Source organism: Pithys albifrons, chromosome 23, assembly GCF_047495875.1.
Source record: "Pithys albifrons albifrons isolate INPA30051 chromosome 23, PitAlb_v1, whole genome shotgun sequence".
NCBI classification, from domain to species: Eukaryota; Metazoa; Chordata; class Aves; order Passeriformes; family Thamnophilidae; genus Pithys; species Pithys albifrons.
Window position 1 is genome coordinate 5,409,019 of NC_092480.1, and position 282,757 is coordinate 5,691,775.

General features: G+C 51.0%; 6 protein-coding genes across 19 annotated transcripts; 1 reads left to right on the forward strand and 5 right to left on the reverse strand.

The window, feature by feature from the left end:
* Positions 1 to 3,149: 3,149 nt before the first annotated feature.
* On the reverse strand, positions 3,150 to 33,905 carry ST14 (ST14 transmembrane serine protease matriptase). Of its 5 annotated transcripts, XM_071576362.1 has the most exons (20): positions 33,762 to 33,905; positions 33,376 to 33,527; positions 19,041 to 19,200; positions 17,693 to 17,820; positions 17,159 to 17,229; positions 15,785 to 15,945; positions 14,871 to 14,906; positions 14,267 to 14,504; positions 14,019 to 14,158; positions 13,519 to 13,616; positions 12,759 to 12,868; positions 11,837 to 11,967; positions 10,902 to 11,006; positions 9,818 to 9,925; positions 9,355 to 9,468; positions 9,126 to 9,254; positions 7,679 to 7,865; positions 6,703 to 6,977; positions 5,435 to 5,571; positions 3,150 to 4,283 (listed from the first exon to the last, which is right to left on the reverse strand). In XM_071576362.1, exons 2-20 carry the CDS (start codon positions 33,379 to 33,381, stop codon positions 4,122 to 4,124), a joined length of 2,496 nt encoding a protein of 831 aa, XP_071432463.1. In that variant the 5' UTR covers positions 33,382 to 33,527; positions 33,762 to 33,905; the 3' UTR covers positions 3,150 to 4,121. The 5 variants fall into 5 exon arrangements, with proteins under 5 accessions (XP_071432463.1, XP_071432464.1, XP_071432462.1 ...); XM_071576363.1 differs by lacking the exons at positions 33,376 to 33,527; positions 33,762 to 33,905 and adding an exon at positions 32,297 to 32,459; XM_071576361.1 differs by lacking the exons at positions 33,376 to 33,527; positions 33,762 to 33,905 and adding an exon at positions 31,226 to 31,453 and having other exon boundaries at positions 9,126 to 9,251.
* A 5,774-nt stretch (positions 33,906 to 39,679) lies between these two features.
* On the reverse strand, positions 39,680 to 64,701 carry NFRKB (nuclear factor related to kappaB binding protein). Of its 4 annotated transcripts, none has more exons than XM_071576222.1 (26): positions 64,611 to 64,701; positions 61,705 to 61,844; positions 60,326 to 60,527; positions 58,986 to 59,113; positions 56,412 to 56,586; positions 56,135 to 56,236; positions 55,560 to 55,633; positions 55,088 to 55,172; positions 54,682 to 54,862; positions 54,374 to 54,482; positions 53,837 to 53,963; positions 52,924 to 52,974; positions 51,921 to 52,000; positions 51,796 to 51,836; positions 51,329 to 51,386; positions 50,399 to 50,573; positions 49,564 to 49,670; positions 49,003 to 49,126; positions 48,656 to 48,732; positions 47,837 to 48,057; positions 46,912 to 47,200; positions 46,076 to 46,294; positions 44,228 to 45,004; positions 43,072 to 43,178; positions 42,211 to 42,346; positions 39,680 to 41,503 (listed from the first exon to the last, which is right to left on the reverse strand). In XM_071576222.1, exons 2-26 carry the CDS (start codon positions 61,825 to 61,827, stop codon positions 41,378 to 41,380), a joined length of 3,894 nt encoding a protein of 1,297 aa, XP_071432323.1. In that variant the 5' UTR covers positions 61,828 to 61,844; positions 64,611 to 64,701; the 3' UTR covers positions 39,680 to 41,377. The 4 variants fall into 4 exon arrangements, with proteins under 4 accessions (XP_071432323.1, XP_071432322.1, XP_071432321.1 ...); XM_071576221.1 differs by having other exon boundaries at positions 51,329 to 51,389; XM_071576220.1 differs by having other exon boundaries at positions 51,796 to 51,839.
* A 1,942-nt stretch (positions 64,702 to 66,643) lies between these two features.
* PRDM10 (PR/SET domain 10) lies at positions 66,644 to 125,971 on the reverse strand. Of its 3 annotated transcripts, XM_071576171.1 has the most exons (23): positions 125,790 to 125,971; positions 112,875 to 113,064; positions 109,200 to 109,367; positions 107,048 to 107,107; positions 104,102 to 104,221; positions 102,067 to 102,274; positions 100,172 to 100,413; positions 98,138 to 98,341; positions 96,251 to 96,323; positions 95,571 to 95,688; positions 94,380 to 94,509; positions 91,599 to 91,823; positions 84,289 to 84,636; positions 82,403 to 82,558; positions 80,212 to 80,391; positions 79,234 to 79,344; positions 77,470 to 77,670; positions 76,639 to 76,782; positions 75,397 to 75,567; positions 74,030 to 74,170; positions 72,674 to 72,842; positions 72,037 to 72,149; positions 66,644 to 69,829 (listed from the first exon to the last, which is right to left on the reverse strand). In XM_071576171.1, exons 2-23 carry the CDS (start codon positions 112,965 to 112,967, stop codon positions 69,596 to 69,598), a joined length of 3,609 nt encoding a protein of 1,202 aa, XP_071432272.1. In that variant the 5' UTR covers positions 112,968 to 113,064; positions 125,790 to 125,971; the 3' UTR covers positions 66,644 to 69,595. The 3 variants fall into 3 exon arrangements, with proteins under 3 accessions (XP_071432272.1, XP_071432270.1, XP_071432271.1); XM_071576169.1 differs by lacking the exons at positions 112,875 to 113,064; positions 125,790 to 125,971 and having other exon boundaries at positions 109,129 to 109,372; XM_071576170.1 differs by lacking the exons at positions 104,102 to 104,221; positions 112,875 to 113,064; positions 125,790 to 125,971 and having other exon boundaries at positions 109,129 to 109,372.
* A 20,077-nt stretch (positions 125,972 to 146,048) lies between these two features.
* APLP2 (amyloid beta precursor like protein 2) lies at positions 146,049 to 208,355 on the forward strand. 3 transcript variants are annotated; one of them, XM_071576111.1, is made up of 18 exons: positions 146,049 to 146,230; positions 178,817 to 178,990; positions 181,153 to 181,282; positions 184,761 to 184,873; positions 186,360 to 186,535; positions 187,308 to 187,531; positions 189,599 to 189,766; positions 191,702 to 191,817; positions 192,317 to 192,391; positions 193,775 to 193,933; positions 195,399 to 195,527; positions 198,017 to 198,116; positions 198,648 to 198,818; positions 199,892 to 199,927; positions 203,598 to 203,680; positions 204,491 to 204,565; positions 206,006 to 206,161; positions 206,813 to 208,355. In XM_071576111.1, exons 1-18 carry the CDS (start codon positions 146,108 to 146,110, stop codon positions 206,912 to 206,914), a joined length of 2,310 nt encoding a protein of 769 aa, XP_071432212.1. In that variant the 5' UTR covers positions 146,049 to 146,107; the 3' UTR covers positions 206,915 to 208,355. The 3 variants fall into 3 exon arrangements, with proteins under 3 accessions (XP_071432212.1, XP_071432215.1, XP_071432213.1); XM_071576114.1 differs by lacking the exon at positions 189,599 to 189,766; XM_071576112.1 differs by lacking the exon at positions 199,892 to 199,927 and having other exon boundaries at positions 146,050 to 146,230.
* A 5,185-nt stretch (positions 208,356 to 213,540) lies between these two features.
* On the reverse strand, positions 213,541 to 223,366 carry LOC139682109 (transmembrane protein 45B-like). 3 transcript variants are annotated; one of them, XM_071576115.1, is made up of 6 exons: positions 223,168 to 223,361; positions 219,264 to 219,468; positions 218,596 to 218,808; positions 217,460 to 217,644; positions 216,033 to 216,178; positions 213,541 to 214,093 (listed from the first exon to the last, which is right to left on the reverse strand). In XM_071576115.1, exons 1-6 carry the CDS (start codon positions 223,255 to 223,257, stop codon positions 213,964 to 213,966), a joined length of 969 nt encoding a protein of 322 aa, XP_071432216.1. In that variant the 5' UTR covers positions 223,258 to 223,361; the 3' UTR covers positions 213,541 to 213,963. The 3 variants fall into 3 exon arrangements, with proteins under 3 accessions (XP_071432216.1, XP_071432218.1, XP_071432217.1); XM_071576117.1 differs by lacking the exon at positions 223,168 to 223,361 and adding an exon at positions 220,505 to 220,671; XM_071576116.1 differs by lacking the exon at positions 216,033 to 216,178 and having other exon boundaries at positions 223,168 to 223,366.
* Positions 223,367 to 229,367: 6,001 nt separating this feature from the next.
* Positions 229,368 to 248,850, reverse strand: LOC139682246 (transmembrane protein 45B-like). Its single transcript, XM_071576396.1, has 6 exons — positions 248,817 to 248,850; positions 237,912 to 238,113; positions 236,175 to 236,387; positions 233,283 to 233,467; positions 232,256 to 232,401; positions 229,368 to 230,642 (listed from the first exon to the last, which is right to left on the reverse strand). The coding sequence occupies exons 2-6, from the start codon at positions 238,093 to 238,095 to the stop codon at positions 230,525 to 230,527; spliced, it is 846 nt and encodes a 281-aa protein (XP_071432497.1). The 5' UTR covers positions 238,096 to 238,113; positions 248,817 to 248,850; the 3' UTR covers positions 229,368 to 230,524.
* Positions 248,851 to 282,757: the final 33,907 nt, after the last annotated feature.

The following is a 282,757-nucleotide window of genomic DNA, read 5'->3' on the forward strand; positions in this document are numbered from 1 at the left end:
TGCCTCCCTGTCCCAGCGTGTCCCCCCAGACCCCACCAGCACCCTCAGCCCCCACTGCTCTCTCAGCCCTGGGTTTCTCCTGAGGTGTCTCCACTGCACCAGCTGGATCAGGCACTTTCCAGGAACTCTGGCAGCTGCCACGTCTGCAAACAGTGTCACTTGATGTCCCCTGAGGGCTGGAGGGGACAGTGTGTCCCTCTGGAGGGCAGAGTGTGTCCCTCCCTGCAGCTCTCAGGAGGTGGGGCTGGTTCTCCCAGTGAGGCTCAGGGTGTGGGGCAGGGGGCACCTGCCCTGGCAGGCTGGGCAGCCCCAGTTTGGCAGCACTGGAGTCACTGGGCAGACAAACCAAGCAGAGGTACTGAGCATTTTGTGAGCCCTCAGCCCTGATAGGATAAAGGGCTGGAGGAACTGAGGGGCACAGTCTGTCTGGTGGATTGGCATCACCTCTGCTGAAGGATGTGATGGAGACAACCCACTCACAGCCCTGGCTGCTCTGCTGGCTTTGTCTTGTCCTTTTTTCCTGCTGATCTCCCCCTCAGCAAGCTGGGAGGAGCTGAACTCTTGTCAAGCTGGGAATACGTGTGGGAGACACATTGGCACAGCCAGTGAGTGGCATGTGAAGTGACTGTCCCTGCTGGCACAGCTGGGGCTGGAGGGCACAAACACCCCTGGGGATCCAAAGGGCAATGATAACTTGCTGCTTTCTCACTTGCAGGTCCGAAAATGGTTTGGAGGAAGGAGGAGAGAACCTGCTGGTTTGGGAGGGGTGTTGGACACTGCACAGACAGGGGTTTATGTCCTCGAGTTCTTCAGAGCTCATAAGGAGTGGGGGACAGGCTGTTACTGCTGGGAACTGGTGCTGAACTGGTGAGTGGCATGGAAAGCTCTTGTCTCCAGATAAGACAAGTCCCAAAATGTCTGTGGGGGTTTTAATCCCCTCTTTAACATTTCCCAGACAACATTTAGGCTCTCCAGCCCCACTGGGCTCATTGGGCACCTGCTGGGTGGGGAGGTGAGGGCTAAGCCTTGCCATGCTCAGAGCAGGAGTGAGAGGAAGGAGGGCAGGGGGAGAGGAGTGGGGACTGGCCAAGCAGGAGGAGAGACATCCTCTCTGATGCCAGGAGGAATTTTTAAACACCCAGCACTGCTGTGGGTGTGAAGGTGCCTGGAGCAGCCTTTCCAAAAGAGAAGGATGTGGAGCAGGATGGCCTGTGGGGCTCAGGGAGCAGAGACAGAGCCCCAGCCTGGTCCTTCTGCTGCCCATCCCATGGGAGCAGCCAGGGAGTGTGAGAGGCTTTCCAGACAACCCTGTGGGATGTCTTCCTGTGATTCCTCAGCTGTAATTCCTCCTGGAGACCTGGCATGGCTTCCTGGTGGCTACACAACCCCCTGGCATTGCCACCACTGGATGTGACTCTCGAGTTTCCCATCCCCAGCTCAGGGCTGTTTATGGGCTCTGAGCACAGGCTGGGGCTGGGTTTGTGTTGCCAAAACCCTGTGGTGCCAGAAATGTGCTGCACAACATGAAATGCAGCTTTTGGGGTCTGACAAGAGGGTTCTTTTATCATGAAACAAGTCAAGGAGTTTTCTCTGAGGCCTTTAAGTGGGGAAGGGCCTGACAGACTGATGGGAAACTCAAGTGGGCTGGTGGCTCTCAGTGAACTCTTGGACCTTTAACTGAGGGCTGGGACTTTCCAGGCTGATTCAGAGCTGATTCCCCCCAAGCTCCTCACTTGGGCACTTTGCAGGCAGGGCCAGCTGTCCTGAGCTGCCTGGCCCAGTTCTCCATCCTGCCTACACTTGTTTCCCTTCCCTGCCCACTCATTCTTTCTCCTCCTGGCTCCCTCCCCTCTGGACCTCGGCAGAGGGATCTGGGACTTGCAGCCTGTCCCTTCCCTCTTCCCCTGCCCCTCTCCTGGTGATGCTGCTGCAGGAGCCCTTCCCTTGGCCAAGAGGGACACCTAGTGGGCTTGGAGCTCAGGGACCTGGATTTTTAATTTATCCCTTGCATTATTAATTTATTTGTCATCCTTGTGAAGGTTTGCTTCTTGCAGGAGCAGGAACTGAGGTTTCACACAGCCCTGCTGTGCTGACGGCCTGGGGACAAAGGTGGGGCTTTGGTGGCCAGTTGGTGGGATGTTTCTCTGTCCTGGGATGTTTCTCTGTCCTGGGATGTTTCTCTGTCCTGGGATGTTTCTCACTGTCCTGGGATGTTTCTCACTGTCCTGGGATGTTTCTCTGTCCTGGGATGTTTCTCCTTTTGCACGGTTATCCCAGGCCCCTTCTGGGGGATCCTCATCCTCAAATTTAGGGATGTTTTTTGTGGAGCTACTGCAAACTGGGACACTGGAATGAAACCATTAAGTGCTTCATGTGCTGGGACAGCTCAGTGCTGCCAACTGCTGCTCCCTGGGCAAGAGTGAGCACAGGAAATGCTTCTGTTGTGTTGCTGCAGCATCGTGTGAACAGGTTTAAACTGTTCCTTGTTTCTCTGCAGAGAGGGCTGGGGCACAGAACACCCCCTGCAAGCCCTTAGGGCTGGTTTTGGTGAGGATTTCTCCCAGAACTCAGAGACCATCCCCTGAAGCCCTTGGAGATGGTTTTGATGAAGATTTCTCCCTGAACTCTGTTTCTCCACCACAGTGGACAGGGGACATGAATATTCAAGTGTTTTACTTGGAGCAGCTCCACTCCCCCACTGGGAGTCTGTGCTCCAGGTTTCTGACCCAGGAGCTCCAGGTTTCTGACCCAGGAGCTCCAGGTTTCTGACCCAGGAGCCCCAGGTTTCAGGAGCCCCAGGTTTCAGGAGCCCCAGGTTTCAGGAGCCCCAGGTTTCAGGAGCCCCAGGTTTCAGGAGCTCCAGGTTTCAGGAGCTCCAGGTTTCAGGAGCTCCAGGTTTCAGGAGCTCCAGGTTTCTGACCCAGGAGCTCCAGGTTTCAGACCCAGGAGCTCCAGGTTTCAGGAGCTCCAGGTTTCAGGAGCTCCAGGTTTCAGCAGCTCCAGGTTTCAGACCCAGGAGCTCCAGGTTTCAGGAGCTCCAGGTTTCTGACCCAGGAGCTCCAGGTTTCTGACCCAGGAGCTCCAGGTTTCTGACCCAGGAGCATTTGCACAGAAGCTCAGGAAGAACCACAGAGGCAGAGCATTAGAAAACATCTCAGTTTATTGGTGCATCTCACTTCATAGAGTTTTACAAAACAAAGTATTTACAGGTGAGAGAGGGACTAACTCAGCTGGAGTGTGCTCTGCTGAGGCAGGGAACAGGCTACACAGGAGACAGGAGGGAAATCAGCACATCCACAAGTCACATTCTTCTTTACAGCACTCAGCTGGGTGCCAGGCTGTGTGGGCACAGCTGCCCCGTGCTGCCCTTGCAGGGAGCACTCCAGGAAGGATTCAGTGCAGCCCTGGTGCTCCTCACCCTCAGGCCCCTGGGGCTCAGCAGGAGCTGCACCAGCTCAGCCCAGCACGGAGTAAAGGCACAGTGTGGGAATGCCAATGGCCCTGGGGCTCCAGCTGTGCCAGCAGCTCTTGCCTTGGCTCCCCTCGGGGTCAGGGACGCTGTTGGACCCCAATTCCTCCCTTTCAGGCCACTGGACCTGGACTGCCCAGGCCAGAGGCTGAGTTGGACAGAGGAAGAGATCAGAGGAGGAGATCACAGTGTGGAACAACAAGGGGATGCCTCCCAGACATGGTGAGACCTCCCTTTGTCCCCCTGCATGACTGAGCACCAGAGTCTGGATGATGGCCAGGACTCAGAATACATTCTGAAGGCATGTTGGTTTTGCACCTGTCCAATAAAGTTTGCCTCTAACCACAAAGTGTTTGTCTTTTCTTTTCATTTTCAATTCCTTAAGTTTATTATTCTATATAATCTTGAATGATGGCCCATTAAAGTCGTTCACAGGAGCTGCACTATCTTACCCACCAAGGGAAGAACTTCTCCAAATGTGGATTTCTAAGTTGGGAAGACCAAGGACTGACCCAAACCATCAGCTCTGGCTGCACAGGCAGTGCCAGGCACTGGCAGCGAGGTAGAGGGAGGGTTGAAGTTCACAGTAGAGGCTGTGCATGGCTGGCACTGCCAAGTGTCCAAGAGGTGTCCAGGCAGGAATCCACCCGCCCTAGAGGCCTGTGTGCTGCTGGATCCAGTGTCTGAGGCTGGTGAGGCGGCTGTACACGCCAGGCTTGTTCCTCTGGGCACAGCCATCGCCCCAGCTCACCACCCCGGCCAGGAACATGCGGCTCGAGGGCTCCACGCTGACCAGGGGCCCCCCAGAGTCCCCCTGCACACAAACACACACACACAGCATGAGCAGGCACAGTGCTGAGGGCAAAAGAACCCAGCAGAAACTGCACAGTTTCTAAGCCAGCACAGTTTTTTGGGTATTCTCTGTGACAAATATTTCAGTGTGGCAATAAGGGTTACAGGGGCAGAACAAAGGGCAGAACAAAGAACAAATCAAGCAGCCTGTCTTGCTAACTAAGAACAGCAAGAAGCTGGGGTGGGGTTGTACCTCCTACCTGATGGGATGGTTTTGAGTTAAGTCTTGCAGTCTTTGAGACTTTCTGAGACTAACTCACAGAATCATTGAATCAACCAGGCTGGAAGAGACCTCTGAGATCATCAAGTCTGACCCTTGATCCAGCCCCACTGTACCTCCTACCTGATGGGATGGTTTTAAGTCCTGCAGTCTTTGAGACTTTCTGAGACTAACTCATAGAATCAGCTGGGTTAGAAGAGACCTCTGAGATCATTCAGTCTAATTCCAACCCCTGATCTAACCCCACAGTACCTCCCACTTGGTGGGATGGTTTTGAGTTAAGTCTTGCAGTCTTTGAGACTTTCTGAGACTAACTCACAGAATCATTGAATCAACCAGGCTGGAAGAGACCCCTGAGATCATCAAGTTTGACCCTTGATCCAGCCCCACTGTACCTCCTACCTGATGGGATGGTTTTAAGTCCTGTAGTCTTTGAGACTTTTTGAGACTATCTCACAAAATCATTGAATCAACCAAGTTGGAAGAGACCTCTGAGATCATCAAGTCCAACCCTTGATCCAGCCCCACTGTACCTCCTACCTGATGGGATGGTTTTAAGTTCTGCAGTCTTTGAGACTTTCTGAGGCTAACTCATAGAATCAGCTGGGTTGGAAGAGCCCTCCGAGATCATCAAGTCCAACCCTTGATCCAACCCCACTGTGATCACCAGATCATGGCACTCACTGCCACATCCAGTCTCATCTTAAAAACCTCCAGGGATGGGGAATCCACCCCCTCTCTGGGCAGGCCATGTCAACCCAACTTGCTGCTGGTGCCCCTTCCAAGCCAGGAGGATTCACACAGATTTGTTGTAGGTTCAAAGTGTGAGTGCCAATGGGTTGTGTCCCTGCCCCAGGAGCACCACAGAGCCCCAAGCCCAGGTGCTGCCCTACCTGGCAGGCGTCCACGCCCCCGGTGAGGATCCCCACACACATCATGCGTGGTGTCAGCTGGTCTGTCAGCAGCTGGTTACACACAGTCTGGTTGATGAGCCTGATCTCTGCCTTCTGCAGGATGGAGGCTCCAGTGCCTGGAGGGGAAGGAAAAACACAGGGGTTTGAAGCAGCTCCCACTCCAGAAACACAAAAATCATGTTAAAGGTTCAGACAAAGGGAGGTGCTGGTGGGAGACCTTCAGGGAATTTTTCTCACCCTACCAACACAAAGGTTTGGGGCACTGAAGTGCCAAGGACTGAGAACAAAGGAGTGGTTAACGACTCCAGATTCCAACTTAATGGGGGGACAGACCCCCAGCCCCTGGGAGGGGGAGAAGCTTTCCCTGGGTGCTGCTTCACTTTGTTTTGGGCAGCTGCTGGGACAGAGCCACTGTTTGCTGAGCTGGTGAGAGCTCCTTCTGGCTCTGCTCTTCTCCTTCCCCCTCCATCTCTGGGCACCCTGAGCTCCAGACAGAGAGAGAGGAGAGAGGGGTCACAGCTGCTTTGGGAAACACTGCAGACCTTTCTCCTGGGGACTGACTACAAGGAGATTTCTGGGAATTCCCACCACTCCTCAACTCCCAGCGTTTCCTTCTTTTGAACAAAGGATAGACAGGGAGAGTCTGCTTTTCCCCCATGGGAAAGGCTCCCTCCTGCCCCATGTCACAGTCCCCTGGGCTCTGCCTCACTGGGAACAGAGAATTCACCTCGTGACTGAGGTGTGACTCTGCCACTGTCCATAAATACAACTGCACCAGAAGGAACCCACAGTTTGGGGGATTAGGGTTTTTTGTGGGGTTTCTTTTTGGGTTTTTTGGTTTTTTTTTGGTGCTGGGGGAGTAGTTTGCTCTGGTCTGTTTATAGTTATATCTATATATATAGTAGTTAAGAACAGTTATCCTTCTATATACATTTTCTAATTAAAAGAGTTTTTTAAATTTAATAAGGGGTGACGTGTTTTTTGAGAAGGAATCTTCTCCTCTGGTTTGGGTAAACATTTTGGTTTCCCTCAAAGTAAGACATCATAGAACCACTGAATGGTTTGGATGAGATGTTAAAGCTCATCTCGTTCCACCTCCTGCCATGGTCACCTTCCACCAGAACAGGTTGCTCCAAGTCCTGTCCAACATGGCCTTGGACACTTCCAGTGATGGGACAGCCACAGTTTCTTTGGGAAAACTACATGAAATGCAACAATTCACCCCCAGATCCCAGTCCAGCACTCACCCCCTTCGGCGGTCGCCCCCCAGCCGGTCACCCACAGGTCCTTGCCCACGGGGAAGTTGTGGGTGGCATCGGGCAGGCAGATGGGCTGCACCACAGCTGAGAAGGTGACAGGGCTCTGCAGCTCCAGCACAGCGATGTCGTAGTCGTAGGTGAAGTCGTTGAAGGAGGGGTGGGAGATGATGCGTTTCACCTGCCGGCTCTGCACGTTGGGGCTGCTGCGGTCACCCTGGTCGGTGAGGCCCAGGTAGGCTGTCCACAGGCTGGGGTCTGAGTACCTGCAGGGACACAGGGCACAGGGTGAGGGTCTGTGCCACTGCCTGGGAGAGTTTCCTTGAAAACCCCTCCCCTGTGGCAGAGAACATGCACTATCAAAGATGGAAAAAATCTTGTAAGAAATGGGCTTGTGCAGATGGTAAAGAGGGAAGTCCAAATGCCCTTAAAACAAGGTTTTATGGTTGTATAAATATATGTTACAAGATGGATTCTTTGTTCTTTTTTTCCTGGGTCACTGTCTCCTTCCCAAAATCCCCTTAGAGACCTTTCCTCACCAACCAGGACAGCCTGAGCTGACCTTGGAAAGTTTGTAGAGTTTTCCTTATTTGTTCCTGTTTCACCCTGTCCCACTGGTTGTAAAAGTTTGAAAAGTTTGTATAAGTTTTCCTTGTTGGTCCCTGCTTGACCCTCTCCCATTGGTTGGAATCCCTTGTTCCTTATTGGTTTATAAAAGTTGTAACTTGAATCCCACCAAAACCTTTAAATATCCCTACCCATGGCAATAAAGCTCTCTCTGGTTCCTCCCTGGTGGTCTCTGTGTGTCTCTCCTGAGGCATCTTGGGGGCCACGTGGTGGGGAACAAAGAGGGGGCACATCCCCTCCAGGGGGCACATCCCCTCCAGGTAACAGGTTCATTCCCTGCATCTGCTGCCCTCAACCATCGCATTTCCTGCCTGCTCTGAGGGGCTCTGGATCCCAGTACCTGATGCCCTGCAGGGGCAGGAAGCAGTGGGCAGCTGACACCAGCCACCTGTCCGACACCAGCGAGGCGCCGCAGATGTGGCCCTGGCCCCGGACGTGCAGGCTGACCTGCCACGGCCACTCGCCCACGTCCGAGTTCTGCCCGCCCACGATGCGCGACTTCCGCACGTAGGAGCGTGACCCGCAGTCTGAGGGGAAGGAGAGGGGCTGGGTTAGTGCTGTGCTCATCCCACACCTCCCCCCTGCCCCCTGGGGGCACTGGACACCAAAATCATACAATCATTGAATCAGCTGGGTTGGAAGAGACCTCTGAGATCATCAAGTCCAACCCTTGGTCCAAGTCCAGTCCCTTTACCAGATCATGGCACTCAGAGCCACGGCCAAGCTCAGCTGAAAAACCTCCAGGAATGGGGAATCCACCCCCTCTCTGGGCAGCCCATTCCAATCCCTGAGCACTCTCTCTGCAAAGAATTTCTTTCTGCTCTCCAACTTCAATTTCCCCTGGCAGAGCTTGAGCCCATCGTGCCCCCTTGTCCTATTGCTGAGTGTCTGGGAGAAGAGACCAACCCCCAGCTGGCCACAACTTCCCTTCAGGCAGTTCCAGACAGTGCTGAGGTCACCTCTGAGCCTCCTCTTCTCCAGGCTGAACACCCCCAGCTCCCTCAGCCTCTCCCCACAGCACTTGTGCTCCAGTCCCTTCTCCAGCCTCGTTGCTCTTCTCTGGCCCCGCTCCAGCCCCTCAATCTCTTTCCTCAACTGAGGGGCCCAGAACTGAACACAACACTCAAGGTGTGGCCTCCCCAGTGCTGAGTCCAGGGGAAGGGTCACTGCCCTGGGCCTGCTGGCCACGCTGGTTTGGATCCAGGCCAGGATCCCATTGGCCTTCTTGGCCACCTGAGCACACTGTTGGCTCATGTTGAGCTTCCTGTCAATCCAACCCCCAGGTCCCTTTCCCCCTGGCTGCTCTCCAACCATTCTGTGCCCACCCTGAGCTACTGCAGGGGGTTGTTTTGGCCAAAGGGCAGGACCTGCACTTGGCCTTGTTGAGCTTCACCCCACTGGAATCAGCCCATCTCTCAAGTCTATCCAGCTCCCTCTGCAGAGTCCTCCTGCCCTCCAGCCCGTCCATGCCCCTCCTGCCCTCCAGCAGGTCAACACTCTCTCCCATCTTGGTGTCATCTGCAAACTTGCTAATGATGAACTCATTAAGTGCCCTGTTACCCATGTCAGGGAGGGCTGATGCCAAATTAGCTGCCATTTTACTTCCAAGTCCATCAATACACAGATAAACCCCTGCATTCCCCATCCTGAACAACACACACTCCCCAAGCTGCTGAACCTCTTCCAGGTCAAGCCACCACACACTGACACCCAGGGGCTCTCTCTGCGTGGGTGGGGTGCCCCCCTCAGAGGCCCTGCCCTGCTGTGCCCCCTCCCCAGGCACTCACTGCAGTTGTCCTCGTCGGAGCTGTCCTCGCAGTCGCTCTCCCCGTCGCACTCGGGGTTCTGTTTGCTGATGCAGCGCCCGCTGCGGCACTTGTAGGTGTGCTCCCTGCAGGGCACTGCTGTCTGACCTGCTGAGCAGCACAGACACAGGCTCAGCCCACTCCTGGCAGCTCCTGCCACCCCCTGCCCCCTTCCCCAGCACCTCTCAAGAGCACACAGAGCACCCCTCACCTGTGGCACAGCTGCCCTCGTCGCTGCCGTCCCCACAGTCGTCCTTCCCGTCACACTTGTGCGTGCTGGGGACACACTTCCCGTTGTCACACTTGAAGCTGTCGGCTGCACAGCCTGGGGACACAGGGCAGGGCAGGGCAGGGGTGCTGCAGCACCTCAGCACAGGGCTGTGCCCATCTGCCCTCCCCAGGCACAGCACCTCCAGCTCCAGCATCCTGTCTCCAGGCTCTTCTCCAAACTGCACATCACCTCTCAGTTACTCAGCCCTTTCTTTCCCCAAAACCCACTTTTCCCACACCTCTGCTCATCCTTCTTCCCTCTGGGCTCTCTCGGGGCCCCTGGAGGCTGAACCTGTGCTAGGCTGTTATTCTGGGGGGGTTGCCCACTCATTTCCAGCACAGCACTTGCCTCCCTCCACCCCACGAGCCTCCTCAGCCCTGTCAGCCCACGGGGAGTCACTCACTGCACTGCAGCTCGTCACTGTTGTCACCACAGTCGTTCACGTTGTCACAGACCCAGAACTTGGGCTTGCACCAGCCATTCTGGCACCTGAACTGCTGCTCAGTACAGTCTGGAAAAGGGGAGGGAGAATCCCAGGGTCATTAAGGCTGGAAAGGCCCTCCCAGCCCATGGAGCCCACCCTGTACCCGATGCCCACCTTGTCCCCCAGCCCAGAGCACTGAGTGCTATGGCCAGTCCTTCCTTGGACACTTCCAGGGCTGGGGACTCCAAACCTCCCTGGGCATCCCCTTCCAGTGCTAGAAATCAGGGGAGAGACCTGCAAAGCCACCTGTGGAGTCCCCAGGGACCCTGACACTGTGGCAGCTCTCCCAGTGGGTGTGCAAACAGTTGGGAACCCAGAAAAAAACTCAGGACCATGCCCATGTAGGCATATACCAATATATGTGCCACACTCGGGACACAGCACAGCATTTCCATCCTTCACCTGGAGCTGTGCTGCTTCAGGCAGCAGAGGCTGAAGGTGCAGGACACCACTGCAGGACAGCCCCAGGCAACAACTGCAGCAAAGCAATTGCTACAAGCAGTGGGAAAGCACCTGAGAAACCAGGACCACTCACAAGGAGGAATCCCCCAAACCAGGCGATTCCCATCCTCTCTAATGAACTGCAGACCCTGGAGAGTAACATTAACTACAGGACAGCCCTGCTAATCCAGGAGGAAAACCTGCTGCACAAAGAAACAACTTCCAGCTATCCCCCAGGTTTTCCAGATGTGCTCTGCAAAGTCTGCCTGGTTGGGTAAGGAAATGTGTCCCTTCACACCACCAGCTCAGCCAAACCCACAGTCAGGAGGATTACACAGGAAAACATATTCCCAACTGGGAGGGACTGGAAAGGGAGAGAGATGCCACTGGGAGAGAGCTGGATTAGCTCCTGTGATGGGAAAGGATCCCACATGGATCTCACTGCAGGAAGGCAGTGCTGAGGCACATTGCCCACACCAAACACCCTCAGAACAGCCCCCATGGGGCGTCACAACCCTTCCCATGCCATGTCATGCCAAAGGGGAACCCAGGAGGGACTTACTGCAGGCCCTCTCGTCGCTGCCATCCACACAGTCCAGCCACCCATCGCAGCGCATGCTCCGGTCGATGCAGCGCCCAGTGTTGCAGGTGAACTTACCAGGGCAGGCTGGGAGGGGGCAAAGGGGAAAAAAACACCTGTGAGCCCTTCAGGTGTCCCCTCTACATCCCTTTCCCAAAGCACACAGTGCTCCCCGTGCCTGCTCCCAGCAGGACACAGCAGGGAAACCAGGGGGCTCCCAGGGGAATGAGCCACGCTGTCATCCTGCTGGGAAAGGGCAGTTTACAGGGAAGCAAGGAGGAAGGGAAACAGCTGTGGGTCTCAGGGAAGCAGCTGTGGATCTCAGGGATACAGCTGTGATCTCAGGGATACAGCTGTGGGTCTCAGGGATACAGCTGTGATCTCAGGGATACAGCTGTGGGTCTCAGGGATACAGCTGTGATCTCAGGGATACAGCTGTGGGTCTCAGGGATACAGCTGTGGGTCTCAGGGATACAGCTGTGGGTCTCAGGGAAAGCAGCTGTGGGTCTCAGGGATACAGCTGTGATCTCAGGGAAAGTAGCTGTGGGTCTCAGGGATACAGCTGTGGGTCTCAGGGAAGCAGCTGTGGATCTCAGGGATACAGATGTGGGTCTCAGGGATACAGCTGTGGACTCAGGGATACAGATGTGGGTCTCAGGGAAACAGATGTGGGTCTCAGGGATACAGATGTGGGTCTCAGGGATGCAGCTGTGGGTCTCAGGGATGCAGCTGTGGGTCTCAGGGGAAGTAGATCTCAGGGATACAGCTGTGGATCTCAGGGAAGCAGCTGTGGGTCTCAGGGAAGCAGCTGTGGGTCTCAAGGAAAGCAGCTGTGGGTCTCAGGGAAGCAGCTGTGGGTCTCAGGGGAAGTGGATCTCAGGGAAGCAGCTCCCCCCCAGCCCTGGGATGCCACTCACGGTCACTGGAGTCGTAGGACAGGAACTCCGCGGAGAACCCCGTGTCCGTGTAGGACTGGTCCGAGTGGAAGCGCACCTGGATCCTGTTGGTGTTGCTGGCCACCACAAACTGGGAGCGCTCCCCACAGTACCTGCAGGGACAGGGCAGGGGACACTCCAGGGCTGAACAAACTCCCCTCCATCCCTGACCTCCCACGGGCACGGGGGTCACTCCCCATCTCAGAGCAGAAGGGGCAAGAGGGCAGGGAGCAGGTCTGGTCCCAGCTGGGTCCAGATTCTACTGCCACTCATAGGTTTGGGCAAACATCAAATTGAGACCTTAGGAATGACTGTGGACAAGTTCTCCCACCCCCTGCCTGTCCCAGTGATGTGTCTGAGCTTGCACATGCTGGATTTGTGCAGGATCCCATCCCACCAGGGGCAGGTGGGATCGTTTACAAACTACTGCAGGAACTCAGGGCTGCAGAGGCAGGTGTTGACTTTGAAACCCTCTCCCCAAAGCAGAGTCAGCTCCTTCACCAAAACACTGTGAAATTAAACTGATCACATCCCTGGGAGGTACCAACTTGTCTGGCCAAGTTGTATCAGGCTGTGTAACAGCACACAGCTAATGCAGCAGGAAATGCATCACAGAACACAAGAGAAACACCTCAAGAACGGAGGTTTGCTCATCCAAACAAACCCACCCTGGATGGTTCTGCCTTCCCTCACACCAGCCATGTGCCATGACAGAATCTGGGGGGATTCAGCTGCACACAACACACCCAGGGTCTCCTCCCCGAGCCTGGGGCTCTCCTCTCACCACAGGCAGATCCCCACCCCAAGGAGCACCAGCACACTATTCCCACAGCAGGGCTGAGGAAAGCAAGTTCTGTGCTCCCCAACAAAGCCTCAGTGGGGTCAGACAGCCCCCAGCACCCACCTCGTGCTGTTGACCTGCACATAGTCCTTGGGGCAGGAGCTGATGGGTGTCCCTGGCTCCAGCACGAAGAACATGTTGAAACGCACCTTGACGTTCCTCACAGAGGGCACCTGCACAAGGGGCACAGTGGGGGGGGGTGGAGCAAGGAAAAGGGAATAAGCTTCATGGGAACAGGATAAAAGATAACTGAAAATAGGAAGAAAGTCAGTTTTCCAGCAGGAAAAGAAACACCTTCATAGTATGAGCCACCCCAGTGCCAGGATGTCTGATGGGACAGGCACACAGAGGGGTGGCAGCCACACCTCTGGTCAGAAGCCAGTGACTGGCCTGCCCCAAAGCCCACACCCTCATGTCTTTTCATAGAATCATGGAGTGGATTGGGTTGGAAAAGATCTCCAAGATCATCAAGTCCAACCCTTGGTCCAACTCCAGTCCCTTTACCAGATCATGGCACTCAGTGCCACGGCCAAGCTCAGCTGAAAAACCTCCAGGGATGGGGAATCCACCCCCTCTCTGGGCAGCTCATTCCAATCCCTGAGCACTCTCTCTGAGTGAAGCTACAGGGTTTTTTGGGGCTACATTAACTGTGGGGTTCAGGCCTCTCTCTCACAGCCTCCCTGCCTTTGCCCCCAGCTCCCAACCCTCCCTCAACCAGCTCAGCTCAGAGGTCTGGGCAGCAGCTCTGGGAGCTCCCTGGACTGTGTCCTGCCTGGCCAGGGACATGGGACAGCCTGACTGGGGCAGGGAGGGCCCATCTCACCTCGATGTCCCACACACAGTCCGTGTCTGGGGGGTAGTGTGCTGGGTAATAGGGGGTGGTGAAGGTGCCACTCTCTCCCCTCAGGGTGCCACCACAGGCTGCAGACAAACAGAAGATGGAAAGAGGTCAGAGACTCAGCCATGTGGTTTTCCCAAGCCTCAGCTGCTGTCACCCGAGGCAGGAGGGGTGGCAGAGACAACAGTCACTCTCTGGAGGGACCAGCTCTGCTCCAAGGCTTGGGAGAACCCAGGAGATCAATTAGCTGCTTCCTGCATACACCAATCTGCATGTCTAACCCAACATAATTCTTATTTTGGCCTCCTCAGGGGACATCATTAAAGCAGCCAAGAGCACAGTGGGCAAGGCCAAGATGTGACCCATTTCCAGGTGCTCCAGCCCTGGAAACATCCCTGACAAACCAACCACAGCCACAGCCACCTCCCAGTTCAGCTGCCCACGGCAGGGAGGGGTGGGGGAAAGAGGCCAAGGGCTCTGCTCACCTTTCATCTTGGGCAGCTGGAAGAACTCAGCCTTAAAGCCAGGGAATCGCCCCTCCTTGTTGGTGACCAGAGTGACCAGCAGGACGTTCTGGGAGGACAGGAAGGTCAGGTTGTAGGATGGGGCGTAGTTCCCACAAAGCCTAGGAGGCAAAGCACAGAATCCATGAGGCACAGCTGGGCTGGGAGGCTGGAGCAGCACAGGGGAGCTCTGAGCAGGGACAGGAGCTCAGATCCCAGGGAACACTGACCTGACCAAAGCGTGGGGCTCCGCAGGGCTCAGCGAGTCGTAGACCTTGATGTAGTCACTGTCATCTCTGCAGGGCTCCAGCTCCAGGGTCTTGAAGGTGAGGCTGATCCTGGAGCTGGCATCTGCCCTCAGTGCCCAGTAGCAGAGGGCGTTGTTGGGGTAGGGGCTGTTGGGGAAGCCCGGCGTGGTGAAACTGGTGACCTGCCCTTCCTTGGCATGCAGGGAGAACATGCAGCTGTCTGCCCAGAGAGCAGCAACAGTTAGCAGGGTGCCCTCCTGGTGCCAGCCAGGGCAGAGCTCATTTCTCCTCAGCAGCTGGCACAGAGCTGTGGTTTGGATCTGGAGCGACAATGGTGGCTCCAGCTGGGCTTCAAACCACAACGCCAGGACACCTGGTGGTCCTGCCCTGCCCTGCCTCTCCCAGGGATGTGGAGAGCAATTCCAGATGCCTCTGGCAGGGCACACTCTTGCTGGGTAACAGTTGTGCCAGTCTTTCCAACCCCAAACCAGCCTCAAGGAGCACCCCAGGGTCAGACCACCCCTCCCACCCTGCAACGGCAACCACCACCCCAAAGAGGCCACTGAGGTTGAAGAACTCTACTTACTGTCCCGGGAGGAGTGAGCTAGGCTGGGGTCCACAGCTGCAGGAGAAAACAGAGCTGGTGTCACCCTTTGGGCTATGGCAAATCCCTGGGCACAGAGCTGAGGTCAGCCCTGGGACCTGCTCTGGGCAGGGCTGGCTTGTGGGATCTCTCCTGGCAGGCTGGGCAGGGCAGGTTGCTCCTGTCTGGGCTCTGGGCAGCTGAGGGACCAAGCTCCTCCTCAGCAGAGGGAGGATTCATCCTGTCCCCCTGCACTGGGCTCAGAGGGGCACACAGAGCACTTGGATTCATCCCTGTGCCCCTGCACTGGCCTCAGAGTGGCTCAGAGGGGCACACAGGGCACTTGGATTCATCCCTGTGCCCCTGCACTGGGCTCAGAGGGGCACACGAGGCACTTGGATCCAGCCTGTCCCCCTGCACTGGGCTCAGAGGGGCTCAGAGGGGCACACAGGGCACTTGGATTCATCCCTGTGCCCCTGCACTGGGCTCAGAGGGGCACACAAGGCACTTGGATCCAGCCTGTCCCCCTGCACTGGGCTCAGAGGGGCACACAGAGCACTTGGATTCATCCCTGTCCCCCTGCACTGGGCTCAGAGGGGCTCAGAGGGGCACACAGGGCACTTGGATTCAGCCTGTGCCCCTGCACTGGGCTCAGAGGGGCACACAGGGCACTTGGATTCAGCCTGTGCCCCTGCACTGGGCTCAGAGGGGCTCAGAGGGGCACACAGGGCACTCGGGAAGGGCAGCAGGTCCATGCAGCCTCCAGTCTATCCATCCCACTAAGCCATGCCACAAACCCCAGGTCCTCACACCCACCCTGAGGGCTGCCTGACGTCCCCCAGGGCAGGGCTGTGCCCAACCCCCTCCCCCTGCAGTGCCACCCCCCCAGTGCCAGCAGAGGATCACCCAACACTCACGGAAGGCGATGACCGACTCCACCTTCAGCAGGGGGTTCCTCAGGCGTGGGTTCCACCTCTGCACCAGGCTCTGCTTGTCAGCCATGGCCCTGTCCAGGCTCTGCTCCCGGTACTTGGGCACCAGGAACTCCGACCAGTAGTAGGCAATGACACTGCCCTCGCTGCGGGAAGGGTACGGGGGGCATGAGGGCAAGGACAGGCACAGGGGGGCAGGACACTTGATGGAGGACACATTTCTGGAGCCACCCATGGGGGAGGGAGAGTGTGAAGGTCCAGCCAAGGCCCTGCCAGCCCAGGGAGTCCCTGTCAAAGCTGCCAGGCACCCCCATGGCAGCTCAGTGCATGATTTGCCCAGGATGATTGGCAGAGAACAACACACATTTTCAGGTGGCTCTTCAGTACCCATCCTGTCCTCACCCCAGGTGACTCCTGGGGTACCCCAGGGTGATCCCCAGAGTGCCCCCAATCCCAGGGTGACTCCTGGAGTGCCCCCAACCTCAGGGTGACTTCCAGAGTGTCCCCAAGCCCAGGGTGACTCCTGGAGTGCCCCCAACCCGAGGGTGATTCCTGGGGTACCCCAGAGTGACTCCTGGGGTGCCCCCAACCCTAGGGTGACTCCTGGACTGTCCCCAACCCCCAGGGTGACTCCCGGGGTGCCCCCAATCCCAGGGTGACTCTTGGGGTGCCCCCAACCCCAGGGTGTCTCTTGGAGTGCCCCCAAACTCAGGGTGACTCCTGGGGTGACCCCAATCCTCAGCGCGACTCTTGGGGTGCCCCCAACCCCAGCGTGACTCCCAGGGTGCCCCCAAGCCCAGGGTGTCTCTTAGGGTGCCCCCAACCCCAGGGTGACTCCTGGAGTGCCCCCAATCCCAGGGTGACTCTTGGGGTGCCCCCAACCCCAGGGTGTCTCTTGGGGTGCCCCCAACCCCAGGGTGTCTCTTGGAGTGCCCTCAACCCTCAGGGTGACTCCTGGAGTGCCCCCAACCCCAGGGTGACTCCTGGAGTGCCCCCAACCCCAGGGTGACTCCTGGAGTGCCCCCAACCCCCAGGGTGACTCCTGGGGTGCCCCCAACCCCAGGGTGTCTCTTGGGGTGCCCCCAACCCCCAGGGTGACTCCTGGGGTGCCCCCAACCCCAGGGTGTCTCTTGGGGTGCCCCCAACCCCAGGGTGTCTCTTAGAGTGCCCTCAACCCTCAGGGTGACTCCTGGAGTGCCGCCAACCCCAGGGTGATTCCTGGGGTACCCCAGGGTGACTTCTGGGGTGCCCCCAACCCCAGGGTGACTCCTGGAGTGCCCCCAACCCCCAGGGATGAGGGTCAATGGCTGTGTGGCACCCCAGCAGTGCCCTCCCTCACCCTCAGCACCCACCACCCACCTGAAGGCAGTGATCACTGTGTCTTTGTGGTAAGGGCCAATATCTGCATGGTTCCTGTAGATCTCCTCCACCTGAAAGGGTTAAAGAGGTGAGTTCAGCACGTCTGGAAGTGAGGAGAGAGGAAAGGCTAAAGACAGACCAAGCTTGGAGGCCACCCTAGAAAATGAGGGCACATACCCAGCACCCCTGGCTGCAGGAACCTGAGGAGCCAAAGAGAGCAAGAAGGAGAGTTGAGAGTCCCAGCAGAGCCCAGCCCTGCCCAGCACTGCCTGCTCTGGCTCAGCCCTCCCTGCTCTGTCCAGGGGGAGCACAAACCCTGAGTCTGACCCCCTCCAGCCTCATCCACCCCCCTGGCATGTGCCCTGTGGCACCAGGATGCAGTTGGGATGCCAGTGCAGGTCCCTGCTGCCAGCCAGCATGTCCTGGTGGGCAGGGAGAGCTGAGAGCAGCCAGGAAGCTCCAAGGAATCTCACATGGAATATCCCTGTGGGCACAGGGTGAGAGGAAAATTCCTGCTTACAAGGACCCTCTTACCGTGCTCTTCACCTTCTGGGCCAACATGGTGAACTCTGGAGAGCTGGAATTCTCGTAGGCATCCAGGAATTCCCAGTTCAGCACCCGCAGGTGCCCATTGAAAACCTTCCGGACAGGGGCATTCCTGTCTGCAGGGGCAGAGCTTGGGGTCAGCAGGGGCAGAGTTTGGGGTCACAGGGTCAGAGTTTGGGGTCACAGGGCAGAGTTTGGGGTCAGAGTTTGGGGTCACAGGGCAGAGCTCGGGGTCACAGGTCAGAGTTTGGGGTCACAAGGGCAGAGTTTGGGGTCACAGGGCAGAGTTTGGGGTCAGAGTTTGGGGTCACAGGGCAGAGTTTGGGGTCACAAGGGCAGAGTTTGGGGTCACAGGGCAGAGTTTGGGGTCAGAGTTTGGGGTCACAGGGCAGAGTTTGGGGTCACAGGGCAGAGTTTGGGGTCAGAGTTTGGGGTCACAGGGGCAGAGTTTGGGGTCAGCAGGGGCAGAGTTTGGGGTCACAGGGCAGAGTTTGGGGGCAAAGTTCAGGGTCAGGAGGGGCAGGGTTTGGGGTCACAGGGCAGAGTTTGGGGTCAGAGTTTGGGGTCACAGGGCAGAGTTTGGGATCAGAGTTTGGGGTCACAGGGCAGAGTTTGGGGTCACAGGGGCAGAGTTTGGGGTCACAGGGGCAGAGTTTGGGGTCACAGGGCAGGGTTTGGGGTCACAAGGGCAGAGTTTAGGGTCACAGGGAGAGAGTTCAGGGTCAGGAGGGGCAGAGTTTGGGGTCACAGGGCAGAGTTTGGGGGCAGAGTTCAGGGTCCCAGGGCAGAGTTCAGGGTCCCAGGGCAGAGTCTGGGGTCAGAGTTTGGGGTCACAGGGAGAGAGTTCAGGGTCCCAGGGCAGAGTTCAGGGTCAGAGTTCAGTGTCCCAGGGCAGAGTTCAGGGTTCCAGGGCAGAGTTTGGGGTCACAAGGGCAGAGTTTGGGATCACAGGGCAGTTTGGGGTCACAGAGCAGGGTTTGGGGTCACAAGGGCAGAGTTTAGGGTCACAGGGAGAGAGTTCAGGGTCAGGAGGGGCAGAGTTTGGGGTCAGAGTTCAGGGTCTCAGGGCAGAGTTTGGGGTCCCAGGGCAGAGTTCGGGGTCCCAGGGCAGAGTTCGGGGTCCCAGGGGCAGTGAGGGCTGGCACAGTGGCACAGCAGGTCCCCAAGCACAGCAATGGGACAGGGGGTCCCAAAGTTGTCCCCCCACTTCCCGGAGCCTCCCCAGAGCAAGGAGGGCACCTGTGAGCAGCACCAGGTAATAAAGCTTTTCCACATGGATGGGCACATTCCCAGGGTATCCCCCTCCATGCCACCACCCTCCAGATGCCACACTCACATTTGAAGTGCCAGATCAGGAGGCCAGTGGTGAGGGAGACGAGCAGGAACACCACGAGCAGCACCGCGACCACCACGCGCCGCTTCGGGCCGCGCTTCTCCACCTTCCTGGAGTTCATGGCAGGCAGGAACTCCACCCCTTCATCCAGGTGGTTCATGTCCTGGCAGAGCAGAAGGCAGGGCAGTGGGAAGGCTGTTCCCAGAGCCTGGTCTGGGGAGGTGCAGCCACAGAGCAGGTTTGTGGGCACAGATGGCACAGCTCCCAGTACACCTCAGTGTCGCTGCCCCATGGGCACCCCACGGCACCCTGGAGGCTTCTCCTGGCTCTGCTCACACTCCTAACTCCAGCTGGAGCCTAACACGTGGTCACGAGCTCAGGTGACCTCAGGGGCACATCCCCCATGGTCCTGTGACTGTGGTGGGTCAGAACCCAAAGCCCCCAAGCTGTGCCCACCAGAACGTGAAGCTGGAGAGAAAAATCCACCCCTGTGTGTGGCAGGTGTGTCACTGCAGCCCCTGGGGCACTGCAGGCTATAAATAGCATTTCTCTAAAAGAAGAAATCCAACCACTTCCTCTTCCCTTTGCATCTTCACATGCCCTGTGACGTCTCCTGGGCCTTCCTGTGTCAGTGTTGGGACCTCCCAGCCAGCAGGAACACCCATGGAATGAGAGAAAGGAGGAAAGCCCAAGGGTGGGCACAGAGGAGCCCCAGGGCCAGGCTCTCAGGGCAAGATGGGCAAGGGCAGAACCCAAAGGAAGGAGGAGTGGCAGCCAAAAAGAAGGAGGATTGGCAGCCCAAAGGAAGGAGGAGTGGCAGCCACACCACACAGCTCTTGTTGCCACCCACCGGTCCTGGGTGAGGAAGAGGAAGGTCTGTCTGTGTGGCACCAGCTGTGACACCCTCTCTGCCCTGAGGTTCCACCTCCTCCCACCTCTGGTTCCCTCCCTGCCCTGCTCATGTACCTGCCCCTCCAGCCTGGGGGCAGCCAGGACAGCTGCAGGGCCAGATGTTTGCAGGGGATGCCATGCAGCATCCTGGGCACAGCTGGTGGCAGGGCCTGAATCCACATCCCCTGTGGCACCTCCTGCCCACCCACGTGGGCACATGGACCACACCTGCTTTCACTCAGGCAGGAGGGCTCTGTGCCCCAAGCCATGGGGAGCCCTCCCCTTTCTGCTGCCCATTCCCCCTTGCCAGGCACCCCGCAGCCCCCTGGGCTCTGGTGCCAGCAGGGACACCCAGTGCCAACCTGCACAAACCCCTTTGCCCCGGGAGAGGCAACACTGTCCCCACAGACACTCCCCTGGGTCGGGCACTGCCTGTCCCCTCCCAGCCCAGGGCTGGCACAAACCTGCCCAAACAGCTTGGGTGGGTTTGGTGCAAATCTCACAAGGAGGGGAAAGAGGGACAAGGGGGAATGGCTCAATAGGACAATGGGAATGGCTCGATAGGACAATGGGAATGGCCTTAAACTGCCAAGGGCAGGATTAGATGGGATGGATGTTGGGCAGGAATCCCTCCCTGGGAGGGTGGGCAGGCCCTGGCACAGAGTGCCCAGAGGAACTGTGGCTGCCCCATCCTTGGGAGTGCCCAAGGCCAGGTTGGGGCAACCTGGGATGTTGGGAAGGTGTCCCTGGTGGAACAAGGTGAGATTTAAGGTCCCTTCCAACACAAACCAGTCTGTGTCTGTCTGAAAATTCCCAGCAAAGGGAATCCTGTTGGCAAAGCAAACCCAACGACCTCCCTGCACCTCCCTCAGGTGCTTCCCCACCTTCTCCTTGCCAACCCCACCAGCAGGACAGCCCAGCTCCCACTGCCCCATTGCCCCCTCCCTCTGCCCTGCCCTCCCTGCCAGCCTCCCCACCCAGCACAGCCCCTCCTCCTGTGGCACTGCCAGGGGCCCTTCACAGCAGAAAGGGAAGTCACAGACACCTCACCATGACTTTTTGTCCAGGACTGAAAGTCTGAACCTCTGCAAACACCACAAGGCCACCACAACCAGAGCAACTACCAGTTCTCACAGCACCTGCTCCCAAATTCCTCTGAGTTTTTGGCAGCAAAGGGAAGGAACCTGAATTCATTTGTGGGATGTACAGCCCAAGACTGGGCACAAAGAACTGTCCTCACCCCCAACATCCACCAAATAAACAATGTCACCCAAACAACCAGTCCTAGCAGGGCCACAGAGCACAATCCCACTGGGAATGCCCTGAATCCTGTTTGGCCTCTGTGATCGTAGAGGAGAAGCTTGAAAACATAACCCAAGGAAACTTTAAAGCAGACAACACACAAACCAAATTTGGCTTAAATACAAGACAGAGATCCTAAATCAAGAAACTCTTCTGTCAAAGTCAACATCACCTGGAGTTTGACACAGCCTTCCAAACAGCTCCCAGAAGGCTTCCAATCATGCAATAAACCCCCCAGACCAGGTGAGGAGATGAAACTGAACCCAAATCTTGCAGCCATCTCTCCTCTCCCACCACCTCCCCTCTCCCACCACCTCCCCTCTCCCACCACCTCCCCTGTCTCACCCTCTCCCCTCTCCCACCACGGGGCTACTCCCACCACCTCCCCTCTCTCACCCCCTCCCCTCTCCCACCCCCTCCCCTCTCTCACCCTCTCCCCTCTCCCACCACGGGGCTACTCCCACCACCTCCCCTCTCTCACCACCTCCCCTCTCCCACCCCCTCCCCTCTCTCACCCTCTCCCCTCTCTCACCCTCTCCCCTCTCTCACCACCTCCCCTCTCCCACCACCTCCCCTGTCTCACCCATTCCCCTCTCCCACCACCTCCCCTTGTCTCACCACCTCCTTGTCTCACCACCTCCCTGTCTCACCCCCTCCCCTCTCTCACCCCCTCCCCTCTCTCACCACCTCCCCTCTCCCACCCCCTCCCCTGTCTCACCCTCTCCCCTCTCCCACCCTCTCCCCTCTCCCACTCCCTCCCCTCTCCCACCACGGGGCTTCTCCCAAGAGCCCTCCCAGGACTTCCAAGATGTTGCTGCTGGTGGCAGAAAGCAAAGTATTTATTTCTCTATTAACATCTGCAAGAGCCTGTGGCAAGAAAACAACCTCAGGGGTTTCAATGATGCCAACAGCAGCTTCCCCAGAGTTCCTGGGGCCAGGGAGGAAGAACCACAAAGAAAATTCTACTTTCCCCTAGAAAACCCTTTGGCTGAGGGGACCCTTTGCAGAATTCCCAAAAACTTGGGAGTTTCACCCAGCTGCCAGAAAAAAACAGGGCTCAGAAAGAACCAGGCCAGGCTGCACCACAGTGGCTGAGCTTCTTTGAGCTAAGGCTGTGCCTTTGCAGGGAGAAAACTCTTCAAGGCAGAAACTCTTCAAGGCAGAAACTCTTCAAGGCAGAAAGTCATTGATGGGATTAAAGCAGAAGGCAAAGAGAGGTCCCCTCTACCTCTGCACACACAAAACTCAGGCACTGCTCCTGGGGCTGAGGTGTGACCAAGGAACCAGGCAGCAAAACTCACCATCTGACCTCTCTTTAGACAATTCCTCAGCTTTTCTTGGGGAAAAAAACCCAGGATGAAGGATGTTAAACCTGTGAGTTTCCAGCATCCCTCTGTGAGTCTGCTCTGCCCCAGAGCTGAGCCAGCAGCAACACCCACAGCACAAGGGAAAGCACAGCAGTGTGGGATCCTGGGGAGGTTATTTCTGTTTCTGCTCCTGGTCAAGGTGCTCTGTCACTGCCACCTGCCAGAAATCACCCAGGCACTGGAGGCAGAGACAGGATCCAAAGAGGTTTCCCTCCCTCTCTGCCCTGTTTTCCACTCCCCCTCTGGTCCCATCCCATACCTTTGGAGGTCATCACCTTCCCCAGCACTGCCACTTGGGAGAAGCTGCTTCCAGGAGCTCTCACCCCCAACCAGAGCCATTCCTGCCAACTCTCTCCCAGCACCCAGAGGATCTGAAGCATCCCCCAAGCACTCCTGGAATGCTCAGCCAGGCCCTGTGGGAAGCTCTGGGAACAGGTCTCGTGTCCAGAGCTCTGAGTAAGAGGCTGAGTCCTCCCTGCTCACACTCAGCACAGAAACACCCACCTGACCTTAGGACCAGACTTTTCTGAGCCCAAAGAGAGCAGCTCAGCTCAGCCCCCTGTGCTCCACACCCCCCTCACCACCAGGGGAAAAATCCCTGGGCACCACCCTCTGAGCTGGGCAGAGCCCAGGTGGGATCCCAGGCAAGGCAGGCTCAAAGATCACAGTCAAACCAAGAAAACAAGGACCACAACGTTAATCTCCTTTGGTTACTGTCTCTGCACCTTTCCCTGGTGGGTTCTGAGCAGCAGCTCCAGCCCAGAGAGGAGCTCAGCACGTCCTGCTCTCACCTTGTCCGTGGCTCCTGCAGAAATCATCTCTAGCCCCAAGTGACTCAAGGTCTGACTCTCTCGCCCTGCCGAGGAAACTGCTCCAATAAACATTATTAACAGAAAACCTCCCTTGATATTCTCTCTGCCTTAGTCACTGGAGCAGTTACTTCCTCCTGCTCCTCCTCGCTCAGCCCTCGCCGGCGCTGCCACAGCAGGGCTGGAGGGCACAGTGGCACGAAAGCCACGTGCCAGCCCAGTGAAAGGCTCAGGCAGACACTGCCCTGCCCAGTCCTTCCACACCCCTGGAGTGCCCACTCCATGAGGAAAGCTGGAAAAGGGGCACACAGTGGGATTTCTACAGCCCTTGGAGGCTCCTGCAGCAGCTTCTCCGTGCTCAGCGCTGGGAAACACAGACCTCCCACTCCTCCCTGAGCCACACGAGGTATTTTTAACTGGGCTCTGCCAGACTGGACAAACCAGATGCAGAAGTGACTAATTCTGCCAGCAGGAAATCCAGCAGGCACATGGGCATGGTGGGAACTGCCACACCATCAGCTCTGGGCTGGAGATCTTCCCAGAGAGCAGAGAGATCCTCCTGTCAGGGGGATCACACCAAGCAGATCCTTCTCCTGCCAGGGAGGGATCACACAAAGATCCTCCTGCCAGGGGGGATCACACAAAGGAGAACCTTCTCCTGTCAGGGGGATCACACAAATGAGATCCTTCTCCTGCCAGGGGGATCACACCAAGAAGATCCTTCTCCTGCCAGGGGGATCACACAGAGGAGATCCTTCTCCTGCCAGGGGGATCACACAAATGAGATCCTTCTCCTGCCAGGGGGATCACACAAATGAGATCCTTCTCCTGCCAGGGGGATCACACAAATGAGATCCTTCTCCTGCCAGGGGGATCACACCAAGAAGATCCTTCTCCTGCCAGGGGGATCACACAGAGGAGATCCTTCTCCTGCCAGGGGGATCACACAAAGGAGAACCTTCTCCTGTCAGGGGGATCACACAAAGAACATCCTTCTCCTGCCAGGGGGGATCACACAAAGGAGATCCTTCTCCTGCCAGGGGGGATCACACAAAGATCCTCCTGCCAGGGGGGATCACACAAAGGTGGGATGTGCCATGGAGTAGGAAGATGCCTGGGATGTGCCATCTGGGATGAGCATCCCCACAGAGACTGGTTTGTGGCTTGTTTGGCAGTTCCAGCTCCAAAAGCTGCTCCTCCTCTCCCTCAGTGTCTGCACCTGCTCACAACACCCTGACCCACACAGGGACTGGGCTCCTGGCCACTCATTTCAGCTGTTCCTTCTCCCCACCAGATTTGTTTGCCCAGAACCAGACTGGGAGATTCAGCTTCTTCCACGACCTTTCCCAGCTCCAGACTCAGCTGCTCTGCCACAGGACTGCCCATGGCCAGAGCTGCCCAGACCACAGAAGGAGGAGCAGGTGTGCAACCAAAGCAGGTCTCACAGCAACAACCCACTGCCTGGCACCAAGGGAAGAAACCCATAAAATGCCAGGCTGGAGGTGGCCTGGAAGGCTGAGCTGAAGGACTCTGTCAGGCTCCTGAGGGTATTACAACCTGCAGATTCCAGCCAGTGTATCCAAGAGGCAATTCCCACCTCCCCCTTTCCAGCCACACTTGCCTCAGGTGGTGCTCAATAAAAAATAAAACACCTCATGAGAAACAAGAGGAATCAAAGCTGTGGACTCTTCAAGCAGCTCAGACACACTTGGGACACCCCAGCTCTGAGATCAACAGGGTGGGCTTGTGTGGCAAACAGAGCCAAGAAAGTTGGATTTCCAAAACTTGAGGGTTCCTGGGTCACACTGAAAGCCAAAGCCTGAGGGGAAACAGCCTGTTGGCCACAAGAAAGAGTGAAACAAATCTCAAAGCTGCTGACACACGACATGCACAGCAGCAACTTGCAGCTTCCAGGGGCTCAGGTACAGCCACACCACTCCTGAATCCACCCCTGAATCCACTCCTGAATCCACCCCTGAATCCACTCCTGAATCCACCCCTGAATCCACCCCTGAATCCACCCCTGAATCCATTCCTGAATCCACTCCTGAATCCACCCCTGAATCCACTCCTGAATCCACCCCTGAATCCACCCCTGAATCCACTCCTGAATCCACCCCTGAATCCACCCCTGAATCCACCCCTGAATCCATTCCTGAATCCACTCCTGAATCCACTCCTGAATCCACTCCTGAATCCACCCCTGAATTCACTCCTGAATCCACCCCTGAATTCACTCCTGAATCCACCCCTGAATCCACCCCTGAATCCACTCCTGAATCCACCCCTGAATCCACCCCTGAATCCACCCCTGAATCCATTCCTGAATCCACTCCTGAATCCACCCCTGAATCCACTCCTGAATCCACCCCTGAATCCACCCCTGAATCCACTCCTGAATCCACCCCTGAATCCACCCCTGAATCCACCCCTGAATCCATTCCTGAATCCACTCCTGAATCCACCCCTGAATCCACTCCTGAATCCACTCCTGAATCCACCCCTGAATCCACTCCTGAATCCACTCCTGAATCCACCCCTGAACCCACCCTTGAATTCACTCCTGAATCCACTCCTGAATCCACCCCTGAACCCACCCTTGAATTCACTCCTGAATCCACTCCTGAATCCACCCCTGAATCCACTCCTGAATCCACCCCTGAATCCACCCCTGAATCCACTCCTGAATCCACCCCTGAATCCACCCCTGAATCCACCCCTGAATCCACTCCTGAATCCACCCCTGAATCCACCCCTGAATCCACCCCTGAATCCACTCCTGAATCCACCCCTGAATCCACCCCTGAATCCACTCCTGAATCCACCCCTGAATTCACTCCTGAATCCACTCCTGAATCCACCCCTGAATCCACCCCTGAATCCACTCCTGAATTCACTCCTGAATCCACTCCTGAATCCACCCCTGAATCCACCCCTGAATTCACTCCTGAATCCACCCCTGAATCCACTCCTGAATCCACCCCTGAATCCACCCCTGAATCCACCCCTGAATTCACTCCTGAATTCACTCCTGAATCCACCTCTGAATCCACTCCTGAATCCACTCCTGAATCCACCCCTGAATCCACCCCTGAATCCACTCCTGAATCCACCCCTGAATCCACTCCTGAATCCACTCCTGAATCCACTCCTGAATCCACCCCTGAATCCACTCCTGAATCCACTCCTGAATCCACCCCTGAATCCACCCCTGAATCCACTCCTGAATCCACCCCTGAATCCACTCCTGAATCCACTCCTGAATCCACCCCTGAATCCACTCCTGAATCCACTTCTGAATCCACCCCTGAATCCACCCCTGAATCCACCCCTGAATTCACTCCTGAATCCACCCCTGAATCCACTCCTGAATCCACTCCTGAATCCACCCCTGAATCCACTCCTGAATCCACTCCTGAATCCACCCCTGAACCCACCCTTGAATTCACTCCTGAATCCACTCCTGAATCCACCCCTGAACCCACCCTTGAATTCACTCCTGAATCCACTCCTGAATCCACCCCTGAATCCACTCCTGAATCCACCCCTGAATCCACCCCTGAATCCACTCCTGAATCCACCCCTGAATCCACCCCTGAATCCACCCCTGAATCCACTCCTGAATCCACCCCTGAATTCACTCCTGAATCCACTCCTGAATCCACCCCTGAATCCACCCCTGAATCCACTCCTGAATTCACTCCTGAATCCACTCCTGAATCCACCCCTGAATCCACCCCTGAATTCACTCCTGAATCCACCCCTGAATCCACTCCTGAATCCACCCCTGAATCCACCCCTGAATCCACCCCTGAATCCACCCCTGAATCCACCCCTGAATCCACCCCTGAATCCACTCCTGAATCCACCCCTGAATCCACTCCTGAATCCACTCCTGAATCCACCCCTGAATCCACTCCTGAATCCACTCCTGAATCCACCCCTGAATCCACCCCTGAATCCACTCCTGAATCCACCCCTGAATCCACTCCTGAATCCACTCCTGAATCCACCCCTGAATCCACTCCTGAATCCACTTCTGAATCCACCCCTGAATCCACCCCTGAATCCACCCCTGAATTCACTCCTGAATCCACCCCTGAATCCACCCCTGAATCCACTCCTGAATCCACCCCTGAATCCACTCCTGAATCCACTTCTGAATCCACCCCTGAATCCACCCCTGAATCCACTCCTGAATCCACCCCTGAATCCACTCCTGAATCCACCCCTGAATCCACTCCTGAAGCGACTCCTGCTGCCAAAACCATCTGGGAAGAGTCACCTCCTTGCTTCTCCTCTTACTGTTGATAAGATCCCTGGAAGCAGCAGAGGAGGTGCATTCGTGCCGTGCTGCCCCACCACGGGCAGCAAAGCCTGAAGAAACTTTGTCAGGGTGTTATTTTTGGTCTCCAGTGCTGTATTCAGGGCAATAGAGCTATAAAATGATGACATCAGAACTAAAGAGGGAATATGGGGCAAGGACTCAAGGCCAGAGTCCTCCAGACTGTGTATCTTCCCAGCAGAGAGGGCACAGTGAGAGATGAAGTCACACACACCTTCACACACCAAACTGAGCTCAGCCCTCTCCAGCGTTCGATTGTCTTGTGACCACTCTGAGTCATGCAAGAAACCAAATTCCTCCGGGTTTGTTACAGAAGAAACTCAGGTTAATGTTTGGAGAGACAGCACAGGCTTGGCTTGAGCCCAGGCTTATCAGAGCAGCTGAGTCTTGCCTGGCAGCAGCTCAGACAGAGAGAGCCACCACACTCAGTGTGTCTGTGGTGGCAGAGGATGTCACACTTCGGTCTCAGCAGCTCCCGGGGAGTGAAGCCACCACACAGCCTGATCTGTGTAGCTATGAGCCATGAAATTCCTCCTTACAACACACTGATGTCCCAAGAGCAGAAAGAAACATGCCACAGATGCAAACAGCTTATTTAAATCACTCCTCTGTGTCTTTCCTGGTACAGACAGCACTGTCTGGAAAATAAAATTGCCTCCAGCAGCTGAGCCCAAGCAGCTGTGCCCCAGACCCGGGTCAAACACTCTGATGGTTCACTCATGTCCTTCAGCAGCTCCCACAGCCCTGGGGTAGGTCTGGTCTGACACTGTTGGGAGCCACCAGCCCCTCTGAGAGGGCAAAGCCCCTGCCTGGCAAAGCCATCCCTGCTCCCTCCCTGCCCCAGCCCATGGCCCACATATCACAGGGTGTTCCCTGCCTGTCTGCTCTGATGGCCTCTGGATGGAAAAGGACCATTCTACCCCCACCTTTACTCCAACTCCTTTCAGCAGCCAGGCCCTCAACAGGCTCCTGCTGCTCCCTCAAGGGTTTCCCAGAGTGATCTTTTGTTTGCTGAGCAAAGGTCTGCTGAGCTCTCAATGGGCCTCAGCCCTTTTCTCATCGTGTCTTCCTGATCCCTGTCTGCCTTTGGCACCAACAGCAGCCAAACTGGCCCGAGCAGCAGCTCCCCCCCCCAGCCACTGCCCCACAGGGACAGTCTGCACCTTCCCAAGGAGTGAGAGCAGCTTCTCCTCAGCCCCAGAACTGTCCCAGCTCCTCCCCGATGCAGGAGGACACAGAGACATGGCAAGAGCATTCACATTTCCTCCACTGTCATGTTTACAGGGGGCCAAGTCCAGCAACAGTCAGCTCAGGAGGGGCAAATTCCTCCTACCAGGAGGGCAAGTACCATCTCCAGGGAAGTGCTCCTGGATTAGCCCAGCCCCTCTTGGACTGATGCAGGGGGAAATCTGACCCAGAGCCAGGGCAGGGACCTGCCCGAGCCCTCAGCCCTGCACAGGGACACACCAGAGCACCAACCTCTGCTCTGCCAGCAGGGCAGGGACAATCACAGCACACAGCAGTGTCACCCCAACCCAGCTGGGCACAAGGAGCTCCAGCTGAACCATATCAGCCACCCCTGGCAGTGCCCACGGCCCTGGCACACAGGGCTGGAGGCAAAGGGAAACTTTTCTTGCTGTGGGCCAGTGTTAGAACTGGCAGCCCTTTTGCTGCTGCCAGGTAACAACCACTAACCCCACCACTAACCCAACCACTAACTCAGCCACTAAACCAACCAGTAACCCCACCACTAACCCAGCCACTAACCCAGCCACTAAACCAGCCACTAAACCAACCAGTAACCCCACCACTAACCCAACCACTAAACCAGCCACTAACCCCGGCCCTGCAGACAGACACCCACCACCTGCAGGGGGACTGGGAAGTTCTGCTGTCCTGCTTTAACCCAAACCCAGGTCTGGACCAGCTCAGTGGCACAAACAGCACCTGGAGGTGCCCCCCAAACCCACCAGCCCCTGCCCAGCCTTCAGCCAGGAAGACCCATATAAAAAAGGCAGGGCTGTGGTTGGAGCTTGCCCAGTCCCCAAGCACTTTGGTTAATTAAGGCAGCCCCACAGTGCTCAGTTGCCATCAGCCCTTCCTGTGCCTGAACAGGTTCAGTCGGCTCTGTTGCTCCACAACCCGGACCCAGCGCTCTGCAAACAGCTCCCTGTGCTGAGTTCACCTCCAGCCACAGAATCAGAATGGATTGGGTTGGAAAAGCCCTCAGAGATCATCAAGTCCAATCCTTGATCCAACCCCACTGTGATCACCAGCCCAGGGCACAGAGTGGGGTTGGATCAAGACGTGGTGGATTCTCACTCAGTGCCACATCCATAGAATGGATTGGGTTGGAAAAGCCCTCTGAGATGATCAAGTCCAACCCTTGGTCCAACTCCAGTCCCTTTACCAGATCATGGCACTCAGTGCCACGGCCAAGCTCAGCTTAAAAACCTCCAGGGATGGAGAATCCACCCCCTCTCTGGGCAGCCCATTCCAATCCCTGAGCACTCTCTCTGCAAAGAATTTCTTTCTGCTCTCCAACTTCAATTTCCCCTGGCAGAGCTTGAGCCCATCGTGCCCCCTTGTCCTATTGCTGAGTGCCTGGGAGAAGAGACCAACCCCCACCTGGCCACAACTTCCCTTCAGGCAGTTCCAGACAGTGCTGAGGTCACCTCTGAGCCTCCTCTTCCAAACCAACCCCAGAGCCCGATTTAGGGTGAAACCAAACCCTGTGAGCGCCGGGAGTGCCGGCACCGAGACCCAGCTCAGCACAGACGGGCAGGATTTCCACTCTCCCACAGCTGGTTGGCCTTGCCCTGCTCCGCTGGGCTTGGCACTGAACCCCAGGCGGGTCCTCCTGGAGAAGGAATCGCCCCTTCCCGAGGGATCTGTCGGGTCACGCTCAAATCAAGCACAGCTACGAGGGAGCTCGGGGAAACCTTTTGGGAGCCCCCCGGCCCCAGATGTGTCTCTCCTGACTCCAGGTGTGCCCCCTGGCCCCAGCTGTGCCCCATCCCAGCCTCAGGTGTGCCCCCCCCAGGCCCCAGGTGTGTGTGTCCCCTGACCTCAGGTGTGTCACACCACGTGTGCCCCCCGGCCCCAAGTGTGCCCCAAGGTGTGCCCCCCAGCCCCAGGTGTGTCCCCTGGCCCCAGGTATGCCCTTCCTGACTCCAGGTGTGGCCCCAGTTGTGTTTCCCTCAGCCCAAGGTGTGACCCCCTCCGGCCCCAGGTGTGCCCCCAGTTGTGCCCTCCCCCAGCCCCAGGTGTGTGTGTCCCCTGGCCCCAGGTGTGCCCTCCCTGACTCCAGGTGTGGCCCCAGTTGTGCTTCTCTCAGCCCAAGGTGTGACCCTCCCCCCCCCCCGGTCCCAGGTGTGCCCCCAGATGTGCCCCCTGGCCAGAGGTGCCCCCTCCCCAGCCCCAGGTGCCCTCCCAGCCCCAGCTGTGCCCCCCCGGCCCCAGCTGTGCCCTCACCTGCAGCTGGGTGCTGTACCTCATGCTGGCCCTGCTGTCGCGCTCCATGCCCACGGCGGCTCCGAGCGGCTCAGGCCGCCATGGAGCGCTGGGTGCCGCCCGGGCACCGTGCCCAGCTCCTCCCTCCCTGCTCCTGCCAGGTGTGGGACGCTGGGAACACCCCGTGGCTCCTGCGGGGCTCCCGTGCCCAGCTGCGGCTCCCGCTGCTCCCACTGCCCAGGTCCGAGTGTCCAGAGGTGCCCCCAAAACTGTGCCCAAAGTGCCATGTGAGCGCCGCGTCATCCCAGAGGCTCTTCGGCACTTGGGAAGTGAAACCAAAGCAACCTCTCACAGCCAGGGGCGGGAGGGCTGTCTGGCTCTCCGGGAATTCAGCTCCTTGGGAATTCAGCTCCTTTGCATACCCGCGATCTCACCCCTCCTCAGGTGAAAACACTGAAGTGCCACCGCGAGGGCACAGCAGGCACGGGGAGTTTACCCCCTTGTTCCCAAAATCATTGGCACGCTCAGAGCCTGCCGAAGCAAAATATTCCCTTTATTCCATCCTGAAACCTGCCTCCTCTTGGAAGAGACGGAGCAGATGATGCCAAAATTCTCCAGCTCCTCAAGCTGGAGTTGGACCAAGGGTTGGACTTGATGATCTCGGAGGTCTTTTCCAACCCAATCCATTCTATGAGTCTGTGATTCTGGGTAAATCCTATTTCTTATCACAGACGCCAAGGGAACACAGAGCAGCGCTGCAGGAACGGCAGCTGTGCCCAGAGGTGGCACCCAGGGGTGCTCACACCCCACCAGCAGCCCCCGGGACTGTGTGGTTTGTGTTAAACACAGAGGGGCAAGGAGGGACCAGCAGCACAGCCCCAGGTTCTGGGAATGCTCTGGTTTGAGTTTGGAACACTGAAACCTGCAGTCAGTCTTAGCCCTTCCTGCATTTCCAGACACCCCCTCCAATATCTGAGCTTCTCACACTGATTAAATATCTGCATCAAACTGTCATGGGAAAGTTCTTCCCTTCTCCATCTTACATGTGACAGTCCAAACCAACCTGTGATGCCCGTCCAGGATTAAACTCACCGTCCCACTCTTGCTCCAAACCTCTTCACACCAACCGCATCCAGCCCTCAAACTGATTTTTTTCCCACATTTGAACAGTTAAACTTCCCAGAATTCCGGTTCTGGTGTAACAGGAGCTGCCCATCGATCACACCCCGAGGGGATTCGCTCCCTTGCAGGGTCACCTTTGTACTAAAATGCCTCCTGCAGAGCGCAACTTTTGCAGCCCTTTTGCAGGTGTTTTTTGGGGAATAAAAAAGAGACGCTGTGAGGTCTGTGCTCCTGCTGCTGTGAAAAACACGGCGGAACTTCTGGGCTCTGGCAGAAATACATCCTGCCCCCTCGGCAGCTGCCAGAATCCCACCCAGGGCACAGCAGGAAATACCCCTGGATTTGAGGCATTCCCCTTCCAAAAGGTGCTGGGTTAGTCAGCCCGGTGATGTCAGGAGCGCTCAGCCCGCCCGCTGGTGCCCAGCCCTGCCCAGCGCTGTTTTTACAGCCACTCCCTGCCTGCCTCACTTAATACCCCCGTGAAACAGCATATTTTGGGCACAAACCAGCTGGTCCCTGCTGAACCACTGCCCTCAGATCTAGGGAGCGAATTGCTCCACCCCTGCTCCACGATGTGGAGGGCAAGAGGCAGATTCGCTCCGGTGCCTCCTGCGAAGATCCACAACTCCTGCTGGGAACCCTCAGTGTTTCCTGCCATTCAAATTCAAATTACAAACCAATTCCGGAGCTCAAGTGGCTCTTTGAACAAGGGGACGGAACCGCCGTGGGGAAAGACGGCAAACAAACACGTGTTAAATAGAAATATTAAGTAGCTGGAAGGCTGCTGGTTTGGAGCCCGAAATGCCAGGATTTCTGTCGCTCTGCTGCTGGAGGGATTCCCTGGCTGATTTCCAGGGATTTTCATCGGGCTAAGCTGCAGCAATTTCAGATCCACCGAGGTACAGCAGGTCCCCTCCTGGGAACTGCCCAGCCCTAAAGCACCGAACAGCAATTCCCAGCCCCTCTGGCACGTGGGGAGAACCTTCCCTGTGTCCCTCCAGGATGTTGAGGCACTTGGAAAACCCACCAAAGACGTTCCAGCCACTCACCCACATGCGATGGCAGAGCGGCCAGCGACAAAGCCTCTCCTTCTTCCTTCCCACCGGGACCAGCTTAGCCAAGAAAAGCTGTCGCCTCCTCCTCGCGTTGTCTCAGTGCGGCCACAGCAGCATCCCGAGAGCAGAGCTGGGCTCTGACACGCCTTGGGGAGAGGAAGGAGAGCCCTGAAATCTGAGCCCCAAGCGCGGCTCGGGCAGAACCGCGAGTTGCGAGAGTTAAAGAGCCCTGAGCTGGACTCCCGGGAGCATCCCAGGGGACACCGGGAGCATCCCAGGGGACAGCAGGAGCAGCAGACACCGGCTGGACACGCAGGATCGTCCCGCAGCAGCGCCCAGCCCCGGGAATGCCATCCAGGTGGAGGAAGGGCAGAGCTTACACAAGGAATGACGGCCGGCTGCCCGCGGGGAAAAGGCTCCTGGTGGAGGCAATTCCCAGGAATTCTAGCAAAGGAGCCCCATCCATCCACGGCGGGCGCAGGCAGCGCCAGAGGCTTTGCCTGCTCTCACTGTGCCTCCCCAAGTCAAATTTCACTGGCAGTGCCCTCCCACCCAGATTCCTGCCAGACAACCCCGAAACCAACCCCGTCTCGAACGCTCCAGCCGGTCCGGCAACTTCCACGGCATTGCAAAAGATTGGGAGCGAGATAAAGCTCCCAGGGTGTCCTGTTACTTGGCATTCCAAAGAGCAGATGAAAGGCTGATTCAGTGGGAGGAGAGGAGAACGTCAGCCCGGTTCCAGCTGAACTGGCAGCCCCCGAGAGCACAGGGGCGCTGGGGATGGGCACAGGGGATGGGCACGGGGCAGCAATTCCAGCTCCGCGGCCCCAGCCCGGTCACCCCGCGCTGATTCAGCCTCTGTTCCTGCACTGCGAGGGGAATCAGCGCTGCCTGTGGGAAATGGAGCTGGAAAAGTGCGATGAGTTGCTCTCAATTGGCCACGCGCTGCTCTGGGGCACAGCAGGGGTGGTGCTGCCCTTCCGAAAGCTGTTCCCGGATCACTTGGCATTTGGATGGGAACGTCTCCTTGGATCCCGAGTGATTCTCCAGAGCTCAGGAGTGAGTCCTGCCCGCAGAACGTGACTCTGGCAGGGCTCGGCAGCAGCTTTGCCCTCCTGAGGTCAGGAAAGCCGAGGGCAGACACGACCCGCTCCATTCCGGGCATGGCACGGGCGTGAGAGCCGCGAGGGATGTGAGTGTGTCACAAACAGTGGCCAAGATACTGAGGGGCTGGAGCGGGGCCAGGGAAGAGCAACGAGGCTGGAGAAGGGACTGGAGCACAAGTGCTGTGGGGAGAGGCTGAGGGAGCTGGGGGTGTTCAGCCTGGAGAAGAGGAGGCTCAGAGGTGACCTCAGCACTGTCTGGAACTGCCTGAAGGGAAGTTGTGGCCAGGTGGGGGTTGGTCTCTTCTCCCAGGCACTCAGCAATAGGACAAGGGGGCACGATGGGCTCAAGCTCTGCCAGGGGAAATTGAAGGTGGAGAGCAGAAAGAAATTCTTTGCAGAGAGAGTGCTCAGGGATTGGAATGGGCTGCCCAGAGAGGGGGTGGATTCCCCATCCCTGGAGGTTTTTAACCTGAGATTGGTTGTGGCACTGAGTGAGAATCCACCACGTCTTGATCCAACCACGTCTTGATCCAACCCCACTGTGATCACTGTGATCACTCCATGCTCTGGGCTGGTGATCACAGTGGGGATGGATCAAGGGTTGGATTGATGATCTCAGAGGTCTCTTCCAACCCAACTGAGTCTGTGATCTGTGATCCCTTCAGCACAGCTTTCTGTCCTGTTTTCCCTGGCTGTTGGACACACAGGCCACTGAAGCACCTTCAGAGGGCACTACCTGGGCTCCTCTGCAGTGCTGAGGTGCAAATGAGGGTGTGGATGTCTCCAGAACTCTGCATGTGACAGGCCTTGCTTGGCCACCCCCTGAGTGAAGGGAAGTTGTGGCCAGGTGGGGGTTGGTCTCTTCTCCCAGGCACTCAGCAATAGGACAAGGGGGCACGATGGGCTCAAGCTCGGCCAGGGGAAACTGGAGAGGAGAAAGAAATTCTTTGCAGAGAGAGTGCTCAGGGATTGGAATGGGCTGCCCAGAGAGGGGGTGGATTTCCCATCCCTGGAGGTTTTTCAGCTGAGCTTGGCCGTGGCACTGAGTGCCATGATCTGGTAAAGGGACTGGAGTTGGACCAAGGGTTGGACCTGATGATCTCAGAGGTCCCCACCTTGCATCACATCCCAACTCCTGAGAGAGAGCATTTCCCTGGAAGAATCAAGGAGGTGACAACACTGTCCCCAACCATCAGTTGTTGCTCTCTATGATGTTTGACTTAAGGCATAAAAAAGCAGGAAAACCAAGCAGGGATTAAATCCAGCCCTAATGCAAAGTCTGTAATTCTTGGCAAAACTGTTAAAATCCAGGTGGGTGGACACAGTCAGTGAAAACTTTATTCCCACTGGCAGGTGAGTTATTTTGCTCCGGGTGTTGCAAACTGGAGGACAGCGAGGAAAAAAATCACATTAAAAGATATGGGTGGAAATGAAAATCTCCAGACAGAGAGAAACAAATTGGTTCTTACAATATTTCCTTGGGAATTCAGCAGTTTCCAGGCCTCAGGATGCCATGGACAATATGAATCCCAAGTGAACTAATCCACATGGAAGGGATCACTTGACAGAAGTTGTGTCATCCCTAAATAAACCCATTAATGACCAAATTTGAACCACTCATGCAGAATTCATTCTGTAGCCCACAAGCCAGAAGGGTGGTACCCAGAGGGTGATTCACCTGCAGGGACAGGAGGGAGAATTGCCCTCTGGAGGGATCTGTAGGGTGAGAAATTCAGATTTATCTCTTGAGAAGTTCAAAGCATCACTTAAGAAAGGTGATTCCATCCTCTCACCTCTGGATCTACACACTCCTGAGCAGGTCTCAAGTGAACCTCAGACTGAGGCCAGTCTAAAACAAATAAGGTTTTGTGTTTACTGTTTTATTTGGGAAACAAAAATCACCTCTTAAAACATGCCAGGTTGATGTCCAATTAACATTAATTTGAAAGAACACTTGAGGCAACCTCCTCTGAGTGAGTTCTTTGGGTTAGGAGGGTGTCCTGCTGAGGTACATAAATACAGATTTCCCTCCTGGTTTCAATGGAATGGAGCAGTTGTTCAAATAAAGGTTAGAATAAAGGCTCAAATAAAGGTTCAAATAAAGGTTAAAATAAAGGTTCAAATAAAGGTTAAATATTCAAATAAAGGCTCAAATAAAGGTTAGAATAAAGATTCGAATAAAGATTCAAATAAAGGTTAGAATAAAGGTTCAAATAAAGGTTAAAATAAAGGCTCAAATAAAGGTTAAAGGTTCAAATAAAGGTTCAAATAAGGGTTCAAATAAAGGTTCAAATAAGGGTTCAAATAAAGGTTAAAATAAAGGTTCAAATAAAGGTTAGAGGCCTGTGGCTGTTGTGTGGTCTCTCAGTCGTTATGAGCAGAGCTCACACAACATTCTCTTGGTGGAAATAAACACCTAAGCCACAGTTTGCAGGACATGGACAAGGCTCCTGGAGCCCCTCACTGTGGCCAAACCAGCCTGCACTTCCTTTCTGAGCTCAACAAGGCAATGGCAAAGGTGCATGAGGCTGAACAGCCCGTTGGTTTCAGGCAGGACAGATGGAAATGGCAGAGGAATATTTTCTCCAGGCCCTCCTGGCCTTCCTGCTGCCCCTGCAGGAATCACCCAAAGGACAGAGGACAAACACCACCTAAACAGAGTCCAGCTTAAATATCCCCTCACCCAGTCCCAGCCCAAAATCTGGATTCCCTCTCTGCCCTTCCTGTGTAGAAGTTACAAGTTACTTATTACCAACAGGGCTCCTGACTGGTAGTGGTTGAAGGGTTTAAGTGGAGCAGCTCGACCATGACAGGCTGTACTTTGCTCTGGAGAGCTGGGAGTGAACACAGCCCACCTGACCCAGCGTGGCCACTCAAACCAGCACAGCCCACCTGACCCAGCACGTGGCCACTCAAACCAGCACAGCCCACCTGACCCAGCACGTGGCCACTCAAACCAGCACAGCCCACCTGACCCAGCATGGCCACTCAAACCAGCACAGCCCACCCAACCCGGCATGTGGCCACTCAAACCAGCACAGCCCACCCGACCCAGCACGTGGCCACTCAAACCAGCGCAGCCCATCTGACCCAGCATGTGGCCACTCAAACCAGCCCACCTGAGCCAGCATGTGGCCACTCAAACCAGCCCACCCGACCCAGCATGTGGCCACTCAAACCAGCCCACCTGACCCAGCACGTGGCCACTCAAACCAGCCCACCCGACCCAGCACGTGGCCACTCAAACCAGCCCACCCGACCCAGCACGTGGCCACTCAAACCAGCACAGCCCACCTGACCCAGCATGGCCACTCAAACCAGCACAGCCCACCTGACCCAGCACGTGGCCACTCAAACCAGCACAGCCCACCCGACCCAGCATGTGGCCACTCAAACCAGCACAGCCCACCCGACCCAGCATGTGGCCACTCAAACCAGCACAGCCCACCTGACCCAGCACGTGGCCACTCAAACCAGCACAGCCCACCCGACCCAGCACGTGGCCACTCAAACCAGCCCACCTGACCCAGCACGTGGCCACTCAAACCAGCACAGCCCACCTGACCCAGCACGTGGCCACTCAAACCAGCACGGCCCACCCGACCCAGCACGTGGCCACTCAAACCAGCACAGCCCACCTGACCCAGCACGTGGCCACTCAAACCAACACGGCCCACCCGACCCAGCATGGCCACTCAAACCAGCACGGCCCACCTGACCCAGCATGGCCACTCAAACCAACACGGCCCACCTGACCCAGCACGTGGCCACTCAAACCAGCACAGCCCACCTGACCCAGCACGTGGCCACTCAAACCAGCACAGCCCACCTGACCCAGCACGTGGCCACTCAAACCAACACGGCCCACCCGACCCAGCACGTGGCCACTCAAACCAACACGGCCCACCTGACCCAGCACGTGGCCACTCAAACCAGCCCACCTGACCCAGCACGTGGCCACTCAAACCAGCCCACCTGACCCAGCACGTGGCCACTCAAACCAGCACAGCCCACCTGACCCAGCACGTGGCCACTCAAACCAGCACAGCCCACCCGACCCAGCACGTGGCCACTCAAACCAGCACAGCCCACCTGACCCAGTGTGGCCACTCAAACCAGCACAGCCCACCTGACCCAGCACGTGGCCACTCAAACCAGCACAGCCCACCTGACCCAGCATGTGGCCACTCAAACCAGCCCACCTGACCCAGCACGTGGCCACTCAAACCAGCACAGCCCACCTGACCCAGCATGGCCACTCAAACCAACACAGCCCACCCGACCCAGCATGTGGCCACTCAAACCAGCACAGCCCACCCAACCCAGCACGTGGCCACTCAAACCAGCACAGCCCACCCGCCCCGGCATGTGGCCACTCAAACCAGCACAGCCCACCCAACCCAGCACGGCCACTCAAACCAGCACAGGCCGGTGCTCCTTCCCCCAAAATCAGACTTCAAAAGCAAAAAGGGGCCTAAGAGAAGCAGCAATCAAAGCTCAGGTTGGTAATCAGTGCAGCAAAGGCAGGATGGTCAAAAAAAAGCAGCAACACTGAGACACTGAACTCCTGGGATTAGATACAGGTTCCTTGTTTTGTTGGACTTAATTCTGCCAAAGCCTCCTGTGTCCAGGGGAAAATTCAGGATCGACAGGAATTCAAGGGGCTTCACTCTCCAACCAGTTTTCAGCACTTGATTGTAGGTTAATTATTAATTTATTCATTATGAGCAGAACACAGGGGGATTATCTTGATTGTGGTTTGAATTTTTAGAGGCTTTTTCACATCAGCAATACCAGGAAGTTGCTTGTTGTGTTTTTAATTTGTTTATGTGACTGGAAAGACTTCAGAATATCCTCACCTCCCTCCCAAGCCACTTTTGGGTGGCTCCTTAAATGCACAAACCCTGACAAAGCAGGACAGGAGCTCAAAACCCTTTCTCTCTCCAGATTCTGTTCCTGAAGAATATTGACTATAATTGCAATGTTTGCTTTCACATGTGTCCTGCTTACCCAGTATTTACACCAGCCACTTCCTGTGGAGCAAACCACATCTTTTAAAAGAAAACTACCAGAGAAATCAGGTTATAAAGAACCATCTTACCAAGAAGATGGACAATCTTTCAGCCCCTGGCAGGCTGGACAATGATTGTACACAAAACATGCTGCACAGAACTGAAAGGAGATGGCAGAGATCTGTAAGGCTTTTTCTACACTTTTATTCTTCTCCTGGTCCAACATATCCTCAAGGTCAGAACAGTCACAAATCCATCTCTGGTATGTGCAAAATTGAAACAAATTTACATAGATAAAATTGCAAAGGTAAAAACAAAACTAAAGGGTTAAATTATTTCTTCAGAATCCAAGAGACAACAGTTTGAGTGTGTTTGAAAACATACTCCCAACTTTTAAAACAAGCTGCAGTTTGTTTCCACTGGGTTTATTTGTTGAGGCAAACTAAAAGAGGATCTTTCTGGTTGAACAACTTTATTCCTTTCTGCACCATTCCCACTTTTTGCTGGCAGGTTTGTTCACACCAGTCTCCTCCTCCTGTCCCTCTGCCCCCTGTGGCGTCTCACGTTGGTACAGCAAAAACCATCCTGACTCTCATCCTGCCTTGGACAGATCCTGATGTGGATGTGGGATCTGTTCAGGGGTCTGAGCTCAGACAGAGGGGAGAGGGATGTAAAAGTCTATAAATAGTGCACTGAACATGCCAGGGATTTGCTTCCAGGCTCTGTTACAAACTCAGGTGTCCAACACCATAAGTCACTTGGCAACAGCAGTGACAGCAGACTCCAGAAAGGAAGAATCTCCTCCAAGGCCTGGAAAAACCCCTGAGTTGCCCCTCCCAAGGGAGCTTCCCTGCTTGAGGAAAACCCAAGGCACCTGCTTTGTCTGCATCCCAAAATGCACAGAAATGGTACTGGCCAAAAGCCCTTTGGGTGGGAAGAGAACACAGATCAGGGGAGACAGTTCTTAACACCACAGACCCCGGCATCACACACCTGGCCTGAGCTGCAGGTACAGCAGCTCCTTCTGGGGAACTTCTGCCCAGTCCATCCCACTGCTGAGCCCAGTCCACCCCAGTGCTGTGCCCAGGTAAGCACAGGACAGAGCCCAGTCCATCCCACTGCTGAGCCCAGGTAAGCACCGGACAGAGCCCAGTCCATGCCAGTGCTGAGCCCAGTCCATGCCACTGCTGAGCCCAGGTAAGCACAGGAGAGAGCCCAGTCCATGCCACTGCTGAGCCCAGGTAAGCACAGGAGAGAGCCCAGTCCATGCCACTGCTGAGCCCAGGTAAGCACAGGAGAGAGCCCAGTCCATGCCACTGCTGAGCCCAGGCAAGCACAGGACAGAGCCCAGTCCATCCCAGTGCTGAGCCCAATCCACCCCAGTGCTGTGCCCAGGTAAGCACGGGACAGAGCCCAATCCACCCCAGTGCTGTGCCCAGGTAAGCACGGGACAGAGCCCAGTCCACCCCAGTGCTGTGCCCAGGTAAGCACGGGACAGAGCCCAGTCCACCCCAGTGCTGTGCCCAGGTAAGCACGGGACAGAGCCCAGTCCACCCCAGTGCTGTGCCCAGGTAAGCACGGGACAGAGCCCAGTCCACCCCAGTGCTGTGCCCAGGTAAGCACGGGACAGAGTCCAGTCCATGCCACTGCTGAGCCCAGTCCAGCTCAGGACAGAGCCCAGTCCAGCTCAGGACAGAGCCCAGTCCATCCCAGTGCTGAGCCCAGTCCATCCCAGTGCTGAGCCCAGTCCATCCCAGTGCTGAGCCCAGTCCATCCCAGTGCTGAGCCCAGGCAGGCACAGGCCAGAGCCCAGTCCAGCCCTGTCCATGGCTGTGGTTGTGTCTGGGCTGGTTGGGTGGATGCAGGAGTACAGTGTATTCACAGCTGATCCTGGGTCTGCTTTGGGGATGGAGCTGTTGTCACCACCACAGTGGAAACTGCTTTAGTGGAGCCAGACACTGTTCCCTGCTGCAGGTGGGAGGCTGGAACTGTTTGAATTCGCACCTGTTTGAAACAGAAAGGAACTCAGTTCATGTGAGGAACAACGTGGTGACACAATGACTGCACTTGCTCTGGTAAATAATCTGCCTCTGCTGCCAACAAACTCAGTCACATCAACATCACCAAGCACCAAAACACCTCAGGGACAGAATCTGTCCCAAGATCACTCCATTCACTGCCCACAAGGGATGGTGGCAAGAGATTTCTGCATTAGAGAGGAAGACTTGAAAACTAGTTGGAATAAAAATCTACATGTCAACTGTTTTTCCAAGTTCTCAGAAGGACTTGGATCCATTGGATACCTCAGCTCCACATTCTTAGAGCAGCTCTCAATGCAGATTCCTCCTTTGGAATTACTGACTACCCAGTTTCCAGACAGAAGGATGGGTTTGCAAAGCAATGATGTGTTTTCTTCAGGAAACAGGGACACACAGAAGCCAAGTACAAAGCACTACAGAAAGTGTGTTGAGTGTACAGAAAAATCCTGACAGGAGTTTTGCTTTATAACACACTATATCAATGCTTCAAAAACATTTAAAGCTTTTATTTGGATGGAGGGAAGGTAAAGTGGTGATGGACTTCATGTGCTTAAAGCAGACACTACAGCCAAGCTGTGTGCCTGTTCTTTGCCTGGAACCCCATGCATGGAGTGTAAAGCCTCAAGGAGATAAGTCATAACCAAATAAAATCCTGGTTCTAGGTGCCCTTACCTGCGTGGCCTGGCCTTGCTGCTGCAGCTGCTGCAGTTGCTGTGCAGTCAGAAAACTCACGGGCTTGTTCCCAGCGATCAGTTTAGTCCCTGCTGGCATTGTAGTCAGGATGATATTCCTACCCAACCCACTGATGCTAAGGAAAAACAAGTGTTGGAAGGTTAGTGAACAGCACAGCAGGCTCTCAAGATGTTCCTCAGTTGCTACATTACAGTTCTTACTTCATTTACTAATGACTTTAAGCAGTGGGGTTTTTCCCCCCCTACAAAACTGGTGAATACACAAGTAGCAAATTCCTGCCAATATTTATCATTGATAGAGCAGTAATTTATCACACAAATCACACCCTTTAACTCTGGCCTGTGCACATCACTGGGTTAGACTGATCAGACCTGAACCCCTCTCAGTGCAGGAAACAGCTGAGCACTCAGTATTCTGCCCTGAAATATTAACCAAGGGAGACTCTATCAGAATTCATGGAAGAGTAAACAAGAAGACTTGGACATCTGAATGCCAGAGGAATTTCCACTGAGGCAGTTAACACTTCCATGGCCTCTTGAATGGGGAAGTGGGTTCAGATTGGATTGATTTTCCAGTGTGTTCCTGGGTTAATTCCTGCTCAAACACACAGGACTAGTCTAACAGCTGCTTCAAGGCAATGAATGGTGTATTTGCTGCATCTCAGGGCACCTAAATAAAGGCAATAATCTCATTGCAGACACCACATTCATTCAGTTCCTCGCAGCTAATGCACCTGTTGACAGCAATCCTATCCCACCCCCTGCTTGCTACAGAACCTACAGAACACAGACCTTTCCCAGCCTGACTGTGGAGCAGAACTGAGGGATGCAAAGCACTCACTTGGCCCCGAGGTTGCCCTTGATGATGGGGGCAGCCACCACGCTCTTGCCCTTCACTGGCTGGCTGATCACCGACAGAGGCACCGTGATCCGCGCCGGGAGCTTCCCCTGGGGACACACAGGAGGAGCCAGAGAGTTCAGTTCAGCAGAGACACTGCCTGACAACACACAGTCCCCACTCAGCTGCGCTGGGGGAGCCCTGGGAGCACAGGCCAACAGCAGCTTTGCTGATGAAATCTGTGCTCCATTTCAGGCTCGTTAAAATTCACCTCCATCTCCTTCACTTCGCAGCTGCCCAGCCCTAAACACCCACATCATCTTTGCAGCTCAGCATCCATGATTTTTATCCTTAGTGGTGTCAATTAACTTAGGCAAGTAACTACCACAGTAGTTTATGGTGCCTTCAGCTCTGGGCATTAATAGGGGAAATCAGTAAGAAAGTCAATAAAAGTAAGAAGCACTTCTAGTTCTGAGTGTTTTATGACACCATTCCAAGGGAAATTATTCCCCAGGTGTGAGGCAAGACACTGAGCTGCATGAGGCAGACACAAAGTTTATTTCATTTGCTTGCAAGGGGGGATAAGAGAAGCTCTATCTGACTTTTTTGGGGCATTGAGCAACAATTCCAACACCAGGAAATGAGTTGCAGACCCACATCCAGAACACAAGCTGTGGCTGTCCCATCCCTGGAAGTGTTCCAGGCCAGGTTGGATGGGGCTTGGAGCAACCTGGGCTAGTGGAAGGTGTCCCTGCCCATGGCAGGAATGAGATGATTTTAAGTTCCCTTCCAACCCAAACCATTCTATGATTCTACCATACTTAAGTTAATAGAATCACAGAATCAGCTGGATTGGGAGAGACCTCTGAGATCATCAAGTCCAACCCTTGATCCAACCCCACTGTGATCACTGCCACATCCAGCCTCATCTTAAAAACCTCCAGGGATGGTGAATCCACCCCCTCTCTGGGCAGCCATTCCAATGTCTGATTACTCTCTCTGGAAAGAATTTCTTCCTGATATCCAACCCTCCCCTGGCAGAGCTTAAGCTGTGCCTTGAGCCTTTGTGGATGTAAAGAGGCGTTTCTGGCCACAAAGCAGCAGTACATGTTGGTGCTCCCTCTGCCTCCCACCCCCATGGAAGCCCAGCACTACTCACTGCCTGGGACGTGGACACCACGGTGGTGCTGACGGGGACCTGCCGCACGGCCGTGGCTGCCGTGCCGAGGGTGATGGGGGTCCCTGCAGCCCCCGAGGCCACGGCCACCGCTTTGGACACCGTGGCACTGACGGTGGGCAAGGACACGGCTGCGGTGTGGGCTGTGCCAGCCACGCTCACCGCCGAGGACGAGGGCTTGGCGTGAGTCGCTACGGTGATGGTCTGCCCAGCTTTGGGGGGCATCACGCCCAGCCCCTGCACGATCCGTATGGTGGCAGCCGGCTTGGCTTCCGTGGATGCCACCGTGGTTATGGCTTTGCCCTTCTGCTCTGCCACAGCCATGCCCAGGGCTGGCATCAGGCGGAAGGCAGGGCTGGCTGACTCTGCAGCCTTGAGGTCAGGAGTCACTTTGACCACCGTGCTCCCGGCTGGGCTGGAGGCAGCCGTGGCCGTGCTGGTCTTGGCTGGAGACTCGGCACTCTGGACAGGGTTGGACGTCACGTGCAAAGTGGCAGAGATGCCCTTCCCAGCAGCACTGCTCCCTGCAGCTGCTGTGAAGAGGTCCTGGGTCAGTTTGACAGTGGTGACCTGGGACTTGGCCAGGGTGGCCATCATGTCCGGGGTGATGCGCAGCACCGTCTGCCCCTTGGCGTCCGTGGTGATGGAGGACGGCGGCAGGCGCAGCACGTCCTTCCCGTGGATACGGAAGTTGGCTGCTGTCAGCGGGATGCCACTGCCAGCCTGGGCCTTCACACCAAGCTGTCCTGTGATAGCCACCTGGGGAGATCAGAGAATGGCTCTGTCACACCAGGGCACACTCAAAGCACAGCTTCCCAATGGGATGGGGCTTGCTCCCATCACTGGCACTCAGCACACTACTGGAAACAGTTCAGTTGTGCATCAGGTGGCATTCCCAAACCCATATGAAATAGGAAAGGCTGTGGTGCTGCTTTCATATCATATGGCATCCCCAAACCCACATAAACCAGGAAAGGCTGTGGTGCTGGTTTCGTATCACATGGCATTCCCAAACCCACATAAACCAGGAAAGGCTGTGGTGCTGCTTTCATATCACATGGCATTCCCAAACACACATAAAATATGAAAGGCTGTGGTGCTGCTTTCATATCACATGGCATTCCCAAACACACATAAACCAGGAAAGGCTGTGATGCTGGTTTCATATCATATGGCATTCCCAAACCCACATAAACCAGAAAAGGCTGTGGTGCTGGTTTCATATCATATGGCATTCCCAAACACACATAAACCAGGAAAGGCTGTGATGCTGGTTTCATATCATATGGCATTCCCAAACACACATAAACCAGGAAAGGCTGTGATGCTGGTTTCATATCATATGGCATCCCCAAACCCACATAAACCAGGAAAGGCTGTGGTGCTGGTTTTGTATCACATGGCATTCCCAAACCCACATAAACCAGGAAAGGCTGTGGTGCTGGTTTTGTATCATATGGCATTCCCAAACCCACATAAACCAGGAAAGGCTGTGGTGCTGGTTTTGTATCATATGGCATTCCCAAACCCACATAAACCAGGAAAGGCTGTGGTGCTGGTTTTGTATCACATGGCATTCCCAAACCCACATAAACCAGGAAAGGCTGTGGTGCTGGTTTCTTTTCCAAACAAGACAAATGAGAGATCAAAGAATCTCCACGAACACATCTTTCCTCTGCACATGAAAACAGGGCTCTAACACACCAAACCAGCAATGCCTAAATCTGCACAGCTCACAATAACTCACACAGCATCCCACATCTGCACAACACATCTGTCCCAGCAAACAGGAAGCAACAGGACTGCAGAGTCCAATTCCTTGTCTCTCACCTGCTTGATGATGTTCTGGCCAGCCACGTTCTGGATGACAGTGGTGGAGGAGGTGCTGGCAGCAGAGCTGCCTGGGGAGCTGGTCACTGGCTTTGCAGCAGGACTGGATGCTGCAGACAGCCCTGCCACAGTGAGACCTGCCTGCCCTGCCACGGAGCCTCCTGCTCTCTGCACCTGCACAGGGCTGCTCTGAGCCTTCACTGGCAGAGTCATCACAGCCTACAGAAGACAGGGAGGAAGCCTGTGAGCAGAGCACACTATGAACAGCCTAATAATTCCTCTTTGTATTGTGCCTCAGCTGGCAAGTTCAGGGAGACCTTACTGCTCTCTACAACCACCCAAGACCGGGTGGCTGTGAGGTGGGGGTTGTGCTTTTCTCTCAAGTAACAAGTGACAGGACAAGAGGAATTGCCCTCAAGTTGTGCTGGGAAGGTTTAGGTTGGATATTGGGAAACACTTTTTCACAGAAGGGGTTGTAAAGCATTGGGAATGGACTGCCCAGGGCAGTGGTGGAGTCACCATCCCTGGAAGGGTGGATGTGACACTTGAGGACATCGTTTAGTGGTGAACATGGTGGTGGTGGTGGCTGGACTTGGTGAATTTGGAAGTCTTTTCCAATCTTAACAATTCTGTGCTTCCAAGTTCTGTGGACATTTATGTAATGCACAATGTAATGAACAGGCAGTGGGGTGGAACAGGAACAGGCAGTGGGGTTTCTGTGCTGTAGCAGTGCAGTTGCTGCGTGCTCCAGGTGGGCACAGAACCCCTGTGCACCACACCAACACCATGAGCACTCAGTTTAGATCTCAGAGCCCCCTGCAGGCGGCCCAACTCACCTGAGGGAGCACTTTGGATTGCGTGGCTGTAGCTGGGATGCGGATTTGAGGCACTGACGTGGGCTGTGGCTGCTGCTGCTGCTGCTGGGCCACCACTGGGGCCTGCTGGGGCACTGCTGGCAGGCTGGGCTGGGCAGTGACCACCCGCACCTGTGGCAGCCCCGAGGAGCCACCGTGCCCGGCCACACGTGGGGCGGGCGCCGCTGATCCGGGCTGTGCCTGAGAGCTCTGGGCTGTGGAGAGCAGTGTGCCCAGCTGGGGCATGGTGGGGGATGATACCAGCAGGACACTGCAGGAAAGACAGAGCCAGGAGCTCAGCAAAATGCAGGAAGTTCACAGGATCACTGAGGCTGGGAAAGACCTCTGAGATAACTGAGCCCACCCTGTGCCCGATGCCCACCTGGTCCCCCAGCCCAGAGCACTGAATGTCACGGCCAGTCCTGCCTTGGGCACCTCCAGGGCTGGGCACTACAAATCTTCTTGGACAGCCCCTTCCAATGCCTGACCACCCTTCTATGAAGAAGTTCCTCCTGATGCCCAACCTAAACCCTGCCCTGGCCCAGCCTGAGGCCATGCCCTCTCCTCCTGTCACAGAATCCCAGACTATTCTGAGCCGGAAGGGACCCACAAGGACCATCGAGTTCAGCTCTTAAGTCAATGGCCCACACAGGGGATTGAACCCATGACCTTGGTGTTATTACAACCAAGTTGTAACCAACTGAGCTAATCTCTGTCCCTGTTCCCTGGAGCAGAGCCCGACCCCCCTGGTTCCCCTCTCCTGGCAGGGATTGCAGAGCCAGAAGGTGCCCCCTGAGCCTCCTTTTCTCCAGGTTGAGCCCCCTCAGCTCCCTCACTACTGAATTACACAGATTACTGAAAAACAATTGCCAACACTCCCAAGTGCTGTAGGAGACAGCAGCAGTACCTCTGGCTGGGTTTGGCCGGCTCTGACCCCACACTGGACACACTCTTGCTGACTGCAGGCACTGGAGGGGGTGAAATGGGTGTTGGTGGCAGTGCTGGTGCCGTTGGTGTCACAGGGGTCACAGGAGTTGGTGGCATGCTGGAGTCACTGAGGCTCAGCTGGCTGGGCTCTGCTGTGCTGCTGGGCAGGGCTTTCACTGCACCCTCCTTGCTGCTCGACTTCTGCAAAGAAACCACAAGCAGCACCTCAAAAACTGGCACTGCTGCACCCTGGAGTGGGCAGAGCACCTTAGCACGAGTTCTGCAGGGTTGTGAGTGGTGAAATCAAACAGGGCTAACTGCCTGCCTGTCCCAGCTGCAGCCAGGGATGAGCTGGGGTGTTTGGCTGCTCCTGTTCTCAGGGAAAAGTGCAGGTTTCCACCTTGGTTCATGTGCCAGCAGGAAGTACTTTAGAGGTATTTGGTATCACTAACAACAGAAAGATATCCAAACCCTGACAGCTCCAGCACAGCAAGGGAGAGTGTGTTCCACACTCTGCTACAGATTAACCTCAAAACTAGATCTGAAAGACTATCCCTATAATAGGGAGCAAAATGAATTCCACTGCCCCTTCTGCTGAGGTAACAGTGGAAGGTGGGTGGAGGAAAAGCTCCCTCTTTATTTTGTGCACTGATGCCAGACCAACACTGACATTCATATACCTCATGAATTGCTAACTCAAACATGTGGGAATTTTCATCACCCACTATGGGATGCAGAATTTATGGATCTCCTTCCCAATCCCAAAAGCAACTCTGCAAACCTGAGCAAAGAAATCTACCATTTTAGCTGGAGGTTTTGGCTTCTGAAGAGCTTTCTTGGCCTTTGCTGCAGCAGCTTGAGCGTGATGGATCCGTTCTGCAAGGACAAATTCATGGTTAGACCTCCTGAGCACAAGCAAAATGATTTAAGGAGGAAGCCAATTTAGATAAGGAATTAAACACACACAGTCATGTAATAATGTAAAGAAAACACCAAAATTAGCCAAAAAGGCTAAAACTAAGACACATACACCTGCAGTTCTTGTACATGGGATACTATTTTTCAGACAGACACTTCAAAGTGACACACTGCAGTGCAAGAGTGGTTACAAACACTGTCAATTCTCAGGGTATCCCCAGGGCTTACCAAACTCCTCCTCGCTCCTGTCCCTGTGCAGGTAAATCCACAGCTTGCGCCCAATGTCATATTTGACACAGGGATCCTTCTCATAGTGCAGTCGATCCAAAGCACCACTGACAACAGTGTTCACCTGCAAGGTCAGAAGTCACACCTGACAACATGGCCCTGGCCAAAATTCATGAATAAACAAGTAATCTCAGTTGGTATAAAAGCTGAGTAAGCTGTGAGCAATTTCCAGCTGAGTAGGAACCAAGTGAGAGCAGATGTTGCAGCACAGGATGCTGTTTGTCACCTTGGATTAAATGGAGCTTCCACCAAAGCTGAAATCTTGGAAAATGGGCTGTTTCTGAACCTAAAATGTGAGCACCTCTATGACAGTGTTTAATCTGTGGCTTCTCCAGCTGTTGTTTCATCATCCACAGTTTGGTGCAGATTTGCAGCAGCTCAGAGCAACACACAGTTCCCTTTTGCTAATCAGAGTAGCATCAAAATTACTGGGCTTTAGCCACTGGGTCTTTGCAGTGTATTTTTAGGAGAATCTGAGGCCAGACATGACACCCAACCCACCTGAGCACTGGTGACATCTGGAGCCAGGAACTGGGAGTCTTTGAGCAGCTCACAGATCTCAGCACGAGTTCCTTCTCCATTTGGAAGGCGAGCAGCAGCATCACGGACTGGAACACAAACCAGAGCTCAAACCTCCAGCTCCAGGTAGGGAGCTGTGCTGGGTCACTCCAGCAGATGCATCTGGGGATTGCTCTATGACCCCTGCTCACTAAAATCTAGCCCTTAAAATCCCTCAGAAAAATGAGGAGAGATTATAAAGGACCATTTAAAAATACATCAACAGCTTTGTGCTAGGAGTGCTAATTGGAGGAGCAGCACTCAACCCCAATTGGCCCAGAGAAGAGCAACGAGGCTGGAGAAGGGACTGGAGCACAAGTGCTGTGGGGAGAGGCTGAGGGAGCTGGGGGTGTTCAGCCTGGAGAAGAGGAGGCTCAGAGGTGACCTCAGCACTGTCTGGAACTGCCTGAAGGGAAGTTCTGGCCAGCTGGGGGTTGGTCTCTTCTCCCAGGCACTCAGCAATAGGACAAGGGGGCACGATGGGCTCAAGCTCTGCCAGGGGAAATTGAAGCTGAAGAGCAGAAAGAAATTCTTTGCAGAGAGAGTGCTCAGGGATTGGAATGGGCTGCCCAGAGAGGGGGTGGATTCCCCATCCCTGGAGGTTTTTCAGCTGAGCTTGGCCGTGGCACTGAGTGCCATGATCTGGTAAAGGGACTGGAGTTGGCCCAAGGGTTGGACTTGATGATCTGGGAGGTCTTTTCCAACCCAATCCATTCTATGATTCTATGAATTCACCCTCCTCAAGTCACTGTTTGGATTTCTTTGGCCATCCCCTTACCAAGGGACAGGATGGTGACATAAGCTGGTCTGTCTGAGCGCAGCAGGGAATGCTCCCGGGCTTTGTTGAGGGAGGTTTCCTTGTCAAACACGCCCTTGACGGGCCCAACCACCGACTCGAAGCCGTGCATGCGGAAGGTGAAGGCTTTGTGGGGCTGGCTGTAGCGGTACCGCTCCTGCAGGGGGCACAGGTCAGCAGGAAACAAGCAGGGAAACATTGTATTGTATCATATTACAGCATTCTAAGTTGTTACTGTTATCTAGAGAAAGCTTTTTAAAATAAAGGCTCAAACGCTGCTGTGTAAACTTGGTTTGGATCAAGAGAAGCACAAAATACTCAGCAGCCCCTGACCAAGGTGTGCAGGTCAGTACAGCAGGTTCATTGTCAAGCAGCTGCACAGACTGGAGGTGCCAGGTAAGAGACACACCTGCCCAGCAAACATCCCTTCCCCTTCCTCCTCTAATCCATCAGAATTTCACCTGGATATTCCACCCCACACACAGCACATGTATCCAAGGAAAAGAACCCCACCATGTGTTTATCCTGTAATTCCCACTTGAATCTACTACAGACAAGATAACCCAGTGCATGGGTGCACTTATTTTCTGCTTGCACTCATATATGCCCAAAAAATTAGAGACAAATCATCCTCCTATGCTGGGGGATGGAAAAAAGACACAGACATGTTGGCACTACCAGTGACACACCAATTTCAAACAGTTTTGCCCAATACTGGTGTTGAAGCAGCTACGTTGTCAGCAAATTTTATGTAAGGCCAAGATACTGACTTCAAAGTGGAAGAAAAATACTAATTCTTCACATTAACAAAGTGAGTGTAGAGTCTAAAACTGCCATCCCACACAAATTCTTCTGTCTTAGTGGCCAACTGTTTAACAAGTGCCTTTAAAATTCAGAGGATTCCCTTCTCACCTGCTCCTGGAACACCCGTTTCTCCTCTCCAGTGCTGGGCCGGACTACATAGTCAGTCCTTCTGAAACAAAGGGCACCATCAGCTCTGAGCACAGCAAGCCCAAAGACATCCCAAAGGATTATCACCTTCAGCAAATTCCTCTGAACAAATTCTGGAAGCATTTATGGTAACGTAAGTAAGTCCTGCAGAGAGCTTAAAATATGCACCTGAAGGCAGGCAAGGACTAAATAATCTCATTTTCAGGACCTAAATTAGATTACAGCTTTGCTCTGATAATCTGTGCAAACCTGGGAGAAAATCAGTTGACTTTATCAAGTCCAGTTACTGCAATTATAAAAGCAGACTATCAAGCTTCCTCTTGCCCCATGATGTAAAATTGTTTTATTTTAAGGTCCAGAGGTCCCAGGACCAAACCTCCCAGCTACAGCAGCACTGCAAAAGCTTCCAAGGAGTGTTACACACTTACACTCTGGGTAGTGGCATGGCATCAGAGCTGTCTTCATTCTCCTGCTGAGAAAGAGAGAAATGTCAGTGTTGGAGAGAACTCAGCTGGGTTTTGTGCTGCTACAAGGTGAGTTTTGTCTGACTCACTTTGAAGAAAGTCTGGTCTTTGGTCTCCAACCAGAGATGAAACAGTGCTGCCAATTCCTTCTCATGCTCTTGGTATGTACCTAGTGAGAAATCAGGAAAAATTAGGAAGAGGAGTCTCAATTGTTACCAAGCCACCTGCTTGTACCTTGTACCAATGCATTCCCAGTCACAAAGCACCTTCCCATTGCTCCCATTGCAACTCCTGAACATATCCAGGCTCAGGAAAGGACTAAACCAGAGTGATTCTCCTGTGCTGGTACAAGGGATGGAGCTTCAACCTCTGGCACAGCAGGCAAGATGCTGTTTGAGACACAGACACCTGAGTCCCACTCCCCAAAGCAATCCCAGTCACCAAGTGTGTGAGCAGGAACAGGTGCCTACAAAATCTCCACCTAAATCAGGAGGGGAACCAGGGGAATACACTCCTGACTCCAAACCTCTGCCAGTTTAAGCCTGAAAATGTGATCACCAGAATCACTAGAGCTAAGAATGAAAAATTCTGCCAAGGAGCTAAAGGAATGAACAGAAACATCTGCAATTCAGTCAGTACAAACCTGGGCACCTTGATCATCAATTTGCTCTTTGGTTCCCACTTTTAAGAACTGGAATAGCATCAGTTTGCTCCACAGAGAAGCTCAGTTCATTTGTAACTGTAATAATCAATAATTACTCTGAATAATCAGAAGGGACACTTCACCAGGGAAAATATGAAGGTGTTCAGACAGATTTGAGGGTGACAAACATGTTTGAGTCAGCAACATGAAGAAATACAGCCCAGTGCCTTTGCCCTTTTATGATTTGTCTGCTGCTGATACTGATGTCTTGTGGAAACCTCAAACCCCAAACATATTTTAGCTCAGCCAAAAGAAAAGAAAAGGCCTAACCATGGAATTTACAGCTCTGCTTGTGCTTCTCTGCAGGCTGCAGCACGCTGAGAAGTGAAGTCCTGGAGAAAACAACAACCCTTTACTACAGCAAGAACCAGAGAGCACAAGGTACTCACCAAGCAGTTTCCACTGCTGAGTTTTTTCCTTGAATTCAACAAAAGGAGCATCTGCAATGGAAAATGTGCATGTCAGAGACACTGTACAGTGCCCAAGCCCCAAATCCTGCTGTGCCAGTGCAAGGTGTTGAGCTGGGCTGGCAGTGACAGAGCACTTGAAGTGATTATATAAGTGCATCTCTAAATTTATCCCTGCCCAAAGGGAAGGTGAGCATTTCAGAGTGTGAGGGCAAGCACAAGGAAAGAACAGAACAGGATAATGAGCCTGTTCATGCTGTGAGGCACCAGGGACTGTTACTGTGCAGTGACTGTTCCTGGCTGCTGGAATTCCGTCTCCCTGGTTGCTCAGGGGAAGCAAACTTGGGATTTGCAGCATTCACCAGCATTATGGAGCATGTGCTGCAAGGCCACTGCAAACTACTCTGCCTCTGCCTTTAAAACTTCCCACTAAGCAAATCAGAACCACAGAGTAATTCAGTTTGAAAGGAAGGCCTGAAACTCAGCTGGTCCAAGCTCCAGGCCCAAGCTGGGCCAACTCCACGTTCCAGTGGATTGCTCAGGGCATTATCTACTTTATTTTTTATTTATTTTTTATTTTCTCCAAAGATAACCACAGTGACTTCACTAATCCCTTCCAACCTCCTGCCTGAAGCCACGATCTGAGCAGCAGAAATTCTGTCCTCAGGGAATTTCACACACTTGGGAATCAACCTGGGGCTTATCTACTCTCCACATGCAAAATAAGCCAACCACAATCAGGAGAGGTAAAGTATAAAGCTTATCACAGAAACTGTCAGCACTACAATGATTTACTGTGCTGATGAATTAGAAGCTTATTTGAGCTATAATATAAACCAGCACAGTTTAGAACAGAGGAGCAAACATAATTAGTATTTTTAACAGCTATTCTTACCTCTGCTGTCACCTGCCAAGTACTGCAAGGCAGGTAAAACCAGTTCAGACCAGTTAGGGGCAAAGGAGAACCAGCTGTTTAGTGCACTGGCATGAGAGGATTGCCAATCCAGAACTTTATCTTCAAGCTGAAGGGGAAAAGGAAATATTTTATTAATGACTATTTCCACAGAAAACAAATGAGCTAAACATATCCAGGAAAGATTTTTATGTATGTAAAAACCCCCCTGACTTTTTCAAGTAACTGTAGCATGGTATTTTAAACAAACACTTCCCCATTTCTGCCCTGAATATACAGAATGTATCTGATCATGATCTACAGAATGGGTATGGAATGACTTACAGATTCTACTTACCAAGCTCATGAAACACATGAAAAACAGAACTCCCACAGTGTTTAATTGCTTTAATATGTAATCTACATCTTGATGTAATTTACAGCAAGACAACTCTGGAGAAGAATCACTATTATATAAACCCCTCTACCCCTCAGTGTTCCTCCCTGCAAAGATCCCCAGATTAGTGGGTGGTTCCTTACCACTGAGAGAGTAGCAGGTCCTTCCAGAAACAGGAGCTCCAAAAGAAGGAAAAAGAAGCTGGATGATATTTCATTTATTTCAAGGCATGGCTTAATGTCCTCAAGAGGTCTTCAAATGAAAGAGAAGACAAGCAGAGTAAGTTCTCTGAGTACACATTCACCTTCCTACACAAAGATGGACACCCCCTGTGTCACACATCCCAAAGTGCACAGACACACAGCCTGCAACAGGCCCCAAAGGTCTGAGCTGGACCATCTGCTGCTCCCTCCATCCCTGCAAGGTGCTCAGGGCCCTCTGAAGCACTTACTCCTCTTTGACAGCTGCCAGAGGGAGGGGGGAAAGATCCTGAGCCACTGGTGGGATTCCCCCTGCGCTGCCGAGATAGTCAGCCAAATCATCCACCTCAGATTTAATAACCTTCAGCTTCTTTTTCTTCTTATCCTCCTTTTCCTTCACCTTTTTCTTGAGAGTTGCAAGGTTGTATAAGGCTTTACATATGAGAAAAGGTAAAAAGAGTAATTAGAAAGCTTCTTATATTTCAATGAAAGTCATTAACTAGCGATTTAAACATGTATCCAGAAATGTGTGTTGTGTGCACTCACTCACACATCATTCATTCCACCTTCCCAGGAATCTTTATTCTTCTCCTCAAGAGAAAACCTCTGGGTTTTAACCAGTGCATATGAAATGAAAAAGGCAGAGGATGCACTGACCTGCCAGGGAGCCTTTCCTGCCAGCATTCACTCGAGTCATGATGTCCTCCAGAGTCAGGTCTGTCGTGACCAGATCAGGGTGATCCTGCACAGGACAGGGGCACAAATCAAGCTGGGAAAGGACACACTGTTAAGGCTGTAATAAGAGTGCAGAAGTACCTAAGCATGGAAACACCCTAAACTTATCCAGGATCAGCTTATAAACTGCAATAAAAGTCTGGAAGTCTTCTAACCCTGAAATCCAAAATATTTTCTCTCCAAAACATGTAATTAAAATTACAAAATCCTTCTGAACAGATAAGCACAAGCAGGAGCTCTGCATCTGTGCACTGACAGTTAAACTCAGGTTATGATGAAGGGCTCAAGGGTGGCTGCACACAAAGAACAGCAATCCCACTGAACTTTGTTTTCAACAGATAAAAGACTACCAGGTAAAATGCAGTCCCACTCCCCAGAGTTTCTGACATCTTACAGGCTGACGTTTCCGTTTCTCGTGGTGCTTCTTCAACATCATCTTCAAATCACTTTCCCCAAGTTCTATCTTGTCTGCAATGAAACAATTTCAGGTATTATTTGCACAGCACTCCTCTGTTGTTACTTTCCAGACTTCTTAGAGTGACATTTTCTATCCATTCTCACTGCCAGCAATCTCCACATTTCAATAACTAAATCCTCCTTATTTGAATTTTATTCATTTGTACTTCCTTGGGTCATCAGATTTCATGGCTAATACAAGCAAAAAGAAGCCAGAACCAGCTTGAAGGGTTTGCAGACTTTATTACAGTCACTTTCAGAGGGATTCCTAAATGTCTTGGACTATCCTAATGCTTCAACCATTAAAGGCAAAACACAACAGAGAAATTATTACACAAACTGTGACCCTTGTGTTAAAATATGACTGCTATAAAACTGGGAGAAGAAACAACTGTTGTGGAGACTGCAAAAATGAAGCATTTTAATTTTTCCCACCAAACAATACATTTTCAAGCAGGGTCTCAGAGTGATCCTCCCCTCTAAATCTGCACTGACCCCTGGCTTGGTTCTCACCTGCTGTTTTCATGTCCAAGGTTGACAAGGTGGGGATCACTCTCAGGGGGACTGGAGGACTTGAACAACGTGATGGAGAACTTGGAGGCCAAGAGACGAGTTCTAAAACAGAGAAATAAATTTCCTTCTGCAAGACCTACCACCAGTCTCTGTAGTTCTGTTACCTCACTTTCATTAGATCACACCCAGTAAACCTGAGCCCAGATTTCACACTTTCATCAGAAGTGTGTCTTTCTGCCTTCACACCTCGAGTCCTTAGTTCAGCCCAGGGCATTACCTTCCTCATCAGAAGACAAGGCAGTGTCTCCACACTCCTCCTTCACCTCCCTCAGGATTTTCAGGTAGCGCCGATGTGTCCGTCTGTCCCGTTCTTCCGAGTCAGACGTTGGTGGGAAGTGCCTTCTCCTCAGGGTCATGTCAGGGCCCCCTTTCCTGGCTAATTCCAGCAAGTGCTGAAGAAGAGATTCATGTGCCATTAAGCTGTGACAGCTACAGTGCTGTAAGCCAAGACAGGCAAGCTCAGCTCAGGTATTGCCAGCAAGGTTCCCATGCCGAGCTGGTGCCTGGATAAGGGAACCCTGAGGGAGGATCAGGATCTGCCACAAACAGGGGTTTAAAACCAGCATTTTAGACCATCAGAAAAGCAAGGCAAAGTTTCTGCACCTTCATCTGCACACACAGCAGTATCTGTCATTTGGTAAGAATTTAACCACTGCTGTGAGATGTAGTTTCTGTGCCAAGTATGTAACATGACATGGAATATTGTCTCATATGAAGAAAACATTGTACCCCTTATGGCTACACAGGAAAATAACTTCCTGTGTATTCTGTACTGTTGCCCAGAGAAGCTGTGGCTGCTCTACCCCTGAAGGGTTCAAGGCCAGGAGCAACCTGGGATGGTGGGAGGTGTCCCTGCCCATGGCAAGGGGTGGAAGTAGAGGAGCTTTAAGGTCCCTTCCAGTCCAAACCATCCTGGGATTCTGGGACTTTATTTCCCATAACACTAAAGGACATTTTGCATAAACAGACTTTCACCTTCATCCATACATCCCATAAGCCTCAATGTCTAAATGCAATAAAAATTGAGTATTTACAACAAACTGGTTTCAGTTGGCAGCAATCAGCTCACAGAAGTATCCACAGAGGAAGACTTCCTCAGGTGTTTACAGGCATTAGAATTAAGAGTTTTGTATCTAACTATGCATTCAGCAACTGTACTTCTTTCAGAGTGACAGAAATGGTAGAGAACAAAGGCAGAGTGACTTGTTAACTAGTGACAAAGGGGCAAATGCAGGAAAAAAACCACTACACACAAGCAAGACCTGTAAGAGTCACAAAATCTGGAATCTGCAAACATAATATAACAACAGGTATTTTATCAAGCCTTTATGTTCAGCAGCTCCTGAGTGAGTGGAATTGGAGAGGGCTGGTGGAGGGAGCCAAAAAGATCTCTGTGCTGTCTGTGTTTCTGTGCAGTAGCCAAAATCCTGTGGAAGTGATTTTTTAGGGAATGTGGCAGTGTTTCTGACAGGGTTTCATTCCAAAGCAGCAGGAAAGAGCCCCAGTTTATCATCTCCTGTATTATTGATGGGATTACACCAAGGAATTGTGTTCCAGTGCAGAGGGAACTGGAGAATGGAAATGGGGAAGGGCAGAGGGTGCAGAAGGGAGGGATCAGGGTGTCAGCCCTGCCACAGCTCAGGCCTGGCATGGGACATGTGGGAAAACCCTGGAAAAACAGGGGAAGACAAATTACTGTGGGAGGGGAAGTGTGGGCCAGAGGAACAGGGTCTGGGTGGGCTGTGGAGAAGGGGTTGGAGCAGCAGGAGGGGCTGAGGGAGCTGGGAAGGGGCTGGAGCAGCAGGAGGGGCTGAGGGAGCTGGGAAGGGGCTGGAGCAGCAGGAGGGGCTGAGGGAGCTGGGAAGGGGCTGGAGCAGCAGGAGGGGCTGAGGGGACTGTGGGGGCTCAGCTGGAGAAAAGGAGGCTCAGGGGGGACCTGAGTGTTGTTAACATAAGAGTCTGGTGTTCTCTCTGGGCCGCTGGAAAACCAGGAACACCACTCACTAAATTCCTTCCAGGAAAGGCCTGAGAGAGCTGTGAAGACCCCAAGGCCCCTCAGTTGAGGAAAGAGATTGAGGTGCTGGAGCGGGGCCAGAGAAGAGCAACGAGGCTGGAGAAGGGACTGGATGTGGCACTGAGTGTCCTCTGAAACACCTCCAGGGATGGAGAATCCACCATGTCTTGATCCAACCCTACTGCGATTACCAGCCCAGGGCACTGAGTGCTCTGGGCTGGTAATCACAGTGGGGTTGGATCAAGGGTTGGGTTTGATAATCTGAGGTCTCTTCCAACCCAAGTGAGAAGAGCAACGAGGCTGGAGAAGGGTCTGGAGCACAAGTGCTGTGGGGAGAGGCTGAGGGAGCTGGGGGTGTTCAGCCTGGAGAAGAGGAGGCTCAGAGGTGACCTCAGCACTGTCTGGAACTGCCTGAAGGGAAGTTCTGGCCAGCTGGGGGTTGGTCTCTTCTCCCAGGCACTCAGCAATAGGACAAGGGGGCACGATGGGCTCAAGCTCTGCCAGGGGAAATTGAAGTTGGAGAGCAGAAAGAAATTCTTTGCAGAGAGAGTGCTCAGGGATTGGAATGGGCTGCCCAGAGAGGGGGTGGATTCCCCATCCCTGCAGGTTTTTCAGCTGAGCTTGGCCGTGGCACTGAGTGCCATGATCTGGTAAAGGGACTGGAGTTGGCCCAAGGGTTGGACTTGATGATCTGGGAGGTCTTTTCCAACCCAACCCATTCCATGGTTCTAAGGCAAGCTTTAGAGAGGCCAGGAGCCCGTGGCAGGGCAGACTCACGTTGCGGGAGGCGAGGATCTGCTTGAGCAGCCTGTAGAAGTACTGCTGCTGTGCCCGCAGGTACCGCTTGTACTGAGACTTGCAGCACAGCTGCCGGTACTTCACCACCTCGGGGTTGAAGTGCCCATCTGTGACAGGGACAACACACATGTTATGGGTTTAGCCAGGTAGGCCTAAATTTAGGATTTACATCTCAGACTAGGTCTGAGACTGTTGGCTGACTTGAGCTGGGCTGGGCTGACAGCTGACTTCTTCTAGCCAATAGTAATCCATATTATATTTCAACATCATCTCAAAGGAGTAAGAGCCAGTGTGGGAGTGGCTTAGTCAATTCCTTCACAACTGTTGTCCCAGCAGGACACACTGTGCCATCCCAGGAGGGATGGGAAGGCCTAGGCCCAGAGCACTGGCTTACTACCATGTTATCTTAGGGCAGTAAAACATTTATTCTTAGTTTTTCTTACTACCATGTTATCTTAGGGCAGTAAAACATTTATTCTTAGTTTTTCTTACTACCATGTTATCTTAGGGCAGTAAAACATTTATTCTTAGTTTTTCTTACTACCATGTTAACTTAGGGAAGTAAAACATTTATTCTTAGTTTTTCTTACTACCATGTTATCTTAGGGCAGTAAAACATTTATTCTTAGTTTTTCTTACTACCATGTTAACTTAGGGCAGTAAAACATTTATTCTTAGTTTTTCTTACTACCATGTTAACTTAGGGAAGTAAAACATTTATTCTTAGTTTTTCTCTCTGCTTAAGTCTGTCTTTGGGGAATTGACTTCTCTAGAGTGATTTGTAGTTAGAATGGTGGGATTTGTGTTCACTGGGGAGTGGGAAGTTATTTCTTGTTATTTCTAACTTATGTGTTATATTGTAGTTTCTCTTAACTTTCTCTTTTCTGTATAAATATATATAGTTAGTCTAAGTTTAAATGAGTTTCCAGGTTTTTTTCCTTCTCCCTTTCCTTCCCTCTCCCTTTCCTTCCCTCTCCCTCTCCTCCCTTCTCCCTCTCCTTCCCTCTCCCTCTCCTCCCTTCTCCCTCTCCTTCCCTCTCCCTCTCCTCCCTTCTCCCTCTCCTCCCTTCTCCCTCTCCTCCCTTCTCCCTCTCCTCCCTTCTCCCTCTCCTCCCTTCTCCCTCTCCTCCCTTCTCCCTCTCCTCCCTTCTCCCTCTCCTCCCTTCTCCCTCTCCTCCCTTCTCCCTCTCCTCAGCTGGAGGGAGGGAAGCTGACTCTGTATTGGGCAGTTGGCATTTTGTCAGCTCAACCCAGGACAACCCACAGGGAGTGTCACTGCTGGTGGGAGTGTCCCCCAGAGCCCCGCCGAGCTCACTGACCCCGGAAGAGTCTCTGGGCGATGTGCAGAGGGTTCCCAAAGCGGAAGTTCTCCCCACCAAAGAGCGCCGCGATGAGCTTGTTCTGGTGCTCCCGGTTGTTCTCGGGGAAGTGGGGCAGGAATTTCTTCAGGTGCTCCTGCTGGGCATCTGTCAGCACCTCCTGCCACGTGGACAGGCTGACAACCTCGAAGAAGATCTCAGGCTGAGGGAAACAAGAAGAGGTTGAGTTTAGTTCAGTTGGTTAAAACTTGGCTGTAACAATGCCAAGGTCATGGGTCCAATCCCCTGTGTGGGGCATGACTGAAGAGTTGGACTTGATGGTCCTTGTGGGTCCCTTCAAGATAAGAATAGTCTGAGATTCTGTGACAGTTTGTGAAGAAAGAACAGCAAAGAAAATGCATCTGGGTCCTTGGCAAGGCTTTCTGGATTAAGGAACACCAGTCACCACACAGGGTCTCACCAAAGGCAGAAAGCAACACAGCATGAAGGGGAAAGGGGAGGAAAGTGATACTATTAACAAGAAAATGAACTAAGAGTTTGTAAAAGTTTTCTTTAAGGCAATTTTAAAATAAGAATATAAGAGAATAATGGATATCAGAAAAAAAAATCTTTGCAGAGAGAGTGCTCAGGGATTGGAATGGGCTGCCCAGAGAGGGGGTGGATTCCCCATCCCTGGAGGTTTTTCAGCTGAGCTTGGCCGTGGCACTGAGTGCCATGATCTGGTAAAGGGACTGGAGTTGGACCAAGGGTTGGACTTGATGATCTTGGAGGGCTTTTCCAACCCAACTGATTCTGTGATTCTAAGAATTGATTCACAGAATCATAGAATTGATTCGGTTGGAAAAGACCTTCAAGATGATCAAGTCCAACCCTTACCTTAATCCTACCCCACTTTGATTACCAGATCATGGCACTCAGTGCCACGGCCAAGCTCAGCTGAAAAACCTCCAGGGATGGGGAATCCACCCCCTCTCTGGGCAGCCCATTCCAATCCCTGAGCACTCTCTCTGCAAAGAATTTCTTTCTGCTCTCCAACTTCAATTTCCCCTGGCAGAGCTTGAGCCCATCGTGCCCCCTTGTCCTATTGCTGAGTGCCTGGGAGAAGAGACCAACCCCCAGCTGGCCACAACTTCCCTTCAGGCAGTTTCAGACAGTGCTGAGGTCACCTCTGAGCCTCCTCTTCTCCAGGCTGAACACCCCCAGCTCCCTCAGCCTCTCCCCACAGCACTTGTGCTCCAGTCCTTTGTCCAGAGAAGAGCAACGAGGCTGGAGAAGACATTTCCCTGAGGCTGACCTTTGGCAGGGCAGTCAGAACCACCTCCCCTCTCCCCAGTTCTCCCTGCCAGCCCCCCAGAGGAGTCTGTGCCCAGCACACTCACGTCCTCCAGCAGGTCCTCGGGCAGGCTGACCCTGGTGCTGCCCAGCATACAGTCCTCCAGGATTCGGGGGGCACTGCCCTCCAGCTCCAGCGGCTCCGTCAGCATCTGCTCCAGCGAGTCCATCCCGCCCCGGCGCGGCCCTGCAGGGACAGAGCAGGGATGGAGGGCACAGCACCCCCTGCCGGGCAGGGCTGGCACTGCGGGCAGGGGTGTACCATGTCCCAGATGTACAGTGGGACAGTCCGTGTGCATGGACCTGTGCACGGCGTCATCTGCAACTGCGGCACGGACAGCGTTATACTGACACATGTATTTTATATTAGACATATTTCATATATAGGTGTAATACAACGTTATATAGACATATGTATTTTTATATTATACATATTTCACATATATGGATATACATTATTGTATAAAAATGTCATCCTCAATCATAGCACATATATTATATATTTTTATATTATTCCATATATATTATTGTATAAAAATGTCATCCTCAATTATAGCACATATATTATATATTTTTGTATTATACATATATAAAAATATATTCTATATATATTATTGTATAAAAATGTCATCCTCAATCATAGCACATATATTATATATTTTTGTATTATACATATATAAAAATATATTCTATATATATTATTGTATAAAAATGTCATCCTCAATTATAGCACATATATTATATATTTTTATATTATACATATATAAAAATGTACTCCATATATATATTGTTGTATAAAAATGTCATCCTCAATTATAACACATAAAAATATATTCCATATATATATTGTTGTATAAAAATGTCATCCTCAATTGCAACACACAAAATATTGTATATTCATATTTTAATTATATATATAATATTTTAATATATATAATATTTCATATATATCTATATATATTATTGTATAAAAATGTCATCCTCAATTATAGCACATATATTATCTATTTTTATATTATACATATATAAAAATATATTCCATATATATATTGTTGTATAAATATGTCATCTTCAATTGCAACACACAATATTGTATATTCATATTTTAATTATATATATATATTTTATATATGTATATATACTTGTATAAAAATGTCATCTTGAATTGCAACACATATAGTATTATACATACATATTTTTATATAATATATATTTGAATAAAAATGCCATCTTCAATTACAGCCCATACAATATTATATATACACATATATTTTTATATTATACATATTTCATATATATGTATATACATTATTGTATAAAAATGTCATCCTCAATTATAACACATATATTATCTATTTTTATATTATACATATATAAAAATATATTCCAGATATATATTATTGTATAAAAATGTCATCCTCAATTATAGCACATATATTATATATTTTTATATTATACATATATAAAAATATATTCCAGATATATATTGTTGTATAAAAATGTCATTCTCAATTATAACACATACAATACTATATATTTATATTTTAATAATATATATAATATTTTATATATGTATATATACTTGTATAAAAATGTCATCTTCAATTGCAACACATATAGTATTATACATACATATTTTATATAATATATAATATATATTTGAATAAAAATGCCATCTTCAATTACAGCCCATACAATATTATATATACATATATATTTTTATATTATACATATTTCATCTATATGTATATACATTATTGTATAAAAATGTCATCTTCAATTATAACACATATATTATCTATTTTTATATCATACATATATAAAAATATATTCCATATATATATTGTTGTATAAAAATGTCATCTTCAATTATAACACATACAGTATTATATACACATTTATATATTTGTAATATACATATTTAATATATATATGTATATAAACTTATCTAAAAGTGTACTCTTCAATTACAGCTCATGCAATATTATACATACACATTTTATATCATATATAATATATATTTCTAGAAAAATGTAATCTTCAATTACAACCCATACAATACTATATATTTTTTATGTTATATATATTTCATATATATATGTAGAAATACTTGTATAAAATGTCCATTTCAACTGCAACACATAATTATATATATACTTTTATGTTGTATATATAACATAATATATATTATATATATATTTCATCTATGTATATGTATATATATTTGTATAAAAACGCCATCTTCAATTGCAGCATATACAGTATCCATATATATTTATATTATACACATGTAATATTCAATATAATATATATATTTATATTACACATATATAATATTTAATATATATACTTATATAAATATATATTTATATTATACATATGTAATATTCAATATAATATATGTATTTATATTACACATACATAATATTTAAAATATATACTTATATAAACGCCATCTTCAATTGCAGCACATATAATATCCATATATATTTATATTATACATATGTAACATTCAATATATATATTTATATTACACATATATAATATTTAATATATATGTACATATACTTATATAAAAACGCCATCTTCAATTGCAGCAGATACAATATTATATATACATTTATACCTTGTATATTACACATATACAAGATATTTCATATATATGTCTATAAACACAGTATTATAACCCCGCCACTTGCAATTACAGCACACACACCACTATACGCACACACACATACATATAAATATATAAATATATATAAAAATATATATATATTTACACAGCCATTCCCTGCAGTCCCACAGGCCATGCCCGACCCTCTCAGCGCTCTGTGTGTGCCCGGCCCGGCCCGGCCCAGCCCAGCAGGGCCGCTCTCTGCACCCAAACCCCGCCTGCAGCGCGTTTATCCCGCCGAGAGGGTTTATCCCGCCCCCGAGCAAGTTTATCCCGTACCCGAGCGGGTTTATCCCGTGCCCGAGCGCGTTTATTCCACACCCGAGAGTGTTTCTCCCGTTCCCAGACAGGATCATCTCATCCCCTCCCGGCCCGGCCCGGCGGAAGGCGCCACTGCGCCTGCGCACACCGAGCCCCGCCCCGCCCCCGAACACGCCCCGCCCCTGCGCTGGGCCGGCCCCCCCCCCCGGCCGCCATGACACCCATGTCGCGACACAGCCCGTCGCGACATGCCGCGCACCCGTGGCTGGAATCCGCAGTGCCCCCAGAGCCTTTATGACTAATTACTTAGCGCCGTGCCCGCTGTCCCGGCCCCTCATGGGACGCCCTGCCGAGTTCAGAGCGGAGGGTCATTAATCCCTCCAATGGTGATTCTTGGCCTTCGAATTGAGAAACAACCAAACCTAAAGGAATAGAACAAAATCCATCCTTTTATTCAGCGCTGGGAACATGGGGGATAATTCCACCAAAGACATGTTGAAGGAGACTATTGTGTTCCAGGTTTATATAGAACCACAGAATCGTAGAATGGATTGGGTTGGAAGAGACCTCTGAGATCATCAAGTCCAACCCTTGATCCAACCCTTGATCCAACCCTTGATCCAACCCTTGATCCAACCCTTGATCCAACCCTTGGTCCAACCCTTGATCCAACCCTTGGTCCAACCCTTGATCCAACCCTACTGTGATCACCAGCCCAGGGCACTCAGTGCCCTGGGCTGGTGATCACAGTGGGGTTGGATCAAGACATGGTGGATTCTCACTCAGTGCCACATCCACAGAATCACAGAATGGATTGGGTTGGAAAAGCCCTCCCAGATCATCAAGTCCAACCCTTGGTCCAACTCCAGTCCCTTTACCAGATCATGGCACTCAGTGCCATGGCCAAGCTCAGCTGAAAAACCTCCAGGGATGGGGAATCCACCCCCTCTCTGGGCAGCCCATTCCAATCCCTGAGCACTCTCTCTGCAAAGAATTTCTTTCTGATCTCCAACTTCAATTTCCCCTGGCAGAGCTTGAGCCCATCGTGCCCCCTTGTCCTATTAACCTCTATAGGAAAATAATGTATATAAATAATATAGATTTTCCTATAACCTTTATAGGAAAATAATGTCTATTTTCCTATAACCTCTATAGGAAAATAATGGTTTATTTTCCTATAACCTCTATAGGAAATTAATGTCTATTTTCCTATAACCTCTATAGGAAAATAGTGTTTATTTTCCTATAACCTCTATAGGAAAATAATGCAGATTTTCCTATAACCTCTGTAGTAAAATAGTCTATATTTTCCTATAACCTCTATAGTAAAACAGTGTAAAATTTCCTATAACCTTTATAAGAAAATAATGTCTATTTTCCTATAAACTCTACAGGAAAATAATGTCTATTTTCCTATAACCTCTATAGGAAAATAATGTAGATTTTCCTACAACCTCTATAGGAAAATAATGTTTTATTTTCCTATAACCTCTAAAGGAAAATAATATTTTATTTTCCTATAACCTCTATAGGAAAATAATGTCTATTTTCCTATAACCTCTATAGGAAAATAATGCAGGTTTTCCTATAAGCTCTCTAGGAAAATAATGTATATAAATAATATAGATTTTCCTATAACCTTTATAGGAAAATAATGTTTTATTTTCCTATAACCTCTATAGGAAAATAATGCAGGTTTTCCTATAAGCTCTATAGGAAAATAATGTATATAAATAATATAGATTTTCCTATAACCTTTATAAGAAAATAATGTCTATTTTCCTATTACCTTTATAGGAAAATAATGTCTATTTTCCTATAACCTCTACAGTAAAATAGTGTATATTTCCTATAACCTTTATAGGAAAATAATGTATAATTTCCTATAAGCTCTATAGGAAATAATGTTTATTTTCCTATAACCTCTATAGGAAAACAATTAATATTTTCCTATAACCTTTATATTCCCATCTACTCCCCCCTCAGCTCCCTCACAGCCCCCCCTGAACAAACCTCACCAGCCCCAGAGAACAGACCAATCACTGCAGGTGTTTAAAAAAAACGAGAAAAAGGTTTATTCATTTCAGGAGGGGGGTGTTTGTTTGTGTTTTTACACCTGCAGGTTGCACGAGACTCTGAACACGACGACGGTCACCAAATGTACAACAAACAGACACAGTTAAATAAGAGATGGGCCCGAGCAGTCCGAGGGGGGCACGGCCGGGGGGTGGGTGGTTTTCTTTGCTTCTTCCTCCAGGAAAAGACAGGCTGTGATCCCAAACGCCTCCAGGGGACAGCAGAGCCCGCAGGGAGCCGGAATTCCCGAATTCCAGAGGAGGACTCCGGACTCGACACTCCTGTGGGACACTCCTTGAGAGATCTTTGGGTTGCTCTGGTTTAAAAATAATAATAATAATACTAAACTATACCTTCTGCACTGCAGAAATGGGAAAAAATCCATGCAATCATTGCCTTTTTTTTTCCTCTTTTAATTTCTCTTTGCCATCTGTGCAATCACTGCAGTTCCTCACTCTGGAAGGAAAATTCACACTGCTGCTGTTTCCAGGGATGTTTCTTCCATGACAAGGCATTAGTTTATAACTTGGGACACTTGGAATTACTTCAGGCTGGTGGCCTGGCAATGCTGCTGTGGGACAGAGCAACCTTTTGAACTAAGTTCAAAAGGGCTGTTTTAAAATGCTTTTCTGTTGTGGTTTTCCATTTTAAATAACTGGTAAAACTGTTCTCACTCACAAACCGTTCCAACAAAGGTGAATAGAGCAAAAGAGTTTCAAACTCCACATCTGTAATATCCTTAATGGGAACAAGTTTGATACTCATCTATTGTCAGACTTTTAAGGCTTAAAAGTAGGGCAGTATTCCTGTGGAATATCCCATTTCCTGCTCTTTTTTCCTGTTACTTTTGGCTCAGTGTTAAATCAGCCTGAAGAAAGCCAAGACAAAACCTCCCTCTTCTTCTCTCACACCCACCACAATGCCTGATGCCATAATTCCAAAGTCCTCAGCAACACCAATTCAGATTAATTAGTGGGCACTCTGGTCACTTGGCTCCCAAATCCATGGAATCCATGGAATTTCAGGTCACTCATCACTGCTCTAAAAGGGAGCTCTGGTCCTCCTGACCTGCAGCCAGCTCAGTGATGGTCCAGGGTGTTGGTACAGCAAGGGAAGAGAAATCCCAGGAATAAATTAACCCCCTTTTTGGCCAGACTCTTCCAAGCTCCCTCAGAGCAGTTCTGAGCTGGCCAGGATTGGCCATCTGATTTATGTCATCTCTATTTCCACGCCATATTAACAGATCTGTTAATTACCAAAGCAAGACCTGCTCCAAGGCTTTGTCCACAAGGACCCAGACCTTTCCTTGTCCAGCCTGAGTGTGAAGTTCTGTCATGTCAGAGCTTTAACTCCATAAAACCTGATCCCACAACCCTGTAGTGCTTACTCATGAGTAACCCCCACCTAAATCCATGGGAATTCTCATGGAAGAGTCCTGCAGTCACACTCAGTGCAGCACAAGAGAAAACAAACCAAAAAACCTCTCCAAGTTCTTCTGTCTCAAGGGCCTGTAAGACACAACACCCTTCTTTTTTTATGGTTTTATAAATAAATGTATCCTGTTATGCACATTGTGGGACGAGTTTTCCAGCAGGGAATGAAGTTCAGACACACACAGTGTATCCCACCAGGAGTCAGTGGAGTTCTAGTCATCTTCTTGCAACTACCAGAATGCAGCACATCAACCAACAAAACCTGTGAAGGAGAATTATGTGAGGGGAAAAATATTACACTCCCTTAAAAGATGAACCTCCTCTTTCCCTTTCTCCTGGTCCCTAATGCAGTATGAATTCTGCCCACAGACCAGGCAACCCTCACAGATGGCTTTCTCTGTCCCATAAATAGTGGTCCACAAGCATCTTTCTGGGGTGTTTCCTGAGTCCAGGGCTGGTACTTTTATGGAACTGTCCAAAGGAATTACAGTGCATTGTTAACAAGGTTATTTGGGAAAAAAAACAACAGAGTAACCAACTCTCCATCCAGTTCTGATGGGGAGAAATGTGTTCAGTTTGAGGTGGCAACAGAGGTAAGGACCTGTCCCTTCAGAGCAGGGCTCCTGTCCCCTCCTTTCCTCCTGGCACCTCTCTCTTGGGTCACAGGGGCAGGTTGGGCTGAGTTTTCTTGTTTGCAGACAAAAAAGCAATTTTCCCTGCAAACACTGCAGGGAGAAGAGACAACAGTGGCTCTGTACAACCCTTGGGTGGTACTGTGCATTGCAATCCCTTTGTCCAACAACGCTGGCTTAAGACTCCCCTTTTCCTTCTCTGTGGAACTGCTGGGCAACAGAGGGCAGGGCAAACAGCATGTAAACAGTTCTGGAGGGCTGGAAAAAGAATAATTTAATGGACTGCTTCGGCACATCTTCACAGCTTCATTGTTTGATCCATCCCACACAGGGACACTCGGAGCCCCTGCTTGGCTGCTGCTGCTCCTTCCTCCTTTCCTGTGCTCTGAGCTGGGATATTCCCTTTCCCCCTGGCTGCTCAAACCAAGCCACAGGAAGCAGTTCTGCCTTACTCTGCCAGTTTACATCATGTCCTTCTGTTGAAAATACACACACAACCATCTGCCAGGAGGCCTTCAGCTGGACAGGCTTTTCCCATACACCTGACATGAAAAGTTGTTTGCTGGAGACACTTCCAAAAAGGAAAAGTAAGGGTCAGCAGACATGCCAAAAAGAAAATCCAGGCCAAGCAGAGGTTTCACTTCTCTTGTCCTTTTTGTTAAAAGCTGCATAAAAAGCATCCCAGAAGAACTTTGAGGGTACTTCATGGCCACCGGGGACTTAAACCCTCCTAAAGCATCAACAAGAGCTCCGAGATTTTAGCTGAAGGTACGAGAACACAGAGCAGAACACACAGAGCCCCAGGGCACCCCCACATCTGGGGCGGTGACAAGACACGCAATGACCGCGGGGGGCTCCTCCTTCACTCGTGCTCTGCCGAGAAAGTCCTGGGCTTGCCGATGTGCCCCTCGCTGGCGCCGGGGGCGCTGGTGGCGGCGATGATGTACTGCGTGGCTGCCTGCTGGCTGCTGGGCTGGGAATCCAGCGTGTCCGGGGGCGCCGCGGGCTGGGAAACACCCACCGGCACCTCGTCGGGCAGCGCCGAGCTCTGCTTGCCCTCCAGGTCGGGCTGACCCTCCGAGATCACGTAGTGCGTCTGTGCGGGGACATAAACAGGTCATGAGCATCCTGTCCCCTGGGGCTCCTGCTCTCCTGTCCCCTGGGGCTCCTGCTCTCCTGTCCCCTGGGGCAACTGCTCTCCTATTCCATGGGATTTCTGTTGTATCCTCTGGGATTTCTGCTCTCCTATTCCTTGGGGCTCCTGCTCTCCTGTCCCCTGGTATTTCTCTTGTATCCCCTGGGATTTCTGCTCTCCTATTCCCTGGGGCTCCTGCTCTCCTGTTCCCTGGGATTTCTGTTGTATCCCCTGGGATTTCTGCTCTCCTATTCTCTGGGGCAACTGCTCTCCTATTCCATGGGATTTCTGTTGTATCCCCTGGGATTTCTGCTCTCCTATTCCCTGGGGCTACTACTCTCCTATTCCATGGGATTTCTGTTGTATCCTCTGGGATTTCTGCTCCTATTCCCTGGGGCTCCTGCTCTCCTATCCCGTGGGATTTCTGTTGTATCCCCTGGGGCTCCTGCTCTCCTGTCCCCTGGGATTTCTGTTGTATCCCCTGGGATTTCTGCTCTCCTATTCTCTGGGGCTACTGCTCTCCTATTCCATGGGATTTCTGTTGTATCCTCTGGGATTTCTGCTCCTATTCCCTGGGGCTCCTGCTCTCCTGTCCCCTGGGGCTCCTGCTCTCCTATCCCGTGGGATTTCTGTTGTATCCCCTGGGGCTCCTGCTCTCCTCCTGTCCCCTGGGATTTCTGTTGTATCCCCTGGGATTTCTGCTCTCCTATTCTCTGGGGCAACTGCTCTCCTATTCCATGGGATTTCTGTTGTATCCTCTGGGATTTCTGCTCTCCTATTCCCTGGGGCTACTGCTCTCCTATCCCGTGGGATTTCTGTTGTATCCCCTGGGATTTCTGCTCTCCTATTCCCTGGGGCTCCTGCTCTCCTGTCCCCTGGGGCTCCTGCTCTCCTGTTCCCTGGGATTTCTGTTGTATCCCCTGGGATTTCTGCTCTCCTATTCCCTGGGGCTACTGCTCTCCTATTCCGTGGGATGTCTGTTGTATCCCCTGGGATTTCTGCTCTCCTATTCCCTGGGGCTACTGCTCTCCTATTCCGTGGGATTTCTGTTGTATCCCCTGGGATTTCTGCTCTCCTATTCCCTGGGGCTCCTGCTCTCCTGTCCCCTGGGGCTCCTGCTCTCCTGTTCCCTGGGATTTCTGTTGTATCCTCTGGGATTTCTGCTCTCCTATTCCCTGGGGCTACTGCTCTCCTATTCCGTGGGATTTCTGTTGTATCCTCTGGGATTTCTGCTCCTATTCCCTGGGGCTCCTGCTCTCTTATCCCCTGGGATTTCTGCTCTCACAGTCTCCTGGAAGGTATTTTGGTGTGAGCAAGGGATTTGGAAATCACAGAATCATAGAATGGATTGGGTTGGAAAAGACCTCTGAGATCATCAAGTCCAACCCTTGGTCCAACTCCAGTCCCTTTACCAGATCATGGCACTCAGTGCCATGGCCAAGCTCAGCTGAAAAACCTCCAGGGATGGGGAATCCACCCCCTCTCTGGGCAGCCCATTCCAATCCCTGAGCACTCTCTCTGCAAAGAATTTCTTTCTGATCTCCAATGTAAATTTCATCAAACTCTATTTCATTTAACTGCATTTGAGAGCAACATAACGCTTGTCCTTTGATTTGAAGGACACTGGACTGACTTGGCATTTGGTTAATTTATGTCTCATTAAACTTGCTGCACAATTAACCCATCACTAGAGATTAAAATATCAATTTTGAACACAAGTATCCTGCAAGGTTTTTTCTCTGTTCCATGTGTTCTAGCAGAAGTTGCACTCCCAGTGTCTGATACCAACACAGCAGGAACCCCTCTTATTTTGTAACCTTACAGATAACAAAAAGCTACCAAAATGTTCCCAGAAGCTGTTCCATAATTTGGTTTAACACATAAAGATTAATCATAAATATTTTTAAGACTAAGCAGTATCACTAAATAATACTTTGTCCTGCAAGTGTGATTAAATGAACACTTTGAAGTGGAAGGACTTAAACACATAAGGACCTCAGTGTGGGCTTTGTCAATGGCTACACACAGACTGTGGTGTGCAGACTGGACCCCTTTAGGCACCACATAATGCTTTGTGTGGCATTGCTTTTACCTTCAAGCTGAAGGTTTTATGTATGACTGATTATTCTGGATGAAAAAAAAAAGAGAAAAGCCACAATTTTTCTCACCTGAGTAACTGCTTTGACTTGCCCTGTGTTGACAGTGGTGACTGGGGTGCCCACAGCAGTCTCTGTGATCACATACTGCCCTTGGGGGATTGTCATCATCTGAATCTCTGATGCTAAAACACAGAAATTGGAGAATAAGACCTTGACTCAAACTCAGAGACAACTGTGAAAGATTTAAAGTCTGAAACGGTGGGTGTTGAACAGAAATTCAGGTGCTGTAAAGCCTTGTCAGACCCCACAGGCCTCAACAGAATGATACCAGGTAAGACCAGCTGCAGATTGGCAACTCCTGCAGAGACAACACATCCTGGTCTGACCCAGATCATCACATCACCATCCAGAGCTGCATGGACACGAGAAATCATTCCTTGCCACCCTCCTCTTCTGTACAGTTCTCTCAAGCACCCACCCACACCTGAACAACCTGCTGTCCAACACATGGATTTTGCAGAATGCAAATTCCTTGGAATAAAGAAGCCCAGTGAGCCTGCCCAAGCCACACACAGGATCAGGATGGACCCACAGCAGAAGGGCTACTGCACCCATTTGCACTTGTCTGAAACTTCATCTTCCTGCTCTCTACGAATATGAACCACAAAGCTTAACGAGCTCTGAAGAGACAATCTGTGCCACTCACAGTAGCTCCGGAAGGAGTTCCAGGAGCTGGGGAGGTACGTGTGCTGCACTGAGGAGTTCTGCTGCTGCTGCAGGCCTTGGCTGGGTGCTGCTGGAGCTGTCTGCATCTGGGAGGGGCTCAGCTCCTGCTGAGGCTGCTGCGAGGAAGGACTCAAAGGCTGACCCCCAACCTAGAGAGAAAGAGAGGTGTGTAAGGAGTGCATAGCTCTGTGTGCCTACAGACACATCCTTCCTGTGAAGGGAAACAACAGGGGGGGTCCAGAGCGTGTCAAGCACAAGAAATCATAGAATCACAGAATCACAGAATGGATTGGGATGGAAAAGACCTCTGAGATCATCAAGTCCAACCCTTGATCCAACCCTTGACCCAACCCCACTGTGATCACCAGCCCACAGTGATCACAGTGGGGTTGGATCAAGACATGGTGGATTCTCACTCAGTGCCACATCCACAGAATCACAGAATGGATTGGGTTGGAAAAGACCTCCGAGATCATCAAGTCCAACCCTCGGTCCAACTCCAGTCCCTTTACCAGATCATGGCACTCAGTGCCACGGCCAAGCTCAGCTGAAAAACCTCCAGGGATGGGGAATCCACCCCCTCTCTGGGCAGCCCATTCCAATCCCTGAGCACTCTCTCTGCAAAGAATTTCTTTCTGCTCTCCAACTTCAATTTCCCCTGGCAGAGCTTGAGCCCATCGTGCCCCCTTGTCCTATTGCTGAGTGCCTGGGAGAAGAGACCAACCCCCAGCTGGCCAGAACTTCCCTTCAGGCAGTTCCAGACAGTGCTGAGGTCACCTCTGAGCCTCCTCTTCTCCAGGCTGAACACCCCCAGCTCCCTCAGCCTCTCCCCACAGCACTTGTGCTCCAGTCCCTTCTCCAGCCTCGTTGCTCTTCTCTGCAAAGCTCTCCTCCCTCTCCTCTACCTTCCTTCACTCTGTGAGTAAGCACAGATCAGGACCCTGAAACAGTTTGCCAAAGTGAGTCTGTGGCAAAGAACTGAGATTAGAGGCTGCATTCTACCCAACAGCACAAAGAGCTGCACTTCAAATATTTGAGGACTGCCAGTTCCCATTTAGTTTTAACTGACAGACTCATTTGTCTGTTCACAACCATTTATCTCTACCTGGTACATACTTACAGGAAAAAAAGGCACCATATAACAAACATTCAAACAAAACCACAACAAAAACATCCACCCTGGGACACCTGGGAACTACTTGATGGTCTCAGAGATGTTCATGTGAGAGCCATCTCATGTATGGTCCTTTAAATGACAGAGGAAAGAGGATCTCCTGCCTCAGCACATGCAGCATGACAGCTGAGCAGACTGGGAGGGGAAAGAAGAGGGCAATACCTGTGGTGAGGACTGAGCTGCTGGTGAGGGCTCTGTGACCTGGATGTGCTGCACCTGGATGGCGTGCTGGGTGTACGTCTGGGGGTCGTGGAGCTGCCCAACGTCCACTGTGGAGTGCTGGGACTGGTGGGGTGAGGTAGCCTGGGCCAAAAACAAAAACAGAGGTGTTTACTTGAAATTCTTCACAGAAGCAGCCATGTAATCTCTTCTGGAACACGAGGTCTGGAATAATGAGGTAGGAGCCTTAGTGGAGCACTCCTGCTCAAGCCTATTGGGTTTCTTGGCAGTCCTGGGAGACAAAGGACACTTGACAGGTGTAATGGCTCAGAGATGGTTGTGTCTCAGGGATCTCAATGGAAAGGACTTGCCTAAGGTCATACAAGCTGTTTGTGGCAGTGGCTGCACTCAAACCACAGGGTCTGAAAACCAGGATTAGTGTCAAGCACTTGTTTGTAAGCATCTTTCTGTAAAATGCACACACACTTGAGATCTGTATATCCCTTTCTGTAGCTTGGCATAGCTCTGCAGCAAGGCAAGGCTTTTAAAGGATGTTTCCAACAACAAATGATAATGATACCAACTGCAGTACTTAATTACAAGTCTCAGATCTTGACAGAATTCAGATCTTGATAATATTAATAATACTGCAGGAATCAGTATTCATGCTCTTGTATCATTACAACAGCCACAGTCACCAATAACTGGGGCCATTGTTTAGGCCTTTATTAACCAAACCCATAACAGTTTGTAATGAGGGGCCAAAGAGAACACAGAATTTCAGAGTCAAATCCAAGCACAAGGGAGTTTCAGCTTCACCCAGTAGGTAACAGACCTGGAGGCTCCAGTGATTCCTCACAGCTGCCTGAGATATTTTGCTCAGCTCAGTTACTCCACTTTCACTCTGGTTTTATTTTTAGGAGGCTGTGGAGTGTCAGGGAATAAATATTCTAATAGATGGTATGAAGGGAACAAGCAAGCACTCTCTGTACTCCCAAAATTTGGCTCTGGTTCACTGAGAGCAAGGAAGTACAAATTAGTCTTGAACTGCAGAAAATGGGTCACCCACTGACCCACTTTTTCCAGTTGCTGGAAAACGTTCCTAGAGCAGACTCAAGGAAGGGTGGCCAGATGGGGAGAATTAAGTCAGGACTGGGTTGGGATGTCTCCAGCAAGCTGACCAAGGCTGGCAGGACTGTTTATGCCCAGAACACCATGCTTATGAAGGAAACCCTATGCTTTATGAATTGATTTCTGTGCAAAAAGCAACCTGCAGCACTGTAACTACTCTTACCAAACCTCCAAGCACCACAGCCCCAGGAACGCCCAGACTCGGTGTGGAAGGGGCCATAAAAGCAGAGGTGACTCACCTGGGCCACTTGCACCACCTGCAGCTGTATGTGCTGGGGCTGCTGCAGGCCAGTGGTGGCCTGGGACACTGGGATGTACTGGATGCGCTGGTAGTCCCCCTGCGGAGTGCGGTAGTCCGTGGTGAGCGTCTGCGAGATCTCCGTCATGGCCTGGGTCAGCAGGTCCGTTGTCTGGCAGGGACAGAGAGGGACACAGACCACCTTCACACACTGAGGCACTTTGGCAGGGCTGTGGTTCTTTCATCATGCTGAATTTACACTTACATTGAGCCTGGTCACTAATTTACAAGGTGTGCAGAGGTTGGGGTACCAAAGGATCACCAGGGATCATCCCCTAGAATTGCTCTCCTGTGTCTAAATGCAAGTCAGGACCATTAAGGGCTAACTTCACATACATTCCATGATAAAAATAATTATTTTAACCTTCTGACTTAACAATATTCTATTAGATAACAAAAATCCTGCATTTGTGAGGAGCTGGCTTTGTTTCCAAGACAAAAAATGCTTCCTGGTCATATTCCACCTTCCCTCCTCCCCTGTCAGAGTGACACCTTTCTTGAGAACTGTATTTCTAAACTAAGGAAGGGCATTTAATATCTAACTAATGAGGTTTATGAAGCCAACAGCATCCTGATTGAATGTCTCAATTTTCAAGCAGAACACTTAGTCTTCAAATAGGAAGTTTTGAACTGTGATCAATAGGATTTCTACAACTATGCAGCATCCCAGCACCACTGAAGGACACAAGCCTGATTTTCTAGTCTCAGCTTTCACTGCTGTGGCAGGTGATGTATTAACAGTGGAATCAGCCACTGGAGATTCCCATCAGTCAGTGCTGCACTGTCCAAAGCACTACAGACATCTTGAGTCCCTGAGCACAGCTGGATCCAGTCCCCAGTCACTGATAAACACGTCCTCTTGACCCCAAGAACTGCAAGCACCTCAGGGGAACAGTCCCAGTGAAAATCCATGAGACGTGTGTTCCTGAGTCCACTGTGTGAATGTATTATGTGGAATCAGTAGGTCTGAATGAAAGAAGGGAATGGAGTTGGGAAAAAAGGACAAATCCTTAAGAGCTCCAGAAAGAAACACACAGTTCCTGGCAGAGCAAAACTAAACCAGACTCAAAACCAGAACTGATCCCCAATCATGTCCTAACCCAGGCTTTAAAATGATGTGTGCCAAATGAGATCCCCAACACCAGAGGGTTTCTCTGTGCCTGTTCCCCCACCCAGCCCTTACCACGACGGTCTCTCCGGTGGTGCCGTCGGTGGCCAGCACGGCGGGGGCCGAGCTGATCACGGCCGTGGCCAGCGGCGCGTGGAGCGCGTTCGGCAGCTGCGCCAGCTCCGGGTGCTTCTTGCGGATGTGCTGCACCATCTTGGTCTGCACAAACACCAAAGGAATGTTAGGAGGGTGGGCTGGAGCTCTGTCTGCCTGGGGTGGTGGGAAGGGAGGTTGGGGGGCACTGACCAGGCTCCCCAGGGCAGTGGGCACAGCCCCAAGGCTGCCAGAGCTGCAGGAGGGGTTGGATGATGCTTTGAGGCACAGGGTGTGACTCTTGGGGATGGGCCTGTGCAGGGACAAGGGTTGGACTCCATGATCCCTGTGGGACCCTTTCAACTCAGCATGTTCTGTGAAATGTTTAAGTTTCCCTCAGTGAGGCAGCATTGAGGTTCACACTATGGGATGCTCTGGTCAGCAAGATGGAAACAAGGATCCCAAAGCTGCTGCTGACACTGAAATACTGCCCCAAACAGCACATCCAGTAAGCTTTTCACCCCAACACAGCCAAGTATTTTGGAGACTTCTTCTAAGGGTCATCTTTTCCGTGCTTTGTTTCCCCACTCCTCTCCCTTGGAACGGTCAGTGAGCAGTTTCCAAGCCTCTCCATTTGTGATCATTTTTCCATTCCTTTTTTCAAGCTTGTGCCCTCTATTCAGGAAACCTTTCAGCCCTAAACCCAGCAAGCTGTGTCAGCACACAGCATGAAGGCAGAGTGACAAGTGACAGGGGTGAGGGAGGAGCCCCACCAGGGCCTGGCTGTGGCCTTTGGGGCCGACCCCCTCATACCTTGCTGCTGTACTGCTTGGAGCAGTGAGGGCAGCACACGGGAGGGGTGGCGATGGTGCCCGTCAGCTGGGTGTGGGTGCTCAGCATGGGGTCCGGCTCCCCCGGGCCCGCGGGGCGCAGCTTCCGGATGCTGGGAGGCAGCTCAGCGCCAGGGTGGTTCTTCAGGATGTGTGCCTTGCGTTTGCTGGCACTCTTGTACACCTGCAGGGGAAGGGGTGGGCATTAAAATGGGGCTCTGGTGGTGTCTGCACTGAGAACAGCTCCCAGTTGGCTTGAGCTGGAGGGTCTCCATGTCATAGAATAGAATCACAGAATGGATTGGGTTGGAAGAGACCTCTGAGATCATCAAGTCCAACCCTTGATCCAACCCCACTGTGATCACCAGCCCAGGGCACGGAGTGCCCTGGGCTGGTGATCACAGTAGGGTTGGATCAAGACATGGTGGATTCTCACTCAGTGCCACATCCACAGAATCACAGAATGGATTGGGTTGGAAAAGACCTCCGAGATCATCAAGTCCAACCCTTGGTCCAACTCCAGTCCCTTTACCAGATCATGGCACTCAGTGCCACGGCCAAGCTCAGCTGAAAAACCTCCAGGGATGGGGAATCCACCCCCTCTCTGGGCAGCCCATTCCAATCCCTGAGCACTCTCTCTGTCGCTCCCCCCTGTCACAGCACAAGCTTGTCTGAGTTCAGGAAGTGTTTGGACAAACTCTCAGGCACATGGTGGGATTCTTGGGGTGTCCTGCACAGGGCCAGGATTTGGACTTGATGATCCTGATGGGTCCCTCCCAACTCAGAATATTCTATGATTCTCTGTGTTTAGTTAAATCCCCCCAAAATTACAACATAAGGCATGAACATAAATAAAGCTCCCAGTGCTTAACCAACCTGTAAAGACAACCAGCTCCTTGGGTGGCACAGAGAAGCCTTGAGAACATATTTTGTGCCACAACCAGACATCAAAGCAGGTCAGGCAGGCAAAAGGAAACTCCTTTTTGCCTGGTACTTGAAGGTCAAATGTCAGAGAAGCCACTGATCACCAAGGCTGTAATTTGCCCAATGTTCATGAGTCATGAGGGTTGATGCCTTCACTCTCCTCATACACAAAGCATCAAACTGTTTTAGTTCAGTGATCAACTTATTTTTAAGTCTTTTTAGGCACAGCAACGGATGAGTATTCTGTAATATTATTTAGATTTTTTTTCTCACTTTAAACAAAAAACAAAGGAAGCATCACAGAAGAACATACTGAGGATAAGGACATTTAAAATACACTCCTTGGTAAATAAATGCCTCCATGCACAGAAACCAAAGGCCAGAGAATAAGAGCAGGAACCCAAAGGCACTGCAGAAACAGCTTCAGGCTCCACTGAACACTGGGAATTACTGGCATGTGACTAAACAAGCAGCTTACAATAAAAGGGGTTAGAGACTTTCAGAAGTGATAGAGAAACCAAAAGAACTTAGTGTTCAGGAATGACAGACAGACAGGATACTTTGTCCTGGGCTGACACAGGACTAAGGGTCAGTGTCTGTTTGCTGGATCACAGTATTTGTTTCCCAAGTTTTCAATTAGCATTCCACTGCCTTGGCCTAAGTGCACTGTGTCTTCATTTTTTTTGGACAGTACAGCAGGAATGTTGCTGGCAATCACCTCAAAAAAAGCTACAAACTCTGCCAGAGATTTCTGTGCAGAGACAAATTGGTTGCACACAGGGCTGGGACTGAGCTGTCCTCTGAGGGGTGACTTCCCACACACCTTATCACAGTATTGACAGAAGTAATCTCTGTTGGGTTTGATGATGGGCAACGTGAGCTCTGGCACCTCTTCTATTTTCATGTCTGGATGTCTCTTTGATAAATGATTCACCTTAAGAGAAAGAAACACAGAGAACAAGAACATATTTCAGCTGAAGCCAAACAATTGCTGCTTCTCCCAGACACGGCCAACAGCCAAACCCAAAGGGAGCAAGGCAAGGCAGCAGCACCGGAAGCATTTGCTGCTCCAGGGCACATTGTGCACTCACAGCTGCTGAGGGTCTTGCTAGAGCTCATTTACAGTTTCTCTCATCAAAGTAAGAGGTAAAATAGCTCACCAGAACTGTCTTGCAGCTGAGAGTGAGGTTGTGTAAAGGGCCTTTGCCCAGATCACAGCCCCCATGATGCCTTTGCAAACAAGATCTCTTGCTGCAGAACAGCCTTTTTACCCAGAGGCAGTGACTGGGCATGGCCAGGAGAGGCCCTCAGGAACAGGGAGAAACAAAAACCAGGGAAGACAGCAAGGAAAACTGAAGCAGTACAGCTGATCTAGGCAATATTTTCATCTCATATTCTGTTAAATACATTACACATCACTCAGCATTACTTAGTGTTAAAATACTGGGGTGACAACCAGACAAACAAGGCAGGCAGTGAAATGGGCAGAGACACATTTACTGAAGAGATGAGATACACAGGTTTAAAAAAAGATGTATCACCTCAACTCAGCTATAGAATTCCCCCTGTTTTACAGCATCCTGCCTGGGTAAGACCAGTCTGGAGCAACCTGGCCTAGTGGAAGGTGTCCCTGCCCAGGCCAGGGGGGTTGGAGCGAGGGGAGCTCTAAGGTCCCTTCCAACCCAAACCCTTCAATGACCAGTGTGTTCCAGCCACTAGAACTCCATCCTTACCCCTTAACTCTGGGTCAGGAGGGAGCAGAGGGGCTGTGGGAGCAGCCAGGCATGCCCCAGGCACTCACCAACATGCCCCTGCGCCGGAAGCCCATCATGCACAGGCGGCACTTGAACATGAAGCTCTCGTAGTCGGTGGACGCGATCCGGGGCTTGAAGGTTTTGGAGCGGCTGATCCGATCGGCCTTCTTGGCTTCCCTCTCCGGGTTGTGCATCCTCTGCATGTGCTCCCGCAGCTTGTCCTTCCTCTGAGGAAGAGCAGCCAGGAGGAGAATGTCAGCACCACCTCAGTCACTGCCTCACAACCTGTTCTGAATGTGAGTTTTCAGGGATGTGTCTCCAGCTTTTCCTCTGAGGAGAATGTGCTGCCTCTCCCAGAAGTGTCCAGTCTCTGAGTGTCCCATCACAAACTCAGTGACAAGGAGCAGGCTGCTGCCACCACAGTTTACCTGGCTCACAGTCTGCTCCATCTGTTCTGGTGGGACTTGGGAAGGCATCTGGATGACATGTGCTGACAGGATGGATGTCATGGACACAGATACTTCTGCCAGGAATATTATTAATTCACTGGTACCAGCAGGAAGTTTCTTAACTGAACTGATACAAACAACACAACCCAAGCACCTGGCAATGACACTTCATGATGTCCCAGTTCTTAATGAGCAGATAGAAAGTTCCTTTGCTATTAAATTGGGGGGGGATGACAGTGTGTATCTCCTAAGGTCTGAGCTAATTAATGAATGCACCCTTAAGGAGCAGAGAACCACATGTAGAATGTGGGACACCTTGTAACCAGTAGGATCTTTCCATGTACCTTAGGCTGACTGAGCAATAGTGTCATGACATATTGGATACAAGGGTATATAAACAGTGTAGCTGTAAGTACCTTAGGTGAACTGACCAACCAATAGTGTCATGACATATTGGATACAAGAGGATATAAACAGTGTAGCTGTAAGTACCTTAGGTGAACTGACCAACCAATAGTGTCACGACATATTGGATACAAGAGGATATAAACAGTGTAGCTGTAAGTACCTTAGGTGAACTGACTAACCAATAGTGTCACGACATATTGGATACAAGGGTATATAAACAGTGTAGCTGTAAGTACCTTAGGTGAACTGACCAACCAATAGTGTCATGACATATTGGATACAAGGGTATATAAACAGTGTAGCTGTAAGTACCTTAGGTGAACTGACCAACCAATAGTGTCATGACATATTGGATACAGGAGGATATAAACAGTGTAGCTGTAAGTACCTTAGGTGAACTGACCAACCAATAGTGTCATGACATATTGGATACAGGAGGATATAAAAGGTGTAGATGTAACTAAAAATAAACTCTTAGGTCTAAGCCTTCCGATGCTGTTGTGCCTGAGCTCTTCTGACTGTCATTGATGCACCCCCCCTTAACCCTACAAAGGGTCATCCCATTATTATAAATAAAATCTGGGGTGTTCTTGCCCCTTGTCCTTCAGGAATGGTGTCACAGCTCACACATGTCACCAAGCAGCTCGTGCAACTTGCAGCAACTCTACCTGTGTGCACATGAGCTCATCTCCTTGAAGGAGGGCAAGGCCTGGTGTTTGCTGTAGCTGGCTGTTATGGGCTCACCCAGGTGGGCCCAGATTTGGGCTCTGAAGTCTGGAGTAGGCTGAAGCTGTCAGCTGACTTGAGCTGGGCTGAGTTAACAGCTGACCTCTTCCAGCCAGTAATTTTGTATTCCATCCCACATTATGGCATCATCTCCAGGGCAGTAGGAACCAGTGTGGGAGTGGTTAAGGCAGTCGCTTCTCAGCCTCCTCTTAGGAGGACTCACGATGCTGTCCCAGGGGGGATGGAGAGGACCAGGCCCACCACTGGCTCACAGGGTACCTCAGGAAAGTAAAATGTGTTGTTCTGGGTCTCTCCTTTCTGCTTGAGTTTGTCTCCCTGGGGAATAAGTCTTTTCTTAAGCAATGTGTAGTTAGGACAGTAGAATTTGTGTGTTCGTTAAGAAGTTGAGGTGGGGAACTTGTTGTTGCAGACTTGTGTGAGTGTATATTTGCCCTCTCTTCTAATTGCCTCTTTCTTTCTGTGAAAAATATATGTAGATTTAGTATAAATGCCATTTGAAGTGTGTTTTTTCCTTTCCCCTCTCTTTTCCTCCCTTTCCCTGGTGTTAGGAGGGAGGCTTTTCTCTCTGTGCTTGGGGGGGTTGGCAGTTGCTTATCTCAAACCAAGACACTGGCCCAGCCCAGAGGCAGCTCACCTTGAACTGCTTGCCACAGGTGGAGCAGAGGAAGTCCTTGCGGTCGGAGTGGCGCAGCATGTGGAGCCGCAGCTTGTCGGGGCGGCAGAAGGCCTTGTCACACTCCGTGCACTGGTAGATCTTCTCCGAGTGGAAGCTGCGCACGTGCTTCTTCACCTGAGTGGCAGAGCACACACAAAGGAGCCCACTCAAGAGGGAACACAGAAGTAAAATCTTGGAAACTCTTTGCAATAAGAAAAAAGGTTTTGAATTGTCTGATCTGCTTTGGTTTGAAAAGCATTTCATGTCTCAACGAGAGTTTCTATAAAGCTGTAACATCTTTATTATTCATCTGGGTGGATGATTTGGTTTCCTCAGGACTGATTCCTGAAGGCATCAGCCATGGCACAGTTGCACTTAATGGGCAGCAAAAGTCCACGATGTCGTTCTGAATCACCCTCCAGTTAACACATTCAGCTGGGGTTCATTATCTTCCCTTCATTTGTAAGAAATCTAAATGCAGGCACTAATCCCTTTCAATCAGAGAGAAAATGAGCTTGCAATTACAATTGGCAAAAAACAAAGAGCCTTAATCAGGAAGGCATTTGCACACCATTCCTGAATGGCAATTACTTCTCCAGGCTCTGGGACTATCCTTGACCTCTTCAAACATCTAGTGGGGCTTTACCCCACCAAATAAAGGAACTAATGAGGTTTGACATTTGAAATGCAAGCACTACTCAAAAAATGGCTCTCTAATTAAATCTTTACCATCTTCTAATACTGATCTTACATGGAACAACTTGGTATCTTTATCTGTTCTACAAAAACGTATTGAAGTAGGCAGCAGTGACTAGACCTAATTATTCATATAGGAAGAAGAGAAAAAAATCATCACTGAATTTCCAAACAAGAGCTGAATAGCTGGAAAAAAGCCATGGATCCTTCTTCTGACTTGATCATTTGCATGGGAAAGTTTATGGGGAATTAGGTTGCAGTACAGCATTTCTGAATCATCGACATTTTTCCTTGTGCAACATTTACAGAAGATAAAGGGCTTCTGCCAGGGTGGAATTATATTAGTAAATCACTTTCCCCATCCTTTCCTCTTTAGACCAGTGGACAGTCTATCAGTTCCTATTACTGATACAAACTGGGTTTCTACATCTCAGTTTCAGTCAGGCTGCTCAGTAAGACACATGAACTGCTTTGTCCCTAGGAAGGAGAATGAATATGCTAAAGGTACATCTTTTTTTTCTTACTGGACATGGAAATAGAATCTTTACAATTCTGTTAATGACCTTCCCCAAGTGCTCTGCTCACTGCACAGCGTTGCTGCATTCCCCACTGCTCCAGTGGGCAGGGGAGGAGAGCAAAGTGCCCAGCTGAAGCCCAGGGGGGAAGGCAGGAAGCAGAGTATCCTGATCTGTTCTGGCATTTCTGCAAGCTGTTCAAATGAATTATCCTGATAAGAAACAGGAAAGGGATTAGAGACATAAAACCACCCTTTTTTTTTTGGTTCAGAGTTCTAACGACAAAGGACAAGGTGTGCTCAAGTACAAGGTGAGTACAGCAAAAGACAATCCCTTGTTGTGCCATGGAGCTGTGGTACCCAGGACCTTGCTTCAGGCATTTTGGGGGAATAAAGGACCCACCCACCTGCAGTGCAGTGTCTTTATGCCAGACTGAAGCACCACATCTGATAACTGAGTGGATGGAGCACTTCAGTGGCATAAGGCAACATCTGGCAGTGCTTGGTCACTCCTCCTTTTCCATTTCTGACTGACGTGAACCCCTTTATCCTGTGAATCAACTGCTGTGCAGCCTTTCACAGGGTGAGGGCTGCCAAATGCACACCCTTGAGGGAGCCCCGCGAGGCAGTGCCTCAGGTGAGCCCAGCATCCCACCTGGATGAAGTCTGGGAAGCGTTTCTTGCAGGTGGGGCAGGTGAAGTAACCGTCGCTGACGTGGATGGCCACGTGGTCCTTGAGCAGGTCCAGGCGGTCGAAGGACTCTGGGCAGAAGATGCAGGAGTAGGTCTTCTGGTCCATGTGGAACTTCATGTGGCTCTCGAGGGCACCGCTGTTGATGAAGCCCTTGTTGCAGATGTCACAGGTGAGGGGGCAGGTGCCCTCCCGGCCGTGGAAACGCAGGTGCTGGTCCAGCTTGTCCTTCTCCCGGAAGGCCTTCCCGCACTGCAGGCACTTGAAGGGCCGGAACGACTTCCGGATGAACAGGTGCTGCAGAGCTGCGTTCTGGGAACACACACCACACACCACTGATTAATTATGTGCAGGTCCCACATCCAGGGATTGAGCTTTGTTATGTGCAGATCCCACATCCAGGGATTGAGCTTTGCTATGTGCAGGTCCCACATCCAGGGATTCAGCTTTGCTATGTGCACATCCCACACCCAGGGACTCTCAGAATTGAACACACCTGATAAGCAGTGAGCCCAAACTCCAGAAGAAACACCCCACACACCACTGGCTTTGTTATGTGCAGATCCCACACCCAGGGATTGAGCTTTGTTATGTGCAGATCCCACACCCAGGGATTGAGCTTTGTTATGTGCAGATCCCACATCCAGGGATTGAGCTTTGTTATGTGCAGATCCCACATCCAGGGATTGAGCTTTGTTATGTGCAGATCCCACATCCAGGGATTCTCAGGACTGAACACACCTGATAAGCAGTGAGCCCAAACTCCAGAAGAAACACTGCACACACCATCAGCTTTGTTATGTGCAGGTCCCACATCCAGGGATTCAGCTTTGCTATGTGCAGATCCCACATCCAGGGATTCTCAGGATTGAACACACCTGAAAAGCAGTGAGCCCAAACTCCAGAAGAAACACCCCACACACCACTGGCTTTGTTATGTGCAGATCCCACACCCAGGGATTGAGCTTTGTTATGTGCAGATCCCACATCCAGGGATTCTCAGGACTGAACACACCTGATGAGCAGTGAACCCAAACTCCAGAAGAAACACCCCACACACCATCAGCTTTGTTATGTGCAGATCCCACATCCAGGGACTCTCAGGATTGAACACACTTCATGAGTGAACCCAAACTCCAGGAGAAACACCCCACACACCACTGGCTTTGTTATGTGCAGATCCCACACCCAGGGATTCAGCTTTGTTATGTGCAGATCCCACATCCAGGGATTCTCAGGACTGAACACACCTGATAAGCAGTGAGCCCAAACTCCAGAAGAAACACTGCACACACCATCAGCTTTGTTATGTGCAGATCCCACATCCAGGGATTCTCAGGATTGAACACACCTGATGAGCAGTGAACCCAAACTCCAGAAGAAACACCCCACACAGCACTGGCTTTGTTATGTGCAGATCCCACATCCAGGGATTCTCAGGACTGAACACACCCCGGATGAGCAGTGAACCCAGACTCCTGTCTCCCTTTCCCAGTCAGGGAACACACCTGCAGTTCCCCCCCGAGTCAGCAGAGCACACTGCTGAGTTTCCTCTCCATCCCTCATTTTTCCTATTTAGCTGATTGTCTTTAGCATGGCATTTTCTGTAAGACATAACTATCAGTTTTCCTCTGCAGAGTTTCCTCTCCATCCCTGATTTCTCCTATTTAGCTGATTGTCTTTAGCATGGCATTTCTGTAAGACAAAACTAAGTCCTCTCTGAAGTACAGACCTGGGCCTGAGGAAAGCTCCAATTGCAGCTGGTTTGGGGAGACAAGTCACAAGCTCAGCCACCATGCAGAGGGATGGTGAGCCAGCCCCCCTGTTTCCCTCAGGAGCAGGGCTTAGGAAATTCCACAGCCCTTTACATCACCTTCTGCACCAAGCCCACCACAGAGACACAGCATTGCCTGGAAAACCTCTGGTGGAACACACATTCAAGAGGTGCTGCTCTAAACCTTGTTGTTACTGTCAAAAAGAGGAACAGTGTTTCAAGCTCAGCTGGTTAAAACTTGGCTGTAACAATGCCAAGGTCATGGGTTCAATCCCCTGTGTGGGCCACTGACTGGAGTTGGACTCGATGATCCCTGTGGGTCCCTTCCAGCTCAGAATAGTCTGTCTGTGTAATATGTGACAGCAGGGGCAGAATGGCAGGTTTAGGAGCAGCAGGTAAGAACTTGTGAGCAATTCTTCACTCCTCCAATGTCTCTTCTCAGCCTCCACTTTGTTTTGCTGTGTGTTTGCCTTCCCTCCACCTTTTCTGTGATGTTTCATGGGTTTTGTCTCTTCCCTTTTGCCCTTTCAGATAAATTCCACAGAGCCATCCCAGCCCTGATCCAGCACTGTCTGCTGGAGGAACAGATACTGCTGGAAGGGAAGGGTGTCCTGCACCTGCCTTTCAATGTTGGATGAGAATTTTTGTGTTGGACAGTTGCAAAGCTGTGAAATCCCACAGCACAGCCCCCCATGCTGCACACAAGGAACACTGCAATGCTCTAAGCATTAAGTCAAGCATTATTTGCTGTTCTCCAAAATAAGAACTATAAATCATCATTTACAGACATCTCTTTTCACATGTTACACACAGAAACTAGAGAAATAACCTGGAGGGCAGGGATAGGTGGGATATTGGGAAGGAATTCTTGGCTGTGAGGGTGGGGAGGAGCTGGGATGGGATTCCCAGAGAAGCTGTGGCTGCCCCATCCCTGGAAGTGTCCCAGGTCAGACTGGAGCAACCTGGGATAGTGGAAGGTGTCCCTGCCCATGGCAGAATGTGGGACTGGATAAGCTTTCAGTTCCCTTCCAACCCAAACCATTCCATGATTCCAAACAGCACTAGGACGTTGCTGGCACCTCTGCTCACACATGTTCCATGTGACCCACTTCTCCATGAGACACATGCTGAAAAAAGAGTTCCCTGGTTTCCTGCCTCCTTTCCATGTGGGAATGTGACAGCTGACACAGCTGACATTTGCTGTGTCCCTTAAGTGCTGCCAACAGCTGACACTGAGTAAGTGAAATCAGGAGCTCCTCAGCTGCACTGAGGGAACAGCTTGGGAATACTGTGAAATGCTGTGTGAAAGATTAAATTCCTCAGCCTGAAAGTTCCTGTTCACCATCTGGACTGCAGAGGGAAACCTAGACTTCCATTCCAGGAAAGGAAGAGGAGAGCCACAAAAAAAAAGCTAACAGTTTAATACAGGAGCTCCAAATGAACTGTCACCATCTCCAGTCTCCATTTTATGAGTGAGACGATGGGAAATACAGGAATCTGCTCTAAGTCACCCCAGGAACTGGAAAGACACATGTGCTGTGTAAAAACCAACATGCTGGATGGAGGCACAAGGATGTAATTTCCCCTTAACCACAGGGATATGCCAATAAAATATATCTGGTTGAAGAGATGCACTTCAAGTTCTGAGCTGCACTATTAATTTGCTGTTTGATCACTGGTACCTCACCAGAGTGGGAAGACAGCAGGATAACTCCCCACAGTCCCACTGCTATTCAAGGGCTACAGAAAGGTGAAATGTTTTACTGCTCTCTGGCTAGATAAGCTATCAACTATAAAAACAGAAAAAGAGAACTAAGTGTTGTCTCATTAACTCATAATATCGATCCAGCACAAACAATTGTGCAAATAAATCCTCCACAACTTTAAGATGGATATTCCATCTCTTCATCCAAGCAGTTTACTCCTGTAATATCCACCTGAAATTTGCAATGAATTGGCATAAAAAGAACTAGAGGAATGCAAATTGTTCTTCAGGTAACACTTAGTTCTGGACAGTGGTTGCTTCAAGAAGAACAAATGACACAATTTACAGTGTGGGGTCAATCAGGAAACACTAAACAGGAGCTGGACAGAACAACATGGAAGGTGATGTTGGGATGTCCCATTGGATCAGAGAGAGCAAAAACCCAATGAAACAAAAACTCAAACCTACCTGCAGCTCCAGCTGAGCAGGCAGCATTGAGGGAGAGAAAAATACTCATGTTATGCAAAGGACTTGAAAACAGAAGCCTTGACTTCTGCAGGCCACTGCAAGGGCCAGCTCTGCTAACTGGAGTTCACTCCTTTGAGGTTTTTGCCTCAGGAAACACTAAGCAGATCTTCAAGGTTTACTCTGCAGTCAGTATAAAGGGCAGAGATAAAACCCACAGATAATCTTGAAGGTGTTCTGTGACCTTTCCTGTTTTCCCAGGGCTGATTAACAACGATGCAATGCCCACTGCAAAGGTGAGAATGAAATGCTTTCAGCAGAAGGGAACAATTAGGGCAGGATGACAATAGGGCAGGGATTAGAAGAGTGAAAAAGTTAAGGAGAAGGGACTTTTTCTAACCTCATCTTACTGGCTGTACTCCTTGTTATAAAACTGGCTGCATTTCTTTTCACCATGAAGGCAGTGACTGTGCTTTCCAAGTCATATCCCTATCCCTGCCAGGTTCTGGCAGCAGCACAGACACTCCAGATACTGCCCAGAACTGAATTAAAAGCAAATATTCATTTTGGCTGTGCACCACAATGTTCCTCTAAAGTGTTACACGAGTATCTTGAAGGGTGGGTGTATCTCTTCAACGGCAGGGACAGAACTGTCACAGTTAAGGTCTGATCTCCAAGGAAACTCTGAGATCAGCTCAGCTGGTTAAAACTTGGCTGTAACAATGCCAAGGTCATGGGTTCAATCCCCTGTGTGGGCCATTGACTTAAGAGTTGGGCTCCATGATCCTTGTGGGTCCCTTCCAATTCAGAATAGTCTGTGAGTCTGTGAAACTCCACAGGCTCTAAAGCAGAGGCAGAAAAACGAACTGATCCCATCAGGACTTGAGTCCTGGAGCACCACAGGTAAGTGCTTCCAGCCAGAATGAAAACACTCCCAGAGTATCACTGCCTTAAACCTTAGAACAGCTAAAGCAATTCCCAAAGAATGGTTGTTTTTGGAAATGAAATCCTATTGAGGGATAATGAAGTGGAGCTACACAGGTCTCCAGATCATAACAAGGAGCCAGGACTTTGTGCCTGTTCTTTGGAAGTGAGTCATGTGTTACACATCTAAAAACCAAATGTTTGCTTGCTTGTATTATTAGCACACGTTATTATAAGCAGGTGCTGTGAATGGCTGTGTTGAGGTGAGTGTTCAGAGGGTGATTTTTCAGGGCTTAGAAAACAATGTTTGTTGGTTCAGCCTTATCTCAGTCTCATTGCTCACAGCCTGATGCAACATGGCAAGGTTTGTGCAACCATCCATCTGCCATTCTGCCACTGCTCCTGGCTTGAAACACCTCCAGAACTCTGCTGAACACGAGCTGCCAGATGCAGGGGAAGTGAGGAAGATTTGAGGTACAAACATGCCACTAAACCACCACTGCACTCTCTTAGCTGTCACCTGTTTGGGATGAATTCCCAGGGTACAAAAGGTAAGGCACAAGAAAACGGAGTAACTTCAGAATTTCTGTCTCTTTCTTCCCAATTCCAGAAGATTCCAAGTTCACATCTTGGGCTCCAAAGTTCAGGGAAATGCCCAACACTTTCTCTTCCTACTGAGGAAGCTGTAGCACACTAAGCAGTGCATTCTCATGCTCTTTACTGCCAAAACCTCAGCATCTCTCTTTATTACCTGCCCTTTAATACATTCAGTAAAAATCTCTCAAGCTTTTAATGTAAGAAAATGAAATTACTGGTATAACCTTGTCATTTGGAGACTGCAAGTGTTTTAGATGGTTAGAAACTGTGCAATCTTAATGTGCCCAAGTCCAACTCTTCCTTCCAGACATGCCACTGCATTTTTGGTGTAACACCACCACTGGTCTTGCACATATATTGCTAAAAAATGCAAGCAAAACCTGTCTCAACATCTTCCTACACAGAACAGTTGAACCCTTTTCTAATCCCTTCTCATCCCCTAAAAATGAACTCTTACCCCCCATTGAAGCTGTTCCTTTCTTTAATCCAAATTTTACACACGGAATAAAAAGGAAAAGATTTTAAGCCAAATAAACCCATCTCCCAGTTACACAACTTCAAGGATTATTTGCTCAAATCATTTCCCTCCCACACATAGTAGAGAAAAAACAGCTCACCCAGCTGACACCGAGCTCAGGCTCAAAGTGTTTGCTGTCAGTACACAAAGCTCTTAGCGCTGGTTTTGATCTCAAAGGCAGGTTTTTCTACCCCATAAAAGGATTTTATCACTAAATATCAGCACCATCTAAGCTGAGGTTGTGTGGTGGTTCTTTGGCACCTCTCTGCAGGAGGTTCTGAGGCACAGATGGTGCTGTGAGAAGCCATCGGGCTGTGCCACAGCCCCGCGATGCCGCCGGCTGTTTGAGTGCCCCCTGCTCGGCTGGACTGTGCTCCAGGAGGGAATTACTGTGCTGGAATTCCCTCAGCTCCAACTGCTGAACAGTGCTCACTAACACATGAGATAAGAGATGCTGGTTCTTAGCATGAGCTTTGCCTTTTTCAGTGCTAAAACCTGCTTTGCTCAGGGGTTGGAGCTGGACAGGGCAGCGAGAGGCAGCACGGCTGGTCCTGGTGGGCAGGGCTGGCATTCCCTGGGGAAGGGACTTATCCTTATTGATAGATAATGTTATTAATCAATACAGGAAGGGAAGTTATAGCCATAGAATCGACTGGGTTGGAAAAGACCTCCAAGATCATCAAGTCCAACCCTTGGTCCAACTCCAATCCCTTTACCAGATCATGGCACTCAGTGCCACGGCCAAGCTCAGCTGAAAAACCTCCAGGGATGGGGAATCCACCCCCTCTCTGGGCAGCCCATTCCAATGCCTGAGCACTCTCTCTGCAAACAAGTTTTTTCTGCTCTCCAACTTCATTTTCCCCTGGCAGAGCTTGAGCCCATCGTGCCCCCTTGTCCTATTGCTGAGTGCCTGGGAGAAGAGACCAACCCCCACCTGGCCACAACTTCCCTTCAGGCAGTTCCAGACAGTGCTGAGGTCACCTCTGAGCCTCCTCTTCTCCAGGCTGAACACCCCCAGCTCCCTCAGCCTCTCCCCACAGCACCTGTGCTCCAGTCCCTTCTCCAGCCTCGTTGCTCTTCTCTGTTGTTCTTCTCTTCTCACGTTTATGCACGAAGAAATAACGTATAACTTACTTGCATATAAACAAGTTGTTCACTCGACCAGGGGTTCATGTTTTTGGAGGAGCCATCCCCCTTGCACCCAGGCCTTGAATAAACATCCCTCTCTATGGCCTTACTGGACATAGAGTCTTTACTCTGCAAGCCAGGGCTGTGCCCCCCTGTGTGCTCACCCTGATGCGCTTGGCCCTCCTCATGTCGTCGGCCGTCATGGTGCTCTGCGTGGGCACGGCGCTGCCCTCGTGCTGCGGCTGCACGTGCAGTGTGTGGCTGTGCTGCTGCTCCAGCGCCGGCGCCGGCTCCGGCGGCACCGCGGGCGGCTCCGGCTGCTCCAGCCCGTTCAGGGCGCCTTGCGCGGCCTCATCAAACTGCCCCTTGCTGGAAAAATGCAGCAAGTCCTGAAATCGCAAACCATACAGCCGGTGGTTATTCCCCCCACCCACGGAGGGACCGACAGCGCTCAGCACACAGCAGGATTGGTACCATTCAACCACCAACAAACCCTGTCTGTCCCAGCTCCTACAGCCCTCCTGCCACCTCCACTCATCAATCCACAAACCCTGTCTGCCCCAGCTCCTACAGCCCTCCTGCCACCTCCATTGATCTCTTCACACACCCTGTCTGCCCCAGCTCCTACAGCCCTCCTGCCACCTCCACTGATCTCCACACACCCTGTCTGCCCCAGCTCCTACAGCCCTCCTGCCACCTCCACTGATCTCCACACACCCTGTCTGCCCCAGCTCCTACAGCCCTCCTGCCACCTCCACTCATCTCTCCACAAGCCCCGTTTGTCCCAGCTCCTACAGCCCTCCTGCCACCTCCACTCATCTCTCCACAAGCCCCGTTTGTCCCAGCTCCTACAGCCCTCCTGCCACCTCCACTGATCTCTCCACACACCCTGTCTGCCCCAGCTCCTACAGCCCTCCTGCCACCTCCACTCATCTCTCCACACACCCTGTCTGCCCCAGCTCCTACAGCCCTCCTGCCACCTCCACTGGTTTCTCCACACACCCTGTCTGCCCCAGCTCCTACAGCCCTCCTGCCACCTCCACTGATCTCACCCAGAAGTGGCACTGCAGGTGGGTGACCACTGATCTCACCCAGAAGTGGCACTGCAGGTGGGTGACCACTGATCTCACCCAGAAGTGGCACTGCAGGTGGGTGACCACTGATCTCACCCAGAAGTGGCACTGCAGGTGGGTGACTCTCTTGCCAGCCACAGACAATCCACATTATGCAGGTTGTGAACAGCCAAGAAGGCTCCTCTGCACTCAGGGCTATTCCTGCTTTAACCAAATGTGGTGTAAGCTGAGCTGGGAGAACTCTTACTACCTAAGTGACAGTGCAAATCAGGAAAAGAGAATTTCTGTCTCTTTGAAACTGTTCTCACTTTGAAACACTACAATGAGTCATTAGCAGCATCCTCTCCTTTCTAACAAACTCTGGAGAGTGACAAGGGACAGGGTTACACAGAGGACTCTGTGTTTTTCTCCCCAGTTTCCAGCTCTGCACACATCACTAACACTTATCTCACAAAGCTGTTTTCCTCCTTTATTGCACTACCATAAAAAGGGAGAGTGTTGTGAGTGGGAAGCATATACCAAAAAAACCCCTACATTCTTTCCCTCTAAGTTCCAGTAACTCCTCTGGGATGGAATCCTCTTGTATTACATGAAAAAACACACGTAGTTCCTTACTTGACACCACTTAATGCAACTAAGGGAATGTAAAAGCACAAGGAAACAGAGCACCAGAATTATGTCAGCTCCAGGCTGGTGCTGTCCAAGCACAAAAGTGGGTGTGGGAAAAGCAAACCAGGGTGCCAAGAGGAGTGAGACCCTCCCAAACCATCACTGCTCACCAGAGAGAGACACTTAGAACAAGCCACCAGCCAGGAGCCAGCCCAGGTTTAGCTGGCAAGTCTCCACCCCCGCTGGCATTAACCTGACTCTCAGTTCTCAGGCAGAACTCGTGCCTGGCCTTCAGAGAGGCAGGCAGACCTCCAAAGGCCTGGGGCATCACCTGCCTCCCTGCACAGACACTCTCCAAGCTTGGCCATGCTCCAAGCTGGCAGGACACGAGCCACCTCCATTCCAGAGCCACTCACACCCACTAATGTGCCCAGCAAGCCCTGCTGCCCCAGAGTGAAGGGTTTGGGAGCAGCACTGTGTTTATCTGTCTGAAAGGGGCTGGAGTGTGCCATGTCAGCCTGCAGAGAGGGTGAGCCCAGACTGCCTGCACTCAATGCAGCATTGAGGGCACTGCAGCAGGAACCCCTGGGCAGAGAATACATTCCCACCCTGAGTCAGCACAGAGCCATGACCCAAGTGAGATGCCAGAGGAAAATTACCACTCCAGGTATCAGCTTCCAGCTAAGTCATAAAACAGAGCACTGATCCCTTTTGACACCACTCAGAAAAGGACTTTGTGGTAACCTGAGCATGGGCAGAATCAGAGAATTTAGCATTTTACTTGAATGCATTGCACTGGGTCCCTGCAGAATATAACCAAGAGGAACATTTTGCAATAAGCCTGCCTACAGGAGGCCCTACTGTTAATATTAAAACATCATAGAGAATCATAGCTCAAACTGATTTAATTCCACCAGCAAGTTATAAGAGCAGGCTGACCTCACATTCCAGAAAGGACAAATAGGAACCTAAATTCCCATTACAGTTTTACTGTCTGAATTACTTCTGTGATGCTGCTGAACTGCTGCAATAACCCACCCCACTGCTAAGTGCTGTCTTGCTGGAGAAAGGCAAGAGATGTGACAGTTTTTGTGGAAGGGCAGCAGTGTGCTCTCCTGGCAGAGAATCCCAGCTCCCAAACAACAATTAGGCTTAAATCCAAAGCACACCCTCAGCTTGCACTGCTGCCCCAAATTCTTTTTTTAGTCAAGAGCTTCCATCCCACAGGGTATTTTTTTGTTCTTCTCATCTCCAGACATGTACCTGTGTCCCTTCTTCACACTTGTCCCCGTTCTCACTGGTCACCTCCAGGCGCATGAACTTGGGTGGGCGCCCAGGCCGCCTGCCCGGCCCGAACCGGCGCTTCCCTCGCCCGCGGCCCCGGCCTCTGGCTCTGCAGGACACACAGGGCTCCAGTTAGAGACAAAAACCAGGGCTGGGCCCTCTGCACTGGTGTCAGGCATTCTCTCTCAGCATCACTATTCCCCCACTCGACTCAGCAACAAAACCTGAGGAAATTGTGGCAGCCGGAACGATGCTTTCCGCCTGGTATCTGTTGATTCTGTGCTTTATGAGAAACCATTAAAACCATTAAAACACCCCTGAGATCAGTTCAGTTGGTTAAAACTTGGCTGTAACAATGCCAAGGTCATGGGTTCAATCCCCTCTGTGGGCCATTGACTGAAGAGTTGGACTCGATTTGTGGGTCCCTTCCAGCTCAGAATAATCTGGGATTCTGTGAAAAGTGTTGATGACATTAAAATTAAGTTCAGTAATCACGGGACTGAGAGGACCACTGACTTCTAGCAAGTCCTCTGCCATGGCAACTCTCCCACTTCCAACACCCTGGCACACAGGAAACATTTTCAGCAACATGGAACAAGTGCACAAGAAAACCAGTTTAAAATCTGAAGCCATAACACCCCTCCCCAAAAAGCACTTGGCCATTGATGTCAGGCACTGAACAGAAGGGAACAACTTTGTGACTGAAAAGCAAAACAAAACATTTCAGGAAAAAGAAGGCACCAGTGTCTTCTGCTCTGTGATGGATGTTTGTAGATTCAGTTTTTAACAGGATAAACTATCTTGCCAGCCCAACAAGGAGACAAAGCACCAGAATCCTTGCTCTCAAAACTCTATCTTCTTTCATCTGAGGAACATCAGTATTTCAACACTGATATTGAAATACTATAGGTTTTTAAGTCATTGGAAAAAAAAAAAAAACAAAAACCAAATAAGAAAAAGATCCCAACAGTTTCAATGGAGCATTTATCTCCTTCAAGCTACTTCTTGCACCATTCTCTTACACCAGCAAGATCCTGGTGCCACATTCTTTCCCTGTGGTGCCAAGCTGTTCTCCTGTGAGTCAGCCCCTATATCTGGAGGGCAAAGCCTCTCCTTCCTGCAGTCTGGGGCAGCACCAGTGCCAGCCAGCCCAGCCAGAGCTGCCAGTACCTGCTGAAGAAGTCCAGCTTCTCGTCGTGGGAGTTGAGGTGCTGCTGCAGCTGCTCCGAGCTCATGAAGCGCCGGTTGCACTCGTAGCAGGGCCAGTTCTTCTCCTGCTCCCTGAGAACTGCAGCCAGGGGGAAAGGTCACTGACAGCACTTCAGTCACCACCAAGGAAACACCTCATCTCTTTCCCCAAGGCTGTGTGGGCCATATTTCTCCCCTGAAGGTTGGGCAGGCAGCAGAATACACAGCATTGCTCCATTTGGGTTTGTTTTTATCTTCTCTGTGTTGTGCCATGACCACAGCTCATCACAGAGACAAAAATGTCCTTGGACAATTCACTATCAAAAGACTCATTCACCCTGAATGGAAGAGCACAGGATGGTGTGTCTGGCACAAGGCAGGGGAGAGCAAGAGAAGTTTCTCCATCTAAAGCAGTTGCACATCAGTTTGTGACACAGAAACACACCTCTCCCAGCAGCAGGAACTGAGGCAAGAGGTTAAAAATATTGCAATATTACCATGAGAAGAGTTGGGGGAAACAAGTCCCAGTAACACAATCTAGATCTGGTTTAGCTGTTCCCAACCCAGCAGAAATCTGGGAGCACTACACAGGCCATGTGTTTGAAGCTAAGAGGTACCACACCCAACCACCACCACACAGAGAGCACCAGAGCCCAAGTTACCCTTCCTTTCCTCCTCAGTTATGTCATGGATCTTCTGGTTCACAAACTCAGCATAAGAGGCAGCATACCACACCTGCAGCAGGAGCACAAGGCACAGAACACTGAGAACCAGAACCAAAGGGAATTCATTTGAAAAGCGGTTTTAAGTAATACATTTACTTCACTTGCCTCAACCACTCACTGCTCCTTTTATCCTCAATAATAAAGCCTGGTGAGATCAATATGCTCCCACTGAGGACTAAAAGAGCTTTGCTCAGAAAGCATTTCCATTTAATTTTAAGGTCTGGCCTCCCAATATGAATGTTAATCTTGCACATGGCTGCCAGCAGCTCTAAAGGAAATAAGATTAATCTCTTCAGACACAACTAACAGCAAAGCCCTGTTAATTGTGGTACCAAATTTTTTTAACTGAGGGCATTTCAGATTTCTTTCCTGCTCTCTTTACACAGAAAACAGGCAGCACCATCCACAGAGACTCATTTAGGATGTTTCTCAGCTTCCAAAAGATTGGGGCAATAGGGTCCTGCTTCCCACAACAGAGATCTGCCAGGCTGCAGAACATGGACCCTCTTTTGTTACAGGAGGGACTGAGGAAGCCTTAGAACCACAGGAGGCAGGAAGACAAAGTTTATTAAAGCCTGAAAGCAGATGCTCACTCTTAGCTGAGAATTCTTGCATCATTTCATCTCTGAAGAGGTTTCTCAGAGAAGGCATGAACAGATTTTCAGCATGAGAAACCCAGGCAGGTTTTAACTTGCACTGGGCCACAGGTTCCCACAGCACTGGGTGGCATTTCAAGGACACACTGGAGGTGTGTGTTACTCTGCAGGAATCTCACTGCCTGGGCAGAAAGGAAAGCCTGGAGCTCCTGGAATACAGAACTTCCCAGCCTGAACTCACTGATCCTCACAGTTCAGTCCCTGGACAAAATTTGTGTGAATCCCCTACATCCACTTGGAGAGGACACACCATTACCGAGCTCAGGTAATTGGCTTTCAATTAGCAAACCAATTTTACCCCAAAGGACACCACTAACACACAGAGGAAGAAAAATGATGCTCCCACTGGGAGGTCTGTACTGATTTAAAGTCTGATTTCACCTTGCTTTAAAAATGATGTCTGGATACACTTAAAATGGATTAATAAGATTTCCAGTGATTCAGCATCAGAGGATTCCTCCAATTGTTTTAAGCACACTCACTGAACACTAAGAAATGTGTGTGCTTAAAACAATTGTCTTTTCCAGATAAATTGTTGACATCTATGTGCAAGAAAAGATTTGAAGAACAACAAACAATTTCCTGACAGCAAAATTTTTTAGTTCCCCCCAGTGCTCCAAAAGATGTTGCAAACAAAGGCCATCTCAGCCAGCCTTGCTGCCCTGAGCTCAGAGTAATGAATGCATCTTTACAGGGAACAAAAACAAACTCACAGGGAAGTCACCATATTCTTTCTCACTGTCCACATGCAAAGTTCCAAGAGTTCCAGGAAAGCCAGGTAAAGGGAGAGACCATATTCACTTAAGCAAGTCGAGGGCACACAGGACTAACTGGGAAGGGCATCCAGAACTAAAAGGAGTTAGATTGCTGCAATAAAAATTAGATTGCAGCAGCAGTTAAGCATGACAGTGAGAGACAAATCATTTACATACTTTTATTTTGAACTTGCTGATTTCCTACCTGAGCCAAAGCTTATTAAAATGCCTAAGTTGGTGGCCAACTACTTACTGACTTCAGTGACATTTGACTCAGACCATCAGAGAAAAAAAGCCCTAAAACTATTTGGAGCAGTATTTTCTGGCTCTTGGACATGCAATTATGAGGGAACAAGTTAAGATATGATTGAATCAGCAGAGAAGGAGAGCCCTGAGACAGAGCAATGCCATACCTTGAGCTCCTGCTTGGGCTCCACGTTTTTGATGGTGGTGTAGTAGATGTGGTGGCCGTACTGATAAGCCACCAGGTTCTGCTCCAGGTGGTTCTGGGCTGGGCGCACAAACATCATCCAGTTACACAGAGCCTCGCTGGACAGCTCAAACCACAGGTCCTCCTGCAAGTCTCTGTCTTTTCTGTCACCCTTATCGAGAGAAACCTGCAGCAAAATCCAAACAGAGGAGGCTGTGACTGCCTGGTTCAAGAGAATGTGAGTTAGCAAGAGAACAACAGTGCCCACCCATGAGCTGTGACATTAGGGGAGCAATGAGAGCAATTAGGGGAGTAAAGAGAGCTGATTTTCTCTCTTTTCCTAACAGGGATCCTGAAACAGGCAGAAAAAGACTTAAAATGGGTAGAGATTTAAGCTGGGAGACATGATGGGCCCTCCCAAGGGTCTCAAGGCTAAGAGTCATTCATTAGAAGGGCCAGGCAAAGGATGTACATGAGGCTATACATGAGCTGTAGCTTTAGAAGGCCACAGAAGCATCAGTCAGATGGTTCTAACTGGCAGCCCCACTTCTCCTTTCATTTCTTGGCTCATGGCATTGCCTCAAGCTGGAAGCAGCACTTCTTTAGCTGGACTTCTCTTGGGTTGCTGAAATTTGCCTGTGACCACAACTTGCTTGTCAGAACTGCTCATCAGAGAACTCCTGAACTGTGAGCCTGAACTCCAGTAACTAAAGGACCAATTTCTATACTGAAACCAGTGAATGCACAGAGAGAAGTCACTCAAATCCACTTCACCCCAGGCCAATGACTTGGCATGAGAAAGGGGAGAAAAATCTCACCTTTCCTCTCCCTCTTATGGGGGAAAGGAAAGGGAAGTCAAGTATTTGGAACTGAAGTTACAGCATGACATGAAAGAATGGCTGCACAACATCCTCAGATGGGGCTGCTGTTTTAATGTCCAGGTGCTGCTTCAGCTCATGTGAGAGTCACTCATATATTCAAAACAGCACAGTGTGAGAACATCCACCAGGATCAGTGTGCCTCTGAACAGCAGAGCAGGTCTGAAGCCAAAGCAGTCTGGGTGTTCCTAGAGATGGAGGTCCCAAAAGAACATCTCCACTGACCAAGTGGCAAAGCCATGAAAATCAAGGCTGAGTGAAAGAGAAAAGAGACCAAAAAAAACCCAGTTTTGTGAAATTTCTGATTCTGCTTTGCAAAATGATGTTTGCACATCAAGGCCGTTTAACTCATGAACAGCATGAGGGGCTGGAGTCGCTTTGTTCTGGTTCAGACTGTCCAGCAGTTACAGAGACCAGCGGGCCATGGGTTGGAAGCCACACATTAAAGTGAGCTGGACACTTCAATAGGATGAAATGGGAAAGATCCAAGATTTTGGAGAGTTAAAGTCATGATTTTATAAATTTGACAGGTCATGGCATTGAACAAAGGAAAGGCAAAGTCCAACAGTGATGATGACCCTGAGATCAGTTCAGCTGGTTAAAACTTGGTTGTAACAATGCCAAGGTCATGGGTTCAATCCCCTCTGTGGGCCACTGACTGAAGAGTTGGACTCGATGGTCCTTGTGGGTCCCTTCCAGCTCAGAATAGTCTGGGATTCTGTGAAGTTGCTTCAAGACCACCCGAGGGATGAAGTCAGGAGAGCACCACCCAAATTTCAAGCCAAAAGGAAAGCTCTGCCCAAGATTTCACCCAGTCATTAATATGGAAATTAGAAGGTGTTAACTATGAGCTTAAAGACCATAAATGGCTCATTTTACACAAAAAGTCAGGCAAGTTTCTGGAAATTAGAAGGTGTTAACTATGAACTTAAGACTATAAATGGCTCATTTTACACAAAAATTTAGGCAAGTTTTTGCCCAGTATGAACTGGCTGTGCCTCCAATGCTGTCAATAAACACCTTTGCTGCTAAAAGATAAAAAGCTTTTTAGCAGTTATTTATTTTGAAGTGTTTTGCTATCACTGAGCTATCATTTTGACTATACCTGCCCCCTCCCTGCCCCACACACACGGCCTCACCTTCAGGTGGATGTAGCAGTCCTTGAGCTCGGCCTGCCTGACCAGGGGCCCCTCCACGGGCCCGAACTGGGTGCGCTTGGGGATGCGGCGCTTGGAGAAGACGCCGCCCAGGAAGCGGTCGATGTAGAGCACCAGGGGCAGGCTGGCCCTGGCACGGGTCAGCACGGGCCGGCTGGGGATGGGGTGCAGAGGGCCGTGCTTGGGGCACACCGAGGGGTGGGCGTTGTTGCACTCCTCACACCCTGCAACAAAGACAAATCAGAGCATCACACGCTGCCTCACTGACTGACTCACACACAGCCTGGCTGCTCTGAGCACCTCGGGCTCAGCTGGGGCAACGCTCATGACAAGACCCACCCCAACATCAGCTCAGTTGGTTAAAACTTGGTTATAATAACACCAAGCTCATGGGTTCAATCCCCTGTGTGGGTCACTGACTGAAGAGTTGGACTCGATGATCCTTCTGGGTCCCTTCCAGCTCAGAATAGTCTGGGATTCTGTGGCCAGTGTTGGAATGACATTAGGTGGCCATCCCAGGGTGGGAAAAGGAGGAGGGCTTGACCCAGAAGTCCCTCCCAGCCCCCTGTCCAACTCCCCTTTGTTCAGTGGAGCTGTGACCCCTTTCCCTGCAGTGCCACCAGGCGCTTTCCGAGCTCCATGTCCGTGATCTGGGCTTGCTTTATCTCATGGATTTATCATCTCCAGGAAGCAACTCACACCCCTCCTCCCCTCTGCAAAGGCCAACCATGCTGCCATCCCAAATTACAGCTTGGCAGAGATCAGGCCTGGCTTTGCAATCCATTGAAATGGCTGGAGCCATCTCAGTTGGTTAAAACTTGGCTGTGACAATGCCAAGGTCATGGGTTCAATCCCCTGTGTGGGCCACTGACTGAAGAGTTGGACTCGATGGTCCTTGTGGGTCCCTTCCAGCTCAGAATAGTCTGGGATTCTGTGATTTGTGCGACAGCTGAGGGGCACCCAGGTCCAGGGAACTAACCTGTTACCTGGAGGGGATGTGGATTTTGGGAGGACAGTGACTCAGGGGAAAAAAGAACAAGGAACCCATTTTGTAACATATATTTATACAACAGTAAAAGCTTGGTTTTAGGGCATTTGGGGTTGCTTCTTCATCTTCACAAGCTCATTTCTTACAAGATTTTTTCCATTTCTGATACTGTATGTCCTCACATAGATTTTACAGCATTAGAGAGGACAGCATCCTGCAGAATGGAGAACAAAGCACTTCAGAGACCTCATCCACGACAGAATCTTGTCTTTGCAGCAAAGCAGACCAAAAAACCCTGAGATCAGCTCAGCTGGTTAAAACTTGGTTGCAATAATGCCAAGGTCATTGGTTCAATCCCCTCTGTGGGCCATTGACTGAAGAGCTGGACTCGATGGTCCTTGGGGGTCCCTTCCAGCTCAGAATAGTCTGGGATTCTGTGAATATGAGTCTTTGATATGTGTGGCTGGGCTTTGTGAACAAAGCTTTGGGAAGGGCTCTCCCCATGTGGGTGTGCCCTTTGAGCCTGCACAGGGGATTGTTCAGGTGAGGCACAGCGTGCACCAAACTGGTCCCACCCTTTGCTCCTCAGGTTCATCTGCCACAGCCAACCAAGCTTGGACAGTGACAGTGAAGTCCTCAGGACTAGAACCTACAGCCCCCAGTATGGTATTCCCAGGAGGTCTCCCATCCAAGTACTAACCAGGCCTGACCCTGCTCAGCTTCTGAGATCTGATGGGATTGGGTGTCAGGGAGGTATTTACCTGCCTCATGTACACATTTCTGGGTATAAAGGTGCTTACTTGTTAGTGCTTTCAACTCTACTTACTGATGGAGGGGAAATTAAAAATGGGAAGGCAGCAATACACTAAATGATACTTCAAATGCTTACACAAATCATTGGGATCAAAGGGTCGAGGTGGATCTGGATCCCATTCGTCCATGTCGGTGTCTTCCCCATCTTCATCCTCATCTTCATCCTCATCATCTTCCTCTTTTGTTTCTATCCTGTCCATTTGATTCTGCAGAGGTGCTAAAGGGTCAGAACCATCCACTGCCTCCATAGGAGGCAACACCTGGTTATGCACCGGTAATGATGCCTGGGGAGAGAAGTCACAGACCATTAAAACTGATGCAGGAAGAAAACCCCTCTTACAGAGACAAGCAATGAAGGACTTTGCTAGTCTACCCTTCCTGCTCCCTTTGGTGATGGAGAAAAGGACAAGGGGAAGTGAAGGGACTGATAAACAGCTGCTGAGGGATGTTCTGTGTCACTCAGGACAGCTGTGTCACTGCCTGCCTCCACCCTGCCAAGGACTCTGCTCACAGCAGGAGAAACTGGAATCAGGGAAGATCTGGACCCTCACAGAACTGTTGAAGCAAAGTCCAGGCTCTGTGGAAATTATCTAGAGCCTAAAGCTGTGTTTTAACTTCTTTTGTACAAGTGAGAAAGTCCTGCACTTTGGTACATGATCTTTTAGAACCAATCCCCAGAGGACACAGGTGGAAATCAGTAAGGGATGAGGTAACATGGGGACCAGATATACACGATGGGACATGAGAGACAGTTGGGGGCATTGCATTCTTCCACTAACTTGCACATTTATCCCTTTCTTTCCCAAAATAAAAAAAATCAAAAAATGAAGTATTTTACTTCCATGTTTCTCCCTCTTTCCCTAAATAAAAAATTCAAAAAATGAAGTATTTTACTTTCATCTTTCTCCATCTTTCCCTAAATAAAAAATTCAATAAATGAATAATTTTACTTGCACGTTTATCCCTTTCTTTCCCTAAATAAAAAATTCAAAAAATGAAGTATTTTACTTTCAAGTTTATCCCTTTCTTTCCCTAAATAAAAAAAAATCAAAAAATGAAGCATTTTAAGTGCAGTGCATATTTCATCACCCACATGGGTTTCTCAGGTGGAGAACAAGGAATGCCACCCCCAGTGAAGCTGCCTGGAAACACTGGCAAGAGACCCAGTGGATGTTGCTGTGACAGTCAGAATTACACCTTCTGCTCCTGAGAGGAGAATTCTAAGGTGGCTGCTCAACACCCAACCATCTGCACAACAAGGTTTTTTGTGTATTAAACACACCATCTCTCCTAAAAAAAAACACCCACACATTCCATGGTGAGACTATGGACGACAGCACAACTGCCAGGGGAAATTTAAGGTGGAGATCAGAAAAAAATTCTTTGCAGAGAGAGTGCTCAGGCATTGGAATGGGCTGCCCAGAGAGGGGGTGGATTCCCCATCCCTGGAGGGTTTTAACCTGAGCTTGGCCGTGGCACTGAGTGCCATGATCTGGTAAAGGGACTGGAGTTGGACCAAGGGTTGGACTTGATGATCTCAGAGGGCTTTTCCACCCCAATCCATTCTATGATTCTGTGATTCTATAGAAGTGGCACAGAGTGAGAATTCACATCTTGATCCAACCCCACTGTTGGGGTTGGATCAAGGGTTGGACTTGATGATCTCGGAGGTCTTTTCCCACCCAATCCATTCTATGACTCTGTGGATGTGGCACTGAGCGAGAATCCACCACGTCTTGATCCAACCCTACTGTGATCACCAGTGGGGTTGAATCAAGGGTTGGACTTGATGATCTCGGAGGTCTTTTCCCACCCAATCCATTCTATGACTCTGTGGATGTGGCACTGAGCGAGAATCCACCACGTCTTGATCCAACCCTACTGTGATCACCAGCCCAGGGCACTCTGTGCCCTGGGCTGGTGATCACAGTGGGGTTGTATCAAGGGTTGGACTTGATGATCTCGGAGGTCTTTTCCAACCCAATCCATTCTATGATTCTATGATTGAACTCTGAGCCAGCTCCTCACCCTCAACCAGCCACGTGCCATCCCCTGAGACAATGGAGCGATGGAATCAGGACATGGAAAAGGAAAGGGTGCCTGGCACTTACTCTATCTGCTTGTGGCCCCTGCTCCAGAGCCACTGGCTGGGGGGGGTCGGCAGCGCTGCCGAGCACAGCCAGGCTGGTGGGGTTCATGCTCTGAGCAGCAGCAGGCAAGAGCACCGTTACCTAAAAGCACAGGCACTCAGTTTAGCACTGCAGAGTGGCACCAGGCACGCACACACAGCCCCCTCCAGCCCTGACAAGGCACCACCCCAGTGATCTGTGGGGTTCCAGGGAGGGGTGAGGGGGGCCTTGGAGAGCACCTGCAGCTCCAGGGGTGAAGGGAAAGGCTTCAAAGCTCAGCCCGGACACTGAAGCTTCACAATTACCCATCACCTGTTTCCAAACCAAGGCCCTGCCCAGTCTGGGCTCAACTGCACTAGAAGATGTGAGGAGCTCTTTAGTTCTTGGTAAAACCAGGGATTTGGGGTCTTTTTTGCTTCTACACACAAATTTACATTTCTTTTTTAAGTGAAAAAGGAAAAAAGGGACATCTCTTTTTTTTGCCTGTCTTGCAAACCCTGGCCATGGCAGGGTATTGGAATCAGATAAGGTTTAAGGTCCCTTCCAACCCAAACTATCCTTTAAGTTGGAGATCAGAAAAAAAATCTTTGCAGAGAGAGTGCTCAGGGATTGGAATGGGCTGCCCAGAGAGGGGGTGGATTCCCCATCCCTGGAGGTTTTTCAGCTGAGCTTGGCCGTGGCACTGAGTGCCATGATCTGGTAAAGGGACTGGAGTTGGACCAAGGGTTGGACTTGATGATCTCGGAGGGCTTTTCCAACCCAATCCATTCTGTGATTCTGTGATCCTGTCATTCTATGATCCAGGATCCATTAAAAACCCAAGATGGTGTATTGACCTCATTGGAAGATCAAACTCTCCAACTCCAGAATTCAAACCATTATTTTCCTTTACATCATTTGGTCACACCACACATTTCTGTCTACATCCTCTTTTTTTTGTGCAGTAACAACCAAATTTATGCCTATTACCACACTGTTCTCATCCACTCAGCAATAAAACTAAGGAGAACTAAGATCCCAGGAATCACCTTTCCTGTCTTTTGTTTCCTGCTTATCTGTGCAGGAATTTGCACCGTTATCCCATGTGATTTTTCATCCTTCTCCACAGCTGACATCATGTGGCTTCTGCTTTGTGCCTCTGACTGCTAAGCAGCTTTCATGCTAAAATCCAAGCCCCTGCCTCTCTGCAGAGTGCTTAATAAATATCAGATAAAACTGAGAGCAGGGAGTTGTGCCAGCAGTGAAGGAGCAGACAAGAAAATCCATAACATAAGTAGAGAGTCTTAAAACTCCAAACCTCGTGGCTTTGTTTAAAGAGGCATTAGGAGTAATTTGTGAAACTGCTTAAAAACTACAGCAAAAAGACTTGAGGGAGCAGTGTGATGGTGAGGGGGAACCCACCAGGACAACAGCTGGGCTAAGCTGTCTGGTATTGACATTTCTGATGCCAGGTGGCAACAGGAAGGGCATCACAATTCCATGGCACAGCTCCAGAATGCCAGCAAGGAGAGGGGCACACTTGTACCTCCTCTTATTATCCCTGCTCCCAATCACACCTCAAACACACCCTCACTGCCACTGCCATGCCAGGCACTGCACAGAATGTAGGCAAAACTTCTCCATTTCTTTTTAAGATAAAGTTCCTTTTCAAAGACAAGAGGAGCTTAAATTATTATTTGATCACTTGTTGTCAGTTTAGGGATGTCCCACGTGAAATGCTGATGTAAAAACACCTGCAGAGGCAGGAGCTTCCACAATGAGGGATTAAACATTCACCAAAAAATTAATGAACCTGCCAGGACTGATGTGTGAGAGTGCTGGAAGGGAGGATGGGCTGAAGACACACACAGGTGCTCCTGCCCTTGGACAGGGGATGGAAACAGCACATTCCCTCTGCTGTCAGTGTCATCTCTGCTTTTAATTAATCATGTATTTGTTAAATGAGCTTCAGGAAAATCAAATAGGAATTTTTGGCTTCTTAACGCAGCAAAATTGATGTGGCAAAACACTCCAGGGAACCAGAAGACAAGTAACTCCTTCACTGTGTCAGTCATCATTTCTGGTCTGTGCCTCAACAGTTTAGGTCTCTTAGCAATAAAATTTGTTTTCAGCACACATTCAACCCTTCACTCTGCCCCAAGACTGTCAGCAAACACCCATTTTAGTGATGGCTTTGGGGGAGATTCAGATTTCACACATCCATTCACAAATGCCACTGAAGACTCACCAGGCAGTAATGATTCTAACTCTGTGACAAGCAGAGAATTCCAGCTAGAGAGACCTGCAAGCACCTGTCTGTACCTGGTAACCACCATGCAGTCCCCAAAGAGTTAACAGTAACACCTTGGCACCCATGGGGGATTATAAAAAAGCAAAACCATCAAAACTTTTTATTCTCTTCCCAGCCCACCTCACACTGGCAAGCCCAGCACACCCTGCCAAGGTAAGGGAGCCACTCACTGAACTTCTGCAGGTTTTGCACTTCATTTCCTGTGAAGTTTCCACTAAAACTAGAATTTGGTTCGATTTTTCTATCCCTTGAGAGCCTTTTGTGGACTTAAAAGGCACTGGGATCAGAATGTGTCTGAGGACAACTGCAAACCCAGCCCTTCAGAAGGGCACATTCAAACACAGCCACATCTGCTGCTCACTCCTTTAAAGGGACACTGTTGGAAGATTTTTTTTGTTATATTTAGGGCAGTAAATCAGAATTTTTGTTGAGCATGAATTCAAGTGAATAGACTTGAACTTTTATTACCATTCAGGCACAAACTGGCCATGGCCATAGTGGACAGAGGACAGGACATAACCAAAGACTGTCACTGGACAACTCCAGAGACAAGACAGCTCATGACAACAATGTCCCTTTGCTCCCCTAACTGTGCCCTCCCAGGTTCAGGCCCCAGATCAGCAGTGTCCCTTCCTTACCTGCTGGGTGGTGGCATCCTGCTGGACATAAGCCACTTGGGACGGATCTGTAAACAGAGTCTGGACAGAGTGAAAAAGGTTTATCAAACCAGCCCTGGGGTTGTTTGCTCACAGCTCACACAGAAATCACCCAGCCACCAAAACATCATCCACAGTTAGGGCTGTGCCAGCTCCTGACATGACTAATCAGGCATTGGAATGGGCTGCCCAGAGAGGGGGTGGATTCCCCATCCCTGGAGGTTTTTCAGCTGAGCTTGGCCGTGGCACTGAGTGCCATGATCTGGTAAAGGGACTGGAGTTGGACCAAGGGTTGGACTTGATGATCTCAGAGGGCTTTTCCAACTCAATCCATTCTGTGATTCTATTAGAACAGCCCATTTACTTCAACTTACCCAAGTGGACCTAGACACATAGCAATTAAAATTCAGTGGTGCTCCATAAAAATTTAGTATCAATTATGTGGCATTTTTTGTCTGTATAGCCAAAGTGTTTAACCTGGTTTATCTTTTTCAATTACAGAATGTACAGGATGAAATTCAGCAGCTCTATCAAAACTAGTGAAGGGCAGGGGAGAAGATAACTGAGCTTCCTGCAGATTCACAAGACTTCTGCACATTTTCTTTTGAGGAACTACCAGGCACATCCTACATGGGAATTTGATGTTTAATTTCATGGAAGTCATGCCAACTCCAATATTCTGCAAGCACAGCCCTGATGGGAGCAGAGGAAAGGCAAAGATGAAAACTAAGGATTGACTGAGGTCAGCCTTGCCCACTTTGCCACAACTTAAATTATTTGAGCTTGTAGCAGCCTGGCTCCAATAAAATAAAGCATAATATAAATTGGTTTAGCACTGGGATAATTTCATCTCAGTTGCATGACAGTTGCTTCTCCCAGGCACTCAGCAATAGGACAAGGGGGCACGATGGGCTCAAGCTCTGCCAGGGGAAATTGAAGTTGGAGAGCAGAAAGAAATTCTTTGCAGAGAGAGTGCTCAGGGATTGGAATGGGCTGCCCAGAGAGGGGGTGGATTCCCCATCCTTGGAGGTTTTTCAGCTGAGCTTGGCCATGGCACTGAGTGCCATGATCTGGTAAAGGGACTGGAGTTGGACCAAGGGTTGGACTTGATGATCTCAGAGGTCTTTTCCAACTCAATCCATTCTGTGATTCTGTGGATGTGGCACTGAGTGAGAATCCACCATGTCTTGATCCAACCCCACTGTGGTCACCAGCCCAGGGCACGGAGTGCCCTGGGCTGGTGATCACAGTGGGGTTGGATCAAGGGTTGGATCAAGGGTTGGACCAAGGGTTGGACTTGATGATCTTGGAGGTCTTTTCCAACCTAATCCATTCTATGATAACCTTTTGACAAAATGATAGTATTCAGAGTTTTGGAGCTGGCTGTCAGTAACTCCTTGGGAGACACCCTCCCACAATCTCCTCTCAGGACATCCCACCATGGAGGAGCTGGTTTTATGTCACAGCTGAGGCTGCACAGGCCAGGCCAGGCCATGCCATGAGGCCCTGCCAGTGTGGCTGTGGGCTGTCAGGTACGTGCACTCTGCAGCTCTGGGATCTGTGCTGTCAGCAGGGACATTATCAAAGAGCCTCCACAAAGCCAGCCTGTTCCCTCTGCATCTGTCCACACACAGCCACAGATGCACAGCATATTAACCCCATCCAAACATGTGCTGTCAGGGAATAACAGCTGCTTGATATGATTATGCAGGAGCAAAAGAATATAAAAGGTCTACAAACCAAACAACTCTGCAGAGAGACTACAAAATAAGGTTGAATACACTGAGATCCTCTGCAAAGAGACACAACTGTTATTGTAACTATCAATTATGACAACTGTACTACACAAAACAAGGTCTCTTCCAGAAGGCTTCTGGCTTTTTACTGAACACAACAGAGGCAGAATTTCTGCAGAGATTATCCATGTTTTGGAAAACACCTCTGAGTTAATTATAAACAACCAGCACTTCATAATTGATGAGCACATTTGCACATCAGACAGACCAACAGCACCAACCCCTGCCCAGCAGCGGGCAGGGCAAACCACTATTTCCCAGTCGTACCACTTGGCTGGCAACAAGCCTGGTTTGTTTGCCAGGTGCCAGCAGCGGGCTGGGCTCGGAACCACACGTGCCTGCGTAGCCTCCACGGGGTGGATGTAAACCAGGGTGTGCTCCGAGGTGTCCACCGAGGTGTAGGAGGTGCCGTCGGCCGCGTACACCACCTGCTGCGCCGGGCCCCGCGCCGGCTCGTCGCTGTACACGATCTGCGCCACCGCGCCCGCCTCGGGCACGAAGTGCACCTGTGGAGAGCACAGCACAAGGTGAGTGACCCACAGCAGGGAGGGACAGGGGGACAGTGGCACCCTGGACACACATGGGAGCCACCCACAGCAGGGAGGGCGCCCCATGGCACCCTGGACACACATGGAGGGCAGGGAGGACACCCTGTGACACCCTGGACACACGGGGCTCGTCGCTGTACACGATCTGCGCCACCGCGCCCGCCTCGGGCACGAAGTGCACCTGCGGAGAGCACAGCACAAGGTGAGTGACCCATGGCAGGGAGGGACAGGGGGACAGTGGCACCCCGTGGCACCCTGGACACACATGGAGGAGCCACCCACAGCAGGGAGGGACAGGGGGACAGTGGCATCCCATGGCACCCTGGACACACATGGAGGAGCCACCCACAGCAAGGAGGGCACCCTGTGACACCCTGGACACACGGGGCTCGTCGCTGTACACGATCTGCGCCACCGCGCCCGCCTCGGGCACGAAGTGCACCTGCGGAGAGCACAGCACGTGGTGAGTGACCCACGGCAGGGAGGGACAGGGGGGACAGTGGCACCCTGTGGCACCCTGGACACACAGGGCTTGTCACTGTACACGATCTGCGCCACTGCGCCCGCCTTGGGCATGAAATGCACCTGTGGAGAGCACAGCCTGTGGTGAGTGACCCATGGCAGGGATGGACAGGGGGATCAGTGGCACCCTGGACACACATGGAGGAGCCACCCACAGTAGGGAGGGACAGGGGGACAGTGGCACCCCATGGCACCCTGGACACACGGGGCTCGTCGCTGTACACGATCTGCGCCACCGCGATGCCCTGGGGCAAGAAGTGCACCTGTGGAGAGCACAGCCTGTGGTGAGTGACCCACGGCAGGTAGGGACAGAGGGACAGTGGCACCCCGTGGCACCCTGGACACACATGGAGGAGCCACCCACAGCAGGGAGGGCACCCTGTGGCACCCTGGACACACGGGGCTCGTCTCTGTACACGATCTGCACCACCGCGATGCCCTGGGGCACGAAGTGCACCTGCGGAGAGCACAGCCCAAGGTGAGTGACCCACGGCAGGGAGGGACAGGGGGGTCAGTGGCACCCCGTGGCACCCTGGACACATGTGGAGGAGCCACCCCCAGCAGGGAGGGACAGGGGGGTCAGTGGCACCCCATGGCACCCTGGACACACGGGGCTCGTCGCTGTACACGATCTGCGCCACCGTGCCCACCTCAGGCACAAAGTGCACCTGTGGAGAGCACAGTCCGTGGTGAGTGACCCATGGCAGGGAGGGACAGGGGGACAGTGGCACTCTGGACACACATGGAGGAGCCACCCACAGCAGGGAGGGCACCCCGTGTCACCCTTCACACACCTTGAGGAGGTCACTGAATCATGGTGACAATGTGGAAATATGGACAACACCCCCATCAGCCCCTGGTTTTACTCTGCATTGCAATTCAAGGGTAAAAAAGGCTCCCACCCACACTTTGTCCTCGCACAATGATTCAAAACTTCTTAAGAAGCAGTTCATGAGGGAGCTGGGGGTGTTCAGCCTGGAGAAGAGGAGGCTCAGAGGTGACCTCAGCACTGTCTGGAACTCCCTGAAGGGAAGTTGTGGCCAGGTGGGGGTTGGTCTCTTCTCCCAGGCACTCAGCAATAGGACAAGGGGGCACGATGGGCTCAAGCTCTGCCAGGGGAAATTGAAGTTGGAGAGCAGAAAGAAATTCTTTGCAGAGAGAGTGCTCAGGGATTGGAATGGGCTGCCCAGAGAGGGGGTGGATTCCCCATCCCTGGAGGTTTTTCAGCTGAGATTGGCCGTGGCACTGAGTGCCATGATCTGGTAAAGGGACTGGAGCTGGACCAAGGGTTGGACTTGATGATCTCAGAGGTCTTTTCCAACCCAATCCATTCTGTGATTCTGTGGATGTGGCACTGAGTGAGAATCCACCATGTCTTGATCCAACCCCACGGAGTGCCCTGGGCTGGTGACCACAGTGGGGTTGGATCAAGGGTTGGCCCAAGGGTTGGACTTGATGATCTCAGAGGTCTTTTCCAACCCAATCCATTCTATGATTTTGTGATTCTATGATTTTTGAACTGGTGTTTCTATGGAATTCATTGCTATGTTGTTTCCCTTTATGCTCATAATCCTCTCTGGATTTATGACTTCATTCAACTAGTTTTGTAGATAATTTCTTTTATCTTCTGAAGGGCCAACAGAACTTATTAATGCTTCAGGTTACAGTGTTGCACCTCTCAGAGGCAGCAGCAGGGATGAGATTGCTTCTCTGCACAATGTACATGCAGCAGCAGGAGAAAATTAACTAATTAAACACACAAACATATAACTGGAAGCTCCAAGCAATGATTCCAAGGACTACTGGAACTAGTTATGTCTGGGGCAGCAGTTGAAATCTGAACAAGTTGATTTTGACAGAACATCATGATGGTAAGTGATGATTAATGGCCTACATTCAGAATTCTGAACTCCAGTGGAAATAGGAACACATTTAGCTTTTGACAAGCTTTACATGCTGAAAGCCTTTTCCAGTGTATGGGAAAATAGGGCAGTTAGCAGGGAACCTAGTTTGACAATCTGTACTCATATCCACACAAAATGCTTTCCAATGAAAGGGTGCCACAGTTACATATTTTGTTTATTTTGTTTCACCTTTCAGCTTGTGCTGTAGGAGACACCTGGTACTCCCCCGTGGCTGCTCCTGCTGATTCTGTACAATAAATCCTCACACAAACACTACAGTTTCACATTTGGAGAGCACTCTGCAAATACTAATTAAGCCTTGAAATTGCCATGTGCAAACAGCAGCACGGTTATCATCCCCTTCTAGAGAGAACTGAACAGGGGCCATTGGAAACTGCCTTTCTTGGCCAATTTCAAAGCTGGAAATTACCAGGAGAGACAGAAACTCTCAGCTCGTGGGTCAAATGCCACGCAGCACCCTCTTCATAACACACTTAAAAGAATAAATCAATTTACAGCCCTCTAGAAATTCCCAGCTGTGCTGTCTGGGAGTCAGAGGGACGAGCTGCACACATGAGAATCTGACTGCATTAGTCACTTACAATTAACATTTCTCCCTTCCTCACTACCCAGATGTCTGACTGGAAAAAATTATTCATATTACTTTCCCCAAGGTCCACCCACAGCTCTGACTGATTGGGCTGATGGCATCAAACAGGCTGGCACAGCCCAGAGATTTGTTAATGCTCAGGACTCTGAACACCCTTTCACTTTCCCACATGGTTATACACACATAGGATATATATTTGGACACTGAAACTTCAACAGCCACTGGCTGGTTTCGTTCAGAACATTTCAGAGCTCTGTGGTTTGCACAGCTCAGTTTTGGCTTTAACCCAAAATCCCCACTGATATGTTTGTGTTTCTCCTCAAATAAAAGCTGAGCTTCCCAACCCTAAGCCAGGGTGGAATGAGAACTAAACTCCACATCAATGCCAATCCACCCTGAGCAGAATCAGCTCTGGAGGGGACTAATCACCTGAGCAGTGCTCTGTTCCTGTGCTGCAGACTCAGCCCACACCTGGGGACTCTCCTCTTTCAAGTCCATCTCCTCCCTGCCCGGGTGTTCCATGAGGAGGGAGAGCTACTGGGGGAATGTCAGGCTGGAGAGATTCATCTGTTCACTGTGTTTCTGCTTCCAGAAGACAAGGGGATCTGCAGGAACATGGCTGGAAAGAAACAGAGGACAGAGATGTTAAAACCAGTGTGAAGCATTACCCTCATCAGCTCCCACAATTCTGTAACACACAGAGAGTAATCATAGAACGGACTGGGTTGGAAAAGACCTCAGAGATCATCAAGTCCAACCCTTGGTCCAACTCCAGTCCCTTTACCAGATCATGGCACTCAGTGCCACGGCCAAGCTCAGCTGAAAAACCTCCAGGGATGGGGAATCCACCCCCTCTCTGGGCAGCCCATTCCAATCCCTGAGCACTCTCTCTGCAAAGAATTTCTTTCTACTCTCCAACTTCAATTTCCCCTGGCAGGGCTTGAGCCCATCGTGCCCCCTTGTCCTATTGCTGAGTGCCTGGGAGAAGAGACCAACCCCCACCTGGCCACAACTTCCCTTCAGGCAGTTCCAGACAGTGCTGAGGTCACCTCTGAGCCTCCTCTTCTCCAGGCTGAACACCCCCAGCTCCCTCAGCCTCTCCCCACAGCACTTGTGCTCCAGTCCCTTCTCCAGCCTCGTTGCTGCCCCACCAGTTTCCCTGACAGGGTTTTTGGTGGGCACCAAAGGGCTTTCCATGAGCAGCAGCTCCCACGCTGGGCAGAACTGCAGTGCTGGATGGGACAGGGCAGAGCCACAACAGCCAGTTCTGCAGAACAATGAAACTCAGACTCACCCACACAAGCCCCCAGACCCTCACAAACTGCTTCCAAGCTTGGTTTTATTCCTCTCTCTCTGTTTTATTGGGGCCTCTCAATCTGCTGTTGGGATCCCAGCAGGGTAATTTATGGCTCTGGTGATTGGTGTAGTCGGTGGTTCAGCACCTTCCCAATCCTGTGTCTCTCATGTCACATTAAATCACAAGAATTAGCATGAGGCTGAGCCCATTTAATTTCCCAGCTCCTCCAATTAAGTTTATTTTATACCCAGGGCCTCTCTGGGCTGATCCAAAGCCAGTGCCAGGCTGTGCTCCGGGAGGGAAGCAGGAGGCTTCTTGCTGATGCTTTCATTCATTTGCATTTTAAATGCAAATTATTTTAGTCATAATTTATCCCTATAAATGTTGGCATTTGGCTTGTCATGGACAAACTGAAAAATAGATAAGGAGGGGTAAAAAAAGCAGCAGGCACTTTCTGCCTCCTGCTGATGCTGCCAGCAAGGACTGAGCTGTGCAGACCCGAGCACTGAGTGTTCCACCAGTCCTGGGTGGATAAATCACCAGGACAGGGAACGCTCCCAGGAACGTCACTGGACTGAGGGTGGAGGGAAACAGTGGGAATAAAGGCACAGAAATTTTATCTCTATTAATATTGCTTGATACAAAACACCTCCAAAAAGCACTGGGGAGAAAAAGGAAAAAGAAATCCATGTACCTGAGCACAACACTGGAGCTCAGGATCTCATTAGAACCAACAAATTAACTGCAACAAACAATTAGGAGTGATAAACACCAGCCTTGCTCTGCAAGTGTGGAAAGCCAGGGTTATTTACACATAAATATTACTAGATAAATATAATTTCTTTGTCAGTCCCAGCACACACAAGCTCTGCCTATAGATAAATATCACCCTCCCTACACTGCACCTTTTATCCAGCTACTTGTCATGTTATTCAGGATTAGATCAGGGATTTTCTCATACCTGATCCCACATCATTCAGGACCTCCAGCACTCATTTTAGCAGCTGCATGATCACCATGGTGGGCACTGTGGCAGCATTTATGCCACTAACTCACTCTGAGCAACTGCATGTCAAATTTAACACCCATCCTGTTGCTATTCCTTGGTTGGTTTCTCCCAAATAGTTCTTTTCCTTGACTGTCAGTGTTAATCAAGAGCCAGTTCAGGTAATTGCACTAACAACAGCCAGTAGTTTAATCAATTACCTAATTGCTTAGAAAAATAAAAATAAACACTAGAGGTTTCAATTTTGGGTGGTTTCATTTAAAAAAAAAATTATAATTAACCTGTTAAAATTAATGTAATTAAATTAACCAGTGATTGAATTAAGGGAAAGGCAGAGTTCTGGCTAATTCCACGTGGTCCAACAAGTAGGAGAATTTTTGGCTGACCTTCCCCACCAGCAGACACTGAAGATGCTGACTCACTCCTACAGACTCGCTGTGGCACAAATAACCTACAACTTGAGTGCCAGGGAGATCAAAGGGGCTTTAATAAACAAAACTGGGCATGAAGATTCATCTCTGAAAAAAATCAGTACCAAAGAGATGCAAAGGAAAGCAGGAGACAGTCATTTCATGGTTCTGACAGTCAGAACTGATGTCAAATCTTGGGGAAAAAAGGGCAAGGCTGAGCCAAAGTCAGGGTGGTGCAGTTTCTATAAATGGTCCTGTTACTGCTGTTCTTCACAGAAATGAAAATAATAACCAGCTCAGCCAATTGTGCAGCAGGAAAGGACAATATTGAGAGCTGGAGGATTTGCTGATGTTTTCAACTCCTGTACTTCCAAAGAGATGTGCCTCTGGTGTGCATTCCTACCAAAGCCTGGATCTCCATGAACTCCAGCTGTGCTACAGTCACCAAGGGCACATTTCCCTGGAAAATGGATGTGCTGAGTGCAGGACGGGGCAGGCAGAGAGGTCCAGGGTGGGCAACAAAGGGGGCTGATGTTTGGCTGTGGAAACATGATGTGGTCCCTGTCACTGAGAGCAGAACTGCAGGAAACAGCAGCACCTGAGGGAGTTTCCAGCACTGCTGACAAAGCCCAAACTCTGCTCACTCCTCCTCCTTAATCCTGCAGGATCTGCTTTGCTCCTCTAAATCCCTGTTTCAATACCCTTCCCTGGAGAAGGGACTGGAGCACAAGTGCTGTGGGGAGAGGCTGAGGGAGCTGGGGGTGTTCAGCCTGGAGAAGAGGAGGCTCAGAGGTGACCTCAGCACTGTCTGGAACTGCCTGAAGGGAAGTTCTGGCCAGGTGGGGGTTGGTCTCTTCTCCCAGGCACTCAGCAATAGGACAAGGGGGCACGATGGGCTCAAGCTCTGCCAGGGGAAACTGAAGTTGGAGAGCAGAAAGAAATTCTTTGCAGAGAGAGTGCTCAGGGATTGGAATGGGCTGCCCAGAGAGGGAGTGGATTCCCCATCCCTGGAGGTTTTTCAGCTGAGCTTGGCCGTGGCACTGAGTGCCATGATCTGGTAAAGGGACTGGAGTTGGACCAAGGGTTGGACTTGATGATCTCGGAGGTCTTTTCCAACCCAATCCATTCTGTGATTCTGTGGATGTGGCACTGAGTGAGAATCCACCATGTCTTGATCCAACCCCACTGTGATCACCAGCCCAGGGCACTCTGTGCCCTGGGCTGGTGATCACAGTGGGGTTGGATCAAGGGTTGGACTTGATGATCTCAGAGGTCTTTTCCAACCCAATCCATTCTGTGATTCTGTGATTCTATGATTACAGCTCTGACAGGACAGCCACAGTGCCTTGAGAGTTTAACCATTTCCCTGTGGGTTTCTCTCAGGTTTCGTGGTTTTTTCAGCAGAAATAAATGTGAAACTTTGGGCACAAGCACTGCCAAGACATTGGCATGCAGGGAGCACTCCCTGCTCTGTTTGCCCACAGATTATCCTCTGCAATTGTTGGGTTTTCTCACTGTATTTCACACACAGACATTTTCAACCAAGATAAACAAATACCAAGACAAGCACCTCAGTGGGAAGCTCTGCTGTGTCCAAAGGATTACCACGTGAATTTGTGTAACAGAAACTGAAACTGAGTTGCAGAACTCCTACAAGAAAAGATAATGAAAGATGAAAGGAGTTGTGATAGGATAGACTCAGCTTTTTCCCAACATGGAGAAATTGAGCTACATTTTGTAATGATAAGCCATGTAGAGGTTAGTCAAACAATAAACCAAAGAGCTTGCCTAAACTAATGTTAAATTTCTGTGTTGTGTATGTCCAACTATGTTCTCTCCCCTCAGTTCTGATTCACTGGTAATGACACTATAAAATATGAGAGGCCTGGCTCAAATGAGAGGGGGTGGATTCCCCATCCCTGGAGGTTTTTCAGCTGAGCTTGGCCGTGGCACTGAGTGCCATGATCTGGTAAAGGGACTGGAGTTGGACCAAGGGTTGGACTTGATGATCTCTGAGGTCTTTTCCAACCCAATCCAATCTATGATTCTATGAAATATTATTTAATATTCCATCATTTTTTGTAGCAACAAGTCCTTCAGTAACTCTGAGACAATGGAATTGGAAAGATTAGTCACATTATGAGCCACATCTAATAATCACCCACCACTCTGTCAGCCCCTCAGTGTTCTCATCCAACCTCGTAAGCATCACGCGCATGAGTGAAAGCAACGCCAGTGTGAGATGTTAAACAATTTACAGCTACAGAGGCAGCATTTTCCTCCCCAAAATAGCAGGCCTGCCTCACCCAGTCCCTGCTGGGCGATGGCACAAGCTGGGATGGTGGCAGGTTTAAATAATAGGTATAAATATCTCCAGTATCACTGCAGTGTGTCAGAGTGGTGAGGCAGTGACAGTCTGTGTGTCACTGCAGTGAATCAAACACAACATGAACCCAGACCCAGCTCAGCTCCCCTGACTTTGAAATATCTCCTGCAGAGGAAGATTAGCTCATTCTGAGCTATGCAGGTAAATCACCCACCCCTTCAAGGCAAAACAGGTTTGTCTCTACACCACTCACATTTACCTGCCTTTTCTCAGCATCCTTTGGGACCTGCTGGTGTCACAGACCTCCAGCTTTTCTCTTAGTTTTTGCCTTTTACACCCAATCCAGAACATCTCATTAACAGCAGAGCTTCTCTGCAGCTCCTGATGCCTGGAAAGCACCTTTGTGTCATTGTGTCAGTTTGAAAACTCCTTTTGTGCTCCAGGACACCCTCCAACCCCTCTGTCCTGTTCCTGTGGGATGGTGTTTTCTTCTGGGGGTGTGTTATTAAATCAGCAGCTTCCCCATGCACCCCATTCAGCCTCAGAGGATGCACTGCCCTGGGGGGCAAAGAGACTCATTGCCTCTCCATCAGCAACGTCCCTCCTGCCCTCAGCACCAGACACCCTGAGCCATCTCAGCCCCCTGAGCCACCACAGCCCCATGTGGGACATCCTGAGCCATCACAGCCCCACGTGGGACACCCTGAGCCATCACAGCCCCACGTGGGACACCCTGAGCCATCACAGCCCCACGTGGGACATCCTGAGCCATCACAGCCCCACGTGGGACACCCTGAGCCACCACAGCCCCACGTGGGACACCCTGAGCCATCCCAGCCCCACGTGGGACACCCTGAGCCATCCCAGCCCCACGTGGGACACCCTGAGCCATCCCAGCCCCACGTGGGACACCCTGAGCCATCACAGCCCCACATGTGACACACTGAGCCACCACAGCCCCACATGTGACACACTGAGCCACCACAGCCCCACGTGGGACACCCTGAGCCATCACAGCCCCACATGGGACACCCTGAGCCATCACCCTGAGCCATCACAGCCCCACGTGGGACACCCTGAGCCACCACAGCCCCACGTGGGACACCCTGAGCCATCCCAGCCCCACATGGGACATCCTGAGCCATCACCCTGAGCCATCACAGCCCCATATGTGACACCCTGAGCCATCACAGCCCCATATGTGACACCCTGAGCCATCACAGCCCCATATGTGGGACACCCTGAGCCATCACAGCCCCACGTGGGACACCCTGAGCCATCCCAGCCCCACATGGGACATCCTGAGCCATCACCCTGAGCCATCACAGCCCCATATGTGACACCCTGAGCCATCACAGCCCCACGTGGGACACCCTGAGCCATCACAGCCCCATATGTGGGACACCCTGAGCCATCACAGCCCCACGTGGGACACCCTGAGCCATCACAGCCCCACGTGGGACACCCTGAGCCATCACAGCCCCACGTGGGACACCCTGAGCCATCACAGCCCCACATGGGACACCCTGAGCCATCACAGCCCCACATGGGACACCCTGAGCCATCACAGCCCCACATGTGACACCCTGAGCCATCCCAGCCCCACGTGGGACACCCTGAGCCATCACAGCCCCACGTGGGACACACTGAGCCACCACAGCCCCACGTGGGACACCCTGAGCCATCCCAGCCCCACATGGAACACCCTGAGCCATCCCAGCCCCACATGGGACACCCTGAGCCACCACAGCCCCACGTGGGACACCCTGAGCCATCCCAGCCCCACGTGGGACACCCTGAGCCATCCCAGCCCCACATGGGACATCCTGAGCCATCACCCTGAGCCATCACAGCCCCACGTGGGACACCCTGAGCCATCACAGCCCCATATGTGACACCCTGAGCCATCACAGCCCCACGTGGGACACCCTGAGCCAGTACAGCCCCACATGGGACACCCTGAGCCATCACACCCCACAAGGGACACCCCACACACACACCCAGGGTTGCCCAAACTCCAGGGAGTGGGAGGCAGTGGAGCTGTAAGAGAAAAACACAGTCACTGCTGCTTGGTGTTTGGTGTCTTGAGTGTTTCTGACACAAGTTGAACCCAGTGAACTCTGACAGTGCTTCAAAGAAAATCCCTGAAACTCAGAGAAAAGCACCACCTAAAAAGTAAAAAAAAAAAAAAAAAAAAAAGAAAAAATCAATTTTCTTGACTAACCTGCTACTAAGGAATGACAGTTTCTTTCCATGCTGCAACTATGTAAGATACAAAGTCTCTGGGGACTTCATCTGCAGCAACCTCTGCAGGTCTCACTAAGGACATTCTGCTGAAAAACCCCAGCCAGTGGCTGCCAAACACTCCTTTTTGTCCCTTCTCTGGGATGAGAAGAATGGGGGAATATTAAGGCTGGGCAAGGGGAAAAGTCCACCCTTATGGAGAGCCATAAAACCACTGCAGCATCTCAGATGAGAACCCACTTTACAATAATGGTGCATAAAGCAGCTAATGTGATTTACTCCCCTGTGTAAGGAGGTTTGCCATAGCCTGGGGTTCCTGCAGCAAGAACAGCAGGACCATCAGTTTAATCCTGCCAGGACTGAGCTCACTGACCACCCTCTGTCACCCCCAGCCACGTGCAAGGGCAGCAAAATTGGTACAAAAGGGGGTTTATGGCTCTGGGTCTGCCTCCAGCTTTTAATATGACCGTGATTTATTGTGCTCCAAAGGACCATCACATGTGCCTGCAGAAAGCTTTATCCCACACTTAAGTTAATTACCCCAGCTTGCCTAGAAGGCAGAGTGGGTGCATTTCCTGAGCTGCCTTGGCAGGAACAGGCTCTGAGTGCAGCAGGAAGGGTTTTAACCTCACTGAGGACTGAGTCACGCCTGCCGTCACCTCCTCTGCAGTCCCATCCATCACACACACACATTGTTTCAAGGAACTCTGCTGCATTCTGCCTGCATGGCAACAATCAGGTAATGGATAACCACAATATTTATGTTTTACTGGTGAGTTAAAAATGGAAATCATTCCTAGGGCTGGGACAGCAAGGGTTATTTATTTCCAGAAAAGGAAAAATGGCTTCAATTTATTTAGTTGTGTAATAAAGAGAAGAGCTCAGCCAAACACCAACTCAAAGAAGAGCAACGAGGCTGGAGAAGGGACTGGATGTGGCACTGAGTGTCCTCTTAAACACCTCCAGGGATGGAGAATCCACCATGTCTTGATCCAACCCTACTGTGATTACCAGCCCAGGGCACTCAGTGCCCTGGGCTGGTAATCACAGTGGGGTTGGATCAAGGGTTGGGTTTGATAATCTGAGGTCTCTTCCAACCCAACTGAGAAGAGCAACGAGGCTGGAGAAGGGACTGGAGCACAAGTGCTGTGGGGAGAGGCTGAGGGAGCTGGGGGTGTTCAGCCTGGAGAAGAGGAGGCTCAGAGGTGACCTCAGCACTGTCTGGAACTGCCTGAAGGGAAGTTGTGGCCAGGTGGGGGTTGGTCTCTTCTCCCAGGCACTCAGCAATAGGACAAGGGGGCACGATGGGCTCAAGCTCTGCCAGGGGAAATTGAAGTTGGAGAGCAGAAAGAAATTCTTTGCAGAGAGAGTGCTCAGGGATTGGAATGGGCTGCCCAGAGAGGGGGTGGATTCCCCATCCCTGGAGGTTTTTCAGCTGAGCTTGGCCGTGGCACTGAGTGCCATGATCTGGTAAAGGGACTGGAGTTGGACCAAGGGTTGGACTTGATGGTCTCAGAGGCCTTTTCCAGCCCACTTGATTCTGTGATTCTATGATCTATATCCATATCCTTATGGCACATCCATTACCACAAAAACAATGAGCTGGAATAGAGCTCTTGGATCTCCAAGTCCTTTCCTACTGTGTCCAAAGTGCCACAGTCCTTCTCCTCCAGGTGACAGCACAGTCTGATGGAATCCCTCTCACAACTTTTAACAGTCCATTTCCACCACAGAATACAGGGGATAATCCAGGTTAACAGGACAGGTTAACATTCCTGGGGACTCCCCAGGCTGGGATTAGACACCTACTCAGAGACACTCCAAGGATGTTGACTCCTAATTCTTGCAGAACCAAGTTTCTCACAGTACCTCCTTCTCCCTCAGTGGGCAAAGACACATTCATTATTTCCACATATTCCAATAATCTTCTTTAGTCACCTCTGCTCCTGTTTGCTCAGCATCTGCACCTCCACTCAGGCTGACTCCTTCCCCCCCTCCTCAGCTTCCCAAATCCACGGCCACGTTCCCCACGTCACCCTTTTCCACTGTGTGTGTATCACTGCTCGGGGCAGCCACCCTGCCTGCCCACACTGGGCCTATAAATGACAGAGGGAGAAGCTGCTGAAGCAAGAAAATCGTGTATTTTAAACTACAAGATGACAAAAAAAGGGAAAACAAATGTCTGTATCCATGTGAGCTGCAGTGCTGCCCACGCAGCCTTCGAGGAGGCACAGGCAGGGTTTGCTGCAGGAAAACAAACTGTTCCCCCCTGACACTGTCTCCCATCCCTTCCTCCTCCAGCAACTCTTCCCAAAGGAATTGTGTGTCCCATCCCTTCCTCCTCCAGCAGCTCTTCCTAAGGGAACTGTGTCTCCCATCCTTTCCTCCTACAGCTCTTCCTGAAGGAATTGTGTCTCCCATCCTTTCCCAAAGGAATTGTGTCTCCCATCCTTTCCCAAAGGAATTGTGTCTCCCATCCTTTCCGAAAGGAATTGTGCCTCCCATCCTTTCCTCCTCCAGCAGCTCTTCCCAAAGGAATTCTGTCTCCCATCCTTTCCTCCTCCTCCAGATCTTCCCAAAGGAATTGTGCCTCCCATCCTTTCCTCCTCCAGCAGCTCTTTCTAAAGGAATTGTCTCTCATCCTTTCCTCCTCCTCCAGCAGCTTTTCCCAAAGGAATTGTCTCTCATCCTTTCCTCCTCCAGCAGCTCTTCCCAAAGGAATTGTGTCTCCCATCCTTTCCTCCTCCAGCAGCTCTTCCCAAAGGAATTGTGTCTCCCATCCTTTCCTCTTCCAGCAGCTCTTTCTAAAGGAATTGTCTCTCATCCTTTCCTCCTCCTCCAGCAGCTTTTCCCAAAGGAATTGTGTCTCCCATCCTTTCCTAAAGGAATTGTCTTCCATCCCTTCCTCCTCCAGCAGTTCTTCCCAAAGGAATTGTGTCTCCCATCCTTTCCTCCTCCTCCAGCAGTCTTCCCAAAGGAATTGTGCCTCCCATCCTTTCCTCTTCCAGCAGCTCTTCCCAAAGGAATTGTGTCTCCCATCCTTTCCTCCTCCTCCAGCAGCTCTTCCCAAAGGAATTGTGTCTCCCATCCTTTCCTCCTCCTCCAGCAGCTCTTCCCAAAGGAATTGTGTCTCCCATCCTTTCCTCCTCCTCCAGCAGATTTTCCCAAAGGAATTGTGTCTCCCATCCTTTCCTCCTCCTCCAGCAGCTCTTCCCAAAGGAATTGTGTCTCCCATCCTTTCCTCCTCCTCCAGCAGATTTTCCCAAAGGAATTGTGTCTCCCATCCTTTCCTCCTCCTCCAGCAGCTCTTCCCAAAGGAATTGTGTCTCCCATCCTTTCCTCCTCCTCCAGCAGATTTTCCCAAAGGAATTGTGTCTCCCATCCTTTCCTCCTCCTCCAGCAGATTTTCCCAAAGGAATTGTGTCTCCCATCCTTTCCTCCTCCAGCAGCCTTTCCCAAAGGAATTGTGTCTCCCATCCTTTCCTAAAGGAATTGTCTTCCATCCCTTCCTCCTCCAGCAGTTCTTCCCAAAGGAATTGTGTCTCCCATCCTTTCCTCCTCCAGCAGCCTTTCCTAAAGGAATTGTGCCTCCCATCCTTTCCCAAAGGAATTGTGTCTCCCATCCTTTCCTCCTCCTCCAGCAGCTCTTCCCAAAGGAATTGTGTCTCCCATCCTTTCCTCATCCTCCAGCAGCTCTTCCCAAAGGAATTGTGTCTCGCATCCTTTCCTCCTCCTCCAGCAGCTCTTCCCAAAGGAATTGTGTCTCCCATCCTTTCCTCCTCCTCCAGCAGATTTTCCCAAAGGAATTGTGTCTCCCATCCTTTCCTCCTCCTCCAGCAGATTTTCCCAAAGGAATTGTGTCTCCCATCCTTTCCTCCTCCAGCAGCCTTTCCTAAAGGAATTGTGCCTCCCATCCTTTCCCAAAGGAATTGTGCCTCCCATCCTTTCCCAAAGGAATTGTGCCTCCCATCCTTTCCCAAAGGAATTGTGCCTCCCATCCTTTCCCCTCCTCCAGCAGCTCTTCCTGATTATTCCATCAGACAATAACAATGACATTGGTATCTCATCCTCCAGCCAAGACAATAAAGCTGTCTGGGCTCACACCACAGAAGAATCCACGTAGCAAAGTGCCAAACCCCATCACAGTTTGGGAGGTAAGTTTTCCATTTAAGGACTGACTGAGCAACACACCCTCCTGTACTATTTTTCCTAGAAATGAAGGCATTAGAAGGCTCGAGACTGCCAATTATTTTATTGCAGCCACAAAAGATGCAAAGAATCCTCTTGTAAAATCAGTTGGTGATTCATTGGCATCTCATCTTCTAACAGGACTAAAAGTAAAAAAATAACTGAATTATTAAAAACATACAGACGAAAGCTGAAGCTCAGTGTGGTCTCTATTCCCACTGAAACTCAAAGAGAAGCCTTGACAGGCATTTCACACCCCAGCTTTGTGCCTGTTCATGAAGGGCCTGCAAGAACCACAAACACATCACGATACAATAGACAGGTTGGTGCTCAGGTACCAAAAATATATTGCAAATACTGACCCTTCGTTTCACTGTCAGGACTGAGGAAACCAGCAGCTCAAAGCAGGTTTAAATTCTGATTTAGGGGTCCCTGTGAGACCTCCTGAGCTCTGCAATGAGGGGTGAGAGCTGACCTCACATAGCCTGGAATGTCTTCTGCAGTAAAATAACCCTATAAAGGCCAGTAATTCTGAAGAGCACAGCACCAGGACCTCGTTGTTCCACTCCAAGTCTACCATTTCACAAGGTTTTAACTGAACAGGACAACTCAACACCGAAACACAGGGAGCAAGAGAAGCATAAAACGCCACGTGCTGTAACCACACCCCAGACCGCAGGAACAGCGTTTTTGGCAAAGACAACCACGGTGGCACCCGGACCAGCCCCAGGAGAGCAGCGAACCCCACAGGGCCCACCCGCAGCAGCTGCTCCGGCTCATTCTTGGGCCTTCATGGATGGAACCCCCTCAGAACAGCCGGGAAGGGGCTCCACACCCAACCTCAGGCCCATCCAGCGGGGAGCCTTTCCCTGCTGGGCCCACACGGTGCCCCGAGGCTCTCTTAGCACCCCGACGGGACAGGACCCCACGCAGGTGGGACCCCCGGAGAGCTGTGCCCCGCCATGAGTGCAGCATCCCCGCTCCCCACACCGCCCCCAGAGGGCGGACTGCCCGCGCCCCCCCCGCCGCACCCCCTTATATACCCCCCGGCCCGCCTGCAGCAGCCAATCCCAAACGGGGCGCCAGACGCCCCCTCCCCTATAGGCCAATAGGAGGCAGGGGCGCGAGGCGCGCGGCCAATCAGGAGGGGCGGGTGCCCCCCCCCCCCCGCAGTTCCCGCCGGCGCGCCCCCGGCGCGAGGCGCCCCCCCGGCCCCCCCCCGCCTGAGGGCTCGGCGCCATCGCCCCCCACAGCCCGCCCGGCCCGACCACTGCCGGCCCGGGGGGGGGAACGCAGGGCAGGGGCAGCGCGGGGGGGACGCGCCGGCAGCGCAGGGCACGGCGGGTGGGCTGAGCGTGCGGAGAGCGGCCCGCAGGGCCGGTGGAGCGAGGAGACCCCCGCAGTGCTTGTGGGGGGGCAAAAAGATGGCTCCGGCACACCGCACCCCCCCCACCTTGCTGAGGTGCCGGGGTCCGGACTGTACCACGCAGGGAGGGGGGGAGCGGGGTGGGGGCAGCCCCTGCCGGCGCTGTGCGGGGCGGGTGGGGGATCCCGGCCGGGCCGGGCCGCGGGGGGGGCCGGACTGTACCTCTCCCGCGAGGGGGGGGGAAGGGGAATGAGCGTGCCCTGCTCCCCCCCCCACTGGCGGGACCCAACGGTTCATCCCGGCCCCGCACCGCCAGCCCCGGGCGCCATCTTGGGTGCGACTACAACCAGCAGAGCAAACCCCCGGCGGGTCCCCGCGGCGCCCCCGGGCCGCGCTGCCCTCCCGGACCGTCCCATCGCGTTACCTGAGGGGGCCCCGTGCGGGCGCCGCGCCCCGGCCGCCTCCGCCGGCCCCGCGGCGGCCCCGAACCCCCCCACCTGTCCTCACCTCACAATGGTAGCTGCAGAGCGCGAGGGGGGGGCGGCCGCCCGGGCCTCATTAGCATAATCTGCCTGGCAACAGGCCGCGGCGCCGCGCGCTGATTGGCTGGCACGCCGCCGCCCGCCACGGTGGGGCGCAGAGCTGCTCAAGGGAAGGCTCAGAGCGGCCATGGCGGGGGCTGGGGGGTCCCGGGGGAGACATAGGGCTGTGGGGAGGGGACAGGGAGGGCATGGGGGAGCCCCCGGGCCGCGCTTGCACTCCCCGCTGCGGCTGCGCGCGGCCAATCAGGGCGCCGCTCTCATCCCCGCCGTGCGCGCCTCCGCCAATCAGATCGCGCCTTTCATCGCGGCGCTCCGCCCCCTCCACCGGGGGCGGGGCCTGGGGGCCGCGGGCAGCGCCCCCTGTTGGCGGGGCGGGGCGGGGCGGGGCGCCCCCTGGCGGCGGGGAGGGCCTGGGGGGACATTCCCACCATTCCCTAATGTCCCAGGACAGGGAGAGATAAGGGGTCATTCCCACCATTTCCACCATTCCCAAATATCCCAGGACAGGGAGGGCCGGGGGGACATTCCCACCATTCCCAAATGTCCCAGGACAGGGAGGGCCAGGGGGACATTCCCACCATTCCCAAATATCCCAGGACAGGGAGGGCCAGGGGGACATTCCCACCATTCCCAAATATCCCAGGACAGGGAGGGCCAGGGGGACATTCCCACCATTCCCAAATATCCCAGGACAGGGAGGGCTGGGGGGACAGATCCAGAACTCCATCCCTGCACTCCTCATTTGGTGCTTCAGTACCTGCTCCCCTCAGTCCAGGTAAGAGATTGAGGGGCTGGAGCGGGGCCAGAGAAGAGCAATGAGGCTGGAGAAGGGACTGGATGTGGCACTGAGTGTCCTCTGAAACACCTCCAGGGATGGAGAATCCACCATATCTTGATCCAACCACCATGTCTTGATCCAACCCTACTGTGATCACCAGCCCAGGGCACTCCGTGCCCTGGGCTGGTGATCACAGTGGGGTTGGATCAAGGGTTGGATTGATGATCTCAGAGGTCTTTTCCAACCCAACCATTCTGTGATTCCTGCCTCTCCAAGCCTCATTTCCCACTGTTTCCCACATGTGTACTCACTGTTTTCTCCCTCATTCCCAATTCCAGGTGGAAAAGCACACTGCAACCCCACCCCATTTAATTTGATGTACTCATTAATATCTCTCTGCCATCCTTCTCTCCAACTCCTCACCCCTCCCTGTCACCCCCTTAGGCCACTCTCAAGCCTCTGCCTTAAAAACAAGCCCCTCACTCCCTAAAGCTTCTCCTCAACCCTCTTTCCAACCTCCCAGAAATATTTTTCTGTTCTTTTCCCATCTATCCCTCTTTGTTTCAGGCTCTGTTGGGGTTATTGGATTTTTCTCCATGACATAATCCCATTTTGAGGAGGACATAGATTAAAACATGACAAAGAAAAATGCTCCAGTGCCATAAACTCATTTGAGTTATAGAAGCAGCCACTGCCTGGCTGGCCCTGGTGACCTCCCAGGCTCCATCTGTGCATGACAAGTAGGTACTTAAGCCCAGATTCCCAAATTAAACTGCCCATGGAATGGGGCTGTGGATTGGGGCACCCACCTCCAATCTGTGGCTGGTTGTGATTTAAACCCCCAATCTGGGAGATGGAAAAACTTCAGCTCCTTCCCTGGGTCTGTTCAAACCTGCTAAATTCTAATGCAACTGAAATGTAATTACTTTTCATCCTGCACAGAGAATACCAAACATTAAGGGAGTGATGTGAATTCACCAGTTTAGAGCAAGCCACAATAAATTTAATTAAAGTGGCCCCGTGTAAAACACATGCAGGTACTGCAAAGTTGTCTTAGTTTGGTTCTTGGGATCATTTTGCCCCTAAAAAATTAATTAGTGTTTTGGTTTTTAATATGCTGAATTAACCCCTTTAACTGCAAGACTGAAAGAAGTTTGGGGGCAGTGTTTTAATGACATCTACCTGATCACCTCAGCATTTTAAGTGATTTTATCTGGAATGGAAAACACAAATAGGTGAAGCATTTCACCACTGTTGGTTCTCTTTGTGTCTGATCTGTACTCACATCCCCCCAAATTAATTAATAAATATAAAACAACACAGAAATGAGCCAGGAAACAACTCACATCACCCCCCATAAACTTTACTGGGTAAAAGATGCAGCAAGTTTTAGGAAATCTTTTCACTTCACTGAAAATCTATTTAGCAAAGCCCTGCTGGGATGCAGGGCTGGGAAAAGGGAATTCTGGCTGCCAAAATGCCTGCAGGGGAAACCTTTTGCCACTCACACTCCAATATCTGCCTGACTCCACCTAACAGTGTTTATGGAGGTGCTCCTGGTGGTGCCTCCAGATCGGGGGTTTGGGGAGGATGAAGATCCGGAGCTGAGCATTGCACGGGGTTGGATGGAAACGCTGCCTCTTCAGGAGGATTTGGGCTCCCTGTGCTCGGCTGCTCCTGTGGAACCCCAGCCCTGCCCCAGGCAGCAGGTTGTGCTCCCAGTCAGCCCAGTACAGCACCCCCAGTCAGCTCCAGTGCAGCCCAGTCCTGCAGTCCCAGTCAGCCCAGTCCTGCACTCCCAGTCAGTCCCAGTCAGCCCAGCCCAGCAGTCCCAGTCAGTCCCAGTCAGCCCAGTCTGGCAGTCCCAGTCAGCCCAGTCCTGCAGTCCAGTCCAGCCCAGCAGCCCCAGTCAGCCCAGCCCAGCAGCCCCAGTGCAGCCCAGTCCTGCAGTCCCAGTCAGCCCAGTCCAGCAGTCCCAGTGCAGCCCAGTCCAGCAGTCCCAGTGCAGCCCAGTCCTGCAGTACAGTCCAGCCCAGTCAGCCCCAGTCAGCCCAGCCCAGCAGCCCCAGTGCAGCCCAGTCCTGCAGTCCCAGTCAGCCCAGTGCAGCAGCCCCAGCCCTTCCCCAGGCAGCAGGTTGTGCTCCCAGTCAGCCCAGTCCAGCAGTCACAGTCAGCCAAGCTCAGCAGCCCCAGTCAGCCCAGTCCTGCAGTCCTAGTCAGCCCCAGTCAGCCCAGCCCAGCAGCCCCAGCCCAGTCCAGCCCAGCAGTCCCAGTCAGTCCCAGTCAGCCCAGCAGTCCCAGTCAGTCCCAGTCAGCCGAGCCCAGCAGTTCCAGTCAGCCCAGCCCAGCAGTCCCAGTCAGCCCAGCCCAGCAGTTCCAGGCAGTCCCCAGTCAGCCCAGCAACCCCAGCCCAGCCCAGCCCAGTCCAGCCCAGTCCAGCCCAGCCCAGCAACCCCAGCCCAACAACCCCAGCCCAGCAACCCCAGCCCAGCCCAGCAGTCCCAGCCCAGCAGCCCCAGCCCAGCAACCCCAGCCCAGCAGGCCCAGCCCAGCCCACAACAGCCCCCCCCAGCCCAGCAACCCCAGCCCAGCCCAGCAGCCCCAGCCCAGCCCAGCAGTCCCAGCCCAGCAACCCCAGCCCAGCCCAGCAACCCCAGCCCAGCAGCCCCAGCCCAGCCCAGCAGTCCCAGCCCAGCAACCCCAGCCCAGCCCAGCAGCCCCAGCCCAGCCCAGCCCGGCCCAGCCCAGCAGCCCCAGCCCAGCCCAGCCCAGCAGCCCCAGCCCAGCCCAGTTCTCTGCATTGCCACAAGTTTATTTCTTGAAGCAGTTCCCAGAAATCCTCCCTGGACAGATGCAGTTCAACTCCAAATCCAGGTCAGCCTCTCCTCAATGCGATTCCAGGTGATTTGGTGCTCTGGGAAAGGACCTCAGCACCCTCAGCCTTAAAATACTTGCAGTGCCCCCCCAGGGAATCCCTTTTGTCCTTGTCCCCTCGAGTTCAGGTGTCTGCACTGCCCAGCTCTGGTTGTGGAGCAGCTCTGCCATTTATAGGAAATAATTTGTGCACCAGCTGCAAAATAAACACAGAGGCTGTTTGGGTTTCCCCTCCATTAAACAGGCTGGAATGACTCAGGAAACTCAGACACTTCAGAGAAAGTTAAATAAAGGGTAAATATTCTCTACTAAAATTATGCCTGCACTGCATTACATTGAGATCTTTAGAAAATCAACATTAAGATTTTATTTGGAATGGAAAACATGCCATTATTTAAAGCATTTCACCCCGTGCAGGGCTCTCTGTACCCACCCAAGTGGCATTTACCCCCCAAATTTAATAAGAAATATTTAATAGGAAATAAAGAGGCACAGAAGTCAGGCAGGAAACTGGCTTAAAATTTAACAGGCTGGCTTTAAATTTTACAGGATTTAAAACTATTTTTGATTTTTCTAGAAGCTTTCCCTGTCTCCAGCACTGGGAAAGAGCTTAATGCACATCCCTTTAATGGCATTTTAAAAAAAAAGGGATGATTAATATGATGGAGTCAACCTTACCCTGCCTCTGTTGGATCTTCAAACGTTCCCCCTGCTTCTGAGTGGGGTAGATAAATAAAAGAGGCAACACAGAAACAGGTTCAGTGGTAACTTATGGTAGTTGTTTAGACAACAGCCACATTTTCTTAAAAAAAAAATCATATTTTATGATCTAATTTAGTGCCTGTACCAACCCCACACTCTGTTTATCTTGGCTTTTTATAGAGCAGCCAAAAGTAAGTCCCCTAGCTGGGAAAACTCTGTATCCTTTTTCAGTATGTCTAAGGATAAAAATACTTATCTGTCAGATGCTCAGCCTTCCTCCTTCTCCAGGAGTCAGAAATGAGAAGTGTGACCTTCTCACAGATGTGGGAGTTGGCAGAGGAGTTTCTAAGCCACCAGCTCCTCTCCATCACAGACACCACAGTGAACACCCTGAGCAGGATTTCTGAGCACAAACTGAGGCTTTTGTTCTTCCAGCCTTGAACAAGACACTAAAAACATCACTGAAGACAAGGTTGGTTTTTTTTCCCAAAGAATATTCCACTTATTTGTTCTTGTGCCAACATTTTAAAGCAGTTTAAAGAGGGTCTTTATCCTTGCCCCAGTGTTTATTCTCCTGTTGTATTTATAGACAGTCACATCCTCCCCTCGAGTTTGTTTTGTCAGAAACAAACCACATTTCTTTCATCTCCTCCTGTCCAAAGATTCCTCATTCCCACTGTCTGACCAACCCCTCTCTCCACAGGGGCCACGGGGCTTTTCCACAGAACTTTTCATTTGAGGTGATGCAGTTTCAGAAGCACTTAAAGTAAAAACAGTCCCCTGGGATTCCCTCAGCTCTTACCCCCCAGACCTGCATGTCCAAGCTCAGGGAAACACCCACCAGTCCCAGGCTCATCCTGCAGTCCCTAAAAATGATGACCAAGGCTCAGGGTCAGGGGGATTTATCACTGGTGGGGTCTGTGCCTCTGTCTGCAGGGACAGCTTTGTTTCTGCCACAGCCTTTGCCTCTTGTTTTGCTTTGTTTTCCTTGTAATTTGAGTCTGTCTTAAGTCTAATATTTATATTGTTGCCCTATTTATTAATGGCTTGTAAGACTGATTAAAAAATCAATGTAAAAACTATAGCTATATTCTTAATTTTTTTCTCATTTTTAAGTCTTTACTTACTGTGTTTTCAAGCCTTCCCTTAATTTTTTAGAGTAGCATGTTGAAAATTAGGTCTTTGACCAGAAATCATAGAATAGAATCATAGAATGGATTGGGTTGGAAAAGACCTCCAAGATCATCAAGTCCAACCCTTGATCCAACCCTTGATCCAACCCTTGATCCAACCCTTGATCCAACCCTACTGTGATCACCAGCCCAGGGCACTCCGTGCCCTGGGCTGGTGATCACAGTGGGGTTGGATCAAGACATGGTGGATTCTCACTCAGTGCCACATCCATAGAATCACAGAATGGATTGAGTTGGAAAAGCCCTCTGAGATCATCAAGTCCAATCCTTGGTCCAACTCCAGTCCCTTTACCAGATCATGGCACTCAGTGCCACGGCCAAGCTCAGCTGAAAAACCTCCAGGGATGGGGAATCCACCCCCTCTCTGGGCAGCCCATTCCAATCCCTGAGCACTCTCTCTGCAAAGAAGTTTTTGCTGATATCCAAATGCAATGCTGATTTTTTTTGCTGCAGCACTCTGGGATTTGGAGTTTAAGTGGCAGGACCCCCCATTTGCCAGGTGGGTGGAGATGCTTTGCTGTCCCCCCTCGGGGTCTCCTGGCTGAGCAGACACTGAGGTGGGTGGTTCAGGTGCCACTTTGGATTGTCTTCAAAACATCTTTGCAGTTGGATGCTCCTTCAAGAGGGGAGTTGTCTGCATAAAAGAGAAATATTTGCTTCAGTGAGTGATGAGCTTAAAGGAGGGGATGTTTTCAAACTCAGCTGGGTTGGAAGGTGAGTGTGTTCCACCCACGCTGCAGATACCTGAGTGCCTTTGAAAACAAGTGTTGGAGGGAAGGGGAGGAATGAAATGGAGCAAAAGTGGCAGGGTTTGCCTGGCAGGGTTTGGTGCAGCTGCCAGAGCCCTGTGCCATCACTGCAGACAGACATTAGTGAAGCCACAGCCCCTGCCTGCTGCAGATGGCTCCAAATGACAAACTCCTGCTGCCACAAACCCAGGAAAATGTGCTGCTCAGGGGAAAAGAGCTGCCCAGAGCAGGGGATTCTGGCAGAGCCTCTGCTGTGCTCCAGGCAAACGGCACCGGAGGAAGGATGTGGGGCCCGGAGGCTGTGCAGAAATAACATCAATCTGCTTCCCCAAACCTTTTAGTGCACACAACATAACCCAATTATTTTCAGCCAGCTCATTTTTCTCTGTTGGGTTTTTTTTTTTCATGCAGGAAATAATCCTCCTCGTTGCAGCTCCTGTGAGGTTATCCAGGTGCACCCAAGTGCTCCAGGTGTGCCCGGGCACCCAGCCAGCCTGCCCCAAAACAAAGGGGGTTGCTTCAAAGCAGGAGCTTTACCTGGTAAAGTTCCACCAGCACTTCTCATTTCTCTGTTACGATGGAATTGTTCAACTGGTGCTTTGAACTCCTGTAACCTCAGCCTGAACACAGTGGAAAAGGCCTGGGGTTGCTTGTCTGAGCACGAGGCTGCAGCTCAGGGCAGAGGGGTTGGTTTGTGCAGCTCCAGCTGAGTGATCCTTCCCTTGTACCCAGAGCTGGGGAGGCCACACCTTGAGTGTTGTGTTCAGTTCTGGGCCCCTCAGTTGAGGAAAGAGATTGAGGGGCTGGAGCGGGGCCAGAGAAGAGCAACGAGGCTGGAGAAGGGACTGGATGTGGCACTGAGTGTCCTCTGAAACACCTCCAGGGATGGAGAATCCACCATTTCTTGATCCAACCCCACTGTGATCACCAGCCCAGGGCACTGAGTGCCAGAGTGATCACTGGGGTTGGATCAAGGGTTGGGTTTGATAATCTGAGGTCTCTTCCAACCCAAGTGAGAAGAGCAACGAGGCTGGAGAAGGGACTGGAGCACAAGTGCTGTGGGGAGAGGCTGAGGGAGCTGGGGGTGTTCAGCCTGGAGAAGAGGAGGCTCAGAGGTGACCTCAGCACTGTCTGGAACTGCCTGAAGGGAAGTTCTGGCCAGCTGGGGGTTGGTCTCTTCTCCCAGGCACTCAGCAATAGGACAAGGGGGCACGATGGGCTCAAGCTCTGCCAGGGGAAATTGAAGTTGGAGAGCAGAAAGAAATTCTTTGCAGAGAGAGTGCTCAGGGATTGGAATGGGCTGCCCAGAGAGGGGGTGGATTCCCCATCCCTGGAGGTTTTTCAGCTGAGCTTGGCCGTGGCACTGAGTGCCATGATCTGGTAAAGGGACTGGAGTTGGACCAAGGGTTGGACTTGATGATCTCGGAGGTCTCTTCCAACCCAATCCATTCCATGATTCCTGTCTGCTGTGCCCTCCTGCTGCAGGGATCTCTCACTGGTTTCAAGGGTTCTGCTGTTGGAGTACAGTTGGTGTTTCCCAGGGCTCCAAAGTCCTTTTGCTTGGGAAGACTCCCTTTAAAGCCAACACACTCCAGTGGGGGCTCAGGTGGGATCTGGGCTCTTCAGCTTTACCAGATTTTCACCCCTCATTTTGAGAATACTCCAAAATTTGCTGCCCAGTGAATTTGTCTGAATGATAGAGGAGCTCAGTAATAACAAGGGCATTTCCTAAAGCAAAGTTCAATGAATTTGTTTTAGAGACTTTGCCAGCTGCAGGCCCAGCCCCTCAGTAGCCACTTTTCACTCTGAAATACCTTTTTGCCACTGTGGGAAGATTCTCTTGAAAGTTCTTCTTACAGTTACTGAAGTATTAAGGAAGGCAAAGGACAGGAATATGCCTAAGGTGACAAGATCATTTTTCACTCCTCAGATGAGCTTGACAAGGCTGAATTTATCTCCCTGGTGAGTTCTGGTTCACCCAAGATACCCTAAAACTTGAAAATGAGCAGCTTCACATCCTTGTGGTTCTCCTCAACTGCAAAAGGTTGTAAATACCCAGAGGAGCTGTGGCTGCCCCAGCCCTGGGAGCGTCCCAGGCCAGGTTGGACAGGGCTTGGAGCAACCTGGGAGTGAAATGAGATGAACTTTGAGGTCCCTCCCAACCCAAACCCTTCTGGGATTCTGTGCTCATCTTTATCCTGAATTCCACCTTCTGGCTCCCCTTCCCTCCCCTTTTGTCATTAATTCCCTGCAGAACTTCCAGGCCACGTGCTGGTGATGCCTGACCACCTTTATTCCATCTCTTACCTTGTTTTATTTCCCCCTGTTCACTTTCTCTTTATAATGATTACAGAAACTGTGGACAAAATGTTAAAATAATATTCTTTTGTTTAGCATGGAGCAACTGCAACACAGGAAATCATATTGAAGGTGTAATTAAGACCAAAAGCCAATCCAGTATTTCTGTGACACCTGCTGGGAGTTTATCTCCTTTCCCAGTCTTTCACCAGGTTTCCTTTCACAGCTGACAGGTTGGCTGATAACAAACACTAAATAAAGAGGAATAAAGAGCCCTGTGCTGTACAGAGTGTTGGCCCCTCTCACCATGGAGTGCTCAATAGTGAATCATCCAATTGTTGAAAAGCTGTTGGCAAACTCTGGACTTAAAGGTGGAAAACAGCCTTAATATCTGCAATAATTTTCCTTCTCTGACTTTAAAGAAACATCTTCCCAACAAATAGAACAACTCACAGCCATAAACTCATTTAAATCTTATTTTTTTGGTGCTGTACTTGTTGGCTGCTCCTTTGGTAAGTGATTTCCTGCCCTGTGCCAGATGCTGTTTCCACTCACAAAGAGGGAACAGTGCTCTGGGAGTGATATCACAGGATCACTGCACAGCCCTCATTGTGGCTGCTCAAATTTAACCTCCTCAAACACATCCTTTGTTGCTTGTGTGGGGACTTTCAGATCCAGGGTTGGATTCAAATCAGTCTGTAACAGGAAAAAAAAAAAAAAGGGAAAACAGAGCCTGGAGAACTTGGAGAGTTTGCAGAAAAACATGGAACAAAAGAAGGGCAAAAAGGGAAAGTTTGACTGTTTGATATATTCGTGTATGGGCAGAGGGAAAGCTTGAAATAGGACTTGTGTAAGTCATTGTTTTTTATGTTTTGAGGTGCTGCAGGTATTTAATTATTGCTCTGCTCCTGTGCCTGTGCTGGTGCTGGACCTGCCTGAGGAGTTGGCTGGGGGGATACCTGGATTGGGGTGCTACTCTTTCCCCCTTGGCCCCTGTGCTAAGGGAGGTGTATCCAAATCCAAACAATTGCAAGCTTTTCAAACAGACTCCAGGCTTAGGCCCTTCCAGACACAGGCCAGAATCTCTGAATCACAGAATGGATTGGGTTGGAAAAGCCCTCAGAGATCATCAAGTCCAATCCTTGATCCAACCCTACTGTGATCACCAGCCCAGGGCACGGAGTGCCCTGGGCTGGTGATCACAGTGGGGTTGGATCAAGACGTGGTGGATTCTCACTCAGTGCCACATCCATAGAATGGATTGGGTTGGAAAAGCCCTCTGAGATCATCAAGTCCAACCCTTGGTCCAACTCCAGTCCCTTTACCAGATCATGGCACTCAGTGCCACGGCCAAGCTCAGCTGAAAAACCTCCAGGGATGGGGAATCCACCCCCTCTCTGGGCAGCCCATTCCAATCCCTGAGCACTCTCTCTGCAAAGAATTTCTTTCTGCTCTCCAACTTCAATTTCCCCTGGCAGAGCTTGAGCCCATCGTGCCCCCTTGTCCTATTGCTGAGTGCCTGGGAGAAGAGACCAACCCCCACCTGGCCACAACTTCCCTTCAGGGAGTTCCAGACAGTGCTGAGGTCACCTCTGAGCCTCCTCTTCTCCTCTTTTACAGCAAGGCAGCCAAAGGAAGCTGCTGCTCCTTCAGAACCTGCCCATGGATCTCAGGATCCATTGAATCTGCCAGTCTGTGACCTGCTCTGTCTCCCAGAGCAGAACCAGCAACATGGGGAATTTAACTGGGCAGTTTGTGTTTCTCAAGATTACCCAAGGCCAAAGCTGTGTGAGAGACACTGGAATCCACTCTGGAGTGGAGCTGAACATGTGCAGGATTCACTACCCAGGAAATGAAATTACCTCTGATACATAATTCAATAGAGTAATGAGCCCACTCAGGCTGAGCATCCCAAATGCAGAAACAGCAGAGCCTGACCACCTTTTTAGCTAATACACAAACTGGGAATTTGTGCTGCTCATTTTTCCTCTCCAGATGGATCTGAGGCTTTGGGCACTGGCAGAGTCTCAGGGCAGAGCAAAGCCTGGTGCTCCTCAAGGAGCTGAACACAAACACTGACCCTCACATGGGGAGCTCACAATCTGAGGGTCTGAAGGTCTGCAAAGAAAGGCACAGAGAAGGGGGGAGAGAAGGAGGAGAGGCTGCATTGCAGAAAATATTTAGTAACCTCTCCCTCTCTGGCATCTCAGTATCTCCCTGCAATGGCATCCTGTCTTCTTCATCTCTTCTAGTCCACCTGCAAAGACTGAGGTGACATTTAATCTCTGGAGATGGCAGGATCAGGGGTCCCTGGATCAAACCACTCCAGCACCACAGCTGTGCTAGAGAAACAATCTGAAAGCTTAAAGAGAAAAAAAACCCCACATAGTTAGAAAGAATCCGCCCCCAACTGAGCACATTTTCCATGGATATTGGCTCATTATGGTGCTGAGATTCCTCTTGTTGTCCTTGGGTGTTTCTTCCCTCTCCCCTCATCTGCCTGCCTGTCTCAGTCTCATTTCCTCAGTGTGAGAGGTTGCTCATTTTATCGAGGTCTTCTGTGAAAGATGAAAATTCAAATGTGTTATAATTAGCTGCAGTTCCACATAAGTCAGTATTATTGCAGCTTTTATATTAGATCTTAATTTGTCCCACAAATGCCTGTGTCAAATATCACAGCAGGATGATTAATGACATCAGGCACAATGGGAGGATTAAGCATTGATGCAGGAGAGTTGCTTGAGAGGAGCAGTTTTAACTTCTTTTCACTCATAATTTATTTTTGTCCTCTACTGTAAAAGAAACCTGAAATTGAAAATAAAAATGGCTCGAGTAACTGGCAAGCAGCAGCAGAGCTCTGATTCATGATTGAACTCTTCATTCAGTATTCATTGGGAGATTAAAAGCCAAATCATCTTAACAAATGGCACAGCAATGAACAACACGGAATGTAAAAACCTCGGGACTTGTCCTGCTGAATAAACGAGGAATCATTTCCAGCAGCTTTGGAGATCAGTGCAATTCAACAGCACAATATCTCCCCTCCCTCCCCACTCAGGGCTGATTCAGTCCCATCACATCCAACCTGTGCTAACAAGCCTTTCATGGCACACCAGAGTCACCTTTGTCTTTGCCCCATCCCTTGTTTGAGCAGTTACTCAGTTTGCAACCAGCAGGGCGTGTGAGGAAGGAACTGATGACACAGGAACAGCCAGGGGTTCAAATGCCTGGGAGACACTTCATGCCTGCCAGTGCCAATCTCTGCCAACTGCAGTTTCCCACCACTGCAGGGTACCTTTAAAGTGCCTTTTTTTTTTTTTTAGAAGCAAAATAATGGCAAAAAATCCCCTTTTACTCACTTTGATTTGGTACCAGCACAGAAAGCTGCAGTTTGCATCATTCCTTTTAAACAAATATTACAACATTTCCTGTTCCAGTCACCATCAGGAGCCCCAGAGCTCCCAACCACCCAGTCACCCTTCCTATTGCAACACAGGAATATTCTCTTTAGGTGCTGGAAATGCACACCCTGGAGACACAGGAGTTGTGCTCCAGGGGCCACAGGGATTTGCAGCTTCCTTTTGTCCCCAGACCTGGCTCTGGGAAGGAGCTTGTCTGACCAGCAGCTGAGTCAGAGGGAAAAATCAGTGGGATACTGGAATTTTGTCCCCAGACCTGGCTCTGGGAAGGAGCTTGTCTGACCAGCAGCTGAGTCAGAGGGAAAAATCAGTGGGATACTGGAATTTTGTCCCCAGACCTGGCTCTGGGAAGGAGCTTGTCTGACCAGCACCTGAGTCAGAGGGAAAAATCAGTGGGATACTGGAATTTTGTCCCCAGACCTGGCTCTGGGAAGGAGCTTGTCTGACCAGCAGCTGAGAGTCAGAGGGAAAAATCAGTGGGATACTGGAATTTACAGTCACAGCAACTTGCCCTACAAGTTTTTTATTTCCATGCCCCAAACACAGACACAAATATTGATTTACAGACTCATTCAAGACAGAGGCTTCACCTTGTGCTCCAGGGTGTTTATAACCTTCGAAACAGAGTTCTTTGGAGGGGCCACAAGGAGATGGAGATGCAGCCTTTAAACTCCTCCAGCAGCCAGGAGGTGGGCTGTGGGTTCTCCTGGTGATAAGAACTAGAGAAATACCTGTATTTGAAGTCAGTGCCAGCTGAATAAAGGCAAAGAGCAGGACAGAGCTGGAAGGAACAGGCCATGTGAGGAGAGGATGAATCCCAGTGTCTCCAAGGCAAGGAGTGGCTGCCCAGAACCTGGAGGGGCAGCACAGCCCCCTCATTTCTCCTCCTGAATCACATTTGCTCAGAACATGAGTCAGCTCCTGAGAGATCTTAAAAAAAAAAAAGAAAAAAGAAAAAAAAAGAAACCTCTGTCCTCTAACTTTGCAATAGTTTTTCCCCGATCTTGCAAAGAGGTGAATTGGAAGTTGCTTCTTTTATTTTCCAGCTGTATTTCCCTGTGATTTTCCCCCCACACAGGAAGGGAGAACAGCTTGTGCTGTCCCCTCCCACTTCACCAAGGCTTGAGGATCCCTTTCCCCCCAACATTAGAGACATTTCACAGAATCCCAGACTATTCTGAGCTGGAAGGGACCCCCAAGGATCATCGAGTCCAACTCTTCAGTCAATGGCCCACACAGGGGATTGAACCCATGACCTTGGCATTGTTACAACCAAGTTTTAGCCAACTGAGCTCATCTATCCATCTATTTATCTATCACTCTATCCATCTATCCATCCATCCCTCTATCTATCTATCCATCCCTCCATCCATCCATCCATCCATCCATCCATCCATCCATCCATCCATCCATCCCTCTATCTATTCATCCATCCCTCCATCCCTCCATCCATCCATCCATCCCTCTATCACAGAATCCCAGACTACTCTGAGTTGGAAGGACCCACAAGGACCATCGAGTCCAACTCTTCAGTCAGTGGCCCACACAGGGGATTGAACCCATGACCTTGGCATTGTTACAACCAAGTTTTAACCAACTGAGCTCATCTATCCATCCATTCATCTATTTATCTATCACTCCATCTATCCATCCATCCCTCTATTTATCTATCCATCCCTCCATCCATCCATCCCTCTATCACAGAATCCCAGACTATTCTGAGTTGGAAGGACCCACAAGGACCATCGAGTCCAACTCTTCAGTCAGTGGCCCACACAGGGGATTGAACCCATGGCCTTGGTGTTATCACAACCAAGTTTTAACCAGCTGAGCTTTAGCCCTACAATAATGAAACCCACCATTTTGCAGGAGAGATATCAGCACATTCAGCAATTTCTGAAGCAAATTCCAAGGATTCCTCCAAGTCCAGGCTCTTCCTTGTCCCAGTCATGGGTTGACTCCCCAAGGTCCCCACCGAGATGGAGCTCATTGGCCAAGTTATATAAAAGGAGTCTTAAGCAGAGCACTCTGTCGAGGTTTGAGCTTTCCCTTTAAAATGCAAATGGCTGGCAGTTAATTCCCTTTTGGGATTTAAGAGCTGAATTTAAAATGGGAAACGATGGCACGAAAATACACTTCAGAAGGCATTGCAGTGTGAGTACTGCAGCCCCACCCCGTGAGTGCAGGTCCCGGGGGTCACCACACACCTTCATTTATCTGCATTTTAATAGTTTCCCTCCAAACTGCTTTTGCCTACATTTTTCCTCAACTTATTACCTGCTGCAGTCTCAGTGGACTAAAAAAGGGCAAAATTTGACCACGTTTTCTGTTTTTTTTTAAACCTGATGGATCAGCACATTGAAATGCATCAATATTCCAGCAGGTCTGAGAAATATCTCCCTCTTTTCTCTTCAAAAGCCTAATGAGACCTTTTCCACACTTCCTGAAAATACAGCTGGACCACAGACCCCTTTGCCAACTCCCTTTTTTTTTGACTGGGAAGACTAAAAAACAATCCAGAAAAAGGTGTTAAATGTTAAATCAATATTCACTTACCAATTGCAAAAGGAATGATTTCCATCTGCCTTTTTCATAATTACCAACTTACTTCTATTGTGGGGTGAGGGCAATAAGCACATTAATTGTCCTTAGCTCAGTTTAGGCTTAAACCCACTCACAGACAGACACAGCCCTGAAGACTCAGAGGGACTGGGGGATGGAAGGGCTCCAACCTGCATGGAAAATTCAGTGTCCACCCCTGCATGATCAGGTAACTCAACTGGATTCCTTCTTTTTGTTCTGTCTTCTGGAAAAAAACACCTTTACACAGCCCTTCAAAAGAATAATTTCTGTGCACACAGACACTGGCACAAACACACACACCAGTTCCCATCAACTGATCCCAGCAACGGATGGAACTGCAGCAGCACGAGGGGAAACTGCAGGTGCCAACAGGGACACCTTGAGGGTTGAGTTCAGTTCTGGGCCCCTCAGTTGAGGCAAGAGATTGAGGGGCTGGAGCGGGGCCAGAGAAGATCAATGAGGCTGGAGAAGGGACTGGATGTGGCACTGAGTGTCCTCTGAAACACCTCCAGGGACAGAGAACCCAACATGTCTTGATCCAACCCTACTGTGATGACCAGCCCAGGGCACTCAGTGCCCTGGGCTGGTAATCACAGTGGGGTTGGATCAAGGGTTGGGTTTGATAATCTGAGGTCTCTTCTAACCCAACTGAGAAAAGCAACGAGGCTGGAGAAGGGACTGGATGTGGCACTGAGTGTCCTCTGAAACACCTCCAGGGATGGAGAATCCACCATGTCTTGATGTAGGGTTGGATCAAGGGTTGGAGTGATGATCTCAGAGGTCTCTTCCAGCCCAATCCATTCTGTGATTCTGTGGATGTGGCACTGAGTGAGAATCCACCATGTCTTGATCCAACCACGTCTTGATCCAACCCCACTGTGGTCACCAGCCCATGGCACTCTGTGGGTTGGATTGATGATCTCAGAGGTCTCTTCCAACCCAACTGAGTCTGTGATTCTGTGATCCCTTCAGCACAGCTTTCTGTCCTGTTTTCCCTGGCTGTTGGACACACAGGCCACTGAAGCACCTTCAGAGGGCACTACCTGGGCTCCTCTGCAGGGCTGAGGTGCAAAGGAGGGTGTGGATGTCTCCAGAACTCTGCATGTGACAGGCCTTGCTTGGCCACCCCCTGAGTGAAGGGAAGTTGTGGCCAGGTGGGGGTTGGTCTCTTCTCCCAGGCACTCAGCAATAGGACAAGGGGGCACGATGGGCTCAAGCTCTGCCAGGGGAAATTGAAGTTGGAGAGCAGAAAAAACTTCTTTGCCCATTTGCACCTCAGCACTGCAGAGGAGCCCAGGTAGTGCCCTCTGAAGGTGCTTCAGTGGCCTGTGTGTCCAACAGCCAGAGATCACAGAGTCACAGAATCAGTTGGGTTGGAAGAGACCTCTGAGATCATCAATCCAATCCTTGATCCAACCCCACTGTGATCACCAGCCCAGGGCACTCCGTGCCCTGGGCTGGTGATCACAGTGGGGTTGGATCAAGATGTGGTTGGATCAAGATATGGTGGATTCTCACTCAGTGCCACGGCCAAGCTCAGGTTAAAACCCTCCAGGGATGGGGAATCCACCCCCTCTCTGGGCAGCCTATTCCAATCCCTGAGCACTCTCTCTGCAAAGAATTTCTTTCTGCTCTCCAACTTCAATTTCCCCTGGCAGAGCTTGAGCCCATCGTGCCCCCTTGTCCTGTTGCTGACTCTCTGACTTCCTCACTTCTCTGCACTTTCTCCAGGTCCTGGCAGGATCTCAGCAGCTTCCTGAGGTTGTTTCTTCTCCCAGAGCCTTCCATGGCACCAGATAATTCCTCAAGGATTTCTGTTTGCTCCCATTATCCAGAGTTTAACATCACCCTCTCAGAGCACATTTTTGCAAGCCTAAAAAAGCTCTTTGTGTTTCCAGAGTTGGGTCTTGCAGGTGCTGATGGGCAGAGAGTCACTTGAAATATTTCTTAGAGAACAAACAGCAGCAGCCCAAGGTGAGGGTGAGATTCCTGGTGCTCCCTTAGCACAGATATCCTGGAAAATGGCACTGGAAACACTTGGAATCAGGGCTGGAATAAGGGTTGGGAACATGAATTAATATCAGCAAGCACTATGTAAATATTAAAAGTATATTAATTTATATAGCACTTTAAATACTGTATAAATCCAACCTCCAATAAAAGCTCCTGTCCAAAGATTTATAAAGAACTTGTGCATTTTGGGCTGGGGGGGAAGAAACCTCCCTCCTTTTCTAAAAGCCTGACACAGAATGTCTTATTTACTCATTTTGCACAATAAAATACTTACATTAAAATGTGTCAGTTAAAAAAAAAAACCAACTTGCTACTTCATTTTCAACTGAATTTGGCCAAGTGGAAAAGGAAATTACAGATGCCAGAGGAGAGCAGTAAAAGAGATTTAAAGGTTTTGAGACAGTGTGAGAAAGAGACTGCAATAAGTGACCAGTGGGCTGGTCAGCTCTTTTAATTAAAACTGGGCTGCTTATTGATCTCTCTTAGACTCAACATTCCAGCAATATTCCTATTTGGAAAATAGGAAAGAGACACTGAAGGACGTGGAAGTTGGGACTGGAAGTGTTTTATGTGGCATTTTGTACCAAGGTCTTTTCCCATCCTGTGGGAGCACCTCAGTCCCTTCTTCTTTTTTGCTCAAAAATAGGAGCAAGGTTATAGAATCCATGGGATATTCTCTCCTGGGGTGCTGGAAGGAGTCCCTGCCCATGGAAGGGGGTGGAATAAGATCAGCTTTTCCAACCCAAACCACTCTGTGATTCCCTGGCACTGCTTTGCTCACTTAATGTCTTTCCCTGTTAAAGAAAAACCCCTAAAACAAATCAGTTTACATCATATTTTTAAAGGGCTCATGTCCTTCCAACAAGGGGAATCTTCAGGGGTTGGATCTTCAAGGTGGGTGTTTGTCATCCCTGAACTGCCTGATGGGCATTTCCTTTGGATAAAATAAAGAAATAAAGCACTAAAAACGGGCTGAGGAATGTTCTGCACTGTGGTATGAGCTCTTGGAAGCTTTGCTTTGCTCCTGAAGGGCTTGAGGATCAAAAATTCTCTTTGTGGTGAAGTTAAAACAGCCTCAAATTGGCACCAAAAACTTGGGGTTTAAGCCAGAAAGGTGCCCCTTAAACAGTGGCAGAAAATGTGTAATGGGAGGAAGCAGAGCAGGGAAAGGCTGGGCTGTCTCACCCCCTGGGCTGCACAAACTGGAGATGGGGTTTAATTAAATATTTCATTCCACATGTGCCTGTTGGGTAATTGAAGTTTACACTTTGCTGTGTTCACCCAGCTTGGCAGGACATGTGTTGTCTTCTCCTCCAGGCAGGACCTGGCGCTGGCAGCAGGAGGAATAATTTGATTATTGTTATTATTGATTAGCTGTATTTTAAGAAAAAAAATATAAAAAAGCACAACCGTGGTTTTATTTTGGAACAAGAAGGGCTGGGAACTTGCTGCTCACACTGTGGGATGTAGGGAACCCTCAAGGAGGGGTTGGTTCTTACACCAAAGGCTTTAAAGGGAACCCTCATTGAGGGGTTGGTGCTCACACTGTGGGATGTAAGGAACCCTCAGGGAGGGGTTGGTGCTCAAACCAAAGGGCTTTAAAAGGAACCCTCAGGGAGGGGTTGGTGCTCACACTGTGGGATGTAAGGAAACCTCAGAGAGGGGTTGGTGCTCACACTGTGGGATGTAAGGAACCCTCAGAGAGGGGTTGGTGCTCACACTGTGGGATGTAAGGAACCCTTAGAGAGGGGTTGGTGCTCACACTGTGGGATGTAGGGAACCCTCAGGGAGGGGTTGGTGCTCACACTGTGGGATGTAAGGAACCCTTAGAGAGGGGTTGGTGCTCAAACCAAAGGGCTTTAAAAGGAACCCTCAGACAGGGGTTGGTGCTCACACTGTGGGATGTAAGGAACCCTCAGAGAGGGGTTGGTGCTCACACCAAGGGCTTAAAAAGGAACCCTTAAAATGGGTTGGTGTTCAAATCAATGGCTTAAAAAGGAACCCCCAGAGAGGAGTTGGTGCTCAAACCAAAAGCTTTAAAAGGAACCCTCATTGAGGGGTTGGTGCTGACACCAAGGGCTTTAAAGGGAACCCTTAGAGAGGGGTTGGTGCTCACACCAAGGGCTTTAAAGGGAACCCTCAGAGAGAGGGGTTGGTGCTCAAACCAAGGGCTTTAAAAGGAACCCTTAGAGAGGGGTTGGTGCTGACACCAAGGGCTTTAAAGGGAACCCTCAGAGAGGGGTTGGTGCTCACACCAAGGGCTTTAAAAGGAACCCTCAGAGAGGGGTTGGTTCTCACACCAAGGGCTTTAAAAGGAACCCTCAGAGAGGGGTTGGTTCTCACACCAAGGGCTTTAAAGGGAACCCTCAGAGAGGGGTTGGTGCTGACACCAAGGGCTTTAAAAGGAACCCTCAGAGAGGGGTTGGTGCACAAACCGAGGGCTTTAAAAGGAACCCTCAGAGAGGGGTTGGTGCACAAACCGAGGGCTTTAAAAGGAACCCTCAGAGAGGGGTTGGTGCACAAACCGAGGGCTTTAAAGGGAACCCTCAGAGAGGGGTCAGTGTTCAAACCAAAGGCTTAAAAAGGAACCCTCAGAGAGGGGTCAGTGTTCAAACCAAAGGCTTTAAAAGGAACCCTCAGAGAGAGGGGTTGGTGCTCACACCAAGGGCTTTAAAAGGAACCCTCAGAGAGAGGGGTTGGTTCTTACACCAAGGGCTTTAAAAGGAACCCTCAGAGAGGGGTTGGTGCTCACACCAAGGGCGTTAAAAGGAACCCTCAGAGAGGGGTTGGTGCTCACACCAAGGGCTTTAAAAGGAACCCTCAGAGAGGGGTTGGTTCTCACACCAAGGGCTTAAAATGGAACCCTCAGAGAGAGGGGTTGGTTCTTACACCAAAGGCTTTAAAGGGAACCCTCAGAGAGGGGTTGGTGCTCAAACCAAAGGCTTTAAAAGGAACCCTCAGAGAGAGGGGTTGGTTCTTACACCAAGGGCTTTAGAAGGAATCCTCGGAGAGGGGTCAGTGCTCAAACCAAGGGCCGTAAGGAACCCTCAGAGAGGGGTTGGTTCTCACAGCAATGGCTTTAAAAGGAACCCTTACAGAGTCGGATTTTGAGTGGGAAACGTTTCCTTTTTAGATGGAGAAAACGCCTCATTTGGTTTTCTGAGCCCAGAACTCCCTCGCTCACCGCAGTGGAGTCCGGAGAGCCCCGGAGAGCCCCGGAGAGGCGGGGGCCGTTCCGGGTGAGTTCCGGGGGTGCCGGGGGAGACGTGGCAAAGGGAACGGAGGTGACAAAGGTGACAAAAGTGGCAAAAGTGAAAAAAGTGGCACAGGTGGCAACAACCACCCCGGAGGTCCCCTCACGGTGCCCTCAGCGCGGCCGCCATTTCCCTCCGGGGGCGGGGCCCGCCCGCGCTGCGCCTCCTCCCATTGGCCGCCGGCTGCGCTGGGGCGTGGCGAGTGGGCACGGCCTCCCCTCTGAGACGCGCTGCGATTGGTTAGTGCGACCGTCAGTCAGAGCTTGGGGCGGGACTGGTCGCGGCGAGTGGGTGGGGCCGCCGCTGCGAGTCGCGCTGCGATTGGTCAACGCGGCCGTCAGTCAGGGCGTGGGGCGGGGCCGGGCGGTGCGGGCGGCGCGGGCGCGGAGGGGCCGCAGTGGCGCTGGGGCGGCGGCGGCGATGGCGGCGGCGAAGGGATCCGCGCTGGGCTCCGCGCTGGGCTCCTCTGTGAGCTCCGCGCTCCTGCTGCTGCTCCTCCCCGCCATCCTCGGGCCCGCGGCCGCGCTCGCAGGATACATCGAGGTGTGTGTGCGCGGGGCGCGGGGGGCCCGCCCGCTGCGGAGCCCCCCGGAGATGGAGCGGGGCTGGTTCTCTCAGGCCGCTGGTTCTCTCGGGGCTGGTTCCCTCAGGCCGCTGGTTCTCTCGGGGCTGGTTCTCTCAGGCCGCTGGTTCTCTCGGGGCTGGTTCCCCCAGACCGCCCCGGCTCCCCGCGCTGCTCCCGAAGGGTGTTTTCGGCATTCCTGGCCGGAGATGGGGCTGGAGGAGTGTTGGGAAAGGCGGTGTCGGAGGGAAAGCCTCGGGTAAACGAGTGCGTTTGTTTGCTGGTGGATCCCAGATGGATCAGCGGGTTGGAACTGGTGCCTTGGCTTTGGGGGAGATGTTTGAGCCGAGGGGAGAGGGGGAATTTCACAAGGAATGGGCTCACACTCTTATCTATCTATGTATTTATCAACTATCTAATCTGTCTATTTATCTGTCTATCATAGAGGGGGCATTTCACATGGAACGGGCTTAGAGTCTTATATATATATATATTTATATATATATTTCTGTCTAGGGTAAAGGGGGTATTTCACATGGAAGGGGCTTACACTCTTCTATCTATCTGTCTATCTATCTCTCTATCTGTCTGTCTATCTATCTATCTATCTATCTATCTATCGTAGAGGGGGCATTTCACATGGAACGGGCTTACACTCATATATATATATTTCTGTCTAGGGTAAAGGGAGTATTTCACATGAAATGAGCTTACACTCTTATATATATATATATATATTTCTATCTCTCTAGGGTAGAGGGGGTACTTCACATGGAATGGGCTTACACTCTTATATATATATATATATATATATATATATTTATTTATTTATTTATTTATATATTTCTATCTGTCTAGGGTAAAGGGGGTATTTCACATGGAAGGGGCTTACCCTTCTATCTATCTATCTATCTATCTATCTATCTATCTATCTATCTATCTATCTATCTATCCATTTATCTGTCTATCATAGAGGGGGCATTTCACATGGAATGGGCTTACACTCCTATATATATATATATTTATATATATATTTCTGTCTAGGGTAAAGGGGGTATTTCACGTGGAATGGGCTTACACTCATATATATATATATGTGTGTATATATATATATTTATATTTATATATATATTTATATCTGTCTAGGGTAAAGGGGGTATTTCACATGGAAGGGGCTTACACTCTTCTATCTATCTGTCTGTCTATCTGTCTGTCTATCTATCTCTCTATCTGTCTCTCTATCTCTCTATCTCTGTATATATCCATCCCTCTATCTATCCCTCTATCCCTCTGTCTGTCTATCTATCTATCTATCTATCTCTCCCTCTATCTATCTATCTATCCGTCTATCTATCTATCTATCTATCCGTCTATCTATCCATTTCTCTCTCTCTCTCTCTATATATATATATATGCACACCCATATATGAACAGCATACATATATGAATATATATATTGCTTCTTTATATACCAAATATATACGGCATTTGTGTAGGTGAAAATAATTGCACGGGGAAATTCCAGCCTTGCCCCTCAACCCAAAGCTTGCTGTAATCCAAGCAGCAAAATGAGTAGGAGGAAATCTTGTTATTTTCCAAACTTGCTGCTCCAACCTGTGCAGTGAAAGGGAAGCAGCAAAACAAGGAGCAAAGAACGTGCCGAGCCCCAGACACGGCAGGAAAATAAGAGTTGAATGATCCGAGTGTTGTTTGGAAATGCAAAGCAGCTGCATCCGCCTTGTGTGGGGTTTGGGGCTGTGCAGGGAGGGGGGAAGAACAGGCTGCTGGATTTGAGAGTTTACAGTAAATCTGGGCTAAGCAGAACGTGGACCTCGGTGCAGAGATCCAGGCAGGAATTCCTGCTGGGCACTGCGTTGGGTTTGGGTATTTTTAATCTGTGCTGTGTGGAATTGGGTTGGTCCATGATTTCTGCTTGTTTGCTGATGTTGAGGGATAACATTCCTCCTGCTTTGCACCAATCCTTGTGCTTGATTCATGGAATCATGGAATGGATTGGGTTGGAAAAGACCTCTGAGATCATCAAGTCCAACCCTTGATCCAACCCCACTGTGATCACCAGCCCAGGGCACAGAGTGCCCTGGGCTGGTGATCACAGTGGGGTTGGATCAAGACATGGTGGATTCTCACTCGGTGCCACATCCATAGAATCACAGAATGGATTGGGTTGGAAAAGACCTCTGAGATCATCAAGTCCAACCCTTGGTCCAACTCCAGTCCCTTTACCAGATCATGGCACTCAGTGCCACGGCCAAGCTCAGCTGAAAAACCTCCAGGGATGGGGAATCCACCCCCTCTCTGGGCAGCCCATTCCAATCCCTGAGCACTCTCTCTGCAAAGAATTTTTTTCTGCTCTCCAGCTTAACTTCCTGGAACTCAGGGGAAGGTGGTGGTGGCTGTCCCTGCAAGAACTTGTTCCCTGGTGGTGGAGCTGCTCCCGGGGTGGGAGCTCATCCCAGCTCGGGTTCCTTGGCATTGCCCAGTGCTGGGCACTGTCCTGGTGGTCACATCCAATCCCTTCCACCTGCTCGGAAACTCCTCCAGCTGTCGGGCACTTCCTCCCTTACATTGGAATGGTGGTGGATTCCCCATCCCTGGAGGTTTTTCAGCTGAGCTTGGCCGTGGCACTGAGTGCCATGATCTGGTAAAGGGACTGGAGCTGGACCAAGGGTTGGACTCGATGATCTGGGAGGGCTTTTCCAACTCAATCAATTAAAAAAAAAATCTTAATTGTACAGGTCAGCTGCCTTGCAGAGGGGGTTTGGTTCCACTCTCACTCCTGTTCAAGAAATCTCTGGGGAATGGAACCAGGGGAGGTTTAGTTTGGATATCAGGAAGAAATTCTTTGCAGAGAGAGTGCTCAGGGATTGGAATGGGCTGCCCAGAGAGGGGGTGGATTCCCCATCCCTGGAGGTTTTTCAGCTGAGCTTGGCCGTGGCACTGAGTGCCATGATCTGGTAAAGGGACTGGAGTTGGACCAAGGGTTGGACTTGATGATCTTAGAGGTCTTTTCCAACCCAATCCATTCCATGATTCCGTGATCCCAGACAAACTGTGCTGCCGTGCCCATCCCTCTGGAATGTGCTCCTTATGGGCATGTGCTGCCAGATGCCAGCTTGGAAAACACGCCGCCGTTTGTGCCAAAGCCTGGCGGTGCCCGTGGGATGGAGCAGATCCCGGGATTGGCACAGAGGGACAGCAGCTCTGTCTCCCCTCCCTGGAGAACAGGGACAGTGACCTTTGGGAAAAGGACTGAAACGAAACCTTTCCTGCACTGCAGTTTTGCATCCTGGGAAGGCAAAGGCACGTCCTGCACCTTCCTGTGCTGGCACAAAATGTCAGCTGTGGCATCAGAAATCCTTCCTTTTGCTGCGTCCTCTCCCATTGTCTCCTTGCTGGGGGGACTGCAGCTCTCCAGGCTTTATTGCTGCCGGGTTTTCTCAGGAATATCTCTCCGTACAGAGCTGAGGAAACCAAATGGTTACTGGTTTTAGGTTTTATTTGCTGGGTTTTGTCAGATAATGTGCTAAAAATATGCGAGAAATTGATTTATTTTTTCCAATAATGGAAAGTTAAGGAGAGCGTGTGTCCGTGCCTGCATTATTAGTTCAGTTGGATTGGCACGGCCCCATTAGGTGGATTTGCTGCCTCCCGATTATCTCAGCTCCCATCCCTGTCCCTGGAACACCCGCTAATCTGCTTACAATTTGTTTTTCTTTCTGTCCCGCACAGAGCGAGGGGAGTGGCAGTTGGGTTTGTTTGGTTTTTTTCTTTTAATTTGTTGGTGTCTGAAGCCTGAAAAGGGCGTTCCCAAGGGCTGTTCCTGCTGACAGGCGGTCTCCCTTTCAAGATCCTGGTGTGTGGAGGGCAGATAACCCCTGACAGTCTCTCTTCCAAATAAATTCGAATGGAAGAGCTCAGAGGAACGGGGGATACCAGCAATTAATGTTGTACTTTAGTACATGGCTGAATTCTGCTTGTAAAGTCCCCAAGAACCTCAAATAGGACACTGATGCCAACTGGGAAAAGAAAATAAATCCATGCTAATTTGATCTGTATTCCAGTGATAAACCACTTCTGCTGTGCCCTCAAGGCCTTTAGAGATGCAAAGTTTCTTTTTTATCACTTGACCTTTTTGTGTAATCAAATCTGAGGCAATGCAGACTCGATATATTGCTTTTTTTTAATCACGTTTGGTCTCTTTCCAAACCTCTTCTTGCATCTGTTACCTGCCTGTTTGGAACCAGCAGGATCTGGGGGGAGAAAAAAAAACAAGGGCGTGTTTTGCAGCAGAATTTGAAGTTATTATTTTTTGTCTTGTATTGCTTAAATTCTCCCTGATTAAAAAAAAAAATATATATATATCTCAGCCTTGTGCCATTTCTGCAGACCTTAGGGACTCCTCATTGCCTGCTGCATGGAACAAAGAACTCCACCTAGGGAAATTTCCACTTGGAAATGAGTCCTGAGCAGACACAGCTCAGGAAAATTCCAGGCTTGTGGCCACAGTTTGCTCTCAGCTCCTAAAACTTCGCTTCCCACTGTTAGGAAATACCTTTGCTGTGAAAGGAGAGGCTCTTGTGAGCCCCAGGAAAAGCCTCTCTGAGGCAGAGAGGTGGAAATAAAGCCCATGTGGTGCTGCAGAGAGGCTGTGGAATTGCTGTTGTTGTGGGATGCCACAGGAAGGTGAGCTCTGAATCACAGAGTCATAGAATGGTTGGGTTGGAAAAGACCTCCAAGATCATCAAGTTCAACCCTTGATCCAACCCCACTGTGATCACCAGCCCAGGGCACAGAGTGCCCTGGGCTGGTGATCACAGTGGGGTTGGATCAAGACATGGTGGATTCTCACTCAGTGGCACATCCACAGAATCACAGAATGGGTTGGGTTGGAAAAGACCTCTGAGATCATCAAGTCCAACCCTTGGTCCAACTCCAGTCCCTTTACCAGATCATGGCACTCAGTGCCACGGCCAAGCTCAGCTGAAAAACCTCCAGGGATGGGGAATCCACCCCCTCTCTGGGCAGCCCATTCCAATCCCTGAGCACTCTCTCTGCAAAGAATTTCTTTCTGCTCTCCAACTTCAATTTCCCCTGGCAGAGCTTGAGCCCATCGTGCCCCCTTGTCTTGTTGCTGAGTGCCTGGGAGAAGAGACCAGCCCCCACCTGGCCAGAACCTCCCTTCAGCTCTGCCTGGTTCACCTGTGAAATCATCATTACCACCCACTCCTTTAGGCATTAATTAATATCTCCATACCAGGGGTTGAATGACTTTTCTGTTACTGTGGTTGTTGCATCCCCTGAATTACTCAGAGCCTGTTCTGTGGGTGGCTGGGGTAGAATTGCACACAGGGAAGGGTTAATGCCCCATCCACGTGCTCTGGGCCAGTTGTGCTTCTCCCTGGATGAGGCTTGGGAAGCTTCTCCTGCTTTTTTTCCCCCTGTTTGTGTGTTTTTGGGAAGCATAAATCACTCTGACTGCAGCGTGTCTGGAACTGCCTGAAGGGAAGTTCTGGCCAGGTGGGGGTTGGTCTCTTCTCCCAGGCACTCAGCAATAGGACAAGGGGGCACGATGGGCTCAAGCTCTGCCAGGGGAAACTGGAGAGCAGAAAAAACTTCTTTGCAGAGAGAGTGCTCAGGGATTGGAATGGGCTGCCCAGAGAGGGGGTGGATTCCCCATCCCTGGAGGTTTTTCAGCTGAGCTTGGCCGTGGCACTGAGTGCCATGATCTGGTAAAGGGACTGGAGTTGGACCAAGGGTTGGACTTGATGATCTCAGAGGTCTTTTCCAACCCAATCCATTCTATCATTCTGTGATTCTCTCTGCTTAACCCCCAGCCTGCTTGCTCAGATGGAAATACAGAGAAATGCCCCATCCCCAGCCATCCCTTGCAGGAACACAAAGCCTATCCCTGTGTTTCTGCACTTGAGCATCTCAGACTCTGCTGGTCAACTCCTCAGACTCTCCTAAATTGCCATAATCCCTCCGACTCCTGCTCTGGAGCTGCTCCTGTGCAGCAAAACTTGGTGCCATTGATTTTGGCTCAGGCAGTCACCCCCTCTGAAACAGGGGGTTAATTTAAGGTGCTGCTCACTCTCAACTGGAACACTTCAATTCCTCCCAGTGGCCTGGAAACCTTTCTGGGGAGGCTCCTAATTCAGAACTTGCAGCATTTCTCCTTTTTATTTTCCCCCAGAAGTGTTGTTTGCCCCCAGACTGGCCCTGTCCTGCTGTCTGTGCCTGCAGTGAGTGTATCCAAAGGCAAAGGGCACCTCCTTCCACGGGTTTTTCCTGCTGGACTCCTCGGGGCTCTGGGATGCACATTAATTATGCTAATTTTTCATTCCATCCTGTTACTTGCAGCTTTTTGCTGCTCCCGTAAGTCTCAGGTTTGTGGGGAGAGGAAATTGTTTGACAACATTGTGCAAAGTCTCAAAGAATGTTTCCATATTAATGTGTGTGTTTATATATATATATATTTGTTTGTTTGTTTTTATTGTGTGCTTGCCAGAAGGAGCTCCAGAGCAGTAAGAAGGAGCAAAGACCGGCCTGAATTGACACGTTTACCTTTATTGTGGATTAACCAAACTTAGTTTTTCCTTCTGGTTTGGGAGGGCTGATGGTTCCTCATCAGATACAACAGGGTCAAAGTAACTTCAGCACTGTTAGTAACAGTGTTATTTGTATAACACAGGCTGGGTGCTGTAGAGATAAAACAGAAGTGAACCCTCATCCTTGGGGAGTGCACAAGGACAAGGGCATTTGGGGAGAAATAATTTGGCTGTTTATTTTTTTAGAATAATATTTTTTTAGAATGATGTATTATTTTTTAGAATGTTTTATTTTTTTAGAATAATGTTTTATTTTTTAGAATAATGTTTATTTTTTTTAGATTTTTTAATTTTTTTAGAATAATGTTTTATTTTTTTAGAATGTTTTATTATTTAGAATAATGTTTTATTTTTAGAATAATGTCTTATTTTTTAGAATATTTTTTATTTTTTTACAATAATTATTATTTTTTAGAATAATGTTTTATTTTTTTTAAAATAATGTTTTATTTTTTAGATTAATTTTTATTTTTTAGAATAATGTCTTATTTTTTTAGAATAATTTTTTATTTTTTTAGAATAATGTTTTATTTTTTAGATTAATTTTTATTTTTTAGAATAATGTTTTATTTTTTTAGAATAATGTTTTATTTTTAGAATAATTTTTTATTTTTTTAGAATGTTTTATTTTTTAGAATATTTTTTATTTTTTTTAGAATGTTTTATTTTTTAGAATAATGTTTTATTTTTTAGAATAATGGTTTTTTTTTTAGAAAAATGTGGGTTTTTTAGAATGTTTTATATTTTTAGAATATTTTTTATTTTTTTACCATAATGTTTTAGTTTTTTAGAATAATGTTTTATTTTTAGAATAATTTTTATTTTTTAGAATAATGTTTTATTTTTAGAATAATTTTTATTTTTTAGAATAATGTTTTATTTTTTTAGAATAATGTTTTATTTTTAGAATAATGTTTGATTTTTAGAATAATGTTTTATTTTTTTAGAGTAATGTTTTATGTTTTAGAATTTTTTTATTTTTTTAGAATGTTTTATTTTTTTAGAATAATGATTTATTTTTTTAGAATAATGTTTTCTTTTTAGAATAATTTTTTTTTTTAGAATGTTTTATTTTTTAGAATATTTTTTATGTTTTTAGAATGTTTTATTTTTTTAGCATGTTTTATTTTTTTAGAATATTTTTTTTTTTAGAATAATGTTTTATTTTTAGAATAATTTTTTATTTTTTTAGAATGTTTTATTTTTTAGAATATTTTTTTTTAGAATAATGTTTTATTTTTAGAATAATGTTTATTTTTTTTTAGAATAGTGTTTTATGTTTTAGAATATTTTTTAATTTTTTTAGAATAATGTTTTATTTTTAGAATAATTTTTTTTAGAAAAATTTCTTAGCCTTAGGTTTGACTTCTTTTAATTTAAGGATTCTTGCAACTGTAAGCAGGGAGACAGATTTATGTACCATATATATAGATATATATATTTATCCACACCCATTTCACACAGAGATGTAGCTTGAGGATAGCACTTTTTTTTCTAAAACTCCCTCAGCACTGGATTTACTCCCTTCACCCCCATCTGCCTTCTCAGTTGGAATTAAATATAAATTTCTGCTTGGGTGTTCTCTAATTTCCAGCCCCCTGTGAGCACATGGAAAAGGCACAATCAGATCCCTGAGTACCAAAGAAGGCAAAGCCAAACCCACTCCAGGCCTGGCTTTGCAGTGGCCTCAACTTCCAATCCTTGCCCCAAGGTCTGGGCTGATGTTCAAAATGCCAAAATTTCATTTTTAATTGCATTTGTAGTTTGAAATTTCTGCTGTAGGTGAATGATCAAACCAGCAATGGTGTTAAACTGATCTTTGCAGAGCACAACCTTTATGTAATGAGGGTCCACCTGACCAGGAGGGCACGTGGATAAGCTGCTTACAAAGCTCCTCATTTGGAGGCATTACAGGGATGGTTTGTCTGCAGCCTCTGGGGGAAGGGTCTGTGCCTTACTCTTGGAAGATCAACCCATATTATGTATTAATTTGAGTTTTAACTTCTTGTTGTCGTGTTTCCTGCTTGGTCTCTTCTCCCAGGCACTCAGCAACAGGACAAGGGGGCACGATGGGCTCAAGCTCTGCCAGGAGAATTTGAAGTTGGAGAGCAGAAAGAAATTCTTTGCAGAGAGAGTGCTCAGGGATTGGAATGGGCTGCCCGGACAGGGGGTGGATTCCCCATCCCTGGAGGTTTTAAACTGAGATTGGTTGTGGCACTGAGAATCCACCACATCTTGATCCAACCACATCTTGATCCAACCCCACTGTGATCACCAGCCCAGGACACTCCGTGCCCTGGGCTGGTGATCACAGTAGGGTTGGATCAAGGGTTGGATTGGTGATCTCAGAGGTCTCTTCTAACCCAACTGATTCTGTGATCCCTTCAGCACAGCTTTCTGTCCTGTTTTCCCTGGCTGTTGGACACACAGGCCACTGAAGCACCTTCAGAGGGCACTACCTGGGCTCCTCTGCAGTGCTGAGGTGCAAAGGAGGGTGGGGATGTCTCCAGAACTCTGCATGTGACAGGCCTTGCTTGGCCACCCCCTGAGTGAAGGGAAGTTGTGGCCAGGTGGGGGTTGGTCTCTTCTCCCAGGCACTCAGCAATAGGACAAGGGGGCACGATGGGCTCAAGCTCTGCCAGGGGAAATTGAAGTTGGAGAGCAGAAAGAAATTCTTTGTAGAGAGAGTGCTCAGGGATTGGAATGGGCTGCCCAGAGAGGGGGTGGATTCCCCATCCCTGGAGGTTTTTCAGCTGAGCTTGGCCGTGGCACTGAGTGCCATGATCTGGTAAAGGGACTGGAGTTGGACCAAGGGTTGGACTTGATGATCTCAGAGGGCTTTTCCAACCCAATCCATTCTATGATTCAGAGGCCAAGGCTTGGTCTCTCCTGGCCACACTGGCCCAGTGGGGTGTGGGGATGGTGCAGCTGGGCCACCACCAGGTTGCTGTGCTGGTTTTTCCCTACTGATCTTTTTTCTTGGGCTGTGCATTTTGAGCTGTGGGTTGGGGAAATTCTTAAGCTCTCAGCTTGCAGATCAATGTCTGCCTACAGACTTTAGTCTGATCTGCTTTGCAGGTGCTTTTTGGGGTGATTCCTCTTAGCTCAGTTGGTTACAACTTGGCTGTAATAACACCAAGGTCATGGGTTCAATCCCCTGTGTGGGCCACTGACTGAAGAGTTGGACTTGATGATCCTTGTGGGTCCCTTCCAGCTCAGAACAGTCTGGGATTCTGATTCTCTTGAACCTTGGAAAGTTTCACCAGTTGTTTCAGGTACAGGATTCCCTCCATGAGTGAGCAGCATGGCCAGACAAGCCCTTCAGTGATGAGACAGGGCCTGAAGTTATTCCATGCAGTGTGTGAGGTTCAGGGAACCTCATGGAGGACACAAATCAATAATGGTTTGGCTTGGATTGCTTCGCTGTGCTCCGAGATTAAGGGAAAATCATTATGAAATTATAATTTCTGAGCTCAAGTTTTTCAAGCCACCAGGTATGAAGGGCATTAAGATGAAGGGCAAAGCTGAGGTACAGCCCAAAAAACCTGCACAAAAGGCAGAGGGAGTGGGAGCTGCCCCTTGTTTCCTGGCTGGGTGCTGGGCCATCCTTTAGGGTGCTCTGGTCCCCCCTGGCACCGTGCCCATGTTGTGCCCAGGGCAGGGGGTGATAAACACCCCTCAGCACTCAGATCTGGGCTCTGGCTCCGTGACAGGGATGCATTTAAGTAATTTCATACAGTAAGCTGCTCTCTAACAAAATTACAGCAGAGCAAAGTGTATTTTGATCCGGGTCAAGGACGGGGCCAGGCAGGGCTGGCAGGGCTGTGACTGCACAGTGACACTCAGCAAGTTTCCATTGGAGAATAACTAATTATCACCTCCTTACTGATGGCTTCCTGTTTAAATAAAAGCAGTGTTTAACCTTCAAAGTTCCCTTACTCACAGAATCACAGAATGGATTGGGTGGGAAAAGAGCTCCGAGATCATCAAGTCCAACCCTTGGTCCAACTCCAGTCCCTTTACCAGCTCATGGCACTCAGTGCCACGGCCAAGCTCAGCTGAAAAACCTCCAGGGATGGGGAATCCACCCCCTCTCTGGGCAGCCCATTCCAATCCCTGAGCACTCTCTCTGCAAAGAATTTCTTTCTGATATCCATTCAGCTCTCTTTCCCTCCAACAAGCATTTTCTGCTTCGGGTGTATTTTCAGCTGTCTGAGATGTTCTGAGGTGTTGGGTTTCTTTGGTTCTTCCCTTAGAGAGCTTTATTATTCTGTTAACTCTCTGCTGCACCAGGGGCACTCAGCAATAGGACAAGGGGGCACGATGGGCTCAAGCTCTGCCAGGGGAAATTGAAGTTGGAGAGCAGAAAGAAATTCTTTGCAGAGAGAGTGCTCAGGGACTGGAATGGGCTGCCCAGAGAGGGGGTGGATTCCCCATCCCTGGAGGGTTTTAACCTGAGATTGGCCGTGGCACTGAGTGAGAATCCACCATATCTTGATCCAACCACGTCTTGATCCAACCCCACTGTGATCACTGTGGCACTCCGTGCCCTGGGCTGGTGACCACAGCGGGGTTGGATCAAGGGTTGGAGTGATGATCTCAGAGGTCTTTTCCAACCCAGCTGATTCTGTGACTCTGATCTCTGGCTGTTGGACACACAGGCCACTGAAGCACCTTCAGAGGGCACTACCTGGGCTCCTCTGCAGTGCTGAGGTGCAAATGAGGGTGTGGATGTCTCCAGAACTCTGCATGTGACAGGCCTTGCTTGGCCACCCCCTGAGTGAAGGGAAGTTGTGGCCAGGTGGGGGTTGGTCTCTTCTCCCAGGCACTCAGCAATAGGACAAGGGGGCACGATGGGCTCAAGCTCTGCCAGGGGAAATTGAAGTTGGAGAGCAGAAAGAAATTCTTTGCAGAGAGAGTGCTCAGGGATTGGAATGGGCTGCCCAGAGAGGGGGTGGATTCCCCATCCCTGGAGGTTTTTCAGCTGAGCTTGGCCGTGGCACTGAGTGCCATGATCTGGTAAAGGGACTGGAGTTGGACCAAGGGTTGGACTTGATGATCTCAGAGGGCTTTTCCAACCCAATCAATTCTGTGCTTCTGTGATTTCCTCATGCAAATGTTGTGCTTGGGTTCTTTACTCTGCCACCTCGAAACTCCCAAAGCAGCCAGGGAGGAGACCTCAAAAATCACCTCACAATGATGATGGTGCAGGGAAGAAACAGAGGGTTAGGAAACTACTTGGTATTTTCCAGGACTTTCCCTGTGCTAATTTCAGCACTCAGATGCTTAAATCAAAAGCCAAGCATTTGCATTTTTAATCTTTGGGCTTTTCTTTAAAATCTCTCATGTTATTTTTAGCTCCAGCTCCCTGCCAAAAGCTTTGTCCCTTTCCTTTTGGATTTTGGGTTGATGAATCCCACTAGTTGTGATGTCATTGCCTTGTGTGAAATGACAGCAACAAAAAGAAAAATCTGAGCAATACCATCTGGTACAGTAAATATTGTGCCCTCCTGTTGGATTCCAAGCAGATTCGGGTTGCACAGGCCCCACAGAAGCTGCTCTCTGCTCACACGTGTGCTCCCCTCCAGCACAAAGCCTTTAATCACCAAATTCTCTGTATGGTTTGGGATTTGCCATGGCACGTTGCCAGGCCTAAGTTTAGTAGGGTTTTTATCAGGGTTTAATCTCCTCCCATTCATATCACGACTCATAACTTGCCAAAACTGGTCCTGGAGGAATCTCATGAATTAGGATGATTCACTAATACCAAGCTCTGGTTGATTCTTACCCTGGTTGTCTTAATTGTGGCCTGAAATAGAGAGGGGAAGATTTGCTTTAATCTGCTGAGTATTTCCCTCAAAAGATTAAATGCAAAATGTTGGTTCAGAGCTGTGGTTGGAGCTCAGGGAGGTTTGGACATGAGGCTGGCCCTGATTCATCCAATCCCTCGCTGAAGAAATGGGCTTGGGTGGTTGTGTCATGTACAGTGTGAGATCCCAGACACCTTCAGGAGCCCCAGGAATGGTGTGAGGATCCAAGGGGGGCACAGAGGGGTCTGGGGCATGTAATGTGCTGCCTGCCAGGAACGAGCAGCTGTGGAGGGTGCACATTGTCCTGGAAAGGAGTTACTGGGCATGGGCTCAAGCTCTGCCAGGGGACATTGAAGTTGGAGAGCAGAAAAAACTTTGCAGAGAGAGTGCTCAGGGATTGGAATGGGCTGCCCAGAGAGGGGGTGGATTCCCCATCCCTGGAGGTTTTTCAGCTGAGCTTGGCCGTGGCACTGAGTGCCATGATCTGGTAAAGGGACTGGAGTTGGACCAAGGGTTGGACTTGATGATCTCTGAGGTCTTTTCCAACCCAGTCCATTCTATGATTCTGTGATTGCTCTGGAATGGGGCAGGTTGCTCAGCTGCCACCTGGGCTTGCAGGGAGGTTTGAGTGTCTCTAAGTAGTTGGAGTTGCTGCATTTCAATAACTGCTTTGCTTCCAGAGGCTTTGAGTGGAGCCTCAGCCTGGAAATGTCAGGCAGTGGAGGAGGCTTTTCCCTTGGTAACTGGCCAGAAAAGTTGTATTTTGTGTTTGGTGTATTAGAGCTCATCCTTTGGACATGAGTGGACATGATGCTGTGGCTTAGCTGGGCAAGAGCCGGAGCCCAGGAGGGGCAGGGAGTGCAGTTGTGGTGCTCCTGTGGCCTGGGACAGACATTGTGTCACAGCAGGAGACTCACTGGAGGCTTCAAAACCAGGGGACAAACGTGCTGCTGCCCCTGTCCCTGCTGGTCAATGCTGTCTTGTTCAAACTGCATCAACACTGGCCCTGCACAAAGCCAGGCAGTGTGTGCAGGTTGTGCTCGGGGCACAGGGGCTTGCTGGGAAGCAACTCCCAATCCCGGGGCAGAGATGGATGGGCTGGATGCAGTGGGAGGGTTGGCACTGCTGTATCCCTGTTTTCCACAGCTGGCTGTGAGGGCTGGATCACAGCTTGGCACTTGCTTTCGTTCCCCTCCATCTGGCTACGTGCTTATGCTCTTGTTTTTGTTAATATTTTCATGGCATTGATGTACAGTGTATGCTGGAATTTGTGAATAACAACTTGTTAATCACAGGAGCTGAAATCTGTTACCTGCATTTGCACCCACAGTGCTGTGTTTTATGCACAGTGCTTTTAATTAATCCTTCCTTTGAAATCACAGAATGGATTGGGTTGGAAAAGCCTTCTGAGATCATCAAGTCCAACCCTTGATCCAATCCCACTGTGATCATCAGCACAGAGTGCCCTGGGCTGATGATCACAGTAGGGTTGGATCAAGATGTGGTGGATTCTCACTCGGTGCTACATCCACAGAATGGATTGGGTTGGAAAAGACCTCCAAGATCATCAAGTCCAACCCTTGGTCCAACTCCAGTCCCTTTACCAGATCATGGCACTCAGTGCCACGGCCAAGCTCAGCTGAAAAACCTCCAGGGATGGGGAATCCACCCCCTCTCTGGGCAGCCCATTCCAATCCCTGAGCACTCTCTCTGCAAAGAATTTCTTTCTGCTCTCCAACTTCAATTTCCCCTGGCAGAGCTTGAGCCCATTGTGCCCCCTTGTCCTGTTGCTGAGTGCCTGGGAGAAGAGACCAACCCCCACTTGGCCAGAACTTCCCTTCACTCAGGGGGTGGCCAAGCAAGGCCTGTCACATGCAGAGTTCTGGAGACATCCACACCCTCATTTGCACCTCAGCCCTGCAGAGGAGCCCAGGTAGTGCCCTCTGAAGGTGCTTCAGTGGCCTGTGTGTCCAACAGCCAGGGAAAACAGGACAGAAAGCTGTGCTGAAGGGATCACAGAATCACAGACTCAGTTGGGTTGGAAGAGACCTCTGAGATCACCAATCCAACCCTTGATCCAACCCTACTGTGGTCACCAGCCCATGGCACGGAGTGCCACAGTGATCACAGTGGGGTTGGATCAAGATGTGGTGGATTCTCAGTGCCACAGCCAATCTCAGGTTAAAACCCTCCAGGGATGGGGAATCCACCCCCTCTCTGGGCAGCCCATTCCAATCCCTGAGCACTCTCTCTGCAAAGAATTTCTTTCTGCTCTCCAACTTCAATTTCCCCTGGCAGAGCTTGAGCCCATCGTGCCCCCTTGTCCTATTGCTGAGTGCCTGGGAGAAGAGACCAACCCCCACCTGGCCACAACTTCCCTTCAGGTACTTTCTGTAGTGACTGAACTTTGGGGAAAACCCAAAGCAGAGGGCTGATCTTACTATTCCTGCCTCTCTGGTTTAGTATTCACATCCCTTAATTGGCAGGTGTAATTATGAAAATACAATCAACCTCTAATGCACTTCTGTGACTGAATTTGCTGTTTGCTGTCCAGGCCTCAGAGTTGCCACAGAGCTTTGACAACCACAAATCCACTTTGTGCTCTTTGCCTGACCTGTTTTCCTCCTCAAACGGGTGCCACAATCAGACACACAAACTCTTCATGGCAATATTGTCAGTGTGTTCCTCTCTTATCACACGAATCCAGGTAGCCCTGGGCCAGTAATTCCCTGGGAATGTGCAGGGAGAGGCATCCTCCAGGATAATCGAGGCATATTCTGGTATTTGGGCTCTCAGTGATTTATTTTTTCTGTAAAGTGTCCAGAGGAAGGAGATGAGAGTGAGGAATGTTTCTGGCTGTCTCTGCTGTTGCATCACCAAGCTCTGATTTCAGCCCAGCTCATGTGTGATGATGTGAGACATCTGAGCACATTCCAGAGGGCTCATCCACACCTGGGCTTTGCCAGAGAGGTGATATTTGCAGTGAGATGTGTGTCTGAATTAAAAACCCCTCAGAGGGCCCTGCCTGAACCCAACCAGTGAAACACAAACACCCCAGGCCCCGGGGTTAGAACTTTATGCAACATTTCCATCCTTTGACTTTGGGAAAGCGCTGTTGAAACAACTCAGCCCATGGCTAGGAAAATGGAGAGTGGCTGATTGCATCAATTCCCAATCAATCTGCCCCCCAAGCACATCCCAGCCATGGGATTGGCGTGTTCAGGCAGCATTTCATTGCTGTGTCTCTGCTTGGAGGCTCAGGGGAAGCAGGACTGGTTTGGAAGGCTGACCATTTATTTGTTCTTCACTCAAGTGTGTCTCACGTTGGACACAAGAGCATCTGAGCAGGCAAAAAAGCCTCTCTGAGTAAAATAAATAATCTGATTGCCTTTTCCAAACAGAGAAAATAAAGAGTGGTTTGGAATCCTTGTGTTGGAAATAACATCTGGAAGGTTTTCTTCACAGTTCCTCCAGCTGGAGAATACTCAGTCTTTATGCCTGTGCTGGTTTAAAGGTGAACCTGCAGGAGAAACAAACCCAACACAAAGAGATTATAAGTCAGAGTTACAATTTAATAACAATATTCCAATCAATGCAATGGCACAAAGAGAAATTGGGTTTAACCCCCAAGCCCAGCAGTCTAACCCAGCCCCCTGGGGCACAAACACAGGGGGGTTTGGTGGCCCCTGTGCTGAGCCCCACGTGGTTCCCTCGAGTCCAAAGGCAAAGGAAGGGACAAAGCTGTTGGTGCAGATGATGGCACAGTCTGGGCCAGAGTGGTGGCTCCTCCTGGCCAGGGGCTGCTCCTCCTCTGCATCCCAGGAGTGGTCCCAGAAGTGCCCAAAGCCCCAGATTGTGTCCCCTGAGGTTTGGGTGGGAGCCCCCAGTGCCTCCCCCAGGGCAGGGAGTTCCACCTTGGGGGATCTGACTCTGGCAGTCAGGGGGGATTTTGGAATGGTTACTGGCCCATGGGCAGAGCTGAGCCCTCAGGTGGGTGTGGAGGTGCCAAGGAGTCCCTGCAGGGCAGTTCTCCCAGCTCCTCTGCCAGGCTTCTTTCCCAGCCAGCTCCCAGCCTGAGGGCTCAGCTGTGCCCTGGGCAGCTGCTGCCAATGGGCCATTGGGAACAGTTGCTGGGCAATGGCCCAGAGGGTTTAGAATGCCCAGCTTTGGGCACACCCACACAGGGACAAACTGGGCACACCTGCTCAACTGGGACAATTTCAAAAAACAATGTTGATGTGATGGACAGCCTGGGCAAAGGGTTTAAAAAAGTTTAAAAACAGTAGTACCTTTCATAGGCCTTGAAGAGGAATTTCAGTTGAGGTGATGGAAGTCCTGGGGTTTGGCACTTCTTTAAGTCATAACGAGGTTGTCTCAGACTGTTCAGCCTGTTCTTTTTCAAAGAGCCATTTCCCTCCCTGTGGCAGAACAGGCAGTTTTTCCTTCCACCTTGGTCATAAAGCTTTCAGGTTTTGTGCTTAGAGCCCTCAGTGAAGGGCCATGTTCCTTTAAACTGGTGGAGCACCTGACCATGGACCATCAGGGAGATGCAGCTGCAGTGGGGAAGTTCTTCACTAATCTTATGCTCAATTGTAGTTCCAATAAGTACAAAGCAAAGCACTCTCTCCCTTCCCTTGAAATTTTCTAGAAAATAAGAGCTATCAAAGTGCACAGAGTTCATTCTTCCCTGGGACAAACTGTTAACAAGTTACAATCTCGTTTTCCTGCAGATAAAAATCACCTCTCCCATTTTGTTTTATTTCCATGAATCACCTGACACAGCTCAGTAGAGGGAAGAGCTGAAAAATTCAGCATCAGGAATTCAGGTGTTCACCATCCAAAGCCAGTTCAGTGCAGTGAAAAACTGGAGGTTTGGTCTCTCTTTTGCTTGTTTTAGTTTCTGGGTCAGCCCTCAGTAAAGGGGATCTCAACCCAGCCAGCTTGAGTTCTATAAATGACCATTTAATTTTCTAATAGCATTAAGCAGCTGTTCTAAGTAGAACTCTGTTCCTTCCCTCCAAGGAACTGGTTCATACACCCATTGGAGTCTCAGTGTTCAGCCTGGCTGGGCTGTGACTGTTAAACCCCAGCTGATAAATTGATGCTGCAGAAATCAAATGCTACTAAATTACCCCAGAATTTCAAATTGTTTTGCTGAGTTAATTCCCTTGCATCTATTTTTTTCTACCCTGAAGTGGTAGGAACTTTCCCTCAGTGAAAACTAAACTTTCTTGGGGCAGTATTTGTGTTGAAGTTTTCTGTTTAAGGAAAAAGATGCTGAATAAACTCAGAGCATCAGCAGAGGAGTGTTTTTAAAGCCCTGGTTTCTGCCCTGCCAGAGATTAAATGTTCTTCAGAGATTCTGGAGAGTCAGAGATGTTCCATAACGAGCCATGAGCAGCTCTCAGAATAAGTAACAGGAGGAGGTGTGTGGGAAAGTGCGTGGGGAGATGGGTTTGGTTTAAAATCCCAATTTCCATTGTTTCCTGAGTAGATTTCCTAAGAACTAGAGAGTCAAGTTACCCATTCTCAGTCACAGGTACCAACTGCTGTTTTCATTTATGGCAGTGCTTTTGGCCAAACTTTGAGAGGTTTAAAGGTGTCCTCAGTTTTCACAAGGCTGTTCCAGCAGTTGTTGGTGATTTTGGTCTGGATCAGGATCCCCTTGGCAGAGCCCAGGGGTGAAAGCAGCCCTGGGTTTGAGCTGTGGCTTTCCCATTTTCCAGAGATTTGGAAAGGCAGGACTTCAAACCCCCGTGATTTCCTCATCCAGATTTGACATTCCATCTGAATTGTTTGGAGGGCAGAATTACCAGTTGATTTGGGTTGGGTTTTATTTTTTTCAGAATATTGTGAATTTAGGGGTGGAAAGCAACCAGCATGACCTGAGGAGTTTCAGAACAGCCAGCAGTACCTTTCATAGACCTTGGAGAGGAATTTCAGTTGAGGGGGAGGAAGTTCTGGGCTTTGATACCTCTGTAAGTCCTAACTAGGTTGTCTCAAGCTGTTGGATCATTCCTGTGAGCTGGAGGGAAGTTGTTTGTAGACTGATTGCAGGACTTTGAAATCCCAGGTCAGTATTTTATCATTTATGATCCAAGCCAGGAGCAGTCCATGCACACAAATGACTGATCTGTGATGCTGAACAACATCCACAAAGGGAGGGACACCAGAACCAAACCCAGACTGCATTGCAAACTGCATTCCTGCTTCTTATCCTGCCTTTATCTTGCTTTTTTATCCCGAGGATTTTTCCCTGCCACTGGAAATTCTCTGTTTAAACACACCCTTCTGTTTCCTGCCTGCTTTTTATCTCGTTGTGTGACACAAAAAAACAATCTGTGCATCTTTATCTCTGGGGTGGGCGAGTGGTCAGACCCTGGGGAGCAGCCCCTGGTTCCTGCAGTGGCTTCTCAGCATCTCCCAAACAAACATCCCTGCTGTTCACATGTGGTTGTGGTTTCTTCCCTCCTCAAGTGCTAAATCACTCCCAGCCAGTAGTAAGGGAGTTGTTTTTTGCTTGCCTGATGTTGATAAATTATTCTCTGGGTCTCCTGAAGGGAAGTTGTGGCCAGCTGGGGGTTGGTCTCTTCTCCCAGGCACTCAGCAATAGGACAAGGGGGCACGATGGGCTCAAGCTCTGCCAGGGGAAATTGAAGTTGGAGAGCAGAAAGAAATTCTTTGCAGAGAGAGTGCTCAGGGATTGGAATGGGCTGCCCAGAGAGGGGGTGGATTCCCCATCCCTGGAGGTTTTTCAGCTGAGCTTGGCCGTGGCACTGAGTGCCATGATCTGGTAAAGGGACTGGAGTGGACCAAGGGTTGGACTTAATCATCTTGGAGGTCTTTTCCAACCCAATCCATTCCATAATTTCATGATTCTATGATTCCTCCTGGCCAGTTTTGTCCCCTGCCAAAGCCAGTGGCTGTGGGAGTTGTGATGAACTCTAGTCCAGAAGTTATTTTTGCCCTGAACAAATTGCTTTGAAGTGAGGGAAGATTTTCTAAAAGTACTTTCCTGTGTATTATGGAATCTGTCTCCTGGTAACTACAGTGATTATATTCCCTAACTCTTCCCAAGTGCTGTGAGATGGCACGAACTCGCTATTGAACCCTGGAGAAATCACTCCTAAAAACAGGATCTCTCAGCACTCCCTCCTCCACATGTGCTGCTGTCAGAGATGTCTTTGTGCCATCAACAGGGAAGGTTCCTTCAGTCAGCTCAGGCATGAAGGTTAGAGGAGAGTTAAACTTTGCCTTTTTTATATCAAAGAGTTACTCAATGATGTAGAAAGAGTTCAATTTATGTCCTCCATATCTGTGGGGATTGCACTGACATAGGGAGAGTTACAGATGGAATAGGAAATGTAATTTTTTTTTTTAAATCCAGAAAAGCTTGTTTATTTTTATCTGTTAATTAAGCCAGGATGGGCAGGATATCTGTAGGTATTGCACTGACATAGGGGGAGTTACTGTTGCTCCACATGGACCAGGAAATGTAATTTAAAAAAAAAATCCAGAAAAGCTTCTTGGTTTTTTTCTGTTAATGAAGTCCAGGTGGGCAGCATGATTTATCTGGACAAGGACTGTGCTGAAGAGCCTGTTTGAAGTCCCTCAGGTTGTGGTTCATGTTCACTCTGATTTAATAATCAGCCTTGCTTTGGGGGGGCTTCACTTAATTACAGACAAGCAGCAGAAATCCTCTCTCTGAGAACTGCCTGGTGTTTTTGGTCAGTGCAGCAGCAAAGAGTGGTGGAATGCAGGTAATTCTGGGAGCAGGAATTCTGATCCAGCCTGCAGAGAGCCCTGCAAAGGGCTGGCTGTGCCTGGGAATGTCCCAAGCAGTGATGAATGTGTTCTCTGGCCACTGAGTCAGTGCAATTCTCCATCAGAGCTTTCCTGAGTATCAGACACTGCTAAGCCCCAGCTCTGTCCTCAGCTTCTGGTTTGCATCTCCCTTCTGGTTGTTTTGCAGTAGAATTTTAGTGTGGAAAGATGAACTTGCACTGAAGTTTTCACTTGCTAACAGCACATCTTGGTCCCATCTTCAGATGCCTAAATAATTACTGTAGGAAGCACTAATTAGTGTTGCTGTGCAAGGCAGTGATGGCACAGATTGGAGGGGCTGAGGTTAAACCGAGCTGAGCTGGCTGCTGGGTGACCTCAGCCAAGTCACTTGACTTTGTGTCTCAGTTTAGCCCCGTGATAAATAGGCCTGGCTCTGTGCTGGGACAGGCTCAGGATGCTGCTGTTACAGGGAACTTTAAATAGCACATGGCCCTGTTCTGCTGCAAAGGGAAGGAAGTGGCTGTGAGTGTGTCTGTCTGGCACAGCATGGAATTGTCCCTGACGTCCTTGTGACGTGTGGAGGGAGGTCTGAGAGACTGAACCTCTCAGAGCCCACCTGTGCTCTGAGAGGATTAGCAGGGTGTAAGGATTGTGCCTTCCTGGTTCCTCACCCCTATTTTAGGCTGGGTTTGTGTTAAGCTGTTCCCTCCCTGCCTTTACAGCCCAGCTGTGCTTCTGAAAGTTCCAGGCCCTGCAATTAATCTTTATTTTTTTAATGACCCAGTTCTGGGTACGATGACACTTGTCCTGGGAGTGTCCCAACTGAGTTGTTGTGAACTTTGTCCCCCCAGGGCTAGAAAAGAGGGTGCCCAAGCAGTCAGCAATAGGCCAATTGGGCACAGCTTGAGCTCTACCAGGGGAAATTGAAGTTGGAGATCACAAAAAATTCTTTGCAGAGAGAGTGCTCAGGGATTGGAATGGACTGCCCAGAGAGGGGGTGGATTCCCCATCCCTGGAGGTTTTTCAGCTGAGCTTGGCCGTGGCACTGAGTGCCATGATCTGGTAAAGGGACTGGAGTTGGACCAAGGGTTGGACCTGATGATCTCAGAGCTCTTTCCCAACCCAATCCATTCTATGATTCTGTTACACAGGCAGCTCCAGGAGGCTGGGGCAGTGCTGAGTCGTGGCTGTGCTGGGTGTGCTCAGCCCTGCCCCACCACTGCCCCAGTGTGCCATTCCCTGGGGAATGTGCCATTCCCAGAGCAAACACCTGGCAGGCAGACTGTGAGCCCATGACTCAGGTATGCCAGATCTATGGTGTATGATAAACTGGAGGAGGGGGGAAATAAGCTGAGTTCTCCTAATGAGTAATCAGAGAGTCATAGAATGGATTGGGTTGGAAAAGACCTCCGAGATCATCAAGTCCAACCCTTGGTCCAACTCCAGTCCCTTTACCAGATCATGGCACTCAGTGCCACGGCCAAGCTCAGCTTAAAAACCTCCAGGGATGGGGAATCCACCCCCTCTCTGGGCAGCCCGTTCCAATCCCTGAGCACTCTCTCTGCAAAGAATTTCTTTCTGCTCTCCAACTTCAATTTCCCCTGGCAGAGCTTGAGCCCATCGTGCCCCCTTGTCCTATTGCTGAGTGCCTGGGAGAAGAGACCAACCCCCAGCTGGCCAGAACTTCCCTTCAGGCAGTTCCAGACAGTGCTGAGGTCACCTCTGAGCCTCCTCTTCTCCAGGCTGAACACCCCCAGCTCCCTCAGCCTCTCCCCACAGCACTTGTGCTCCAGTCCCTTCTCCAGCCTCGTTGCTCTTCTCACTTGGGTTGGAAGAGACCTCAGATTATCAAACCCAACCCTTGATCCAACCCCACTGTGATCACTCTGGCACTCAGTGCCCTGGTCTGGTGATCACAGTGGGGTTGGATCAAGACATGGTGGATTCTCCATCCCTGGAGGTGTTTCAGAGGACACTCAGTGCCACATCCAGTCCCTTCTCCAGCCTCGTTGCTCTTCTCTGGCCCCGCTCCAGCCCCTCAATCTCTTTCCTCAACTGAGGGGCCCAGAACTGAACACAACACTCAAGGTGTGGCCTCCCCAGTGCAGAGTCCAGGGGAAGGGTCACTGCCCTGGGCCTGCTGCCACACTGTCCTTGATACTTTTCATATTTTTGCCAAGTCAGGCCCTGGGAAATGTCCCCTTTGCCCTTAGGAAGGCAGAGGAATGTGCAGAGCTGTAGGGAATGCTTCAGGCTGCAGCAGGTCTCTAATCCAGGGATTGCTGTGGGCACATATGGGAGCACATGGATTATTGTCACTGAACTTCCCAGTGCTCAGAGCTGCCTGTGAGCCACAAACAGAGGCATCTAAATATAAACTGCACCCAGGCTGCTGCAGCCCTGCCCTGGCTCCCAGTTCTCTGCTGGTGCAGAACCCTCTGCCACAAAAGTCGATAAAGGACGAGCAGATGAGGACTCCACCCCTTCCAGCAAGTTAAAACAAGCCAACCACTGCTTTACACTGAGATTTCTGCCAACCCAACCACTGCTTTACACTGAGATTTCTGCCATTTAAATTCAAAAGCAAACACAGGCTGGTATTATCAGCTCACACCAGATCTGCCTGCAGACAATAATTCTTCCTGTCTTGGACCCCTGCCCATGTGCATTATTGTAATTATCAGCAATTTAAAAAAAAATAAAGCAATAAAGCTGGGATGAGCTGCTGGGCTGTAGATTTACTGCCTGCTGTGTCAGGCATTCATTAGCCTGGCTGGGTTCAAGCCACCTCTCTGCTGAATAAAAGCAGGAAGAGAAGAGAAGGAAAACAAAGCATGGAGCGCCATTTGGAGCAGGAATTGAGAGCTCTGCTTGTGTTTATGAGTTAAAAAATGAGAGGAATTGGAAGCATTCTGTTCAGAAGTTCTGGTGTGTAAAGTCCCTCTCCCAACACACCTCACTTTTTGACTGGAGTGTTGACTTCCATAGTGCTGGAATGAACTCCCAGGTGGGACTCATGGCAATGAGCACTGGGTGGAAAGGCTGTGTGGGGCATGGTGGGCTGGGCAGACCCAGCTCTGAGTGCCAGCTCAGCTGTTCTGCTTCCAAAAGCTCCAGCTTGTGACTGCAGCAGCTCATTTTGATTTTTATTTTGATTTTGCCAAGGGCTGGCCTCTCCTTCTGGATGGAAAAGGTGCCCTGGGCAGCAGCTCTGGAGACAGTGGGGTGTGTGCAGTTGGGCTTTGCAGCTGCTGAGTTTGTCACAGGGTGTTTATTCTGAGCTGTAAAGGACCCACAAGGATCATTTCTTGAGTGAGTGGCCCATCCAGGGATCAAACCCAGCCCTGGCATTATTAGCATGTCCTCAGAAATGTCCACACCAACTTCTGAGCCCAGAAAGGGCAGAAATTTGGAACATTCACTCATTTAAAAGCAGCAGCCACTGAGGGGCTGTGCTTACAGGGAGGATGGTGAGGTAACAAACCTCATTTTTATATCAAAGAGCTCCTCAGGGATGTTGAAACAGTTCAATTTACATCATCCATATCTGTGGGGATTGCTCTGACATAGGGGGAGTTACAGATGGAATAGGAAATGTAATTTTTTTTAAATCCAGAAAAGCTTGTTTATTTTTATCTGTTAATTAAGCCAGGGTGGGCAGGATATCTGTAGGTATTGCACTGACATAGGGGGAGTTACAGATGGAATAGGAAATGTAATTTTTTTTTAAATCCAGAAAAGCTTGGTTTTCTTTTTGTGTTAATTAAGCCAGGGTGGGCAGCATGTCTGTAGGTATTGCACTGACATAGGGGGAGTTACTGTTGCTCCACAAGGACCAGGAAATGTAATTTTAAAAAAAAATCCAGAAAAGCTTCTTGATTTTTTTCTGTTAATGAAGTGCAGGTGGGCAGCATGATTTATCTGGACAAGGACTGTGCTGAAGAGCCTGTTTGAAGTCCCTCAGGTTGTGGTTCATGTTCACTCTGATTTAATAATCAGCCTTGCTTTGGGGGGGCTTCACTTAATTACAGACAAGCAGCAGAAATCCTCTCTCTGAGAACTGCCTGGTGTTTTTGGTCAGTGTAGCAGCAAAGAGTGGTGGAATGCAGGTAATTCTGGGAGCAGGAATTCTGATCCAACCTGCAGAGAGCCCTGCAAAGGGCTGGCTGTGCCTGGGAATGCCCCAAGCAGTGATGAATGTGTTCTCTGGCCACTGAGTCAGTGCAATTCTCCATCAGAGCTTTCCTCAGCAGCTTATAAATTCCACAGGCTGGAGTTTGAGTCTTCAAACAGCTTAATCTTCCCTGGTTTTATCCAGGGAGCTGCTCATGTGTTGCTGCAGGGGAAGCAGGAGGAGTTAGAATCATAGAATGGACTGGGTTGGAAAAGCCCTCTGAGATCATCAAGTCCAACCCTTGGTCCAACTCCAGTCCCTTTACCAGATCATGGCACTCAGTGCCACGGCCAAGCTCAGCTTAAAAACCTCCAGGGATGGGGAATCCACCCCCTCTCTGGGCAGCCCATTCCAATCCCTGAGCACTCTCTCTGCAAGGAATTTCTTTCTGCTCTCCAACTTCAATTTCCCCTGGCAGAGCTTGAGCCCATCGTGCCCCCTTGTCCTATTGCTGAGTGCCTGGGAGAAGAGACCAACCCCCAGCTGGCCACAACTTCCCTTCACTCAGGGGGTGGCCAAGCAAGGCCTGTCACATGCAGAGTTCTGGAGACATCCACACCCTCATTTGCACCTCAGCACTGCAGAGGAGCCCAGGTAGTGCCCTCTGAAGGTGCTTCAGTGGCCTGTGTGTCCAACAGCCAGAGATCACAGAATCACAGAATCAGTTGGGTTGGTAGAGACCTCTGAGATCATCAATCCAACCCTTGATCCAACCCTACTGTGATCACCAGATCACAGAGACCAACCCCCAGCTGACCAGAACTTCCCTTCAGGAAGTTGCAGACAGTGCTGAGGTCACCTCTGTGAGCCTCCTCCAGGCTTCTTTTCATGCCCTGTCTTCCTCCAAGGGTTAATGCTTCCTGTGCACTTCTTTTGCTTCTTTTTCGAGGTTGGAGTTCTCCTTAGCAGGCTCTCCATCCTGCTCCAGGTGGAAACCACTCCAGTTTTCCTGGAGCAAAGGCTCCTTCTGGCTAATCTAATCAGATGAATGAGGTTACAGCCCTGTTTGACTTCACTGAAAATGTAGAATTAGTGAAATACAACATCTTGCAGATCCCTTGGTGCTGTTAAGCAAAGCTCTCAGGTGCTCATTTCTGTGAAATAAAATAATCAGCTCCTCTTCACAAGAGAAACACTCCAATCACCCTTCAATCCTCAAGTGCCCAGCAGCGTGCCAGGCTCTCCTGAGGAGCAGCATTCCATGGGGAGCTGGATAGTCCCTGAGATCAGCTCAGTTGGTTAAAACTTGGCTGTAACAATGCCAAGGTCATGGGTTCAATCCCCTCTGTGGGCCACTGACTGAAGAGTTGGACTCTGATCCTTGTGGGTCCCTTCCTGCTCAGAACAGTCTGGGATTCTGTGATAGTCACCATGGGAAACAATGTGTGTTGGGATGAGGTTGGACAGATCCTGGGAATAAAAGGTGAGGATCGTGGTTTCCTATTTAAGTGTCTAAACCATACCTACAATTGCATTTTTTCAGGGGTAGATGTGAAATTTTCCTTATTTTACTGTATAAATTCCTTATTTTGTGAGGATTGTGGTTTTCCTGTTTAAGTGTCTAAACTATAACCAGAATTGCATTTTTTTGGGGGGGTAGATGTGAAATATTCCTTATTTTACTGTATAAATTCCTTATTTTACTGTATAAATTCCTTATTTTGTGAGGATTGTGGTTTTCCTGTTTAAGTGTCTAAACTACAACTAGAATTGCATTTCTTTGGGGGGGGAGATGTGAAATATTCCTTATTTTACTGTATAAATTCCTTATTTTGTGAGGATTGTTGTTTTCCTGTTTAAGTGTCTAAACCATAACTACAATTGTATTTTTTCAGGGGTAGATGTGAAATATTCCTTATTTTACTGTATAAATTCCTTATTTTACTGTATAAATTCCTTATTTTACTTGCATCCCTCCTTTGGGATGGGGATGGTTGCAGGAAGTCAGTTTTACACCTTTGTCAGATACTAAGTTTTAAAAATCAGGTATTTCCTGCCACAAGCTGCAGAGGCCAGTGGTAAATAAACCCCAGGATACTTGGGCAGACATTTCCATCAGAGGAAAAGAAGATTTAGAGGTTTGAATTCCAGTGTTTCAGGACCATAAATCAGGCACTGCATGACAGGGTGAGGAATTTAACTGACATTAACTGGCCTGAGATTTATGTGTTTATGGAATCAAATAATTTAGTCTTGGAAGGGAAACTGGATTACAGAATTACACCAAAAGGCAGAGCCCAATTTATCATGAAACATCTTGTAAATGCAAGTGGCAGCGAGGAAAGTAATGGTTTATGGAGCAGTCTTTTCCCAAATAACATTTGTCTTGCTCTCATGTTATGGATGTTTATTAATAGGATAATGGCTACTAAAATAATGTTCACCAAGGGCGTGCACAGCTGGGTGGGTGAGCTCAGCTCCATCCTGAGCTGTCAGGCTGCTTGTTCAAGGGATTCAGTCCTTGCTCCCCAGCACCACAAGGAGCAGCTGCTTCCATTTATGGCTGGGAAATTCCCTGAGGAAAATGGGCTGTCAGTCGGTTCATCCCTCTGCAGTGTGGAGTGGGTGAGGTCTCTGGAGTTCTGGAGAGCTTGGTGAGGAGGACGTGGCTCTGGCCCAAACCTCCTGCTGGTTTGTGTGTTCCACATCCCTCCTTTCCACAGGGATGTTGCCAAGTGCAGGTCCTGCCCTTTGGCCACAACAACCCCCTGCAGCAGCTCAGGGTGGGCACAGAGTGGCTGGAGAGGGACAGGGGGAAAGGGACCTGGGGGTTGGATTGACAGGAGGCTGAACATGAGCCAGCAGTGCCCAGGTGTGCCCAGGTGTGCCCAGGTGTGCCCAGGTGGCCAAGAAGGCCAATGGGATCCTGGCCTGGATCAAAAGTAGCGTGGCCAGCAGGCCCAGGGCAGTGACCCTTCCCCTGGACTCAGCACTGGGGAGGCCACACCTTGAGTGTTGTGTTCAGTTCTGGGCCCCTCAGTTGAGGAAAGAGATTGAGGGGCTGGAGTGGGGCCAGAGAAGAGCAACGAGGCTGGAGAAGGGACTGGATGTGGCACTGAGTGTCCTCTTAAACACCTCCAGGGATGGAGAATCCACCATGTCTTGATCCAACCCCACTGTGATTACCAGCCCAGGGCACTCAGTGCCAGAGTGATCCCAGTGGGGTTGGATCAAGGGTTGGGTTTGATAATCTGAGGTCTCTTCCAACCCAAGTGAGAAGAGCAACGAGGCTGGAGAAGGGACTGGAGCACAAGTGCTGTGGGGAGAGGCTGAGGGAGCTGGGGGTGTTCAGGCTGGAGAAGAGGAGGCTCAGAGGTGACCTCAGCACTGTCTGGAACTGCCTAAAGGGAAGTTGTGGCCAGGTGGGGGTTGGTCTCTTCTCCCAGGCACTCAGCAATAGGACAAGGGGGCACGATGGGCTCAAGCTCTGCCAGGGGAAATTGAAGTTGGAGAGCAGAAAGAAATTCTTTGCAGAGAGAGTGCTCAGGGATTGGAATGGGCTGCCCAGAGAGGGGGTGGATTCCCCATCCCTGGAGGTTTTTCAGCTGAGCTTGGCCGTGGCACTGAGTGCCATGATCTGGTAAAGGGACTGGAGTTGGCCCAAGGGTTGGACTTGATGATCTCAGAGGGCTTTTCCAACCCAGTCCATTCTGTGATTCCATGATTGAATGCAGCCCAAGGGATCCACCTCTATTTGGATACCTCAGTTGTGGAGTTGTGGTAGAACTCGGTAAAGTTGTGGCAGCCAGAAAAGGAGGGGGCACTGTCTGCAGATGTCACACAAGAGATAGTTTATTAAATCACTCCAGGAAGCAAGAAAAAGGCAAAAAAAGAGGAAAAGGCAAAAGCTAGAACTAACTTTAAGTTACACAATATATATTACAAGTATATATTGTAAAACCTCACCCATGGCCACGTCCCATTGGTTGAATAGCAGTGTCCATAAACTTCATTGCAGCTTCTAATTTGATGTCACTCTTTGCCCAGATGTTCTTTCTCCTGAGAAACTGAACTCTTCAGCATTCCTTTCTCATGAACAGCTTCTCCCAAAACCTCTATCTCATTTTTGCTAGCCTGCTGGTTTTTCTCACAGGACTAACTGGATTCTCAGTGTTCACATCCTTGTGCCAAAAGGTACCAGCTCTTAGTCCTCTCACACTGCCTGCAGCTCCAGAGGCCTTTTCTCAACTCAAAGAACCTTTTTGATCCTCACAAGGCACCACGAAATTACTGAGTCTCAAACCTCCTGTAGGTGATTCCCTCACTGTGTGTCAGTGTCAAAGGTGTGGCCTCCACAGGTACAGATGAACTTTGTGGTGCTGTATTAAAATGCTAAATGAAATAATGATCTACCCTGAGATCAGCTCAGTTGGTTAAAACTTGGTTGTGACAATACCAAGGTCGTGGGTTCAATCCCCTGTGTGGGCCATTGACTGAAGAGTTGGACTCGATGATCCTTGTGGGTCCCTTCCAGCTCAGAACAGTCTGGGATTCTGTGACAAATCCGTGTGGTTGGGGGCTGGAGGGGGATTGGAGTGGAGGAGGAACTGAAACCCATCACTCAAAACTCATACCCTGCAGGTCGTGGGGTTAAAGGATCAACTGGTGTAGCTCAGAGTTCATTAACTCCCCCAGCAGCACAATCCAGGAGAAGATTTGTGCAGTTTGATTAGAAGTGATGAAATCAAGCAAGTAATTAGTGTGCTTTTGCAGCCGGGAATGGGGCTGAGCATGTGCTGGGGTAGCCACGGCAACAGCTCTGCTGTGCAAACTATGCGAGTAATCAGAGAGGGGAACGGCACCTTCGCAGGGAGCAGAAGTGTCAGCAGGGACAGCAAAACCAAACAGGGCTCCAGCAGCAGGGAAAGAGGGCTGGGCATGATTTCAGGGGCTTGGTATGTGTTTGGACAGGAGCTTTGCTCATGCAAGGGCTGTCTGTGGTGAATGAGCTTGTGGATGTTTGCACCTCTCCTGCTCCTGCAGTTCCCTTGTTCTGCTGCAGACTTGTTATGTTTGCCTTGGAGAAAGCACATTCCAGGCATCAGCAGTGCCAACAGTCCCCAAACCATTCAGAGCATGTACATTTGGTTCTCTTTTAGAATCACAGAATGGATTGGGTTGGAAAAGCCCTCTGAGATCATCAAGTCCAACCCTTGGTCCAACTCCAGTCCCTTTACCAGATCATGGCACTCAGTGCCACGGCCAAGCTCAGCTGAAAAACCTCCAGGGATGGGGAATCCACCCCCTCTCTGGGCAGCCCATTCCAATGCCTGAGCACTCTCTCTGCAAAGAATTTCTTTCTGCTCTCCAACTTCAATTTCCCCTGGCAGAGCTTGAGCCCATCGTGCCCCCTTGTCCTATTGCTGAGTGCCTGGGAGAAGAGACCAACCCCCAGCTGGCCACAACTTCCCTTCACTCAGGGGGTGGCCAAGCAAGGCCTGTCACATGCAGAGTTCTGGAGACATCCACACCCTCCTTTGCACCTCAGCACTGCAGAGGAGCCCAGGTAGTGCCCTCTGAAGGTGGTTCGTGGCCTGTGTGTCCAACAGCCAGAGATCACAGACTCACAGAATCAGCTGGGTTGGAAGAGACCTCTGAGATCATCAATCCAGCCCTTGATCCAACCCTACTGTGGTCACCACCCCATGGCACGGAGTGCCATGGGGTGGTGACCACAGTGGGGTTGGATCAAGACGTGGTTGGATCAAGACGTGGTTGGATCAAGACATGGTTGGATCAAGATGTGGTTGGATCAAGACATGGTTGGATCAAGATGTGGTTGGATCAAGATGTGGTGGATTCTCACCCCCACCCGGCTGGAACTTCCCTTTAGGGAGTTACAGACAGTGCTGAGGTCACCTCTGAGCCTCCTCTTCTCCAGGCTTCTTTTGATGCCCTGTGTTCCTCCAAGGGTTAATGCTTCCTGTGTACTCCATTTTGCACTTCTTTTGGTTCTTTTCCCAGGTTGGAGCTTGGATGTGGTTCAGTGTTGTTGTCAAACTGCCTTGTGGATTGTTTCCTTTAACATGTCAAGTCCTGAGCTCTCTGGAACGTGGCTGTTGGTCCCAAAGTGGTGTTTGTTTGGAGGGAGATAAAAAGGGCCTCTTCCCAAGTTGTGTGTGTTTAGAGTTGGGAAGGATTGTTGTACTTGTGAAGTGATGGAGGGATAGTGGTGCAAGAGCTGCACTTGGAAGTAGTTTATTAAAGGGTTTGATTCCTGAAGGAACCCATTTCCCCAGGCTCAGTGTATTCCTTAGGGCTCCTCCTTTACCTGAACCACATAATTTACCTTTTCCTTGGGAAATTCCTTGTTTCTACAACAAAGCACCCACAGCAAACCTGGCAGCATTTTGGTGCTGGGAGATCCATGCCAGTATCTGTTATTTATAATTCTGCATTTCATTGCCCTGTGCTCAAACATCCTCTCACAAGAACGTGTTGGTTGGAAGGCTCAGATAAGCAGAAGCCACTCCATGAGATTGTTTCCCTCAAGTGGTGCACAGTCAAATAGTTCTTAGAACTCAAGGGGTCACTTTTCTGCACTTAATTTATGCTTTTGTGCCTCCAGTTGGTTTTCTGTCTGTGTGTTCAGCACTAAACAATCCTGGGCTCTGTGAGTGTTGAAATGTCTTATCTCCAGGCAGTGAGATAAGGGGTGGGGGAGAAATCAGTTAATTAGAATGGAGTTATTCTTTCTCCTAATACTCAGTAACTGGGAGCTGCATGTTGGGGTTGCCCATTCAACCCTTTGCTCCTCTGTTTGCTTTAAGCACACACACATTGGTGTGAGATGATGGGGGTCTGCAGGCAACAGGGTGCCCTCAGTAATTCAGGCATTTTTGAGTGCAGAAAAGTCAAATATTGAAGGCAGGACTGGTGGGCTGGGGTTGTGCTGCTTGCCAGGGGAAAAGCAGCTTAGGGCAGGCACTGTGCATTGCTGTTCTGGTCTGGAGTAGTTGAAATGGATTTCATTCTCTTAAAGAGCTTTTGATGTAGAAGTTCATCTGGTTTTTGCCTCTTCTCTCTCTCTTTTACAACACCCAGTAGTTATTTAGGGAGGGCACGTTCAGTTCCAGCAGCTGCTTGGGCTTCTCAGGGGAAAAAAAAACAAGCCTGAAATTTAATTTACTCCCCTCTTTCCTCTTTTGGTCAGCCAGCAGGATTTCAGAAAGGGGCCTGAGCTTGTTTTCATTGATCAGTCTGCAGTCTGACCCCAGTGTGGGCTGGGCTGTCGGGTTTGCTCTGCTGGGGAGGACACAGAATACACAGAATGCTCCCATGGGAGGGCACTGAGTGGGGCACAACAGGCTTTGAGGAGCTGGTCCCACATTCCTTTCTGGTTCAGCAGAAATCCTCTTTATTATGTGTTTGAGCCAGAATCTTAGGTGTTTGTGGCCCAAATATTCATGATATTGGGAGAAGCACAGGGCTTCCAACTCTGAGATGATATTGGGATAAACACAGGACTTCAAACTCTGAGATGATACTGGGATAAACACAGGGCTTCCAACTCTGAGATGATATTGGGAGAAGCACAGGGCTTCCAACTCTGAGATGATATTGGGAGAAGCACAGGACTTCCAACTCTGAGATGATATTGGGATAAACACAGGACTTCCAACTCTGAGATGATATTGGGATAAACACAGGACTTCCAACTCTGAGATGATATTGGGATAAGCACAGGGCTTCAAATTCTGAGATGATATTGGGATAAACAAAGGGCTTCAAACTCTGAGATGATATTGGGATAACCACAGGGCTTCAAACTCTGAGATGATATTGGGATAAACACAGGACAGCAAACTCTGAGCAGGATTCTTGCAGTGGGACCCAGTTTGTAGTATCAGTACCTGTTTGTGTGTAATTTTCTGCCAAAATTAATGGTATTAATGAGTTCCAGTGTTTTCCAGACATCATTTTTTTACCCTTTGTGGGCACAGCCTTTAGTGTGAATCTTGGCTTAGGTAAGCTGCTGTTTGGGAACACAAACACGTGGGGTGGGCTCAGCATCTTAAGGAATGTTGTTACAAAACAGTTTCCAGGACTCTGCTGATCCTCTGGATTAAGCAGGAGCTGCCTGAGAAGATGCCAGAGGGTTTCTGGTGCTCTGAGTTGCTGTGCCTTTCATCAGACAGTGCAATCAGCGTGGTTTGTTTGTGTTCACAGGCCCTGGCAGCCAATGCTGGGACGGGCTTTGCCGTGGCAGAGCCACAGATTGCCATGTTCTGTGGGAAGCTCAACATGCACGTGAACATCCAGACTGGGAAATGGGAACCTGACCCTTCTGGGACCAAGAGCTGCTTTGGAAGGAAGGAGGAGATCCTGCAGTACTGCCAGGAGGTGAGTTCTGCTGTGTGATCCTGGCTCCTCACTGGGTCAGAGGAATTGGATTCCAATTTAGCTGCTCAGTACAATTTAACCCTGCAGGAGAAGAGGTTGCTGTTGCCCAGCTCAATTCCTGGGCTGTTGCTGTCCTTCCTCCCAGCCCAGGAAGAGCAGGGAGGACACTGCAGTGGGATTTAGGAGCTACCTCTGGCTTAGATGAGCTGATGCTGCCACAGAAGGTCCTTGGTCTGTGAGTCAGAGGTGTCCTTGTCTGTGTTTGCAGGGCCTTGCCCAGCAGTTCTGCCTCTGAGCTGGTTAACCAGCATCTGCTCTGGGTTGTGCCAGATGGAACCTGGCACCTGTCTCAGTGACATGTTCAGCTCAGCCAGAATATTAGAAAATTTTCATTAAAATGTTTACAGTATTTTTAGACTCTTTATTGCAAAAGTAATGGACTTTCAGTGTGCTCCAGATATGCTGTAACACATTGGCCTTGAAAAGTGTCTTTAATTGCTCCTCTGGGGTGACAGGCACATAAAACACCACCAGGAGTGAATTTTTTTAATGGGAAGGCAACAGAATGGACCTTGTCTGGGCTGGAAAGCTTTAAAAACAGTTTTACAAGGCTGATGTAACTGGGGCTGCATTTGACTCATGTAGTAGAAGCCTAAATATAAGTCAGTGTCTGGACTTGAGAACTCAAGCAGGACTTGAGGATCACATGAATACCTCACAAATGGAGCAGGCACGAGGAAATCCAAGGGGTTGGGTGCACCTTGGCTTGGCAAGGGGTGACATAGTCTGAATATACCTGAAGGGAAGTTCTGGCCAGGTGGGGGTTGGTCTCTTCTCCCAGGCACTCAGCAATAGGACAAGGGGGCACGATGGGCTCAAGCTCTGCCAGGGGAAATTGAAGTTGGAGAGCAGAAAGAAATCCTTTGCAGAGAGAGTGCTCAGGCATTGGAATGGGCTGCCCAGAGAGGGGGTGGATTCCCCACCCCTGGAGGTTTTTCAGCTGAGCTTGGCCGTGGCACTGAGTGCCATGATCTGGTAAAGGGACTGGAGTTGGACCAAGGGTTGGACTCGATGATCTCAGAGGGCTTTTCCAACCCAATTGATTCTATGATTCTCTATGTTACTAAACCCTATTTGCTGGTGATTTTCCTCTTCCAGAGGATTTTGTGCTGCACCAGAAAGAATGGAACAGATAAATCTCCTTCTCCTCCTCTGCTGCCCTGCACAGCCCTCAGCACAGTGCCAGTGAGGGCTTCTGCCCCTGGCCTGGCCTTGTCACGGAGTCACAGAATCACAGAATGGACTGGGTTGGAAAAGCCCTCCAAGATCATCAAGTCCAACCCTTGGTCCAACCCCAGTCCCTTTACCAGATCATGGCACTCAGTGCCACGGCCAAGCTCAGCTGAAAAACCTCCAGGGATGGGGAATCCACCCCCTCTCTGGGCAGCCCATTCCAATCCCTGAGCACTCTCTCTGCAAAGAATTTCTTTCTGATCCTCAACTTCAATTTCCCCTGGCAGAGCTTGAGCCCATCGTGCCCCCTTGTCCTGTTGCTGAGTGCCTGGGAGAAGAGACCAACCCCCACCTGGCCAGAACTTCCCTTCAGGCAGTTCCAGACAGTGCTGAGGTCACCTCTGAGCCTCCTCTTCTCCAGGCTGAACACCCCCAGCTCCCTCAGCCTCTCCCCACAGCACTTGTGCTCCAGTCCCTTCTCCAGCCTTGTTGCTCTTCTCAGTTGGGTTGGAAGAGACCTCAGATTATCAAACCCAACCCTTGATCCAACCCCACTGTGATCACTCTGGCACTCAGTGCCCTGGGCTGGTAATCACAGTGGGGTTGGATCAAGACATGTTGGATTCTCCATCCCTGGAGGTGTTTCAGAGGACACTCAGTGCCACATCCAGTCCCTTTTCCAGCCTCGTTGCTCTTCTCTGTCCTGCCTCCCAGAAGTGATGGCACATTCCCTGTGTGACAGACAGCAGGGAGGGAGCTGTTTGGTGTCCTCAGCTGTCCCAGTTCTGACCCAGAGCAGGATGGGTGTCCATGTGCAAACCTGAGCTGGTTTCTGTGCACAGAACCAGCCTCAGCACTGCTGGTGGGAGCTGCTTTGCACAGTGTGTGTCCTTTCTGGAGGCCAACCCCTGTGTGTGTGCTGTTGGCAGATGTACCCAGAGCTGCAGATCACCAACGTGGTGGAGGCCAACCAGCCCGTGGGCATCGACAGCTGGTGCAAGCGCGGCAAGAAGCAGTGCAAGGACCACACTCACATCGTGGTGCCCTACAAGTGCCTGGGTGAGTGCTGGGCATCCCTGGGGGAGCAGCACACAGTGAACAGCTCGGTTCCTGAGGCTCCTCTCCTGCCAGGTTGCCATTTCCACATCCAGCTCCCACTGGAGTGGGTTTTGGTTCCCCCAAGATGGAACTCTGCCCTGCTGGAGCAGATCGACAGCTCGGTAACAGCTGTGGTGGGATAATGGTGCCTGGCACAGGAAAGAGATCCCCATTCTCTCTGCAACTGCCATGAAAACCTGAGGGCTATTGTATCTGAGCATCACAAAGACACTGGGATTTAATACCCTGATCCTATTTTTGTGGAGCTTTAATATTCTGTTGCCTTGGAGACTTAAATGCTCAGTGTGCTCAGGCTTCCTGCTACGGTCTTGGCAAGAGATCTCTATTCTATTTCTATGTCTATATTTAAACTTTGCTGGTTCAAAGAGGCCCTGCTTCTTGCAGCTGTATCCCATGTCCCCTCTTTGAACTGGGAAAGGGCAGGAGAGAAACTGTGATGGTTTTCATGGTGCTTTGCAGAATGTCCCCACCCACTGCATCCAGGTGTCGGACTGCTCCACCTTGTGCTTTGTAACTCAGTACTGAGCTTAGTCTCAGCTGGCTGAGCTTAATCTCTCAACTGGCTGAGCTTCTTTTCAGTCATCCACTGGAAAAGGCTTGTTTTGCTGGAAGCCTTGGGAGAGTCTGAGTGCTGGGAGCACCCAGTGGGAACCAGTTTGCAGAGCTGATACCCACGTCTCAGGTTATAACTTGTGATTTGGCTGAGGGGAACAGCAAACCTGCACAGCCATGTGGGCACTTTGTCCTGTGTTTAATCCCTTCCACCAGACAATCATAAAGCACTTCATTAAACATGAAATTTAATGTGGACACATCCTGGGAGAAAGGTGTGTGTGTCTTTAGAGATGTGGAAATTCAGGTTTGGGAAGCAAACCAACCCAGCTGATTATGCAGAGGACTTTGGATGGGAGGAAGGATGAAAGCAAGATCCCTGGATTTATTAGGAGTCGTCTCTCAGAAATAATCCTCCCCCAAGCCTATTCTCCAGCTAAAAATAAGCTGATTTTGGTGACACTGCCTTGAAATTTGATGAGCATTAAACTGTGTGTTCAGGTTTTTCATTAGTGGCTTTCCCAGTGTTCTTGACTTGTACCCCCAGCCTGGGAGGCAGCTTTGGTTGTCAGATCCAGCTGCAATCCAGGAATCCATGTCTGTAAACCACCTTCTCCTTGTCCTTAGCACTCCACAAATTGCTGGTGGGACCACGTGTTGCTCTGGACTATGGGATTTCATTCCCATTCCTTGGTTTTAAAAGTTTGCTCAGTTTTAGTTTTCTTATCAGAAGCATTTAAAGCTTTAGTGATAGGGAAGGAGGAAAGATTATTAACTCAGAATTCTAACAGGCCTGCTTTGAGATAAGAAAATGGGGGAAATACCATCTCAATTTAAAATGCAACTAATTGCAAAGGGATGATGGAGGCCAGTTAATTCCATTATCTTCAGTTGCCATCAGATAATCTGTCCCTAAACTCTATTTGACTTCTCTGTAGAAGTGTCTGTGAGCCTTTGGAATCAACACTACTTAAATTCTCTGTAGAAATGTCTATGAGCCTTTGGTATCAACACTAAGGGGTTGCAAAACATGTTTGTCATGCCAAATATTTAAAATATATCTGGACCAGGACTGTGTTGAACATTGGTTGGACAAAGATTTGTGCTCCTTGGAGACTCTGTGAGAAAAGGTCTCTGACTTAAAAACCTTTTCTCCAGTTTTAATAAATGATTCCTAAAGCAGGAAATGTTGCTTTGAGGCACTTGGACTGAAGATCTTTTCCTGGTCTTCTTGGAGTATCTGGTTATGTCCTTATTTTAAAATGACTGAATGTGACATTTAAGTCTGCAAGAAAGATGGAAAAACCTCAACTTGGAGCAAATACCATGTTTTGGGTCCAAGTATTTGCTGGGATTTCTGAGCTAAGAGCAGGAATCACTTAGCTCTGATCCTGATTTCCCATGTCTTGGGACCACACTGGTGGTGGTGCAAATTTAGGCTTAATAGCTCTGAAGTCCAACTAATACAGATCCTGCAGAACTGACTGATTCTCTCTCTCCCATCTTCCTCAAAAGCAAACATCTTGTTTGGGCACAGAGATGGTGCCAAAGCCTCCTCATGCTGGTGAGGTTGTGGTTGTCTAATGGTTGGAATTTGCTGACTGTGGTTGTGCTCTGATTTTTGGGCTGTACAGACTTTTATTATTCCAGCCCTGTGTGTTTTGGTTAGGGCTGTCCCAGGCAGGGAATGTGCTGCAGTTGATCCTGAATCAAACCATCTGGAAGCAAAACAAACCAAAACCAAACAAGCCTTGCTCAGATGCTGACAACACAGATAACACTCAGGGCATGTAAAAATTTCCAGGCTGTTTCAGCAGCAGACAGTGTGAAGGAGCTTTGGTGTGATGCAGCTCATTGTGAAATCTCTTCAGTCAGTTTTTTTGGTCCCTTGAACAACTGATTATTAACTTGTACTGCAAACTTTGCCTTCAGGATCAGCAAACCTGCTTGTGCTGGTTTAAAGGTAACCCAGCAGGAGAAACAAACCCAACACAAAGAGATTATAGATCAGAGTTACAAATTAATAACAATATCACAATCAATGCAGTGGCACAAAGAGAAATTGGGTTTAACCCCCAAAGCCCAGCAGTCTAACCCAGCCCCCTGGGGCACAAACACAGGGGGGTTTGGTGGCCCCTGTGCTGAGCCCCACGTGGTTCCCTCGAGGCCAAAGGCAAAGGAAGGGACAAAGCTGTTGGTGCAGATGATGGCACAGTCTGGGCCAGAGTGGTGGCTCCTCCTGGCCAGGGGCTGCTCCTCCTCTGCATCCAAGGAGTGGTCCCAGAAGTCCCCAAAGCCCCAGATTGTGTCCCCTGAGGTTTGGGTGGGAGCCCCCAGTGCCTCCCCCAGGGCAGGGAGTTCCACCCTGGGGGATCTGACTCTGTCAGTCAGGGGGGATTTTGGAATGGTTGCTGGCCCATGGGCAGAGCTGAGCCCTCAGGTGTGTGTGGAGGTGCCAAGGAGTCCCTGCAGGGCAGTTCTCCCAGCTCCTCTGCCAGGCTTCTTTCCCAGCCAGCTCCCAGCCTGAGGGCTCAGCTGTGCCCTGGGCAGCTGCTGCCAATGGGCCATTGGGAACAGTTGCTGGGCAATGGCCCAGAGGGTTTAGAATACCCAGCTTTGGGCACACCCACACAGGGACAAACTGGGCCCACCTGCTCAACTGGGACACTGCTCCTGGTTTTACCCTGGAAATTCAGAGTCACTTTTCTGTAGGTTCTCAGGGCCAATTTTCAGAGCTGTCCCCGTTATGAATATTCCAACCCTTCAATCCACATCCCCAGGGTGTGCCCTGGGGGAGCTGTGCTGGGGTCCTGCCTTGTGCTGGAGGCTGGGCAGGTGTGACCCGTGGGCTCTGTGTGTTTTGCAGTGGGCGAGTTCGTGAGCGACGTCCTGTTGGTGCCCGAGAAGTGCCGGTTCTTCCACAAGGAGCGCATGGACGTGTGTGAGAGCCACCAGCACTGGCACACCGTGGCCAAGGAGGTGATGCCTCTGCTGTGGCTGCAGTGCTGAGCCTGCCCTGGGGGGATTGTGGTGTGGGAGCACAGCAGTGCTTATCTCTGGGCTGGTATTCCCTGTTCCACTCAATGGGCTGAGGCAACAGCAAGGAAATACCCATTTAAAAGTCCTCAAACGACTCAAAAAAACCTGTGTAGCCCCTGAATTGTTATTCCCTCATGAAAAGTTGTTATTCCCTCATGAAAAGCTGTCCTAAGTAGCTTATCCAGGAATTGAAACCAGCTCTCTAGGATGCTGCTTTAGCCAGGGGTTCATCCCTCTCTCCAGGGAGCTGCAGTGGGCATAGCACAGTTCCTGTTTTTCCTGCACATTTTGCTTTTAAAGCACCTGTTGCTGCAGGGGATTTGGCTGGGAGGGTTTGCCTGGGAGCAATCTGAGTTTCGTTGGGACTGATTAGTGGAGGTTTTACATAAGAGATGGATTATCTTCTCAGAATAAATCTACCCTGTGGTTTTGGGGGTTTTTTTTTTTGTTTTTTTATCTGACTGGCTAAACTGCTGCAAATGCTCTGCCCACCCATTTGAAGCTGGGGTAGCAAAATCATGACAAAATGTGCACGTTTCCTACTCTGCAGAAGCAGCAATTGTAGAAACAGCAGCTCAGCCATCAGTTGTGATGGTGCTGGAAAAGATGAGGTTAAGGATGCTCCAGTTAAAATTCCTGTTTCACTAAAATCCTGTGAGCAAAAACCTGTCTAAATAAAGCTGTGCTAGAGGAATTGCCTTTTAATTGAGGATAAACTTGGTAATGTCTAGCAAATTGAAAAATCATTTGGTTTAAATGTGGTTGGAGAACTTTTCCAGCAATATTTGGCTTCTTTAAAATCCATACAGTAACAAAGCAAAGCACAAAAGGGTTGTGGTGGGCATGATAAAGCTTTTCTTACTTCATTCTTGTCTGGGTATGGCAAAGCCAAGTGTTTCCTTAATTTAAGAGAAGTATATAGACATAATATCTGATCACAGTCTGCATTTGGCCTTTTTCTTGAATTATCTGATTGATTTTAATCTACAGCACGTTCAAATAACCTTGACACAAAGTCCATTTGAGTGATTATTCACTTACCCTGATGTAAAGTTTAATAGATAAAATTTAATGAAATGACCTGCCCAGCAAAGCAAACACCCTTTCTGTTCCTTTCAAGTGCTCTCTCCCTCCAGTTGGCACAAAAGGGTTAGTTATTTCTCCTGGACTTTACCAGGCAGTTGTTGGGGCTGGGGTGGGATCCATTAATGGCAGCAAGCTCTGAATATGGGAATTTTCTGGGGATTTTTTTGCCCTCTGAATTTCAAATCCACTTCCCTTTGGTGCTCACTCTCAGGTCACGTGTTGCTGTTGTGTTTTTGCTGTAAAATTGAACCCATTGGTGCATTCTCAGGGTGTGTGACAGGCACATTGAGGGTTCCCCAAGGGCAGAGCAGGATGCCAACCTGACCTGGCTCCCTTTCAGGCCTGTCTGACAGGGGGCATGATCCTGCACAGTTATGGGATGCTGCTGCCCTGTGGAGTGGACCAGTTCCATGGCACAGAATACGTGTGCTGTCCTCAGACCAAGGTGGTGGATGAGGCTCTGTCCAAAGAGGAAGAGGATGAGGATGAGGATGAAGACTATGACCTTTACAAAAGGTAGGGTTCTTGCTGGGGTGGGTGTTCACAGCAGCTCCCTTGGGTTGAGGGTGAGGTTTTCTGTGCTGCTGAACTTCCCAAAGGAGTGTCCTGAGCCTGAGGGAGTGTTGCAGGAGGACAAGTGATGTTTGTATTACTGGAGGAGCTCAGCAGCCCCTCTCCACCCTTGGGCAGAGAGAGTTGGGGTCACTCAGCCTGGAGAGGAGAAGGATCCAGGGAGACCTGAGAGCCCCTTCCAGTGCCTAAAGGAGCTCCAGGAGAGCTGGAGAGGGACCTGGGACAAGGGATGGAGGGACAGGACACAGGGAAGGGCTTCCCACTGCCAGAGGGCAGGGATAGATGGGATATTGGGAAGGAATTCTTGGCTGTGAGAGTGGGCAGGCCCTGGCACAGTTTGTGTAGAGCAGCTGTGGCTGCCCCATCCCTGGAAGTGTCCAAGGCCAGGTTGGACAGGGTTTGGAGCAACCTGGGCTGGTGAGAGGTGTCCCTGCCCATGGCAGGGGGTGGAATGGGATGGGCTTTGAGGTCCCTTCAAGCCCAAACAATTCTGGGATTCTACAGCAGGCACCAGGGACAGACTTCCACTTCCTGAGGAAAGCAGATGGGGAAGTGCAGGGAGATGAGGGATGTCCCACTGATGGGATGATCAACAGCCACTACATTTATCTTTCCCACCTCTGGTGTTCCTGGAACAGCTGCAAAGAGAGTCATTACTCTGGTGCATCCAGGATCAGCCTTCCCTTTCCCCTCTAACTCAACCATATCCCTGCAGTGAGTTCCCTACAGAGGCAGGTGTGGAGGACTTCACAGGCACCGCCGTGGAGGAAGATGAGGATGAAGATGACGACGAAGGGGAGGAGGAGGAGGAGGACGTGGTGGAGGACCGTGATTACTACTATGACAGCTACAAGGTGGATGATTACAACGAGGAGAGCCCCACAGAGCCCAGCAGTGACAGGGCTGTGGCTGAGAAGGAAGTGAGCAGCGACATGAAATGTGAGACACATCCCACCCTCGGGGCTCTCCCTCCCTGGGGGTTATCCCTGTTTGCTCTGTCAGGGCTGGGGTTCTGATCAAGCCAATAAATGCCACGTGGAAGTTTTATTTGCCAGCTAAGTTAGCAAACAGAGGGAAGCTGATGATGCTTGTGTTTCAAGTGTTGCAATGAACTCTCTAGAGCACAGGGCATATGTTTGCAGATAAACAGCAGTTCTGCTGGCAGCGAGCCCAGGGCTTGGCACGTTGAGCAGGCACCTCCACCAAGGTGCAGGGATGAGTCAGATAAACCATAGCTGCAGATTTTGGAAGATCTGAAAGAGGCATTTGGAGCACACGGTGAATTTGAAATCCCAGGGTGGGGGTGATTACCTTGGATTTGGTGTTTTGTACAAAGAGGAAGCTGAAAGTGGTGGCACAGGTGGCATCAAGGTGCCATCTGGCCATTTAAGGGTGAGGAACACCCTTAGTGCTGCCTTTGCATAAACACTTGTCCTCCACAAGAGAAAATCAGCCAGCCTGGCCCAGCTTTATCCTGTGATAATCCAGACTTTGTGCAGTGCTGAGCTCTGCTGTGCTGGTGGGAGGTTGGTGGTGTGATGGCCTGTACTTTGTGTGTAGAAGTGTCTGCAGAGGAGGGAGGAGGGGAGAGGGAATGAGATTCAATTAGCTCCAGATCACTGAATCATTGCCAGCAGTTCTTGCATCTTTTTGGGAAAATGCCAGCATGCTGCAGATAATTTTACTTGCTGAAATGAGGCTTAGCTCATATGTGTGCAGGGCTGTTCCAGGTCTGCAGGTGTTTAAAGAGACCTGGAGTACCATGGTTGGGGTGTCTCTTTTGGGGGTACACAGTGTTTTTTCCTCAAAGTGCCACAAACAGTTTTTAATTTACACACAATATTTGTTCTCTTGCCTCAGAAAAGCCCAGCCTCTCATGCTGGCTGATCATGAAGCAATCCACATACCATGGAGTTTTCATATTTAGTGTTTCAAAACTGAGGCTGGCATGGCAGTCACTGCTTTTGGTTACCCTGCCCCTTCCTGTGCTCCTGCAGCTGTGGAGAGTCTGTCCAGGCAGCAAACAGGACACCTTTGGGTGCTTTGGTCCCTGTTCAGGGCTGTTGGGTTTGTACAGTGAGGGATCTGCCACTGGGGCACCCAGGGCACGAAGCTGTGCCATCAGCAGAGCTGATCCCTGCTGTGCCAGCCCCTGGCTAAGGGGAAATCAGCAATGTTGAGACAGAGTGAGCTGCACCACGTGCAGGGACCTCCCTGAATGGCACAACGACCCTTGTGATGGGTGTTCTGGCCATGTAAATCCCCCCAAAACTGACAGAAGCCCTGTGGTCACTGAAGGGTTTGGAAGGAGAGGGACATTTATAACTGTTCCTTTGTGTTGCTTTTGGACTATCCACTGATGTCCCACCCCCCCAGAAAACATTTCTAAATGTCTGGGGCAGAAAAATAATCTCTCCCTTTGTGTCACTGCTATGAAAGCAATTCTGCCCCCTTAATATTGGGCAGGATATTGGGTCTGGAGCCTCAGGCCAGAGGGAAACACTGGGTGACCCTCAGTTGGTTCAAACTTGGCTGTAACAATGCCAAGGTCATGGGTTCAATCCCCTGTGTGGGCCGCTGACTGAAGAGTTGGACTCGATGATCCTTGTGGGTCCTTCCAACTCAGAATAGTCTGGGATTCTGTGATAGAGGGATGGATGGATGGAGGGATGGATAGATAGATAGAGGGATGGATGGATAGATGGATAGAGTGATAGATAAATAGATGAATGGATGGATAGATGAGCTCAGTTGGTTAAAACTTGGCTGTAACAATGCCAAGGTCATGGGTTCAATCCCCTGTGTGGGCCACTGACTGAAGAGTTGGACTCCATGATCCTTGTGGGTCCCTTCCAGCTCAGAACAGTCTGGGATTCTGTGACTGGTGAATATTTCCCAGTGCTGAGGCTGCAGGAAGGTGTGAGGCAGAGCCCCCCCTGTGTCATGCAAGTCACTGAGCAAGGCCTGTGCTGCTCCCAGCTCACCTTCTCCCCCATCTCCACACAGCTGTCTGCTCCCAGGAGGCCCTGACAGGGCCCTGCCGGGCTGTGATGCCTCGCTGGTACTTCGACCCTAACAAGAGAAAGTGCATCCGCTTTATATATGGAGGCTGCGGAGGCAACAGGAACAATTTTGAGTCAGAGGAGTATTGTATGGCTGTGTGTAAAAAGATGAGTAAGTCCTGCCTCCTGCTGGCCTGTGCAGCTGGCCACTGTCTGTCTGGGTGTGGTGTCTCCTCCTCCTCCTTGCCTGGGGCAAGAGAGGGCCCGTCTGCAGCTCGTCCCTTTGGCTCTGGTGTCTGTCCCTTTGCAGAGGTGTCCTCCTGTCTCCGCTTCTCCAGGTCTGTAGGGGTTGATTCCTGGGAAAAGTGGCTCTCCCCATATGCTGTCTGTGCTCCCCACTGGCTTGCAGCTCCTCCTCAGGGCTCAGCTGGCCTCTTGCCAGCTTGTTTGGTCCCTAAACCAGGGACTATCTCTGCCTTTCTTTCCAAAATAACATGGAAACACGACTCCTCCAGTCGTGTTCCCATGCATATGTTTGGCCAGGAGGTCCTGCAAAGCAGGATGCTGCTTCCTGTGCTGCTGGTAGTAGGCATTTTGGTGCTGTTTTAATTTTGGAAAACACCAGGCAAATAGTATAGAAATCAGATTCCCACTTTCAGCTTGGTATGAAATATGAATCACGACTCAGTCCCTGCGTTTTTGAGTGCTTGAGGTTTTTTGGCACTGATTTCATCTGGCTTTCATGTCAGATGATAAAACTCCCAAAAAACATTTTAACCTCCTTATTAATCTTATTGTTGAACTCCAGCACTTCCACTTCAGCTGCCATTAAAGCCTTTTGAAAGGCTTTTTGTGTTATCTGGGGCTTGGCAGCCTGACTATACAGCCATAATCCTGTTTACAGAATGGGCTCCATGCAAGTGCTTTAGATCAGGCTGATCTGATGGAGGCAGGGAGAGAAAAGATGTGGATGTCAGGAGCTTTCTGGACAAAAGTTTGTCCTGGTACAGGAGGATTTGGGGCTGGGAAGAGGGTTTTCTCTGTTTAAGCCTGGTTCAGAAATGCCATGAGCAGGCCCAGGAGCCAGGACTGATGTGACATGTCCCTTGAACACACCAGCTCTGTGTGGTACATTCCCATTATTTTCCCTCAGAGGGAAGGTTGGGAGATGCAGGTTCATGTTAAACTCTTCCCCTGTTCATGCTGAAGTGCCAGAGTAATTTTTTTCAGAAGCATGCTCTTTTCCTATGATGTGTTGGAGGTTTTTCCCCCCAAAATAACTAATGTAGAAGAAAGGTTGCCTTAACTGTCCCTTTCTACCCTCCCTCAGGCAAAGGGCAACAACGAAATGCATCATGTTTGCCACAGTTTCTCTCAGAAACTGTGCAGTGTGTCAAACTGTAGCACAGAGCTTGGTACTGCAGCACCCAGAGCACAGAGCCCCGGTGTGGATTTTGCAGATGCTTGAAATTTATCAGTCCTGAAAGTTTGTTTTCCCCCTTGTTGAATTTGGATGTTGTGGAGTTGCAAACCATTCAGTGTATTGGACAAGTCCCTTTGTCCCACTGAGCCTCCTTCTGTTGCTGTCCTGTCTGATTTCATTGCCTGTTAGTCCTGCATGGTGCATCTGGTAGGGAAGGTAGGTTGGAACTGTACAGTATTGGGGAGTGTTTTGTGCAGATTGATTGTCAAGCTCCCTAATCATGTTAATGATGTCTGGAGCCAGCGTGTCAGCCACCAGCTAATGCACAGGATGTCATTGAAACTATCCAAAGCCACTGTGGAAGGGAAGGGAAGGGAAGGGAAAAGGAGTTCTTTGTCCTGCCATCCAAGCCCCTGTTTCTGGAGCTGAGCAGTGCTCATCTCAGAAGTGGGAAGGCTGAGCAGGTGCTGGTTGCCACAGTGCCTTGCTGTGCTCTGGGGTGATGGAGCTGATGTTGTGCAGTGAGTTGGCAGCTCAGAGATTCCAGCCTGGACTCTGGAAGGTGGTGCAGGAGACTCATCCTGCCAGATAGTCCATGGAGCAGGCATGGAGACCCTCTCCCACCCTGCCCTGTGCAGCATCCCAGGTTCCCAAGCCCTGCTGACCCTTCCCCTCTCCTGGCAGTGCCCACTGATGATGTGGATGTGTACTTTGAGACCCCAGCTGATGACAACGAGCATGCCCGCTTCCAGAAGGCCAAGGAGCAGCTGGAGGTCCGGCACCACAACCGCATGGACAGGGTGAGTGTGTTGCTCTGCACAGGCTGATGCTTTCCATGTGCTTATTGCAGCATGACCCCACACCATGGCACTTAGATTTTTATTTCTACAGTGTTGGCAGAGAGGAATTGGATTAGATTAGATGTTAAATCCTTCACTGAGAGGGTGGTAAAGGACTGGCACAGGTTGCCCAGAGAAGCTGTGGCTGCCCCATTCCTGGGAGTGTCCAAACAGGTTGGATGGGACTTGGAGCAACCTGAGCTAGTGGAAGGTGTCCCTGCCCATGGCAGGGGGTGGAATGAGATGGGCTTTAAGGTCCTTTCCAACCCATTCTGGAATTCTATGGATCACTGAGGATACTCAGCTTGCTGCCCAGAGGTCTTAGATTTTTAATCCCAGCTCTGTTGTGCCTTCAAAATCCGGCCAGGCTGTGCCAGGATCTGCCTGTGGAGACAAATCAGCTCACGAGGATCAGATGTAAATTTGTCTTGTTGATGTGTCCTGTCCTTTCCTTGTGCAGGTGAAAAAGGAATGGGAGGAAGCAGAGCACCAAGCTGTGAATCTCCCCAAGGCAGAAAGGCAGACTCTCATCCAGGTAAGGGTGGAAGGACTTAAAGAGGAAAGTTACTGAGAGAGATTGTAATACTCAGAGCCATGGAAGAACAGCCTTCCTGCTCTGTCAACAGCTCCTTTCAGAGCTTTCATTCAATTGTCTGCTTTGTCCTTAAGGCTGGAGATGATCTGACCCTGTGCCAGGTCCTTTCCTACACCCACTGGTGGGAATTGATCTCTCCCTTCAAGCGTGGCAGCAGCAGAGCCAAACTGTAACCTCAGCCCCTTGGCCTGTTGTGCCCTCCCCAGTGGCTTCACTCAGCCTGTTCAGAGTTCCCTGGCTCTCTGCACACGCTTCCTGTCGGGGCAGGCTGAGTGAAACCCGCTCAGGCAGCACAGAAAGCTGCTCTGCTGCCAAAGTGCCAGGCCTGGGGCTCAGAGCAGAGTTCAGCTGGGCTGGCAAGTTGCTCATCAGGGGTATTCACCCTGTGGGATTGCTGGGGAAGGCTCTTCTGGCAGTGACAACTGTATGAATTTCCTCAGCTAAGTGACTGACTCCAGCTGTTTTCAGCCCACTTTGGATTTTATCCTGGAACTGTTTTCTCTCTGCATTTTTTAATATAAGTCACTGTTTGGAACTATGTTCAAGTCCAAGAGTTTGTCATCATCTCTTAATGGAGTGTTCTGGTTTGTTTGGAGATGTTATGACCTTTGGAGAGGTTATGACTTTCTGATGGAATATACAGAGATGTGATCTGAAGGTGTGCTGGTGGAAAATCACCTGTGCAATACATAAACTCTTGCAAATCCAAATTAATGGCTCCAGGCTGAAGGGATCAATCCTGTTTCCATCCTGCAGGGCCGAGGGAAAGAGTTAACACTGTGTCAGTTGTTCAGCACAGCCTGGATCTCCCAACCCCAACATGACCTTTATGTGGAAGGTCCTTTTGCTGCAACAGGACAAGGGGGCACGATGGGCTCAAGCTCTGCCAGGGGAAATTGAAGTTGGAGAGCAGAAATAAATTCTTTGCAGAGAGAGTGCTCAGGGATTGGAATGGGCTGCCCAGAGAGGGGGTGGATTCCCCATCCCTGGAGGTTTTTCAGCTGAGCTTGGCCGTGGCACTGAGTGCCATGATCTGGTAAAGGGACTGGAGCTGGACCAAGGGTTGGACTTGATGATCTCGGAGGTCTTTTCCAACCCAATCCATTCTGTGATTCAAGGTCATTTTCCCCCTTCAGACCTTTGTAATGGCCTGTGAGGGAAGGTGGGAAGGCAAATTGTCACTGTTGAATTTGCAAAGATGAAATCTGCATCAGCATCTCGCCTGCTGCTGCCAAGGGGTTGGACATGGAGTTTGACTCTTAGATGAGTGAGAGCAGATGACTGATCATACAGTGCATTCACACAGACCTTCCTTTGTTGCAGCACTTCCAGGCCATGGTGAAATCCCTGGAGAAGGAAGCAGCAAGTGAGAAGCAGCAGCTTGTGGAGACCCACCTGGCTCGTGTGGAGGCGACGCTGAACGACCGGCGCCGCATCGCCCTGGAGAACTACCTGGCTGCCCTGCAGGCTGACCCACCTCGGGTGAGCTGCTCCCCACACCCCTGCACTGCCTGCCAGGGCAGGGGGAGTGTCTGGGGGCTTTACTGGGGCAGAAACTGGGAACAGCTCCCTGGGAATCCTTTCTCCCCTGTGGCAGTTTGTGCTGCAGACTCAGCAGTGGGATCTTCTCACTGAGTGCAAACCCCTCTGCTGTGTTTGGTGCCCATAAGACATGGTGCTCTCAGTCAGACTTACTGACCAACTAAACTGGCCAGCTTAGTCAGCAGAACATTTGAGTGACATTTGCAAATGCAACAAGCCTTCCTTTTAGCAGCTCTAAGTGAATTGTTTTTCTGCACCAATACTTGTTAGGATGCTTTGATCTCCACCAGGCACAATTACTGCAGTGTGCCAATGACCATAGCTTTAAAAAATAGATTTCCTCAAATTTCAGTGAAGCCTCCAAAAATTCATACTGTGGGCAGCTTGACTGCACCTTTTGCTTGCCATTTAATCCCTCAGATTCAAATTCAAAACACCAATTAGCAACTGATACAACTCCATCTGATGCATATCAGAAAGCTGGTTTTTGGTGCAATTCAAAACACTGCCACAGTCAAATCTAGAGGAATATCTTGGTTTAGCCAAGAGTGCTTTTCTAATTTGTGGTTCAAGAGTGCAGAAAGACATTCCCAGAAAAGAAAATTAACTGTCTTTCCAATCCTTATGAATTATTATAGAGTACCTCTATTCAGAAAAGACAAAAATCAGGCTTGATTAGTAGGGCTTGATCTGAAAAGTGTTTCTAGTCAAACAGGTGTCACTTAAAAAGGAAACACCTTAGAGATGAGTGCAGGTGGGAGGTGTGCCCAGCACCAGGCAGGCCCACCCAGGGGTGCCCTGGCTGGCTGTGGGGGCACAGTGCAGGTGTCAGGGTCACCCAGGGGTGCCCTGGCTGGCTGTGGGGCACAGTGCAGGTGTCAGGGTCACCCAGGGGTGCCCTGGCTGGCTGTGGGGCACAGTGCAGGTGTCAGGGTCACCCAGGGGTGCCCTGGCTGGCTGTGGGGCACAGTGCAGGGGGCAGTGTGCCCCTCAGGGATGCTATGGCTGGCTGTGGGGCACAGTGCAGGGGGCAGGCTCACCCAGGGATGCCCTGGCTGGCTGTGGGGCACAGTGCAGGGGGCAGTGTGCCCCCCAGGGGTGCCCTGGCTGGCTGTGGGGCACAGTGCAGGGGGCAGTGTGTCCACCCAGGGATGCCCTGGCTGGCTGTGGGGCACAGTGCAGGGGGTGGTGTGTCACCCAGGGGTGCCCTGGCTGGCTGTGGGGCACAGTGCAGGGGGCAGTGTGCCCCCCAGGGGTGCCCTGGCTGGCTATGGGGCACAGTGCAGGGGGCAGTGTGCCCCCCAGGGGTGCCCTGGCTGGCCGTGGGGCACAGTGCAGGGGGCAGTGTGCCCCCCAGGGGTGCCCTGGCTGCCAGCAGGGCTCTGAGCTGCCTGTCCCCCCGCAGCCCCACCGCATCCTGCAGGCCCTGCGGCGCTACGTGCGCGCCGAGAACAAGGACCGGCTGCACACCATCCGCCACTACCAGCACGTCCTGGCCGTGGACCCCGAGAAGGCTGCGCAGATGAAGTCCCAGGTATGAGCAGGTGGCCCTGGTGCCCAGCCCTGGCTGTCCTGGGGCACAGTTCTCCCTGTCACCAGCTCCCTGCATGGTTTGCCTTGGTGCTGACTCTGTTGTACCCAGGTGGGGATTGGTCTCTTCTCTTGGACAACCAGCAGTAGGACAAGAGGGCACGGGCTTAAGCTCTGCCAGGGGAGGTTTGGGTTGGATATCAGGAAGAAATTCTTTACAGAGCGAGTAATCAGATATTGGAATGGGCTGCCCAGAGAGGGGGTGGATTCCCCATCCCTGGAGGTGTTTAAGATGAGACTGGATGTGGCACTGAGTCTCCTCTAAACACCTCCAGGGACAGAGAACCCACCATGTCTTGGTCCAACCCCACTGTGATCACCAGCTTATGGCACTCTGTGCCGTGGTCTGGTGATCACAGTGGGGTTGGATCAAGCTTGGACTTGATGATCTCAGAGGTCTCTTCCAACCCAGTTCATTCTATGATTCTACTGAAACTCTGGTTTATTTTGGCCACGGTGACAAGTCAAGGGGTTTAGAGCTAGTTCAGTATTGGTTTTGTTTCCTTTTATCAAACACCCATGAAATTATTTGTTGGGGTCTTGATCATCCTTGAACATCCTTCCTCACTCCTTCCAAGACCTCATGTCTGTGTTCTCATTGTTTTTTCTTCACTGTGTTTGTGGGAGTTCTCTGCAGAGTTATTGCCTGGTTTCCCAAGCATAACACAAAACCCTTTCCAGGCACTTGATCATTGTTGTTAACCTTATCAGAAGGTCTTGTTTTGATGAGTTTATGTTGTGCTGTTGCACTATATTTTATTCCTGAACAGCCAGAAAATAATTCTGCTTCTGATGGGTAGTGAATGTGAATATGCTGCTTCAAACCTGGCAGGAGTAGTTACAGATATTCCACAAATCTTTTGAAATTATGTCCTGATACTTATTTTCACTTGTTGTAAAATGGCAAAAGATTAATTAAAAGATCTGACTGATTCAGAATTCGAATTTAGAATGGCCTGATAATATTGAAAGGTCTCTTCATAAAGAGTGTGTCTTTTCACAGGTTCAGAGAGAACTGACTGTTTTCCCAGTCCCAGTTTGTTGCTGATCTGCTGCTTTGAACTACCTTTGAATTTTGTAGTGCATGAAATATAAGGAAGAAGAGGAAAGAGCTGCAGGGAGACAGTGCAGTGGAGCACATCCAGTGCTGCCAGATGGAAGAAACAGGCACTGAGGAAAAATGCATTAAAAAATACAGAACCAGGAGGTGGAAATATCCTGGGCTGAGAGTAGGACAGGGAGGGGCAGGGAGTGTCACTGGGATTTTGTGAAAGTGAACCTCACACTTGGAGGTGCCAGGTCCCATGGGTGTCACTGGTTTCTGGGTGCTGGCAGTGGACCCTCCCCTCGTGCCCCCTGGGTTGTCCCCACTCCCTGCACGTCCTCAGGAGGGGTGGTGGCAGTTCTGATGGGCACAGCTGGCATTTGCCTCGGGATGCGGAATTCCTGATGGCCTTTCCAAAGGCACAGCAAGCACAGACCAGCCCAACACTTTGTTCTGCTGCCAAAGCCCAGGAGGGAGTGTGTGAACTGTATTCTTGAGCTGAAGCCTGAGCAGTCCTTAATTCCTTCTGAAGGCTGCAGTGTCAACAGATGGACGTGCCAGGGCTGTGGGTGGAACACTTCCATTTCCATTGCCTTCACTTTGCAGCTGCACTTTAAGCTCCTCCATCGATCCCCTTGATTGACAAGCTGCCACATGTAAAATTAAATTGCTTTCATCCTTGCTCTGAAAGGTCAGGCACACATCAGACTGTAAAACAGGTCCATCCAGCTCTTTAGGTTTGTTCAACACTTGGCCATCCATATAAATGTTTTCCATGCTCTGTGTGATCCCTGATTATGCAGCACCCTCTTCAGGTCAGGCCTGACTTCACCGCTGGGTTTGATGTGCTTGGGAGGAGCCATTGGAGGTTGCACAGAGTTCAGATTATTTCTCCAGTGAAGGGAGAACACGTTGCCAGTGAGTGGGTGTCAGACAGATGTAGTGGCACCGTGGGTATGAAAGGCACCTTTGTTCTGAGAGCAGAGCTGATAAATGGCATTGCCTGCTCCCTTTGCCTGGGGATCTTTTCTACCAGTCAGGACTGATAATCCATTTAATAAAGTACTTGGTTGTAGCTGCTGCAGGGATGAATTATGACCCCATGTGGGAAGCAGCAGCCTCAGTGGTGTTTTGGTGTTTCCACTGGGGAGCTGGTTACAGTGAGAGTCAGCTGGATCCTCTCCCTCATCCCCAGTGTGTCTCAAAACACCAAGAGCATCATGTGCAGGTGGCCAGTTGTAGTGAAGTGTGAGGTGTTGGAGAGCTCAGTCCCAGAATGGACTAAAGGGACCTTTATCCACCTGTTGGGGATGTTCTGTTAGGCAAGGCTTGAACCCTGAAGTGCCTGACAGTCTGTGCCTCCTCCAACACACTCTGTGCATCTGCAGGTGATGACACATCTCCATGTGATCGAGGAGAGGATGAATCAAAGCTTGTCTCTGCTCTACAAGGTGCCATATGTGGCTGAAGAAATCCAAGATGAGATTGGTGAGTGTGTGCCAGCTCCTCTGCCATCCTGTAAAGCCTCCAAGCTTTTCTATCCAGTGGCTCCCAAAGGGTTGGTAGTGCTTTGGGGGGGGATGCCCTTGAGAACAAGCACTGGGGCTTAGGCAGGCACTCTCTGGGGTTTGTAACAGCCAGTCAGAATGGCTTGTTCCCAAGAACTTTCACTGTTTAAAAAATAAAATCCACATTCAGAATAGCCAAGCTGTCTCTCCAAGGGAGGTGGAAAAGATCCATAAAAATCAGCAGATGCTTTCCCGCTTTATAGTTTAGCCCCATCTTGCCAAACCCTCTTGCCACATCAAACCTCTTTGCCCTTGTTTTGCATGTATTTCTAACAAACAAGAGAATTTACTGAGAATTCCAGATGAGACTTCAGAGCCTGCAGGATAACTGCTCTGGCAGCCCTGAGCACGTGCCCTGCAGCGCTGCCCCGGCCAGGCACGGACCATCTGCCCCTCCATGGCCCTGCCAGGCCTCCTGCAGACTGTGCAGTGATTCCTCCTCTCCTTTCAGATGAGCTGCTCCAGGAGCAGCGTGCAGACATGGAGCAGTTCACATCCTCCCTCTCTGAGGCCCAGGTGGATGTCAGGGTGAGCTCTGAGGAGAGCGAAGAGGTGCCCCTGGATGGCAAACCCTTCCGCCCGTTCCAGGTGAAAACCTTCCCAGCCGTGCCCGAGAGCGAAGGTACGTGCAGGTGGGACCTGGGCTCAGTGCTGGGGGTGTTGAGCCTGGAGAAGAGGAGGCTCAGAGGTGACCTCAGCACTGTCTGGAACTGCCTGAAGGGAAGTTGTGGCCAGGTGGGGGTTGGTCTCTTCTCCCAGGCACTCAGCAATAGGACAAGGGGGCACGATGGGCTCAAGCTCTGCCAGGGGAAATTGAAGTTGGAGAGCAGAAAGAAATTCTTTGCAGAGAGAGTGCTCAGGGATTGGAATGGGCTGCCCAGAGAGGGGGTGGATTCCCCATCCCTGGAGGTTTTTCAGCTGAGCTTGGCCGTGGCACTGAGTGCCATGATCTGGTAAAGGGACTGGAGTTGGACCAAGGGTTGGACTCGATGATCTCAGAGGGCTTTTCCAACCCAATCCATTCTATGATTCTATGGATGTGGCACTGAGGGAGAATCCACCATGTCTTGATCCAACTCCGTGCCCTGGGCTGGTGATCACAGTGGGGTTGGATCAAGGGTTGGACTTGCTGATCTCAGAGGTCTTTTCCAATCCAATCCATTCTATGATTCTGTGGTTCTTTAGGCTCAGCTGAGACAGCCCCCTCCCTTTGGGTGATGTAAGAGTAAAGCAGTTGCCCCAGCAGTACCCTCAATCTGCACATTGGAGAGGCAGTGCCACCATGAGCTGCTCTTCTGATTTCCTGATTCTTCTCTTTGCAAAATTGTCCTCTCTCTTTTCATCTTGCAGCAAGTGTTAAATTTTTAGTGTGGCTTAACTCTGGAATGAATTTTCAGTCTTTAACCAAAATGCTCTGATGTAACATTAAGTCTTTGTGCCATGACCTGCTGAAGGGCTGCAGCAATTCTCTTTATTTATTTTCTTTTAAAATACATACCTATTTTTTGTGTTGACAGCTGGCCTGTGCGTGTGTGTGTATTTTAAAACTGCTTGAACGGAGTCCTGAGCTTAAAGAAAGCTGTAGACTAAAAGCTTTTCCCAGGGTCTGAGTCAGAAATCATGCACAAGCCTTTTTTCCTTTCTCTCTTAATCTCCTTTCTCTGCTATTTTTGTTTTTGTTTTCCCTCCTGCTAGATCCTCAGCCGGATTTGTACCATCCAATGAAAAAAGGTTGGTTCTAAGCTGCTCCCTCACAGTGCTTTCAATCACTCTCCTGCCTCCTCAGTGTGTTTGGTAGCTCCATTTTAGTTCCATACTCACCTTGGTTTTCATTCCCCTGCTCTCACTTAGATCAGTAACGTTCACTTTGCTTGTTTAGGCCTCGAGTTAAAGCAGCAGCTCATCTGAGCATCTAATTGTGTGTGTTCCTGCCTGGAGTGGCTCCTGTGCCCTGGAGAGACGTGGCACTGTCTGCAGCCAGTGGTGCTTTGCACCTCTCTGTGTGTGTGCACTGCTCAGATTAAACCCTGCAGTGCTGCTGGTGGGTAGGGCAGAGGCTGCTCTGCCTCTCTGGAGTGTGTCCTGGATTCCTGAGGGCACCACTGAACCAGGAATGAACGTTGTGTTTCCCACCTGAATGTCCTCACAGAGTGCAGCCAGCCCGGGGCAGATGGATTAGGAGGTTCCTCCCTTGTGTTTGTGGTCTCTCAGCATCACCTCTCACATGTTGCATCTCTCCATGCCAGCCAAGTCCATGTGATTATCCATCTCTCCCTTAGTTCAGTGTGAATCCTGCAGTGCCAGTGCCTGGCTGGAAAGGGGCTTTGAGAGCAACACAGAAATACTGGCATTAAATAAACATCTTTAATGGTAAAGAGCTGTAGGACTGTGAGGCTCTTGCAGCCCAGAGTGGCATGGGCTCTGTGTGAGCAGCAAACCAAGTGTGAGGAGTAAACCAGTGTGAGGAGCAAACCCAGGGTGAGGAGGAAACCCAGTGAGGAGCAAACCCAGGGTGAGGAGCAAACCCAGGGTGAGCAGCAAACCCAGGGTGAGCAGCAAACCCAGTGAGGAGCAAACCCAGGGTGAGGAGCAAACCCAGGGTGAGGAGCAAACCCAGGGTGAGGAGCAAACCCAGGGTGAGGAGCAAACTCAGGGTGAGCAGCAAACCCAGGGTGAGCAGCAAACCCAGGGTGAGGAGTAAACCAGTGTGAGGAGCAAACCCAGGGTGAGGAGTAAACCCAGGGTGAGGAGCAAACCCAGGGTGAGGAGCAAACCCAGGGTGAGCAGCAAACCCAGTGAGGAGCAAACCCAGGGTGAGGAGGAAACCCAGGGTGAGGAGAAAACCCAGAGTGAGGAGGAAACCCAGTGAGGAGCAAACCCAGGGTGAGGAGGAAACCCAGGGTGAGGAGCAAACCCAGTCAGCAGCAAACCCAATGTGAGGAGTAAACCCAATGTGAGGAGGAAACCCAGGGTGAGGAGGAAACCCAGTGAGGAGCAAACCAGTGTAAGAAATAAACCCAATGTGAGGAGGAAACCCAGGGTGAGGAGGAAACCAGTGTAAGGAATAAACCCAATGTGAGGAGTAAACCCAGTGTGAGGAGTAAACCCAATGGGAGGAGTAAACCCAGTGAGGAGCAAACCAGTGTAAGGAATAAACCCAATGTGAGGAGTAAACCCAGTGTGAGGAGTAAACCCAATGGGAGGAGTAAACCCAGTGTGAGGAGTAAACCCAATGGGAGGAGTAAACCCAGTGAGGAGCAAACCAGTGTGAGGAGCAAACCCAGTGAGGAGCAAACCCAGTGTGAGGAGCAAACCCAGTGTGAGGAGCAAACCCAGAGTGAGGAGCAAACCCAGTGTGAGGAGCAAACCCAGTGTGAGGAGCAAACCCAGTAAGGAGCAAACCCAGGGTGAGGAGCAAACTCAGGGTGAGGAGCAAACCCAGGGTGAGGAGCAAACCCAGGGTGAGGAGTAAACCAGTGTGAGCAGTAAACCCAGTGTTCCCATCTTGCTGTGGTTCCAAACACACTGTGCAGACCTCAAAGATCAGCCAAAGCCTTTGCTCTCAACCATTTCACACCAGCAGAAATAGCTTTGTAATGCAGTGAAGGCCAGAGAGCTTGAAATTATTCTCATTGTCCTGCTTTCCTCTACAAGTGTAAGTCACCTTCATCCCTCCTGTGGAACAGTGCACAGCCAGTTCAATGTGCTGACTGCTGTGGGGAGAATTGGGACAGCCTGTAGTTTGATTTTTTAATTTATTAAATTTTTGGACAACTGCTTTGTCAACCTGAAGATGATAAATCTGTGCCAGTTCTCCCTGTAAGAGTTTCTGATGACCTGGGAACAGAGTTCCTTCTCCCCCTTCCCTTTTCACTGAGTGGCTCGAGGGCTTTGAGGGAGTTTTGGTGGTTTTTTTGTGCCAGGTGTGTGGGGTTTTTATCCCCTGGGAAGAATATAATTTAAACTGTGCCTTTGAGCTACATAAAACTGGGTCTTTACTTGGTACAGCACTGAGACAAATAGCAGAGCTGAGCTGGCAGCCCTGGGGATGTGCTGCCTTGGCTCCTGAGACTGGCACAAAGCAGCCACAGGCCAAAAGCTGACACAGGAGTTCTGTACAGGCTGTTTGGGGCAACTCTCTCCCAAAAATCCCCATCATTGATTCCACAATAACATGACCTGCCTCAACAGCCTGGAGGAGTCAGAGTGGCAGTCAGGGCTGTGCTTGGAATCTGCTCAGTGCCCCCAGAGAAAAATGGGATGCACTAAACCCAGGGATGCTTCGGAGCTGGAGCGAAACGTTATTTCCGTGGCATTTTCAGGCAATAAAACTCATCACTGGAAAAACTTGCCTTGGAGCCAAGTAGCCTTTCCTTGCATCTCATCAAAGAGCAGCAGCTGACAGGATGTTTTAGGCAACCTGCAAGCTCAGCAGTCTGTGCAGAGGGGGTTGCAGACACCAGCAAAGCCTGAGGTGCTGTGATGGTGTTTGCCCCACCTCGTGCTCCTCGTTGGAGGGATCCCACTGCAGGTTGGAGGCTTGGCTGTCCTGCTTTTGCACTGCTGAGTCACAGGTGTGCTGAAGGACACTGTGCTGTCCCTCCTGGCAGTGGAAAACTGGTGTTCTCCCAGCGTGCTGTGTGATGTGAGGTCAGAGCAGTTTGCATCAGACTCTTCTCTTATTGATCTGATCTATTTATAAGCTCTTTGGATCAAAGCAGTTTGTGCAGAGCAGCCACCTTCTGTTAATTGATGTTCTTCTCTCGAGCCTGTGCTAGTTCCAGCCTGGAAATGGAGGAATGAGGTCCTGGTACAAAGGCTGGTGGAGTTCTCTGCTCCTCCTTTGCTCTGGGATTTATTGTTCCTGGGCCTGTGCCAGACACAGGGCAACAGCTCATGACAGAGCTCAGCTGGGTGACCTTGGAATGCTCATTCCCGAGGCTCTGGGTGTGTGTGATTCCAGCAGGATGGGTGATGCTGCCCGTGGGAGTGAGGGCATTCCCTGTGTGCTGGCTGTTGGCAGAGAGGTGTGTGTGCACTGCCCTCCTGGGGGTCACAGGGAGGGGCTGGTGGCCCGAGGTGACACCTGCAGATGTCACTGTGCTCACAGTTCATGTTACACCTTGCCTGGGGCCTTCTAACAGCAGCACTTAGTGCAGTGTGTCTGCACTGACACTTCAGCCTGGTTTTGGTGAGTCCTGTCTGCTCCTCTCATTGCCACCTCATTTTCCCTCATTAACAGCCCGCCCTAATAATCACTTGTCACTGTAGTGTAGCGTGTGAGCTCCCCTCTGACACAGCAGCATGAGGACAGGGTAATTCCCAGGGGTTAACAGGAGCCATGGCAGCTCTGCAGGGGTAGGTGACCCACTCACGGGCTCTCCTTGCTCTCCTGGTGCAGGCTCTGGCATGACTGAGCTGGATGGGCTGATCGGTGCAGAGGAGAAAGTCATCAACAGCAAGAACAAAGTGGATGAAAATGTGGTGAGTCTCCACCTTCCCTTGGTGAAGCCAAGCCCTCCTGGACACTAATTAATAGCAGTGTCTTGTTTCCATGTCTCCTTCCTGCTCACAGAATGCCAGCCTGTTCATTACCCATCTGGTGTGGGGGAGTCAGTTTGTGACTGTTGTAGGCTCTTAATACTGAATAAGAAAAATAAGTCTGAAGAGCATCAAAGAGGGGGGAGGGAGGGAAGGAGAGCTCGAGATCTTTGGCAGTCTGAGCTGGAGAACTCTCTGCTTTAGGAACTGTTTTTCCCAAGAAGAGACTCTTTGATGTCCCTTTTTTTTTTCCATGAGTGGCTCACTGTGTGAACACACCAACGGCTGGTGTGTTCCATCTCTGTTCCCACCCATTTTTCAGGGCAGGAAGGGCCTCACCTTCCTCTGAAGGGGAGTGACCCAGCAGGTATTGGCTCTGTCTACAGTGCAAAGAATTCTCCAGGTTCCAGAGGCAGCTCCCTCAGTTCCCTGGGCTTTAAAAAATACAAAAGTCACCTTCTGAGTTTCCTTTCAAAGCTGTACCAAAGCCATATATTACATCTTACACAACAGAAATGCTGGCTCCAAAGTTAGGACCTATTTTTCTATTGTTTTTCCTTTGGGGCTTTAGTTTGTATCAGTAATTAGTTATGGTACCAACTCTGGTGGCTGTAAGAGCTGGAGAACATCCCACACTGTTGAGACAGGGGAGAGAGGGTGGGTGGCTCTGAGCCTTTGCTGGTGTTCACTGGAGTCTGTTCTCTGCCTGCCTCTTTCTGCTTTGTTCATAAACCATTGTGTGGCTGTTTGCAGGTGATTGATGAGACCCTGGATGTGAAGGAGATGATTTTCAACGCCGAGCGTGTCGGTGGGCTGGTGGACGAGCCGGTACGTGGGTGGGTGCCCAGGCAGGGACTGGCACATGCCAGGCTGGGTTTGATTCCCATGTTCTGCTGCATTTGGGGGTTGGTGCCTGGATACTGCCCTGGGAGTTGAAGCAGAATGAAGTATTTTCCAACCCTCCTGCATAAAGATGTAAACAGTCAGCACTCAGCAATAGGACAAGGGGGCACGATGGGCTCAAGCTCTGCCAGGGGAAATTGAAGTTGGAGAGCAGAAAAAACTTCTTTGCAGAGAGAGTGCTCAGAGATTGGAATGGGCTGCCCAGAGAGGGGGTGGATTCCCCATCCCTGGAGGTTTTTCAGCTGAGCTTGGCTGTGACACTGAGTGAGAATCCACCATGTCTTGATCCAACCATGTCTTGATCCAACCCCACTGTGATCACTGTGGCACTCTGTGCCATGGGCTGGTGATCACGGTAGGGTTGGATCAAGAGTTGGATTGATGATCTCAGAGGTCTCTTCCAAACCAACTGATTCTGTGATTCTGTATCTCTGGCTGTTGGACACACAGGCCACTGAAGCACCTTCAGAGGGCACTACCTGGGCTCCTCTGCAGTGCTGAGGTGCAAATGAGGGTGTGGATGTCTCCAGAACTCTGCATGTGACAGGCCTTGTTTGGCCACCCCCTGAGTGAAGGGAAGTTGTGGCCAGGTGGGGGTTGGTCTCTTCTCCCAGGCACTCAGCAATAGGACAAGGGGGCACGATGGGCTCAAGCTCTGCCAGGGGAAATTGAAGTTGGAGAGCAGAAAAAACTCCTTTGCAGAGAGAGTGCTCAGGGATTGGAATGGGCTGCCCAGAGAGGGGGTGGATTCCCCATCCCTGGAGGTTTTTCAGCTGAGATTGGCCGTGGCACTGAGTGCCATGATCTGGTAAAGGGACTGGAGTTGGACCAAGGGTTGGACTTGATGATCTCGGAGGGCTTTTCCAACCCAATCCATTCTATGATTCTATAAAACAGTGAGCACACATGAACTCACCTGCTCTTACTGCAGGAGTGTTGTGAGGGGTAGGGTTTGTGACGTGGGTCAGTGCCTGTCCAGAGGCAGGAAATGGGGGAAGAATTTTGTGGTAATTATCCTTTTGGTGGAGACCCTGAGATAGCTGAGTTGTTTAAAACTTGGCTGTAACAATGCCAAGGTCATGGGTTCAATCCCCTCTGTGGGCCATTGACTGAAGAGTTGGACTCGATGATCCTTGTGGGTCCCTTCCAGTTCAGAATAGTCTGGGATTCTGTGAAATCAAACACACCTAATTCATTTGCAGGCTGTAGCTGATTGCATCTATTAGACCTGATCTACTAGATGTGATGTGTTGATGCCACAGATGGTTGAAGACCTCACTGGTGGCCACCTTTGAGGTTTGTGTTGAGCACTGCATCTCCCTCGTGGCTCTTCCCCAACCTGCTCCGATGTTTCCTTCCCTGCAGGACAATGACAGCTCCCTCCGGGATGATTTCAGCTTCAGCAGCAGTGCCCTGATTGGGCTGCTGGTGATTGCTGTTGCCATAGCGACCGTGATAGTCATCAGCCTGGTGATGCTGAGGAAGAGGCAGTATGGGACCATCAGCCATGGCATTGTGGAGGTGAGAAACAGGATGGAAATAGTCAGGCTGAGTCACTGCTGTGTGTGGGGAGGAGGCAGGAGCTGCCAAGCCATGGCCAGCTCTGCTGGCAGTTAACCCTGGCACTGCTGTGTAGGTGTCAGGGCACTCCACACTTACCAGGATTCCGTCAGGCTTCCTGGCTGGCTCAGGGCAGGGTTTAGCAGCAAATGAGCTTTCCAGGGATATCTTTAGCAGGGCACTCAGTCACTCAGTCCAGAGCAATTTGTCCTCCTGGCTAATGCAGCCACTATTAAGATGGGCCACTAAGGGGCAGCTCCTTCCCTGCGCGTTTCTAATGACAACTTAATGGAGGGAAGAGAAAGCTGCTCTTCCCTTTGCCCAGCCCAGGCAGGGAATCACAACGACCTCCTTAATGAGGGAAGTGGGTCCTGCCTTGTGGCATTGGCTGGTAATGACAGATCTGTGAGAACACCCCACAGAGGCTCAGCCACCTGAACAGCAACTCCCCTAAGCACTTTATTTTTGCAGCTCCCCTTTTCCCCCTGTTCACTGCTGCCCACTTAGTCACCCAGCACACTTAGGGCATCAGCACCTCTGATGGTGCCCCTTGTGCCCTGAAATAAACCCTCAGGGCCCCTGTGGGCAGTAGGTAAGGTGGTGTTTCCCCAGGTGGACCCCATGCTCACCCCCGAGGAGCGGCATCTGAGCAAGATGCAGAACCACGGCTACGAGAACCCCACCTACAAATACCTGGAGCAGATGCAGATATAAGAGAGGTGAAGATACAGCAGCCCTGGCCAGGAAAGGTGCAGGGAGAAGGGCCAAAGTGGTCCAGTGTTTTGGATCAACTACTGACCAACAGTTGCTTCGAGAGGACTTCATCTTACATTCAGAACTCCTGGATCATTAAGACTATAATTACTACTGTAGAGTTGCAATTTCCATTCTTTTAAATGGGTGAAGAAATGATAATATAACAATATGATATATAAATCTCCTTAAATGGGAAAAATGGATCTATTGCAGATATTTGACTGAGATGTAGTTTTCTTTTTTTTTAAATAATCTGAAAAATACCAGTTCCGTTGTACTGTTGTCTGTTACAAGCTCTATATATATAAAATGGGAGATGTTGGTTTTTATTTCTGATAGACCACCTGTATATTGAGGGTCATTTGTACCAGCCCACCTTGTAAAAAAAGGAGACAGTTGTGGCTCTTCAGTCATCTTGGCTTTTATATATAAAGCAGTATTCTTTTTTTCCTTTTTTTTTTTTTAAGGTGAATTTCCCTGGAAGTTGCAAAGAGATTAATTTAGGGATAGGAGCTATGACAGCATAAGCAAGGAAGGAATGGTAACTAACAAAAATCCTTATAATGAGATTAAAAAAAAAAAGAAAAAGAGAAAAAAAAGAGAAAAACCCCATCCTCATATGCCAGTGTGTGCACCCTGCTGCTTAGCAGCTCAGGCTCTGGGAATCAAGACTCCCTGGAGACAAGGAGTTAAAAGGCTTCCAGCATCTCTGTTCATAGCTGTTCTAGTGGAATGTTAGAACAGGTTTGTGCATCCTGGGGTCTGCACACTGCCCTGCCAGACTCAGGCCTGCCCTAGAGTTGGAGGTTCCTGGTATTGAGTTGAGATCCTCCGTTCTCAGCCATTCCCTTCAGTGCTCACCTGGCATTAACAGCCCCCTCTGCTCCTCCTCTCTAACCCCCAGCTCTCCTGCCTCACCACCATGGTAAGTAGTTCAGAGCTGCAGGTTTGGGGGCCTTTGCATCCCCCTGGGTGACTCTGGGCACAGCGTTGGTGTTTGCCCAGAGGTGACAAATCCCTGCAATAAAGGGGACCTGGGGAGCTGACACACACTGAGCTGGGCAGGGAGGGAGGAGGGACACCTTGGAAGGGATGCTGCCTGCCTGCCTGGAGGGAATTGGGATGCACAGGCCCCCAGAAGACCAGCAGGGGTGTTGTTCCACTCACCATCATGTCTCTGTAATGCTTGTATAGTTGGTGTTAATGCTCACGGCTTTTTTAAATCTGGAGGTTCTGGTAACCTGTGGTGTATTTTTTCTATTTTTCCTGTGACTTTTATTTTTTTCTTCCCCCCTTCCGTGTCTCTTCCCACTATGCACAGATTTACCTGCAAACTCCTTAGTGTGGTCTGTGGGGAATGTACAAAGTTTAAACACATCAATAAACACTTTAACTTCCAGGCTGTTTCTTCTCTTTATTCATGGGCTCAGTTCATTCTCCTCCTCCCACCATACCCTGCCCATGGAGACCTTCCCTCCTGTGCAGGTATTGATGTATCACCATCCACGGAGTCTTGGGGTATTCCCAGATCCTTTGTGCAGAGAAGGAGGTGGGATAACCAAGTCCCAGGATCCTGAGTAGCTTTGGGGTTTGCTGGGGCTGCTGCTTCTTTCTGGCTGTTTGGGGAAGGTTGTGGAAGGTTCTCCCCATTCCTGGGATGGCACATCTGAAAGGCTTTGAAGGCTGAAAGTGGTTACTGTTCACTGTCACTGCTGCTGATGTTGTTTTATGAAGGGAAATAACTGTTTGGTTTAACTCTCTCCTCTCCAGAGCATCTAAAACAGAGCCTGGGAAACTCAAAGCTGCCTCTGCTCCTCTGTGTCGTTTCTCTCCATTCTCCTCCTTTGGATTCCTCCTCTCTCTCATCTCTGGAATGACCAAAGAGCCATTGCCACTTGAATGTCATTTTGGGAGGCCAGAGACAGAATTAATCTCCCTTCACACTCTTCTGTGCAGTTCCCAGTGGGTCTGGATGAAGAGAGGGAGAGGAGGAAACACAAAGGTTTAGTAATTCTGAACAAGAACCAACCTGGTGTCGTGTTTCCTGTGAAACGTGAACTCCTTGGTTCCACTGGAACCTCCATACTCTGCATAAATTATTCAGGCTCCCAGGAAAGAGCAGATGCTGTCCTAGAAAATGCCTTCTGTTGGCTTGTCACAACTACTTGGGAGGAGAGAGTTTTGATGTCAGACTAAATCTAATCTCAGTGACGCCAGAGCCCCTTCAGCCCAAAGCCATTCAGGTAGAGAGTGACCTGCACGAGAAACAAACTGCAGAGGCCGTGGATTGAATTCCAGATTTAATTCGGGTCTTGGACTTTTTTTCCCCTTCAATAAATTCTATTAGCCCTGCAACATAAATCCATCAGGCTGGAATCAGAGTCTGTTGGTCCCGTGCCTTGGCAGGGGCTGCCGAGCGCTCGGGATCGATTCCTCAGGGTGGGGTTTGACCTCAGCTTCTGAAAAGTCATGTTGAGGAGTGACTGTTTGAAGGTCCCAGGTGTTGGTGGGAAGTGTTACTGCCCAGGTGAAGGGCTGATCCCACCACGGGGTGGTCTGGGGAAGTACTGAAGTCCCCTGGTCATAAATCCCTTCCAGGAGCACAACAGAGCAGTTAATTTGGGGAAGGTTTGCTGTGAGAGCTGCACTGCAGAGGGAAACTGGGGGGTTAAAAGGCACTTCAGGAGGAGCAGCAGGAGAGTTCTCTGGGAAAAAAGGGATGTTGGAGAGAGGGGCCCTTGGGAATGTTGAGTTTTCCCCATGCTTGGCCACAGAACGTCTTAGACTGTGCACTTCAACTTGGTTTTCCTTCAGTCAATAATAAAAAGCAGCTCTGAGCTTTTCCCTCCTCTCCTGGACCCCTCAGGAAGGTGCAGGATTTGGGGCCGACTCCTCCCACCTTCCAAAGGCTTCTGCAACCAAGAGTTTTGACACGGCCTGAGTTTAAACCAGAACAACAGCCCAGAAACTTCTTAAACCCAGCACACAAACTTTCTTCTTAAACCCAGCACACAAACTTTCTTCTTAAACCCAGCACACAAACTTTCTTCTTAAACCCAGCACAGAAACCTAAACCCAGCACACAAACTTTAGTCTTAAACCCAACACAGAAACCTAAACCCAGCACAGAAACTTCTTAAATCCAACACACAAACTTTCTTCTTAAACCCAGCAAAGGAACTTGTTAAACCCAGCACAGGAACTTACTTGTTAAACCCAGCACAGGAACTTTCTTCTTAAACCCAGCACACAAACTTTCTTCTTAAACCCAGCACACAAACTTTCTTCTTAAACCCAGCACACAAACTTTCTTCTTAAACCCAGCACACAAACTTGTTAAACCCAGCAAAGGAACTTGTTAAACCCAGCACAGGAGCTTGTTAAACCCAGCACAGGAGCTTGTTAAACCCAGCACAAGAGCTTGTTAAACCCAGCACAAGAACTTCTTAAACCCAACACAAGAACTTCTTAAACCCAACACAAGAACTTCTTAAACCCAGCACAGAAACTTTCTTCTTAAACCCAGCACAGAAACTTTAGTCTTAAATCCAACACAGAAACCTAAACCCAGCACAGAAACTTCTTAAACCCAGCACAGAAACTTTAGTCTTAAACCCAGCACAGAATCTTCTTAAACCCAACACAGAATCTTCTTAAACCAAGCACACAAACTTTCTTCTTAAACCCAGCACAGGAACTTATTAAACCCAGCACAGGAACTTGTTAAACCCAGTACAGAAACTTCTTAAACCCAGCACAGAAACTTCTTAAACCCAGCACAGAAACTTCTTAAACCCAGCACAGAAACTTCTTAAACCCAGCACAGAAACTTCTTAAACCCAGCACAGAAACTTTCTTCTTAAACCCAGCACAGGAACTTGTTAAACCCAACACAAGAACTTCTTAAACCCAGCACAGAAACTTCTTAAACCCAACACACAAGAACCTCTCAACCCCAGCACAAGAACCTCTCAAACCCAGCAGAATGAGGTGTCCCAACACCATCTCAGCTGCACCTCACCACGTCCTGCCAGGCAAGGAGACATTATTAAGGTTGACAAACAGGGCAGTTTGTTCTGTGAAACTCATTGACACACCTGGAGGTTTTCATTTTAATTCCCTGCCCTGAAATGCATCCCTGGTACCTGTTTCCAAAGCACCTCCCAGGAATTCATCACTTGCCCACATGTCAGGCTGGGCAGGAGTGATGGGAGCAGGATGAGTCTCCACATCAAAGGATAAAAAAATCACCCATTTCTCAAGAATGCTTCTCTAACTCTGAATATCCCTGCACTCAGCAAGGTCTGGAGTCCCCCCCAAATTACAGTGGAAATGGAGAACAACTTCCAAGTGGTTCATCATCCCTGTCACACCACGGAAATGCTGCTGAGACCCAGAGCATCCCACAGGCAAACACTCCAAACACTTCACCATCACCATACAGGGAGACACCAAAGAACCCTCATCCTCCCAGAAAAAACTACCCCAGGCAGAGCTGGAAAACTCTCCTTTCCTTGGCAACCCCTCCCCAGCTCTGCTGCCCTTCCCTGGACACCCTCCAGCACCTCAGGGGCCTCCTGGGAGGGAGGGACCAAACCTGACACACAATTCCAGGGGCAGCCTCACCACAGCCTTGGGGGAGGTTCAGGTTGGGCCTCCTCAGGGAGGATAAATAAGCAGGTACAGCTGACTGTTGTTTCTTAGATCACTTAATAGGCAAGAAATGCAGTAAGATTAAAAAAAAAAAGGAAAAAGTAATAAAAAATCAGAAGTTCTGGAAGAGAGGAGCGACCTAGAAAATCCAATTGTCCTCTGAACAGCAATTGCACCAAGTTTGGGAGCTGAGTTTGCTAATTAAGCTGAAACAGGAGATTTTAGTGGTGCTTACAGTGCTAATTTCAGCTCCTCTTTAAACCATGAATTTCCAGCAAGTCTCTCAGCAATAACAATAAAAGGTTTTGCACGGGGGTGCCTTCCTGAGGGTCTGCAAAGCAACTCAGCAATTCCAGCAGCAACTTTTCCAGATGATCTCAGGAAGCTTCATCTCCTTCCAGCTGCATCCAGAGGGTCCCCAAATCCCACCCAGGCTCTCCTGGCAGTTCCTCCAGGCTAAAAGCCTCTTCCTGACCTTTGCCAGCAGGAGAGCATTGGTGGGAAGGGGAGAACTTTCCCTCTTTCTGTGGGGTTCTCACTGCCCTGAACCACCCACTGACTTCAACCTGGAAGCACAAAGGTCCCTGTTCCTTCCCAACCCTTCAGCTCACACGTGTTTGGGCACCTTAATGAATGTCCCCAGATTTAATTGGGCAGCAGAGAATATCTGGCATTAAATCACCAGTCTCTGTGTGCTCAGAACAGGAAAAAAGTTAAACTGCAGATATTACCTGGGATCCCAAAATATCTCCATGTGTGGAGCAGCAAACAGACACAGCATTGCTTTCTGAGCAAGGTCTTTCCAGGGAATCACAATCCAGGGGGAAAGATTCTCCACATCCCTGCCTCTGTCTGGGACAGACTGAGGGACAATTCCCTACTGGATGAATCCACAGTGTTCTGTTGGAAAATAACACAGGAACAGCATCAGTTGGGTCAGTGGATATTAAATAATGAGGTCCTGGTAATTAAAGCCACCCAAACACACTTCCCAAGCCAGGCTGGAGAGGCAGGGATGGCACTGGAATGGGGGTCACAGCTCTGGATTCCCACCTGGATTCAGGGTCAGCTGTGCCTGTGCTCAGGACAGAGCCAGGGATGGTTTGGGGGGTCAGTGATGGATTTGGGGGTCAGTGATGGATTTGGGGGAACAGCGAGGGATTTGGGGGGGGACAGCAAGGGATTTGGGGGGACAGTGGAGACTTCCCTGGTCACTTGCACATCACCCAGACATGGAATCCCAGAACTGGGCCTGGGCTGGAAAGGACTCATCCAGTCCCACCCCCTGCCATGGCCAGTGCCCTGGGCTGGTCATCACAGTAGGGTTGGATCAAGACATGGTGGATTCTCCATCCCTGGAGGTGTTTCAGAGGACACTCAGTGCCACATCCAGTCCCTTCTCCAGCCTCATTGCTCTTCTCTGGTCCCGCTCCAGCCCCTCAATCTCTTTCCTCAACTGAGGGGTCCAGAACTGAACACAAAGCAGACACCCAGGACTGCAGGGGTTTGTTTGGGAGGGACCAGCCCCAGGGAGGGAATAAAGCTGGTGGAGAAAAGCTGAGAGCCCTGCAGGGGTCTCAGTCACTTCCAGGACTAACCACACACCCAACCCAAACCAGCTGAGGCCATGAGTTGTCCCAGGGGTCTCTCTCCAAGCTGAGCCCTGCCCAGCAAACACCCCATGTCCCAAAATCTGTGCCAACCCTCCTTCCTCACCCATCTACCTCACCCACACACCAGCAGGAGAGCAGCTGCCCCCCAGTGCCAACAAGGCACCACCCTCCCTGTTTCCATCACCCTTTCTCCAGGCAGAGCAGTCCATGTTAAACCACACACAGTCCCATCCCTCCAGCACTTCATCCACACCCATCCTGAAGCCACCACTGCCTCAGCCAGGCCTTCACCTCCAGGCACTGCACTCAAGAGATCCATCAAGGGGAGTGTTGAAGCACTTTATTGGACACTCAGTGCACGTTCAGCTTTGTACAAAACCCTCTCCATGAACACCAGAGTGAGCAGAAGCCACCAGGAGCTTTAAGGGCTGGCTTGGCTCCCTTCTGGGGAAGCAGCAGTGAAAATAGTGTTAAAAAACCAGCCAGACTGGACTCCCCCAGCAGAGCAGTCCTGCAGCCTGAGCTGTAGCTCAGAGGATTGAATCCTCCCTCCCAGATGAGCTCAGTTTGCTCTGGTGACCAAAGGGATGTGCAGGAAGGGCTCCACATCTGCCTCGGGGTCCTGCCTCCCACCTTTGATGCTCCTCCCTCCAGTGCCACTGTAGTTGATCAAGACTAATTAAACATCTCATCTCAAGAGCTCTGGGGCAGCAGGGAAGGAACCCCCGTGCCCCCAGGAGCTCATTTGTCCTCGGAGCTGCTCTCTGGGAGCAAAGACCCCCGGGAGCTCTTGGAGCTCCTGCCCAGGCACAGCCCACAGTCCAACTCCACGTCGATGTCCCCAAACTTCAGCTGGCACGACTCGTTGCAGCTGCAGGAGAGACAGAGACAGTGGTCAGGGGTGTGTGGGCAGCAGGATCCACCCTTGGCATGTTGCTGCTGCCTCAGCAGGGTTGATATTTTTCTGATTTTATAGATTTTGGAAGTACTTGCAACTGTAGTGAAATGTAGATTTCATAGAATCACAGAATGGATTGGGTTGGAAAAGACCTCCCAGATCATCAAGTCCAACCCTTGATCCAACCCCACTGTGATCACCAGCCCAGGGCACAGAGTGCCCTGGGCTGGTGATCACAGTGGGGTTGGATCAAGACGTGGTGGATTCTCGCTCAGTGGCACATCCACAGAATCACAGAATGGATTGGGTAGGAAAAGCCCTCCGAGATCATCAAGTCCAACCCTTGGTCCAACTCCAGTCCCTTTACCAGATCATGGCACTCAGTGCCACGGCCAAGCTCAGCTGAAAAACCTCCAGGGATGGGGAATCCACCCCGTCTCTGGGCAGCCCATTCCAATCCCTGAGCACTCTCTCTGCAAAGAATTTCTTTCTGCTCTCCAACTTCAATTTCCCCTGGCAGAGCTTGAGCCCATCGTGCCCCCTTGTCCTATTGCTGAGTGCCTGGGAGAAGAGACCAACCCCCACCTGGCCACAACTTCCCTTCACTCAGGGGGTGGCCAAGCAAGGCCTGTCACATGCAGAGTTCTGGAGACATCCACACCCTCATTTGCACCTCAGCACTGCAGAGGAGCCCAGGTAGTGCCCTCTGAAGGTGCTTCAGTGGCCTGTGTGTCCAACAGCCAGGGAAAACAGGACAGAAAGCTGTGCTGAAGGGATCACAGATCACAGAATCAGTTGGGTTGGAAGAGACCTCTGAGATCATCAATCCAACCCTTGATCCAACACAGTGCCCTGGGCTGGTGACCACAGTAGGGTTGGATCAAGATGTGGTTGGATCAAGATGTGGTGGATTCTCACTCAGTGCCATGTCCAATCTCAGTTGAAAACCCTCCAGGGATGGGGAATCCACCCCCTCTCTGGGCAGCCCATTCCAATCCCTGAGCACTCTCTCTGCAAAGAATTTCTTTCTGCTCTCCAACTTCCATTTCCCCTGGCAGAGCTTGAGCCCATCGTGCCCCCTTGCCCTGTTGCTGAGTGCCTGGGTGTTTATATTTCTGCAGTTTAAGTTCAGTGTTTCTCTCTTGCAACCTCTACTACGTATCAGTGGCTCAAATTCTTTATGGCTGTTTAGACTCTTTTCCAGGTACGAGGCTGAAGAACATCAGAAGGCCTGAACCATGAGACATAAACAGGGGCAGAGGGACCTCCAAGAAAGAACACTGGAGGAGCTCCAAGGGCCCTAACACAGAATCCCAGATTATTCTGAGCTGGAAGGGACCCACAAGGACCATCGAGTCCAACTCTTCAGTCAATGGCCCACAGAGGGGATTGAACCCATGACCTTGGCATTGTTACAGCCAAGTTTGAACCAACTGAGCTGATGTGTGCTGAGGAAGAGAAAGATGGTGAAGAAGGTGTCCCACTGACCCCTGACCCAAATCCTGATGGGGTGTGCCCAGGAGCAGGACGGGGCTACACCGAGAGGTGTGAACTGAGGATTGGGTGGACAATATTATAAACCCCATGGAAATCAGTGTTCAAAGAGATGTGTCATCATGTAAAGCCCTAAGCCTAAACATGAATCTACCTTTTATCTTATGTCACACCAAACTGGCTCAGAGTCCATTTTTTGGGGGTCTCTCAAGGCATCACTGCTGAGCACTCTCTGCCCCGTGGTGGCACCGTGCCCGTCCCTTCCCACTGAGCCCTGCTCTGACACCCACGGACACCCACTTTGCTCGTGCCATGGCACACACCAGGGATGGATTGCCCGGCCCAGGATGGGGTGTGGGTGTTGCTCTTTGCCTCCCCAGCTGGTGCCCAGTGCCAGGCCCCCCCGTGCCCCACATACCAGCGGGATGCAGCCGCGTTGGTGACCACGACGGCGAGAGCGCCCGCCAAGTGCCAGCAGAAGCACATGGTGAGGAAGGGCAGGTTGCTGGGGTCAGTCTGGTCCCAGCCTGGTCCTCCCCAGGGAGGGGACAGCACAAACCCGATCTGCTCACAGGCAAAAGAGATCACAGAATCAGCTGGGCTGGAAGAGACCTCTGAGATCATCAAGTCCAACCCTTGGTCCAGCTCCAGTTCCTTTACCAGATCATGGCACTCAGTGCCACGGCCAAGCTCAGCTGAAAAACCTCCAGGGATGGGGAATCCACCCCCTCTCTGGGCAGCCCATTCCAATCCCTGAGCACTCTCTCTGCAAAGAATTTCTTTCTGCTCTCCAACTTCAATTTCCCCTGGCAGAGCTTGAGCCCATCGTGCCCCCTTGTCCTATTGCTGAGTGCCTGGGAGAAGAGACCAACCCCCACCTGGCCACAACTTCCCTTCAGGCAGTTCCAGACAGTGCTGAGGTCACCTCTGAGCCTCCTCTTCTCCAGGCTGAACACCCCCAGCTCCCTCAGCCTCTCCCCACAGCACTTGTGCTCCAGTCCCTTCTCCAGCCTTGTTGCTCTTCTCACTTGGGTTGGAAGAGACCTCAGATTATCAAACCCAACCCTTGATCCAACCCTACTGTGATTACCAGCCCAGGGCACTGAGTGCCCTGGGCTGGTAATCACAGTAGGGTTGGATCAAGACATGGTGGATTCTCCATCCCTGGAGGTGTTTCAGAGGACACTCAGTGCCACATCCAGACCCTTCTCCAGCCTTGTTGCTCTTCTCTGGCCCCGCTCCAGCCCCTCAATCTCTTTCCTCAACTGAGGGGTGCAGATGTAGGATCAGCACACTCCTCTTTTCCTCCTGACTTGAGCAGGTGACTGTGGGCACAACAATGCCAGGGAACACCTGGAGTGCTGCCCTCAGCACCCCCTGGGTACCCTGGGCTGCCCAAATGCCAGGGGGGTGTTCAGGAGATGGACTCCCTGCAGACAATCCTTAGGGCTTGCAGGGCAACCCAGAGAAAGGTGCCACCCCAGAGGTGGCACTGCCAGGCTGTGCATCATCCCCAGACCCAAAGCTGGGGGAGATTTCTGGATGATTCCAGCTGCTTTGAACAAGCAGAGGAACAAAATGGACCTAATGAACTGAACTCAAACTCATGATTGTGGTTTCCCTCCTCTGTGGGCTCTGAGTTCTGTTTTCCAGGTCTGTCCCTCTGCCCACATCACAAGGGCACTTCTCCATGATGGCAGCTCTGGCACTAAGCCTTGTGTCCTCTTCTCTTCTCCCACAGATATTCCAACCAGTCCATAAGTTTATCCCCCACAGAAGTGCCATGAGGGGCAGGGCAGCCCCACCCTGCCCATCCAACTCAGAGAACAGCGGGCACACACTGACCTGCCAAAGCCAAGAGCCCTGCAGAAGGAAGGAGCTGGCCCTGAAGGTCTCCAGGACGATGTGGTCTCTCAGGAACACCTCCAGGAGGGCACAGAGGGCTCCAGCAAAGATGGCCATGGCCAGCAGGGAGTGCAGGTGCTGGTCCAGCTCAGCATCTCTGGAGCCACGGAAACAGAAGAGCAAACCTGCCAAGAGCCACATTGTGTTAGCAAAGGACACTGGGATTTGTTCTTTTAAAAAAAAACACATAAAAACTGAGACTGCTCCAGGCCTTGCCTGGTGGGAAGAGCCAGACAGCAACCAGGCTGCTGCCACCACCTGCACCCTGCAAGGGCCACACGGCCCCAGCACTGGGGTCTGCTGTGCCCCCCATTCCTGCAGGGGTCCCTGTGCCCCAGCCAGGGCTGGGGGGGCACCAGAAGGAGCACAGGGATGGGAACCTGGAGCTCAGGGGATAGTGAGGAGCTTTGTGTCAGAATTTGTCCCTGAGTGGGAACCTGGAGCTCAGGAGATGGTGAGGAGCTTTTTGTCAGAATTAGTCCCTGAGTGGGGACCTGGAGCTCAGGGGATGGTGGGGAGCTTTATGTCAGAATTTGTCCCTGAGTGGGGACCTGGAGCTCAGGAGATGGTGGGGAGCTTGGTGTCAGAATTAGTCCCTGAGTGGGAACCTGGAGCTCAGGAGATGGTGGGGAGCTTTTTGTCAGAATTTGTCTCTGAGTGGGGACCTGGAGCTCAGGAGATGATGAGGAGCTTTTTGTCAGAATTAGTCCCTGAGTGGGGACCTGGAGCTCAGGGGATGGTGGGGAGCTTGGTGTCAGAATTTGTCCCTGAGTGCACCCAACCACGGTTGGGGGACAACACCTTTTTGTGACTGCAGAGCAGGACAGCTGCCTGTCACCAGGGGCAGCACATCCCTGGGCACCCCCTGGGCACCTGGAGCCTCCAGCTGGATGGACCCCTCCCTGTGGCTGGGGCACATTCCAGGAGGAACAGCGAGGGGGTGACCTCAGTCAGTGCCAGCCCACACAGAGCCTTGCTGGCCCCAGGGCAGCCTGGCAGCTGTCACAGAGCTGGCACACAGCTGACACACCCCCTGTGTGCTTCCCTGTCCCACCCCAGCCTGCCCCTGGCACCACCTTCGACGAGCAGAGCCGTGCAGAGCGAGAGCCGGTCCAGGCCAGGCGGCAGCTTCAGCCGGGACTGCGACACCACGTCCAGGATGCCCGAGAGGAGGAAGAAGAGGTAGATGGTGGAGTAGTGCCAGTGGGTGAGGTTTGTCCAGCTGTGGGTCTCGGGGCTGTACAGCCTCAGGTGGGGCCCCGTGGGCACAAACTGCTCCACCAGGATGCCTGGGCAGAGAGGGGGGAGGTCAGAAAGAAATTCTTTGCAGAGAGAGTGCTCAGGGATTGGAATGGGCTGCCCAGAGAGGGGGTGGATTCCCCATCCCTGGAGGTTTTTCAGCTGAGCTTGGCCGTGGCACTGAGTGCCATGATCTGGTACTGGAGTTGGACCAAGGGTTGGACTTGATGATCTCGGAGGGCTTTTCCAACCCAATCCATTCTATGATTCTGTGATTTGCACAGGAAAGGTGGAGGTGCAGGAGAACCTCCTTGGCAGGGGTGAGGATGGTGAGGTCCCACCATGGTGTGCCACCAGCATGTCCCCAAACCCTCCCACACCAGCTGCAGGTGTTTCCCTCTACAAACAGCCCCAGTCTTATGGGACAAAGCAGCTGCAGCAGCATCAGATGCTGAGCCAGAGACTCATCATCATCACCATCATCATCATCACCATCATCTCTTACCTATTAGAGCAAAGAAAACTTTGACGGCCCCTTCGAAGATCTCTGCTCGCTGGACCCCAGAGCTTGGCTGCCCCTCAGCATCTCCTTTCCTCCTCAGGTACTTCAGGGGGTACCTCACAGACCACCAGAGACCAAAGATGAAGAAGAAAGTGCCCCGGAGGGCACTGCCCAGGAAACTGGTTGGCATCAGGCTCATGTTCTGGACCTGCAGGGACAAACAGTGCCAAGGAGTGCCAGGGGAGGTGTTGGGCTGCTCCCCCTGCCCAGCACCCCCAGGGAGGCACATCCCAACCAAGAGGGGGAGCTTGGCAGGAGGTGGCACATCATCATGGGGCAGCTGCCACTGGGCACCACTGTATGTATAGATATAGATATAAATATAGATATAGATATAGATATAGATATAAATATATATATAAATATAGATAGAGATATAAATATATAGATATAAATATAGATATAGATATAAATATAAATATGGATATAAATATAAATATAAATATAAATTTAAATATAAATGTGTGTGTGTTGGACACATCAAACCATCAGAACTTCGTGCCAGGGAACAACATATGAACACCCAAGAAAGTGCAACACCCAAGAAAACACAACAAAGTTTTTTCTAATAAAAAGCAACGTGACAATTATTTCCTCAGACCATAAACTCCCTCCAATCCAGGCAATTACCAGGGAGGGAATCCAGCCCTGGATTCAGGAGCTCCAGCCAGCCAAGGCTTTGGCAGGAGGAGGAAACAGGAACCATTAACATTTCCCAAAGGAGCCTCATCCATATTCCACACAACCCTTGTCTGACACCAGGGAAGGGATTTCACCTCCACAAGAAGAGCTCCAAGACTGAAGGCAGGAAAAAAGCCCTGACAGAAAGTGGGATCAATGGCAGCAGCACCAGGGAGGATGGAGAGGAGCAAAAGTGCAGCAAATTTCACAGAATCCCAGAAATCCCAGACTCTTCTGAGCTGGAAGGGACCCCCAAGGATCATCGAGTCCAACTCTTCAGTCAATGGCCCACACAGGGGATTGAACCCATGACAATATTTTGTATCCTGCAAAGGATTTAAGCCCACACCCCAATTCCTGAAAAAAAACTCCAGTGCAGCAAATTTATATCCTGCAAAGGATTTAAACCCACCTCCAAATTCCTGAAAAAAAATCCCAGTGAGCAAACACAGAGGGAATAAATAACAATCTAAGTGCTTATAACAGGGAGTTTTTGGTATTACCTCGGGATGCTCTCTCTCCCTCCTTGCCCTCTGTACTTCTACCACCTAAGGAGGACTCATTTCCCCCCTCCACGTGGTTCTTCCTGGAGCTGGGATGTGCAGGAGGAAGGCATTGCTCATCCCAAAGCTTCCCCCATCCCCGCCTTGCCCTTCCCTCACCAAGCACATCCTCGCTGGGTTTATAAATACCAGAGCAAATTGCAGAGGTGGAGGAACAACTCCAGCACGTTCTCCGGGTCCTCCCACGCTGCCAGCAATTAGGGCAGCACAGAGGGAGGGCAGGATGTGGCCTGGCAGGTGCCTGGGGACAGGGACAGCCCTGCCAGGCTCGGCTTGGGGCTGCACAGCCCCAGCTGGGTGGTTGCTCAGCCCTGAGTTTGGGGTTGGGTGTGGAAATCATCCTCATCTCCAGGATATGGACAATCCAGGGAAGGCTCAACCTTGTGCTGAGGGTTCCTTGGAGGAGGGGAGTTGCTAAAGAGCCTTTCAGAAATGCCCCAGCCAGGAGCTGGTGGGGCCCAGGGGTGGCTCTCTGCTCTCCTTTGGGTGCCCACACCGGGGTGAGGTGGCTCATGCCCCAGGAGAACCCAGGTCTCTCCTGATTACAGCCTGGGCACCCAGTCCAGGGCACTTCCCTTCCCTGCACAGACATCCACAGGCCCAAGTGACTCAACAAACACCATTAAGGGCCATTTAGCAACACACAATTGCACGATAAATAACCAAATTTCACCGTTGTCCTACTTGGGACTGCCAGGGCACAGCCTGGAGCTGGAGCCAGGAGCTTGTCCCTGATGGAGAGACACGCCAGGAACGTTAATTTGATGTGATTGACTGGAGGGGAGAAGGAGAGCAGAGACATCCCAGTGCCCAGAGATGACAAAAATGTCCCACTTGCAGCTCCAGATGCTGCTCCAAAGCCAGGCCAGCACCATCTCAGGATCCACCATCCCACACCCACCAACCAGCCCCTTCACCTGCATTACCAGGAGACCCAAACCTCTGTCCCTGGGACCTCCCACCCTGCCCTTCCCTCTCCCAGTAGAGCAGCCTCATCTCCAGGGACCCTTTGGCTTTGAAACCTCTGAGCAGCCCAACCCAGCAAGGTTTTGGGGGCTGCCAGGAGTGCCCTTTGCTCCCCCAGCACTTCAGCAGCCACCACAGCTCATGGAACCTCAGAATGGTCTGAGTTGGAGGGGACAGTAAAGCTCATCCCATCCCACCCCTGCCATGGGCAGGGTCACCTTCACCAGCCCAGGGTGCTCCAAACCCCCTCCAACCTGGCCTTGGACACCTCCAGGGGTACTGCCATATCCTGGGCCACCTGTCCTTCAGCAGGGATGTCCCAACCCCACCTCAGTCAAGCAGAACTGTGCATGGAACCCACTCACAAAAACCCCACCCCACCTTCTTTTATAAAACCACCCTTGTTTTGCAGTGAAACCAGCCACGTTTCCAAGCAACAGTTTGCACAACTCCAGTGTCTGAGGCACAGAAAACCTTCCCAGAGCCCCCCAAGCACCCCCTGAGCCTCCCCCGAGCCCCTCACCCAGCCTGGCACTGAGCCCCTCACCCAGCCTGGCACCGAGCCCACGCTCACACAGAACCTGATAGAGCTCCAAGTGGGCAGAGCCAGGGCAGAGCAGACAGGGGGTGATTTATTCCTCCTGAGGGCTGCTCTGTCTGCCAGAGCCCCTGGAGTAGGGCTGCAGTCACAAGTGATTACCTGAGCTGCCCTTCTCCCTGCTGGGCTGTGCTGCTCTGCCTTCATAGCCATATGGGAGCTGCCTGTTCTCCTCAGGGAGCCTCTCCTGAGTGCTGCCAGCTCAACTCAGGGGGCACGGCATCCCTGCCCACCCTCCAGGCTCTGCCCTGCAGCCATGGCAGCTCCAAAGCCATCCCCATCCATGGTTTGACCCCACTGGCTCCAGCTGATGGGAGGGGATCGATGCTCGGAGGGTGCCATCCATGTGGGTACACAGCATTGCCCCCCAGCACCCCTGGGTGCAGCCAACAGCACCCCAGGACAGCCAACAGCACCCCTGGGTGCAGCCAACAGCACCCCTGGACAGGCAACAGCACCCCTGGGTGCAGCCAACAGCACCCCTGGGTGCAGCCAACAGCACCCCAGGACAGCCAGAGGGCAAGCTCAGGGCTGTGGGTGTTGGGAGGGTCTTCCCCATATGGAGCCTCCTCCATCCTTGGACACTCCCAGGGATGGGGCAGCCACAGCTTCTCTGCCCAACCTGTGCCAGGGTCTCAGCACCCTCATAGCCAGGAATTGCTTCCCAATATCCCACCTATCCCTGCCCTCTGGCAGTGGGAAGCCATTCCCTGTGTCCTGTCCCTCCATCCCTTGTCCCCAGTCCCTCTCCAGCTCTCCTGGAGCCCCTTTAGGCACTGGAAGGGGCTCTCAGGTGTCCCTGGAGCCTTCTCTTCTCCAGGTGAACACCCCCCATCCTCTGCCATGATGCACCTCCAAAACACAATAACCCTCTAAAAAAAGGACTAAAGCCACAGATTTCTGGCAGCCTCTTCCATCAGCACCACTTCCACCACCAGCATCTCCCTGAATTTGTCCCTGAGAGGTGGATTCTCCTCACATCCCTCCTTGCCAAGCTCCAGCAGCCACAACCCTCCTGTGGCACAATGGCAGAGTTTACCTGTGACTCCTGCCTGTCCTTGTCCCTCTCCAGGTGTGTCAGCCAGGAGGTTCTTGCTGGGAAGAGGCAGATAAAGGGCCAAGCCAGCATGGGGAGGTGGCCCTCAGACAGGATGTTTGGAGAGGAACATCCCTCAGGCCAGCTCAGAGCGCGCTGAGTCAACCTTGGCTTTCCCAACCTGGGACACCTCCTGTCTGCTCCCAAAATCCCAACCAGCTACCAGCAACTCTCCTGGAGCTGGCCACAAAAATCAGGAGGAGCAGCCAGTTCCTGTTGCCATGGCAACCATGGATATTCAGCTGTATGATGGGATTGGGAATGATGGGAAAAGAGCCAAGGAGAGGTACAGCTGCAGCGAGGTCTGATGGGGCCAAGCCCTGCTGGGAGTCTCTGGGTTGGGTTGCCAGGACATGGCAACACTTTCAGGGGGTCCAACCTTAAAGAAGTTGCCTGAGGGCTGGAGATCTGCAGCAGCAGAGCCTTGGTGAGCTCCATCTCCAGCCCAGAGCAGAAGGGGTGATGGGTCTCTTTCCCTCAAAGAAGGGGGTGATGGATCTCCCTCCCCAAAAGAAGGGGGTGATGGATCTCCCTCCCCAAAAGAAGGGGGTGATGGGTCTCTTTCCCTCAAAGAAGGGGATGATGGGTCTCTCTCCCCCAAAAGAAGGGGATGATGGAACTCTCTCCCTCAAAGAAGGGGATGATGGGTCTCTTTCCCTCAAAGAAGGGGATGATGGGTCTCTTTCCCTCAAAGAAGGGGGTGATGGGTCTCTTTCCCTCAAAGAAGGGGATGATGGATCTCCCTCCCTCAAAAGAAGGGGGTGATGGGTCTCTCTCCCCCAAAAGAAGGACACAGCTGCCTGTTTGACTCCTTTTTACCTCTCTGAGACTCAACACCAAGTACCCACAGGGCACCCACCACCTCCCACCTGCCCACCCCACTGCTGAGGAGCAGTGCAAGTGTCCCCAGTGTCCCCATGTCCCTCCACAGCACTGGGCTGATGGTGCAGAACACTGAGCATCACCCCAACCCCCTGCCCAAGTCCCCCACCACGGGCACCAAAACCAGCTCAGCACATCCCAAGTTCTTCTGTGGAGCTGTGGGAGTTTTTCTCTCCCATAAAGCCAACCCAGACCCACAGGACAGGCCATGCCTGAGCCACCCACGTGAGCCCTGAGGCTGGAGCAGCACAGAAGCAGAACTTCTGCACAACCCTCCCCAGGGTGCTGATGGGCCTGGAAAGCCACCAAGCCATAGCCAGGAGCTTTTCTTCCCATTATCTCCACATCAGGTGGGAGGAAGGAAGGAAAACAAGAGGCTGGTGGTGGTGCTGCTGGCACAGGGCTGTGCCACACACCCATCACTGCTCATGTCCTGCCATGTTTGAGGAGCAGGAGGTGTGGCAGAGGGATGGACACACCTGGAAAAGGTGTGGAAAAGCCTCAGCACTAAAGGGGCTTCCACAGTTTCACCCAAGCTTAAGCTTCAGGAGGTTGTTAGAACATAAATCCAAGCACAGGGAGAAACACAGCCCTCACAGGAGCTCTTCCTTACAGACCTGCCCCTGAAAATAACACAGCAAGAAAAACAGACCTTTTCTTTCATGGAAAAAAACCCCAGAAGGACCATCAGGGACTTCTTTCAGCTCAATTCTCCTTTCTGCAACCACCTCTACAAACCACCCCCCCCAAAGGGCAGCTGAGCACAAAGCCCTTCCCCAGGCAGGGGGAGCCAAGTCCTTGGGAAAAGTGGGGAAAGGGGAGCAGGGAGGGCTCAGCTGGAGAGGGAGGGGACCAAACCAGGCCCAGCTGCAAAGTGTCTTCTGCTCAGAGGAGCAATGTGGCTTCATCCTGGAGTTTAAAGGGCCAGCAGAGTTTCTATGAAAAGGGCAACTGGAATTGCAGGCAGGGAAAGAAGATTTTTGGTGCATTAAGTGGTTGGTTGAGGAGAGGAGGTTTCTACCCTTTTAACCATCCCCCATGGGAAAAATGAGGGTGAGACTGTGAGAAGTGGTTGTGGGAAGGACCTGGGGAGAGGATGGCAAACCCTCCCCAAGTCCCAGAGTGGGTCACACTCCCCTGTGTGTGCTAAAATCACTGTGGGCACAGACACAATCCCATCCCTGATCCAGCACATCCCTGTCCTCCTCTTCCTCCGAGGGAGAGGCAGATCTGTGTCCCACACCTGCAGTTCCTCCACTGGAGCTCCTCCACTGTCCTTGAGCTCCACTGGAGCTCCTCCACCTGGAGCTCCTCCACTGTCCTCGAGCTCCACTGGAGCTCCTCCACCTGCAGCTCCTCCACTGTCCTCGAGCTAAACCCTGAACTGAATTATATTCTGTATTTTCCTTTCCTTCCTTTTCTTTCTCTCTCAGCTGTCACTGCACCTTCCTCCCCCCCCCCCCCCCCCCCCCCGAAGGTTCATCACTGCCTCGGTGCTAATGAAGGAGGTGACAATGTTTGGCTCCTTCCCGGGGGTGGCAGAGCCTAATGAAAGGTTTGCCAGCAGCCCCAGCTCCTCTGCTGGATGGGTGGTTGGGAAGTGCAAAGGATTGTTATTATTATTATCATTATTATGACGAATCCAAGCCCCAGCTTTCATAAACAGGCAGCAGGGGAGGGGAAGGAGGTGGCAAAAGCACAGGCAGGGCTTGTCCTGCTGCCCACACCTTGATGAATGAGGCAGATCCAATCTGGGCCCCAGGAATGAGTGGCTCGTGGATGGGCTCCTGATGAAGGGTTTGTCTCTGCAGCAGCAGGAAGAGCCAAGAGCCAGGAAATTTGGCTGCTCTGGGGGGTGTTGTTTGGGCTCCTTTGTAAGAGTGACAAAATACAACATCAGGCTGCAGTTACACAGGACAAAAATATTCCTGAGACTTCCCCCAGGGCATCCTGGTCCTTAAAATCAGTGTGGCCGTGGGTCCAACTGCCCCCACTGTGGGTCCAACTGCCCCCACGGTGGCTAAAACTGCCCCCACTGTGGGTCCAACTGCCCCCACTGTGGCTAAAGCTGCCCCCACTGTGGGTCCAACTGCCCCCACTGTGGGTCCAACTGCCCCCACTGTGGCTAAAACTGCCCCCACTGTGGGTCCAACTGCCCCCACTGTGGGTCCAACTGCCCCCACTGTGGGTCCAACTGTCCCCACTGTGGGTCCAACTGCCCCCACGGTGGCTAAAACTGCCCCCACTGTGCCCCCACTGTGGGTCCAAGTGCACCCACTATGGGTCCAACTGCCCCCACTGTGGCTAAAACTGCCCCCACTGTGGGTCCAACTGCCCCCTACTGTGGATAAAACTGCCCCCACTGTGGGTCCAAGTGCACCCACTGTGGGTCCAACTGCCCCCTACTGTGGATAAAACTGCCCCCACTGTGGGTCCAACTGCCCCCACTGTAGCTAAAACTGCCCCCACTGTGGGTCCAACTGCCCCCACTGTGGGTCAAACTGCCCCCACTGTGGGTCCAACTGCCCCCACTGTGGCTAAAACTGCCCCCTACTGTGGATAAAACTGCCCCCACTGTGGGTCCAACTGCCCCCACTGTGGACAAAACTGCCCCCACTGTGGCTAAAACTGCCCCCACTGTGGGTCCAACTGCACCCACTGTGGACAAAACTGCCCCACTGTGGCTAAAACTGCCCCCACTGTGGCTAAAACTGCCCCACTGTGGCTAAAACTTCCCCCCACTCCGATGGTTCCAGCACAGCAGACACTGTAACTCAATTTATAGAATCACAGAATTATTTAGGTTGGAAAAACCCTCCAAAATCATCAAGTCCAACCTTTGATCCAACCATTATATGCTGAAAAAGCATCACAGCTGGTTGATAATCAAGTTGTGTTAAAAGCAGTTCTCCCTCTAGGATTGTCCTAAAATATCTATGGGAATAAATGCCAGGATGGTTTGGGGTTGCACCTCTGGGTCTAATAAACCATCTCTGGACCACTCACCACTTTGGGTACCTAAATATTTACAAATATGTTTTTTAGCTAAAAGGCAAATCCTTCATTCTCAGCCAGAAATGAACCCCAGTTGTATCTCCTTCCTTAATCACAGGATCTCTCCTCATTCCCTGACCTTCATACCTGGGGAAAGAATGTGCTCCGGAGCTGCAAAACAAATTAGTGAGTGCTCTGCTGACGGTCCGGGGATGTTTGGAGGAGCAGGGAGTTAATGAGGCAGACGGGAACCATTCCAGTGTCTGCAAGGGAAGGGAAAAGGGGTTCTGTGTGTTTTGTGGCCACCCAGTGTGTTATGGGTTCACCCAGGTGGGCCTAGATTTGGGCTCTGGAGTCTGGACCAGGCTGAAGCTGTCAGCTGACTTGAGCTGGGCTGAGCTCACAGCTGACCTCTTCCAGCCAGTAACTTTGTATTCCATCCCACATTATGGCATCATCTCCAGGGCAGCAGGAACCAGTGTGGGAGTGGTTAAGGCAGTCACTTCTCAGCCTCCTCTTGGGAGGACACACGATGGTGTCCCAGGGGGGATGGAGAGGACCAGGCCCACCACTGGCTCACAGGGTACCTCAGGAAAGTAAAATGTGTTGTTCTGGGTCTCTCCTTTCTGCTTGGGTTTGTCTCCCTGGGGAATAAGTCTTTTCTTAAGTAATGTGTAGTTAGGACAGTAGAATTTGTGTGTTCGTTAAGAAGTTGAGGTGGGGAACTTGTTGTTGCAGACTTGTGTGAGTGAATATTTGTACTCTCTTCTAATTGTCTCTTTCTTTCTGTGAAAAATATATGTAGATTTAGTATAAATGCCGTTTGAAGTGTTTTTTTCTTTCCCCTCTCTTTTCCTCCCTTTCCCTGGTGTTAGGAGGGAGGCTTTTCTCTCTGTGCTTGGGGGGGGTTGGCAGTTGCTTATCTCAAACCAAGACACAGTGACAAGGGTCAAAGAAAATCCCCGGGAAAAGGAGATGGGAACTGGATTCAGAGCAGGGAAGGAGTAAATAAACCCTCTCCCGCTCCCGAAAGCAAGGAGTGTTTTACAGCCAAAGCCAGCTCTGATCTGTGCCCTGGGGGGGAAAACACCTCGGGCTTTTGGAGCTGGGAGGTTGCCAGGTGGGTACAACCAGCCTGGAGAACGTTCCCTGTGCCACCTGGTGCTGCCCTCCCCTGGCTGGTTACTGGGAATGGGATGCTTGGGCTGGTTCCTGAAGGGAAATAACCCAGAGCAGGGCAGGAATAACCCAGAGCAGGGCAGGAATAACCCAGAGCAGGAATAACTCAGGGCAGGGCAGGAGTAACTCAGGGCAGGGCAGGAACAACCCAGAGCAGGGCAGGAGTAAGTCACAGTGGGGCAGGAATAACTCAGAGAGGGGCAGGAGTAACCCAGAGCAGGGCAGGAATAACCCAGAGCAGGAATAACTCAGGGAAGGGCAGGAATAACTCAGAGTGGGGCAGGAATAACTCAAGGCAGGGCAGGAATAACTCAAGGCAGGGCAGGAATAACCCAGAGCAGGGCAGGACTATTTCAGAGCAGGGAAGGAATAACCCAGAGCGGGGCAGGAATAACCCAGAGCGGGGCAGGAATAACCCAAAGCAGGGCAGGAATAACCCAGAGCAGGGCAGGACTATCTCAGAGCAGGGCAGGAGTAACTCAGAGCAGGGCAGGAATATCTCAGAGCATCACTCAGGGCCTTTCTGGTGCTCAAGGAACTGGAGCAGCTCGGATTGTCCCCCTGCAAACAGGGACAATGTTCCATGGGGAAGTGGCCCCTGCACAAGGGGTTGTGTCTCATTGCAGGAGCCAGAGGAATTTGGGAGGTTCAGAAACCCTACTCTGCTTTGGTAGAAAAGGAAAGATGCTCCTGGTGTTGCAGCTCCTGGGGTTGAATGGTGATGTTTATGAGATGGATTTAGGGAGATGCAGCTCTGCAGGTTCACTCTGCTCTCTCTGAGCCTGTGTCCCCCATGCCCAACCCTGCCCTGGCACTCCAGACAGGCTGCTGAGTCTTCAGGGCACTGTTAACAGCAACAAAACCCAGCAATGTGGTCTCAAGAGGCTCTTTGCACAAGGGGAAAGATGAGTTTGCCTTTCCTTTGCCAGGAGCTGCTTTGCTGTGCATGGGCATGAGCACCAAAATCAGGTGCCACCCATGCCCCTCACCTGCCAGCAGGTGCAGAGCATCCCCCAGCCCTGGGGGCTGGGACAGGAGCAGGGCAATGCACCCTGTGCTGGGCACACAACTAGAGAGATTTATTCATATATTTATTATATTTATTATTTAGAATAGGAGGTGACATTTCCACTCACTTTTTGCAAGAAATTATCTTCAGGAAACAAACAGTGTTCCTGTTTCATCTCCTTCCCAAGCTGAGGGTGGTGGTTTGCAGTGGAAAACTGGGACTTTCCAGGACTCCCTGCTGCTTAACTGTGTATCCCACAGGCCTTCAGGCTTTGCAGGTCTGAGGGATGGATTTGTCTAAGCTATTATTGCACACTCTGTAATTTATCAGTCTTAAATTTAAGGATATCAGCTCAGAGAGGATTTTTATTTCCCATTTATTCACTCTCTCAGCCTTTAAGTGAACATGGAAATGATCAACAAACCCCCTCTTTAGTTCAAAGCTTCAGTAAGAGCATTTCTATTGTGTACAATCAAGCCCTGGTGGTGCAAAAATTGCCATAATCTCACGTTGAACACTCTTTAACTTGTCCTCCTTGGGGAGGTGCCTTCTGACCTCAGCCTGGGGGTTTCCAATCACAGCAGGTCAAACCTCCAGGCTCTTGGAAAAGTCAGGGATGCTCTCCATCCCTATGGAACCACACCTGGGAGCCCATGGGATGAGGCAGTCACAGAATCCCAGAATCCCAGACTATTCTGAGCTGGAAGGGACCCACAAGGATCATCGAGCCCAACTCTTCAGTCAATGGCCCACACAGGGGATTGAACCCATGACCTTGGGCATTGTCACAGCCAAGTTTTAACCAACTGAGGTGTCCCTGCCCACGGCTGAGGGTGGCACTGGATGAGCTTTAAGGTTCCTCCCAATCCAAACCATTCACTGAATCACAGACTATTCTAAGTTGGAAGAGATCCCCAAGTCCAACTCTTCAGTCAATGGCCCACACAGGGGATTGAACCCATGACCTTGGGCATTGTTACAGCCAAGTTTTAACCAACTGGGTCTTGTCATGTTGAATTCTCATGCTTGATTTTGTTGCTGAAAATCACTTTAGATGGTGCTTATCCCCAAAGTGGTGATATCAGGGCATGGATGTGCCCAAACGCTGCCCCACAGCACGTGGGTGGCACCTCTTGTTCCTCCAGAATACAAATATTTCATCAGAGTTTTTTTTCCTCCCAGCAAACAGATGGTTGGTGGCTTTGGAGCAGGATTTGCAGCTCTGTTGGCAGCTCCTCAGTCCTCATCAGAGCCCTGCAGGAAGGCAGCCCCTGCCCCGGGCTCGCCCTGCCCTCGGCGCAGCCCCAGACTGATGTAGGGCTCTGCACTGCCCCTGCCCAACCTCTGCAGGCACCTGCAAGACAGGAGCAATCAGTAAATCCCTGCTGGCAAACCCCCAAATTAATGCCATTCCCCAGAGGTCTCATCCTAGAGGTCCTAAAATGCTGTTGATGGGGGTTTATCACAGAATCATAGAATGGATTGGGTTGGAAAAGACCTCCCAGATCATCAAGTCCAGTAAAGGGACTGGAGTTGGACCAAGGGTTGGACTTGATGATCCCAGAGGTCTTTTCCAACCCAGTCAATTCTACGATTCTATAAGTCCAACCCTTGGTCCAACTCCAGTCCCTTTACCAGATCATGGCACTCAGTGCCACGGCCAAGCTCAGCTGAAAAACCTCCAGGGATGGGGAATCCACCCCCTCTCTGGGCAGCCCATTCCAATCCCTGAGCACTCTCTCTGCAAAGAATTTCTTTCTGCTCTCCAACTTCAATTTCCCCTGGCAGAGCTTGAGCCCATCGTGCCCCCTTGTCCTATTGCTGAGTGCCTGGGAGAAGAGACCAACCCCCACCTGGCCACAACTTCCCTTCAGGCACTTCCAGACAGTGCTGAGGTCACCTCTGAGCCTCCTCTTCTCCAGGCTGAACACCCCCAGCTCCCTCAGCCTCTCCCCACAGCACTTGTGCTCCAGTCCCTTCTCCAGCCTCGTTGCTCTTCTCACTTGGGTTGGAAGAGACCTCAGATTATCAAACCCAACCCTTGATCCAACCCCACTGTGATTACCAGCCCAGGGCACTCAGTGCCCTGGGCTGGTAATCACAGTGGGATTGGATCAAGAAATGGTGGATTCTCCATCCCTGGAGGTGTTTCAGAGGACACTCAGTGCCACATCCAGTCCCTTCTCCAGCCTCGTTGCTCTTCTCTGGCCCCGCTCCAGCCCCTCAATCTCTTTCCTCAACTGAGGGGCCCAGAACTGAACACAACACTCAGGGTGTGGCCTCCCCAGTGCTGAGTCCAGGGGAAGGGTCACTGCCCTGGGCCTGCTGGCCACGCTATTCTTGATCCAGGCCAGGATCCCATTGGCCTTCTTGGCCACCTGGGCACACCTGGGCACACCTGGGCACTGCTGGCTCATGTTTTGTTCTATATAAAGCCTTTCTGGTGTCTCAGACTGGACCAGCCCTTCTGTGGCCCTCTTAGAGCACCCATAAGATTGGGATAATGTGCCCTTCCCACCTTGGAAAAGCCACGCTGGGACTGCCACTGTTTCAGCATCAGACAGTGCTCTTATACCTCCAATGATTCAGTGACCACCCACTCTGGAGTCCTTTTAAGGGAGGGCACAAAGTGTCAGGGCTCCTGGTGATGTTTGCATTCCTCTATTGAATTAAAATTTGACTTCAGCACTTGGTGCAGAGGGAAGAACAGTGGTGTGACTTCCAGGAGCAGCTCCAGGGGCTCCATTATTTGACTTCTCCTTGTTTAATGCCTGCACCTCTCGCTGACACCACTTTGCATTCTGTGAGCTCAACAAACACCATTTGTGCTTGTCCCTGTGTCCTGAAACATCCTGCAGGCTGGGGCTGCCTGTTCAGCTGGGATCTGTGCCCCAGGGAGGGTTGGAGTCCCCCTGTGCCCCCTGCAGCCACCCCAGCCCTGCCCACCCCACTCCTGCCCCATCATACCAGTAGGTGAGGGTGTAGTTCACAGCCAGGATGGCCACAGCAGCTGCCCAGTGCCAGAAGAAGCACATGGTGAGGAACATGATGTTGTCATGGTCCTCCTCATCCCACATTGGGCCCCCCCAGGGCTGGAAGAGCACGACTCCAATCTGTGGGGAACAAGAAATTAGTTATGTTGAGGGGAAAACAGAGAATCAGAGAATCCCAGACTGGTTTGGGTGGGAAGGGACCATAGGGATGATCTCATTCCACCCCTGCCATGGGCAGGGACACCTCCCACTCAGGTTGCTCCAAAATTCATCCAGCCTGGGCTTGAACAATTCCAGAAATGGGGCAGCCACAGCCTCACCCAGGTTGTCCCCACCTTCAATCCATGTGGTGACTGAGGGGCTGAGACAGCAAAGTCCAGCCTTGCAACAAGAGGCCACACAAAGCCAGTCTGGGCCCAAGATCTCTCTTTCTCTGAACAATATCCTGACACAGCCATCCCTTGGTATTGCAAACTCTGAGCCATCCTTTAAAACCCTCAAATGGAGCATTTTCCAAGCTCAGCTCCTTTTTAACCTCTGAACAAAGGCTGGTTTGAGTTGGCTGAGAAAGAGGAGGCGAACTCAGATGGTTTTCAGCAGCTCAGTTTGGGGAGCAATTATCTCCAGCTGATCTCTTTGACTCTCCCAGCTCTCCCCAGACGAGCACCTGGCTGTGTTTTAACTCACACACTCCATTTCGGGGGGGCTGCATCTTCCCACCAAAGCAGAGGGAGGGCTGCAGGGGCCTTAGACACATTAAGCAATTAGCCCTTGGTTGTTAGATCCTGCCAAAGCTGCTGCCTGCCTTTCCTCTTCCCCCTGGAGAAGCAATAAGCCAAGACTAACAGCTCTTCCAGCAGGAGCAGCCAGCAGAGATGACCTGTGAGGAGTAAACTGGAGCCTGGGTGAGGAGCTATTTATGAAGCAGCCTGGCAAAGTTATCCTTGGGGGATGAGCAGTTGGTGTGTGATGTACAGCTCCTCCTCCTCCTTCCCTCTGACCTGCCAGAACCACGTTCCCTGGATGATGGTGATGCCAGCCCTGAACATCTCCAGGACAATGTTGTCCCTGAGGAAGACCTCCAGCAGGATGCTGCCAGTGCCAGCGAAGATGGAGATGAGCAGCAGGGAGTGGATGTGCTGGTCCAGCAGGGGCCGGTGATGGACGTGGTAGTAGAAGAGACAACCTGCCAAAAACATGTCCTGCTCAGAGCAGCAGCACCAACTGTGGCCACAGAACAGAGCAAATCACCTGCCTGGATGGCAAACAGACAGGTCACCAAGAGAAGGGACTCCACGTGGCACTGCCCCTGTGGGTCTCCTGGTGTCCCATTCAGCAGGTGGGCCCAGTTTGTCCCTGTGTGGGTGTGCCCAAAGCTGGGCATTCCAAACCCTCTGGGCCATTGCCCAGCAACTGTTCCCAAGGGCCCATTGGCAGCAGCTGCCCAGGGCACAGCTGAGCCCTCAGGCTGGGAGCTGGCTGGGAAAGAAGCCTGGCAGAGGAGCTGGGAGAACTGCCCTGCAGGGACTCCTTGGCACCTCCACACCCACCTGAGGGCTCAGCTCTGCCCATGGGCCAGCAACCATTCCAAAATCCCCCCTGACTGCCAGAGTCAGATCCCCCAGGGTGGAACTCCCTGCCCTGGGGGAGGCACTGGGGGCTCCCACCCAAACCTCAGGGGACACAATCTGGGGCTTGGGGGACTTCTGGGACCACTCCTTGGATGCAGAGGAGGAGCAGACCCTGGCCAGGAGGAGCCACCACTCTGGCCCAGACTGTGCCATCATCTGCACCAACAGCTTTGTCCCTTCCTTTGCCTTTGGACTCGGAGGAACCACGTGGGGCTCAGCACAGGGGCCACCAAACCCCCCTGTGTTTGTGCCCCAGGGGGCTGGGTTAGACTGCTGGGCTTGGGGGTTAAACCCAATTTCTCTTTGTGCAATTCCATTTGTTTTAATATTGTTATTAAATTGTAACTCTGACTTATTCTCTTTTGTGTTGGGTTCATTCCTCCTGCCTGTTTACCTTCAAACCAGCACACCTGGCACCCCACCATCCTGGAGGAATGAGGTGTCCAGCCCTGGGGCAGGAGGATCTGAGCAATGCAGTAACCAAAGAAAGGCTGGTTTGCTTCTCACATCGGTGCCATCTCCTCTGCCAGGCTCCTGCTCTGTCCTTCATTCCTGCTGCTAAACTTCACTGTTTTGGGGAGCTGCAAATGATGGATTTCCTGTTCTTACATGTCAAACTGTGCCTGTTGAGCTGCCCCTGCTGCTGCCTCAACAACTGCTGTGCTCAGGAAGGGGGAAATAACAGGAGATGTGACTTCATTAAAGGGGTCTCTGTATAATCTTTTCTCATGGTGGGATTTGGAACTAGATGATCTTTAATGCCCCTTCCTAGCCAAGCCTTTCTGTGATCCAGGAGGGTCTGGAATGCTGGATTGCAGGGGGTCTGGATTCTGTCATTCCAGGAGGGGCTGCAATCCTGGCTGGTGACTTGCAAGACAGCCAGGAGACAAAATGATATTCATGATGTGCTGAAGGCAGAATAAATCACTTCAATTGTGCACGTGCCACGCAAGCAGATGAGGCTGCTGGTGCCTGCAGAGCAGGGAGTGGCTCCTGGGGGAGCCCAGGGCAGGGGAGCAGCTCTGTGCCTGTCAGAGGTGCAGCAGCCACCACCCATCCATCACAACAGGGAGCTCATCCTGCTGCTTCACTCCATGGTCTGCCCAGACATCCCAAACCAGAACCTGCTGCTGCCTGTGCTTCCCACCTCATTCCAGACTGTCCTGAGTTAATATATTTCCTACAATGTGTCCTGTCTCCAGAGCATTCCAAGTAATATTCCAGTCAACAAGGCAAATTTGAGTCCTTCTCTGACTCGGTTTCACTTGGGCTGTTCAGCTTGGGGAGACCTCATTGCAGGTACAACTTCCTCAGGAGGGGCAGAGGAAGGGCAGGCACTGACCTCTGCTCTGTGGGACCAGGGACAGCCCCCAGGGAATGGCCGGAGCTGTGCCAGGGCAGGGACAGGGCACAGGGAATGGCTGGAGCTGTGCCAGGGCAGGGACAGCACCCAGGGAATGGCTGGAGCTGTGCCAGGGCAGGGACAGCACCCAGGGAATGGCTGGAGCTGTGCCAGGGCAGGGACAGCCCCCAGGGAATGGCTGGAGCTGTGCCAGGGCAGGGACAGCACCCAGGGAATGGCTGGAGCTGTGCCAGGGCAGGGTCAGGTTGGATCTCAGGGAAAGGCTCTTCCCCCAGAGGGTGGTGGGCACTGACCAGGCTCCCCAGGGCAGTGGGCACAGCCCCAAGGCTGCCAGAGCTGCAGGAGGGTTTGGATGATGCTCTGGGGCACAGAGTGTGACTCTTGGGGATGGTACTTGCAGGGCTGAAGGTTGCACTCCATGATCCCTGTGGGTCCCTTCCAGCTGAGCACATTATCATAGAATCAATTGGGTTGGAAAAGACCTCTGAGATCAGCAAGTCCAACCCTTGATCCAACCCCACTGTGATCACCAGCCCAGGGCACGGAGTTGGATCAAGACATGGTGGATTCTCCCTCAGTGCCACATCCATAGAATCATAGAATGGATTGGAAAAGCCCTCTGAGATCATCGAGTCCAACCCTTGGTCCAACTCCAGTCCGTTTACCAGATCATGGCACTCAGTGCCACGGCCAAGCTCAGGTGAAAAACCTCCAGGGATGGGGAATCCACCCCCTCTCTGGGCAGCCCATTCCAATCCCTGAGCACTCTCTCTGCAAAGAATTTCTTTCTGCTCTCCACCTTCAATTTCCCCTGGCAGAGCTTGAGCCCACCGTGCCCCCTTGTCCTGTTGCTGAGTGCCTGGGATCCCTCCCCAAATTCAGCCCCACCTTTGACCCACCTTCAACAAACACCGCCACGGCCAACATGAGGCGATCCAGGCCCCGTGGCACCACCTGGGACACGTAGGTGAGGACATCCACCATCCCAGAGAGGCCGTAGAAGAGGTACATGGTGGTGTGCTGCCAGTTCATCAGCTTCACCCAGTCTCGGCTGTGCCCGCTGTAGAGGTACAGGTGAGGCCCATCCGGCACGAACTGCTCTGCCAGCATCCCTGCAGGGACAGCCAGGCTGGTGGCACGGGGGGCACAGCGCTCAGGGCTGGGAGGCACACTGGGGGGCACACTGCTCAGGGCTGGGGGGTCACACTGCTCAGTGCTGGGGGGCACACTGCTCAGGGTAAGGGGGGCACAGTGCTCAGGGCTGGGGGTCACACTGCTCAGTGCTGTGGGGCACAGTGCTCAGGGTAAGGGGGGCACAGTGCTCAGGGCTGGGGGGCACAGTGCTCAGGGCTGGGGGGCACACTGGAGGACACAGTGCTCAGGGCTGGGGGTCACACTGCTCAGTGCTGGGGGGCACAGTGCTCAGGGTAAGGGGGGCACACTGCTCAGGGCTGGGGGGCACAGTGCTCAGGGCTGGGGGGGCACACTGCTTGGGGCTGTTGGCAAGGGGGGCACACTGCTCATGGCAAGGGGGCACTGCTCAGGACTGGGGGGGCACACTGCTCAGGGCTGTTGGCAAGGGGGGCACACTGCTCATGGCAAGGGGGCACTGCTCAGGGCTGGGGGGGCACAGTGCTCGGGGCTGGGGGGGCACACTGCTGAGGGCTGGGGGGGCACAGTGCTCAGGTCTGGGGGGGCACACTGCTCAGGTCTGGGGGGGCACAGTGCTCAGGGCTGGGAGGGCACACTGCTCAGGACTGGGGGGCACACTGGGGGGCACATTGCTCAGGGCTGGGGGGGCACACTGCTCAGGGCTGGGGGGCACAGTGCTCAGGGCTGTTGGCAAGGGGGGCACAGTGCTCATGGCAAGGGGGCACTGCTCGGGGCTGGGGGGGCACACTGCTCAGGGTAAGGGGGGCACAGTGCTCAGGGCTGGGGGGCACAGTGCTCAGGTCTGGGGGGGCACAGTGCTCAGGGCAAGGGGGGCACACTGCTCAGGGCTGGGGGGGCACACTGGGGGGCACACTGCTCAGGGTAAGGGGGGCACAGTGCTCAGGGCTGGGGGGAACACACTGCTCAGGGCTGGGGGCACTGCTCAGGGCTGTTGGCAAGGAGGGCACACTGCTCAGGGCTGGGGGAATGGCTGGGGCACACTGGGGGGCACAGTGCTCAGGGCTGGGGGGCACAGTGGGGGGCACACTGCTCAGGGCTGTTGGCAAGGAGGGCACACTGCTCAGGTCTGGGGGGCACACTGGGGGGCACACTGCTCAGGGCTGTTGGCAAGGAGGGCACACTGCTCAGGGCTGGAGGGGCACACTGGAGGGCACACTGCTTAGGGCTGGGGGACACACTGGGGGGCACACTGCTTAGGGCTGGGGGACACACTGGGGGGCACACTGCTCAGGGCTGTTGGCAAGGAGGGCACACTGCTCAGGGCTGTGATGCTCAGGTTCATGGTTTAATGGTGGACCTGGCAGTGGTTCATAGTCGGATTTGGGAATCTCAGAAGTCTTTTCCAACCTTATCAACTCTCTGATCCTTCCACCCCTGGACCAGTTTTCCTGGAGTGAGAGCTCCAGCACAGCCAGCACTGCAGGCTGGGAATTCCCTCCATGGAAGTGAAATAACCCCCTTACCTATGAGAGCAAAGACGATTTTCATGCCCCCTTCGATGGCATCCATGCGCTGGAGAGGGGAAATCCTGGGGGATTTCTTGTTTCCTCTCTGGCTCAGGTACTGCAGAGGGTATTTCACAGACCACCAGAGCCCAAAGAGCAGGAAAAAGCTGCCTGGGAGGGCATGGCCCTTGAAATTTGCCATCCTGATCACCTCCTCTGGCTACAAGGCAAAGAAAAATGATGTCATTATTCAACTTACACCAGTTATTTGGCATAACACTGGAAGAAAAATAGGATTTCCCTTTCAGGGAGGACTGGAAAAGGCTTGACTACACCCACAGGAACAGGAAGGAGCACTGGAAACCCTCAAAGGGTGAGAGGTGACAACACCTGGGACCTCTCTGAGGCCCTTGGCCCAAGATTGGGAAATGTCCAAAAAAGGCAGACTAGTTTAGCAAAACTGCTGCAATCTCTGAAACATCCCAGCCTGCACTTTGTGCTCTTGGGATCCCTCCCAGCAGCAGCTCCTGCTTTTCCTGCTCTTCTGCAAGTGTGAGCACAGGAATCTGCTGCAGACCAGGGGCTTTTGGGGACCAGGCAGGAGAGACAACCCACAGAGAAATCAGTGATGTCTGGGGGTAAACCCCACTGGGCTTCTTTAACTCCTTGAACAGCCACAGAAATGCTGTGCTAAGTCCAAAAATTTTTTATTTAAAATCCCTGGAATCATTTCAGCCCATGGAGGGGGCAAACCCACCCTGTCCCTACTCCCCAAATCGAAGCATTTTGTTTAAAGCTTCCAAAAACACCCCAAGAGCTGCTGGAAACAAAACACTGTGGGTTGGGCTGAACCAACCAAGTGACTCCCTTCATCCCAACATCCTCCCACTCCTCCTGCCCTCTCTCTCCAGGGTGCCCCTCAGCAGGACTGGCAGGAGCCTCCGTGCCAGAGCACACACTCCCAGGTTTGCAGGGAGCCAGAGGATCCATTTCCTGGGAGAATCTCACCAATTAAACCCGGCCAGCTCCTGTTTGCTACTCACTGCTTTGCTTAATTAGGTGGAGAACTGATTAGCTCTTTCATGTGGGCTCCACATCAGAAAGAAATTCTTTGCAGAGAGAGTGCTCAGGGATTGGAATGGGCTGCCCAGAGAGGGGGTGGATTCCCCATCCCTGGAGGTTTTTAACCTGAGCTTGGCCATGGCACTGAGTGAGAATCCACCATGTCTTGATCCAACCACGTCTTGATCCAACCACATCTTGATCCAACCACGTCTTGATCCAACCCCACTGTGATCACCAGCCCATGGCACTCTGTGCCATGGGCTGGTGATCACAGTAGGGTTGGATCAAGGGTTGGATTGATGATCTCAGAGGTCTCTTCCAACCCAGCTGATTCTGTGATTCTGTATCTCTGGCTGTTGGACACACAGGCCACTGAAGCACCTTCAGAGGGCACTACCTGGGCTCCTCTGCAGTGCTGAGGTGCAAATGAGGGTGTGGATGTCTCCAGAACTCTGCATGTGACAGGCCTTGCTTGGCCACCCCCTGAGTGAAGGGAAGTTGTGGCCAGGTGGGGGTTGGTCTCTTCTCCCAGACACTCAGCAATAGGACAAGGGGGCACGATGGGCTCAAGCTCTGCCAGGGGAAATTGAAGTTGGAGAGCAGAAAGAAATTCTTTGCAGAGAGAGTGCTCAGGGATTGGAATGGGCTGCCCAGAGAGGGGGTGGATTCCCCATCCCTGGAGGTTTTTCAGCTGAGCTTGGCCGTGGCACTGAGTGCCATGATCTGGTAAAGGGACTGGAGTTGGACCAAGGGTTGGACTTGATCTCAGAGGGCTTTTCCAACCCAATCCATTCTATGATTCATTCCATGGAGCACCTGGGCCTGGCCTGTTGGAAGGGGGTGTCAGGCTGGGCAATTAGCATTGCTTTAATTGATACCAAGGCTGTGCTGCTGGTGCCCAGGACCTCCTTCTCCACTCAGTGACCTCCTCTGGGCCACCTCCCTTGTGGGGTGGGTGCTGCATGGTTTGGAGCTGCAGCCAGACATCCCCATCCTGGTCACCCTTAAACCACATCCTGGTCATCCTTAAACCACATCATGGTCACCCTTAAACCACCACATGTTGGGGCTCCAGGTGGAAATACAAACCAGGAATACTCTTATTGTGGTGTTTGGGTGTCAGGTGGAACATGGCTCACTGCTGTCAGCCTTGGAGAGGGAGAGACCTTCCATGGACTTTATTGATATGTGGTTTCATGTCCTTTTGTCCCAGGGACACCTTGTGCCATCCCTTGAAGGCCATGGCTGGTACAAATGCCCTCTCCCTGAGCAGGAACATCCCCTGGGTTAGACTCAACCTCCCAAACCTGTGTCCATCCTGCCTGATCTGAGCTGCTTTACACAACCAGCTGCTCCAGCACCTCCAGGGGAGCAATCACTGACTCCTGGTGCCAACACTGGCCCCCGGTGCCAACATTGGCTCAGGGTGCCAGCCCCACCCCAGTACGTGCAGCCACACATGGGGAGGATGCCCTTGTGGTCACACCCAGTCCTGCCTTCCCCAAACACCCCTGAGCCCCCAGTGGGCTCAGGAAAATCCATTTAGGAGGACACTTGCTTTAAGCTGTGCATGGCAATGGTGTTTTCTGCTGTGCCCACAGGCAGCTTTGCAGGTTGCTGTTTGTTGCCAGCACTGCAAAGGCTCTGCCTTATTTCATGACTTAAAAGGAGAGATTTGTTGCCAGTGGGTGCATCAGGTAATTACACAGAAAATCAAAGCAGTGCTGGCATGGTCCAGTGGGTTAATACAATCAGCTCTGGGGCCCTTCAAACACACCCAGAGGGCAGGAGCATCCACCTGGCTCCCTGTGGATAAGGGAGCAGCATTCCCAAAGCAGGGAGAGGAAGAGCTGTGAGCAGAGAGTCCCATCATGGACATGCAATGGGGGTAAATGCTTTAAACTGAGAGGGGAAATTCAGATCAGACACAAAGAGGAATGGTATAAAATCTAAAAGCAGAACCAAACCCAGCCCAGAAACCACCACAAGAAGTTTTGCAGCCTTATCATGGCACTTCATGGGATAACTGTGACATGACCAACATGTAGTCAAAGATAAACTCTGTGATGTCACATGTTAAAGGCAGAAACCTGATTTGGTGGAGGATTATTTTTGGCTCTAGCACCTCAGCTGCTCTCAGCCTGCAGGACTGTCCCATTCAGCAGGTGGGCCCAGTTTGTCCCAGTGTGGGTGTGCCCAAAGCTGGGCATTCTAAACCCTCTGGGCCATTGCCCAGCAACTGTTCCCAAGGGCCCATTGGCAGCAGCTGCCCAGGGCACAGCTGAGCCCTCAGGCTGGGAGCTGGCTGGGAAAGAAGCCTGGCAGAGGAGCTGGGAGAACTGCCCTGCAGGGACTCCTTGGCACCTCCACACCCACCTGAGGGCTCAGCTCTGCCCATGGGCCAGCAACCATTCCAAAATCCCCCCTGACTGCCAGAGTCAGATCCCCCAGGGTGGAACTCCCTGCCCTGGGGGAGGCACTGGGGGCTCCCACCCAAACCTCAGGGGACACAATCTGGGGCTTTGGGCACTTCTGGGACCACTCCTTGGATGCAGAGGAGGAGCAGCCCCTGGCCAGGAGGAGCCACCACTCTGGCCCAGACTGTGCCATCATCTGCACCAACAGCTTTGTCCCTTCCTTTGCCTTTGGACTCGAGAGAACCACGTGGGGCTCAGCACAGGGGCCACCAAACCCCCCTGTGTTTGTGCCCCAGGGGGCTGGGTTAGACTGCTGGGCTTGGGGGTTAAACCCAATTTCTCTTTGTGCCACTGCATTGATTGGAATATTGTTATTAAACTGTAACTCTGACTTATAATCTCTTTGTGTTGGGTTTGTTTCTCCTGCCAGTTCACCTTTAAACCAGCACAAGGACAGGGCTGGATGTGCCCCTGCAGCTGCAGTTGGGCACAGAGGGAACCCCAGAGCCCCCCTGGGAGCTGCAAACAGCTCTGTCATTTCCAGGTCCACATCTCAGCACCTTCCCAGCTCTCACAGCATCATGAGCTGCACATCTCAGGGTTTCCCTCCTGAGATCAAGACAGTCAAAGTGAAGGACACACTGATCAATCCCAATTAAAGATCAGTTAAATGGAGTGTATATGTCCACCTTACAGTGCTTTGTGAGCTGGGCTGGGCTCGGTGGGGTGAGAAGCATGATGTGATTCATCAGTAAAAACAAATGGATTCTTGGGGCTCCTACAGTGACATGAGAAAAAATAAATGGCCAGCCAATGAAACAAAAATTCCAACTTACACCCACATGGAGAGATAAACAGGATAGTGTTAAATCACTTTATCTCCTATAACTTTGTCAAGGACCACGTGAATTGTAACAGGAAGGTTGAAGAGTTAAAACTTTCCCACATCTAAGGGGAAAAAAAATTTATGGTGGGGTTATCAGTAAGGTTGTAAATAGTGGTATATGTTAAAGTGCTTAACAATGTACTTAGAATGTTTATGCATGAGTTGAATGAATATGTAAGTAGAGACTAAATAAATGTCAGAATTACACTGTGTTTGGGGTGGGATGGCAAGCAATGCTTGAGTCCATCATACCCAGCATGCTGAATTTGCTTTTATAATATAATAAACTTTAATTGAAAACCTATGAGACTCTGTTTCTCACAGTGGGGTGATGGGGACTGTTTGGGGGGTGCTGGTGCCCATTCCTGTCCAATCCCTGGCTAGCAGGAAGCCCATGGCTTAACTAGGACCAGCAAAACTCTTTCTCCTGCTTCCCTTTCTCCTCTGAAAACACAACAGGGAAGCACAGGGGGGAAACCCAGCCCCAGTTATGTTTGTGCCCGGGGCAAACAGCTCTTGTTTATCCCTGCAGCTCCTGCAGTGAGATTCCCTGCCCTCAGCAGGGCAAAGCACACGCTGGAGGTCCCCAAATGCCACAGCCCTGCCCAGGTGACTTTGCCCCTTCCCTCACCACCCAGCCCATTCAATAACACACCCCTGGCCCGTGTTTGGTGCACTTTGCACCTGATTATTACGATGCCCTGAGCTGCCCCAGTTTAATGATTTACTGCTTCATCTGCTCTGACCTCCTCCCAGTGGGGCTGCTTTGCTCTTGGCTCAGAGCTCATGCACCCAACACTCAGAGGGTGGTGAGGAGCCTGATCAGACTCTCCCCTCCTCCTCTCGCCCTACCCTGGCAGCCACAAAGTCTCTTTTTAGCCATTTACCTTTTCCAAGTGTCTCCTTTGCTTTGCTGAGTCGTATTTTTTAGTTTTAGAAGAGGTTTTATTAATGCCCTGATAGTGTCTCAGTCAGGGCATCACTTCCACTCTGCCCAGCTCGGAATTACAGTCTGAAGTTCAGCAGTGGGAGCAGCTCTGAGCCATCATCCCTACAATTAACTTTGCCCTTCAGCCTCTGGAAAGCAGCTCAGACACACCAGAGTTGGTTTGTCCATTGTGTGACCTTCTCTTGGCTCTGGGAGTATCTCTGGGTGGCAGGGATGGTCCTCCCTACAATAAACTTTGCTCTTCAGCCTCTGGAAAGCAGCTCAGACACACCAGAGCGTGTTTGCTCCCTGTGGGACCTGCCCTTGGCTCTGAGAACATCTGTGGATGGCAGGGATGGTCCTCCCTACAATTAACTTTGCCCTTCAGCCTCTGGAAAGCAGCTCAGACACACCAGAGTTGGTTTGTCCATTGTGGGACCTTCTCTTGGCTCTGGGAGTATCTCTGGATGGCAGGGATGGTCCTCCCTACAATAAACTTTGCTCTTCAACCTCTGGAAAGCAGCTCAGACACACGAGTTGGTTTGCCCATTGTAGGACCTGTACTTGTCTCTGAGACCATCTCTGGGTGGCAGGGATGGTCATCCCTACAATAAACTTTGCTCTTCAACCTCTGGAAAGCAGCTCAGTCACACCAGAGTTGGTTTGCCCTCTGTGGGACCTGTACTTGGCTCTGAGACCATCTGTGGATGGCAGGGATGGTCCTCCCTACAATTAACTTTGCCCTTCAACCTCTGGAAAGCAGCTCAGACACACCAGAGTTGGTTTGTCCATTGTGTGACCTTCTCTTGGCTCTGGGAGTATCTCTGGATGGCAGGGATGGTCCTCCCTACAATAAACTTTGCTCTTCAACCTCTGGAAAGCAGCTCAGACACACGAGTTGGTTTGTCCATTGTAGGACCTGTACTTGTCTCTGAGACCATCTCTGGGTGGCAGGGATGGTCCTCCCTACAATAAACTTTGCTCTTCAACCTCTGGAAAGCAGCTCAGTCACACCAGAGTTGGTTTGCCCACTGTGGGACCTGCCCTTGGCTCTGGGAGCATCTCTGGGTGGCAGGGATGGTCCTCCCTACAATTAACTTTGCCCTTCAGCCTCTGGAAAGCAGCTCAGATACACCAGAGCTGGTTTGCTCCCTGTGGGACCTGTACTTGGCTCTGAGACCATCTGTGGATGGCAGGGATGGTCCTCCCTACAATAAACTTTGCCCTTCAGCCTCTGGAAAGCAGCTCAGACTCATCAGAGCTGGTTTGCCCATTGTAGGACCTGTGCTTGGCTCTGAGACCATCTCTGGGTGGCAGGGATGATCATCCCTACAATAAACTTTGCTCTTCAGCCTCTGGAAAGCAGCTCAGACACACCAGAGCTGGTTTGCTCCCTGTGGGACCTTCTCTTGGCTCTGGGAGCATCTCTGGGTGGCAGGGATGGTCATCCCTACAATAAACTTTGCTCTTCAACCTCTGGAAAGCAGCTCAGACACACCAGAGTTGGTTTGCCCACTGTGGGACCTGCCCTTGACTCTGGGAGCATCTCTGGGTGGCAGGGACAGTCCCCAGGGAAAGGCTGACTCGGGGAAGTAGAGAAATACCAGTTTGCAAAAATACACACCCAGGCTGAGCTGGGGAATGGCACTGAGATGTGTATCTGGAAACACTGGACCAGGCAGAGGTGAGAGGCCTGTGCCTCTGAGGGCAGAAAGATGACACCCAAAAGATGCCAGAAGGGACATCACCAACAGAGAAATCAGCTCAGTTGGTTAAAACTTGGCTGTAACAATGCCAAGGTCATGGGTTCAATCCCCTGTGTGGGCCACTGACTGAAGAGTTGGACTCCATGATCCTTGTGGGTCCCTTCCAGCTCAGAATAGTCTGGGATTCTGTGAAAAGCTCTCTGGACCCTGCACTGCTTCCCTCCATTATCAGCACTGTCTCGTTTGTCTGCAGAGACCCCTCTAATCAGCAGCACTCCCATCAGCTCCCTCAGGAGCTGCATCCCTAATGCATTAATGTCAGGCTAAAACCCCATTCTGAGCCATTTCAGCCCATTATGGGCAGGTTTGCTCCTCTCTGCCTCACCCACACCGGGGGTTGTTAACAGGGACACTGAGCAATCATTTCCTCATCCTGTAAAGCAACTTCTCTGCCTCTAAAAGATCCCTAAGGGTTTTAGAGTTAGGTTAAAAATGATCATCATCACTGGAAACATTCGGCTCAATTGCCAGGGTGCATCTGAAGGGCCATCAGGTGCTGCAGGAGCTTGTACAGACACTGCAGAGAGACAGAGACAGAGCAGGATAATCCATCCCTCTGAAGTGGGAAAATTCAGAGGATGAAAGCTTGAAATTCAGGCTGCTGGACCTGAGGTCTGTTTAACAGACACACCTGAAAAGACTCACTGGGGGGAGAGAGATGTAAAAAATGGGGATGGAGAGGTTATATTGCTCTGTCTCCTCTTCCTCACTGCCTGTCTCTGGCTCCTGTTGGACAGCCCCTGTTTCAGCTTCTCCAACCCCAGCCCTGCCATCAGGGAACAGCAAGGAGCAGCTCTGAGTTACAGCCTGGCAGAGAGAGCTGAGAAATAAAACAAATTAGCCCAAGCCATCTTAATTACGGGGGCTCAGAGCAGGAGCTTCGTCATCCTTTCCCTTCTCTTTACGACCTGCATTTGTTTATTTGTGGTTTTAAGGCAGTGAGGGCTGACTTTAAAAATTATCTATTTAGGAAAATGCACTTTGCCATCTTAAAAGCCATTTTTCTTTTCCTCTACGTGATGCTCCAGTGATTAAAGTGCTTTCCAAAGGGAGTTGGTGCCATCTGTGCCCCAAAGTGCCTCCCTGACTCTAACAACCCCTCACAGGTACCAACCCAAACAAATCAAAGCCAGCATTGGCACCACCAAAACCACCACAAAGCTCAGTATTTGTGGAATGAGAATTCCTGAATGGTTTGAAGCCTCCCTGACTCCAACAACCCCTCACAGGTACCAACCCAAACAAATCAAAGCCAGCACTGGCACCACCAAAAATGCCACAAAGCTCAGTATTTGTGGAATCAGAATCCCAGAATGGCTTGGAGCCTCCCTGACTCCAACAACCCCTCACAGGTACCAACCCCAAGCAAATCAAAGCCAGCACTGGCACCACCAAAACCACCAGTATTTGTGGAATCAGAATTCCTGAATGGTTTGGAGCCTCCCTGACTCCAACAACCCCTCACAGGTACCAACCCCAAGCAAATCAAAGCCAGCATTGGCACCACCAAAACCACCACAAAGTTCAGTATTTATGGAATCAGAATTCCAGAATGGTTTGGAGCCTCCCTGACTCCAACAACCCCTCACAGGTACCAACCCAAGCAAATCAAAGCCAGCACTGGCACCACCAAACCCACCACAAAGCTCAGTATTTATGGAATCAGAATTCCTGAATGGTTTGGGTTGGGAGAGACCTTAAAGCTCATCTGGTTCCACCACCTGCCATGGGCAGGGACACCTCCCACTATCCCAGGTTGCTCCAACCTGGAATACTTCCAGGGGTGGGGTATCCAAAGTTTCTCTGGACTCCACAACTCCCATGGGATTTTCCAAAGAGGAGAAATTTGCTCATCCTGAAATTGTCCCAGTTGCCCCAGAATGTCACACAGGCCAAAAGCTGTAGGTCTTTGACCTCCCTTGAGGAAAACAATCAAAGAAACCATTTCCAGTGCAATGTGTCCCCAAAACATCCAATTATTCACCTGAAACACCTCCCAGCCCATTCTGGGGTTCTGCAAGTCTGATCTGCAGTTTTTTGGGTGCTAAAAGTGACTGTGACTTCCCTCAAGGAAAAGAAACAAAGAAACCATTTCCATTGCAATGTACCCCTCAAAGAAACCATTTCCATTGCAATTTATCCCCCAAAGAAACCATTTCCATTGCAATGTATCCCCAAAACATCCAATTATTCACCAGAAACACCTCCCAGCCCAAGAAATTCTGGAGTTCTATGAGTTTAATCTGCACTTTTTGGGGTGCTAAACGTGACATCCCTCAAGGAAAAGAATCAAATAAACCATTTCCACTGCAATGTATCCCCAAAAGAAACCATTTCCAGTGCAATGTATCCCCAAATTATTCACCTGAAACACCTCCCAGCCCAAACCATTCTGGGGTTCTAACATTCTAATCTGCACTTTTTGGGGTGCTAAACGTGACCTCCCTCAAGGAAAACAATCAAGGAAACCATTTCCATTGCAATGTATCCCCAAATTATCCAATTATTCACCAAAAACACCTCCCAGCCCAAGAAATTCTGGAGTTCTATGAGTTTAATCTGCACTTTTTGGGGTGCTAAACGTGACATCCCTCAAGGAAAAGAATCAAAGAAACCATTTCCATTGCAATGTGTCCCCCAAACATCCAATTATTGACCAGAAACACCTCCCAGCCCAACCCATCCTGGGGTTCTGCGAGTCTGATCTGCCCTTTTTGGGCACCAAAAGCCACTTTTCAGGGCAGTTCCGCGGGGAGAGGAGGGCGGGGAGGGGCTCTGTGGTTCGGTGCCCGCAGCAGCGATTTGGGCTCGGCTGCCAGGCGGAGATTTGGCATCCCCTTAGGCAGGAGAGGGGCAGGGAGGTGGCGGGGGCTGCTGGGCAGGGGTTTGGGGGGGCACTCCCGAACTTCCCCGCTCTCCCCTCTGCCTGTGCCAGCCCCGCACTGCGCGTTTGTTTCCCGACTTCCTCCCTGGGACACCTCGCCGCGGGTTTGCCAGGCTGTGCCACCCCCTGCCAGCCCGGCAGGGACCCTCCTGTGCCCCTCCGGGGTGAGGGACACCCCGTTGGGTCGGGCACACCCCGTGCCCCCCGCCCCGGTTTGCTCTTCCAAGGGAGTAAGTCCTGTTTGCTCACCCTGAGCCCTCTCCTCCCTCCCGGGGGGGTTTGGGTCCAAATCCGGGGGTTTGGATCTAAATCTGGGGAGTTCAGGTCCAAATTTAGGAGTCCCCAAAGGGCAGGGAGGGGGTCCCTTCTTCTCCCCAGGCATGGGGTGACCTCTCACTCCCCTTGCCCACCCTGAGCCCTCTCCTCCCTCCTAGGGGGTTTTGGGTCCAAATTTCGGGGTCCCCAAAGGGCAGGGGGGTCCCTTCTTCTCCCCTGGCATGGGGTGACCTCCCACTCCCCTTGCCCACCCTGAGCCCTCTCCTCCCTCCTAGAGGGTTTTGGGTCCAAATTTTGAGGAGTTTGGATCCAAATCCGGGGGGTTGGGGTCCAAATTTCAGGGTCCTCCAAAGGGCAGGGAGGGGGTCCCTTCTCCTCCCCTGGCATGGGGTGACCTCCCACTCCCCTTGCCCACCCTGAGCCTTCTCCTCCCTCCCAGGGGGGTTTGGGTCCAAACTCTGGGAGTTTTGGGTCCAAATTTCGGGGTCCCCAAAGGGCAGGGGGGTCCCTTCTCCTCCCCTGGCATGGGGTGACCTCCCCCTCCACTTGCCCACCCTGAGCCCTCTTCTCCCTCCTAGGGGGTTTTGGGTCCAAATTTTGGGGTCCCCAAAGGGCAGGGGGGTCCCTTCTCCCCTGGCATGGGGTGACCTCCCCCTCCCTTTGCCCACCCCGAGCCCCCTCCCCGTGCCAGCAGAGCTTACCTTGGCCCCACGGGCACACCTGCTGCCAGGTGAGCCGTGCTCCTCCCCTGCCCCACCTGCCTCCTCCCTGCCAGCCCCAACCCTGCCCAAGCCCCAGGCAGGAGGGAAAGGTGGCCCTGGGCACCCAAATCCCCATCCCTGGGCACACCAGGGGCTGAGATTTCCAGTTCCTCCCCCCAAAACTTCCTCACTTCTGGCTGTCCCAAGGCTTTCCCCCCCCCAAAATCTTTATTTTCTCCCATTTTGTGCAATGATTCCACCTCCTACCCCCCAGCTCATGCAGTGTGGGGCATCACCCCCACCCAGATCCTGCATTCCTCATGCCCAAAGCCCTGCATTAATTATTAACTGCATTAATCCCTCCCCAGCCCTGCATTTTCCTGCTCCCAGCCCTGATGGATGCTCCTCCTGGGATCCCCCTCTCAGAAATCCACATTTCAGCTCCCAATGCAATTTTCTGACCAGGCCACCTATAAAAACTGAGTTTATCCTTAATAATCCTTTCCACTTCCATCTCCAGCCCTGCGAGTGCTTTGCAAATGTTAAATAATTAACCCCCACGACGCCCTTGGGAGAGAGAGGAGCTTTATTAGGGCTCTTTGTAAGGGAGGCTCTGACAGAGCCTTCTGTGCTCCAGCCCTGGCTTTGACTCACTTTTAGGGAGCTGCTCACAGCCCTGAGCAGCTGCACCTGCCACGGGGAATCTGGAGTGAGAAAGATGGATTTTAATGTTTGAAATATTTGAAATATAAATACAGCTCTGTTTTATAAATGGTTTGAGGGTTGGAAGTGTTGCCTGGCATTCCCCTGCCTTTCCCTTTTATTATGATGTTATTATTTTGATGTATTAGCATCAAATCTGTTCCCTCTCCTTGTCCCACAGTGCTGTTTAAAAGGTAACTCTTTAAATAATGAATAATTCTCCATTAATGTGTCTTTTCTCCCCTCTCAGAGCTGTGGGTTCTGCTGGAAACATCCCATAGTTATTCTCTCTTTTATCAGAGAGAATCTCTTTTTGGATGCCCAAACCCTGTGTGGGTTTTGGGGTGGGATAATTCAAATATCCCAGGGGCAAAAGCCAAGCTACAGGTATTTCTTTCCTCTCCAAGAAATTGTTTCATGAACAACATGGAACAAGGAGATGCTGATTTCAACCTGTGTCCCACGAGCCCTGCAATAAATCAGAATTAATCAAGTTTACACTGGTCCTGCTGCGGGCACATAAGAGGATTTACCCCCTAAAAACAACCCCCAGAATTGAGGCTGAGAAATAAATGGAAGAAAAAGAAGTGAGGAAAAATGATGAATTATTTTGGTGGGGAGTTGCTGGAAGTCCACAAAAAAAAAAAAAAAAAAAAAAAATCTAAAGCACATCCAAAATTCAAATAAGACCCTAAAATGCCATGGAAAAAAAATTGGTTGTGAGGGATGGAGTTGGTGAATAAGAAAGGCTGAGTTTGGTTGAAAACTAAACCTTTATTTAACCCTGAGTGTGAAATGGGAGCTGGTTCCTACCCCGTGCTCTGCCCAGTCACGCTGCTGTTTCTTGGCTACCAGGAAATTTGCACCTTCAAATATTTGCAGAACCAAATCACGGGGTGTGGAGAGGGTGGGTCTGACCAAGAGGAAACAAATAACTCCTGTGTGTTTATTTATTGTAGGAAAGACCATCCCTGAGCTGGGACTAAGCAGAACCCCTGCAGAAAGTCTGACTCCCACAGAGCCCTGAGCAACCAGGTCTTGATAAGACAAACCTGATGTCACCTCTAGTTTGTAGCTGTGTCTTCCCACTCTTAAAACAGCTCCTTGAACAGCCTTGAGATCACATGTAAGGGCTGTGAATTCATCCAACCCGTGCCCAGTTTGGGCTCTCCCCATCCCCTGGAATTCTGGTCAGCACAGCACAACCAGACTGAAAAACCCCAGGGATCAATTCCTAATTAGCAACTTTGCTAAATCTCGTTGTCTTCCCATGCAATCAGACCAGAAAAAAAATCAAAATTCCTATTCCAGGAAATTCTGAAGCCTCCCAAAGCTGTTCTGTGTCCTGCACATCTCTAATTTTCCACCTCCTCTTGGCTGTTTTCTCCCTGCTCATCCCACGCAGAGCTGCAGCTCCCAAACAGATCCCCAGGGGCTCTGGGGGGAAACCACAGCCTGGCAGTGCCTTCACCCCGCAGGGAATCTGCAGGGAATTACCAGGAAAACAGGGAATTGCTGCTCTGGGAAGCAGCTCGGGATGCCCCCTGGGGGGATAAGGTGGGACCTGCAGTCTCTGTGATGTGCTGAGTGACACAGGCAGGGGGAAGAGGAAGGCTCAGAATTAATTGTTCAGAGAAATGGGGGGAATGATGGAATGTCAGAGCCAGGGAATGAGGTGCCTCATTTCCCTGTGCTGGCAGAGGGGATGGGTGACAGCAGCGAGGAGAGCACAGGTTGGCTGCAGTGTTGAGAGGCAGGAAAATGGGAAAGGAGCCTGGCACAGACCTGCATCTGGTGCCCTCTGGAGAAGTGGCCTGGCACAGACCTGCATCTGGTGCCCTCTGGAACAGTGGCCTGGCACAGACCTGCATCTGGTGCCCTCTGGAACAGTGGCCTGGCACAGACCTGCATCTGGTGCCCTCTGGAGAAGTGGCCTGGCACAGACCTGCATCTGGTGCCCTCTGGAACAGTGGCCTGGCACAGACCTGCATCTGGTGCCCTCTGGAACAGTGGCCTGGCACAGACCTGCATCTGGTGCCCTCTGGAACAGTGGCCTGGCACAGACCTGCATCTGGTGCCCTCTGGAACAGTGGTCTGGCACAGACCTGCATCTGGTGGCCTCTGGAACAGTGGCCTGGCACAGACCTGCATCTGGTCCTCTCTGGAACAGTGGCCTGGCACAGACCTGCATCTGGTCCTCTCTGGAACAGTGGCCTGGCACAGACCTGCATCTGGTCCTGGCTGGAACAGTGGCCTGGCACAGACCTGCATCTGGTCCTCACTGGGATATCAGTGGTTTGCCAACAGAGATAACTACACCTTGTTTTCCTTCCCCTCCTCCTGCCCCCACGGAACCTCCCTGGAGGAGCAGCTGTTGTGGAAAGCAGCACCCACTGCAGGCCACAGAGCTGCAGGAAAATGGGTTTGTGGGTACATCCTCCTGCTTTCAGTGAGCCACCTCCTGGTGGAATGTCCCTCAGCCTTCCTGGGATTATCTGGTAAAGGGACTGGAGTTGGCCCAAGGCTTGGACTTGATGATCTTGGAGGTCTTTTCCAACCCAATCCATTCTATGGTTCTATGAATGATCCTTTCCAAGCCCCCTCCCACCTCGGGGCTGTTTGTCACCTGAGTGCTCACCCATCATGTGCAACTCGGATCTCCAGCGATGCTGAAGGACCTTGGGACAGGGGAAGGGGCAGAGAGAGACCTGCAGCTGCTCCAAAGCCCCATCCCCTAAATTTATCCCTCATTTATTCCCCACACACAGTGGGATGGGGAGGATGTTTGTGGGCAGGATATTTATTGACCTTCAGCAATGGAAATGCAGACCCAGGAGGCACAAACTGGGAAAAAAAACAAAGGGCATGGCAAGTGACCCTTTAAACTCTGCCCAAAACGTGGCCTAATTCTTGCAAACACCCTGTGCCCTCACAAAGATGTCCAGGAGGAGGTGGATAAATCCAACACAACACATCTGCAGCTGCAGGGAGCACTGCCAGCATGGGAAGGGATTGCTGTGGGGCACAGCCTGGCAAGGAAGGCAGACAGGAGCAAAGAAAAACCCCAAAGGTTTCTGTTCCACCCTGCCCAGAACAGATCTGAGCCCCCAGATGGGTAAGAATAGGAGGGAATTAAATAAAAGCAGGGAGAGCTCAGGCACGATGTGATTCCAACTGCAGCAGTCCCAGCTGGAGGCCACGGCTGGAACGTGCCTGGACATGGAAAAGGCATTAATAAGGGACAGAAGGTCATTAAAAGGAAAATTATGTATCCAGAGAAGAGAAATGGAAAGGAAGGAGAAGGCAGAGGGTGAGGAAACAGTGACAGGCAACGGAGAGGGAGGTGCAGGCAGAGGAGGGGAGCACAAAAAAGGGAGCACAAGGTGGGCAAAACTCCATGGGAAATTTTAACAGGGTGAAAAAACAACTCACAGCTGAAGTGGAGTGAAAAAAAAAAGGCAGGAAAGCAACGAAATGTTCCCCAAAACCACCTCAGGTGGAGAGTGAACCCTCTGGGAGAGGAGCAGGGCAGCCCTCAGGGCTGTGCTGTCAATAATGTTGCCAACTAAAATTAAATATTCTCATCCCGGGAGTCTCGGGTTGGGGATTTTCCCCCTCCTTCCAGCTGCAGGGATGGAGCAAGGGCACACCTCGGTGGCAGCGGGAGGAATGTCACCTCCCCATGTCCCGCTGTCCATGCCCCTGTCACCTCCTGAAACGAGAGGCATTTTGGGAGGGTTCCTTCTCCTTCAGCACCTGGAGCTGGAAATGTCTCCGAGCGCCTGGGAGATTGTCAGGGAGGGACCAGCAGGGTCAGACGCAGGGGGTGGTTTCATCTGCTAAGAGGGAAAATCAGTTCAATCCCAGAATCCCAGAATCCCAGACTATTCTGAGCTGGAAGGGACCCACAAGGATCATCGAGTCCAACTCTTCAGTCAGTCACCTTGACATGTAAACACTGAACCCTTTGCTTTTGAAATTAGGTTTGGGCAGTGTCATTAATACTGATATTGAAGTTTTTTCCTCCCCATATTCATCATTACAATCTTCCCCACTGTTCCCCTCCCCAGCACCCCCATCCCAACTCTCATTCCCAAGCAAATATTTATAATTTCTGCTACATTTTCCATTAATTTTCAGTCCTAAAAGTTGCATTTCATCACAAACCATACCTGGGGTCAGAGGGGAAAAGTGAATTCCAAACCTGGTGTTTACTGACCCTTAGCAATGGAAATAGAGCCCTGGTGTGGTACCAACAGCTCTGCAGAGGAGACCTTGGATGGTGAAGGATTCCAGACTCCTGGAAATCCGTGGCCACAGAGGAGTGGGAAGTGGCACCCGAGGGTTTGGGGAACAGCCTCCACTCCTGAGGGGTTGCACTGGGGAGTTGTGTTGTTAAATGGGGACAGAGAGGTGGGAATTGGGGGTAGGGGGTTCCTTGTGGGGTGTGGGATGTGGGATGTGGGATGTGGGATGGGGAATGTGGGATGTGGGATGTGGGATGTGGGATGTGGGATGTGGGATGAGGGATGTGCGATGTGGGAGGTGGGATGAGGGATGTGGGATGTGGGATTTGGGAGGTGGGATGAGGGATGTGGGATGTGGGAGGTGGGATGAGGGATGTGGGATGTGGGATGTGGGATGAGGGATGTGGGAGGTGGGATGAGGGATGTGGGATGTGGGATGAGGGATGCGGGATGAGGGATGTGGAATGTGGGAGGTGGGATGCAGGACGCAGGATGCGGGATGAGGAATGTGGGATGAGGGATGCGGGATGAGGGATGTGGAATGTGGGATGCGGGATGTGGGATGCGGGATGAGGGATGTGGAATGTGGGATGCGGGATGTGGGATGAGGGATGCGGGATGTGGGATGAGGGATGTGGAATGTGGGATGTGGGATGCGGGAGGTGGGATGAGGGATGAGGGATGTGGGATGCAGGATGCAGGATGTGGGATGAGGAATGTGGGATGAGGGATGTGGGATGTGGGATGTGGGATGCGGGATGTGGGAGGTGGGATGTGGGATGTAGGATGTGGGATGTGGGATGCGGGATGTGGGATGAGGGATGTGGGATGCGGGATGTGGGATGAGGGATGTGGGATGCGGGATGTGGGATGAGGGATGTGGGATGTGGGATGTAGGATGTGGGATGTGGGATGCGGGATGTGGGATGAGGGATGTGGGATGAGGGATGCGGGATGAGGGATGCGGGATGCGGGATGTGGGATGTGGGATGTGGGATGAGGGATGTGGGATGTGGGATGTGGGATGAGGGATGTGGGATGTGGAATGTGGGATGTGGGATGTGGGATGTGGGATGCGGGATGTGGGATGTGGGATGCGGGATGATGGATGTGGGATGCAGGATGTGGAACGTGGGATGCGGGAGGTGGGATGACGCTGCTGCCCCAGCCTCGGGGACCAGCCACCGCACCACACACGCCTCGGGTGGCAAGGATGGCACCCCGGGAATATTTGGGAACACTAGGTGGTGCTGAGGGCCCGCAGAACGGCTCCTGCCCCACCACCGAGGGATGCCCGGGGTGCGAGGGGGGAGGTTTGGGGCCCGTTTTGGGGTGGGGTGGGGTGGGAGCCCAGTCCAGCCGCCCCCCAACCTGCCAGAGCTCCCTGTGCCACTTTGGCACAGCCCTCCCTCTCCAAAGGCCTTGGCAGCAGCTGGGCTGCCACTCTGGTTTGAGGAAAACCAGCTCATCCCGGTGCCTTCCCCTCCTTTCCTGGGGCCATCCCGGACATCACATCCTGAAGGGAAGTTCTGCCCAGGTGGGGGTTGGTCTCTTCTCCCAGGCACTCAGCAATAGGACAAGGGGGCACGATGGGCTCAAGCTCTGCCAGGGGACATTGAAGTTGGAGAGCAGAAAGAAATTCTTTGCAGAGAGAGTGCTCAGGGATTGGAATGGGCTGCCCAGAGAGGGGGTGGATTCCCCATCCCTGGAGGTTTTTCAGCTGAGCTTGGCCGTGGCACTGAGTGCCATGATCTGGTAAAGGGACTGGAGTTGGACCAAGGGTTGGACTTGATGATCTCAGAGCTCTTTTCCAACCCAACCCATTCTGTGGTTCTGTGATCCCTGTTTTACCAACAGGCAAACTGAGGCACAAGGTGAGGCTTTACCCAGGGCACTTCCATCCCTGCCCACCTGGCAGCACCTCTTTTCCAGCCCTCTGGGAAGCCCCAAAACAAATACAAAGGGGGTTCAAACCATCCTTAAAAAAAAAAAAAACACCAAACCAAACCAAACAGGATTGCAGCGAAGTGCCCGTTTCCAGCCCCCAATCCCTTCGGTGCTGCGATTTTTCCATGCATGGCTGAGCTTTCCAGCGCCCTGTGAGAAACGAGGGGGTTGCTAATTAGGGTGAAACCCCCTGTCCCACTGCCCGCCGTGCCCACCACCCCCGTCCCTCCTCCCCCGCGGGCTCCGGTTACGCCGCGGGGCCACAAACAGCGTCTGAAATACTTGTGCAGTTGTCACCGCCGGGCAGGGCAGGGGGGGGACTATTTTAAAACGCCCGGCTTAGCCCAAAGGGCCGAGGGGATTGTGGCACAGCCCAGCTGTCCCCGCGGGGGCTTCAAAGTGCCAGGCGGGATGTGTCAGCGCCAGCCTGTCCTGGCCGGGCAGCGGAGCCAGCCTGGCCGCACAGAGCTCAGGGGTTTGATGTGCTGCTTCAACAGCAAGTGCTGCGGCTCAGGAGGTGTGGGGAGCAGCTGGAAGAGGCCTGGGAGGAAGGGAAGGGGATGAGTGAGAGGTAGGAGGGGGTAAGAGGGAGGTTCGAAACTTGGTGAGGTTGTACATCCCTTTTCACTTCAGAAAATCACAGAATCCCAGACTATTCTGAGCTGGAAGGGACCCACAAGGATCATGGAGTCCAACTCTTCAGTCAATGGCCCACACAGGGGATTGAACCCATGACCTTGGTGTTATTACAGCCAAGTTTTAACCAACTGAGCTAAATCAGGCAGGAAAAAGCCCAAGCAGGGAGATGCTGCAAGCACTGGATGGGGGAACAGGGACATGAGGGTTCCAAATGGAAGGAGTAAGTTTAGGTGGAATATTGGGAGAAAATTCTTGGCTCTGAGAGGGGCAGGCCCTGGCACAGGTTGCCCAGAGAAGCTGTGGCTGCTCCATCCCTGGGAGTGTCCAAGGACAGCGCTTGGAGCAACCTGGGATAGTGGAAGATGTCCCTGCCCATGGCAGGGGGTGGGACAAGGTGGGTCTTCAGATCCCTTCAAACCCAAAGCATTCCTTGTGGGATTCCACGTTCCCAAAGGGAAGCACATCTCACCCAGGCTGCCCCATCCCTGGGAGTGTCCAAGGACAGCGCTTGGAGCAACCTGGGCTAATGGAATGTGTCCCTGCCCATGGCAGGGACAAGGTGGGTCTTCAGATCCCTTCCAACCCAAAGCATTCCTTCTGGGATTCCACATTCCCAAAGGGAAGCACATCTCACCCAAACATTTCTCCTTGTCCTGTGCCACTTCTGGCAGTGACAGAGGCAGGATCTCTTCTCACCAGGGCAAAACTCAGAGTCTGTAGGGAGAGAGAAACACTCATAATCCCATGGGATAAGCAGGCTCTGGCCATGCCAGGGCTGCCAGGGCAGGGCTTCCCCACAGCTCCAGCCCAACAGGCAATACCTGCCTTGAATCTAAGAGTTGAGGGTTAAAGCACTCTTGGTGCCCATCAGCCTCCAGCACACCCAGAAGACAAGGGGCAGGCACTGACCTCTGCTCTGGGGGACCAGGGACAGCACCCAGGGAATGGCTGGAGCTGTGCCAGGGCAGGAACAGGGCACAGGGAATGGCTGGAGCTGTGCCAGGGCAGTGACGGCACCCAGGGGATGGCTGGAGCTGTGCCAGGGCAGGGACAGGGCACAGGGAATGGCTGGAGCTGTGCCAGGGCAGGGACAGCACCCAGGGAATGGCTGGAGCTGTGCCAGGGCAGGGACAGCACCCAGGGAATGGCTGGAGCTGTGCCAGGGCAGGAACAGGGCACAGGGAATGGCTGGAGCTGTGCCAGGGCAGGGACAGGGCACAGGGAATGGCTGGAGCTGTGCCAGGGAAGGGTCAGGTTGGATCTCACCAAAACGCTCTTCCCCCAGAGGGTGGTGGGCACTGCCCAGGCTCCCCAGGGCAGTGGGCACAGCCCCAAGGCTGCCAGAGCTGCAGGAGGGTTTGGATGATGCTCTGGGGCACAGGGGGTGACTCTTGGGGATGGGCCTGTGCAGGGCTGAGGGTTGGACTCCATGATCCTTGTGGGTCCCTTTCCAGCTCAGCACATCCAGGATTCTGAGGTACTGGGATGCAGATGACACACTGAGCAGGGACCTGGAGCAGCCACACCCCTAGAGGAGCCCCAGTGAGCGACTGGTGTGTGCTGGGAGCTGCTGGTGTGTCCCAGGAGCTGCTGGTGTGTGCTGGGACTGCTGGTGTGTGCTGGGAGCTGCTGGTGTGTGCCGGGAGCTGCTGGGTGTGTGCCGGGAGCTGCTGGTGTGTGCCGGGAGCTGCTGGTGTGTGCCGGGAGCTGCTGGTGTGTGCTGGGACTGCTGGTGTGTGCTGGGAGCTGCTGGTGTGTGCTGGGAGCTGCTGGTGTATGCTGGGAGCTGCTGGTGTGTGCTGGGAGCTGCTGGTGTGTGCTGGGAGCTGCTGGTGTGTGCTGGGAGCTGCTGGTGTGTCCCAGGGCTGAGAGTTGGACTCCATGATCCTTGTGGGTCCCTTCCAGCTCAGCAGATTCTGGGATTCTGTGATCTCAGAGAGGCTGAACACTCAGATCCCTCCCCAGGTGACCCCTGAGGATCCCCAACACTCGGCAAGAGCCGTCTGTCAGCAGCTGCCAACCAGCTCTTAGATGGGTCTGAACATTTCTGTGAGCGCCGACACCGGGGGATGGAGGGGGCAGACAATTGTGAAAACCAAACTGTGTTAATTACCAGTCCATCTGTATGACGTGAGGCTGCCCCGGTCCGTCATCTCGGGACTCATCTGGGGCTGACCCCGCAGGGTGGCAGTGCCCCCCTCCCCGTGTCCCGCATCGCCACCTGCCGCGATCCCTCCCGTCAGAACCTCCCGCCGGCGCTCCACAAACCACTTCGGAGGAATTTGTCGCAACAGCCTCCTCTAATCTCCCTTTCATTTGTAATTATTTTCTCACACCGGCACTCCGGCCCTGCCGGCACAGGGGGCACGGAGGGGGGCACGGAGGGGGGCACGGAGGGGCTCGGGGGTGGCAGCGGAGCAAGGAATGCTCCAGACACCGGGGGATGCCCCGCTCCAGACACCGGGGGATGCCCCGCTCCAGACACCGGGGGATGCTCCGCTCCAGACACCGGGGGATGCCCCGCTCCAGACACCGGGGGATGCTCCGCTCCAGACACCGGAGGATGCTCCGCTCCAGACACCGGGGGATGCCCCGCTCCAGACACCGGGGGATGCTCCGCTCCAGACACCGGAGGATGCTCCGCTCCAGACACCGGGGGATGCCCCGCTCCAGACACCGGGGGATGCTCCGCTCCAGACACCGGGGGATGCCCCGCTCCAGACACCGGGGGATGCCCCGCTCCAGACACCGGGGGATGCCCCGCTCCAGATACCGGAGGATGCTCCGCTCCAGACGCCGGGGGATGCTCCGTTCCAGACACCGGGGGATGCCCCGCTCCAGACACCGGGGGATGCCCCGCTCCAGACACCGGGGGATGCTCCGAGGGCATTAAAGTGGGACCGGCGGCTTTGAGCGGCCCGAGCCGGCCCGGCCAGGAATAATTGAACAAATAGTTCATGTGGTGCCCCGGCAGCTGGAGGGAACAGGCGATTTTCAGAGGATTAGGGGCGGCCTGTGAAAGGGAATTCCCACGGGGAGCTTAAAACCCTCATCTGGAATTCAACAACACATGTTGGAGCCTTTGACTTACTTTTTAAGCAACTTTTCTCCCCCCACTCAACCCCACTTTTAATCCAAACTACTCCACAAACCAGAACGTTTCAGGAAAACTGGGAGTGACAGCAATTACTTACTTAGTGGCACTTGCTTCCTAGATGGCATTTTCCTATTTTATTTTGATCTAATCCCCACAGTTGCATTGGAATTATTTCCCCAGCATTTCCGTTTATTGGGTTTATAGCAGGAAGGATTAGAGGTGGCTTGTCAAGGGATGTGCTTTACCTCGCAGCCACTTCTCATCGCAGTCTCCTCTTCCTTGCCACCCAAAACAAACCCTCTCCACCTCCCCCATCTGCTCTTGGCCCGAGGCAGTCGGAGCAGGTCTGACCCCCAACCCAACTGCATGTGAATAGATGGAGATAAGGCGCCTCAGGAGGGGGTTGCAGCTCCGATCTGGAAGCTGTTCCTGAGTCTCAGCCTCATCCCATGGGCTGCTCCAACCTCCATCTGAAGGATCATGTCTGGGAGAGATCGTCCTGGTTGTGCCTCTCACCTCCCCTCTCCAAAGACTGCACCACCTGACCCAGGCCCTCCTAAACCCTGTGAGAAAAACACCCAGCCCTCATTGGGGCACAGATTACAGCTCTTTGTGGCCTTATTTGTGAGGTCAGGAGCCTTCAGGATCAGGGTTTGCATTGCCCAGAGGTCAAGGGACACAGAGGGGGCACTGTGGCACTGGAGGTTGGCCAGGGAAAGCCTCCAGCACCTCCTGTGCCCACTCTCAGCCCACCTGCAGACCATCTCAAAACCAGCTCAATCCATCCACAGACCACCTCCAAAATGCCCCTCAAACCATCTAAGAAACCAACTCAATCCACCTCAAAACCATCTCAGTCCTCTCACAGATCACTTCAAAACTCTAGATCAAAACCAGCTCAATCCATCCAAAAAACCAACTCAATCCACTTGAAACCATCTCAGTCCACTTCAAAAATCCACCTCAAACCAGCTCAATCCACCTCAAAACCACCTCAGTCCTCTCACAGATCACTTCAAAAAATTCAGCTCAAAACCAGCTCAATCCATCTAAAAAACCAACTCAGTCCACCTCAAAGCCATCTCAGTTCTCTCACAGACCACCTCAAAAATCCCTCACAAATCAACTCAATCCACCTGAAACCCACCTCAGTCCATCCACAGAGAACCTCAAAAATCCACCTCAAATGAGCTCAATCCATCTGAAAACCAACTCAATCCACTTGAAACCATCTCAGTTCACTTCAAAAATCCACCTCAAACCTGCTCAATCCATCCAATAAACCAGCTCAGTCCTCTTACAGATCACTTCAAAAATCTAGATCAAAACCAGCTCAATCCATCTAAAAAAACCCAACTCAATCCACTTGAAACCATCTCAGTCCACTTCAAAAATCCACCTCAAACCAGCTCAATCCATCAAATAAACCAGCTCAATCCACCTCAAAACCAACTCCGTCCTCTCACAGATCACTTCAAAAAATTCAGCTCAAAAACAGCTCAATCCATCTAATAAACCAACTCAATCCACCTGAAAACCATCTCAGTCCATCCACAGACAGCCTCAAAAATCCACCTCAATCCAGCTCAATCCAACTAATAAAACAGCTCAATCCACCTCAAAACCATCTCAGTCCTCTCACAGATCACTTCAAAACTCTAGATCAAAACCAGCTCAATCTCATCTAAGAAACCAACTCAATCCACCTCAAAGCCATCTCAGTTCTCTCACAGATCACTTCAAAAATCCCTCACAAACCAACTCAATCCACCTCAAAACCATCTCAGTTCTCTCACAGATCACTTCAAAAATCCCTCACAAACCAACTCAATCCACCTCAAAACCATCTCAGTCCATCCACGGAAAACCTCAAAAATCCACCTCAAATGAGCTCAATCCATCTGAAAACCAACTCAATCCACTTGAAACCATCTCAGTCCACTTCAAAAATCCACCTCAATCCAGCTCAATCCAACTAATAAAACAGCTCAATCCACCTCAAAACCACCTCAGTCCTCTCACAGATCACTTCAAAAATTCAGCTCAAAACCAGTTCAATCCATCTAAAAACCAACTCAATCCACTTGAAACCATCTCAGTCCACTCAAAATTCCACCTCAAACCAGCTCAATCCATCCAATAAACCAGCTCAATCCATCCAATAAAACAACTCTGTCCACCTGAAAACCATCTCAGTCCATCCACAGACAGCCTCAAAAATCCACCTCAAATGAGCTCAACCCTTCAAAAAACCAAGTCAATCCACTTGAAACCATCTCAGTCCACTTCAAAAATCCACCTCAAATGAGCTCAATCCATCTAAAAAACCAACTCAATCTGCCTGAAAACCATCTCAGTCCTTCCACAGACAACCTCAAAAATCCACCTCAAACCAGCTCAATCCACCCACAGACCACCTCAAAACATTTCAATCCAGCTCAAAACATCTCGTTCCACCTCAAAACCATCTCAACCCCCTCACAGACCACCCCAAAACCAGCTCAAACCACCAGCAGACACCCAGAGGAGTGGAACCCAGTGAGCATCAGCAGGAGGAGCTCCCCCTGGCCAGACAGCCCAAGGATGAGCTGTTGGCTTGACCTCCCTCTCTCTCCCTTTGCTGCAGAGTTAAGACAACCAGCTTTGATTAAACATCTCATTTTCAAGCAGCACCATGAGATTAAAGCCCATTGTCCAGCCAGGGGCAGGCTCTGGTCACCTGGGGGGTTGGTCAAACCCTCCAAACCCAACACCAAAATCATATACAAGTATTTGCCCCAACACACCCCGGGTTTGAGGTTCTCCCCAGTTCCCTTCCTTTGTCTAAACCACATCTGATGGTGCCAACACTCAGGTCACAGCAGGTTCTTTCCAAGCCTTGGTCTGCAGGAGGGAAGAGGACAGAGCTGGTGAAAAGCCCTTACCTCAGTGGCCTCCTCTCTTCCCACCTCTCCAGATCTGTCCTCAGACTTAACTTGGACCAAGAGAGAGGAATAGACTTGATGATAAATCACTATTTTTAGAAAATTGGCCCTCTGTTGGGTCTGTGTCTGGCAATTCCACAACTGTAGCACCAGAAAGGAGACCTTTGGGGGTGGGCTTTGCCCAACTCCAGTCACTCAGCAAGAAAATAAACTTTTAAGCCCTTTCTTGCTGGTACAAAACTAGTTTTTACTGCCTTTTCACCAGAGCATTATTCAGGCTGGTTTTAAATCCATAGGCAGGGAGAGCTCCCTGTAAAATTACAGCAACTTCTAATTTTTTTTTTTTTTTTGTATTTTATTGTGGAGGGGAAAACTGTGTCAAATTCTGTCAGAGAGATTTGCTGGGGGTTGTTAAACCCGGAGCTCTGTGGGCAGATTTGGGTTTAGGGAGGTTGTAAAACACTGACTGCTGAAAACTGCACCATTTACCAGGCAAAAAATAATAATAATAAAAAAAAGATTATTCTGTGCCATATTTCTCAAGGATTCACAGCCCCACAGTGTCCTTTTCTTGGTGTTCTGTGGTTTCTGGTGTGTCCCAGCTTGTAGGTGAGGAGGGTGGAGAGGAGAAACATCCCCAGAGCCTTGGATGGGTCACTCAGCACTAAAATGAATTATTATCAACTTCTGCATTAGGTGGGTGGGGGTGATTTCTAGAGAAAGCCAAGCTCAAGGCAGGTCTAACAGCACAGAAACCACAGTTCAAGTGGCAAATAATTGGTACCCCCCCCCCCCCCCCCCATCCCCCTTTTAACTTCTGGTCTGACAAGAGCTTAACAAAAGGAGTCTCATTTGTTGGCTTTTTTAAAAAATTTCAATACCATTCAATCATTCCACTCACTGGAGAGACCTTAAATTGAATCTCAGCCCTAGAAAATGCATTACTTAGTGCTGAATTGATGTCACTGCCAAAGAATTTTCTCTGGGCTTAAGTTGTCTGCAGCAACACGCCAGTGGCACGTTCAAGATGCTTCCCTGGTTGTGCAGAGAAATTCCTCCTGTTGGTTCTTCACTTTTTTCCCCTTTGCTCCTGTTTTTGTTCAGCTCCTTTGCAGGGGTGGGATGTGCCCCTGGAGCTGAGGAGGTTGAAGGAGAAAGGGGTTTGCTGGAGGTTTCTAAGGGATGGTTTGGATTGGAATAGACCTTAAAGCCCATCCAGTTCCATCCTCTGCCATGGGCAGGGCCACCTCCCACCAGCACAGGTTGCTCCAACATTTATCCCACCTGGGGTTTGCCCACAGCATCGAGGATTCCCCTCCAGACCCACCATGGGCAACTCCACATCTCCTCCCTAACCCACCCCCCGTGGCTGGATTTAACTTAGTCGAGTATTAAAGGCACAGAGAAGAGGCAGCATCTCCCAGGGTGTTGATGTGGAGCCCCTGCACCCCAGGAGGTGTTTGGAGCCCCTGCATCCCAGGAGGTGTTTGGAGCCTCTGCACCCCACAAGGTGTTTGGAGCCCCTGCACCCCAGGAGGTGTTTGGAGCCTCTGCACCCCAGGAGGTGTTTGGCTCTGGAGCCCCTGCATCCCAGGAGGTGTTTGGAGCCTCTGCACCCCAGGAGGTGTTTGGAGCCCCGGCATCCCAGGAGGTGTTTGGAGCCTCTGCACCCCAGGAGGTGTTTGGAGCCCCTGCATCCCACGAGGTGTTTGGAGCCCCTGCACCCCAGGAGGTGTTTGGAGCCCCTGCATCCCAGGAGGTGTTTGGAGCCCCTGCATCCCAGGAGGTGTTTGGAGCCTCTGCACCCCAGGAGGTGTTTGGAGCCCCGGCATCCCAGGAGGTGTTTGGAGCCTCTGCACCCCAGGAGGTGTTTGGAGCCCCTGCACCCCACAAGGTGTTTGGAGCCCCTGCACCCCACAAGGTGTTTGGAGCCCCTACACCCCACGAGGTGTTTGGAGCCCCTGCAGCCCAGGAGGTGTTTGGAGCCCCTGCACCCCACAAGGTGTTTGGCTCTGGAGCCCCTACACCCCAGGAGGTGTTTGGAGCCCCCGCACCCCAGGAGGTGTTTGGAGCCCTTGCACCCCAGGAGGTGTTTGGAGCCTCTGCACCCCAGGAGGTGTTTGGAGCCCCTACACCCCAGGAGATGTTTGGAGCCCCTGCACCCCAGGAGCTGTTTGGCTCTGGAGCCCCTACACCCCACAAGGTGTTTGGAGCCTCTGCACCCCAGGAGGTGTTTGGAGCCTCTGCACCCCAGGAGGTGTTTGGAGCCTCTGCATCCCAGGAGGTGTTTGGAGCCTCTGCACCCCAGGAGGTGTTTGGAGCCCCTACACCCCAGGAGGTGTTTGGAGCCTCTGCACCCCAGGAGGTGTTTGGAGCCTCTGCATCCCAGGAGGTGTTTGGAGCCCCTGCATCCCAGGAGGTGTTTGGAGCCCCTGCACCCCAGGAGCTGTTTGGAGCCCCTGCAGCCCAGGAGGTGTTTGGAGCCCCTGCACCCCAGGAGGTGTTTGGCTCTGGAGCCTCTACACCCCAGGAGGTGTTTGGAGCCTCTACACCCCAGGAGGTGTTTGGAGCCCCTGCACCCCAGGAGGTGTTTGGCTCTGGAGCCTCTGCACCCCAGGAGGTGTTTGGAGCCCCTGCACCCCAGGAGGTGTTTTTGTCTCTGGAGTTTCGAGGTGGGTAAGTCGGTGACAAACCTGTTATCAGTGAGGAGCCTCTCGCTGGGGCTGGCAGGGAGGTCACACCTGGGACACACCAGCAGCTCCCAGCACACACCAGTCACTCACTGGGGCTCCTCTTGGGGTGTGGCTGCTCCAGGTCCCTGCTCAGTGTGACATCTGCATCCCAATATCACAGAATCCTGGATGTGCCCAGCTGGAAGGACCCACAGGGATCATGGAGTCCAACCCTCGGACCATCACCAAGAGTCATCCCCTGTCACACCAGCAGTCCCAGCACACACCAGCCGCTCACTGGGGCTCCTCCAGGGGTGTGGCTGCTCCAGGTCCCTGCTCAGTGTGACATCTGCATCCCAGTACCTCAGAATCCTGGATGTGCTGAGCTGGAAAGGGACCCACAAGGATCATGGAGTCCAACCCTCAGCCCTGCACAGGCCCATCCCCAAGAGTCACCCCCTGTGCCCCAGAGCATCATCCAAACCCTCCTGCAGCTCTGGCAGCCTTGGGGCTGTGCCCACTGCCCTGGGGAGCCTGGTCAGTGCCCACCACCCTCTGGGGGAAGAGCCTTTCCCTGAGATCCAACCTGACCCTGCCCTGGCACAGCTCCAGCCATTCCCTGTGCCCTGTCCCTGCCCTGGCACAGCTCCAGCCATTCCCTGGGTGCTGTCCCTGCCCTGGCACAGCTCCAGCCATTCCCTGGGTGCTGTCCCTGCCCTGACACAGCTCCAGCCATTCCCTGGGTGCTGTCCCTGCCCTGACACAGCTCCAGCCATTCCCTGTGCCCTGTCCCTGCCCTGGCACAGCTCCAGCCATTCCCTGGGTGCTGTCCCTGCCCTGGCACAGCTCCAGCCATTCCCTGGGTGCTGTCCCTTGTCCCCACAGAGCAGAGCTCAGTGCCTGCCCCTTCTCTGCCCCTGCCAAAGTTGTTGTCCCTGCACTGAGGTCTCCCCTCAGTCTCCTTCTCTCCAGCTGGGCACCCCAAGTGCCCTCAGTTTCCTCACACACTTCTCCTCCATGCCCATCATCCCCTGCAATATATTATGGGCCATTGGGTGTCCCTGTGAGCTGTGCCAGGAGCTGGGATGGCATCACACCTGGGAGCACATGGAGACCAGGCTGGCACTACAGGGCAGAAGGTTTCCTGCCTCCTTTCCAGTCCTGAGGGACAGACTCACTTTACTGGTGACATTAAAGCATCACAGGGGTTTGTGGGGAGGAAATGTGGCTGCAAGACACAAAACAGAATCCTGGGATGGTCTGGGTTGGAGGGAGCTTAAAGGTCATCCAGTGCCACCCCTGCCATGGGCAGGGACACCTCCCACTATTCCACGTTGCTCCAACCTGGCCTTGGACACTCCCAGGGATGGGGCAGCCACAGCTTCTCTGCCCACCCTGTGCCAGGGCCTGCCCACCCTCAAAGGGGGGAATTTCTTTCCCAAATCCAACCTACACTCCAGGCCCTTATCAAAAGACTGGGCAGACTGAAATACTTTAGAGGCCTCACTTTAAAGCACTCTCGGCTTTGCTTGAACTTCAGTGGAAACAAAACATCAATATTTAATGAGCCCAAATCTTAATTTCTTTGTGTGCCACTGCAGATTTTTCCTTCCTGCCCATTCTGGTACCCAAACCAGAGCAGTGTCCCCTCCTTTTCCCTTCCCTCTGTTTTCTGCCAGAACTCCACTCTACTGGTTTTTCCTTAGCCCTTGAGACTCATTATCCACTTTTCTTCTTGACAGATCTTTCAAATCAGGGTTTTTCCACATTTCCTCCCCAGTTATTCCTTTCCATGGCTGTAATGGTTTGGTTTTTCCCCCCTTTTGCACCATGTGGGCAAAGAACAGCTTTTCACCACCTAAATGCAACACCTTTTCAATCTTTTGAGCATCAGCTTCATCCAAACACCAGTTTTGTAAAAAAATACACCAACCAACCAACCAACCAACCCACCAACCAACCAACCAACCCACCAACCAACCAACCAACCAACCAACCAACCCACCAACCAACCAACCAACCAATGAACCAACCAACTAACCAACCAACTAACCAACCAACTAACCAACCAACCAACCAACCAACCAATGAACCAACCAACCCACCAACCAACCAACCAACCAATGAACCAACCAACTAACCAACCAACTAACCAACCAAAAAACCAACCCACCAAACAACCAGCCAGCCAACCAACCAACCCACCAACCAACCAACCAACCAATTAACCAACCCACCAACCAACCAACCAACCAAGCAACCAACCAACCAACCAACCCACCAATTAACCAACCAACCAACCAACCAACCAACCAACCAACCAGCCAACCAACCAACCAACCAACAAACCAACCAACCAACCAATGAACCAACCAACTAACCGACCAACCAACAAACCAACAAACCAACCAACCAATGAACCAACCAACCAGCCAACCAACCAGCCAACCAACCAACCAACCAACTAACCAATGAACCAACCAACCAACCAGCCAACCAACCAAGCCACCAATCAACCAACCGACAAACAAACCAACCAACCAACAAACAAACCAACCCACCAACCAACCAACAAACAAACCAACCCACCAACCAACCAACCAACTAACCAACCAACTAACCAACCAACCAACCCACCAAACAACCAGCCAGCCAACCAACCAACCAACCAGCCAACCAACCAACCAACCAACCAACCAGCCAACCAACCAACCAACCAACCAACCAACCAACCAACCAAGTAACCAATGAACCAACCAACTAACCAGCCAACCAACCAACCAACCAACCAACCAACCAGCCAACCAACCAACCAACCCACCAACCAACTAACCAACCAACCAACCCACCAACCAACTAACCAACCAACCAATCCACCAAACAACCAGCCAGCCAACCAACCAACCAACCAGCCAACCAACCAACCAACCAACCAACCAACCAACCAACCAACTAACCAACCAACCAACCAACCAACCAACCAACCAACCAGCCAACCAACCAACCAACCAACCAACCAACCAACCAGCCAACCAACCAATGAACCAACCAACCAACCAACGAACCAACCAACCAACCAACCAACCAGCCAACCAACCAATGAACCAACCAACCAACCAACCAACCAACCAACCCACCAACCCACCAACCAACCAACCAATGAACCAAAATACCCCCAAACAAACAAAAAATTGAATTCAGCAGTTGCACATTTGGAACTTCATGGCAACAAAATAATCAGAGAGGTAAAACTGCCAATTTGCCTGCAAGGACTGAAGGAAGTACATGAACCCAATGTGGGGACCAGAACCTTTAAGATTATTAAAGTTAATTAACTTCTGTGTAAGGAGAAAAGGAGGTCAAGCAACGTTTGCTCCAAGAGATCCCACAAAGGCCCTGAATTACTTTTCCAGGTACTTTCAGCTTCCTGAGATCTGGAAAACACCCCTCTTGCCCAGCCCTGTTTGACCCTTAAAGGGAACTCTCCCAACTTGTCAAGCCCCAAAGCCTTGTAGTCCATGGCCATTGGATGTGCCCTTGTGGAGATGCCCACACTGGGTACTCACAGGGGTGCCAAGGGAGGGGCTCTGAGGGGCAAATATGCACAAGCCATGAAGGAAAGGAGGTCCCAGTGCAGTCAGGGGGGTTTATCTCACACCTCAATGGCCCTCAGTGTGTATTTTGAGCAGCCCATTGAACACAGGGAATGTGCTGGAGCATTTCCACAGAGCCCTGGGCTCTTTTCATGTGTCCACCGCCCAAAGCCTGAAGGTGGGGAGAGGCTGAGGGAGCTGGGGGTGTTCAGCCTGGAGAAGAGGAGGCTCAGAGGTGACCTCAGCACTGTCTGGAACTGCCTGAAGGGAAGTTCTGGCCAGCTGGGGGTTGGTCTCTTCTCCCAGGCACTCAGCAATAGGACAAGGGGGCACGATGGGCTCAAGCTCTGCCAGGGGAAATTGAAGTTGGAGAGCAGAAAGAAATTCTTTGCAGAGAGAGTGCTCAGGGATTGGAATGGGCTGCCCAGAGAGGGGGTGGATTCCCCATCCCTGGAGGTTTTTAATCTGAGATTGGACATGGCACTGAGTGAGAATCCACCATGTCTTGATCCAACCACGTCTTGATCCAAACCCACTGTGATCACCAGCCCATGGCACTCTGTGCCATGGGCTGGTGACCACAGTAGGGTTGGATCAAGGGTTGGAGTGATGATCTCAGAGGTCTCTTCCAACCCAACTGATTCTCTGATCTCTGGCTGTTGGACACACAGGCCACTGAAGCACCTTCAGAGGGCACTACCTGGGCTCCTCTGCAGTGCTGAGGTGCAAAGGAGGGTGTGGATGTCTCCAGAACTCTGCATGTGACAGGCCTTGCTTGGCCACCCCCTGAGTGAAGGGAAGTTGTGGCCAGGTGGGGGTTGGTCTCTTCTCCCAGGCACTCAGCAATAGGACAAGGGGGCACGATGGGCTCAAGCTCTGCCAGGGGAAATTGAAGTTGGAGAGTAGAAAGAAATTCTTTGCAGAGAGAGTGCTCAGGGATTGGAATGGGCTGCCCAGAGAGGGGGTGGATTCCCCATCCCTGGAGGTTTTTCAGCTGAGCTTGGCCGTGGCACTGAGTGCCATGATCTGGTAAAGGGACTGGAGTTGGACCAAGGGTTGGACTTGATGATCTCAGAGGTCATTTCCAACCCAATCCATTCTATGATGATTCAATAAAGCTGCACAGTGAGGGGCTCTCACCCCACTTTTGGGAACTCTGCTCCAAGCCAGGGCTCTCCAACCCTTCCTTTGCCACCTCCAGGGAGGACCACGCAGCCAGCCAGCACTTTTGCCAGCCCTTTCCCTCCCATCCCATTTCACAACCCTCATTTCTCCCTCCTCTCCTCCTCCCTCCCTGCACGTACAATGGCTGGTGTCTTCCCAACCAGATGCACACCTGCAGGAAAACTTGGCCTCTTCCCTTTCCAAGCTGTCAGAAACTCAAAGAGTTTATGAGTCTATCGATGACAGATAAATTAATTGCAGAAAGTATGAATGACTTAATATTTTGTGTGCTAATATATTTTTTTTTCCCTCTTAAATCCACGTCATGTGTAAAATACATCTCAGGCTATTTGGGTTGTGTTCAGGTTCCCACGTCTCACCAGCTGCTTAAGGTGGCAGAAAATTCCCTGTGGCTTTGGAGCTCCTGGATTTGATGTTTTAAACACACAGCACCACGTTGGTGGAAAAGTGTTTAATGAGCTGTGCTGAGGTTAAGGAAGGAGCTGGGATTTTTAGGGAAGATTTTTTGGGGAAAAGGTGCCTAATGAGCTGTGCCCAGATTAAGGAAGGAGCTGGGATTTTTAGGGAAGATTTTTTGATGGAAAAGTATCTAATGAACTGTACTCAGATTAAAGAAGGAGCTGGGATTTTTAGGGAAGATTTTTTGATGGAAAAGTGCTTAATGAGCTGGGCCCAGATTAAGGAAGGAGCTGGGATTTTTAGGGAAGATTTTTTGGGGAAAAGGTGCTTAATGAGCTGTACTCAGGTTAAAGAAGGAGCTGGGATTTTTAGGGAAGATTTTTTGATGGAAAAGTGCTTAATGAGCTGGGCCCACATTAAAGAAGGAGCTGGGATTTTTAGGGAAGATTTTTTGGGGAAAAGGTGCTTAATGAGCTGTGCCCAGATTAAGGAAGGAGCTGGGATTTTTAGGGAAGATTTTTTGATGGAAAAGTATCTAATGAACTGTACTCAGATTAAAGAAGGAGCTGGGATTATTAGGGAAAATTTTTTGCTGGAAAAGTTCTTAATGAGCTGTACTCAGATTAAAGAAGGAGCTGGGATTTTTAGGGAAGATTTTTTGGGGAAAAGGTGCTTAATGAGCTGTGCCCAGATTAAAGAAGGAGCTGGGATTTTTAGGGAAGATTTTTTGATGGGAAATTACTTAATGAGCTGTGCTGAGATTAAGGAAGGAGCTGGAATTATTAGGGAAGATTTTTTTGGGGGGAAAAGGTGCTTAATAAACTGTACTCAGATTAAAGAAGGAGCTGGGATTTTTAGGGAAGAGCTTTTGGTGGAAAATTACTTAATGAGCTGTGCCCAGATTAAGGAAGGAGCTGGGATTTTTAGGCAAGATTTTTTGGGGAAAAGTTCTTAGTGAGCTGTACTCAGATTAAAGAAAGAACTGGGATTTTTAGGGAAGATTTTTTGGGGAAAAGGTGCTTAATGAACTGTACTCAGATTAAGGAAGGAGCTGGGATTTTTAGGGAAGGTTTTTTGATGGAAAATTACCTAATGAACTGTACTCAGATTAAAGAAAGAACTGGGATTTTTAGGGAAGATTTGTGGGGGTAAAGGTGCCTAATGAGCTGTGCCCAGATTAAAGAAGGAGCTGGGATTTTTAGGGAAGGTTTTTTGATGGAAAAGTGCTTAATGAGCTGGGCCCAGATTAAAGAAGGAGCTGGGGTTTTTAGGGAAGATTTTTTGATGGAAAAGTATCTAATGAGCTGTACTCAGATTAAGGAAGGAGCTGGGATTTTTACGGAAGATTTTTTGGGGAAAAGTTCTTAGTGAGCTGTGCTGAGATTAAAGAAGGAGCTGGGATTTTTAGGAAAGATTTTTTTGGGAAAAGTGCTTAATGAACTGTACTCAGGTTAAGGAAGGAGCTGGGATTTTTAGGGAAGATTTTCCCTGTGTATGAAAGCACACCCAAATCCCACAGTTCCCACCCCAGATCTCAGGGTTCAGGCTCTCTGTGTAGCCAGCAGATGGTGAGGAGGGAATTCAAACTGCCCTCACCAGCTCTGGCAACAGCAGAGTTTGGTGGCTACAAGGAGGGCAAAAAAAGCTTTTAAAGAAGGGCAAAAAAGATTTTAAATGAGGGCAAAAAAAGCTTTTAAAGGAGGGCAAAAAAACCTGTTAAAGGAGGGCAGAAAAAGCTGCTAAAGAAGGGCAAAAAAAAGCTGTTAAAGGAGGGCAAAAAAAGTTTTAAAGGAGGGCAAAAAACACTTTTAAAGGAGGGCAAAAAAAAAGCTGTTAAAGGAGGGCAAAAAAAGCTTTTAAAGGAGGGCAAAAAAACCTGTTAAAGGAGGGCAAAAAAAGCTGTTAAAGGAGGGCAAAAAAACCTGTTAAAGGAGGGCAAAAAAACCTGTTAAAGGAGGGCAAAAAAACCTGTTAAAGGAGGGCAAAAAAAGCTTTTAAAGGAGGGGTAAAAAAAGTTTTAAAGAAGGGCAAAAAAAGCTTTTAAAGAAAGGCAAAAAAAGCTTTTAAAGGAGGGCAGGAAAAGCTTTTAAAGGAGGGTAAAAAAAGCTGTTAAAGGAGGGCAAAAAAAACACTTTTAAAGGAGGGTAAAGAAAGCTTTTAAAGGAGGGCAAAGAGAGGTTTTAAAGGAGGGTAAAAAAAAGCTTTTAAAGGAGGGCAAAGAAAGGTTTTAAAGGCTGAGAACTGAATAAAATACGGGAGGAATCCAGAGATTTTCTGGCTCCTTTGCCCATGACAGTCTCCCACAGTGGGTGACACTGGTGTGTAATTACTCCAGGGTTGGGTCTCTAATGGAATCCGTGGATGGTTATTGGGATCTGGCAGGTTTTGGTTCATCCCCATCACTGGCCAAGTGCCTGTGGACTCAGAGGAGCCCAAATCACACCTGTGGGTGACCTGGATACAGATGGTGCAAGGCCAGGTTGGATCTGGCCACAGATCTCTGTCACTCATGCACTTATTGGTGACTAACCCATTACTGCCCAGATAGAGATCTGCAGTCAATACATGAGATCATTGCCTGGTATTGATCCAACAAGCTTCAATTATCTGCTTGGATTGGAATGAATTTCAGTGTGTGGATTGAGGACAATCATCTGTGGGGTTTATGCAACAGAGTATTGATGAGCAGGCAGAAAACCCACATCCAAGGAATGAGCAAGATGGGGTGGCCCAGTCGAGAAAAGGGGAGTTGGAGAGGGAGGAATAATTAAAGCCACTCAAAAATATTTAAAGAGGTCGAGAATTAACCTCTGTTGACTCTCAATGGGTTGAGTAAGGAATGAAGTGGTGGATTCCCCATCCCTGGAGGTTTTTCAGCTGAGCTTGGCCGTGGCACTGAGTGCCATGATCTGGTAAAGGGACTGGAGTTGGACCAAGGGTTGGACTTGATGATCTCAGAGGTCTTTTCCAACCCAATCCATTCTGTGATTCTCTGTTGGTGGATTACCCACCCCTGGAGGTGTTTAAGGTGACACTGGACGTGGCACTGAGTGCCATGATCTGGTAAAGGGACTGGAGTTGGACCAAGGGTTGGGCTTGATGATCTCGGAGGTCTTTTCCAGCCCAATCAATTCTGTGATTCTGTGGATGTGGCACTGAGTGAGAATCCACCATGTCTTGATCCAACCCCACTGTGATCACCAGCCCAGGGCACTCTGTGATCACAGTGGGGTTGGATCAAGGGTTGGACTTGATGATCTTGGAGGTCTTTTCCAACCCAATCCATTCTATGATTCTCTGTTGGTGGATTCCCCATCCCTGGAGATGTTTAAGGTGACACTGGCCGTGGCACTGAGTGCCATGAGCTGGTAAAGGGACTGGAGTTGGACCAAGGGTTGGACTTGATGATCTCAGAGGTCTTTTCCAACCCAATCCATTCCATGATTCCATGTGCAGGCACCCACTGGGGACAGGGTGTGTTGGGAGCAGCCACAGGGTGATGCTGTTGCTCCCACACACCAAGACAAGATTGTTGACCCTTCATTGCTACCAGAGTGGGCTCTGAGACCCTCAACAACTCCCCAGGTTCTCCCCAAATCCTGCCTCTCTTTCCTATGGCAAAGCACTTCCCTGCTCCCCCTTTCCAGCTGGAGGTGCTTTATGGAGCCTACCACGAGCAGCTCCTGCCCAGGGCAGCATTTGAGCACCCTTTGGGCTGCAATTAATGCCACTGCAATTAATGCCACTGCTCAATGTGGGAACACATCAGAGGTGAATGCCACACTTTTGTTGCAAGGGCTCCTAATGGGGCTTGTGCTTTCCCAGGGGAATAATTATTTAAACGAGAAGGAGCAGGTTCCTCCCCACTTGCCATTCAGCCTTTGGGATGTCAACAGAAAACAAGTCCCAAAGTGGCAGAGGGCACAGCACAAGCCAAGCAAGCACAGCAAGGGCTCTGTCCTGCTCCCAGGGAGGGCAGTTGGGTCTGGTAGAACCCCACTGACCTTAGGGGGGTGTGTTTGGGTTAATTCCGGGGTGATCTGGAGGGAAATTTGTGCTCCTGCCTCTGGGGCCATTCCACCTTAATGGAAAATAACTAAAGAACAGCTTTGAAACGGGATGAGAACGAAGCCAGGGGAAGAGAATGTGGAGAGCTGTGCTGGAGAAGACACCCTTGCTATAAAAAGTGGCTTTTGATAATGGCTGGAGAAGTGCCACAGTGTATTTTGGGTGAGAAGGCGGGGAAAAAAAATAAAGCCCAATCTATGATCTCATGTTTTTGGAAGCCACCCACCAACCTGGGTGCCCCGTGGCTGTTGAAATTTTTCATCTGCCTTTCCAGCAGGCATTTCACAATGTGGATTGTTTGGTGTGTGCCCTGTCAAGGGCCCTCTCTGCTCTCTGCCTGGGATGGGGAAGAGCAGATTACACCTCCCCAGCCACTTCATCATCAGCTGTCACAACCTGAAGAGCTCATTAGGATGGAGACACGAAGAAGGGCGCTAATTAAATCGAGCTGTAATTAGGCAGATGCTCTGTAGATTTACTGCTACTGCTCTGCTGCTGTTGTAAAACAGCAATAAAGGGAGAAAAATTCCAAAGGCAAAGGATGAGTAATGAGGGGATGCAGCTATTTCTGCTTGCATGTGTCATTTCTGCTATGGTTTAATATAGAAATATCTCTGGGATGAGCCCATGAAGCTGGGGAGGTTTCCTGGATGTGTTTCCCACAGGGAATGATGCTGTGGGTTTGTGGCTCTGCCTGGGAAGTGCTGCTGTCTGGGTGGGTTGTGCCATGCAGGGTCAGGGGTCCAACCTCCTGAGGACACCAACCAAAGCAGGAGGGGCAGTAAAGGGTGAGAGAGAAAGTTAATTAAGCACTGGATCAACAGTTCATGTCCCACAAAGTGTTTTTTGCCAGTTTTCCAAACAAATCTTCTCTTCAAATGTGCTGTTATAAATGAATCCAAAGCTTTTGGAATCAATGCTTTTCCTTGCTGGGCTGGGCTTAGCAAGAAGCTGCTCTTGGTGACAATGACCTTTTCTCCTGGTTGTAACAACAACGTGACCACCTGCACCACTCACTGCAGCATCCCCATGTCTGGGCAGGCAAAAATAACATGGGCCTTTTGCATTAGAAACTTTCACAGGATCACAGAATCAGCTGGACTGGAAGAGACCTCTGAGATCATCAAGTCCAACCCTTGGTCCAACTCCAGTCCCTTTACCAGATCATGGCACTCAGTGCCACGGCCAAGCTCAGCTGAAAAACCTCCAGGGATGGGGAATCCACCCCCTCTCTGGGCAGCCCATTCCAATCCCTCTCTGCAAAGAATTTCTTTCTGCTCTCCAACTTCAATTTCCCCTGGCAGAGCTTGAGCCCATCGTGCCCCCTTGTCCTATTGCTGAGTGCCTGGGAGAAGAGACCAACCCCCACCTGGCCACAACTTCCCTTCAGGCAGTTCCAGACAGTGCTGAGGTCACCTCTGAGCCTCCTCTTCTCCAGGCTGAACACCCCCAGCTCCCTCAGCCTCTCCCCACAGCACTTGTGCTCCAGTCCCTTCTCCAGCCTCGTTGCTCTTCTCACTTGGGTTGGAAGAGACCTCAGATTATCAAACCCAACCCTTGATCCAACCCCACTGTGATCACTCTGGCTCTCAGTGCCCTGGTCTGGTAATCACAGTAGGGTTGGATCAAGACATGGTGGATTCTCCATCCCTGGAGGTGTTTCAGAGGACACTCAGTGCCACATCCAGTCCCTTCTCCAGCCTCGTTGCTCTTCTCTGGCCCCGCTCCAGCCCCTCAATCTCTTGCCTCAACTGAGGGGCCCAGAACTGAACACAACACTCAAGGTGTGGCCTCCCCAGTGCTGAGTCCAGGGGAAGGGTCACTGCCCTGGGCCTGCTGGCCACGGTATTCCTGATCCAGGCCAGGATCCCATTGGCCTTCTTGGCCACCTGGGCACACCTGAGCACACCTGGGCACACCTGGGCACACCTGGACACACCTGGGCACACCTGGGCATTACTGGACACACTGCTGGCTCATGTTCAGCCTGTCTGATTTCTGCAGGCCAAAAAATGTCTATAAACTGGTGGGCCAAGTGACAACATTGGTCATAACCTGCTGGAGCAAACTCTGCTCCTCTGGTGTGTGAGCACCCTGTTTGTAGGAGGGACTGGCCCTGCCCAGGGAGCTGTGACTGCTCTTGCCCTCTTTGCTCTGGAAAAAGGCCATTGGTCTCCCCAAAATTCCTGCTCCAGGATGAAGGGCTATGCTTGGATTCATCCTGTGGGAGAGATGCTCCCCCTCAGCTCTGCCCTGGTGAGGCCCCAACTGCAGAGCTGCCTCCAGCTCTGGCACAGGAAGGATGTGGAGCTGCTGGAGCAAGTCCAGAAGGGCCATGAAGATTCTTCAGGGCTCTCTGCTCTGGAGTCAGGCTGGGAGAGCTGGGTGGGTTCACTTGGAGGCTCCAGGGAGAACTGAGAGCCCCTTCCAGTGCCTAAAGGGGCTCCAGGAGAGCTGGAGAGGGACTTGGGACAAGCGGTGGGGGGACAGGACACAGGGAATGGCTTCCCAGTGCCAGAGGGCAGGGAGAGATGGGATATTGGGAAGGAATTCTTGCCTATGAGGGTGGGCAGACCCTGGCACAGGTTGGGCAGAGAAGCTGTGGCTGCCCCATCCCTGGGAGTGTCCAAGGACAAGCTGGATGGGGCTCGGAACACCTGGATCTAGTGGAAGGTGTCCCTGCCCATGGCAGGGGGTGGGACTGGATGAGCTTTAAGATCCCTTTCAACCCAAACCATTTTGTGTTTCTGCATCAATCTGTGCTCTGAACCTGCCCCAGCCCCTCCTGATCAGCCTGACAGAGATGTCTCGAGGTGCATCTCTGCTCTAGGGACACCACCCTGGTGTGGGTGTGTTGTGTGGGGCAACACGAAGCCTCTGCAATGCCCAGTGCCAGGGCTGTGCCACGCTGGGATTCCCATGGGGCTGGGGGACACTGGGACCATCCAGCTGAATTTGGGACTTCTGGGGGTGCTGGGCTTCAGGTCCTGATCTCCAGACATCTGTGAGGGCTCAGTTTGGAGCAGGAATCCTTCCCTTTAACCTCCCTGCCCTCCCCATCTCACCCTTTCAGCTCAGCCCGTGCCACGTGAACCCACATTTTCCAGTTGATTTTGCAGCCCATGGGGCTGTTTGTACAAGACTGGCTGAGGGGATGTGAGCACATCCCCAATCAAAGGGAAGGAATTTGCTCCAGAAAACGCAATGGCAGTGATGGCTCCCTCTGAAACCTTCATCAGATGTAATTAAACAAAGCTTCATATCAGGAAAATGCTTGTACTTGCTGGTTCCCTTAGGCTGAACTGGCTCTGGTTTCCCCATCAATTAACTCTTTCAGGCTTGAGCAGCCTTTGGATCCCCCCAGCAAAGCTCTGCTCAGCCCAGGCACAGCAGCCAGTTCAGCCCTCCCATCTCCCACAGGAAATGGGAGCAGCAACACCACTCAAAGCAAGACCAGAGGAGCCTGAAACACCTTTCATCCCGGTTTTGAGCTCTGTGACACCACTAAAGGAAGACCAGAGTTGCTGTTTCACCCACCACCCAAAGACAGAGGATGCCTAAGATATCGGAGACACCAGATTCCCAAAGCCTGACTCTGCTCTCGATGGAGAACAGCCAGGACATGAATTATTAGGTGCAAAAGTCACATTTTCCAGCTTCCCAGAAGTTTCTCTCTGCAGTTCCACGTTTTTCCCTGTTCAGGGGGGGCAGTAGCTCATTGCTGTCCTCCTCCTCCTCCTCGGGACCTGCATCCATGCACTGATCCAGGGGAAGGCAGAGGACACTGGGAGAGGGTCAGGATGGGCTGGGAATGTTCTACTGAATGGGAGAGGGGCAGGATGGGTTGGGAATGTTCTGCTGAATTGGAGCGGGGCAGGATGGATTGGGAATGTTCTCCTGCTGAACAGGAAACGGGCAGGATGGGTTGGGAATGGTCTCCTGTTGAATGGGAGAGGGGCAGGATGGGTTGGGAATGTTCTCCTGCTGAAAGGGAGAGGGGCAGGATGGGTTGGGAATGGTCTCCTGCTGAACGGGAGAGGGGCAGGATGGGTTGGGAATGTTCTCCTGCTGAATGGGAGGGGGGCAGGATGGGTTGGGAATGTTCTCCTGCTGAAAGGGAAATGGGCAGGATGGGTTGGGAATGGTCTCCTGTTGAAGGGGAGAGGGGCAGGATGGGTTGGGAATGTTCTCCTGCTGAACGGGAGAGGGGCAGGATGGGTTGGGAATGTTCTCCTGCTGAACGGGAGAGAGGCAGGATGGGTTGGGAATGGTCTCCTGCTGAACGGGAGAGGGGCAGGATGGGTTGGGAATGTTCTCCTGCTGAATGCGAGAGGGGCAGGATGGGTTGGGAATGTTCTGCTGAATGGGAGAGAGGCAGGATGGGTTGGGAATGTTCTGCTGAATGGGAGAGAGGTAGGTGGGTTGGGAATGGTCTCCTGTTGAATGGGAGAGGGGCAGGATGGGTTGGGAATGTTCTCCTGCTGAACAGGAAATGGGCAGGATGGGTTGGGAACGTTCTGCTGAATGGGAGAGGGACAGGATGGGTTGGGAATGGTCTCCTGCTGAATGGGAGAGAGGCAGGATGGGTTGGGAACGTTCTGCTGAATGGGAGAGGGACAGGATGGGTTGGGAATGGTCTCCTGTTGAACGGGAAAGGGGCAGGATGGGTTGGGAATGTTCTGTGCTCTCCTGCTGAAAGGGAAAGGGGCAGGATGGGTTGGGAATATTCTCCTGCTGAACGGGATGCTCAGCATCTACCCACGGCTCAGGGGAAAATAAGGTGGGAGAAAACACGACCTCTCAAAGCCATCCTGGGGCAAACACCTGAGGGAGTCAGAGACTGCACTGAGAGGCCTTGAGGGCTTCCCATTTCCCTCACCAGTTGGGGGTAAAAAGGGTGAAAGTTGAAGGATACAGAAGATCAAAAATATGAGAACGTTTACCAAAGCAGAGCAGGCACCAGAGATGCTCTGGGAGCAGCCCTGGGACCAGAGCACCCCTGGGCACTGAGAAAAGCTGGCATGCAGTGAGAGCCTTTTCCTTCACCTTTTACTTCTCTGAAATGTGTTTATTGTTCAGTCAGTGTTACCTCCCTGCTGCTGGTGGCTGTGGCAGCACTGGGGTGTGGATTGGGGCTGAGAGAGAGAGAATCAAACAGCAATGGGGTGCAAATGGGAAGCCCAAACAGGCCACAGGTTCAGGATTAGGTTGTGTGACATGAGCAGACTGACCCTGAGAACCCTCCGGGTGGAGGAGGCAGGTCCTGGGGTCCACCTGAGCTCCCCCAGCCCTGGCTGGGTCTCCTCAAGGAGCTCCAGGCTGGGGGACAGGTCCTGGGCTCCACTGAGCCCCCCCAGCCCTGGCTGTGTCCCCTGGAGGACCTCCAGGCTGGGGATCAGGTCCTGGGGTTCACCTGAGCCCCCCCCCCCAGCCCTGGCTCTGTCCCCCCTCGAGGGCCTCCAGGCTGGGGGGCATGTCCTGGGGACCACCTGAGCTCCCCCAGTCCTGGCTATGTCCCACTGGAGGAGCTCCAGGCTGGAGGCAGGTCCTGGCTCTCACCTAAGCCCCTCCAGCCCTGGCTCTGTCCCCACTGGAGGAGCTCCAGGCTGGGGGGCAGGTCCTGGACTCCACCTGAGCCCCTCCAGCCCTGGTTGTCCCCCCTGGAGGAGCTCCAGGCTGGGGGGCAGGTCCTGGACTCCACCTGAGCCCCTCCAGCCCTGGTTGTCCCCCCTGGAGGAGCTCCAGGCTGGAGGCAGGTCCTGGCTCTCACCTAAGCCCCTCCAGCCCTGGCTCTGTCCCCACTGGAGATGCTCCAGGCTGGGGATGAGGTCCTGGACTCCATCTGAGCCCCTCCAGCCCTGGTTATCCCCCCTGGAGGAGCTCCAGGCTGGGGGGCAGGTTCTGGACTCCACCTGAGCCCCTCCAGCCCTGGTTGTCCCCCCTGGAGGAGCTCCAGGCTGGGGGGCAGGTCCTGGGCTCCCACACACCCCTGGCTGTGTCCCCTGGAGGAGCTCCAGGCTGGGGATCAGGTCCTGGGCTCCACCTGAGCCCCCCCAGTGCTGACTGTGTCCCCTGGAGGAGCTCCAGGCTGGGGGACAGGTCCTGGGCACCTCCAAACCCCTGGCTGTGTCCCCTGGAGGAGTTCCAGGCTGGGGGGGCAGGTCCTGGACTCCACCTGAGCCCCTCCAGCCCTGGTTGTCCCCACTGGAGGAGCTCCAGGCTGGGGGGGCAGGTCCTGGACTCCACCTGAGCCCCTCCAGCCCTGGTTGTCCCCCCTGGAGGAGCTCCAGGCTGGGGATCAGGTCATGGATGCACCACCAGGCAGGAGAGCAGCAGCAAGTCCTTAATTCATTTGTTTCCTGTAAAAGTCTGTGAAAAAATGTCCCCAAGCCAATTTTAGTAGGAGATAAGAGAGCAGTGGGTTTAATGCACACCCAGGCTCGCCCAGGAATACATCAATGTGTGCCCAAACTCTTCATTTCCATGGGTTTTATATTGTTGTCCATCCAATCATTACTTTGCACATCTCTCAGTCCAGCCCTGTCTCACCTCAGGCCCAACCCCTCAGATCTGAGGCTGGGGGAGGTTTTGGGACCCCTCATTCCTCATCTTCATCTTCCTCAGCACACGTAGAACTCCTGGAGCTTTTCCAATATTCTGACTTCTGGGTCACTCTGCCCTGGGTTTATCTCCTGTGCCTTCTGATATTCTTCACCCTTCCACCCTTAAACCAAGACTAAACAGCTTAAAGAATTTAAGGCATCGATATGGGATGGAGGTTACGTTGAACTTCAGCTGCTCAAAATAGTAACCCACTAAATTTGCCTTTGCTGCAGTCACAGCACTCCTAAAATCTATGAAATGTAAAAAAAAAATAAATAAAATTAAATCAATAAACCCCTTCAGCATCCCATCGTAAGCTGCTCTGGGACCTTGGAGTGGTTTCACCTCATGCCCCTCCATATTCCATGAGTTGGTTTTGCTCAGCTGGGGGTGCCAAAGCCCCCTCAGCCCCAGAGCCCTGTGCCCTCTGTGTGGTCTGGGGCACAGCACTGACCTCTCCGTGACTCTGCCCCCACTCTGTGCCCTCAGCAGGGCTGGGCACCCCTAATTATCCCCAGACAGGTGGCAGCTGCCTGAGCACGGGGCCACGATGACTAAACCTTCCTGGAGGTGCCTCTGATTGGGTTGTTTATCCCCCACATTCTGTGCCATGGGCGCGACAAGGAGCACACGGAGCGTGTTCAAGCAGGGGCACCAAGGCCGTGCCAGATCCCTCCAGGTCAGAGGGAAACAGATGATGGAAAACCAATTAATTTTTTAACAGCAAGAAAAATAGCTACGGGATTAAGAAACATTAATTATTTATTGAACTGCTGCCTTTGCAGGGGGAAAAAAATAAAAGAGTTTATACATACCTGTATCTATATAAAATAATCACTCATTGTACACAACTTCAGTAATCTGAGCTCCTGTTTTGATACTGCTCCTTTCTCAGAGGTCAATTAAAATAATGAGAGTGAAAATACTTAAGAGCCTCAGGAAGGAAAAAAATTATCACAATGATGACAGGGGGTTGAGTTATGGAATATTTAGCCCGTGGTGCCTGGTTGTGGTGTCCAAGGTCTGAGTAAAGTGAATTCCTTGGAGCTGTGGGACTGCCCCAGCACCAGAGATGGAGAGGAGCTGCAGCAGCTGAGCAGGTCACCTGCAAGGTGGACACTGGCCATGGGCACCTCCCTGTCCCAGAGATGGGATGCACCTCTAGGATTAAATGTGTTTTCTGAACCTGGTGATCATGGAATGCCAGAGCAGCTTGGGCTGAAAGGACCTGAAAGATCATTTAGTTCCAACTCACCTGCATGGCAAGGACACCTTCCACTATTCCAGGTTGGTCCAGCCTGGCCTTGGACACTCCCAGGGATGGGGCAGCCACAGCTTCTCTGCCCAACTTGTGCCAGGGCCTGCCCACCCTCCCAGCCAGGAATTCCTTCCCAGTATCCCACCTGTCCCTGCCCTCTGGCAGTGGGAAGCCATTCCCTGTGTGCTGTCCCTCCATCCCTTGTCCCAAGTCCCTCTGCAGCTCTGCTGGAGGTCCAGGTACATCCAGTGTCCCTGGACATTATCCCTGGGGGGATGAAACCAGTTGGTGATGCTGAGGATGAAGGTTTGGTGATTGGAGCAGACCTTTGCTACCTTGGGACCAAACTTGGCTCCCGAATTTCATTCCCCTTGGGAGACCAGACCCACATTTTGCCACAACGTCTCTGACCACAGCAGCTCCTTTCCCTTCCAATGAGGAAGTGCAAAAGCCAAGGAAGTGCCCTGAAACTCTTAATCTGTTTGTTGTTTGTTTTCTTTCAGCCACACAGATGGTTTGGTTTGAGCCTGGTTCAAGTTTGTGGCCACTGGGAGGGGCAGCAGATAAACCAGGAGGAATTTCCGAGGGCTCTGTCTTGATTTATCTC

Coding starts and splice junctions, on each gene's coding strand:
- NFRKB (XM_071576219.1), bottom strand. CDS start 61,827: ATGGACTCGCTGGAGCAGATGCTGACGGAGCCGCTGGAGCTGGAGGGC. Junction 46,295..46,911: donor AATCCAAAGTGCTCCCTCAG/GTGAGTTGGGCC, acceptor TGTCTTCTGTAG/GCTGTGATGACTCTGCCAGT. Junction 45,005..46,075: donor GCCAGAACATCATCAAGCAG/GTGAGAGACAAG, acceptor TGATCTCCCCAG/GTGGCTATCACAGGACAGCT.
- PRDM10 (XM_071576171.1), bottom strand. CDS start 112,967: ATGGAACACCCGGGCAGGGAGGAGATGGACTTGAAAGAGGAGAGTCCC. Junction 100,414..102,066: donor CTTTGATCCCAATGATTTGT/GTAAGCATTTGA, acceptor TCTTTGTTGCAG/GGTGTGAGGAGTGCAACAAC. Junction 80,392..82,402: donor CCTGTGGCAAGCAGTTCAAG/GTGAGCTGCCTC, acceptor GCTCTTCCTCAG/AGGAAGGACAAGCTGCGGGA.
- LOC139682246 (XM_071576396.1), bottom strand. CDS start 238,095: ATGGCAAATTTCAAGGGCCATGCCCTCCCAGGCAGCTTTTTCCTGCTC. Junction 233,468..236,174: donor CGTGGCGGTGTTTGTTGAAG/GTGGGTCAAAGG, acceptor TGTTTTTGGCAG/GTTGTCTCTTCTACTACCAC. Junction 232,402..233,282: donor AGGGAACGTGGTTCTGGCAG/GTCAGAGGGAAG, acceptor TGTTCCCCACAG/ATTGGAGTCGTGCTCTTCCA.
- LOC139682109 (XM_071576115.1), bottom strand. CDS start 223,257: ATGCTGGCTTGGCCCTTTATCTGCCTCTTCCCAGCAAGAACCTCCTGG. Junction 218,809..219,263: donor AGTTTTCTTTGCTCTAATAG/GTAAGAGATGAT, acceptor CTCTCTGCCCAG/GCATCCTGGTGGAGCAGTTT. Junction 217,645..218,595: donor CACGGCTCTGCTCGTCGAAG/GTGGTGCCAGGG, acceptor GGCTCTTGGCAG/GTTTGCTCTTCTGTTTCCGT.
- APLP2 (XM_071576111.1), top strand. CDS start 146,108: ATGGCGGCGGCGAAGGGATCCGCGCTGGGCTCCGCGCTGGGCTCCTCT. Junction 186,536..187,307: donor GACTATGACCTTTACAAAAG/GTAGGGTTCTTG, acceptor ATATCCCTGCAG/TGAGTTCCCTACAGAGGCAG. Junction 192,392..193,774: donor AAAGGCAGACTCTCATCCAG/GTAAGGGTGGAA, acceptor CCTTTGTTGCAG/CACTTCCAGGCCATGGTGAA.
- ST14 (XM_071576360.1), bottom strand. CDS start 31,273: ATGGAGCGCGACAGCAGGGCCAGCATGAGGTACAGCACCCAGCTGCAG. Junction 15,946..17,158: donor ACAGTGATCACTGCCTTCAG/GTGGGTGGTGGG, acceptor CCCTTCCCGCAG/CGAGGGCAGTGTCATTGCCT. Junction 13,617..14,018: donor CCAGCTGCCCAAGATGAAAG/GTGAGCAGAGCC, acceptor GTTTGTCTGCAG/CCTGTGGTGGCACCCTGAGG.